This window comes from Epinephelus fuscoguttatus, linkage group LG3 (assembly GCF_011397635.1).
Source record: "Epinephelus fuscoguttatus linkage group LG3, E.fuscoguttatus.final_Chr_v1".
Classification (NCBI taxonomy): Eukaryota; Metazoa; Chordata; class Actinopteri; order Perciformes; family Serranidae; genus Epinephelus; species Epinephelus fuscoguttatus.
Window position 1 is genome coordinate 48,730,443 of NC_064754.1, and position 251,408 is coordinate 48,981,850.

At 42.3% G+C, this 251,408-nt stretch overlaps 1 protein-coding gene and 1 long non-coding RNA gene across 6 annotated transcripts; one reads left to right on the top strand and one right to left on the bottom strand.

Moving 5' to 3' along the window:
• The first annotated feature begins 65,765 nt into the window (after positions 1-65,765).
• On the top strand, positions 65,766-231,537 carry sclt1 (sodium channel and clathrin linker 1). 5 transcript variants are annotated; one of them, XR_007449044.1, is made up of 22 exons: positions 65,767-66,113; positions 66,544-66,591; positions 71,787-71,854; positions 72,072-72,124; positions 72,257-72,329; positions 72,744-72,799; positions 75,988-76,123; positions 80,098-80,220; positions 80,413-80,478; positions 81,192-81,262; positions 103,576-103,666; positions 125,153-125,244; positions 125,681-125,858; positions 126,033-126,131; positions 174,788-174,859; positions 175,001-175,075; positions 175,175-175,317; positions 176,417-176,609; positions 189,191-189,387; positions 198,984-199,062; positions 201,835-201,993; positions 230,855-231,537. XR_007449044.1 is itself a non-coding variant. In XM_049572847.1 (21 exons), exons 2-21 carry the CDS (start codon positions 66,558-66,560, stop codon positions 201,874-201,876), a joined length of 1,941 nt encoding a protein of 646 aa, XP_049428804.1. In that variant the 5' UTR covers positions 65,766-66,118; positions 66,544-66,557; the 3' UTR covers positions 201,877-202,864. The 5 variants fall into 5 exon arrangements, 3 of the variants coding, with proteins under 3 accessions (XP_049428804.1, XP_049428803.1, XP_049428805.1); XR_007449043.1 differs by lacking the exon at positions 230,855-231,537 and adding an exon at positions 202,096-202,863; XM_049572847.1 differs by lacking the exon at positions 230,855-231,537 and having other exon boundaries at positions 65,766-66,118; positions 201,835-202,864.
• Positions 144,766-151,852, bottom strand: LOC125886596 (uncharacterized). The gene is made up of 3 exons (XR_007449049.1): positions 151,642-151,852; positions 150,221-150,531; positions 144,766-147,309 (listed from the first exon to the last, which is right to left on the bottom strand). It is a non-coding gene; the product is annotated as an uncharacterized LOC125886596 (long non-coding RNA).
• Positions 231,538-251,408: the final 19,871 nt, after the last annotated feature.

Genomic DNA, 251,408 nt, shown 5'->3' on the forward strand with positions numbered 1-251,408 from the left:
ACCTAGTGATGTTCCAGGATTTTAGGCCCATCTGAAATTGCCTCTCAGAGAGCTTTTGTCCAAATCTGCTGCTTTTTTCTCTTTAAATTTTTATTCCTATTTCTCTTTAATTTTTTTCTTGTCTTCTCTATTTTCTTTATCAATCAATCAATCCAATCAGTTTTATTTATGAAGCCCAATATCACAAATCACAATTTGCCTCCCAGGGCTTTACAGCATACGACATCCCTCTGTCCTTTGCACCCTCACAGCAGATAAGGAAAAACTCCCCAAAAAAAACCCTTTAACGGGGAAAAAAACAGTAGAAACCTCAGGAAGAGCAACTGAGAAGGGATCCCTCCTCCAGGACAGACAGACGTGCAATAGAAGTCGTACAGAACAGATCAGCATAATAAATTAACAGTAATCCATATGACACAATGAGACAGAATGAGAGAGAGAGAGAGAGAGAGAGAGAGAGAGAGAGAGAGGTGCAGGACAGACGGTAATGACAGTAGCTTACAACAACATTAATGAAAGTAATAATGTTATCGTTATAGTTCTGGCTACTGTGGTACAATATGTTGAAAGTATATATTAGTATCTGGCAGTACACATGTGTGATAATACTCATATGTGTATAATAACAGTAGAAGTATGACTAATGACTAATGATGGCAGCAGCAGCAGCAGCAGGCATCTGGCAGGACCATGGCAGCAGCACAACCCCTCACGTCACGCTATCCAGGCACCGCTGCGATATGAGTTAATCTGAGAGACAGTGGAGCACAAAGGCTCTGGAGAAGAAGCCGAATTAGTGACATCCAGAATGGCCGAGTTAGCAAGATGCAGTAATAGGACATGAGAGAGAGAGAGACAGAGAGAGAGAGAGAGAGAGAGAAGGAAAGAAGGTGCCCGGTGTATTATGGGGGGTCCTCCGGCAGACTAGGCCTAAGTCAGCCTAACTAGGGGCTGGTACAGGGCAAGCCTGAGCCGGCCCTAACTATAAGCTTTATCAAAGAGGAAAGTCTTAAGTCTAGTCTTAAACGTGGAGACGGTGTCTGCCTCCCGGACCGTAACAGGAAGATGATTCCACAGGAGAGGAGCCTGATAGCTGAAGGCTCTGGCTCCTGATCTACTTTTGGAGACTTTAGGGACCACGAGTAACCCTGCGTTCTCAGAGCGCAGTGTTCTGGTGGGATAATAAGGCACTATGAGCTCTCTAAGATATGACGGAGCTTGACCATTTAGAGCTTTATAAGTTAACAGTAGGATTTTGAATTCAATTCTGGATTTTACAGCGCAGAGAAGCTAAAACAGGAGAAATATGATCTCGTTTCTTAGTTCCTGTTAGTACACGTGCTGCTGCATTCTGAATTAGCTGGAGAGTTTTTAAGGACTTACTAGAGCTACCTGATAATAGAGAGTTACAGCAATCCAGCCTTGAGGTAACAAAAGCGTGGACCAATTTTTCTGCATCTTTTCAGGTCAGGATAGGCCTAATTTTTTGCAATATTACGCAGATGAAAAAATGCAGTCCGTGAGGTTTGTTTAAATGAGAATTAAATGACAAATCTTATCTTATCTTCTCTTTTACTTTGTCTCTTCGTCCAATTCCCCCTGGGCCCAGGGTTGTTACTTTCCTCTTTTTTTCTCTTTTCTTCTTTTTAGCCAAATTCCGACTATTTCTTAAAGCCAACTTTCACGCAGTGACTACTATACACGTCTTACCGTTAAGAAGGTGGGGGCCCAATCTTCATTAATCTCGCATGGTGTTATTTAGATCACCTTATCGTTACTAATTAGGCTATTCTACATTTTATTATTACTTCAACTTTTATTCTTCTTCCTTTCTTTTTACTTCAGTTTTTTATTTTCTATCTTTTCTATTATACTCCCCCCTTTGCATTGGACACAACGCAATAAAACCAAATTTAGAAGGAGAAGCACTCCAAACACCAATACATCATGGCATGCACACACAAAAGATTCGTCGTGACCAAACAGCAAACCCAAATGAGCGAACCAGTGTCCAATCACGTGAGAAATGCTCACCGTATTTGCTGGCTTGGTGCAGGAGCAGGTGCACTGAAGCTGTTGGTGACGCCGCAGGCCACAACACGTCCGGAGTTCATGACACCAAAATTGTTGTTTATTAAATAGCGACGATGTGAAGGTGATGAAGGAGACTCTGCTGACACCATCTTGCTAGTATATAGAAAGGTTTATTACAAGAAGTACAGCATCAAATCAAGCACTAGGATTGCCTGAGAGAAGGTTTGAAGCCAATATGAACAGCTCTGAATAACAGCTCCAGCTACCCTGCTTATATAGGTTGGTTGTTTTTGTGAAATGTGAGACAAAATGAAACAGATGACAGAGAGACACCCTAGTTGGACTTCACCAATCCTTGACCTGGGCCATAAATACCTTCTTGACCCTGGCCATACATATCTTCTTGACCCTGGGCCCCTAACTGGTCATCAGACCCAGGACACATGGTCACATACCATGTAGAACTTCACATACTACAGATTCCTGTTAATTTATCATGCTGATCTGTTCTGTATGACATCTATTGCACGTCTGTCCGTCCTGAAAGAGGGATCCCTTCTCAGTTGCTCGTCCTGAGGTTTCTACCGTTTTTTTCCCCATTAAAGGGTTTTTTTGGGGGGAGTTTTTCATTAGTTTGACATTAATATCAACAATGCCTGATAACTTGTGTCATCGAGGCAAGTTTGATTTTGGGAATATAAAGGGGGCAACTCCTGCTATTGATCAGCCAAAGTCAACTGTTGTCTTCTGACCATGTAGAAGACAATATCCACTCGGCCTAGAGTCTAGTCAAGGCATTGCTCCTGTCATTCAGTCACTCATAAATCAAGGTGCGATCATGGAATGTCCTAATTCATCATGTAACGCCCTCATCCTACCTGTTAAGAATCAAATGGGGGTTGGAGACCAGTCCAAGACCGCAGGGCAATGAGCTTTAAGCCAGCAAAATCCAGGTCTTTGGTCATAAGGAAAGGAAAAGTAACCGACCAGTTCTGCTTTACTCTGGGAGACACTAGAATTCCATCTGTGTAAGAAAAGCCGGTGAAGAGCCTGGGAAAGCTCTTCATTAGCAATCTGAAGGACACCGCTGCATGCCAGGGTGCCAGCGATGACCTCGACACGTGGCTCTCAGCTGTGGACAAGTCAGGGCTTCTTGGAAAGTGTAAGGCCTGGATTTACCAGCATGGCATCCTGCCTTGTCTCCTCTGGCCGTTGCTAATCTATGAAGTCTCCATTACCATCATGGAGGGCCTAGAGAGGAAGATGAGCAAGTTCCTACGGAGGTGGCTGGGCCTGCCACGGAGCCTAAGCAGCATTGCACTGTTTGGGCATAACAACAAGCTGCAGCTTCCATTCAGCAGTCTGGTAGAGGAGTTCAAGGTCACCCGAGCCAGAGAAGTCCTACTCCACTGAGATTCCGCTGACACCAAGGTCTCCTCAGCAGGTGTAGAGGTCAGAACAGGATGGAAGTGGTGCACCCAGGATGCAGTGGAATGGGCGGAGGCAAGGTTGCGGCACAGCATCCTGGTGCCCACTGTGGCCACTGGTCGGGCTAGGCTTGGTAGCAAGCCGCAACCTTCAGCAGAATGGTGGGCATGTCTAAGCAGGGGGCCTGGACCAAGTGGGAGCATACAGCTGACCGCAAGATCACCTGGGCAGAACTCTTGGAAGGTGGAGTCACACCTTTTCAAGTTCTTTGTCCAGTCAGTCAAACAATCAAACAATCGGTAATATTCCGTATGGGCCCTAGGCATTTTTGGGGTATTTTTACTGCCTTTACTTTTAAGCTCATATCATAGTCATTATAAAGGCTACATACACATACTATATCTTGTTTTTTTCAGGACAATCTGGGCTAACCAGATTTGCCATCATTTCATGTCCTTCTATGTGCCTGTATTTTATATTAATTTTTATATCAATGAAAAAAACAAATCCGTGTGACTAAATTCTTACATTTGTACATGAATCTCATCATAGCAAGTTGGAAGAAGACATATTCTACCATATATGAAGAGGGGAGACTCTCTGGAATCTGGCAATATAAGAACCATGATGCTGGGACATTGTGTCACTTCACAGTTGTCCAAAACATGTGGTTTGTGCCAGGTGGACATGATTGCCAGTATTTTTTCATTATTGCAAGAAATTCAACTGACTCATTCACAAGTCAAAAATGTGTTTTATCTGAAAGAAACATGCAATATTTACATCTAAGATCATTGAAAAATAGTCAACCAAGTGCAGTGATGTCCTCCAAGATAATATTTGCCACTTTGTTTGCAGTAAACAAAGTTTGTTGTTGTTTTTCAGTTTCAGTTATATATTGGGGGAGCATTTTGGGCATTGGGGGGAAACACACGTCCCCCTCAATGTACAGTACAGGCCAAAAGTTTGGACACACCTTCTCATTCAATGCGTTTTCTTTATTTTCATGACTATTTACATTGTAGATTCTCACTGAAGGCATCAAAACTATGAATGAACACATGTGGAGTTATGTACTTAACAAAAAAGGTGAAATAACTGAAAACATGTTTTATATTCTAGTTTCTTCAAAATAGCCACCCTTTGCTCTGATTACTGCTTTGCACACTTTTGGCATTCTCTCGATGAGCTTCAAGAGGTAGTCACCTGAAATGGTTTCCACTTCACAGGTGTGCCTTATCAGGGTTAATTAGTGGAATTTCTTGCTTTATCAATGGGGTTGGGACCATCAGTTGTGTTGTGCAGAAGTCAGGTTAATACACAGCCGACAGCCCTATTGGACAACTGTTAAAATTCATATTATGGCAAGAACCAATCAGCTAACTAAAGAAAAACGAGTGGCCATCATTACTTTAAGAAATGAAGGTCAGTCAGTCTGGAAAATTGCAAAAACTTTAAATGTGTCCCCAAGGGGAGTCGTAAAAACCATCAAGCGCTACAACGAAACTGGCACACATGAGGACCGACCCAGGAAAGGAAGACCAAGAGTCATCTCTGCTTCTGAGGATAAGTTCATCCGAGTCACCAGCCTCAGAAATCGCAAGTTAACAGCAGCTCAGATCAGAGAACAGATGAATGCCACACAGAGTTCTAGCAGCAGACCCATCTCTAGAACAACTGTTAAGAGGAGACTGCGCGAATCAGGCCTTCATGGTCAAATAGCTGCTAGGAAACCACTGCTAAGGAGAGGCAACAAGCAGAAGAGATTTGTTTGGCCCAAGAAACACAAGGAATGGACATTAGACCAGTGGAAATCTGTGCTTTGGTCTGATGAGTCCAAATTTGAGATCTTTGGTTCCAACCGCCGTGTCTTTGTGAGACGCAGAAAAGGTGAACGGATGGATTCCACATGCCTGGTTCCCACTGTGAAGCATGGAGGAGGAGGTGTGATGGTGTGGGGGTGTTTTGCTGGTGACACTGTTGGGGATTTATTCAAAATTGAAGGCACACTGAACCAGCATGGCTACCACAGCATCCTGCAGCGACATGCCATCCCATCCGGTTTGCGTTTAGTTGGACGATCATTTATTTTTCAACAGGACAATGACCCCAAACACACCTCCAGGCTGTGTAAGGGCTATTTGACCAAGAAGGAGAGTGATGGAGTGCTGCGGCAGATGACCTGGCCTCCACAGTCACCGGACCTGAACCCAATTGAGATGGTTTGGGGTGAGCTGGACCGCAGAGTGAAGGCAAAGGGGCCAACAAGTGCTAAACACCTCTGGGAACTCCTTCAAGACTGTTGGAAAACCATTTCAGGTGACTACCTCTTGAAGCTCATTGAGAGAATGCCAAGAGTGTGCAAAGCAGTAATCAGAGCAAAGGGTGGCTATTTTGAAGAAACTAGAATATAAAACATGTTTTCAGTTATTTCACCTTTTTTTGTTAAGTACATAACTCCACGTGTTCATTCATAGTTTTGATGCCTTCAGTGAGAATCTACAATGTAAATAGTCATGAAAATAAAGAAAACGCATTGAATGAGAAGGTGTGTCCAAACTTTTGGCCTGTACTGTATGTGGTGACTACGGCCCTGTCATGCATGCATAATTAGGCTACAGTTGTCTATGTGCGCAAAGGTGAAGTACGCTGGTCTTGTTATACAAAGTTTGATGGAGTGTCAACTGGACAATATGGAGATATTTGCATCTTGAAAGCCGGACTACAAATGTGGATAGACAGGGAGAAACACACGCAAGCCTGAGACGTTGTAAGATACGATATTCCTCACTATATGAAGTGACTGATAACAAGATCTGTACCATGGATTGTAAAGAAATTCATCAGGTTTTTATTTTGTAGATGATTAATCTGGATTTATAGCATGATGGGATGACAGCACAATGATGTGTGTGGTATCCCTGGAGAGCTCTGCTCCTGCACTTTCATGTGATATGCGTGGCATTTTTGTGCGAGCCTGCATTTGCGAGTAATCCAAGAATAATGTGTGTGCAAAGCTGTATGAAAGCTCTGTTATACATCATTTTAGTGTAACTTTATCTTTTTTTTTTTTGCTGTGAAAACATTGGACTACCGACAAGTGCTTGGCCTTGTCGGAAAGCTACAATTCCGAAAATCAATAGAGAAGAACAGGTGTGAATTTGGACGCACTATGCGTCGTTCGGGCCCATAGGGTTAACGTAATCTTATATAACATATGCTTTAACAGTTGAACTACTTACATTGTTTCATCTACGCACACAACAGGATAAACGTAAATGGATTTTCAGTCCTTAATGTGACCACTGGAGTGCCTGTATGCTGAATGGCACAAAAGGACAATGTCTTAACAGGTCTGGGAGGGGCAAGTCTGGACAGGCCTGGGCGAGTCTGAATGAGCAGCCAGCCTGTTAACTATTTCCTTGCCAGAGACTTTTCTACACAGCTTCTGGTTGACCTAGAGAGACAGTTGAGATTCCTGGACATCATTGCAACTACAACACTCCGGCCAGACATTGTCTTGATGTCCATGGCGAGTAAGCAGGTGGTGCTACTTGAGCAAACTGTCCCCTGGGAAGAACATACGGAGGAAGCACAAGAGAGGAAAAGGGCCAAGTACGCAGATCTGGTAGCTGAGTGTCGGAGGAATGGATGGAAGGCCCGCTGTGAGCCTATTGAAGTGGGCTGCAGGGGCTTCACAGGCCAGTCTCTAGGGATCTGTGAGCTGCACAGGCGGAGAGCCATTAAGAACATCTTGGAGGCTGCTGAAAAGGCCTCACGTTGGCTCTGGTTGAGGAGGAGGGATGCGTTGCGTAGTGCTACCTGGACACAAGTCGGGGCCTGATCACCCCCGGCTGGGTCACCCGGGTGAGGGTGTCTGATGTAAGACCCGAAACACCCAATGACCCCAGTAACATCACTGAAGATGTGTCCAGATTGTACAACAAGGTGTATCTAAGTCCTAGCATTCCTGTTCATCCTGACTCACAGTTTTGGTTTGATTTCACTTTCAGTGGTAAATGTTACATCTGGACCGGAATGCCACAGGGTTTCACCTCTAGCCCAACTTTGTTTGCTGTGGCTTTGGCAGAAAACCTGTCGCATTGGCAGCCAATGCATGGCAGCACACTTGTGCAGTATGTTGATGATGTCTTAGTGTTTTACACCACACAAGAAAATGGTAAAGCTGACCCAGTGTCTCTGCTCTGCTTTCTGGCTGAAAATGGTCACAAAATTTCAAAAGAAAAGCTGCAGCTTGTATCCCAATCAGCGCATTATCAGCAGCCACAGTGGATCAGGCCAGACCAGGTGCTGTTGACGACAGCATCCGGATAGTGGAGAGAGACACCTGGATCCATGCATCCCTACTCTTTGTAGGTATTGACATCAAGACAAGGAAGCTTCTCACAGTGCATGGAAGGCTTCATCCTAAGTCCAACACCTTAAGACTGTACACTGTACACAAGCATACAAGAACTGGTCAGTGTCAGAGCCACTGTCCAGGACGAAACAACCAACATCCAGGAATACATCAGGAAGATGGCCCCCAAAGATGCAGCAGAAAACCAAGAATGTAGAAGAGGAGGACAAACCATCCTGGAAGGACAAGTCCCTCCACGGCATGTACCACCGACAGATTGAAGAAGTGTCTGACATCAAGAAATCCTACCAGTAGCACAGCACAGTAGCACTAATCACAGCAGCACAAGAACAGGCACTTAGTAAAAGATCAAGAGAAGCAGGGGTCTATCACACCAGACAGGATCCCAGGTGCAGGCTGTGCAAAGATGCTCCTGAGACAGATCAGTACATAATAGCAGGGTGTAAGATGCAGGGGAGGGACAGCGTACATGGAACACCATAACCAAGTGGCCGGTACAGTGTACAGGAACGTCTGCACTGAGTATGGGCTGGAAGTACTAAGGTCAGAATGGAGGACACCTCCTAAGGTGGTTGAGAGGTTGTTTTTTTTATGGTATGGTAATTACTTATTCACTGAGCGCTGATCCTTTATCTGGAGCACAAATTTCTTGTGTTTGATTTGAACTCACTCTGTGACTGCTGTTATGACCTACTAGCCAGCAAATAGAAATGCCGCATGAAATGATGCACTGGTGCCAAACCCAAACAAACAGACAGACAGACAGACAGACAGACACAGCAGCTTGCCATGGAGGCAAAACACACTAAAATAAACGTGGGATACCATCAAAGAGGAAAAAAATGTGGAGTTGTGGCAGCAGGAGCTTTGCCTGTATGATGTGTCCTCCAGCTCTTACCATGACTGGGTAAAGAAGGATGAAGCATGAAAATAAATAGTGGCAGAGTTGCAGCTGCCAGGTGAGCAACCTAGCAGCAAGCAAACACACACACGCAGACACACAGCAGTATATAATGTCCACAAAACGTTAGGTTATTTAATAATGTGACCTTCTATGTTGCGCCTCACAGTTGGAGAAGTAACAACCCGTCAAGCATCTAAATGAAGCATCAGAAATTCAACACACTTGAATAGAAATATTTTTTACAGTAATTTACATGCACATGCCTGCAATCCACTCACAACAGACCCATAACCTAGTTTAGCATCATGACCCACTAGATAAGGACAAGGGATATAAACAATAAAAGAAAAACTTGCTTCACATATTAAACAGTAGTAATCAAATCAGTAATAGCCTCATTTACATATACATTGTTGCAGAAATAGATTTATTAACATATGAAAAGTACACCTCTATACACAGAATATACTGCAATATAAAGGAATGAGTGCATCATCCTTCATTGTCCTATTACTTCCCAGTTTCCTCCTAGGCATGTGCTGACACACATAGACTTTGTTCCACAGAGCCATGGCTGAATAATTTCCGTGCATTTCCTGGTGCAACGCCCACTGGAGGCAAATTCATAAAAGCAAAGATCTAAGACATTAATTTAAATAATTTCATTCAAGATGTGTGGCTGCATTAAGCCTAGTTGTTACACAGCAGCAGTGGTGGTGTGGATACTATATTTGTGCCACCCCTGTTGTGTAATTTGATTAAGGGGATTTCCAAGCTTATTTTGTCATTTAATGAATTAGAGAAGAGTATCGCGTCTTTTTCTTTTCAGTTTCAGTTTTGTTTATATCTCAGCCACAGAGGTGTGGAGTCATGGAGGTCTTTGACATCCAGTGAAGATTAACGACTGTCTAATACTGTGGAATTTTCCATTCTGACAATGATTTCAAGATGACAAACTCCTCCTAATGAAGCCTTCTTTCTCAAACATCTCCAATATGCCTTAATATTTCTCACAATAACATCAACCTTCACAATTACCCTTGCCTTGTACTAATTGCAGACAATTAGTTGCAGAGACAGGCAGAGATATCAGATTCTTTCATCAAGCATTAGTTTCAGCTGATTATGAAGAAGCAGCACATTGCATCTCCGTACACAGCTCTCCGCGTAGGCCTAATTGGGGCTTGGATGATTCCAGCGTTGCTTATTTAGCCCTGATTACACCTGGGATAAAGACTTCAATTAAAACCAGAGCTGTAATGATCTCGTCTCAAATGCCAGTCTTGTACCACTGATGGCCTCTTATAGAAAGGTCACTAGCGCTCACAGCAGCACATTGTGCAGTATCATCATCATTTTTAAGATTTAATGCTGTGGTGTCTAAGACACAGTGGCCTTGTTGAATACTAAACATCATAAATACTTAATCACAAACTTTCTTCTCAGAGCCATCAGGGAGGAAGACAACAGTTAGTCATTTAAAGGTACTAAAATGAGATATTTATTCTATCTGTGTTTATATCACACAGTGCCTCAGGGTTACAACCATACCAAACCCTGATTAACATGCTGACAACAGCTAAGTGTGTGTGTGTGTGTGTGTGTGTGTGTATGGTGAATGGGAAGAGTACACTTGAACGTTTCTCATTTGTTTTCCTTGTTTACCTGTAGGGCATTGCACTAGAGCAGGAGCATGAATTGCTTGCTATTGACAAATCACCTACAGCTGATTGCTGCATTAGCTTTGGTTTTAAAATAACTCCACTCTTTGATTGCTTCGTCATTACTTTCTCAAAAAGGTGAGTGTGATGAATTATGAATTTTACTTATTTATGAAGAAATCCTTACATTATTTTGAGGTGTCAAGGCTGGATACTATAATTTGTTTATCTCTTTTGGGACTTTTTGGTGTGAGTGTGTCTGAAATGCTAGGGTTAGAGAGAGCTGTGTTTGTAGCACTGGTGGCCACAGACACACAGGAACCTGATCAGGCCACACAGGAAGTGTGCTTTTCATCTCCTATTTCTCCAGGTTGCATCAGTGCTTGTCACTGACATATCCTTTCTTGACAAAAACACATGGGGTTTAAACCAACATTTCCCACCTGTCAAATTATTTCCTTTGTTTCTTGACAGCATCATTGTTGACTTGTCATCATGCATATATCTACAACTGTCAATTTAGCTAATTTTGACAGTGTGCACAATTGTAAAGCAGGTTCTTTGTCTTCCTTTATGACACAGATAGCCTTAGCAAAACTGTGTTCCACTTCTAATTGTCACTGGGAGTGCATGAATCGTTTCCTGCAGCATGATTCACTCCATATCCAACCTCCCCTTGCATCATGGGCATCTCTTGCATCTATTGCTGTTCCAGAGGCAGCTGCAGACTTACTGCTCCAATAACCATTTTGCATTTCAATCTTAACAATGGAAAATAAACACAGCAATCTGTATTCCACTCTGTTTCATGCCCTTTTCACTGGATAATGAAATATGATATTCAAAATTGACAATCACACAAAACAAAAACATCTTAAACAGAAAAAAAAGAAATAACAATATAATCAATTTAATGGGTTGATAAAAATATTCACAGTGTAGGCACTGGAATTACCTATCATATTGCCATATCATACCATACTGCCGTAACAATAATATACAAGCTAAGCATAATTACTGCCTATCAAAATGATAGTAACCATTAGGGCAAGTACCACTGAACATGTCATTCATATGTCCAATATTAATGATATATAGGGCAAACAACACATTACATTCCATCCCATCGCTTCATATCTAAATAAGGGTGGCCATCCCTCACACTGGGCAAACATCCTTGTAATAGTTATCATAGTTATCCACCAATCTAGATCCCCGGCTCCTCCAGTCTGCATGTCGAAGTATCCTTGAGCAAGATACTGAACCCATCGGTGTGTGAGTGTGATAAAAAAATGAAAATGAGTAGCAGGTGGCACCTTGTAGGGTAGCCTCGGCCACCAGTGTATGAATGTGTGTGTGTGAATGGGTGAATGTGACTCGTAGTGTAAAAAGCGCTTTGAATGGTTGGATGACTAGAAAGGCGCTACACAAATGCAGGTCAGTTTACCATTTACCAAATGTGTTCGATGATTTATTGAAAAAAACAAAGAAATAGGGAAGTTTGACAGGGACTCCATCATGGTGCCTGGGCATGGCACACCCTCAAATACCCCCAGTTACTTGACAATTTATAGGGTGGATAGAAATTCTTCAAGATCCGAGCAGATGCAGTGGCAATACACTTGGTAGGACCAGCGTCCAGTGATTTATATATTCTGGGACGTTATTATGGGAAACTGAGGTTGCGGCCCTGATCTGGAAGGAGAGTCCAAAGTAATGAGCAGGAGAAATGCCAGACAAGGAGGGAACTTGGAGGAAGTGCTGATGGAACTAGAATTGAGTGGCCAGTTGTCCAGACTCAAAGATGAAAAGAGAATCAGTCAATTTTAAGATCTGGGATTTCTGGAACAGCAAATAGTTGGCAAGGGTCTCACAACAATTCAGTGGTGATTGTGTTTTGAAGCAAAACACTGGTGAAAGCTGGCCAAATTGATTTCTTTCGGTTTGTTTTAAGTAGAATACCATGGTGTCCTCTCAGAAGTCTAAAATGCAGGCGTGATGGATTGGGTCAAGTGAAGGGTTGAAAAAATTGGAGCATCTAAGGAAACCAAAAAAAGCAAGCAAGAACATGGCTTTTAAAGTTCAAGCAACATGAGGATTGCTGTTTCCAGAATGGATGGTGTGGATTCATACTGACACTAAGTCAGGGGAGAGAAAGAGGACAAGGGCATTGAGCTAACTCTTTGCAGAAAAGACCTTTGAGAAGTAAAGATAACTGAGGGTGGTTGGAGGCCAGGCCTGGGCTGCCGGTTCAGACTTTGGAGAAGAAGCTCATTCTGCTAAGGTAAACTTCAGTGGTTTTATTAGGGACCTCAGCCGAAGGACGAAGTCCCTAATAAAAACTGACAATCTTGTTTTTGGTGCATTTATTAGGGATCTCAGCTGAAGGGCCAGGGCTCTCTTGTTTTTGGTGTGTTTATTAATTATTATTATTATTATTATTATCATTATTATTATTATTTTTATTATGAAGTCGTCCATGAGGACCCTATTGTAATTGTACTGTTTATTAGGGCCCGAGCGATGACTTTGTCGTCCGTGAGGACCCTATTGTAATTGCGCTGTTCATTATTATTAGGGCCCGAGTGACGACAAAGTTGTCCATGAGGACCCTATTGTAATCGTGCTGTTTATTATTATTTATTAGGGCCTGAGCGACGACAAAGTCGTCCGTGAGGACCCTATTATAATTATGTTGTTTATTATTATAATTATTAGGGCCCGAGCGACGACAAAGTCATCTGTGAGGACCCTATTGTAATCGCGCTGTTTATTAGGGGGTGAAGCCCGAGGGGCCTTGGGGAACGCGTATGCAAGCAGACGCGTTTCCTAGGACCAGCGGTGCTAGGAACCCTATTATTTTTGTAAAGATTTTTATAGTTTTTCTCTATTTTTATTCTTCCGTTGATAAAAGTGGTGCTGCAGGCGAAACCATGCAAGGGAGGGTGGTGTAATTTGGAGGGTTGTTCCAGACCCCTGCACATACCTCAGACACAAAAAACTACATATGCCTGCCTGCAGGGGGCCAACGTGTTTTGGCCTATAACTCCCACACCGTATGTCGTACATTCAAAAACGTTATATCCCCAGATTCCCTGAATAGAGCTGAATCACTTTGCAAGGCCATATCCACTTACGCCGGTAATGTTTTTTCTGCAAAATTGCAACTGGAAAACCTACTTTTTTGAACTCCTCCTTGGGATTTTGTCCGATCTACGTGAAACTTGGCACATACACTCTTCACCTTGACCTGATCTAAAGTTTTCAAAAGAATTTTGTTCCGTCAAAAATTCTGCAAATTATTAATGAACAAATTTGTGTCGCTAGCTATAAAAATGTAAACTGTTGCATATCTCAGTCAAACTTAATGCTATCAACACCAAATCTCAGATCCTTAGTTGGCATGACACTGTGAAGGTATGAGCCAAATTTGGCGAATGTTGGCCACTAGGAGGCACTACAAATATGGGAAGGTTATATCTCTTTAACGGCTACACCCATTTCTACATAATTTGGTCAGTATGATGTAGGGCCATTCCTGAGGCCATATATTGAAGGTGGTCATGACTGGTCAATGTGGGCGTAGCTTATTATAGGATAAACAACAAACATTTACTACAGCTGAACTATTATGCTGAGGGCTATGAAATTTATAGGGTACATATAGAATATTGAGCATATGCTCCACTAGGTGGTGCTATGACTGATGCAAACGCGTTTTTGCGTTTAACTTCCACATTTTAAATGACACATTCATAAACATTATATCCATGTGTTCCCTGAATAGAGCTGGGTTTTCTGACACAGGCCCCGCCCACTTCTGCTGCACATTCTCTTTGCTAATTCCCCACATGTCCAAAACCTACTTTTTCTAACTCCTCCCACAGTTTGAGCACCACCTGCATGAAACTTTGCACATAGAATCTCCAGATGTGTCTGATCGAAAGTTATCAAAAGAATGTTGGCACTCCAAAAAATGTGCTAGTGATAATCAAACTGTTTTTTTGTTTTTTTTTTGCTAGCTAAAAAACACGTTTCATATTTTGGTCAAAATAAGTGCTTTCAACATCAAACTTAAGTCACTTGTTCCCGAGGTCATCGAGAGGCTCTATGCCAAATCTGTTGCAAATCGGCCTATAGCCTATATAAACGTCACACCCCATCAGGGTTAGCTTACTCTGAGTTTTCACATAACCGCTTCAGTGATGCGTGGTGCTAGCTCCCCGAGGTGGCGCGGGAGAGCGAGGGCCCGATCACAGCTGCTTGCAGCTTTAATTAGAGCTTGAGCGACGACAAAGTCGTCCGCGGAGGACCCTATTGAAATCATGCTGTTTATTATTATTAGGGCCCGAGCGACTACGAAGTCGACTGTGAGGACCCTATTGTAATCATGCTGTTTATTATTATTAGGGCCTGAGCGACGACAAAGTCGTCCGCAGAGGACCCTATTGAAATCGCATTGTTATCATTATTATTATTATTATTATTATTATTAGGGCCCGAGTGATGACGAAGGAAGTCAGCCATTTTGAATTACCTGTGCAATTTTGGTGCATTTTTGGCCATTTCCAGGGGTCATAAATGAACGAACTAGTCCTAGAGATTTCATCTGATCGACTTCAAACCTTGGTGTGTCCCACCCCATGGTCCAATCTTGCCCAGACTTCACAGGATTGATGACAGTCCCGCCCTGAACACATCTACATGTCAATAATTAGAGATAAACATAGCGCCCCCTACTGGCAATGGGAAATGTCATGTTTTAGGCTTTAATGTACATCTCCTACAGAATTGACCAGATCCACCTCAAACTTGGTCAAAAAAGTCATAAGACGATGATGACACTTTATTGTGGAAACTGTGAGTTTTCGTCGAAGGGCGTGGCCACGGCCTGGCAGCCAACTTTGATGTTTCGCTGTGATGATAAACTGTAACTTGACTCCACATGGGAATATCTTGCCAAAACTTCACACATATGATAACAGTCCAGCCCTGAACACATCTACAGAGGAATTTTGAATCACTGCCATAGCGCCACCTACTGGCAAGAGAAAGGTACTTTATACATTCTTTGATGTCCCTCTTCTAGCAGGTTAATCAGACCCACCTCACGATGTTGTTTTGAAGGGACAAGGGATGCTTGAAAACTCACCAAACCTGGCATACACATCACAGGTCACAAATCCTGTTGTCTGATGTGATTTTTGTGCTTTGATGCACCAAGATGGCTCAACAGCGAGCTCTAGAATATTTCAATTAAGCAGCCCCCAATGCTGGTTTGACCTGGATGTATGAAACTTGGTAGGCACCTGTAACACTCAATCACGTACAAAAAAGCCTCTTGGAGCCATGCTCCAAACCCAACAGGAAGGCCGCCATTTTGAATTTACTTGTGCCACTTTTGTGCATTTTTACCCATTTCCAGGGCTTGTAAATTAACAAACTTGTCCTACAGATTTAATCAGATTGGCTCCAAACTTGGTGTATGTAAGCGTGACTACGTTGTGACCAAAAGTTATCACAGGATTTGCCCAATGTTGAATGGCGTGCCCGCTGCTGAGCGTTGAATCTTGACGTCTCACCATGAAAAACGAAATTGCTGTAGCTTTGGCATAAATGGTCCTGTCTCCACCAAACTTCACATGATTCATATTAGTCCCACCCTGAACACATTTTCATTACCATATTTCCTGATACTCATGGACAAACCTAGTGGCGACAGGAAGTAGGTCTCATCAAGCACATATCTTTTGATTTATCTGAAAGTTACGTGCTGTGGTGTATATTTGATGTACAAAAACATGATGTATAATTAGTGCGCTCTCCAACTCCCTCTAGTGGAAAGAGGAAGTGATACAAAATGTGAAATATGTTATTCCAGCACTGTATCAAGAATATGCAGAGTCACTCCTGTATGCGATATCTAACTTTGACAGAAATGAACTGACGCATCAGAAGGCTTCCTGCCAGTCCCCCCGAGTTGCGTGAAGGTGCGAGGGCCCATTCATAGCTTGCAGCTTTAATTATTATTATTATTCCGACATTTCGTGTCCCAATTTCGCCCCTTTCCCAAATTTCAAAATGTTTCTATTTGTCGTAGGAAAAAGAAATTTGGTACACACATATATCATACCGAGACGCACAAAAAAGTCTCTTAACGTCATGATGAAATCCCAACAGGATTTGAATGAACTTGTCCTAGGGATTTTGTCCTGTTGACTTCAAAGTTGGTACAAATCATTCTGAGAACATGCTGATCAAAAGTCATTAAAAGCTTTTCTCTATGTCAAGGGGCGTGGCCACTCGGACGTGACAAATTTTGGCGACTTTCCGTTTTCTTGCCATCGAATTTCGAACAGCTCTCCCGCCCACATACTTGATTTCAGCAGCTTCAAACTTGCTGGACATGATGATGGCTCCGCCCCGAACACCCCGATATGTTAATATCCCACCTTACTCATAGCACCCCCCGGTGGTAACAGCAAGTGACCAGTTTTTCCTTTAACATGTACTGATGGCACAAACTTGACCGCATCAACTTCATTCCACTTCTAATGCATGCAGAACAAGTTGGTGAAGCTACCTTATGAACGCTGTGAAGCTACGTCTAATGGTGTCCATGTGGCGGTGTGGTGACTATCGATCCCTCACCACTAAATACGTTTGGCATTTTGATGGCTTCAGCGACCTCATCTCCTCATAAAAACTGATACACAGGTCAAGAATGGCGAGCTCTTACATCTGATAGGGGCATCACCTATGGGTGGAACAAAATGCATCTATTGCGCCCCCTTGAAATCTTCAAAAACCCCTCCCCATAGGGTTTTTTTTCAAGTTGGAACATGAAAATTGGTACACATGTGTACTTCCATGTTATCTTCCTCGACCTGGCGAATGCCTTTGGCTCAGTTCCCCATGAACTCCTCTGGGAATCCTTCAACTTCTTTCACGTACCATCATCCATCACCACACTGGTAAAGGCCTACTTCCAAGACTTGCAACTGTGCTTCACAACAGCCGATTTCACTACATCATGGCAGCGCTTGGAAGTGGGCATCATGGCAGGCTGCACAATCGCACCCCTGGCCTTCACAATAGCCATGGAAGTCATCATCAGGGCCTCAAGATGGGTGGTGGGGGAGTGAGCGAACTAACAACGGGATCCGCCTTCCACCTATACGAGCATACATGGATGACATGACCACTCTGACCACTACTGCAGCATGCACTAGGTGGCTACTTGGAGAACATCAAGTTGGCCTGGATGAAAATCAAGCCGAACAAGTCACGAAGCATCTCAATAGTCAAGGGAGAGCTTAAAAATGTGAAGTTCTGCATTGGTGACAACCCAATACCAACGGTGTCTGAGCAATCTGTGAAAAGCCTGGGTAGATGGTACAACGCAAGCCTCAGGGACAAAGACCAAGTGCAGCAACTAAGGCAGGACATCATCAACGGTCTGGAAGACATCAACAAGACCCTACTGCCAGGGAAGCTCAAGCTCTGGTGCCTGCAGTTTGGACTTCTCCCTTGGGTAACGTGGCCACTCACCATCTACGAGGTCCCAATAACAACTGTGGAGAAGATGGAGCGAACCATGACTTCATACGTGAAGAAATGGCTCGGTGTCCCACGATGTCTTACCAACATTAGCCTCTATGGCAAAGGGGTCCTTGAACTACCCATCACGAGCCTCACCGAAGAGTACAAGTGCTCTAAAGTAAGACTGCAGATGACTTTGAAGCACTCCAAAGACCAGACCATCAGCAACACTGCACCACCCCTGTTAACTGGACGGAAATGGACACCATCCGACGCAGTTCAGCATGCCAAGTCAGCCCTGAGGCACAACGACATCGTGGGGCATGTCCAGCTGGTAAGAGGAGGCTTTGGCCTTGCAGCAAGTAAACCAACTTGGCGTAAGGCCTCAACATCAGAGAGAAGGAAAATGGTGGTCGGGGAGGTGCGCCGTCAGGAGGAGGCTGAAAGAAGCAGGGGCAATGGATGAGGTGGGAAGGCCTGGAGAAGAGAAGTTCAGCTGGAGGGAGCTCTGGGAAATGGAGGCAAACAACATCAGCTTCATCATCAGAGCTACCTATGATGTGCTCCCATCTCCAAAAACCTCCACCAGTGGTATGGCGAGGACCCCACCTATGACCTCTGCCTAACTCCAGCGACTCAGACACATCATGACCGGTTGTAAGACCAGCCTCACACAAGGCCGCTACACCTGGAGGCACAACCAGGTCCTCAAGAGTCTGGCAGCAGCTCTTGAGAGCAAGAGGAATACCACCAATTCCTTGCCCCTGAGAGCCACCAACTCCATCATGGCACCAACATTCATCCGAGAGGGACAGAAAAAGCCCAACCATCCTTCTACCAAACCAGAAGCTGGACATCTAGCTATGGCCCGTGATTGGAAGATGCTAGTGGATATTGGCCAGCAACTAATCTTTGCACCTGAGATTGCATCCACCACTCTTAGACCAGACTTGGTACTCTGGTCCCCTTCACTGAAGTCTGTTTACATCACAGAGCTCACAGTCCCGTGGGAGAATTCAGTTGAAGAGGCCTATGAGCGCAAGAAACTGTGCTACACAGAACTGGCAACAGACGCTCAACATCGAGAATGGAATACGAAGGTCTATCCGGTCGAAGTGGGATGCAGAGGTTTTGTGGCTTCTTCCACCATCAGGCTGCTGAAAGACCTTGGTATCCATGGACAGGCTCTGCGGCAGACAATTAGATCAGTCTCTGAAGCGGCTGAAAGAAGCAGCCAGTGGATATGGATCAAGCGGAAGGACCCTTGCTGGGCTCAAAGAACACCAGCATGACCCGCTCACTAACGAAAATTTGTACAAATGTGTATGTTGTCCAGACGCACATAAAAGTCTCTGGCACCAGTGGTCTACTCCAAACAGGAAGTTGGCCATTTTGATTTTGACTTGTCATTTTGGCATGATTTCCACATGTTGTATTAAAACGAACTAGTCCTAGGGATTTCATCCAATCGACTTCAAATTTTTTACAGATCATCCAGAGACCATGCTGATTAAAAGTTGTGCTCTGCATGTCTGTAGGTCAAAGAGCGTGGCTGCTATGGTGCTCCCATTTTGGATGCATCGCCATGCATATTCAAGCAGGTCTCTCTCCCACGTACTTCATCCAAACTGCTTCAAAATTTCTGTACATGATAAAAGCCCCGCCCTCAACGCCTCCATATGCTCGTAGGCAATCTTGTTCATGCCGCCCCATTGTGGAAACAGGAAATGCCCTATTATACATTGACATTGTCCGATTTGCTCGAAACTTCACGTGTGATGACGGTCCACCCCTGAACGCACCTGCCGACATCTGGTTACACTCATAGTGCCACCTGGTGGATGAACCAAACATTGCGTTTTTTCGCTCCTGCCAGGTTTTTTCTCCCTTCTCACTTTGCGCCACAGCCCCCGCATGCCTCAGGCCCCTGCGGTTGCATGGGGGAGCGAGGGCCCGATCACAGCTGCTTGCAGCTTTAATTATTATTATTATTCTTTACCCGACTTCGTGCCCCAATTTCGCCCCTTTCCCAAATTTCAAAATGCTTCTAAATTTCCACATTCATTCGGCTGCATCCAAAATTCGATATTTATAGGTAGTTGCACATGGTCGACGCGAAATGCCGAAATAGTGCCCCCTACAAATTTTCAAAAACCCCTCCCCTTGGGGTTAGTTTGTCGTAGGCAAACAAAATTTGGAACGCCCATCTATCATACCGAGATGCACAAAAAAGTCTCTGATGTCATGGTAAAATCTCAACAGGAAGTCAGCCATTTTGTTTTTAATTTTTTTGTGATGGCGATTTCCACAACTTGAATTTGAACGAACTCCTCCTAGGGATTTCGTCCAATCGACTTCAGATTGGCTACAGATCATCCTGAGAACACACACCACACCACACCACCGCCAAGAAGGCAGAGTGCAGCCCCCCCCCCAACCCAGTCGAAGCAACCTACGAGGCAGCGCCAACGCAGCCAGGGCCAATCACAGCCCCCAGTGCAGAGGGCCCCCACTGAGGAAACAGTGGAGTTAAAAACTAAGAATAACATAAAACATCGATAAAAGACTAAGAGTGACATTAAAACCTCAGTACAAGTCTAAAAATGACATTAAAATATCAGTAAAAAACTAAGAATGATGTTAAAACCTAAGTAAAAGTGTCAATGACAGTAAAACATCAGAAAACTAAGAAAATATTAGTTAAAAGCCTGATTAAATAGGTAGGTCTTGAGTCTGCTTTTAAAAATAACTACATTCTCTGCCGCCCTCAGGTCCTCCGGCAGGCCATTCCACAGACATACACACATAATAGTGGAAAGATGCCTCCCCTTGAGCATGTGTTCTAACTTTGGGAATGATCAAGAGGCCAGTGCCGGAGGACCTTAGGGTCCACAAGGGATCGTAGCGTATAAGCAATTCTGTAAGATAAGAAGGCCCAAGACCATTAAGACATTTAAAAACCATTAAAAGAACCTTAAAATCAATCCTGAAACACACGGGGAGCCAATGCAGTGATTCTAAAACTGGTGTAATGTGGGTCCGCCTTCTGGTCTTTGTCAGCACACTTGCAGCAGAGTTTTGTAAAAGTTGTAGGCCTGAGATACTTTTTTTGGGAAGACCAGAAAGCATAGCATTACAGTAATCAATACAACTAGAAATAAAAGCATACATTAGCGTCTCAGTGTTAGCTCGAGAGAGAAACGGGCGGACTCTGGCTAATGTTTTTTAGATGATAAAAGCCTGTTTTTGTTATATGCTTTATGTGTAGAAGAAAAGTAAGCTCAGAGTCAAAAATAACGCCCAGGGTTTTAACTTAAATTGATGGATTTAAGGACAATGCCTGTAGTTTGGATAAAAGTTTCTGTCTCTGAGCCTCAGGACCGATGAGTAAAACTTCAGTTTTATCCTGGATGAGCTGTAAAAAGTTTTCTGCCATCCAGGATTTGATGTCCAAGATACAGTTAAAAAGGACATCAACTGGCCCTGTGTCATCAGGAGACATGGAGATGTACAGTTGTGTATCATCAGCATAACTGTGGAAGTTAATACCATGTCTCCTGATGACACAACCAAGAGGCAGCATATACAAATTAAAAAGTACAGGACCTAAAATTGAGCTTTGGGGTACACCACATTTAATTTCATGGATCTCTGAAGAGCATGATATCCATACTTACCAAGAATTTTCTATCTGTGAGATAGGAAGTGAACCACTTAAGAACAGTGCCAGAGAGGCCGACCAGCTGTTGGAGTCTGTTTAAAAGAATAGGGTGATCTACTGTGTCAAAGGCAGCGCTTAGATCCAGTAGCACCAGGACTGATAACTTGCGTGAGTACAAGTTACACCTGAGATCATTAACGATCTTCAGCAGGGCTGTCTCTGTACTGTGATTCTTCCTAAATCCAGATTGGTATTTATCGAAGATGTTGTTATTATTTAAAAAATCATTAAGCTGAATAAAAACAGTTTTCTCTAAAATTTTACTTAAAAATGGTAAGTTGGATACCAGTCTGTAGTTGTTAAGAACATTAGGATCTAAATTGTTCTTCTTCAAAAGGGGTCTCACCACTGCTGTTTTAAAGGCATCAGGGAAAGTACCCATTTTAAGAGAAGAATTCACAATGTTTAAAAGTTCATCTTCGAAGAATCAATAAAATGTTTTAAAAAGTGATGTAGGAATTGGGTCTAAAAGACAGGTTGTTGGTTTCACTTGGAAGAAAGCTCTACCAAGCGTCTCAGCATCAACCAGGGCAAAACTGTCCAGTGCTTCCTCAGGTAAAAACAAGCATTCAGATGTGTTAAGAACTGTATTTTGATGGGATAAAATAGCAGATCTGATGCCATCAACTTTACCTCTAAAGTGGACTGCAAAGTCTTTACAAAGGGAATCTGTTGAAGTGCTTTGGAACTTGTTAAAATCAGGTTTGATTAAAAGGTTGATGGTGGAGAAGAGGACTCTGGGATTATTTTTATGATTATTGATTATATTAGCAAAGTAAGTGTTTCTTGCACGTCTGAGTGCATTATTGTACATTTTAAGTTGCTCATGGAAGATTTGGTAGTTAATTGTTAATTTGTTTTTCCTCCGGGGCGGCACGGTGGTGTGGTGGTTAGCACTCTCGCCTCACAGCAAGAGGGTTGCCGGTTCAATCCCGGGCGTGGGAGCCCTTCTGTGCGGAGTTTGCATGTTCTCCCCGTGTCAGCGTGGGTTCTCTCCGGGCACTCCGGCTTCCTCCCACAGTCCAAAGACATGCAGATTGGGGACTAGGTTAATTGGTAACTCTAAATTGTCCATAGGTGTGAATGTGAGCGTGAATGGTTGTTTGTCTCTATGTGTCAGCCCTGCGATAGTCTGGCGACCTGTCCAGGGTGTACCCTGCCTCTCGCCCGATGTCAGCTGGGATAGGCTCCAGCCCCCCCGCGACCCTCAAGAGGATGAAGCGGTTAGAAGATGAATGAATGAATGTTTTTCCTCCATCTCCTTTCTGCTATCCTGCAATTTCTTTTAAGTTTTTTGATTTCTTCATTTCTCCATGGGGTTATATGTCTGTCTTGTACCAGCTTTGTTTTTAGTGGAGCGACTGAATCAAGACTTGACTTTAGTTTACTGTTAAAATCTTCAACAATAAAATTGCAGGAAGCAGGTAAAATAACTGGAGGACATTTATCTAAAACTTCAATAAAATTTGCAGCCACTTCAGAGGTAAGATATCGCTTCCTCACAGTTCGCACTGAGGTCTCCCGCTGAATAAAACCGGTGATATTAAAAAACACACAATAATGGTCAGACACAGCCAAGTCGACAACAGAGGACACACCAGCGGACACGCCGTGGGTGATGACGAGATCCAGAGTGTGTCCTCTGTTGTGAGTCGGCTGTGTGACATGTTGAATAAAATCCATACAGCTGAGCATGTTTAAAAACTCATGTGAGATGGAATTAGACTGATTGTCTATGTGCAGGTTAAAATCACCGGGTAAAATTATCATATTGTAGGCGGTATGGATTATTGATAAAAATTTAGAAAATTCATTAATAAAAGCAGCACATTGTTTGGGTGGTCTGTAGACTGTGACACATAGGATTGGAGGGCTGCTAAAAACGACTGCATGATGTTCAAAGGTGGTGTACTGATCGAATAGAATGTGTTTAGTAGTGAGTGAATTAGTGGAGATTGATGCAGTACCACCACCCTTCCTACCGCTCCTTACAGAAAAAGCAAAATTAAAAGTTGGTGGGGAGGCCTCAGTGAGAACAGCTGGTGCGTCCGCGCTCAGCCACGTCTCAGTTAAAAATAAACAATCAATTTTGTTATCTAAAATCAGGTCATTGATAATAAAAGACTTGTTTGCCAGAGAGCGAACGTTTAAAAGTGCCATATTAATAGTGATTGGTGACTTCTGGACTGTAGGGATCGGTGGCGGTTGATAATTAAGGAGAGGTTTGAGGTTATTAAAGTTTACTGCATTGATGTGTTTATCTAGATATGTGTGGTGATATTTAGTTTGCTCTCTGTTATGATGACAGGAATTGTAGTGTTTGAGTGGAAACAAGGTCCAAGTCCGGTGATGCGTGTATTGCTGTTAAAAGTGGAATTAAAAACAGGAACTAGGACCTGGGGGACATCAATCACTGACGGACTGGTCAGCAGGTGTGGGTTTGGAGCGGTGAGAGGGGAGTGTGGTGCGGGCATGCTGGATGCCATATGCCAGGTTAGTGGAGAGTAGACAGACGGGAACCAGCTTTATTGAGGTGAAGCCCATCTACCCCAAAAAGATGCCTCCTTTCCCAGAAGACATCGAAGTTGTCTATGAAGGCAACGTTGTGGGAACTGCAGGCAGAGGAGAGCCAGGTGTTTACATTGAGCAGTCTGGAAAAACGGCCTATTCCTCTGCCACAGGTGGGGGTGGGGCCGGAGATAAAAACACTCAGCTGTGACTGTTTGACCAGATTAAAGAGGTGGATAAAATCTCGCTTTAAAAGTTCAGACTGCTGCTTGGGGATATTGTTCGTAGTTGCATGAATGATCAGTCTGTCGGCTTGCGGATGAGACTTCAGGATGCCTGGGATTTTTTCCGTTATGTCGGTAATGGTGGCGCCCGGGAACGAAAGTGTGATAGCCCCCCTCATCCATATGTTCCTCACGATGGAGTCCCCGACAATGAGGGTTGTAGGAGGAGGATCCAACAGTTGTCCACAGGGGGAGGTGGAGGTGGCTGGATTGTGAGCGTGGTTCCCCGCCAGGTGAGGGGAGCCCCTGGTGTGCCTCCGCACCGTATCCTGCAGGAGCCGCTTGCGCCGGGCTGAGGAATGGAGAGGGGGTCGCTGAGGCTCCGCTGCTGGGCGAGGGATAGAGGCAGCCCCATTTGAGCTCCTCCTCCGCCCGTGGACAACAACCTCGGACCAGGAAGCCACCCAGGTGTTGAGATGGAGAACGGGATGAGCCTTCAGCACGGGAACTGCCAGGACCCCCACAGGATGACTCTCCAACTCCGCAAGGTGCAGAGCACGGCCCCGTGATTGTAGGCGCAAGGACAGCAGTGGCAGCAGCGGTAGCAGCAGTGGCGGCAGCAGCAGCAAAGGTGTTGTGCGATGGCGCACCGTCCGGGCCCCTCACTCCGCCACCACTAGCTCCAGCAGGAGGAGAGGCCACCGGTCGGTGCATGGGGTCGGGGGACGCTCCAGTGGAGGCACGGTCAGGAACCACGAAGGCCCTGCCATCCTCACCTGGGTGATCCGGTGCCTCAGTCAGCGCTGTGTAGCGGTTCGACAGGTAGAGGGGTGGTGGTGGAAAATCCGTGATCCGCGCCTTCCCCCCTCCCTTACCTATCACCTCAGACCAGTTGCTGTCTGGGTTTGGGGTCGAGCAGGAGGATGACCGAGGTTGTAGAAGATCCCATAGCAAAGTGTCAACTGTGGAGGAGTTGATGGAATTGATGGTGGAGTTCAGGATGCCGATCTTCTTGTTTTGTGCAGCAGCTGTCTCAATGTAGCTTGACAGCAAGATGTCCTTCCTCCGCAGTTCCTCCGACAGTCTCTGGACATCTTTCCTAAGTTTAGTAAGCACTCTTTCCCTGTGGGTATGAAGACAGTCCTCACAGGGCATGATGATCACCCAGGAGTTTAAAACTTGCAGGCAAGAGCCCAGAAACTGGGCCCGGTGAGAAGCCTAGGCGTCCGGTATTTGCGGCGCTGTCGTGTCGGCACAGTCATGCAAAATCGTTTAAAACTTGAAACCGGTCCGTCCAATGATTAAAATAACAGCCCGAGTGGATGAAATACGTAATAACAGACAAGTCGGCCATTTTGATTTTGACTTGTCATTTTGGTGTGATTTCCACATGTTGTATTTTAACGAACTAGTCCTAGGGATTTCATCCAATCGACTTCAAATTTTTACAGATCATCCAGAGACCATGCTGATCAAAAGTTATTAAAAGCTTTTCTCTGTGTCATGGGGTGTGGCCTCCATGGCACCACCATATATGATGCATCGCCATACATATTGAAACAGCTCTCTCTCCCACATACTTCATCCAACCTGTGCCCCAATTACGCCCCTTTCCCAAATTTCAGAATGTTCTAACTTTCCACATTCCTCCAGCCTCATCCAAAATTCAATATTTTTGGGCGGTTGCACATGATCGACACAAAATGCCGAAATAGCACCCCCTACAAATTTTCAAAATACCCTCCCCTTGGCATTAGTTTGTCATAGGCAAACGAAATTTGGTACGCACATGTATCATACCCAGACGCACAAAAAAGTCTCTTAACGTCATGGTAAAATCTGAACAGGAAGCTGGCCATTTTGATTTGAATTTTTTTGTTACGGCGATTTCCACAACTTAATTTTGAGCGAACTCCTCCTCGGGATTTCGTCCGATCAACTTCAAAGTTGGTACAGATCATCCTGAGAACATGCTGATCAAAAGTTATTAAAAGCTTTTCTCTATGTCAAGGGGCGTGGCTGCTAGGGTGTGACAAACATTGGCGACTTTTCGTTTTCTCGCCATCGAATTTTGAACAGACCTCATGCCCACATACTTGATCTCAGCAGCTTCAAATTTGCTGGACATGATGATGGCTCCACCCTGAACGGGCAGATATATTAATATTCCACCTTACTCATAGCGCCCCTCAGTTGTAACAGGAAGTGACCAGTTTTTACTTTAACATGTACTGATGGCACAAACTTGACGGCATCAACTTCATTCCATTTCTAATGCACGCAAAACAAGTTGGTGAAGCTACTTTATGAACACTGTGAAGCTACGTCTAATGGTGTCTTTGTGGCGGCGTGGCGACTATCCATCCCTCGCCACTAAATACGTTTGGCTTTTCGATGGCTTCAATGATCTCATATCCTCATGAAAATTGATACACAGGTCAAGAATGCCGAGCTGTTGCATCCAATAGGGGCGCCGCCCATGGAGGGGACAAAATGCGTCTATAGTGCCCCCTTGAAATTTTCAAAAACCCCTCCCCATAGGGTTTTTTTGGAGATGGAACATGAAAATTGGTACACATGTGTATGTTGTCAAGACGCACAAAAAAGTCTCTGGCACCAATGGTCTACTCCAAACAGGAAGTCAGCCATTTTGATTTTGACTTGTCATTTTGGTGTGATTTCCACATGTTGTATTTTTAACAAACTAGTCCTAGGGATTTCATCCAATCGACTTCAAATGTTTTACAGATCATCCAGAGACCATGCTGATCAAAGACAACTTTGATATAAGTATTGAATGGTTCACTGTGTCAAATGCTTTATGAAGGTCAAAAAACACTGCTTCTACCACTTCTCCTTTGTCTAATTTGGCCTTGATTACTTCTAGGAAATGGCAACATGCAGTCTCAGTGGAGTAGTTACTCGTAAATCCGAACTGCATGGGATGGAATAAATCTTTGTTATTAAAATGTGCCACTAACTGTTCCGCAACTACTTTTTCAGCCACTTTAGAAGCAGCAGTTAATATGCTGATTGGTCTATAGTTGCTCACTTCTTTTCTATCACCACTTTTGTATATTGGGGTTACAATTGCCATTTTAAATGCTGAAGGGAAAATGCTATCTTTCAATGACTGATTTATGATATAAGTTATTGGGGTGGCTAAGTAGTTTTTATGTTTTTTAAGAAAAACTGTATCATGTCCCCAGTGATCCTTTGCCTTTGAATTTGATAAAGCTGAGATGATTTTATTCACTTTTTGCTAATTAATACCATTGGATTTAAATGCATTTGAATCATCACTCAAACCAACAATTTGATCAGTTATACAGAAATTCTGGCTCAATTCCAAAACAGAGTCAATAAAATAACAATTGAAATGATTTGCTACAGCTAGGCTATCCTGTTGTAGGGTTCCATTTATCATGAGCTCTATGTTTCACTTTTAGACTGTTCTTTTCCCATGAGTTTATCAATACTTATCCATAACTTTTGAGGCTTCCCTTGGCCTTTCTTAGTTGAGTTGTAACTTTATTTCTGAGACTTTTATATACTAAGCGGCCTGTTTCCAAACCTGATTTTAAAGATTTTTTAAGAGCAGCATCCCTCTTTTTCATCAATTACCAAACGTCATTGTTAAACCATGGTAATGGTTGTCTACTCATCCGCCTCTGAGGCTTTGTTTTTGTATATTTGTCTCGTGTTTGCTTTAATGTTGACCTTAGATTATCACAAGCCCCTTCGCAGCTTTTACCATATGCTAGATCAATCCAGTCAGTTTGCCTTATTTCATTATCCAATATTCCCAGATCTTGCTTTGGAATATGTGAAAAGTATTTCTTCCCTTTGATTACATTGCAGTTTTTCTTGAATAATTTCCTAGCAAATAAAATGAGATTGTGATCAGAAATACCTGTAATGAGGTTATATGTTTTAGACACGCAATCCATTTTATTTGTAAAAATTAAATCAATCAGACTTTGTGAAGATTTTGCAATTCTTGTTGGGCTTTTGATCATCTGAGTCATCTGAAATATATTACTGATGTCCTTTAACTTTTTTCTACACTTTCTGTCTAACTAGTTTACATTAAAATCTCCCATTAAAATGACTTCTTTACCATTACATTGTTTAAGAACATTAGTTAGGTTGTCATAGTAAACATCTTTTGCTGTTGGCGGTCAATACAGAGCAATTATATTGAAAGACATTTCTGGGGAGAGAGTTATTGTTATACCAACACATTCAAGGCTATCACAAAAAATTTAAATTGTTTACTTTGAAGGATTTTTTTAAACATAAACCATAACACCCCTTCCTCTACCTTGAATACGATCATGTCTATAAATATTATACCCCGGGATATTGACAATATCAGATGGAGTTGCAGGGTTCAGCCAGGTTTCGGAGAGACATAAATAGTCAAAGTTTGAGTCTGTAAATAACTGTTGAAGTTGTTCCGTTTTGGATAAAATACTTCTCCAGGGGCTTGTCTGGGTGATCACTCCATTCCTCAGTTTTCTCCTGGTTCTCTTTTCCTTTTGTGCCATCCTCATCCAGTCGACTGCTAGCTGTACCTGGTACTGCTCCTGGCTCAGTCTGGTCACCAGTTGGATAAAGAGTATCTTCCTGGTCATCTTTGTCTGAAGTATCAGTCTTTTTCATTGCTGGTGAATTTGTTCCAGATTCTGAGCTGAGTGATCCTACCTCCCTGGGTCTCTTTGCTTGTTGGGCCACAGCTGGTTGGAAGTAGGATTGACTTGATGATGCATTCATATCTGTTGCACTTCCTAGTGATCTGGATCGTCTGCAGTTTATCCTGGTTTCTTTGAGTTTCTCATCTGCAGTTTTCTCCTTATCTTTTTGTTTCACTTCAGCCTCTTTTTTTGCTTGTCTCTTTTTCTTTTTCCTGCTCTTCTTAGTGCTTGGAGCTGCAGCAGGGTCTTGTACACAGGCCTTTCCAGGCTCCTCCCCTTTCCTTTCCAAGGTGAGAGGAGTGATGTCCTCCATCTCACTCTCCCCCTCTTCAGAGACAGAGAGCACTGCTACATCTTTGGGAGGAGAATTGTTTTCCCATGTGCTGGTTAAAGGTCTCCTTTATGAACTTGAGGGTCTCTTCGGTTGCAGGACTATATACAGGGCTTGGTATAATATCTTGTGCCTGCTCATCAGTGAGCTGTTTCTGTTTAACATACTGTTGTCCATTTCCTGTCCATCATAAAACACCTTCACCCAGTGTGGACCCATCTTCACTGACTGAGGTATTTGCTTGGGGGGAGTGGCTTCATGTAGACCATCCGATCACCATTGGAACACTTTGTCAGTTGGTTATTATATCTGATCATCCGTCTCATAACTTTCCCCACAATCTTGCACCCTCTCTGCTCCAGAAACTGGGTGACAACACTGTCGTCAGCAGATTCAGGTAGTTCTTACAGTTAGGTGAACTGCATTTTTATGGGCCATACGTGCTTTCAGACTGAAAGGGTTTTCTTCTTTAAGCTCCACATTAATTCCACGAACAGAAATTCCTCCAAAAAGGAGTTTTGCTCTTGCTTCCATATCATACAGGTAGATATGCCAGAGTGCTCCAACTCTTTGTACTGACCTGAGGTGATTTAGATGAACTTCCTGAATGAGGCTATGGTAAATCTCTGTTTCCCTGACAGGATTCTTCATGGCCTCCTCCCTTGTTAGAATTTCCCTCTCCATGATGAAGATAGCAAAAATGATTTCCTTTGTTTTGTTGCGTGCCACAACTTAACTCCAGGTCACATTGGCTTTTGCTGTATTGGTATCACTTGACTCAGCTATCTTGCCTTGTGCTTGACACCACAGCACATTAAAGGATCACTCCAGATATGTCAGTAGTCCAACAATATACGTACAGAGTTGTTTAGACTTCTGTATAGAATGTAATCCTTCTCATATAAACAGTGGATGGTTAATTTCAAAAGAGATATTTACTAGATTGAACTGCCTCTTACTCCTGCTTACTCCACGGCAGCCATCTTCACCCCCTTTTAGATGTTTGTCTTCTGTATCACTTACTGTACTAAACTACTTATCTATTTTTATAGAGAGTAGTTGAACTGGATTCCATGGAAAGGCCCCATGAATACATTTTCATAGATGAAGCAGAGTTCAATCTGGCGAAAAGGAGGCAGAGAGGCAGGAACATAATTGGTCAATGTGCCATTGTGGAAGTCCCTGGCTGGTGTGGTGGCAAAGTCACCCTTTGTGCAGCCATAAGTAACTGGGGGGCTCTCCACAATCATGCACACCTGGGGCCATATAACACTGAACATCTCCTTACATTTCTGGGTGGTCTACAGGATGTTATAGCTGTGTGTGAGCAGCTGGATCAGCAAGCAGTGCATCCTGTCATTGTTTGGGACAATGTGAGTTTTTACTTTGGTGTCTTGATATGTGAGTGGTTCACCAACAACCAGCGCTTCATCAAGGTTTTCCTTCCACCTTACAGCCCCTTCCCGAATCCAATAGAGAAGTTTTTCTCTGCATGGCGGTGGAAGGTCTATGACTAACAGCCCTACACCAGGGAAACTTTATGGGAGGCAATGGAACAGGCCTGTGATATATAACTGTGGAGTCTTGTCAAGGCTGGGTTCGGCACACCAAGGGAAAATATTGCCTGTGATGTGGATGAAGTCCTCTGGCTGGACCCCGTACAAAAACATGATGTTGGAGAATGAATGTCAGTCAGTTTGATTGTGCAGTAATGTGCTTTTCATTTTTTTTTGTTTTTTTTTTTGTTATTAATGTGCTGAATGAGTGTGTGTGTGTGTGTGTGTGTGAGAGAGAGAGAGAGAGAGAGAGAGAGAGAGAGAGAGAGAGAGAGGAGTCTGTTAAAATATTTGGCTTTGTAAGGACATGAAATGTTCCTAAAAAATCTCCAGTTGGTGCACTACCTAACTTTTTAACTTACTTTTCCTGTTAAAGGGGTTTTTTTGGGGGGAGTTTTTCCTTATTCACTGTGAGACTCAAAAGGACAGTGGATGTTATATGCTGTAAAGCACTCTGAGGTAAATTGGGATTTGTGATATTGGGCTTTATAAATAAAATTGAAATTGAACTGAACATCAGATTTTGATCAAAAGAGACAAGTGTGAAAGACAGAATTCCATAGGTGTTTTCCATGCCTACACCAACAATGAAAACACCATGGTGTTGTGTCTTTGTCTTTGCAGTTTCTGCCGTAATATCTGCTGCTGTTGGTTAGTCTCACCTCAGATGCATCTTGATTCTGCTATGGTAAAGGTAAAGTAAAGTTCCACTGATTGTCACACCTTTGTTAAAGGAAATAATTGCTCACCAGTATAGTAATACCTCACATGATGGGAATAAGTGTAAGAAACAAAGTTTTGGTGCTGCTGCTAATCTGTTTTTGCACATGCCAGATTATGCCACTGTCTTGTAACAACTGCTGACTTCAGCTCACTCACAAATGCTGACTTCAGTCCCCTTCACCTTGGAAGCGATTGTGACATGTTGGAGTGCAGGCGAGCGGCTGAGGAAGGGGGCGGAGTGAAGATTGTCCCTCGCTGTGGGGAGAAGAGAGAGGGCTTTTCATTGTGCCGATGGTGGCTTGGAAAACACCCCCTAACTGTGTCACACGGGCAGAAGGGAAGGCAGCCTGAGCTCAGCTGGTCCCCTTCTCCACACTTTGACTTATTTTATCCCATTTGGTTCTATTTCTCCCTCTCCGGGAGCCTGGGCTCACCGCGCATCCACCCCTCCACCCCTCCCTCCCTCCCTCATGGCCCCGCACATATACCCCAGAGGCTCGGCTCTCTCTCACAGCACGGCAGCCATCCACCCCTCCCTCCCTTGCCACCCCGCACATATACTCCCGAGCCTCTGCGCCTCTCCTTGACCAACTAACCTAAATACTATAAACACACTACTAACTGTAAACCTACACTAAAATACACTATGCTAACAATACAATTCGACAAATTTCTAGGTATTCTCTCTGCTCTACTACTCTCTCTGCTCTGATCCAACCTACTCGCTATCAGTTTGATAACTGCGGACAGAATGGTTTTATAGTAAGGGGAGGAGTAAAGGGGAGGAGGGCAGGCTTTAGCGTGGACGGTTAGTGACGTCATTCGCCCCGAAAAAGAGTCATTCGCCTCCAATGTAATGTAATGTAAATTCAAATATAGTAACCAGGTTTCAAGCTGTAGAGGGCACTCCATTCCACATTTTTAGAATAAAATGTAAATTTTCAACAGTTTGCACTAAACTGTCAAGATTTTGAGCAGGATCAGTCAGTTACACTACTTTACAACCAGAAACAATGATTATCAGCTGAAAAAAATGGTTTTAGGGTTTAGTAACTCTTTAAAGGTTGTTTTCGTTGGTTTATTCATGTTCATCTTCATCTAAATGGTCATTCTAACATTCACATTTGTTAATCATTTTTAATATTGATTACTGTATATTTTGCACACTCTGTTCATCTGAAACCTGAAAACAGGTCATACTGAAGTTACATGATTGTTTACTAAAGAGTGGAAAATGAGACAGTTGAAATCATATGCTCTGCTGACAGAACATATTTTAATCTTCATTCAACTTATTAAGCTCATTCACACTGATCCAACTGCCTCAGTTTATACCAACGGTATCTCATCTGAGTACTTTCCTCTTCACAGAGGGACAAAACAAGGGGATCCAGTGAGTCCGTTGCTTTTCGTTTTAGCTATAGAGCCACTTGCCATAGCTCTTAAATGCAATAATAGTAAACAAGGTATTTCACGTGGTGGCCTAACTCACACTGTCTCGCTTTATGCAGACGATCTGTTATTATATGTCACCAGCCCTGTCACATCTATCCCCGAAATCCTTCGAGTCTTGCAGGAATTTGGAAATATATCTGGATATAAATTAAATTTTACTAAAAGCGAATATTTCCCCATTAATAGTAATGCCAGAGAATATCCCAATCTGCCATTTAAGTTATCTGCTGAGTCCTTTACATATCTGGGTGTAAAAGTCACCAAATCCTATTACAGTCTATTTAAAAGTAACCTTACTCCTCTGTTAGAACAGTGCAAACAAGATATTAAAAGATGGTCTATTCTGCCACTATCTCTGATCGGGAGAGTAAATTCTGTAAAAATGAATATTGTACCAAAGTTTCTGTATTTGTTTCAGGCGATACCTGTTTTCATACCAAAATCTTTTTTCAAGGCATTTAATCAAATGGTTTCTTCTTTTATATGGAATAATAAATCAGCTCGTATAAGAAAAGAATTTATGCAAAGACCGAAATGTGTAGGTGGGCTTTCACTTCCAAATTTGTGCACGTATTATTGGGCTGCAAATTTTAATGCCATCTCTCTGTGGTTAAAAGACTGGAAGGATAAGATCCCTGCATGGCTCCAGATTGAAAATGTTACAAGCAGTCCACACTCACTCCCTGCCTTACTCTGTGCATCCCTACCATCGCTAGTTAATAATATTAAGGATAATATAATTGTAACTCAATCACTACGCATTGTAAAGCAGTTCAAAAGATGTCTGGGTATTCAGAGTATTTCGGTTCACTCACCAATAATACGTAATCATCTTTTTCAACCATCTTTAGTGGACAATGGCTTCAAAATTTGGTATGACAAGGGAAATCGTAGTATTGAAGATTTGTATGTTAATGATACTTTTGCTAGCTTTGAACAGTTATCCAGAAAATTCGGGCTGACCAATAATCATTTTTTTTGAAACTTGCAAATTAGAGATTTTACTCGTAAAAAGTTTGCTAATTTCCCTACCCTTCCCTCTCCTTCCTGTTTAGATTCTCTATTAAGGGTCAATATGCTGAATAAGAGGAGAACATCATTTATCTATTCCCGTATCATGGATAGCTGTAACCTCTCCATTTCCCATATTCGAGAACAGTGGGAAAGTGATTTGGGGGTCCCGCTGTCCGATGAAGAATGGGATATGGCTCTTACTAGAGTTCACTCTTCTTCCATATGCTCCAGACATGCCTTAATACAGTTTAAAGTGTTGCATCGGTTACACACTCGAAAGCTAAACTAGCAAGAATATTTCAGAATATAGACCCATCGTGCGATAGATGTAAACAGACCCCGGCTACCTCCTATCATATGTTCTGGTCTTGTCCGAAACTTGTCCCTTTCTTGTCATCCTTTTTTGAAGTCATCTCTAATGCGTATGGTTATAACATTTTACCTTCTCCCTTGGTTGCTGTTTTCGGTTGGTTTTCTGAACCGACGGGATCTCCTCCCCCGCTCATTTACAGAGGGTCATTGCCTTCTCCTCCTTGTTAGCTGGACGCTTGATTTTATTTAAATGGAAGCCTGTTGCTCCTCCATCACACCACCACTGGATTAGGGACGTTATGCAGAATGTAAAGCTGGAAAAGATCAGATGTACCCTCAACGGTTCCATCCACAGATTCCGCAAAACCTGGGACCCTCTAATAACTTATGTGAACAATTTACCTGGTCTGGAACTGGAACTCTGAGCTTTTATACCTGCCCTTGGATAAGGAATACTAGGTGCACTTGTTTTTTTGTTTTTGTTTTTTTCAGTCAGTTGTCTTTTGATTTGATTTTGATCAGGCTGATTTTCGGTTTGGTCTGTCTTTGTTTTTGTCTCTTTTTGGGATTGTTTTTGCTATGGCTATTTGTAAAACAGAGAATATGATTGTTTATAGGATATTTGGAAAATTACAAATAAAGTGTTTAAAATTTTTAAAAAAAAAAAAAAGAACATATTTTAATCATATGCTCAGCTGACAAGAAGCGTACAAAGACAGAAAAGTTGCATTTCTGTCCCTTTTGTAAGAGAAAGACTTTTTTCTTGGTTCAATCTCCAACCCATCAGTGTTTCGTGCATTATGCGTGTTTTAATGCCTTACAGGTAATTTCCACAATGGCACCATCTACCACTTATTTAACGTATTTATACTTATAGTGTAACCTCCATCCCAACCCAAAACAAAACTTTCAGCTGGTGTTATAAACGTCTTAAATATAATATTGCACTCATCACCATTCATTTAGTCAGTCATATTATGTACCCTGACCTATCGTCCAGGAAAATTAATGGTATAGTAGCCTCTGCAAACAAAAGCAGGCTAGATATACCCATAGAGCTCCAAAATATTACTTATGTTGTTATTTTGAAAATAATGAACACAGTTATATATAAATCAGTCCAAATATCTCAAGATCTACCAGTGTACTTAAAGGAGCTATATGTAAGAAATCTAAAGCAAATAGTCGTAAAATCCTCCTACTATGTCACAGAGACTAAGGAATAATGTTGATGTAACAAACTGATCTCACCGACAACAATAGTACAGCCAGAATATTCGCATTTTAAAAAAAAAATTACGGTCCGCAAATCATGTTTATGTCTTGTGTTTTGGCCTGTTGCGCCACCCACCGCCATCTACCAGTCAGGCAGTCAGTAGAGTCTCAGCATCAGTTACAGTTACGACTGAGCTACAGCAGCACGGCAAGCAGCATTATCAGTGTTCCGGTACATAGCATTAGCAGTCTCCTCAGCTGTATCCCGGCAGCAGAGAAGCCGGACTTGCTCGAACAGTCCACTGGAAACCGAAGATCAAGGACGTGGCGACGTGGCCCTGCCCTGTTCTAACTGGAGCTAAGCTAGTGCTAACGTTCATAGTACAACCATTCTGCAAACTAATTAAAGACACATATTTACAGAACTTACCAAGTAGACCAGTCTCCTCGGCGACTTTCACCAAAGCCTGCTCCTTTTTGTTGCGGTCTCTGTAGAGTAGACACATAGTATCATGTAGCTCCGGGAAGCCCCTGACGACCATGGCTGAGATATCCATCCACCATCGCTGCTTTGTACCTGCTCTGGAAGTCCCAAATGCGTTGAAGGGCCAAACGCCGTCGTTTTTGGGTTCACCCTATCCTGCAGAAACGCATCCAGCTCGGCGAGTTTCACCACCTCTTCCAGGAACTCCGTCTGGATGATAGCCACTTTCAGCGGTACTTCAGGCTGACTGGGGCCCAGTTTGAGGACCTGTTGGTGAGGGTTGGCGCCAGGATCTCCCGGCAGGACACCAACTACAGCCGCTCCATTTCAGCTGCGGAGCGCCTGTCCATCTGTATCAGGTGAGTAGCAGTTTATTGCTGTGTCAACAACTGGACGCCAGTGACGTTGGGAGAATCTCAACGCTGATTGGCTTTCGCGGCACAGCGTCACGCGAATTCGCCTCAAAAGTTCAATATTTTCAACTCGACTCAACTTTTCGCATCTATCGCGCCGCGCTAGACGCCTCTATCGCGTCCATCGCATTCATCTCATCTTTGCATTGACTTTGTATGTAATCTTGACGCGCGAATTTGCGAATTCACGTTTGGTGGGAACACAGCATTACACTGCACTGTAACTTTTATTCTTGTATTTTATACCTGTCTGAGTCTTGTTTTCATTCTGTTTTCTATTCTCTAGCTCTTCACTGACATTTTAATGGTCTTTTGTAATGTTTCTTTTGCACTTTGTGTCAATGCTTTTGATGTTTTATGTAAAGCACCTTGAATTGCCTAGTTGTAAAAATATGCTATATAAATACATTTGCCTTCCCTTGCCTTGCCCTTGCGCCCTTTACCATCTGTAAGAGACGCACCAGGCTTTCAACCAACTCCCACGTTAACCTATATGCATAACTATTAGACGTCCACAGCATTGGACATAGTATGAAGGGCAAAAAAAGGTGAGGTGGATGGGTCCAATTAGCACAGAATTTTTACCCAGGAGACTGGTGTTCGTGCCCTGTATGAATCACTGATTTATTTTGTCATGAGTTGTTTGTCACTTGTTAGTCATTAGCCATGTGAGCTTTTAGTCATGAGTTGACTGACATGATGTTTTCCTATAGCCTGGTAAAACCATCCTGATGATGTGAGATCAACGTTCTGTTTCACTCTCTGTATCAGTCTGGACTCGTTGGCACCCCAAACACTTTACAGAAATTAAAATCCAAACGGGGCTCATCAGGGATCTGCACCATTGTTTTCAATGTAAGCAGCCAGTGAGGGACTGTATTAGAGTTGACTCAAAATGCAGCCTGCAGCTTGCATAACAGTAGCAGCAAGCGTTAACTGTAATGTTAGCAGAGTAAACACAGCAATAAGTGAAGTTATTGTAGAAATAGTGTCAATAACAACAATTAAACAAGAACAAGAGTATGCACTCATGGAGTTTCTTGGAGGAAAAGACATTTTCACCGTTCTTCCAACTGGATTTGGCAACTTGATTTATTAACTGGCTCCGCTGGTGATGAAGATAGGGTTTTGGTGCTACTGCCAATGTGGCACATGCCAGATTATGCCACTGTTGGTCTTGGCAACATTGGGTAACAAGTTCAATGAGACTAGCCACGTTTTTATTTTCTAGATCATCACTTACCTCCCTTTTCCTGATTCATCAAGTGAAGCAGTATTTTGTTACACTGATTTGCTGAAGAAGTTTGTCGCTGATATTGTTTAACAACACCCGACATGAGGGGGAAACACGGTGGGACAACAACAAAAGTTAAGGCAAAGTAAGTCCAAGTACAGTGGGCAATAGTGGTGGTGGATGGGTCCAACAACCGCTGACTTTCACCTGCGTGGCCGGTGATTGCTTCCTGTATGATCGTAAAGCCAAATCCTGTTCTTTCTTTTTCTAAACCTAACCATGTGCTTTTGTTGTCTAAACTCAACCACATGCATGTGTAGGCAAATGTAACCATGTGCATTTGTTCATTCATTCATTCATCTTCTAACCGCTTCATCCTCTTGAGGGTCGCGGGGGGCTGGAGCCTATCCCAGCTACATCGGGCGAGAGGCAGGGTACACCCTGGACAGGTCGCCAGACTATCGCAGGGCTGACACATAGAGACAGACAACCATTCACGCTCACATTCACACCTACGGACAATTTAGAGTCACCAATTAACCTAGTCCCCAATCTGCATGTCTTTGGACTGTGGGAGGAAGCCGGAGTGCCCGGAGAGAACCCACGCTGACACGGGGAGAACATGCAAACTCCACACAGAAGGGCTCCCACGCCCGGGATCGAACCGGCAACCCTCTTGCTGTGAGGCGAGAGTGCTAACCACCACACCACCGTGCCGCCACATTTGTTGTTAAAGAAAAAAACCCATCAAATTGCAGTGTTGTACAGGCGCAGCACATTTATTTGAAAGAGACAGGATGCAAACTGTACATTTCCTGTGAAAATGGAGGTGTATTTTGAAAACAGACACTGCATATAACAGGCTGAAGGTGACACTGCCTCCCAGCACGTCAGCAAGTGAGAGTGAGAAAGTGTTGTCCCTTCAGAGCCACATAAGACACTATACAACTGTTTTCACAGGCTGAGTAGTACAGCATATGAGAAACTGAATGTCATGTGTATAATTGGTGCAAGATTCCATGAATATTATGAAGATATACTAAAAATTTGTAACCACATTTGAAGGGGCTTTAAATGCTACAGATAAATTATTATCTGACAAAGTGCCAATCTTTTCAACGTGCCAATCAATTGTCTTCAAATTTTAGCATTCAATTGCTATCTGGCACACATTCTTCTGTCAGAATCTTAATCAGAATCATAATATTTTTATTATCATTGCACAAGTACAATGAAATTGAGGTAGAGCTCTCAGATTCAGTGCTATTTAAAGGATACTAAAGACAAACAGCAAATGAGAACAAACAGATAAACAACAGGCACAATATAAGTTAAGTAAATACATAATTCAATCAAATCGATATGGCAAACCCCATCCATCTGTTACTCAGAGCAAGATATGCTAAGAATATTTTGCAAACACTATTTAACCCAGCTGTGATTCTTACTACCTTGACAGTGACACACAGATGATTTGTTTCATGTGTTTGGGAATAAACAGCAAGACATAGTCCATCCAGACTGAAAGATTTGTCATCATGCTCTTACTTGTGAGGCTATCTCTCTATCTTGCTCTCCCCTCTTCCTCTGTCTCTGACAACTGAGTGCCATAGTTAAACTCCACAAGCAGCATAATATGACTCACCAAGTTAAGATTCATTCCTTCCATTACCTTGAACCCTTAGTGTCTTAATATTACTACTTTTGAACCTGCACCAAAGCTATGAAGAATAAAAAGAAAGAAAAAAAAAACACCTTGAGATAAACACTGTGTTTTTGTTTTCTTTAGGTGCATTTCCCCATCTCTCTCCCTGCATCCCTTGTTGTCAGTGCATGCTGGGGAAATGCAAGTGACAGGTTTGTGTTTCTGCTAATGTATTTGCCCTTTGCATACATAAATCTAATTCTCCATGGTGCGCAGGCTGAGGCTTTTAAATGTGACAGGTATCAGTGTTGAGATCAGCTCATCTGAGGGTGCGGCACTGCTTGCTCCTATCTGTTAATTCTGTTAAAGCCACTGGGACTCCAAATAGGGAACAACAGTGCCTTGATGTTTGGCCCTCTGGCGTGTGAGCTTTATTTGTGGGCGGTGTGGGTAGTCACGCATGCATATCTATGCACACATATACACATATTTAGCAAATACACATTAACACTTGCTTTTACACTCTGACAAATGTAGACACGCAGTCACACACTGCCACAGGCATAAAAGAGGTGCAGAGATGCTGGAGCATTCATAACAGGCTCACAACAGAAATAGGCCCTATAATTTACTTGTGCTAAATGTGGGATTTTATTAAGTGCCAAAGAGACCAGCATCCTACTCTCCTATTCTACTCTCCTCTGCTCTTACTCCTCCTACTCCTCAGCCCTCCTGCCCTAGATTGTAATTGTCTCCTAAAAGAGCACACGGTAAATAAAGCTAATGCAATATTTTCTCCAGAGTTCGTCTTGTGATGTAGTGCCATGTTTGGCTCGTCAGAGATCTAAGTTTGAAATTGAACTTGGGGGCTGGTTGGATGAATAATGGCTTTTCTGAAATAGTTTTCAAGGTTAGTATTCACTGAAAAGGACACACTTTAACATCTGAAGTCCATTTCCCTGGTGTGGAAAACATACACAACCTCGAAATGGGGATTTTATTTCTTCTTTGCTTTAGTGCTACTTTTGGGTTATAAAGAAACATACACTGACAGTCTGTCCCTCTGATTTAGTCTCCCATTCTCTCTGGCTCTTTGGTTCTCTGTCTGTCTCTCTGTATCAGAACCTCTCTCACCTCCATCACCTCCTTCCTCTCACCCCAGCTGTCCCTGCACAGCCACTGTGACATCTCCTTCAGCACTTCCTCCACTCTTTTCTTTGTACTAACCATTCCCTCGCCTACCTGCCATCATCTTTCTCTCTTCCCTGAGTGCTGCTTTCCCCTCTTCACCCTCCATTTGACTTCCCATTGCTGTCTCCATGGTGTAGTGATGGTCACCATGGCAACTGATTTCTTCATCTAAATCATCAACGTGTCTCTTAGACCCCATCCCAACTAGGCTGCTTAAGGAGGTCTTTCCTTTAGTTAACACTCATATATTAGATATGATCAATCTATCCTTATTAACAGACTATGTACCACAGTCTTTTAAGGTAGCTGTAATTAAACCTCTACTAAAAAAGCCCACCCTGGATCCAGAGGTGTTAGCCAACTATAGACCAATATCTAATCTTCCCTTTATGTCAAAGATCCTTGAGAAAGTAGTCGCAGACCAGCTGTGTGATTTTCTCCATGATAATAATTTATTTGAGGAATTTCAGTCAGGATTTAGAGTGCATCATAGCACTGAGACAGCACTAGTTAAAATTACAAATGACCTTCTGATTGCTTCAGACAAAGGACTTGTCTCTATACTTGTTTTAGTAGATCTTAGTGGGGCGTTTGACACAATTGACCATCAAATTCTGCTACAGAGACTGGATCACTTAATTGGCCTAAAAGGTTCTGCACTGAGCTGGTTTAAATCTTATTTATCTGATCGTTTTCAGTTTGTTCACATTCATAATGAATCATCCTTACATACCAAAGTTTGTTTTGGAGTTCCGCAAGGTTCTGTGCTCGGACCAATCCTATTTACTCTATATATGCTTCCTTTAGGTAACATCATTAGAAATCACTCTGTAAATTTCCATTGTTATGCGGATGATACTCAGTTGTATTTATCGATGAAGCCAGAAGAAAGTAATCAATTAACTAAACTCCATAACTGCCTTAAAGACATAAAAACTTGGATGAGCACCAATTTCCTGATGTTAAATTCAGACAAAACTGAAGTTATTGTTCTTGGCCCCAAACAACTCAGAGACTCTTTATCTGATGACATAGTTTATCTAGATGGCATTGCTCTGGCCTCTAGCACTACCGTAAGAAACCTCGGAGTAACATTTGATCAAGATTTGTCTTTTAATTCTCATTTAAAACAAACCTCACAGACTGCATTTATTCATCTGCGTAATATTGCGAAAATTAGGCCTATCCTGACCCGAAAAGATGCAGAAAAATTGGTCCACGCTTTTGTTATCTCTAGGCTGGATTACTGTAACTCCCTATTATCAGGTAGCTCTAGTAAGTCCTTAAAAACTCTCCAGCTAATTCAGAATGCAGCAGCACGTGTACTAACAGGAACTAAGAAACGAGATCATATTTCTCCTGTTTTAGCTTCGCTGCACTGGCTCCCTGTAAAATCCAGAATTGAATTTAAAATCCTACTGTTAACTTATAAAGCTCTAAATGGTCAAGCTCCGTCATATCTTAGAGAGCTCATAGTGCCATATTATCCCACCAGAACACTGCGCTCGGAGAATGCAGGGTTACTCGTGGTCCCTAAAGTCTCCAAAAGTAGATCAGGAGCCAGAGCCTTCAGCTATCAGGCTCCTCTCCTGTGGAATCATCTTCCTGTTACGGTCCGGGAGGCAGACACCGTCTCCACATTTAAGACTAGACTTAAGACTTTCCTCTTTGATAAAGCTTATAGTTTGGGCCGGCTCAGGCTTGCCCTGTACCAGCCCCTAGTTAGGCTGACTTAGGCCTAGTCTGCCGGAGGACACCCCTATAATACACCGGGCACCTTCTCTTCTTCTCTCTCTTTCTCTCTCTCTCTCTCATATTCTATTAGTGCATCTTGCTAACTCAGCCATTCTGGATGTCACTAACTCGGCTTCTTCTCCGGAGCCTTTGTGCTCCACTGTCTCTCAGATTAACTCATATCGCAGCGGTGCCTGGACAGCGTGACGTGTGTGGTTGTGCTGCTGCCGACGTTGAAAATTATCAGACACCACTGAAAGCTCTCTCACACACATGCATACCACTACTACTTACAGTACGAATGTACATAAACAATCCCCCACTCACTCACTCACTCACTCACACACACACACACACACACACACACACACAAAGAAGCTCTAGGTGCAAGAGCATTAGACTTGAGAGGCTTACAACTGGAAGTGGGGCTGAAAGACAACCTGTGGATTCCCATACAAAGAAAGTGAACTAATGTAAAATTGGCTTAGATGAAGAGGAAAATGCAACATGTGATGTTATGAACTTAAACTGCATCAGAGAACTGAAAGTCAGTCACTTTTGTTGGAATAAAGTGAAAAGAGAGGAAAGTTTCTATTACCTGGAATAACTCATAGCTATTGTTTTATTTACCAATCTCTCCATCTCCCTTTTTTATTTTTCCATCTGCCGGCTTTAATCTCAGTGTGCAGCTGAGCTCCCTATGAGGAGACATTAGATCACATTGGACAGGTTGGTAAATGAAGGCAGAAGATGAGAAACACAAGCAAGAAATAAAAAAATAAACAGTCACTGGTGATGGGAAATGGTGGGAAGACCGAAATGCAGACAGGAAAACAGCCAGAAATGGCAAGACTATCAAGAGCATAACAAAAGCAACTGGGTATATGGCAGCAGTAAGGGGAGACTGACAAAAAGTGAATTGAAAAGCAACCAATCAAGTAAACAGACAAGAATGTGTCAGACATGTTAATATGTGGTTGTCCACAAGCCAAGCAGTCATAATCCATAATTTTATCCTCTTGCCATCTGAATGAATATATTTGAGACCTGTTTTCATTAACCTCATAGGCCCTTGTGTTAGCACACTGCATATATGCACCCCAACAATGGTGAAACCTCACCTTGTGTAGACCACCCACTCATGTTCTCTCTCATGGAAAATCCTCCATATCTCTGATAATTAGTATGTTTACATTATTCATTTATTTCATTCATTCATTTTCCATACCCGCTTATCCTATTGGGGGTCACGGGGTTGCTGGAGCCTATCCCAGCTGACACTGACATTGTTACACCCCGGACAGGTCGCCAGACGATAGCTGGACTAACATATAGAGACAGGCAACCATTCAAGCTCACATTCACACCTAGGGGCAATTTAGAGTCACCAATTAACCTAACCTGCAAATCTATGGATTGTGGGATGAAGCCGGAGAACCTCCAGAAGACCCACGCTGACATGTGGAGAACATACAAACTCCCCACAGAAGGGCTCTCCCACCCTGGATTTGAACTAGGAACCCTCTTGCTGTGAGGTGCTGCCTTGTTTACATTTAAGTACAGTACAGGCCAAAAGTTTGGACACACCTTCTCATTCAGTGCGTTTTCTTTATTTTCATGACTATTTACATTGTAGAGTCTCACTGAAGGCATGAAAACTATGAATGAACACATGTGCAGTTATGTACTTAACAAAAAAAGGTGAAATAACTGAAAACATGTTTTATATTCTAGTTTCTTCAAAATAGCCACCCTTTGCTCTGATTACTGCTTTGCACACTCTTGGCATTCTCTCCATGAGCTTCAAGAGGTAGTCACCTGAAATGGTTTCCACTTCACAGGTGTGCCTTATCAGGGTTAATTAGTGGAATTTCTTGCTTTATCAATGGGGTTGGGACCATCAGTTGTGTTGTGCAGAAGTCAGGTTAATACACAGCCGACAGCCCTATTGGACAACTGTTAAAATTCATATTATGGCAAGAACCAATCAGCTAACTAAAGAAAAACGAGTAGCCATCATTACTTTAAGAAATGAAGGTCAGTCAGTCCGGAAAATTGCAAAAACTTTAAATGTGTTCCCAAGTGGAGTCGCAAAAACCATCAAGCGCTACAACGAAACTGGCACACATGAGGACCGACCCAGGAAAGGAAGACCAAGAGTCACCTCTGCTTCTGAGGATAAGTTCATCCGAGTCACCAGCCTCAGAAATCGCAAGTTAACAGCAGCTCAGATCAGAGACCAGATGAATGCCACACAGAGCAGCAGACCCATCTCTAAAACAACTGTTAAGAGGAGACTGCGCGAATCAAGCCTTCATGGTCAAATAGCTGCTAGGAAACCACTGCTAAGGAGAGGCAACAAGCAGAAGAGATTTGTTTGGGCCAAGAAACACAAGGAATGGACATTAGACCAGTGGAAATCTGTGCTTCTGCTTCTGCGTCTGATGAGTCCAAATTTGAGATCTTTGGTTCCAACCGCCGTGTCTTTGTGAGACGCAGAAAAGGTGAACGGATGGATTCCACATGCCTGGTTCCCACTGTGAAGCATGGAGGAGGAGGTGTGATGGTGTGGGGGTGTTTTGCTGGTGACACTGTTGGAGATTTAATCAAAACTGAAGGCACACTGAACCAGCATGGCTACCACAGCATCCTGCAGCGACATGCCATCCCATCCGGTTTGCGTTTAGTTGGACGATCATTTATTTTTCAACAGGACAATGACCCCAAACACACCTCCAGGCTGTGTAAGGGCTATTTGACCAAGAAGGAGAGTGATGGAGTGCTGCGGCGGATGACCTGGCCTCCACAGTCACTGGACCTGAACCCAATCGAGATGGTTTGGGGTGAGCTGGACCGCAGAGTGAAGGCAAAGGGGCCAACAAGTGCTAAACACCTCTGGGAACTCCTTCAAGACTGTTGGAAAACCATTTCAGGTGACTACCTCTTGAAGCTCATTGAGAGAATGCCAAGAGTGTGCAAAGCAGTAATCAGAGCAAAGGATGGCTATTTTGAAGAATATAAATAAAGAATATAAAACATGTTTTCAGTTATTTCACCTTTTTTTGTTAAGTACATAACTCCACATGTGTTCATTCATAGTTTTCATGCCTTCAGTGAGAATCTACAATGTAAATAGTCATGAAAATAAAGAAAACGTATTGAATGAGAAGGTGTGTCCAAACTTTTGGCCTGTACTGTATTTTTAGGGACCTCAGCCAACAGCAGAAGACCCATTTGTTTCTGGTGTGTTTATTACTGGAGACCTCGGCCGAAGGACAAAGTCCCTCTTGTTTTTGGTGCGTTTATTAAGGCCCGAGCGACGACGAAGTCGTCCGCGGAGGACCCTATTGAAATCGTGCTGTTTATTATTATTGTTATTATTATTGTTACTATTACGACATTTCGTGTCCCAATTTCGCCCCTTTCCCAAATTTCAAAATGCTTCTAACTTTCCACATTCGTCCAGCCAGATCCGAAATTCGATATTTTTGGGTGGCTGCACATGGTCGACACAAAATGCCAAAATAGCACCCCCTACAAATTTTCAAAAACCCCTCCCCTTGGGTTTAGTTTGTCGTAGGCAAATGAAATTTGGTACACACATGTATCATACCCAGACGCACAAAAAAGTCTCTTGACATCATGGTAAAATCCCAACAGGAAGTTGGCCATTTTGATTTGAATTTTTTTGTTACAGTGATTTCCACAACTTAAATTTGAACGAACTCCTCCTAGGGATTTCTTCCAATCGACTTCAAATTGGCTACAGATCATCCTGAGAACATGCTGATCAAAGTTATTAAAAGCTTTTCTCTATGTCAAGGGGTGTGGCCGCTAGGGTGTGACAAATTTTGGCGACTTTTTGTTTTCTTGCCATTGAATTTCGAACGGCTCTCCCGTCCACATACTTGATCTCAGCAGCTTCAAACTTGCTGGACATGATGATGGCTTTGCATCGAACGCCCCGATATGTTAATATCCCACCTTACTCATAGCACCCCCAGGTGGTAACAGGAAGTGACCAGTTTTTACTTTAACATGTACTAATGCCACAAACTTGACCTCATCAACTTCATTCCACTTCTAATGCATGCAGAACAAGTTGGTGAAGCTACATTGTGAATGCTGTGAAGCTACATCTAATGGTGTCCATGTGGTGGTATGGCGACTATTGATCCCTCGCCACTAAATGCGTTTGGCATTTTGATGGCTTCAACGACCTCATCTCCTCATGAAAATTGATACACAGGTCAAGAATGGCGAGCTCTTACATCTGACAGGGGCATCGCCCATTAGGGGGACAAAATGCCTCTATAGCGCCCCCTTGAAATTTTCAAAAACCCCTCCTCATAGGGTTTTTTTTTTTGGAGTAGGAACATGAAAATTGGTACACGTGTATGTTGTCTCTGGCACCAATGGTCTACTCCAAACAGGAAGTCGGCCATTTTGATTTAAACTTTTGATTTTGGTGGCGATTTTGTGATTACGACACCTTGCATTTTGACGAACTCCTCCTACAGATTTTGTCCAATCAACTTCAAGTTTGGTACAGATCACCCTGAGACCATGCTGATCAAAAGTTATTAAAAGCTTTTCTCTATGTCAAGGGGCGTGGCCGCTATGGCGCTTCCCTCGCCATCAAATATGTTTGGCTTTTTGATGGCTTCATTGGCCTCATATCCTCATGAAAATTGATACACAGGTCAAGAATGGCGAGTTCTTGCATCTGATAATGGCATCGCCCATGGGGGGGGACAAAATGCCTCTATAGCGCCCCCTTGAAATTTTCAAAAACCCCTCCCCATTGGGGTTTTTTTGGAGTAGGAAGATCAAAATGTGTACATATGTGTAAGTTGGCCAGACGCACAAATAAGTCTCTGGCACCAATGCTCTACTCCAAACATGTTCATCTACTAGACTAGAGGAGACTAGATGTGTGGTAATCAGCATCTGTTGGTGGTAAAAGCTACTCAAGCTGAAATAGCGACTGAGTAAACTTTTACTTTGTTTAATATGTGGAATATGAATAAAACCAAAGTGAGGAGCAATCATGGGACTGTTTTTAAATTTCATTTTCACCCAATTATTAAAAACAGTGAACATTTCATGACTTTCTCAAAGTCTAATATGAAAAGAAAGTGATGTTACATATAGAGGGATAGTTTGACATTTTGGCAAATTCGCCTATTGCCGTAATCCCTATAGTCATATGAGTAGGTACATTACCTTTAATTGTCAGTTCCAGCTGTTTTGAGAACAGTGGGACAGAGCTGCCTACTGCTCAGCGCACAAAATGGAAGGTTATTAGCAGCCGGCCTCTTTTAGTAACCGGGTCAAAACAAAATTTGATAAATAAACGCCGGCCTCTTTTATAAACCGGAGGTGGTTATTTGACATTTTGGCATTTATAGAGCACTAGACCTGGATTGCACACACACACACACACACACACACACACCAAGGTTGTATATAGTTAGTTAGAATTTGTGTGTTTTGGTTTGTTGGTTTGCTTTGCTAGTTTGTGAATAAATATAATTCTTTGGAATCATACCTGCTGTCTGTTTAATGTTGCACAAGAGTGAATGAATAGTCAACCTCTGCTGCATCAAGAACTCCGAGATCCTTCAGGCGTTACTGTTAATTTTGGTTGTTGTCATTAATTTAATTATTAATCAAAACTCCAAATTAATAGTTTAGCGTATTTTATGAGATTGATATCTTTAACTGACTATCATTTTTCTCTTTACGGGAATGGTGCCCCACGAGGTGATTTAATTTTAACAAATGATTTATACCCTACTCAAGCTGGTAGAAATAAAATTAAGAATACTTTTGATCAACAGTCAAGTATTTAAATTGATAACGAAATTTTTTAAGTACCCAGTTTCACCTAAAACAAAAGAAATACATTACAAAAAAATCAATGATTTTTACCCATCTAGCGAATTTTTAAGACTAAGATTTGGATTTGAAAAGCAGTGACTGTGTTTTCTGTGAAGGTGATATTGAAACAACAGAGCACCTCTTTGTTACATGCTCTCACACCCAGTTGTTCTGGAAATTATTCACGGATTGGTTAAAAAGAAAAAAACTCAGCAATGCCTGCTTTTGACTACAATAGTATAACTTTTGGCGTCATATTAAAAAACAAACAATGGGACTTATTGATAAATAATCTTAGCCAAATTCTTTATTCATGAAGCCAAATAATCTAAAGACCCTACCCGTCTTCACATGCTTTTTAAAGCAGCTGTGCGGAACTTTTCGTTTTCGTTGATTATAGCGCCCCTTTGGTCGAAGTGGTATGACACCCACAGCATGGTGTCGTAAAGTCTTGACTGCAACCGGCAATTACCGTATGCATTTGTTTTGGAGAGTGAGAGGATTAACTAACGTCAGGTCAGTCTCCTGTCGTCTTTCTGTTCTGATCTAATCTGTTGTGTATTTTGAGCTACTAGGGCTACCGTAGTAGTGTGAGCCTCAAGTTATTCTGGGTAATGTAGTAAACGTTGTTGTGCTACTGGAAACAATGAGAAGTCGCCGTGTACGTTCGGAAGTCATCTGCTGAATCCGCATTATTATGTGAAAAGAATACTCCGACAATTTGGGAGTTATGCCCTTTCTCTATCATTTTCATATTGAGACAACATGATGGATATCTTTTTGTGTCTGTACATCCAGTGGCTGGGTCTCAGCGGTTAGCATGGCACTTGTAGGGGGTCAGTACATCTTGCATGGAGGGATACACCGGTGAGCAACAGCTGCAGCTGGCTCTGGGACAGGTACGCCAGGTCACTCGGTAAAAGCAAACAAAGAGACGACACGGACGATGTTACTCACCTGACTGAAAGCTGTCCATCAGCTCCTGCAGGCCTGGGTGTTTTTTCCAGTTCATCTTAGGAACATGTAAAATGTTTCAATCACACCAGGATTAGTGATTGCTGCAAAGTTTTCACTCCTTGTGATGCACTCTCTGCGGCGCTTTTCCTCCTGATGATATATCTCCCCAACGATGGTGGCACCGAATCCCATTCTGTGCAGCAAAATGGGAGCGGAGGATTCAGCCTCTCTTCTCGCCTGCTCAGCATCCAACACATGGAGTTCCTCATCTGTGTACTCCGGCTCAAACAGGTATGGCTCTGGGTCTGTGTCCGCTACAAGAAACTCTTCAAAATCGCGTTCAAAGTCGTCCATTGCAGCTACTATAGTCTGGAGATCTCGCTAGGCTAAATAAACAGCTGAGTTTTGTTTACAAGCTACGTCTGTGCCTGCTCACTGGTGTATCCCTCCGCGGAGACCCAGCCACTGGACGTACAGACACGAAAAAGATATCGATCATGTTGTCTCAATATGAAAATGATAGAGAAAGGGCATACCTCCCAAATCGTCTGAGTATTCTTTTGTGTTCGCTTGCAACGCTAACGCTACTAACGTTAGGTCAGTCCAAGTAATTAGTGGAAACATGCTAACATGCTAACGTTACACAAGTTAGTAGTAAACTAAGACCTGTTCATAAATGTTCTGGTGTAGCTCTGAATTTCTTATAAACTGAGGACAACTGCCTGCTGTAAATTTGTGTTCATGGTCACAGTCACAGCTAACTTTACATGATGCTTCTTCGTTATCCGCCATGACATCAAAAGTACAACCAAGTCCTCATAGATACTGTTAGGTGTTATGTGTTCAGCAATGCTCGTTGCGTACTGCTTAATTGAAGAACACTGTAAACACGGCTTCTTCTTCTTCTGTGGTTTAATCGCTGCGGGCTGCTGCGGGCGAGCAGAATCACTTCTGCCTCGGCTGCCGTATTCTGGTTTGCTGACTTCCGCTGTGTGTCCGACCCAAGCGAGGCTACGCTAAATAGCCAAATAGAGAAAGGCTTTTTTTTGTCACTGTTGGGTTCAAATAAATATGCGTATCTTCAAGGGGGTTGATACGAACTAGGGGCAGTTTTATTATCGACGCATCGACTGCCTGAGCGCGTCCTGCGCCGCGGCCATATTGGGTGGGTCTTCTCACATATACTGACAGTCAAGCTCCAATGCCCATGGAGGAAGGATGCCGGTATTTTGTGCAGCCTACGGTTGTAATAACATGTAAGCATGACAAATCAGAAGTTCCAGTTTGGTTTTGTTCTTTATACACTTTGTGTTAACTTTTTCTAGCGAAAATAGAATCTACAGCAACGTTGTGTATGATTTTATCCACTTTACAAGTTGCTTTTCATTTTGAAGGCTTTTTCATAAACACATGAAACCAAAAAGCAACTGTCAAATTATTATTCTTTGTTGGGTAGGCATTCCAGTCTAATGACTTAAGACACAGCCACTATTCATCAAACCAGATATCTTAGGAATTACGCTTTCATTTTCATTCTTAACATCCTTGACAAGTATCAGATGGACACATGGTAGGTAATGTTTTCTCAGCACTGTTCATCTCTAAAAATGTTGCATTTTTTCTTCTCCAGAATTTGACACTTAAAACTCACGTGCATGGCTGCACACCTTTGTGTACATATTCACTTTTCCACCAGCTGTGCTGCAAATATCCCCTGCTGATCATCCTTCTGTATCTTTTTTGAATTATCTTGACCACAGTCCCATTTTCATAGTTATAATACCAATACCAAAATTAATTTCAGTGTTTATGTAAATACTGAAAATGTTTTTTACTACTTTTGAGGGATCACAGCAGTCAGTGTAATAAGAATAAGATGAACTTTCAAATTTCAAAGAAGTCTGTAAGATCATCTATTTAACAAAGAATTATGAAGTCTGATGGCTATGGGTATAAAAGAGAGTGAGTGTGTGTGAGAAATAAACTCAATCAACAATCAAGCTTTTTCTTTATCAAAATATATCAATAAATGTATTAATATGCTATACTATGTTTTGTATTGTGTATATTGTGTTTATACAGTATATAAATATATATATATATATATATATATATATATATGTACATATATAGATAGATAGATATATACAGTACAGGCCAAAAGTTTGGACACACCTTCTCATTCAATGCGTTTTCTTTATTTTCATGACTATTTACATTGTAGATTCTCACTGAAGGCATCAAAACTATGAATGAACACATGTGGAGTTATGTACTTAACAAAAAAAGGTGAAATAACTGAAAACATGTTTTATATTCTAGTTTCTTCAAAATAGCCACCCTTTGGTCTGATTACTGCTTTGCACACTCTTGGCATTCTCTCGATGAGCTTCAAGAGGTAGTCACCTGAAATGGTTTTCCAACAGTCTTGAAGGAGTTCCCAGAGGTGTTTAGCACTTGTTGGCCCCTTTGCCTTCACTCTGCAGTCCAGCTCACCCCAAACCATCTCGATTGGGTTCAGGTCCGGTGACTGTGGAGGCCAGGTCATCTGCCGCAGCACTCCATCACTCTCCTTCTTGGTCAAATAGCCCTTACACAGCCTGGAGGTGTGTTTGGGGTCATTGTCCTGTTGAAAAATAAATGATCGTCCAACTAAACGCAAACCGGATGGGATGGCATGTCGCTGCAGGATGCTGTGGTAGCCATGCTGGTTCAGTGTGCCTTCAATTTTGAATAAATCCCCAACAGTGTCACCAGCAAAACACCCCACACCATCACACCTCCTCCTCCATGCTTCACAGTGGGAACCAGGCATGTGGAATCCATCCGTTCACCTTTTCTGCGTCTCACAAAGACACGGCGGTTGGAACCAAAGATCTCAAATTTGGACTCATCAGACGCAGAAGCAGAAGCAGAAGCACAGATTTCCACTGGTCTAATGTCCATTCCTTGTGTTTCTTGGCCCAAACAAATCTCTTCTGCTTGTTGCCTCTCCTTAGCAGTGGTTTCCTAGCAGCTATTTGACCATGAAGGCCTGATTCGCGCAGTCTCCTCTTAACAGTTGTTCTAGAGATGGGTCTGCTGCTCTGTGTGGCATTCATCTGGTCTCTGATCTGAGCTGCTGTTAACTTGCGATTTCTGAGGCTGGTGACTCGGATGAACTTATCCTCAGAAGCAGAGGTGACTCTTGGTCTTCCTTTCCTGGGTCGGTCCTCATGTGTGCCAGTTTCGTTGTAGCGCTTGATGGTTTTTGCGACTCCACTTGGGAACACATTTAAAGTTTTTGCAATTTTCCGGACTGACTGACCTTCATTTCTTAAAGTAATGATGGCCACTCGTTTTTCTTTAGTTAGCTGATTGGTTCTTGTCATAATATGAATTTTAACAGTTGTCCAATAGGGCTGTCGGCTGTGTATTAACCTGACTTCTGCACAACACAACTGATGGTCCCAACCCCATTGATAAAGCAAGAAATTCCACTAATTAACCCTGATAAGGCACACCTGTGAAGTGGAAACCATTTCAGGTGACTACCTCTTGAAGCTCATGGAGAGAATGCCAAGAGTGTGCAAAGCAGTAATCAGAGCAAAGGGTGGCTATTTTGAAGAAACTAGAATATAAAACATGTTTTCAGTTATTTCACCTTTTTTTGTTAAGTACATAACTCCACGTGTTCATTCATAGTTTTGATGCCTTCAGTGAGAATCTACAATGTAAATAGTCATGAAAATAAAGAAAACGCATTGAATGAGAAGGTGTGTCCAAACTTTTGGCCTGTACTGTATATATATATATATATATATGTAAATATATATCCCACTCTGGGGTTGAGGTGAATAAAAGAACTGTGTTGTGACCTAAATAACATACTGTTGCTATCTGCAGAAAGTATTAAAGCATGAATTCCCACATTTTAAATGTATGAAAGCATCCTGTATCATAACTACATATGTGCCGTTTGTAACAAACCAAACCATGTGAAAATCAGTTGAAAATTCAGTGAGTTATTCTATTTTACTTACATACAGCTCCTTCCTCAACAGAACTGAATGCACCGTGGAGGCGAAGCAAGACCCATCGAAGATGGCGGCCGGCTAGGACGTCGGCTTCAATAGGCAGCGGCAGTCAATGCGGCGTCTATATAAGGTTTGTTCGAGATGAGCCAGGCCTGCGCAGATTCAATCACCGACGATCGGCGCACAATGCATGCCGGTTAGTTTTGTGTCCAACTTCATCCCAACTTGCTCTGACGTACCTATTACAAAAGTGGACGGCGATAAAACCGCAAGAGCTAGGTGGCCGCAGTTTTTAGAGCCGGGCGCTGCAGTTGCTCTCCACCAACTGTACTGCCTGGCTCTCATCTGATCTAACAGCTGATTGGTTTAGATGCACAATTAGTACAGCGGATTAGCAGATAAATTGTGCACTTTTTGAAAAAAAGCATGAAATTTCTACCATAGTTAGTACATACCATAACGTTTATTTTCAGATGTGGAGGGAAGTCAGATTTGACCTCTGAGGCCCGGGAGAGGTCAAATTCAAGATGGCCGCCAATAATATTCAAATATGCTTAACTTTGGAACCAAACACAGTAGAAAAACGTTTAAGGTGTCATTTCCAACTAAATTTAGGGTGCCCATTCAGTTGATGATACTTTTGAAATCACCAGAATTCAAGAAAATGCATTTAGGTCAAAGTCATGGTCAAATTATGCAGACGGAGTAAGATAAAGGGTGCAAAAAGATGGTTTATTTCCAGCATAATAACAGTAATGATAATGATCATTAAAAATGTATTTACTTACAATATTTCAGTAGGCCTACTATGCTTCTTATACTGAAACTTGCTTTGAAATCAGTAATAACATTTACATGCCAGCTATTAGCTCTCAAGCCTGTTTGATACCAGCGGCACAGTATTGAACTAGGCTACTTTGCTATCACCATTAATTCAGCTATAGTCCTACTTCACACAAATGACCAAGCTGAAATCGCTAGAACATGCACTGTTCAATCATTCAACTGACTTCAGCTCATGTATGTTCCAGACTGTCTTCTAGTTTAGCTAGCAGAATTATTTTGATCAGTGCTCGCCTTTTTTTCCTTTGTTTTTTTTTTTTTTTTTTTTAACCACAGAAGCTAGATAGCTAACTAACTAGGCAGACTCATCAATGTATTTGCATGTTAAGGCTTTACTCAACTATACTTATATTGGCGGCGTTTCCCAGATGGCTCGTAGTGCTAAGAGCTTCTAAAGAACACTCTTAAGCCTCCTGTGAAAGAAAAACACATTTCCCAGATCACTCTTAACTTAAGAAGATCTTTCACTAAGAAGGAGTTGTAAGATCAAGCTAACCCACTCTTAACAGTCTTCTTAGTGACCAAATGCGCACAGATCCAGCTGCGTCAGGCAAATTAATTAATTACTGTCTGAGTAATTTTTTCCCTGTTTTTATGAGTAATATTTTCTGTTTTTCTGAGTGATATTTTCTGTTTTTCTGGGTAATATTTTTTGTTTTTCGGAGTAATTTATTTATTTTTCTGTTTTTTGGTGTAATTTTTCCTGTTTTTCTGAGTAATTTTTTCCCTGTTTTTCATGGTAATTTTTTTCTGTTTTTCAGGGGGGTTTCTGTTTTTGGTGGTCATTTTTTTCTGTTTTTCGTGATAATTTTTTTTCCTGAACGAGGAGACGAGATACTTCAAAATCTCGCGAGAAGCTCCCACCTGGCACCTGCAAGTGACCGGTGCCTGCGTAAAGTCGACAAACTAATGATAACACCATCTACATGACTTAAAGACAAGAGTATCTCCCAGTGTTTCAAACCCAAAACAAAGTGAAACTGGATGAAACTAAACAAGCGGGTCATGTTGGCTTCCATTATATCGAGCTCTCAAGAAAGGAATGAAAGCGTCTGTTGTTCTATTGCTCTCTTAAAGGTAGGATCTGGAGGATTTTCAAACAAAACAAAATATAGACATATACAAATGAAATCCTGCTTAATCATCACCTTCTACTCATGTGTGGTGGTGACTCTGTTTGCAGAGCTCCTGCCCTTTAACTGTATTTTGATGTTTTTGTAAGCTCTGACCGCTTCTGAGCGGAGATTTCCCTAGCCAATGAGCGCAGGTGCCGTGCCCGAGCGTGTCCGAGTGTGTCCGAGCGTGCACCAGCGCGAGCCTTGCCTGAACCTCTTCTGTGAAGCCTTCTTCTGTACCTCCGGGCTCCGTACACCCGGGAGAGTTGAGCCTGATAGGAGGGGCCAAATTTGAATGTGTCTTTACAAACAGCAACTGGAAAATCCTCCAGACCCTACCTTTAACTCAGAAAAAAATACTATGAAAAACAGAAAAAATTACTCAATAAAACAGACTTTTTTTTTTATTTGTCAAGTGAATGCAATACGCTTCCGTAGATATTGAAACCGTGCGCACTGTATATATTTTGATCTATTTTATACTTCAGATTTATATTGTTTAGCATTAATTGGTGACAGAAAAGAACGAATTTGTCGAATATGTCCTTACTGTGCATATGACAATGAACACTTTGAATCTTGAATCTATATGTTTTATGAAGACCCTGTGTGCGCTCAAATCTGTGGCACGAGTTACGCACTGAAATCTGGCAGATGAAAAATAATAATCAGAAGAAAAATAAGTATGAGGAATAACAAGTGTGTTCCTCTATGTGCTGTGCACATCAGGCACACAAATAAAATGAATCATCATCACTATCATTTATCATAATTTGTCCGCACATATCCCACATCTGCATGCACATATAAGATAGTTTACCGCATCCAAAAAAATGCATCAGGCCACAACAGAAACACATCCACCCTCCAAACCTGCGACATTCAGATACCAGGCAACTGACAGGTGTAATTGAGCTCAGCTGGAACCACATCAATGGATGCTCCACACACTACTCTATATAAAGGCGTTGCCACATCACACATGTGTGAGATACCATGTCTGCTTTACAGCATATTCTCGCTGCTAACCAACAGCGTTGCCGTGTGCGAAGCCAAACCGTATATGTAAATGCATTTGTGTGTCACTCGACGTGCTGTCAGACCGGGCTGTCCAAATGAAGTACCGAGATACAACGCCTCATCAACTAGTGTCTCCACACATCTGGAGGGCAACCTGGTGCAATTTTGCCCTCAGCCTGGAGGTGCAATGCCTGGCTGCGCTGCGTTTTTACACAGTGGGGAGCTTCCTGGACGTGGTGGGAGATGGCACTGGCCTCAGCAAGGCGTCTGTGTTTTTTTGTTTAAATATAATACATTTCCTAATGATTCTCTTACCAAGACTACTTCTTATTTAGTTGTAGTCTTGTTTTCATCATGAAAATAGGTCATTAACAAATATTTATCGTCTCAGTTTTTCATTAGAATTGTTAGAACACACATACACACGAGCAGCAGGGAATTAGTACATTAGATAGCAGCGCTGTGTGTGACTTATGCGCTGATTAAGTGGTGGGTGATGGATTTGCCTAACATCGATTGTTTCAGCACCGCGGTAGTGGACAGCTCCTGTTAAGAGCTTCTTAAAGAACGATCTTAAGAGTGATCCTTAGAAGGGCATTAAGAGCGCATCTGGGAAACACTCGTATCTTAGCAAGCCTTCTTACCAAAGACGTTCTTAACTGTGCTCTTAAGTCTTAAGATCGCTCTTAACTGGGAAACACGACCATTGTCTGTACATAGTCAGTCAGTTTACCTGGTAGGATATTTATGTCAGAAGTGCTCTCTATCTCGTCACTTGTGCATACTGTAGCCTACTCATCAAGTTGCCTGCTGCCTACATGGCTACTGGCATTAGCTACTGATGCCCTAGAGGGCCATCGGCTGATAATGATGTGCTTAGCAGGAAAAAATAACCACACATCCCAGTAAATGATAACTAATTACTGAATAATACATGAGAGTAAAAAGTAAGTGAAATATTTTTGGTGTTCATTAAAAAAAAGTAAAAAAAAAAAAAAAGAGGGGAAAATGTTTTGTTTTTTTGTAAGCAAATTTTTACCTTGACCTTGACCTAAATGCATTTTCTTGAATTCCATTGATCTCAAGAGTATCACTAACTGAATGGGCACCCTAAACTTAGTTGGAAATGACACCTTAAATGTTTTTCTATTGTGTTTGGTTCCAAAGTTAAGTATATTTGAATATTATTGGCAGCCATCTTGAATTTGACCTCTCCTGGGCCTCAGAGGTCAAGTCTGACTTCCCACCACATCTGAAAATAAACCTTCTGGTATGTACTAACTATGGTAGAAATTTCATGCTTTTTTCAAAAAGTGCACAATTCCTCATAATTTGAGAGCTTATCCGCTGTACTAATATAACGTTTTAGATAAACTACTCATTTTTGTTGAATTTTAGAGATTAAGATTGTATTTGTCTGATCTGAAGGTTTATTCTGTGAACAGAAAACATGTTGTGTGACTGATGAAGTTTAGTTGTCAGAGACTAAATAGGCCTACATTCATCATAAACTATACAGAGTCTACTGTATATTAATATTAGATGGTTTAATTATTGAAGTATTTACCAACACAGAGACTTGTGGTCAGTGGGATGTGAGGATTCTTAAAATAACATCAGATTCATACCCTGACTGTATCTGACTGAGCCTTAATGAAAGCTGTTGTCTTGTAATTTTTTTTCCTCTAAAAATATTAACCTTATAGTCAAACAGAGTTTATTCAGCCTGTGTGTTGAGGGGACAGGTGAAACTTCTTTAACTTTATTGTTTAATTAAGTTTCATTTAAGATATTATATAAGATTTACCCAGCACAATTTTTTGGCAAGGTTTAATATTGATACTGATTTGTTATGTAAATTCTGTGGGAATGAAGAGGAAATAATTCATCATCTGTTTTATCAATGTGCATTTTCAAAAGCATTCTGGACTGATGTACACAGGGCTGCCAACTCTCACGCATTGGCCATGAGACACACGCATTTGATTGGCTTCACACGCTCTCACGCCACACCCCCGATTTCTCACGCTGAAGTGTCCATCTGAACTGGCTGTCGGCGTCCGCTCAATATGGTACACAAAGGGTTAACAACATAGACGTAGACGCCTCATTGACTGCCTGAGCACGCCCTGCACCGCCGCCATCTTGGATGGGTCTGGCTTCGCCTCCACAGTGCATTCACTTCTATTGAGGAAGGAGCTGTAACCACAAGTAAAATAGAATAACTCACTGAATTTTCAACTGATTTTCACACAGTTTGGTTTGTTACAAACGGCACACGTGTAGTTATGATACAGGATGCTTTCGTACATTAAAAATGCAGGATTTCATGCTTTGATACTTTCTGCATGTAGCCACCATGTTATTTAGGTCACAACACAGTTCTTGTGTATATATATATATATATATATACACAAAGTATATATATATATATATATATATATATATATACTGTATAAACACAATATACACAATACAAAACATAGTATAGCATATTAATACATTTATTGATGTATTTTAATAAAGAAAAAGCTTGATTGTTGATTGAGTTTATTTCTCACACACACTCACTCTCTTTTATACCCACAGCCACCAGACTTCATAATTCTTTGTTAAACAGATCTTACAGACTATTTGAAATTTCCTTTGGGGATTAATAAAGTTCTTCTTATTCTTATTACACTGTTGTGATCCCTCAAAAGTAGTAAAAAACATTTTCAATATTTACATAAACACTGAAATTAATTTTGGTATTTGTATTATAACTATAAAAATGGGACTGTGGTCAAGATAATTTGAAAAAAGATACAGAAGGATGAGCAGCAGGGGCTATACTATGTTTTGTATTGTGTATATTATGTTTATACAGTATGTTTATACAGTATATATACTGTGTTTATATCCCACTCTGGGGGTTGAGGTGAATGAAAGAACTGTGTTGTGACCTAAATAACATGCTGTTGCCATCTGCAGAAAGTATTAAAGCATGAAATCCCGCATTTTTAATGTACAAAAGCATCCTGTATCATAACTACACGTGTGCCGTTTGTAACAAATCAAACTGTGTGAAAATCAGTTGAAAATTCAGTGAGTTATTCTATTTTACTTGTGCATACAGCTCCTTCCTCAATAGAAGTGAATGCACTGTGGAGGCAAAGCGAGACCCATCCAAGATGGCGGCCGGCTAGGACGTCGGCTCCAATAGGCAGCGGCAGTCAATGCGGCGTCTATGTATATATGTCTGTGGTTAACAATCGTTGGTGTCTACCATACGTCCCGCCTCTAATCTCGTATTGCTCATTGATTGGCTCTACCGTTATTTTGGTAACGTGTGATTGGTCCTCCCCAGCGCCGCTCTCTCCACTGACTTTGTGGGTGCGCGTCACCGTACAGTTCACGGCAGCTCGTGAGGGAACGACACATACACGCATGTCACAGTTAGCGCTCCACACCGGAGCGCCGAGTGTGAACGGTGAGTCGGTTGGTTCAGTAAATAAGCTAAACAATCACCTGTTGATGTTAGGCTAACTGAATGGCGTTCCTTGGCAACTCTTTGCTAGACAGTGAGATGCTAACGAGCTAATACTAGCTGAGCTAAGTTTGGCAACTATTAGATCAATATTATATGCCAGAGAACATGAAATTCCACTTCACATGCTCATTCACATGCAGTTCACATAATGTTTGTAGTAAGATGACATGATATAATCTGTCTGAATAAATAAAGTGTAAACACTATAAATAATAGCTCCTTCAGTGACAGTCTTCAGCATCCATGGTGTGTGAAGGAGAGACTTAGGAAAATACAGATCCACTGCTCCCAGTAAAAACACCCAGTAAGAACACTGAGTCATATTCATGTAATAGATATTTGGTGTAAGTGCAACATTTTACACACAGTTGTATTATAATGATTTTGGAGCATTTACATTTTTGTTGATTTACTTTATGTTTAACATGATGAAGCTGACTAACTTGTGTTGACATTATGGCTGTTCTTTAGCCTGTATACATTCAGATGTTGTTTAATGAATTACACAGTTGTAAAACATACAGTATGTTTTCCTCAGGCTACAACAATCAAAATATGACTGTTGCACCTCAGATTGTCCCACTGTTCACATGTCTTGCATCAGTATATTTTTTGTCAGATGACAAGTAGGAGAGAGACTGGAGGAGATGGATGACATGGAGGAGGAGAGGCAGAAAGAGAGACAGAAGGAAATGGAAGAGAGACAGGGGGAGATAGAGGAGAGACAGGAGCCTCACAGGTGAGATTGAATCGTGAAGGATATATGTTGATAGTGAGATTCAGCATTGTGACTAGGGGTAAGTAAAAATATTGATTCATGCATAATATATGTTTTTACCCGATATCAATATCAATTCGGATCACTATTACCAACCCAACTGCAGACCGCAGGCTGGTACTGAAGTTAAGCCCCTTCGGAGTATGCTGTTATTGTTATTATTATAGTTTACCCTGGGAAGCACATACGGACAGATGTGGTGAAGTTATCAGTGTATATTCATGTAACTGATAATATTAGAGAATATATTAACCAAGACATTCTTGTATTTAGTGTAGATATCTAAATATGCATTATAAAGCAGTGGTCAGTTTCACATGACATAAAATTGCATTAAAAAATCATCAATGTACAGGTCGCCGCCATGGAGCACTTTTATGTCCCTACCAATGTGAAAGTCAAACCTACACCCTTTGAGCCAAAGTTAAAAAAGTCCCTGTTTCAATGCGCAATACAGACTGCTACGTTGGATGTTGGTGGCGCTGTGGCCCAATTGACACCGAGATTGCACTCAGAAGAAGAAGAAGGAAAAGAAGAAGAAGAAGCTTGATTTCCCCCCTTCGTTTCAGGTATGTATGTTAAGTGTTTGTGCTCTTAAACTTTAAGTAACATTTGCATATTTGTTTTTTGTGTGTTGTGAGATCATTTAAAGGCATTTCGAGAGCTTTGTACATATTATTTTGAGGTTTCAATGCAGCTGTAAAAGTATACTATAGGTTGATGCCTAATTAATTTTGTCTGTTTTATCTATACAAACCCATCTCTCTATGCTGCTTTATAATTGTATATTAATTACTGTATAGTAGTATATATAAATTAGAATAATTTGTTATGTATGTATAAAGCATCATATACAGTAGGTGCGTACATTTTGTTTTAGACAAAATTAATTATCAACCACCCACTGTGTTCTTGGTTCATTCTTCATAGGTGACAGGGTTAAGTCTGTTCATGAGGCTTGCCACCATTGCAAAGCTGGTGTTACACCACTCCAATGCAGATGCAGAGAGAGAGACTAAAACCAGGAACAGCCTGGCTCTGGATGGAACCCTGTCATCAATAATGACGATAAAGATGGCTGGCCTGGAGTCCTGCTTCACGTGGGAGGCCTCCCCTGACATCATCAAGGCCTCAAAAAAGGCCACAAGCAAGTACAACCAAGCACACAGGACTTTGACAGTAGCCTCGCTATTTTGGGAATTGTTTGTATAAATGGTTAAACTTTAATTTAATTTTTTTTTAATTTAAATTGGTATTAGCTGCATGTAGTTCGTCACAATAACATAGCTTTTGGGGGTTTTCATTTTTATTTAAATGTTTCTTGCATGATGTTGCATATCTGTTTACTATTTGATGACTTTATTTTTATACAGAATCCCAAAGTAAACATGCACAAATTTGAGCTATGTTGTGTCTTGTGTCTTACTGTTGGGTCAGTTGGTTCAGCTGGTGCACTCTGAGTTAGGCTAATACATTGAGAACTACTGATGTATGGAAAATGGTATATTTAAAAAAAAAAAAAAAAACAACAACCAAAAAATAAAAAGTTTTTGTTGTATGGCAATGACGCTGAATGGGCCATACAAAAAATTGCAGTGTATGTGGCAAAATTTCGGTTGGCCCCACCAAATCTCACGCCAAGGTTTTTTGAAAAGTTGGCTGCCCTGTGTACAGCATTATATCAGGACAATAACAGGACAAGGAATTCTTTTACAGAAAAGGACAATTTTCATTTATTTTGAAGAAAATCTGGATGATGATACAGTCTTTTTTGTTCAGTTAAGCTTGATGCTTGGGAAATTCCACATTCACAAGAACAAATGGACAGACGCCAAACCAAACGCTGATCTCTTTGTTTTGGAACTGCAGCGATACGCCATTACAATTAAAGACTGTAAAAATAACAAAGCGGTCAGAACAAACCGTGTGCTTCAAAATCTCAGTATTCATCCCAGTTAATGAGGTATGTGTACACAATTACTGGTAAACCCTGGCAATAATGGTTGTAATATTGTGTTCTGGCATTGTTGGCTTTTTGTTTTGTTTTTTTTTTGTTTGTTTTGTTTTCTCTCTTTCTTTGGGGGGTCTTGTTTGTTTGTCTGTTTGTTTGTTTGTTTGTTTGTATGTATATCTGTACTGGATGTGATCTGTAGCTGTGTCAATACAATTTAATTAAAAAAAAAAGTTGAGGAGACAGGTCAAACTGATATGATGCTGATTTACAGGAGAATTCATGTGAAATGGAGGATAAACCATGAACATAAACTACAGATCACCTGTAAAGCACTTTAATAAATTAATCTATCATAATTAAAACAACTGGAGACTGAAAATAAACTGATACAGGGGGTCTGATCACTTTTTTAATGAACTCACATCATTCCAGACAGGATGTTAGTGTGTCTGTGACTTCCTGTACAGACTGAAGGCTGCTGGAAAGTGTCCTGGAAACTGTCTGGAAACTGTCCGACTTCACCGCAGCTTTTTGTCACCGCCCCCCGCTGCAGCCGCCTGCTCTCGTCTTTTTCCCAGGCGAGGCGCAGTTCATCTCGAACGAGCCTTTTGTATATATGTCTATGGGTTGAACACTGACTCCAGAAGATGGCAGCAGTGTTCCAAAAATAACAACAAAAGGTGAGGTAAGAGTAGTCCCCTGGTGGAATGATGAATGCAGCAGAGCAATAAAAGAAAGAAACAAGGCTCTTAGAATGTTAAGAAAGAACATGTCAATAGAGAACCTTGTAGATTACAAAAGGAAAAGGGCTGTTACCTGAAGGATAATAAAGGAAGCAAAAAAGGAAACAAGGAGAAACTATTGTTCATCCATAGGAAGAGAAATAAAACTACAAAATATTTGGGCAATGTTTAAGAAAATGAGTGGGGAAAAAAAGTTCTGGTAAAATCCCAGCATTGGTCAGTGGTCAGAGGTTAGCTATAGTAAACAAAGAAAAGGCAGATGTGTTAGGTGAGACATTTGCTGCTGTGCATATCGGTGAACACCTGGGCGATAAGCATAGGCAGCAAAAGGAGAGGATACTCAGAGAACTTGGAGAGGTAAGGAAGAAGAAAGAAAGCTTTACAACAACACTAGACATGGAATTAACAATGCAAGAACTTAACGGTACTTAAAGGTACTGGGTACACAGCCCCAGGGGAAGATCAGCTCTGTTATGCCATGTTCCGGCAGCTCCCTGAAGTGTCATTAAATAAAGTGTTGAAATTCTTTAATAAAATCTGGAGAGATGGAGATGTTCCAAGTAGTTGGAAAAGGGCAATTATATTGCCATTTAACAAGCCAGGGAAAGATCACACTAACCCTAGTAACTACAGACCAATAGCACTCACGTCCCACCTGTGTAAATGGATGGAAAAGATTCTTGTACACAGACTTTCGTATGTATTGGAACAGAGAGAATTAATAAAGGAATTGGGGCAGAACTTTCACAAGAGTTTAAAGTGGAAAACGGTACCCCACAAGGGAGTGCTATTAGCCCAGTGTTGTTCAACGTAATGATAAATGATATTTTTGCAAATGTAGAAGGAGGTATTAGATCAGCTTTGTATGCAGATGATGGGGCCGTCTGGATGAGGGGGAGAAATGTTTCTCATGTGATGGAAAAAATAAAGAGAGCAGTTGAGGAAGTAGAGAGATGGTCATACCAATGGGGCTTTAAGATGTCAGTAAATAAGGCCTGCTATATGATGATCACAAGTAAGAGAAAGATTGAGGTGGAGAATATAACAATGTATGGTCAGCCACTAGAGAGGGTGGCTGAATTTAAGTATCTGGGCCTATGGCTTGACAGTAAATATTCATGGAAAAAACAATTTGAGTTCATGGAAACTAAATGTAAAAAAGTCATTGATTTGCTGAAAGCTGTGGCTGGATGTGACTGGGGGGCAGACAAACAGGCTCTTCTTGACATGTATAGGGCACTCATGAGGTCGATACTTGACTATGGATGCATAGTGTATGGTGCAGCAGCTCAAACATCATTACGTAGATTGGACAGATTACAGTACAGAGCATTACGTGTATGCACGGGAGCCATGAAGACTACCCCCATTAATGCTCTGTTAATAGAAGCAGGAGAGATGCCTCTGGAGTTATGGAGAGAAAGGGTATCATTAGCTTATTGGATCAAGCTTAAAGGAAGTGGGGCAAAGAATCCAGCTGCACAAGTTCTACAAAGCTGCTTGGAATATTCCAGGTTTCAGAGGAAAGGGTTTGGGTGGACAGGAAATGAATGGGCCAAAAAGTATGTGATAGATAATTTAGAATTCACACAGCCCAGTCCAGTCAGTATGGTCCCACCATGGATCTACCCTGAAGCAAAGGTGGACATGAATGTTTGTAATATGAAGAAAGAATGGTGACTGAGTGAAATGGGTGAAAGAACTAGTGAATACCTAAGAACTAGGTATTACAACTACCTCAAAATATTTACAGATGGATCTAAGAACACAAAGGAGTGTGTGGGAGCAGGGGTGTACATACCATTATTTGGAGTGAACATTTCAAAACGCCTGTCAGACCACTTGTCAGTATTCACAGCAGAAATGGTGGCTGCAATTATCAGTCAACAGTGGGTGGAGGAGGTCAGACCAGATAGGGTGGTGATATGTACAGATTCAGTTGCTATTTTGGAAAGCCTACAGTCAAAAAGCATAATCAGAGAAGATTTGTTCATTGAAGTACAGCACAGTTTGTTCAGACTTCACAGGGGTGGAATTGAGGTACAGTTCTGCTGGGTGCCAGCTCATACAGGGGTGAAGGGAAATGAGGTAGCTGATAACCTAGCAAAAGGGCTCTGGAAAAGAACATAACAATCACAATACCTTAAGGAAAAGGAGAGGGTAAAAAAATGATAAGGCGATAGGCAAGGAAATTTGGCAGAAAAGATGGGAAGATGATCAGAAAGGAAGAAAATATCACAACATACAAAAATCGGTTATAACAAAAATCTTTAAAGAAAAGAACAGAAGAGAAGAAATCATCATGATGAGGCTTCGAGTCGGTCATACTGGTCTGAATGACACAATGAATTTAATTGGGAAAAAGAATACTGACAAGTGTGAGAAATGTGGTGTTAAGGAAAATGTGGAACATATTTTAATACACTGTCTAAAGTATGCTTCAGAGAGAGAGAGGCTACAGAGGAAAGTCAGAGCAGCGCAGCAGGACTGGAGTATGGCTGGAATTCTAGGAACTGAAGGGGAAAGAGAAAAGATCCAAGTTGTAAGGAAAGCATTATTCAGCTTTCTGAAAGAGACCCAGTTGATGGGTAGAATCTAGAGGTGGGGATATGACGCTACACACTCTTGTACAGTAGGTGGCGGTATGCACCTGAACGTTGCTTGCGATCCGCCATTAAACGAAAGAAGAAGAAGGAGAAGATAGCAGTGCAACATCAAGGATGCAAGTTGCCATAAAAAGGAAGAAGACACGGAGCGAAACCCTTTAGCTTTTTGTTTAACAGACGGTCCAACTTCTGCGGTGCACATCCTTATTGCCATTGGCTGTTAGTTGTGTGCTTCGACACGGGTGGCGGAACCGAAAAAGTAAAGTAAAAACCCAATTTGTGATTTTTTTATTTTTAATTACCACGTGTTAAATATGACATATACAAAACTAACTCGTGATCGTCAGCTTTCTCTCAACCTATTTTGCGAGTTAGGCAGACCAAAAGGGTTACTAAGCACACATTAGTTAACATAGAGCTGAGATTGATTAGCTGCCGCAGCTAGTGCTAGCTGCAATAGGTAACCCAGGTGACGCAAGCTTTCTTATGTTTAGAAACTATGCAACGTCACTGGCGGAAAATGTGTTTTTAGGGACAGTTTTATAATTCCTGCACCGATGTGTTGCCTTGAAAACAAGAGCTGACAACAGGTGGACAGATTGTACCGTTACCTGCTAATATTTGAATGTCACCTTAATGGTAGTAATCGTTTTGAAGACGCTAACGCAAACTGTTTTGCTTTAATCTAGACTGCACCTTCACCATGGAAGCAGAAGTTGAGTTTTTACGGGATCAAGGTAAGGACAAAGCACGGAGGACACACGAGCAGATTGTAAGGGCTATCAGCCAAGAGCTGACTCAGTGGGGACGTTTGACCTCAGTGTACAGAAAGAGACAGGCTGCAAACCAAAAATAAGCCATTGTGACTGCTCCAATAAATAGACGGGCCAATGAGTGAATTGCAATTTTGATGTTCAAAGCCCTTTTGGAAGAAAATAAGGAAAATATTTACAAAAAACACAATTGTCCAAACAAATTCATATAGCCTACTTTTTCCCACATAGCTTGATATGGTTCTTAGTACAGGCTTAAGTGTTGTTTTGTCATACCTTGACAGTTTTTCATCATCAGAGGTGTCACTGATGACATGTATATGTGTGTGTGTGTGTGTGTGTGTATATATATATATATATATATATATATATATATATATATATTCGGGCTGCCACTAACGATTATTTTCATTGTTGACTAATCTGTCAATTATTTCTTCGATTAGTCGACTAATCGATTGTGTGTGTGTGTGTGTGTGCAGTGGTGGAAAAAGTTTTCGGACACCCTTAAAATTTTACACAATCTCAAATATTATCGTGAAATATTTGTGGAAAAATCTTTTTTGTGTTTCAAAAGGTGTGGCTGCATTAGACAGATACAAACATTCATTCATTCATTCATCTTCTAACCGCTTCATCCTCTTGAGGGTCGCGGGGGGGCTGGAGCCTATCCCAGCTGACATCCGGCGAGAGGCAGGGTACACCCTGGACAGGTCGCCAGACTATCGCAGGGCTGACACATAGAGACAAACAACCATTCACGCTCACATTCACACCTACGGTCAATTTAGAGTTATCAATTAACCTAGTCCCCAATCTGCATGTCTTTGGACTGTGGGAGGAAGCCGGAGAGAACCCGGGGAGAACATGCAAACTCCGCACAGAAGGGCTCCCACGCCCGGGATCGAACCGGCAACCCTCTTGCTGTGAGGCGACAGTGCTAACCACCACACCACCGTGCTGCCCCACATACAAACAAATACAGATTATATTTTTTTGTTTATTGTTTACAAGAAAAACTAACAAAACTAAATTTTTGACAGTTTCAATATGTCAGTTCTCAACATTGTTGGTATCAAAGTCAACAAATAACAGAGAATGTGTTCAAAACTGAACAAAAAATAAATAAACCATCACATCATCAAATTAATATTTAGTAGTCCTGCCATTGGCACGTAGTAGAGCTCTAATCCTGGCTGGCATGTTCCCCACGAGCCTTTCACACTGTTGAGGGGTAATCTTGTCCCATTCTTCTTGAATTACTGCTTTTAATTCTTCTAAATTCTTTGGTTTATGCTTTGAAACAGACCTTTTGATAATCCACCACAGATTTTCAATGGGGCTCATGTCCGGGGATTGAGCTGGCCACTCTAAGACCTGGATACTGTGCTCCTGCAGCCAAGTTCCACTGGCCTTGGATGTGTGGCAAGGGGCATTATCTTGTTGAAACATCCAGTTTTTACCTCGAAGGAACAGTGCACGCGCAGAAGGGAGCATGTGGGTTTCAAGAATGGTACAATACTTGGTAGAGTTCAGTGTGCCATCACAGACAGTGAGATGACCAACACCAGCAGCACTCATGCATCCCCAAACCATGATACTGCCTCCACCATGCTTGACAGTAGGTACTGTACATGCTGGAGATAATGCTTCGCCTGGCCTTCTGCATACCCTCACATTAGTAGGAGGAAGATAAAGCTGGAAACTGGACTCATCTGACCACAAAATCTTCTTCCAATTCCTGGCTGTCCAGTTCTTGTGTGCCTGGGCCCAACGGCGCTGGGCTAACCTCTGTCTCTCACTGATCAGGGGCTTCTTGATAGCCTTGATCCAGCCATGATCTAAAAGTCGGCCACGTACAGTGCGGGTGGAACACTGGACCCCAGTTTGGTTTGACCACTGCTGCTGAAGCTCCTGTGATGTCATTCAGCGGTTTTGCCTGCACATGCGGATCAGGATGCGGTCATTTCTTGCTGAAGAAACCCTTGGACACCCAGATCTTGGTTTGTCTTCCAAGCTGTTGGTTCGTCTGAATTTCTGCAGAGTGTATCCAACTGCTGAAGGACTGCATCTGCACTTCCTGGTTATCTGGCGGCAGCTGTACCCTTCCTGGCTGAGAACCTTTATCTTCAGGCGTGTTTCCTGTATTAGGTTCCTTGTTTACAAATGTGTTGGCTTTATGTGGACACGAAGCTTGGCAACAAAAATTGTGTTTTTTAATAAAAAGAACGACCTTCATCACTGGTACCAAAATGACCCAATACTCAAAATTTCTTATGTATTTTTATGGAACCAATCAATTTTAAGTTTTTAATAGCTTTTTTAGGATTTATTTAGTATTTTGGCTGTGACTGTACTAAAAGAAATTGCACTTGAAGACCTAAGAGTGATTCTTAATGCAATATTTCACAAATGCATGGAGTGTCCGAAAACTTTTTTCCACTACTGTGTATATATATATATATATATATACATATACATATATATATATATATATATATACTAGATATATGCTAGATGTATGTGTTTATACATTTATACCTTCCTGACATATCAGCAGGGTATAAAGTGTATGAGGTAATTAGATATGCACTCAAGCCTTTCAAGTCTTGCTGGGTTTATAATAATGACCCATAGAATAACACATACATAGGAAATGTGCGCCCTTCTGGCTGGAGGACCTGATCACACTTGTTGCTGTGTGGATATGACACATTCGTGGGCTGAACAAAAGTGATGTGTTGAATACAAGTATGTGGCTAATAAACTGCTTTTGTTGTTGGAAGAAGTTGTCTCAAGATAAAGATATGGCAATACTCCCAAATAGCATTTTTGTTTTTTACTTCTCCTGTAACATTATCCCCACCACTTGCATTCCCCATCTTTCTCAGCTCAGCTTCCTGTTCACGAGTAAAGACTGATCTCTGGTGGTGCATGATTCGCACTACATCATCTCAATACATCAACTCTTAATCATTTTAGTTGGAAGATGAGGGTCTGTAGTTTTGACGGTATTACAAATCGTATGTTTGAGATTTCGGAATACCCTGATATGCCTAGATATCACCCCTGCCTAGTTGGGAATAGCTTCCACTAGAACCTGTGTGTAAAATAAATAGGAGGGGTTGGAATTAGATAGTTGTTTAGAGGCCCTTTCATTCATCTAAATTGTTTGTACCTTGTTGCAGTTGTTGGCCTTTGAAGATGGTCTTGTGAGTGTTGAGAATAGCAAGCCTAGATTTTACACTGTTCAACCAGGTTTAATTTTCCAATTTTGTATTGTTATGTGTTGTAAGGATATTTCATGTATATAAATTGTTTGTCCTTGTTTGACCTTGAAGATTGGCTATTAGCCTGCAACATACTACCATTTTGGGCTACATAATGTATTTAGGATTCAAGCTCAGAGGGCTGAAATCCTATTATTTTTGTCCTGTTTTATTATTGTTATTATTATTATTGTAATTATTATTATTATTATTATTATTATTATTATTTGGGATTCAAGCCCAAAGGTCATAAAACCTGTTGATAATCTTTAATGCAGGTGTCCTGAACTGTCAGAGGTCTTTATCTTACCCAGCTTTCAAGTTTTAAATTGCTGCTTGCGGCTATATTTATGAATAATAATTTCTGATATGAAATAGCCATTCTTCTGACAATCATTTCCAGTCTCAATCCACTCAGTTAAACTGTTCTTGATGCATTCTTGGTTTTCATAACACCTCAGACTTACTAATGTAGACTAGTGCAGGTTGTGTAGAAATGGACGTTTGTTAAAAATTACTTTTATTTTTAAATGTGTTTTTTTTTTTCTCTCTCTCTGATGAAGGACCACAGACCCTCTGCCAGTTATGTATCTTTCTAAGTTTTCTCCTCCATTTTAAAACATAATCAGTCAACCATGCCTCTGAGGATTCCCCTTTCATACCAATTATGATGCCACCACCTGTTACCAGTGAACTTGTTTACTTGTGGAATGTTCCAAACAGGTTTTTTGAGCATTCCACAACTTTCCCAGTCTTTTCTTGCCCCGGTCTCAACTTTTTTGGAACATGCTGCAAGCATCAAATTCAGAATTAAGTGTAATATTAGTTTGAACATTAAATATCTTCTCTTTGTAGTGTTTCCAATTGAATACAGATCATAAAGGATCTGTAAATCATCATATTATTTTTTTATTTGCATTTACAATGTCCCAACATTTTTTTTTGGAGCCAGGGTTGTAGTGTGGAGTACTACAGCTTGGGGCCTGTCCCAATACCTACCCTTAGACCTTCCCCTTGGCCCTACCCCTACATTTGCACGTTCCTGCCAGGGGTGTCCCAATTCCTTTTTGCACACGCAAAGGGGGGCATAACGAGGGGTAGTGGGTATGAAACTAGCTCTTAGGAGCGAGGGATTTCAGATGCTGACTTGCCAGCGAGGGGTAGACGTCACCATGGCTACCACTGAGCAAGAGACGGGGAAAATGTTCATACATAGCTAACGTTACCGTCATCAGGTTGCTTGTTAGCTAGCTAGCTCGCACTATCTGTCATCTGTCATCTGTCCTCTAATGCAAAATTGTCGGATTTTTCGCATTACGATAACACGCCAGCTAGCACAACTATGCTGCCTTGTAATATTAGCTGGTTAGTTAGCTGTCTAGCTAGCAGAAATCCCCTGTCATCTGTCGTTCATCGAACAAAGCATGATGAATAATGCCAACATGATCAGTAGGATGAACTCAACTGGAGACTCTATTGTAGATGCCGGTTGGAAATGTAGATGGTTCGCAGCTTCCTGTTTAAAATAGTGACGTATGCGTGAATGTAACCGACGCAGTGACTTAGTGAGTGGTGTCACAATTCCTAGGGAAAGATTTCAACCCCTACTCCTTGTTGCTTCATTTCGAGGGCCAAGGGGTAGTGGGCAAGGGCTAGGGGTAGGGCCAAGGGCTAAAGGGTAGTGGACAAGGGGGGGTATTGGGATTGGGCCTTGGTCTCATTCCCTCTCCCATTTTAAGGTTTGAATAATTTAACTTACTTAACTGTGTGTGCTACTGATCAATGTTAGCACTCCATTTGCAAAAAAATTGCATTTTCAAAGTAGCCCAGTTTGGTGGGGAAACAACTTTGATAGTTGAGCAACATGAGTGTGTGTTTATTTGTTTTCAGTCCACCGATTAAATTCTGCTCTCAGCCAGTATCAGTATGGGCACCGCACTCAAGCCACAGCATCCCAGGTACAAAGACATCTTTAAATGCTTCTATAAACTAACTAATATGTGGTTTATTACTTGGTATCTTCAGTAAACAACTTGTATTTATGTAATTGACTTATTTGACTAAGTATACCAGACACATATGGGAATTTTGATTGATGAAGAGTATTTAGTAAAAATAACTACAACTGGGCACCTGATGATGCCTACCCTCAATTCCTGCATCTCTGCTCATCAGGTTGAGGAGGCGAGATGGGTAGAGTCTCCTACACCCTGGATCACAGACAGAAGGTCAGGTGCAATAAAAGACTTTCTTATATGACAGTTAACACATTCTTGTTTCAAGTCCGGGGTATGATATGAGTGCACGGAGAGCAAAAACTTTTTTAACACAAATTACATGATTCTTCATCTGTGTTACAGTATAATGGGTCCTCTGTTAGAGGAGTATGATCGGCACATGGATGAAATGACTCAACAGCTGCAGAGATACCAGGTAAAACACTGAAACAACGGCATACACGAATTGAATTCGTGTATGCCGTTGTTTCAGTGTTACAGTTTTGCAGTAGCTACAGTTTATAATATTTCTGTAGATTAAATCAAGGAATATAATATGTTCGTGTTATATTATAAACTGTAGACATTAAGTAATGAAAGGTTACATGTAAGATCTTGGAATATGCTAAACTGAGAAGTAGAAAGCTTCAAACTTCAAAAGATGAGCTGAGTGAATGTCATTATCAGTTTGTTTTAACATATTTTTGTTGGCTTTTAAAAAGAACGCTGATCTTTTATCATTTCTTCTCATGTATGGCCTTTCTGCAAATCCAAACTTAAAATTGTTAACCACAGAATGTCTGAACTAATTAATAACAGTTGGTGTTGGTCTACTTGTTTCAATCAACAGGCACTGATGACAGATGTCAAAGTAAAGTTGGAGAGTGTTGTCAAGGAGAATGAAAGGTAGGAATATTCTACAGGTGTCAACATATGGAGAGTAGTTACACAAGAGGAGATAGAGGCAATCATTTATCAGATCAGTCAACATGAACCAAGTTTTTCTGTCATGCTTTATGTTCTTATACCCTGGGAACCAGTCCAATCTGTGAAGTCAAGTTTTATTTGCTCTGGCAGATGCGTCTAGCCCCCTCCTGTTCAGACGGACCTCTAGCCAGCCTTGCCTGCTAAGGGCCAATCACAACAGTTTATCTAATACAGGGCGTGTTTCAGAGGATGACTTGACTACTTGCGCTTCACGCAAAATATGTGATGATGTCATATTTGGCCCATGTCCCGTAGCGTTGGGGTAACCACTGTAAGCATAAAATTAGCTTAGTAAAGATGAGTGCCATTGAGGCAGTTCTTTGTAAACAACCAAGATGGCTGCAGCTGATGTTGAACTTTCTGCTGGAGCTGCTATTGCAACGAACAGCAACACTTTTTTGTAGACATATTGATGCTATATCTTCATAGCTCATCTCTGCATGCTGTATTCTGTTTACATTTGTCCGTTCCTCAGCGCTAGGTCGCATTTCATCACTCTAATTAGTTGTAGCTCATTCCAGTTGTGTCCAGAGACATTTTTGTCTACAGTCATTGACAACGGCCTTTGGATATTGAAAATGAACTGAGAGGTTCCAGACTAATTCACATTTGTGTTTTGGTTTGGCAATATTGGGCTAGTTCTTAGGAAATATCAAATACTTAATTGGTTTTCAAATTTCAATTATTATACTTTGAGTTACTTTAATTATTTCTATTGGTTTCACTGAAAATAAGGCAATAGCAGGACTGTACATGGACTTTTTGCACATAGGACTGTTGCTGGAGAGGTTGGAAAATTTGTATCACAGGCCACAAAACTGTAGCACAAGTATATAAGTATTAAGTAAGTCGTAGTTTGAGACAATTCTAATTCTATGTTGGGGGCAGTTTGAAAGTCACTTTCTAAGACCTTACATATTAATGTAGTACTGAAAAATGCAGATATTGTTTTAAATATTTTTATGTATTTATTATTATTTATGCAGCAAGAGAGAGAGAGGCTTAGTTTTGATCATGAAGTTCAGTGTTACTGTACACTTCTCCGGTTTATCAGTTAAGGGTATGACCTACACTGGATTTTATGAATAACAACAAACAGAGTGAAGGTGTACTCTATATGAAGGTGTCCAACATGGGTAGAATGCCTGCTGGCAGGTCCACATTGTATACAGTAATTCTGTCGTATGAAGTGGCTGTATTGTCACAGTGCTGCATTTTATAAACACATCTGTCGCCCACAACAATGCGCTATGGAATTGCGTCACACACAAACAAGAGCACAAACCCTTACATCAAACAAACAAGGACTTTTGTCTCACACACAAGCAGTGCGAGCTGTACAGCAAGGCCCTATTTCAGAAAGCAATATTAGTGGAAACTCTGAGTATGTTAAGCCTGAGATGAGGGAAACTCTGACTTTTCCGTTTCACAAAGCTGTTGAGCGTGTGCCATGAAGGAGGAACATGGCGTGTCCTTTTGTGAATAAAGTGGTGGGGGTTGAGGCACACTTTATTCAGACACTGTTGAGTAAGGTGATGTTGATTAGATCCCGTTTGGATGTCTTCCCGTAGGAGTGTCTATATGAAAGATTCAGTTTCACCTCACACTATCATTCATCTAACAATCTGTTCCACCCAGATATATCAAATGTTACACATCATGGATATGTATTGTCTTCCCAGCAAATTTTATGCATTACCCTTTGATTATTTTCTTTGTAACATCAGAGACACTGAACACATCAGCAGGACAGCGGTTTGTTGGGCTGTGTCTCTGGCTCTGACAAGACTTTTGCCCGTTTTAGCGGTTTTCTCTGGACATAAATCAGAAAGAATTATCAAAGACATGTTTGACAGGTTTGCCAGAGTCCTTGTTGCAGCAGCTGCGGGTTCAAATCCAACCTGCGGTCTTTTGCTACATGTCTTTCCCCCTCTCTCTCCCCCCTTAATACTATGCTGCCCTGCCATTAAAGGCAACAAAAGCCCAAAAAATAATCTTTAAATAAATAGAAAAGAGGAATTCCACAGAACTACAGGTTTGTCAGTGTTAATAAGAAATTATTATACGTAGATACATTTTGCAATGATTTATGAATACTTTTAATATATTGGCTCATCTATGGGATTCACATCCCCATCATAGCTCCATCTGAGCATAAAGGAGATTACATGAATAGGAAGTCATTTCACAGCAGTTCAATTAACCTAAGCCTAATATTGACAGAATGAAGTAAGTATATGCAAAATTTTTACCCGTCTGTACAATATCTTTGTGTTTGATTTTGATTTGCTGCCCAGTGCGTTTGGGCTCCAACAGAATACAGCTGAATAAGAGGATGTAGCAAATTATATTAATATATATGGACACTGTTAAGATAAATAAATGTCTATATTTTCTGTATATTAGACACATTAATGCATCATGTTACATAACATCACTTCAAACTATCTATTAACACACTCCGCAGTTTTTTCCATCCCAACTCACGCTGTTTATCTGCAGCTGCTGTATTAGTTTTTTTTTTTTTTCACGTCTTCATTCATGGTCATTAAAATCTCTGATTCAGTTGGTTTGAAATGAGTGGCTCTGCTTTTAACTCCTCTTTCTGCCATTGAAAATCATGTTATCTGCACTCCATTGATGATGGCTGTATAAGCTCACCATGAGCGCGCTTCTCTCAGGCTGAACATGCTTAGAGTTGATTTAGTTCATCATGATCACCTGTTCTGGAACCGAAAACTCAGAGTTTCCAAGCTCAGGCTCAGTCAACTCAGAGATCGTGATTCTAGAGCCTGCTCTCTGAAATAGGGCCCAAGTGTACAGCAGGGTTAATTTCATTCACCGCACGGGCCAGCTTTTGTGTAGCATGTGCAACATACATGTCCCACTGTACAGGTACATGCGCTGTTGAGGTAGTAGAGTAGTAATGTTAGTTCGGTTGTTATTTCTTTATTGATAATCAAGGCATCTTGATAAATAAAATTACAGCGAAATAAAGTGTGCTGATTGAGTGTGATTGAGGTTGTGATATTTCATTTAAAATCATCAACTATTAGCATTTTTTATTTATATCTTTATATAATGCTCTTAACCCCCAACTTTGCCAGGTTGCATGCAGAACTCAGGGAGTCTGTTGAGAAGCAGCTTCATGCCCTACTGGTGGCTTCAGTTGTGGAGGACAGCACATTGGAGGAGGAAGCAGCTACTAGAAACCTCCAAGAACAACTCCAGCTATGTGAACAGGTTTGCAAATGTCCATATGTGTTTAATGTTTATGTTTAAACCAGGCATGCACTAGATGATTGAACATTGACACTTTTGGTATTTGGTACCAGAATTACCAGTTGTTTAAACTTATTAAGGTACCATGAGGAAAAACAGGAGGAGTTTGGATCAGCATGTAAAATTAACTAGCGGTTAAGATCGTCAACCACACTACGGATCTCAGTTTTTCTTTTACACACACACACACACACACACACACACACACACACACACACACACACACAAACTGACACACAGACATGTGCACTCTCAAACTCAGTGGATGGAATTGCATGCACACGACAGGTACAAGTCCTTACCAGGCTGAACAAGAGAGGTGCTTTGGGTGCATTGGAGATGCTGCCGTGTGTGTGTGTGTGTGTGTGTGTGTGTGTGTGTGTGTGTGTGAGAGAGAGAGAGAGAGAGAGAGAGAGAGAATTTGAGCATTTAGCCATGCATTAGAGTGTTCATTGTGTGACCATATTTGTTCTTTGAAAATGTGATAAAAGCAAGACTATACAACTAAGCATCATGTGAAATGATAAACAAATGTTACATTAGCAGAAGTAAAGAACAGTCAGCAAAGTAACTCAATAATCGACATTATGTATCAAAGTTTGCTAACATTAACTACCATTAGCTACTGGTCATAACAGACAAAGTAAGGCTTCAACAGTAAAACCACAGAGTGCATTGAAATGAACTAGGGTTTGTTTGATGATGAATATAATTTTTCATTTGTATAGGAAGAAAGTGTTATTTTTCTTTCTAAAGTTACATTGTCGCGCTTGAAATTGGTTAAGCACAAAGATGGAAAGCAAAGGGAAACACTCAAGTGCTTTCTGACAACTGTCATATTCCTAAATTTCCCTAATGATTAATAAAGTTTCTGTCTGTCTCTCATATATTTTACAGAACAACAGAAAACAAGGCAATTGTTCACTGAGTAGTTGACCCATGTGCTATTAACTGACAACAACAAGATCAGCAGTTGATTGTTCCAGTGACTCCTCACAGCATAGCTCTTGATTTAGTGGTGACTCACTCCTTCTGATAAGAAAACATAAACAAACAACAAAAACATCAAAATAACAACATTTCGTATTTGTTCTCTCTCACACAGTTTAGCTACACTGAACAAAAACATAAACGCAACACTTTTGTTTTTGCTCCAAGATCTAAAACATTTTCTATATACACAAAAGACCATTTCTCACAAATATTGTTCACAAATCTGTCTAAATCTGTGTTAGTGAGCACTTCTCCTTTGCCAAGATAATCCATCCCACCTCACAGGTGTGGCATATCAAGATGCTGATTAGACAGCATGAATATTGCACAGGTGTGCCTTAGGCTGGCCACAATAAAAGGCCACTCTGAAATATGCAGTTGTGTTTTACTGGGGGGATCTCGGGGGGTCAGAAAACCAGTCAGTATCTGGTGTGACCACCATTTGCCTCACGCAGTGCAACACATCTCCTTCGTATAGAGTTGATCAGGTTGTTGATTGTGGCCTGTGGAATGTTGGTCCACTCCTCTTCAATGGCTGTGCGAAGTTGCTGGATATTGGCAGGAACTGGAGCACGCTGTCGTATACACCGATTCAGAGCATCCCAAACATGCTCAATGGGTGACGTGTCCGGTGAGTATGCTGGCCATGCAAGAACTGGGATGTTTTCACCTTCCAGGAATTGTGTACAGATCCTTGCAACATGGGGCCGTGCATTATCATGCTGCAACATGAGGTGATGGTCGTGGATGAATGGCACAACAATGGGCCTCAGGATCTCGTCACGGTATCTCTGTGCATTCAAAATGCCATCAATAAAATGCACCTGTGTTCGTTGTCCATAACATATGCCTGCCCATGCCATAATTCCACCGCCACCATGGGCCGCTTGATCCACAGCGTTGACATCAACAAACTGCTCACCCACATGACGCCACACACGCTGTCTGCCATCTGCCCTGAACAGTGAAAACCGGGATTCATCTGTGAAGAGAACACCTCTCCAATGTGCCAGACGCCATCGAATATGAGCATTTGCCCACTCAATTTGGTTACGACAACGAACTGCAGTCAGGTCGAGACCCCGATGAGGACGACAAGCATGCAGATGAGCTTCCCTGAGACGGTTTCTGACAGTTTGTGCAGAAATTCTTTGGTTATGCAAACTGATTGATGCAGCAGCTGTCTGGGTGGCTGGTCTCAGACAATCTTGGAGGTGAACATGCTGGATGTGGAGGTCCTGGGCTGGTGTGGTTACATGTGGTCTGTGGTTGTGAGGCCGGTTGGATGTACTGACAAATTGTCTGAAACGCCTTTGCAAACGGCTTATGGTAGAGAAATGAACATTCAATTCACAGGCAACAGCTCTGGTGGACATTCCTGCAGTCAGGATGCCAATTGCACGCTCCCTCAAAACTTGCGACATCTGTGGTATTGTGCTGTGTGATAAAACTGAACATTTTAGAGAGGCCTTTTATTGTGGCCAGCTTAAGGCACACCTGTGCAATAATCATGCTGTCTAATCAGCATCTTGATATGCCACGCCTGTGAGGTGGGATGGATTATCTCGGCAAAGGAGAAGTGCTCACCAACACAGATTTAAGCACTATTCGGACGGGATTAGTTTTACATGGGCACGTGGGGTAATGTCACTTTACCACAGGACGTCAGTAATATTAATGGCCGATTCGCACGGGATAAGAAATATCAGTAAAACTACTACAAGTGGGAGGGGTAAATCCATTCACGCACCCTCCTCCGTCCCCTCCTGCCGTCATGTACATATGTTAGGACTGTCAAAAGCACCATGAAATTGAGTTAGAATATTTTCGAATTAATTTAGTAGAGTTTGAATAATATTAGAATTTATTATCATTATTATTATTATTTGTTTGTTTTTTTACAAAAAAACCCACAAAAAATAAGATGCTTATTGCTGACGTAATATGAACGGGACACTCGGATGAAAACACCCATTCTAAGCCAGGTACGATCAACTTCTGCCTTGCTATCTGAGCAACGTTTGGATACTTAAGTGCGTAGTTTTCCACCACAAGAGTGGATCCTGGTCGGTTCATAGTGGTGTCTCATTCTGGTAACGTTTCATCTCTTCTTCAAAAAGGGTAGGCAGGGAGGCAGCAGGTGCAACACTCCCTGTATGTCTCCCTGAACAGGTCACACATCGCGGACAGCGCAGTGGGTGGTGTTGGCGCAGCGGGCTCCTCCGTCGCTGCGTCCCTCTCTGGCCCAGGTTGTGCGCGAGCCATCTCCACCCAAACGGGATTTGCCGTGATATACAACGTTATTGATAGTATTAATTAATTATTGATGATATTCGAATTATCAAATTTAGGTCCAAACTTATAAAAAAAATATATATATTCGAATATATTTCTAACTTCGATTTTTTTTTTTTTTTTTGACAGCCCTAACACACATATTTACAGCTGGTCTATTCGCATGGGATTAGTATTACCTGAGGTAATTGTGCGGGACCCTTTTACAGAAGGTAAAAGTCGCGGTAATCTTTACTGACATCGTGCGGTAATGATTACTGACATGGCACATTTGGACGGGACTAAAATCTCTGGTAATTATTACTTTACCCCACGTACCTATGTAAAACTAATCCCGTCCAAATAGGGCTTTAGACAGATTTGTGAACAATATTTGAGGGAAATGGTCTTTTGTGTATATAGAAAATGTTTTAGATCTTTGAGTTCAGCTCATGAAAAATGGGAGCAAAAACAAAAGTGTTGCGTTTATATTTTTGTTCAGTGTATTTTCCAAACTATTGGTGCCTGTTCTATACTTGGCTATATCCCGATTCAGTCTCTGAATTCACAGAGATAGATTGAAAACTGACTCAGTGAGCATTGTTTGAACATGCCTAAATGCCTCTGTCTATGAATGCATGCGTTTATTTTTATGTGTATTTGTTAAGGAGCGGGTGCACGCCATGGAGCTGTGGCAGACATCAGCCCAGGAGCTGGACCATCTTCAGCAGAGCTACCACAAAAACATCTCTGATGTGCAGGTCCACAATGCTCAGAGACAGCAACTTCAGGTTTAGTATTTTGACCGTAACATGCAGAGCAACACATTATTAGCACATCAGCCTTTTACCACTAGATGGTGCCATTATCATAGAAATTAGGTTAGTTAGAGCAGTTTAGCCTTGAATAAAGCTTGATACAAGCATGACGTAATTACAAGCAGGTCACTCTTATATTGTACCGTTTTTTTTCCCCCATCACAGAATCAGCTCATTCAGTTCCAGCAGCACATACACAAACTTCAAGTGGCCAATCAGAAACTGGAATTGGTAAGCGATGGTTAATTTAAAGCGTGTTATATTATTGCCTCCTAATTAGCTATGGGATAAAAATGCTGTGCACTTATGTGAAATTAACCCTGTTCTAATAATTAATCCTGTAAGTAAGTGAATCAGTTTCTAAATCACTTTGGTAGTTAGCCAGAACAGACATAGTTGTGTAGTTGACTGTCAGCTTGCTTGGATTTTCTCTAACAATCGGCACATACTGCAATGCACTTGTCTCACTTTCTTTTGCTGTCTCTCCCTCATTCACACCTACAGTCACACATTACACTCACAGTACAGTCAGTGTCAAATTGTTCAGGCTCCATTAAGACACTTGTCTGACAGGCTCAGCGTTCTGTGGAGATAAAGGTGTACAGCATATTGCGCATACTTTTTTACACACACACACACACACACACACACACACACACACACACACACTCACTCACTCACTCACTCACTCACTCACTCACACAATACTCTGATGTATTTTTTATGAGAGGACAAACCTGGGCTTTTCCTCGGCTGACCTCTCACACAAGCCGACTTTTTCAGCCACTGTGGGTGAGGGCAATTGACTTTGTAGCCCTGAATGACCAACAGAGTCTCCTTAGGTTTTATTCTAACAGTGCATAGAAAGTCAGGGCTAAAGTTTGAGCCGTGTGTTTGGAGTCATGCCACACAAATGGCAGTCTTATCTCTCTTGCCACATCCAGACTAACCTGCAGTTCCTGAAGACGGTGACGGAGCAGAGTACAGAGATGGAGGAGCTACAAAACCAGCACAGGTAACTAGATATATCAGTGAATGTGCTGTTTATAGGTCATTTTTATAACCTCAGTTGCCCAAAATCAAAGCCATAAGCAGCAGCAAGTGGGTTTCCTAAAAAAGCCCACCCTGGGGAGTCACTTTTTAAACATGACAGGCTTTGTCATAGTGTGCAGTGTTGTGCAGACTGTAATGTGGCACTGAATATGTTTGTAGACTTGTGGAAGAAGAACAAGAAACATTGATAAATATGTTTGGGTATTTTCAAGGCAAGCCAAGGGTAACCAGTTGTCTCAGGTCAGCCCAAATCAAAATGTTACCTGGATGCTGACGTAATTTACTAATACCTGAGGAAAGCCGCGCGCTCTGTGAGTCTCAGTGGCTCACACAGGTAGACATGCGGTTTGTGTTATATTGTCTTTTGTTGACGTGAAATCAAGTCCAGGGGCCTGTATCTTGAATCTGATCCTATAAAAAGCACCACCCACTGGCCAATCAGCTGTTCGGAAAAAAATGACTCCGCTGACAGAAATGCAGCCCAGTCATGACGGGAAGTTTAATTAATTTGATTGATTTTGATTTGAAAATTTATTTTGAACATTAAAAAAGAAAAGAAAGCAACAACAACAGACAATAAAAAGATTGTTCAAAAAGGAGTGGAAAGAAGTCGAAATTTCATCCCACCCCTTCATAAGAAAGAAACTGATCATTTGCGGACACTTAATAGCACCATTAATTAGTGCCAACATTTTGTTTTGTTGGAGGAAATGATCCCTGTTAAAGATAATGGGCCTAATTGACAGCTTTGCTGCTGGAAATGTGGAAAGTAGCCTATCATGTCTACACTTCATGGTGTTTGAGGGATTTTCCTTTTTGTTTTTTAAAGAGGGAGACTAGGTATATTTTTGCGCAGCTGTTAATTTCTAACACGGCTCAATATCAGGATGATTTTATTCAGACAATCAATTTGGTGTTGATATGATTTAATTGTCAGCTTTAAGCTGTATTGTAGCATATATAACGTTATGACAAAGAAGACCAATTTATCAGACGCAATGACGTTATACGATAATTGTAATACACACAATTCATCTGCGCAGCATTGATTTCATGGGATTCAAACGTGTGATCAGTGTCAGATGTACAGGTACTGTCGCTACTTGAACCATACTTTGGATTCAGGTATGGCGACGTTGAACAGAAAGACGTGCTGTGTAAGTGTAAACGTCCACGGCCACGTCCCGCGGCAACACGACCCATCTATATCAACACTTGAGACGGGATGTGGCGACTTTAACTTTTAAACTTTTACACAGCATGTCTTTCTGTCCAACGTCACCGTACCTGAAAGACGTGCTGTGTAAAAGTTTAAAAGTTAAAGTCGCCACGTCCGGCGGCAACACGACCAATCTATAACAACACTTGAGACAGCACAGCACAGCACAGCACAGGGAAAAGTAGGAAGAGTGCATGCGAGAGAAAGACGAGCCCTGTAACGTTAAAGACAAAGAGACAACTGAAAGCCGCCAGAGCCTCATAAAACAACATCCAAGCACAGTTAGGCAAACATTTGTAAGTGTCACAGGGAAATCATGGACTCCATAACAAATAAAAAATTGAGCAATTTTGCTCGGGTTCGGCCCACTTTAAATGCTGCTGTGTTATGCTATGGTGTGCTGGAATTTGTCATTTACGTGACAACGCCTGAACGCAACACAGGCTCGCTCCGCTGTGTGTAGAGTTCCGTGCTGCGCTGCTGTGTGAGCAGCGTGTTTGACTGTGCTCAGTTTGTTGATGGTCATTGACACACTGTCTGTCCATAACAATAACTATGTCAGGTCAGTGCCCCCCTAATATAATGTAGGGGAAACACTGAATCAAGCAAAAAGACTCATGATAGCATTTATTTATTATATTTTATTGTAATTATATTGTGATCGCAAACGCAAATCACGATATTGTCCACCATAATCGCAACCGCACATTTTTATCAAATTGTGCAGCACTACACAGGAGCCAGGAGCGGCTAATGAGTCTGCTAAAACCGTCTGCTCCACGACCAAGACTGGGGATAAGGCCTGATATGAAAACAGTCATAAAATTTTTATCACATCAAAAAGGAGGTTAGAAATTTTTGGTGCACCTTGTCTCCTGGAGCATATTGTCATTTGTGTAGTATAGACAAAGAACCATTTAAGTCCATATTTTCAGAATTTGATTAATACATTTCTTTTAGTTTTGTTGGACTGAATACCACAATCTTGTAGTTGTTAATCCGTAAAATGCATAATGCACTTCCCCTCCTTCTAATTAATTTTTATTTTTTTGCTAAATTCGTAAACGCTAAGAAACAGGAGGAGATCCTATTTATGGAATGTGAAATAACAGTATATCTCCAATGACCATTGCAGTTTGTGGAACAACAGTATAACTCCAGTGCAGTAAATAAGCAAACAAATGAAGCAGATAGCATTAAATATTTAAATTATTTATTGCACAACAGCACATCTTAGTATCTCCTGCCCCCCACCCTCCACACACAAGTGCACGTGTACACACACACACACACACACACACACACACACACACAAAAAGCAGTTTTAAGTTTTCAAGACCAACTAAACCCATGGTGCTGCTAGTGGTTGATATGTTTGCGCTGCTGCACTTAGGAAGTATTATCAAAGCCTGTTTATAAAAAAAGAGGCTCTCTGACATCATAGATTGGGGTGGGGCAGAATGGGCAGCAGGGTGTGCTGCAGGGGTATTCAGTCCAACAAAACTAAAAAAATGTATTCAAATTTTGAAAATATGGACTTAAATGGTTTTTGACTAACACTGATGAAAGACTCAACATGACTTTGACTTGGTATTCATGACTTGAGACTTGACTTTGACTTGAGACAGGTGACTGGAAAGGACTCATCTTTTTTATTTAATATTTGCATTTTTCTAGATATTGAGAAGTTACATTTTGTTTGTCACAAGTTCACTATCTGTATGTATGTGCGCTTGCTTTGTATCCGCGCGCCATGAGATAAAGCTCGTTCGAGATAAGCCAGGACTGCGCAGATTCGATCACCAGCATCACCACACAATGCATGCCAGTTGGTATTGTGTCCAACTTCATCCCGACTTGCTCTGATGTCATACAAAAGTGGACACCGATAATCAAGCGAGAGAGAGAGGGAGGCGGACAGAGTTTTTAGAGTCAGGCTATGCTCTCCACTGGATCTTCCACCGAAGACCCAGAGACCTCTTACCTGATCTAACAGCCCATTGGTTTAGTTGTTGACTCAACAATATGACGTTTTAGATAAACTTTTTCATTTTTGTTGAATTTCAGAGATTTAGAATTTTTGTCTAATTTGAAGGTTTATTCTGTTAACAGGATACATGTTGTGTTGCTCATGGTGACATTTATTTGTCAGAGCCTAAATACATTCATTACAAACTATACGTAGTCAACTGTATATTAACATTGGACTTTTAATTATTGAAGTATTTAGCATCACAGAGACTTGTGGTCTGTGGGATGTGAGGATTATTTCCTCTGAAAATATTAACATTATAGTCAGACACAAACTTATTTAGCCTATGTAGTTGAGGGGACAGATCTGCCCAATTGCTCTGCAGCAGCAAACTTACACAAAGCTGATTTACATGAGAATTCATGTAAAAGGAAAGTTGAACCATGAACATAAATTACACATTGTCTGTAAAGCATTTCAATAAACCAGTCTATCATAATTGAAACAATTGGAGACTGAGAACAAAGTGATATGAGTCTGATAATATTTTAATAAATCGACATCATATCAGACAGGATGTGAGTGTTTCTGTGACTTCCTGTATGGACAGAATCAGAATCAGAAGATCAGAATCAGCTTTATTCAGCAAGTACGTGTGCACAAACAAGGAATCTGACTCCGGTTGACTAGCTCTCAATGTACCAGAATTGACATAAATACTCAAAAGTTAGAAGAAGTGGAATATACAGAAATATACAATATACAAAAAATCTACAAATATGCATCAAATCTAAAAAAAAAATACAGTATACAAGGATGCAAGTGTTGTTTGTCCTGCCACTCTGTGACTGTTAGGAGTTCATCAGAGCGACAGCTTGGTGAGAGAGGGCCCGAGAGATTGTGGTACCCAGAAATCTGAAGGTGTCCACAGCAGAATTCAAATAAACACAAGAAGTTTGTGCTCTAGAGAAAGGATCAGCACTCAGTGAAAAACCTCCTAAGCCCTATGATAAGCTATTATGGCAAGGCTTAACTATACAGACCAGTGAGCAGTGATAACTAACATGTCTTTGGGGTCATCGGATGGGAACCTCCTTTCACCAGTCTTTCGTCTAGTTTGTCCCATGATACCTCCAGGAGGCCAGACAGTGATCTCTGGCATCCCAGAGACACTCCCCTAATGCCAGGTCTCACTGCTCCCCGCACCAACCCAGTAACCTCCTTTACCTTACTTACGCATTGCTTTCTCAGCCCAAACAACACTGCTACCTTCAACCAAAACCCAGGCTCTGTACATGCGAGCTCCAGGTAGAAGCAGTGCTGATACTACCTTTCCTAGCACATTCACCATACTTTATCTCACATGCTACATAGCATAACTCCAATATAAGCTAAAGTTAAAGGAGATAGATAACTCACATGATCAGCAAGCACACTCACCTTGCAGCATGGTCTCAAACAAAAGGGATTCAAATAGGCCACTCCGACACTTAAATAACCTTCCTCTTCCTGGATTTCCTCCTGAGAGGAAGTGGATCTCTCCACTTGATCTCAGTTATGTACTCTGCTTAGTAGTTCCCCCTGCTGGCCCCCAGCTGACATTGTTTCTTTTCACCCAAATCCATTGGCTTGCTCTACCTGCTTCATCTGACATTTCCTTCACTGTCTTCCTTAAACTCTGTCTCCGCACTCCGACTTCCCCCAGGAGCGACACAGCTGATCTTGCTATGAATCCCCTACACCCCACTTCCACTGGACAAATCCTAGTTTTCAGTTTTCACTGCTCAGCTTCTGCTCCTAAGTCTGCATATATAAGCTTTTTTTCTTTCATAGGCTTCTTCCACTGAGTCTTCCCAAGGAACTGTCAGCTCAATGAAATAAACTATCCGTTTACTCACTCAGGGTTCCTGCGGATCCTGAAAAAGCCTTAAAAGCATTCAATTCATTAATGTTAAAATAAGGCCTAAATTGGCATTAAAATGTCTTAACTCAAACTTTCAAAAGTCTTAAAAATGTTAACACGTGGTAAGTACGATTTTATGATTGTAATTAGTCTAAACTATTATACTAAAAATAATAGGTAACATTTATTTTTTAAAAATAATTTGCCAAATAGCAATAACGTCACGCAATCACGAGAGCGGAACCAACAAAACAGTGATGTGTTTGCGGCCGTGACTCTTGGAGCAAGTGCACTTCCTTCATGTAGCAGTCGGATCACGTGGGAAAATGTAAATTTAATGAAAATTGCCTGTCCAACAAAGATTTTTGTGGATGGCTGAATCCGGTACCAGGCAATTTATACGAGGCACGGTTTATTTTGTGCAAGAAATATTTCAAACTCGGCACGATGGTAATAAAGGCAGTGGAGTCCCACATGCACAGCGCGAAACACAAAGCCTCAAAATCAAGCTGTCAACAAACGCCAGGTATTTCCCAGTTCTGTTCTATTCTCGTCTCTACCGTGCCTCCACCCCCATCTCCGATATCAACAACCGGGACAGCAGCACCAAATCTCTCTCTTGTTCGAGATGAACTGCGCCTCGCCTGGAAAGTAGACGAGAGCAGGCGGCCGCAGCGGGTGGTGGTGACAAAAAGCTGCGGTGAAGTCGGACAGTTTCCCGACAGTTTCCAGCAGCCTTCAGTCCGTAGGCTACAGGGAGTCACAGACACACTTACATCCTGTCTGGAATGATGTCAGTTCATTAAAAAAGTGATCAGACCTATATATCAGTTTGTTTTCAGTCTCCAGTTGTTTTAATTATGATAGATTAATTTATTAAAATGCTTTACAGGTGATCTGTAGTTTATGTTCATGGTTTATCCTCCATTTGACATGAACTCTCCTGTAAATCAGCATCATATGAGTTTGACCTGTCCCCTCAACTACACATGCTAAATAAACAGTGCTTGACAATAAGGTTAATATTTTCAGAGGAAAAAAAATACAAGACAAAAGCTTTCATTAAGGCTCAGTCAGATACAGTCAGGGCTTCACATCTGTACACATGTTATTTTAAGAATCCTCACATCCCACTGATCACAAGTCTCTGTGTTGCTAAATACTTCAATAATTCCAAAAAGTCCAGTGTTAATATACAGTAGACTCTGTATAGTTTATGATGAATGTATTTAGTCTCTGATGACTAAACTTCACCATCAGTCACACAACATGTTTTCTGTTCACAGAATAAACCTTCAAATCAGATAAATACAATCTTAATCTCTAAAATTCAACAAAAATTAAAAGTTTATCTAAAACGTCATATTGTTGAGTCAACATCTGAACCAATCAGCTGTTAGATCAGGTGAGAGCCAGGCGGTGCAGTCGGTGGAAAGCAACTGCAGCGCCTGGCTCTAAAAACTGCAGCCACCTCGCTCTCGCGGTTTTATCGCCATCCACTGTTGTAATATGTCAGAGCAAGTCGGGATGAAGTCGGACACAAAACTAACCGGCATGCATTGTGCGCCGATTGCCGGTGATGGAATCTGTGCAGGCCTGGCTCATCTCGAACGAACCTAGTGTTCGGGTGCACACCTACACTAAAAGCAAAGGTACTGTGGTGTCTGAACACCGTGACAAAACACCAAAATTTCCTGGGGAACAACAAGCTTTCCCCCTAAATCTACTTGCATTTCCCAATCACAAGCACCTTCTAGGTGGCCACACCTTTGCCTCCTTACTAATTTATCCCTTCAGTATTTCACCCCCTCATGGACAAACTGAATTGCTAAACTCCTATCCTTAAGACCGTCTGAATTCACCTGTCTTCGTTTCCCTTCGATGCCTGCAGCTAAATATTTCAACACCTGGTTATGTCGCCATGTATATTGGCCTTGTGACAAGCTATCTTTACAGCCTGACAAAATATGCCTTAAGGTTGCAGTACCTGAACACAATGGGCATGATGGGTCCCTATTTAAACACAGTTTTAGGTTCTGGAGGATTGGTAACACATCGTATGTAGCCCCTACCAGGAATCTAATACGATTCTCCTCCATACTCCACAGGTCCCTCCAACTAAGCTTCCTCTTCTCTACACTTTCCCAATTCAACCGCTGTCCCTGTTTAGCCTGGGCCACTACCTTTGCACCCCTTAATATATCCTCCTGTCCACGTATCTGTTCCACGACCAGCTTTCTTTTATCTTTGAGACCTGCTTTATTCCATATAGGCCAAACTGAACATTACCTACAATCTCTGCCTCTGCCTCCTGAACTGCTGACCTTGGGCAGACACTGTGCTGTTGAGGATGGTGAGGCAGTGTCGGGGGCTTCTCCTGAAGTCCACTGTCATCTCCACAGTCTTGAGCGGGTTCAGCTTCAGGTGGTTCTGACTGCACCAGAGGACCATCTGCTCCACCTCCTGTCCACATCACAGTCTTGGATTAGACCGATGACTGTGGTGTCGTTTGCAAATTTCAGAGAAGTTTCACAGAAGGGTCCCCTGAGGTGCAGTCATTGGTATACAGGCAGAAGAGTAGTGGGGAGACAACACACCCCTGGGGGGCGCCGGTGCTAATTGACCGGGAGCTGGATGTGATGCTCCCCAGCCTCACACACTGCCTCCTGTCAGTCAAGAAGCTGGTAATCCACTGACAGGTGGAGGCAGGCACCGTGAGCTGGATGAGCTTCTTGTGGAGAATTTCAGGGATGATGGTGTTGATCACCAAGCTGGGGGTGTAGGTAATCCCTTTGTGTGGTTGAGAGATGTGGAAAGGGCCTTTTCAAACCTGCAGTAGAAGCTGATACTGTCGTCTGCTCATTGGAGGCTTTCCACAGGGTAGGGGGACGGCTGCTGGAAACCGTTGGGAAACTGTCCAACTTCATTGCAGCTTTTTCTCACCGCCTCCTGCTGCAGCCGCCTGCTCTCGTCCACTTTCCAGGAGAAGGCAAGGCGCAGTTCATCTCGAACGAGCCTATAATTTTCAGAGAGCCTTTTTTTAATATATATATATATTTTTTTGGTCTCCTGTTCCTGCTCAGCTCATGTTTGGTTGATTTTAACAGTATGTCATCTCACCTGCTCTCTCACAGCAGCAGGTATGAGGTGTCTTACGTGAGTGAAGTCTGTCACCCTGACCAGAGGGCCGATCTGTTGATTATTTTCTCCTTTAATCAATTGATTGTTTGGTTTGTAAAAAGAAAAAAAAAAAAAAAGTCAGATAAATGTAGTGTAGATAGATAGATAGATAGAACTTTATTCATCTCTGAAGGGAAATTCAACTGTCTAGCAGCTTATAAAAACAGCAACCACACTTCGCCTCATCAACAACAAGCAGTGGTATTAAAATAGACATAAAATAGAAGAAGTTAAAATAAGTGCATAAATAGAAATTGAAATTATAGCTGCTGCGAAGTGATGGGTCGGGTCCGGCCATTTTTAGGCAATTCTGAGCAACAAGCAGAAGAATTGGAAGACATTTAGGAATTTAGCAACACAATCTGCTTTTTGCATCAGCTGAGACTTGAACTCACAACCTCTGAGACTAAGAGTCAATTTCTATCTCACTGAGCTAATTAGACAGTGACAATTCACTTGTAGCTTCACAATTGACTAAGCCAGACGTGCACTCTGAAATTTGCTCCACATCATCTACCGTGACTCTAGAATTTTGTCTTTTTTTTCATGAACATTGAAGATTTATTTACCAAGAATTTGCATGTGTGTTTATAGTACCATTTACAGTCAAACATTTTGATGCACTGTAGGCTCAATTTTTGATAAATCAAAAATCTGAAAAACATAGTTTTTGTAGGACAGTCTGAAGATGCTTTGTAGCAAGTTTGGTGTCAATTGAGCAAAAATTGTGGGAGGAGATAGGTTTAAAAAGTTTTACAGTTTTTGAAAAATGATGAACTTCATAATTTTTAATAGGTTTAAATGTACAAAAGTTTCTTCAGTATTGGGGCTACAGTTTGATGAAAGTTGTGAAGCATGCATGGTTGATTTGTTATGAATTTTCAAAGTTTTGAACTTTAGAGGCTTGCTGTAGCGCCACCATCAGGACTGTTGGCTTGAGTTTACAGCTGAGGATATCTGGCATGAGACTGGACCTTTGTGCAAAGTTTGGTGAGTTTTCACCCATGGGAAGTATGATTTCCTCGAAAGAAGAAAGAAGAATACCTAGGATTACGAGTGTCCTGACAGCTTAGCTGCCCGGACCCTAATTAAATAGAATTGCTCATTCCACAGTCCAGTTGTGGCTAAGGTGATGTGTGTGAGCGACTGGATTCAGGAGGTGTTAAACAGTCTTATTGCTGTGGAGACGAAGGATCTCCTGAAACGCTCTGCAATGCAGTGAGATGAGCCAACTGTTGCAGCTGCTCCTCTGTCGGACTAGTCCCATTTATCATGCAAGAGGACCCCCAGATATTTGTAAGTGTGGACCACCTCAGTGTCCTCCCCTTGTATGGAGACTGGTTGGTTGGGTGACCTCTTTCTTCTGAAACCCACCTTCATCTCCTTGGTTTTGGCTGTGTTCAGGTGAAGACAGCACTTACTGTGCGTTCACACCGGACGCGAGTGAAGCGAATTGCACGCGTGTGACGCGAGTAACGCGCCGCCCGTAACGCCCGAGTTTCGACGCCTGACCATTTTGTTCATTCGCGTAATCGCGTCATTCGCACGAGTAGCGGGAATGATGGAGCTAAGCTAACCGGAGCTAAGCTAGTGCTAACGTTCATAGTACAACCATTCTGCAAACTAATTAAACACACATATTTACAGAACTTACCAAGTCGACCAGTCTCCTCGGCAACTTTCACCCAAGCCTGCTCCTTTTTGTTGCGGTCTCTGTAGAGTAGACACGTAGTATCATATAGCTCCGGGTAGCCGCACACCGCAATGATAAGTTTCTCCTTCATCTCGACATCAACAACGGGACGTTGGGGTGTCAAGACGTCACTGACGACCATGGCAAGATAACCACCATCGCTGCTTTGTTGTTTACCTCCTCTGGAAGTCCCAGAAGCGTCGGAGGGCCAAACGCCGTCGTTTTTGGGTTCACCCTATCCTGCAGAAGCGCATCCAGCTCGGCGAGTTTCACCACCTCCTCCAGGAACTCCGTCTGGATGATAGCCACTTTCAGCGGTAATGTTACTTCAGGCTGACTGGGGCCCAGTTTGAGGACCTGTTGGCGAGGGTTGGCGCCAGGATCTCCGGGCAGGACACCAATTACAGGCTGCTCCATTTCAGCTGCGGAGCGCCTGTCCATCTGTCTCCGGTGAGTAGCAGTTTATTGTTGTTGACACACGCCAGTGACGTCGGGAGAATCTCAATGCTGATTGGCTTTCGCGGTACAGAGTCACGCGAATTCGCCTCAAAAGTTCAATATTTTCAACTCGAGCGATGAGGCGTTGGACGCGAATTTCGCGTCTATCGCGCCGCGTCCATCGCGTCACGCTAAACGCGTCCATCGCGCCGCCCGGCGCGAATTCGCGTCTAATCGCGTCTTTGCATTGACTTTGTATGTAATCTTGACGCGCGAATTTGCGAATTCGCGTTTGGTGTGAACGCACAGTTACTGCGCCAGTTCCTGAAGGCATCAACAAGGCCCATCTTCTCCTGCTCCTGATTGCTCTTGATACACGCCACAATAGCTGTATTGTCAGAGTATTTTGTATGTGGCAGGACTCTGAGTTGTACTTAAAGTCCTCCTTCTGGAGTGTGGACAGGAATGGTGTTAAAACAGTTCCCTGTGGAGCACCAGTGCTGATGAAAATGAAAGTCACAAGAAGTGAATGACTGGAACATAGAAGTAGTGACGCTGTGAGCAGAGCGACGTCTGAACACTTAAGCTGGGCAGATTTGTGTAAAACGTTTGCAAACAAGTGAGGATGGTTCTGATTCTGCCAGTCTGTGAACAAAGTTATGGAGCAACATTGTCATTCATTTGGAGTCGTGTTTCTGGCTACCTGGCTCATGAGTGCCAACGGGGAGGTGACAGTGTGACAGGTGAAGTCGGGCTTGAGCAGTAGGTGTGTTTTCTCCAAAGGACTCGGACAGAGCAGACACCACTGCTTCATTTTCTTATCACTTTGAACACACACAGACAGAGTATTAGTATTAAGGAGGGACATGGGTCCCAAGAAGAATCCGGCGATGGAGGACATCAGTGACATTAAAAAGTCGCTTGAGCTCTTACACAGAGACGGTTAGATGTGATCTCTGTGAAGCAACAAGTGGCTGCGTTCCTCCAGTCCAAGGGAATAAAGTTGGACTGTGACAACATCGAAGCATGCCACCCTCTTCCACGGAGAAACGCCAGTGACAAACCATCCGTCATACTGAGGTTTGTCAATAGAAAACACAAAGCAGCACCACTGAAACAAGGACAGAGGTTACAAGGAACAGATGTATTCATAAATGAGCAAGTGAGGATGGTTCTGATTCTGCCAGTCTGTGAACAAAGTTATGGAGCAACGTTGTCATTCATTTGGAGTCATGTTTCTGGCTACCTGGCTCATGAGTGCCAACAGGGAAGTGATGGTGTGACAGGTGAAGTCGGGCTCAAGCAGCAGGTGTGTTTTCTCCAAAGGACTCGGACAGAGCAGACACCACTGCTTCATTTTCTTACCACTTTGAACACACACAGACAGAGTATTAGTATTAAGGAGGGACATGGGTCCCAAGAAGAATCCGGCGATGGAGGACATCAGTGACATTAAAAAGTCGCTTGAGCTCTTACACAGAGACGGTTAGATGTGATCTCTGTGAAGCAACAAGTGGCTGCGTTCCTCCAGTCCAAGGGAATAAAGTTGGACTGTGACAGCATCGAAGCATGCAACCCTCTTCCACGGAGAAACGCCAGTGACAAACCATCCGTCATACTGAGGTTTGTCAGTAGAAAACACAAAGCAGCACCACTGAAACGAGGACAGAAGTTACAAGGAACCGATGTATTCATAAATGAGCACCAAACGAAACAGAATGCCGGCATAGCCAGAAAAGCACGCCAACTCAGGAAACAAAAAATACAAAACACCTGAACATCCAACTGTAAAATATTCATTAACTAAACGGAACCCCAGAAGAAGCCAAAGTGTTTTGCATCAGAAACATCACAGAGCTGGATGAATATCAATGACTGTTATGAACCGGATGGTACTGTACAGTGATTACCAAGATCTGGACAGATTACAGTGGAATGGACTGTGCTGGACTGGACTCTGAGGTAACAAACACAAGAACACCATGATGACGCACACTGACAGAACTCACACTACATCAAGAGACAAAAATCACATTACACGGAGGATAAGTGAATATGAACAACAGCAACTGAGAACATTTGAATACACGGATCACTACATACTGGACAAGACATAGACCCGGACAGTAACTTCTTTAACACCATAAACAATAACTGTTGTTACTACACTGATGAACAATACAATGAGATCATTAAATCAAAGGGCAAATTATCAATTATCCACTTACATAGTAGAAGCTTATATGCACATTTCAACAATGTCAGTGAGTATCTGCATACATTTGTACAACCATTCCAAATAATAGCAATATCTGAAACATGGGTCAATGACGAAAAGGAAGCAGACTTTTGACTGGATGGTTACGAACTCAGTTACAGTAATAGACAAAACAAGGGGGGTGGGGTAGTGGCTATTTTTGTTTATAAATCCTTAAACATTAAGGTTATCAATGCTATGACAACAGTGGCTGATAATGTACTTGAATGCTTAACAATCGAAGTCTGCAGAGAAAAAAATAAAAATATAATTGTTAGCTGTATATACAGAGCACCAGATTCAAAAATTGAAACGTTCAAAGAATGGATGGAAGGTATGTTTTCTAACAAAAGTAACAAGACTATTTTTATTTTTCAATATTGACTTGTTAAATCATAATAAGCATAAACCTACAGATGAATTTATTGACACAATGTACAGCATGAGCTTATTCCCCAAAATCATGAGACCCAGCAGAATCACCTCTCACAGTACAACTCTTATTGACAATATATTCACCAATGACATTGATAACAATACAGTAAGCGGTTTATTAATAAATTATATTAGTGACCACCTGCCAGTTTTTACAGTCTGTGATCGCACTTTTAGAAATGATTTAGATAATCAAATGGAATACAGACGAGTAAGAACAGAAGAAGCTATGAACACACTAAAATAGGAATTTTTGGAACAGAACTGAGAAAAAGATGTTAACAGTGCATATGAAGAATTCTTAAGAATATTTTGCTCTCTATAAGATGAAAATTGTCCAATTCGAAGATTTAACAAAAAAATAGCATATCATAAGTGTCTATGGATTTCTGAAGGGCTGCAAAATGCCTATAAAAAGAAAAATACACTTTATAGAGATTTCATAAGACAGAGAACTAAAGATGCAGAAAATAAATATAAAAAAATATAAAAACAAATTAACTTGTATTGTAAGGGATAGTAAGAAGGGGTATTTTAAGGGGATATTAAATTATAACAAAAATAATATTAAAGGGCCACTGTGTAAAATGGGTTGAAAACAGTGACATCAGTGGCCAAATTCTAGATTGCAGGGCTCACTCGCTCACCCCTCCTGTCGGGTAAATGACGGTGGGCTCGTAGGGACAAAAAGCCTTGCGCACGGGTTTTTCAGGAGTAGGTCTATCTAGCGATGAGGTGTATGTTTATTTAGAAATCTAAGCCATGTTACGATATTGTAATGAATCCCTAATGAGCAGGAGGCCAGAGGAGCGTTCGGGAAAAAGGCACATTTATTTGAGCACTCCAGAAACTCTGGTAATACTCCACTCCGTCCCAAACTCTGACTCTTCTAGCGTAACACAGACAGTCCATAACTTTACACACAAACTCGTTTACAATACCGAGTGGGGACCCCCCTCCCCTCTCTGCTCCACCAGTCTCCAGCCCGCACACTGACTGACAGCGTAGCCGGTAAACAGAGCTCAGCTGTTTATTTAGCAATATCTCTGGACTATAGTAGCTGCAATGGACAACTTTGAACGTGATTTTGAAGAGTTTCTTGTAGCGGACACAGACCCAGAGCCATACCTGTTTGAGCCGGAGCATACAGATGAGGAACTCCATGTGTTGGATGCTGAGCGGGCCAGAAGAGAGGCTGAATGCACAGAATGGGATTCAGCGCTACTGCTACCATCGTTGGGCAGATATATCACCAGGAGGAAAAGTGCCGCAGAGAGTGCATCACAAGGAGTGAAGTTGCATCTTCTTTTCCTCGCAGATGACGGTTCAGGTTCATTCTCTCCTGTTGCGTGGTAAGTGTGGTCCATTTGCAAACTTTATAACTAAAAAAACTTTTCACTACTCTCTATCAACGAACTACTAACACTCTCTGCTGTTTCCTCCTCCTCCTTCTTCCTTCCTTCCGCTGTCTTCGTTGGTTTATTTATACCCGCGAAACACGTTCTCTGGCTGGCTGGATTGTCCGCTCGGTCTGCCGTACATACATGGCGGCGCAAGATGGCGACCTCTCTAAAGCAAGGCCCTTGCTATGTATATGTATATATATATATATATATATATATATATATATATATATATATGTATATATATATGTGTATAGATGTGTGTATATATATATGTGTGTATATATGTGTATATATATATATATGTATATGTGTGTATATATATATGTGTATATATGTGTATATATATATATGTATATATGTGAATATATATATACAGTACAGGCCAAAAGTTTGGACACACCTTCTCATTCAATGCGTTTTCTTTATTTTCATGACTATTTACATTGTAGATTCTCACTGAAGGCATCAAAACTTTGAATGAACACATGTGGAGTTATGTACTTAACAAAAAAAGCTGAAATAACTGAAAACATGTTTTATATTCTACTTTCTTCAAAATAGCCACCCTTTGCTCTGATTACTGCTTTGCACACTCTTGGCATTCTCTCCATGAGCTTCAAGAGGTAGTCACCTGAAATGGTTTCCACTTCACAGGTGTGCCTTATCAGGGTTAATTAGTGGAATTTCTTGCTTTATCAATGGGGTTGGGACCATCAGTTGTGTTGTGCAGAAGTCAGGTTAATACACAGCCGACAGCCCTATTGGACAACTGTTAAAATTCATATTATGGCAAGAACCAATCAGCTAACTAAAGAACAACGAGTGGCCATCATTACTTTCAGAAATGAAGGTCAGTCAGTCCGGAAAATTGCACAAACGTGAAATGGGTCCCCAAGTGGAGTCGCAAAAACCATCAAGCGCTACAACGAAACTGGCACACATGAGGACCGACCCAGGAAAGGAAGACCAAGAGTCACCTCTGCTTCTGAGGATAAGTTCATCCGAGTCACCAGCCTCAGAAATCGCAAGTTAACAGCAGCTCAGATCAGAGACCAGATGAATGCCACACAGAGTTCTAGCAGCAGACCCATCTCTAGAACAACTGTTAAGAGGAGACTGCGCGAATCAGGCCTTCATGGTCAAATAGCTGCTAGGAAACCACTGCTAAGGAGAGGCAACAAGCAGAAGAGATTTGTTTGGGCCAAGAAACACAAGGAATGGACATTAGACCAGTGGAAATCTGTGCTTCTGCTTCTGCGTCTGATGAGTCCAAATTTGAGATCTTTGGTTCCAACCGCCGTGTCTTTGTGAGACGCAGAAAAGGTGAACGGATGGATTCCACATGCCTGGTTCCCACTGTGAAGCATGGAGGAGGAGGTGTGATGGTGTGGGGGTGTTTTGCTGGAGACACTGTTGGGGATTTATTCAAAATTGAAGGCACACTGAACCAGCATGGCTACCACAGCATCCTGCAGCGACATGCCATCCCATCCGGTTTGCGTTTAGTTGGACGATCATTTATTTTTCAACAGGACAATGACCCCAAACACACCTCCAGGCTGTGTAAGGGCTATTTGACCAAGAAGGAGAGTGATGGAGTGCTGTGGCAGATGACCTGGCCTCCACAGTCACCGGACCTGAACCCAATCGAGATGGTTTGGGGTGAGCTGGACCGCAGAGTGAAGGCAAAGGGGCCAACAAGTGCTAAACACCTCTGGGAACTCCTTCAAGACTGTTGGAAAACCATTTCAGGTGACTACCTCTTGAAGCTCATTGAGAGAATGCCAAGAGTGTGCAAAGCAGTAATCAGAGCAAAGGGTGGCTATTTTGAAGAAAGTAGAATATAAAACATGTTTTCAGTTATTTCACCTTTTTTTGTTAAGTACATAACTCCACATGTGTTCATTCATAGTTTTGATGCCTTCAGTGAGAATCTACAATGTAAATAGTCATGAAAATAAAGAAAACGCATTGAATGAGAAGGTGTGTCCAAACTTTTGGCCTGTACTGTGTGTGTATATATATATATATATATATATATATATATATATATATATATATATATATATATATATATATACACTGAACAAAAATATAAACGCACCACTTGTGTTTTTGCTCCCATTTTTCATGAGCTGAACTCAAAGATCTAAAACATTTTCTATCCACACTAAAGACCATTTCCTCACAAATATTGTTCACAAATCTGTCTAAATCTGTGTTAGTGAGCACTTCTCCTTTGCCGAGATAATCCATCCCACCTCACAGGTGTGGCATATCAAGATGCTGATTAGACAGCATGAATATTGCACAGGTGTGCCTTAGGCTGGCTACAATAAAAGGCCACTCTGAAATGTACAGTTTTATCACACTGGGAGGGGGGGGGGGGGGGTCAGAAAACCAGTCAGTATCTGGTGTGACCACCATTTGCCTCACGCAGTGCAATGCATCTCCTTCGCATAGAGTTGATCAGGTTGTTGATTGTGGCCTGTGGAATGTTGGTCCACTCCTCTTCAATGGCTGCGCCGGGTTGCTGGATATTGGCAGGAACTGGAACATGCTGTCGATATCGCCGATCCAGAGCATCCCAAACATGCTCAATGGGTGACATGTCCGTGAGTATGCTGGCCATTCAAGAACTGTGATTTTTTCAGCTTACAGGAATTGTGTTCAGATCCTTGCAACATGGGGCCGTGCATTATCATGCTGCAACATGAGGTGATGGTCGTGGATGAATGGCACAACAATGGGCCTCAGGATCTCGTCACGATATCTCTGTGCATTCAAAATGCCATCAATAAAATGCACCTGTGTTTGTTGTCCATAACATACGCCTGCCCATACCATAACCCCACCGCCACCATGGGCCACTCGATCCACAGCGTTGACATCAGCATACCGCCCCCCTACACGACGCCTCACATGCTGTCCGCCATCTGCCCTGAACAGTGAAAACTGGGATTCATCCATGAAGAGAACACCTCTCCAACGTGCTAGACGCCATCGAATGTGAGCATTTGCCCACTCAAGTTGGTTACGACAACGAACTGCAGTCAGGTCGAGACCCCGATGAGGACGACGAGCATACAGATGAGCTTCCCTGAGACGGTTTCTGACAGTTTGTGCAGAAATTCTTTGGTTATGCAAACCGATTGTTGCAGCAGCTGTCCGGGTGGCTGGTCTCAGACGATCTTGGAGGTGAACATGCTGGATGTGGAGGTCCTGGGCTGGTGTGGTTACACGTGGTCTGTGGTTGTGAGGCCGGTTGGATGTACTGCCAAACTGTCTGAAACGCCTTTGGAGATGGCTTATGGTAGAGAAATGAACATTCAATTCACAGGCAACAGCTCTGGTGGACATTCCTGCAATCAGCATGCCAATTGCACGCTCCCTCAAAACTTGCGACATCTGTGGCATTGTGCAGTGTGATAAAACTGCACATTTCAGAGTGGCCTTTTATTGTAGCCAGCCTAAGGCACACCTGTGCAATATTCATGCTGTCTAATCAGCATCTTGATATGCCACACCTGTGAGGTGGGATGGATTATCTCGGCAAAGGAGAAGTGCTCACTAACACAGATTTAGACAGATTTGTGAACAATATTTGTGAGGAAATGGTCTTTAGTGTGGATAGAAAATGTTTAAGATCTTTGAGTTCAGCTCATGAAAAATGGGAGCAAAAACAAAAGTGGTGCGTTTATATTTTTGTTCAGTGTATATATATATATATATATAAGCATATCTATAAGGCTACGACAACCAAACGAATTTTATTTTATAGCGATTATACACTTGTATAAACATATTAATGGGTAGAATATTCAGATTCAGATTGAAAATAAACCATGCCAAATATTACACACTGGCCCTTTAAAGGACTATGGAATATACTAAACAACATCATAAAAGATGGCTCTAGACAAAATAATTTACCTAAATTTTTTATTGATAAGGATATTGAAAAGTATAACATGGATGATGTAGCAAATAGTTTTAATGAATTCTTTGTACATGTAGGACTGGAGCTAGCAGGAAAAATTACAGATCCAGGGGCATTAAAGGTAAATTTAAGTTGTTGTTTTTTTTTAAAGATATTTTTGGGGGCATTTTTTAGCCTTTATTTGACAGGACAGACAAGTGTTAAAGGGGGAGAGAGAGAGGGAGTGACATGCAGCAAAGGGTCACAGGCTGGAGTCGAACCCGGGCCACTGCGGCAACAGCCTTGTACATGGGGCACCTGCTCTACCACTAAGCCACCGACGCCCCGGTAAATTTAAGTTTAATAGAGAGAAATACTTGCTTGATGTTTTTGAACGCAGTAAACGAAAATGAAATTTTGGACGTTGTGAAAAACGAGAACAAAAAGTAAGAACAAAAAGTCTACTGATGTCAAAGATAGCGCCACGACTAAAGACAGTCATCAAAGGTATCTCAAAACCATTTGCACACATCTGTAACTTATCATTTCAAACTGGTTCATTTCCACACAAAATGAAAACAGCCAAAGTCATACCTCTGTACAAAATCGGGAACAAACACCACTTCACAAATTACAGACCTGTCTCCTTACTTCCACAATTTTCAAAGATATTAGAAAAACTCTTTAATATCAAACTGGATACATTCTTAGAAAAACATAACTGGTAGAAAATCAAAATGGGTTCAGAACAAAAAAGATCAACATCAATTGCATAGATAGAAGCAATAGAAGAAATTACAAGTGCCATTGATCGGAAGCAATTTACAGTTGGGGTAGTCGTTGATTTAAAAAAAAGCATCTGACACAATCAAGCATGAAATACTAACAAATAAACTAGAAAGTTATGGAATTAGAGGAATAGTACTGGACTGGGTTAAAAGTTATCTGAGTAGGAGACAGCAGTTTGTAAAGCTGGGAAACTGTTCCTCAAAGTGTTTGGACATTACTTGTGGTGTCCCCCAGGGGTCAGTGTTGGGCCCCGAATTCTTCATTTTATATATTATTAAGGATATCTGTAAGGTTTCACGGTTATTGAAATTAATTTTGTTTATATATAACAAAAATCTCAAGAAGCATTGCAATGATAGTAAAGAAGGTTTTGGACCAGAAATCACTCCACACTACTCTATACTGTTCACTAGTCCCAACTTACTTACAGTACTGTGCGGAGATACGGGGCAATAACTACAAAACTTCATTATTATCACTAACAATTCTACAAAAGCGAGCAATACGAATAATTCATGTTAATAATTAATGTTGGGTACCAGGAGTACACAAAGCACACACACTCATTATTTTTACAGTCCAAAATACTAAAATTTACTAACATGATTGATTATCAAACAGCACAAATAATGTTCAGGGCAAAAAAAAAAAAAAAATTTACTGCCAGGAAATATTCAGGAATTATTCAGTGAGTGAGAAGGGGGTTATAATTTAAGGGGTAAATCTAATTTCAAAACACACTGCATACGCAAAACTAGGAAAAGTTTATCAATTTGTGGGGTGAGATCATGAACGGGGTTACTGTGGAGTTGAAGGAATGCACAAATACGAAACAATTCAAAATAATGTACAAAAACATGGTGTTCACTTGGTAGAGGGAGGAAGGAGGTATTGAAAATCACGAGGGGTCATGGGGTTACTGGTTGTTTGGCTGTTTTCTGTGAATTGGCTGTGTTCTATTGTTTATTTTGTTATGTGTATGTGTGTTTTATTTATATATATATATATATATATATATACATATATTATGTATATATGTATATATATATATACATATATTATGTATATATATATACATATATTATGTATATATGTATATATATATATGTATGTATATATATATATATATATATATATATATATATATATATATATGTATATATATATATATATATATATATATGTATATATATATATATATATATATATATATATGTATATATATATATATATATATATATATATATAAATATAAATGTCAATATTCGTGGAGGTATATAGTAATGTATTTGTCACAAATATATTGCGAGAATTATGAAGCTATTTAATAATACATTTTTAAAAAAGTGATTTTGTATTGATATATAACTTAATCTATGATCGACATGGAATATTATATTTTATGTAATTCATGGATAAGGGGTGAGAGTATATAAGTTTTACTTCTTCTCACTCCTTTTCGAATATGTGCATTTTCACCCAGTCTCTTTCATTTATTTTTTTCCTGTTCATTTGTTGCTATGCTTCTGTTATACTTGCTTTCCTTGAATAAACTTATCAAATCAAAACCTGAGGACATACTGAGGTCGCTCTGTCAAGTTGTCTGTTATCCAGGAGGTCAGGAAAAGATCTACTCCCATCCCCTCCACTGGCACATGTGTGACTTCCTCCATCCTCTGGCTCTTTGTGATGAACACTATAATATGTTTTGCTGCCTGATGAAGAGTTGCAGCAGTTACAACCGCTATACCAAATGAACCAGTATACCATCCAGCACTAGTTCAATGATCAGACAAGGTCATTATTGATGTGTCAATGTGATCAATGTGTTTGAGCATGTACAGTAAACACCATATTCTGTTAATGGGAAACCCAGATGTGCTAGCTAGAGTACTCTGACAGAAACAGCAATGTTTACGGAGAATATGAATTACCCACTTTCTCTGTGTTCATGTTAACACCATTTCCCAAATATGATCATAACCGGAATAAGCCTCGTAATCAATGGGTTATTCATGTTCATGTAATGACGCTCATTGTTAACAACAATCGTAGAAAACAGTGACGTTATGTGACTTGTTGTGAAAGTTTTTCCCATGTCACAGAAAGCGGTAAGAGTGAATCTCGTGTTTTGGATGCATTCTCATACTGTCAGTTATGTGTTGGTGTTTTTGTTCTGGTGCTATGCACAGATGTGACACCTACCTGCCCACCAACATTCCTGTGAATCTCTAGGACCCATTAGTTTCCTTGGGACCCAATCAAAGGACCACCTGGGGGTCCCAGTGACTCACTACATGGCAATCCTATCAACATCACTACAAGTTCAATCCTATAATCAGGAATACAGGTTGAACATATACACTAAGCACAAAAAGTAAGGAAATTTGTATTGGTGCAAGACGCATTGTTCTTTGTTGTAACAATGTGTCTTGCACCAAACAGAGTCCTGTTTGGTGCTGTTTCCGTACCAGGAAGTGATATTTCCCATCAGGATGCTCTTAATGGTGCGAGGCCCTGCAAAGACTAGTTTCTTTAGCTGAACGCACTATAGACGCTGCTTTACCCTGCATAAAGGATCTTTACACCACTCACAGCAAAAATAAGAACCATGAAAGATCCCAGATAACAGCCTTTTCCTACTGTTGAGGTTGGTAAGGTATATATTTATTATCATTACACAGTTTTGAATGCACAGGTTGATGCGACTGCCTGATTACATTTCACTGAAATGATATTGTATTCATATTCACTCTAACATTTGATAGATATTAAGCCACAGCCAGCAACCGGTTAGTTTATCTTAGAATAAAGACTGTAAAAAAACCCAAGGAGAAACAGCCAGCTTGGCTCTGTTTAAAGGTAATTAAATTCACCTAAACACCTCCAAAGCTCCTAAGTTAACAAGTTGCATCCCATTTGTTTAGGCAAAGAAGAAAGTGTGTTTCCCAAAATGTGGAAGTATTTTGTAATAACCAAGTAAGAGTACAAATTCAAGATTGAAGCCAGATTTCTATGTTATATGCTTGAACTGTTATTCTCTCTCTCTGTCCTCCTGGTGTAGGCAGGCCAAGGCTGACTTGAGGACAGCCACAGCCAAAGTGGGTGAGATGACCATCTTCTTGCAGAGTGTCCAAGACCAGATGCAAAGACAGGTGAGAGATGATTAAAAATGCGTAGCACAAAAAATATACTGCAGAGGAAAATTTGTTGTCCACCTAAAAGGATTGGGGAGTGTAATTGACAGCTTAATCAGACACTTAATGCTACATTTAGAGCATATCTGTGATTTAGAGTCTGGGGCAGGATTATCTGCACACGGTTCTCAACATGAAGGCGGTTGAACTGGCAGCTAGCAGCTAATGGTGCTAACTAGGGATGCATATTTTTCCTGAAAATTAGACATTATCTATCACAGGAATAGAACCACACAATCCCATGAAAACTTTGTTTTTAAGGCAAATTCAGTTCAGTAAAAAAACATTGCTCATATTTCAAGCAACCATAAATGCAACAAGGGGAAATACCATAAAACTTAAATCAACAGGTTTCATTTTCTTCAATGACTGAGCTCAGGTGGCGTATATTTTGAATGGGTCGCTATATGAGCCTTTAACTCCTTTAACACAAAATTTTACCAGAAGTCCAGCCCTCTGAAAAATGCTCTGAGTGACTGAGTATTACAATGCTCATTTTATGGCACCCAGTATACCAACAGAACTCCTGTCTTTATCCTCTTTTCCACAACTTGGATTTATTTTTATGAACGAAAAATTATTTTGATTGTTGGGCTGTAGGGCACGATAAGAAATTGAGGAATGGACACACAATGGTTTGTGTGTCAAGTTCGTGTGGTTGATTACCCTAGCCTTCAGTTGATGAATTCGGTATGCCAAAAGGAACTTACTGTTTTACTGCTGAGTTTTGAATCCCTGCTGACTCTGAGAATTGCATCCAGGTGGAAGGATTTCAAGGACTTATGTAAGGAGCTTACATATTTCTGAAGTGATGTGTATATGTTATACACATCATCCTATTTGGTTTATGCCTAGAATATAGCTAGTCTAATGAGTTAGTTAAACGCATGATAGTATGTCGGACTGCAGGATGTTTCCACAGCTCCGCTCCCTCGGCCCCTCTCCTTCCCTACATACACACAGGTGACGGTCAGTCAATGAGACTTTTCACATTTAAATCGCGCGATTAATGGAGGTTCTGTAGTGTAGTGTAGTGTAGATAAGTGTACACTGTTTAATAATAATGATTTATTCTATTAAGTGTCAATTTTATTGATTTAACATATTCATTGTTGAGTTTCATTACATACAGTTCCATTAATTAATTAATCAATCAATCAATTTTATTTATAAAGCCCAATATCACAAATCACAATTTGCCTCAGAGGGCTTTACAGCATACAACATCCCTCTGTCCTTTGGACCCTCGCAGCGGATAAGGATAAACTACAAAATAAAATAAATAAATAAATAAAAAAAACTTTAACGGGGCAAAAAAATGGTAGGAACCTCAGGAAGAGCAACTGAGGAGGGATCCCTCTTCCAGGATGGAACATGATAAATTAACAGAAATCCATATGACACAATTAACAGAAAGACAGAGACAGAGGGAGATGCCGGACCGACGGTAATGACAGTAGCTTACAACAACATTAATGAAAGTAATAATATTATAATTATAATTACGGCTATTGTGGTACAATATGTTGAAAGTATTAATATATGATAGTATACATATGTGCCAATAATCATATGTGTATAATAACAGTAGAAGTATGACTAATGATAACAGCAGCAGCAGGAGGCATCTGGCAGGTCCACGGCAGCAGCACAACCACACACGTCACACTATCCAGGCACCGCTGCGATATAAGTTAACCTGTGAGACAGTGGAACACAAAGGCTCTGGAGAAGAAGCCGATTTAATGACATGCAGTACGGCCGAATTAGCGAGATGCAGTAACAGGACATGAGTGTTAGCAAAGGAGAGAGAGAAGGTGCTCGGTGTATTATATTAGGTCCCCCGGCAGATTAGGCCTAAGTCAGCCTAACTAGGGGCTGGTACAAGGCAAGCCTGAGCTGGCCCTAACTATAAGTTTTATCAAAGAGGAAAGTCTTAAGTCTAGTCTTAAATGTGGAGAAGGTGTCTGCCTCCTGGACTGCAACAGGAGGATGATTCCACAGGAGAGGAGCCTGATAGCTGAAGGCTCAAAAGGACTTTTGGAGACTTTACTGTGCATTCACACCAAAAGCGTCATGAGCGCCAGCGGTCGCTCAGGTCGCTGGCATCGCGCTGCCTGGAAGCAGCTCCAGCAGGCGCTTACAGCGGCCGAAGGGGCGGGGCCGGCTGCTGCAGATGTGTCCAACAAGGCTGACACGGCTGTTCACTTTACAAGGATGAACAAATATATCATTTATGTCTTCACTTTGTATTGTCCATGACTTTCATTGCACAATTAAAATAACGCTAATGAACACAGTCAATATAGCCTTTATGAGTCCTTTATAATTATGATTTTACTCTCCTGTTGGCACGTAGGACCACTGAGAAATGTAATTGGTGGTAAATAAGCGGGAACTCATTAATCGCACTTTTGGAAGCCTCCTTTGTACTGCATTGGTGTATTTGCTGAGGAAATACAGGGCCCGGAGCAGTCGGGCCGTCTGGGTCCACAGAGTCCTGCAACCGGGCAACTCCGCGGTGAATTTCACTGGCTCGCACAGCTCCAGGAGAGGCTAGACCTCCGTACCTGAATTCCGGTCTGCAATTGGCTGCTGCTTCGGCAGTGGCGCTGCTCATTTGCATAAAGTTCAGCTTCTCTCAACTTTACAAGTACCCTGCATTCTCAGAGCGCAATGTTCTGGTGGGATAATATGGCAACATGAGGTCTATTAAAGAGTTCATTTAGTAGAGCTACCTATAGGATTTTAAATTCAATTCTGGAGAATCTGAGCCTAGAGTTCTAACACATGGTAACAAAATTAGTGGACAAAAGACTTCTGCCTTTTCGGGTCAGATAGGCCTAAAGTGTGGACAAATTCTTCTGCATCTTTTCGGGTCAGGATAGGCCTAATTTTCACAATATTACACAGATGAAAAAATGCAGTCTGTGAGGTTTATTTTAAATGGAAATTAAAAGACAAATCTTGATCAAATATTACTCTGAGGTTTCTTAGTGTAGTGCTGTCAGTACACATGCCACTGCATTCTGAATTAGTCTTTGGATTGGTCTGAGCACAGAACCTTGTGGAACTCCAAAACAAACTTTAGTATGTAAGGATTCATCATGAACATGAACAAACTGAAAACAATAAGATAAATACGATTTAAACCAGCTTAGTGCAGAACCTTTTTGGGCCAATTAAATGTTCCAGTCTCTGTAGCAGAATTTGATGGTCAATTGTGTCAAATGCTGCACTAAGTTCTAATAAAACAAGTACAAAGACGAGTCCTTTGTCTGAAGCAATCAGAAGATCATTTGTAATTTTAACTAGTGCTGTCTCAGTGCTGTGATGCACTCTAAATCCTGGCTCTGAAATTCCTCAAATAAATTATTATCATGGAGAAAGTCACACAGCTGGCGTGTGACTACTTTCTCAAGGATCTCTGAATGAAAGGGAAGATTAGATATTGGTCTATAGTTGGCTAACACATTTGGATCCAGGGTGGGCTTTTTTAGAAGAGGTTTAATTACAGCTACCCTAAAGGACTGTGGTACATAGCTTGTTAATAAAGATATATTGATCATGTCTAATAAGTGAATGTTAACTGAAGGTAAGACTTCCTTAAGTAGCCTAGTTGGGATGGGGTCTAAAAGACATGTTGATGATTAGATAAAGAAATCATTGCGGTCAGTTGTTGAAGAGAAATCGGGGAGAAGCAATCTAAATATATATTAGGTCATACAGCTGTGTCTGAGGGCAAATAAGTACTATCTGAGGACAAGAGGTCATGAATTTTGCCTCTAATAGTTAGAATTTTGTCATTAAAAAAACTCATAAAATCATTACTGCTAAGGGCTAAAGGAATTCAAGGCTCAATAGAGCTGTGACTCTCAGTCAGCCTGGCTACAGTGCTGAAAAGAAATCTGGGGTTGTTCTTATTTTCTTCTATTAATGCTAAGTGATAGTTTGCTCTGGCATTGCGGAGGCACCTCTTATACGTTTTGAGACTGTCTGCCCAGACAGACAGTTCCAGTTTGGTTAATCGCCAGTTCCTTTCAAATTTTCGTGATATTTGTTTTCACTTACAAGTTTGAGAGTTGTACCAAGGAGCGAACTTTCTTTGCTTTGTTAACTTATTTTTAAGAGGTGCTACAGGGTCGAGTGTTGTTCGAAGCAAACCTACGGCGCTATCGATAAGATGATCAATTCGAGAGAGTTTAAACTTACTAAAGGACATGGTATATATATTTAACGACGATGGAATCATGTCCTTAAATTTTGTGACAGCAGCAACATCTAGTATTGTAACTGTTGCTGAGTGGCATGTAATCGAGTAAGAAGGAATCAAAAGTAATTAAATAATGATCTGATAGCGAGGGATTCTGTGGAAAGACTGTTAGGCAGGGGTGTAAAAAGTACTGAAATATTCTACTCAAGTAAAAGTACCTTTACTTTGATGAAATTCTACTTAAGTACAAGTAAAGCTACCCATCGAAAAAATCTACTCAAGTAAAAGTAAAAAGTTGTTGGTTTAAAATGTACTTAAAGTAGAAGTTACTTAGTTACTTCCAACAACTTGATGGGGGTCACTCCTATGCAGTGCAAGAATGGTCCAGGGGTCATAAATCCAATCCAAAAACTGGTTATGATGAACCATAGAATTCAATTCAATTTAGGGCTGCACAATATCATTAGAGCATCACCATTGCAATGTGTTCTTGTGCAATAGTCACACTGGGCCTCATTCACTGTGCGTGGAAATGTTCTTACTTTGCGCACAAAATAAGTGCATACGCAAAATCACCGTGGGATTCATGACACCGGCCAATTTTGTTCTCACCACCTTGCATATGTGTGTGAATCAGAATTATTCTAAATTGACAGGCCCGTGCTCGCAATTTGTGATTAGCATACTACCGCGCCCCTATTTCTCCATATAGGGAAACCACTTGCCTAGCGGTTACACAAGGAGAGAAGTAAATTTCACAGTTTGTTATAAGAGATGGCGCCAAAAGGCAAAAAACAAAAGAACTTTACAACCACAAAAATAGAAACAATTGTGTCCGAGGTGGAAGCCAGAAAAGGAATATATTTCCAGAGTGTCTCCTCGGGGGTGACCATGTTAAAAAAAAAAAAAAAGATGCCTGGACTGCAGTAACCAAGGCTGTCAACGTAGTATCCCCGGAGAAGCGCACTGTGGCCCAGGTGAAAAAAAAAGTGGTTCGACATAAAAGTTGATGCCAAAAACGCATTATGAACCAGAAGAAAAAGAAGGAGACTGGTGGAGGACAAGGTCCACCTGATCTAATGCCACATGATGAGAGACTAGCAGCAATAATTGGACAAACAACCATTCATGGAATATGTCCACAAAATGAAGGTGAAAGTGATGACATCCAAGGAGAACCCCAAGGTAACGTTGCTGTTATATTTGCAATTATGTGTGTTCCTAACAGGCACAAGTCAATCCGAAAAACATTTTATTCAAATGAAAATGGCAAATCCGTTTCCAACAATTTAACAACTTAATATGAATCGTAACCCCAGACGATGCAGTGGATGAACCAGTGCCGTCGACCTCTCACTCCCAGCAACCAGCCCCACGGTCAACGCCTCAGAGCACGCCTCAGGACTCTCGTCGGCATGCCCACGTCCTGACTGGCGAGGTTGTCCAAAATCAGCTGGCTCTCCTGGATGCAGTGAAGGAAACGACAGGCATAAATAACATAAACAAAACACTGAAACAATCATTGAATATCCTCACCAATAAATAAGTGCATGTGTATTGAAGTGCTGTGTGTTTAATTTACTTAATACAATGTAGACAAAGCCGAAGGAAGAATCATAACTTATTCAGTTTGCATTTTGAAATTACACATTGTAACTTACCATCATTAAAGGGATAGTGCACCCAAAAATGAAAATTCAGCCATTATCTACTCACCCATATGCCAAGGGAGGCCCTGGGGAAGTTTTAGAGTGCTCACATCCCTTGCGGAGATCGGTGGGCGGAGTGGATGGCACACCTAATGGCAGACGGCGCCCCAGACTAATGTCCAAGAGCACAAAATTGAATCCACACAATCTCCTTACTGTTCATCCATAGTGATCCAAGTGTGCTGCAGCCACGACATAGAAAGTTGTTTCGAAAAACGTCATACGAACTGTTTTTAGCCTCACTGTAGCCTGTAGCTCTGACTGTTTCTCTGCTCCGTGTCCATGTGTGCACGCCTGCGCGAGACCAGCGAAAGCATGAGCTTTGCTCACCCGTGTTTACATCACATGAGATGTGCACTGCAGGGGGAGACAACGGTAGCCACATTTGTTAAAAGATAATTTGCACCACGGTCTTTTAGCAAAGACAGCCCAACATGTCTGAAGACTTTGAAAATGATGAGGAACTGCATTTCTTTGTTGAGCCGTATTTCTTTGAGCCCGAGTATACGGACGGAACTCAGGCTACTGGACGAAGCAGCCGCTGCAGCTCATGAGCCTAACCCTCAGCCAGCCGCAGAATACCGGATTTGAGCACTGGAAATCTGGTGGTGTAGTTGTTTCAAATGCAAAGCAGTGCCAACGGGTGAGGAAAGTCTTTGCTGCTCAGACTGGGAATTGGCGATGCCTGCACTAGAGAATCTGGACATCAGTACTGACGAGACTGCTGCTCTTCAGAGACCGTGCATCACCGATTACCCTGAGCGTGCACACATGAACGCGGAGCACAGAGAAGCAGTCAGAGCTACAGGCTACAGTGAGGCTAAAAACAGAGACGTTTTCGAAACAACTTTTTATGTCGCGGCTGCAGCACACTTGGATCACTACAGATGAACAGTATGGAGATTGTGTGGATTCAATTTTGTGTTCTTGGACGTTAGTCTGGGGCGCCGGTGCCATTAGGTGTGCTGCCCGTTCCCCCCGTTGATCTCCGCAAGGGATGTGAGCACTCTAAAACTTCACCAGGGCCTCCATCGGCATATAGGTGAGTAGATAATGGCTGAATTTTCATTTTTGGGTGCACTATCCCTTTTAAGACGCTGCATCAATTCATGACGGGCCTGAATTGCATCCCTGGCAGGAGGTCCCACATGTGACTGTGGGTCCTCTTGCGCGTAGATTTGTGGCTCCATGCTGGGTCTTATAGGAATGCCATGGGTCATTGCAAGTTTGTGGAGGACACAGCATGCCAGGATGATCTTGCACACCTTCTCAGGGGTTTACAGTAGTTTGCCACTGGCTGTATCCAAACACATCCAACGGCCCTTAAGCACGCCAAAAGTGTGCTCTATTACGGCGCGTGTGTGGGCATGTATGTTATTATAGCGCACCTTTTGAGGGGTTTCAGGGTTTGCGTATGGTGTCATCAGCCATGTTTTAAGGCCATATCCCCGGTCACCTAAACAATATAACATTTTAGCATTAACAGATTAGAGACTCACTGAAAATACTAACTAAAAACAATTGAAATAGAACAAAAGATGCTCACCAACAAGCCATCCACTTCTCACAGCCCCTGCCTCCAAACGCATTCCCACTGTACTGTTTTGCAAAATAAATGAGTCGTGGGTGCCTCCTGGTCAGCAGGCCACAGCGTTAAGGATATTTAATTTTCAATTCAATTTTATTTATAAAGCCCAATATCACAAATCACAATTTGCCTCACAGGGCTTTACAGCATACGACATCCCTCTGTCCTTATGACCCTCGCAGTGGATAAGGAAAAACTCCCCAAAAAAAACCCTTTAACGGGGGAAAAAAAGGGTAGAAAACTCAGGAAGAGCAACTGAGGAGGGATCCCTCTTCCAGGACGGACAGACGTGCAATAGATGTCGTACAGAACAGATCAGCATAATAAATTAACAGTAATCCGTATGACACAATGAGACAGAGAGAGCGAGAGAGAGAGAGAGAGAGAGAGAGAGAGAGAGAGAGAGAGATGCAGGTAATGACAGTAGCTTACAACAACATTATTGAAAGTAATAATATTATAGTTATAGTTCTGGCTACTATGGTACAATATCTTGAAAGTATGTATTAATATCTGGCAGTATACATGTGTGACAATAGTCATATGTGTATAATAACAGTACAAGTATGACTAATGATGGCAGCAGCAGGAGGCATCTGGCAGGACCACGGCTGCAGCACAACCCCACATGTCACGCTGTCCAGGCACCGCTGCGATATGAGTTAATCTGAGAGACAGTGGAGCACAAAGGCTCCAGAGAAGAAGCCGAGTTCGTGACATCCAGAATGGCCGAGTTAGCAAGATGCACTAATAGAATACGAAAGAGAGAGAGAGAAAGAAGGAGAGAAGGTGCCCGGTGTATTATAGGGGGGCCTCCGGCAGACTAGGCCTAAGTCAGCCTAACTAGGGGCTGGTACAGGACAAGCCTGAGCCAGCCATAACTATAAGCTTTATCAAAGAGGAAAGTCTTAAGTCTAGTCTTAAATGTGGAGACGGTGTCTGCCTCCCGGACCGTAACAGGAAGATGATTCCACAGGAGAGGAGCCTGATAGCTGAAGGCTCTGGCTCTTGATCTACTTTTGGAGACTTTAGGGACCACGAGTAACCCTGCGTTCTCCGAGCGCAGTGTTCTGGTGGGATAATATGGCACTATGAGCTCTCTAAGATATGACGGAGCTTGACCATTTAGAGCTTTATAAGTTAACAGTAGGATTTTAAATTCAATTCTGGATTTTACAGGGAGCCAGTGCAGCGAAGCTAAAACAGGAGAAATATGATCTTGTTTCTTAGTTCCTGTTAGTACACGTGCGGCTGCATTCTGAATTAGCTGGAGGACTTACTAGAGCTACCTGATAATAGAGAGTTACAGTAATCCAGCCTAGAGGTAACAAAAGCGTGGACCAATTTTTCTGCATCCTTTCAGGTCAGGATAGGCCTGATTTTCGCAATATTACGCAGATGAAAAAATGCAGTCCGTGAGGTTTGTTTTAAATGAGAATTAAAAGACAAATCTTGATCAAATATTACTCCGAGGTTTCTTACGGTAGTGCTAGAGGCCAGAGCAATGCCATCTAGAGAAACTATGTCATCAGATTCTCTGAGTTGTTTGGGGCCAAGAACAATAACTTCAGTTTTGTCTGAATTTAACATCAGGAAACTGGTGCTCATCCAAGTTTTTATGTCTTTAAGGCAGTTATGGAGTTTAGTTAATTGATTACTTTCTTCTGGCTTCATCGATAAATACAACTGAGTATCATCCGCATAACAATGGAAATTTATAGAGTGATTTCTAATGATGTTACCTAAAGGAAGCATATATAGAGTAAATAGGATTGGTCCGAGCACGGAACCTTGCGGAACTCCAAAACAAACTTTGGTACGTGAGTATGATTCATTATGAACGTCAACAAACTGAAAACGATCAGATAAATAAGATTTAAACCAGCTCAGTGCAGAACCTTTTAGGCCAATTAAGTGATCCAGTCTCTGCAGTAGAATTTGATGGTCAATTGTGTCAAACGCCGCACTAAGATCTAATAAAACAAGTACAGAGACAAATCCTTTGTTTGAAGCCATCAGAAGGTCATTTGTAATTTTAACTAGTGCTGTCTCAGTGCTATGATGCACTCTAAATCCTGACTGAAATTCCTCAAATAAATTATTATCATGGAGAAAATCACACAGCTGGTCTGCAACTACTTTCTCAAGGATCTCTGACATAAAGGGAGGATTAGATATTGGTCTATAGTTGGGTAACACCTCTGGATCCAGGGTGGGCTTTTTTAGTAGAGATATGGCAGTCAGCATTACAGATCATCTGCACGTTGATGGAGTGATAGTTTTTTCTGTTCATGTATTGCATTGAGTCAATCGATGGAGCTTTGATGCGCACATGGGTACAGTCTATAGCACCAATTGTATTTGGCATTCCAGCTATGCCATGGAACTCTCTCTTCACATAGGTTTGATTATGTCCATCATATGGGAATTTGATATATTCAGGCAATAGCCTTAGGATGCCATTTAATACCCGTGGGATGACACGGTTCAGAGAGGGTTGTGAAATCCCAGCCCAGTCTGCTATTTCTCTCTGAAATGTACCTGCAGCCAGGAAACCGAGGGTGGACAGGACTTGCACCTGATGAGGTATCGGATGAGAACGGCGTGTTGGGTGATTTAGATGCTCCAGAGAATCGCAGAGTTGCAGTAGCACATGCCTTGGCAATTGGAAACGGCTGATAAGCCATTCATCATTTTCCTCGAACATGTTGTGTCGGTCCCTGAATACGTGCTCTCTCCTCGGGGCACGGGCTGCAATATCCTCTGGCAAGGCTAGATATGCCATCTTAACACCTGCTCAGGTGAATCAGAATCGTTTATAAACCCTGCATGACCTTTAGCATGCTACCAATTAACCAATTGCCTTTGGCCACAGATGCGTAATTTCACGACACAAGAAATTGTTGGGAGTGGGTGATCATTATGGCCAAAACAATTACAGCCAAAACTGTAAGGCCTACATTTCGAAATGTGCATTCTCATATATTCCTTTGTAAACTAGGACTGTTCTTATCGTTGAATATTTTAATTGTCATGATGAGGGTGAAAGTGTGTCAATTTTATGGTTATTTAATAATTAATTTGGCTAATATATTAGTAAATTAATGATTTAAAAAAATGTTAATTAAATCTCTTTTTAATGAATGTGGTTTTAAAGGCTCTGCATGTACTTACAAGGCATGTGTTTGCATTTTCTAAGTCAGTTCGGCCTTCCTCATTTGTGCGTATGCATAGTCTGAGGCAGTTCTAAATTTGTTCACAGAGTAAGGACAAATTCGGGTAAGAAAATATTGATGAATACCGGATTTGTGCGTCAAACGATCGTACGCACAGTTTAAGCACAGATTTGTGCGTACGCACTGTTTGTGAATGAGGCCCATTGTGAGACTCGCAGTATAGGTTCATCATATCAATATAATATTAGTCAAAGGCAATATGCCATACTTATTTTGCATTTGCATTGTCAGTTTTGTCTAATATTGCATTCATTTTGACTCAACAACACAACTGTTAGACTGATGATACACAAAGCAACTTTTTGAGCAATGTTGTTGGGTATTATTCTCAAGGATGGAAACAGGTGTATGGTCAAAAAAGAGAGCTTGTCGAAGCGAAATTCTGAATATTAAAATTGGCTACAGTAACACTAATTTGGAAGAATACTGTGTATTCCAAAACAGAACAAATCCATTGAGCAACAGTGTTTCCCCTATATGCAACTAGCCGCGGTGGTGCTCTGCTGCTGAAATATGACCGCCGCTGCTGATTTATTTGTAGTTTTTTTGTCTTAGCTCTTTAGAAACTACCGTTATATTATTTGGTGCTATGGACGTTTCATATCCAGGTCAATTCACACACTTGTGAGTAAAGCATATGAGAAGAGAGGGCTCCATCTTATCTCTTCATAAACTAAAGTATATTATTTTGCGCGACGGACGCTTCATATAATAACATAACAATATACTATTTATCATGTTATACGGTGAAACTTTTCACTTTATAACGTGATGACTAATATTGTTTACACGACGGCATGTCATTTCTGTCTCTACATGGTCGCACCTTTACAGTCCTTCTCTGCTCTCTGTATCGCACACGGCGGAGTTCGGCCCCAATGCGCGCACGCACACACACACACACAGGTGAGCACACAAGAGCGACAATTTTAAACGGCACTGTGCACGCGGGGTTTTCTTTCGTTTCGTTCGTTTCTTTGTTCATTCCAACTGCTGCATCTGCTTGTGCTTCTGCCAAAGTACTCCCACCCACCTCCATCTCTCTCTCCAGTAACTCGCCAGCACCGGCCGCTTGTTCTGGGTCAATTCCACACAAAATTTTCGAGATTCACCCTTTTGATTTCCATTTAGCTGAAAACTTTTTTTTTTTTTTTTTTTTTTTAAATTTACTACTTAGTTAAGGATATGATTTCGAATGTAGCAAATAACAATACTTAAGTCAAAATTTACTTAAGTAAAAGTAAAAATGACAGATTTCAAAAACTACTGAAAAATTACAAATTACACAAAAAAAACTACTCAATTACAGTAACGTGAGTAAATGTAATTAGTTACTTTCCACCTCTGCTGTTAGGTTATTATTTCAATTCCATACCTCAGAACTAGATCGAGAGTATGGTTAAAACAGTGAGTGGGTTTATGCACACCCTGACTGAAGCCAATGGAGTCTAATAATGAGATAAATGCAGTAGCGAGGGAGTCATTATCAACGTCAACATGAATATTAAAATCACCTACAATGATAATTTTGTCTGATTTAAGAACTAAACTGAATAATAATAATGATAATAATTATAGCTGCTGCGCAGCGATGGGTCGGGTCCGGGCATTTTTAGGCAATTCTGAGCAACAAGCAGAAGAATTGGAAAACATTTATTTAGCAACACAATCTGCCTTTTTCATCAGCTGAGGCTTGAACTCACAACCTCTGAGACTAAGAATCAACTTCTATCTCACTGAGCTAATTAGTCAGTGACAATTCATGTGTAGCTTCACAAATTGACTAAGCCAGACATGCAGGTTTAGCAGCCGTCCATGCATGGAAAAGCAGATTTCAAACCACTGTAAAAAATTCAGTCATCGAAACAAAAATCTGAAAATACACATATTGCATCTAGACAGCATGGAGATGTTGGTAATTTATTTTAACAATGATTGATTTGCTCCATAAGTGAAAAACTGATGTTTAATTAGTTGAGCTATGTGCAAAGTGAGAAGCCTCAGATGGTTTCACACTGAAGTATTGACACTGGATCTTTGTGCAAAGTTTGGTTTATTTTCAAGCATGAGAAGGCAGATTTTCTAGCAGAAAAAAAGACTTGAAGATGCTGCACAGTGATCAGTCACGTTCAGGCAATTTTAAGCAATAAGTTGGAGGACAAGAAGATGATTACATTACAATGTGAATTCTGCACCAGTTGAGGCTTGAATCCACAACCTCTGGAACCTAAGACGGTCATCTACCGCTCTGAGCTAATTGGCAAGTAGCACCTCAACAGTGGCTTCACAATTGAGTAAGCCATTCACTGTTGTGTAGGAAAGCAGCCATCCATGCATGGAAAGGCAGATTTGAAACCACTGTAAAACATTCAGTTATTAAGAGAAAAATCTGAAAATACACATATTGCATCTAGACAGCATGGAGATGTTGGTGATTTGTTTGTAACAATGATTGATTTGCTCCATAAGTGAAAAACTGATGTTTAAAATTGCCATTTTTATATTGACTTCAATTGTTCACATTAGAGCAAAATTCAAAATGCTGTCAAAAATTCACTTTTTGAGATAAAATTCTGAAATTTGCCACACATCATCTACCATGACTCTAGAATTTTGTCATTTTTTTCATGAACATTGAAGATTTATTTAGCAAGAATTTGCATGTATATGTTTACAGTACCGTTTACAGTCAAACATTTTGATGCACTGTAGGCTCAGTAGTTTGGTGTCAATTGAGCAAAAAATTGTGGTAGGAGATAGGTTTAAGAAGTTTTACAGTTTTTGAAAAAAAAAACAGAGTGATGAACTTCATAATTTTTAATAGGTTTAAATGTACAAAGGTTTCTTTAGTACTGGGGCTACATTTTGATGAAAGTTGTTAAGTAGCACGTATGGTTGATTTGTTATGAATTTTCAAAGTTTTGAACTTTAGAGGCTTGCTGTAGTGCCACCATCAGGACTATTGGCTTGAATTTACAGCTGAGGATATCTGGCATGGGACTGGACCTTTGTGCAAAGTTTGGTGAGTTTTCACCCATGGGAAGTATGATTTCCTCGGAAGAAGAAAGAAGAAAAAGAAGAAGAGTACCTAGGATTACAATAGTGTTCTGGCAGCTTAGCTGCCTGGACCCTAATAATAATTCAGATACAAATTCAGAATACGGGCCAGGAGCACGGTTTACTATAAGAAATAAAAGTGGCTGCAAGGTTTTCCAGGTCGGATGTAAAAGACTGAGAACAAGGCTTTCAAATGAATTATAATCTAACTTAGGTTTAGGGCCGATTAACAGACTAGAGTTAAAAATGGCTGCAACTCCCCCTTCTTGGCCGCTGCCTCGAGCAATATGAGTATTATTATGACTGGGAGGAGTGGATTCATTTAGACTGACATATTCATCTTGACACAGCCAGGTTTCAGTGAGGCTGAGTAAATCAATATGATTATCTGATATTAATTTGTTTACTAACACTGCTTTAGAAGTTAGAGACCTGATATTTAACCGTCTGTATTTAATTCTCCTGTTTTGTGTTTCTGTCACAGAAGAGGTTTTAATTTTTATGAGGTTGTTATGCACAACTCCTCTTTGTTTGATTTTAGGTTTAGATAGTTTAGGTGGTCGTGGGACAGACACCGTCTGTATAAAACTATGGGTGGTTAACTGCACTAGAAGCTCAGAAAAGTGTGTAGGACTGCGACTCTGATTCCTGGTCTCAACTCTGGGTTGTCAGGGTTTTGAATTGCTATTAAACCTGGCCAGGTTCCTAGAGATGAGAGCAGCTCCATCCAAAGTGGGATGAATGCTGTCTCTCCGGCTAAACATCTCATCCGTGTTCGAATTTGGGAGGGGTCCAGAGAAAACTACGGAGTCCGACATAGTTTTAGCATATTCACACACCAAAGCAACACTAATTTTTACCAGCCTTAACCAGCAGTTTTAAATTTGACTCAGTGTTGCCCGCTCTGGCTTCCAGGATACATCTGACTATGGCCGCTGGTGTTGCTAACTTCACGTTTCTCATAATAGTAATAATAATAATAATAATAATAATAATGATAATAAATTTTATTTGTTGGCGCCTTTCTGAGCACCCAAGGTCACCTTACAATAAAAACATACAAAAATACCAATAATACAACATTAAAAATAGATAAAATACATGACAGAAAATTAAACTGGTTAGGCAAGTCTGAACAGATGGGTTTTAAGCTGTGATTTAATTTGTCCAGTGGAGTCAATCTGACGGATATGGGGGGGCAGAGAGTTCCAGAGTCTGGGTGCAGAGCAGCTGAAGGCTCTGCCACCCATAGTGGTCAGTTTGAAATTAGGGACAGACAGAAGAGCAGCTGAGGAGGAAAACAGAACTGCCAATAATCAGAGTTTTGTCCTCAGCGGTTGTGTCGCTGAGTGGGGAAAAATGGTTGGAAACATGAACTGTGGGCTTCGGCTTGGTACTACGTTTCTCCCGGACAGTTACCCAGCCTCCCGGCTGCACGGGGGTTACTGGGGGACTGCTAGCAGAGGCCATGCTAAGTGGCTCCACGCCAGCTACAGGGGGCTGGCTAACTACCGCAGCTACTGAGTAATTTTCCATGGTGCGGAGCCGCGCTTCCAATTCACTAAGCCTCGCCTCCAATGCAGCAAATAAACTACACTTGTTACAAATACCACTGTCGCTAAAAGAGACAGAGGCATAACTGAATACCTGGCACACCGAGCAAGAAAGAGCAGAAGGAGAAGCCATTGCTAACTGTTAAACTAATGTAGCTATCAAGGCTAATAACGTGTAAACAACAGCTAGGATTAGCAAGAAAGTCGTTAAAAAGGGTGCGTCCCAAGTCTCTTATTTTTATAGTGCTACTGCTAGCTCCTCGCTTGAACCGGAAGTCGTTCGAGGTCAGCCATCTTCTAGGCCGTCCCAAGTCTCTTATTTGTGCGGCGAGGAGCTAGCGCTAGGAGCTAGCAGCAAGCTTTAAGCAGCTACGAGCTAGGATGGTCGAGAGGTTCCTAACAGGAAGTCTTTTTCAGCTTGAGGCCATGACGTATAAATACCTGCCTCCTACACCTGGCTCATTTGAACGAGATGGCGGAGAAACAGCGTAAGTGTACCCGTTACATACATTCTTTTCAGTGAAACGCTGTAATTCACATTCCTACGTGACTACAAAGAGTAACGTTGATGATATTTCGTGCAAGACTGTCATGTTGTAATTAAGTTTATTTCATTCACAATCCGTTGCGTTGTTCAGCGGACTGTCGGTAATGTGTGGCTGTTAAATGTGCAGCTGCTCATGTCCAGAACCACACGTGTTGATATAACACCACGCATACACACACACGAACACATTTGCCCATCATTAATTGTCCTGCATGTCATGTGAGTGGAATAATGTTTAATAGCTTGTAGGTAATATTAATTAGCCTATTAATATTAATATTAATTAATATTATTACTTTCATGTTGTTGTAAGCTACTGTCATTACCGTCTGTCCTGCACCTCTCTCTGTTTGTCTGTCTGTCTGTCTGTCTGTCTGTCTCTCTCTCTCTCTCTCTCTCTCTCTCTCTCTCTCTCTCTCTCTCTCTCTGTCTCATTGTGTCATACGGATTACTGTTAATTTATCATGCTGATCTGTTCTGTACGACATCTATTGCACGTCTGTCCGTCCTGGAAGAGGGATCCTTCCTCAGTTGCTCTTCCTGAGGTTTCTACCGTTTTTTCCCTGTTAAAGGGTTTTTTGCGGAGTTTTTCCTTATCCGCTGTGAGGGTCCTAAGGACAGAGGGATGTCGTACGCTGTAAAGCCCTGTGAGGCAAATTGTGATATTGGGCTTTATAAATAAAATTGAATTGATTGAGGTAGACTGACAGGTCTGATGTCTTATTCACTCAGCAGCTGACTTGTTGAATGATGGCGAGTGGATTTAATAATAGTGATAATAATGATGATGATAATAATAATGATAATGATGCTCATCACAGTGACAGTGGCAGGGCTACAGACCGTTCTGTAATTACCACAAACTTCGGCAAATGTCTTAATAACAATGGTAACACATGCAAAACTGTGTGACCAAAGTCATGACGGCGGGGGGCAGGGGGTTACGGCTTTGATCAGCGAATATAATGGGACTTGGGATGTACGCTATGAATGCTGGCTCCGTTATGCAGCAGATCCATAGACTGTATAAGAGCAGAGCCAGTTGTGCCGCCATCATCAGGAATGGACGTTGCTTCACGTGACGCTTCAGAGTAAGGCTGACAATGCTCGCTCATTGCTCCTAGCGCTAGCTCCTCGCATTTTTTCCTAGGTGGGAGGGGCTAAACAGCTAGCAAAGTCAGCTAGCAGTAGCACTAGCAGTAATTTAAGAGACTTGGGACGCACCCAAAAAGGAGAGCTCGTGACTGAGGACAAGACACCTCCACCTGGAGTAGTATCCAGCTGGGCTTTATCTAGAGCTCGCCATATTTTGGCCGCGCTTTGGAAAGCAGAGCTAAATGTAAACAAACTTGGCACCGCACCGGTAAGGTAAGACAACACGTTTACATGTCATTTTCTGTATGTTTTCTGACATTTATCCTAACGATATGAGGCGGTCTTCTTTGTGGAAAAAAAGCTTGTTTAGTGGACTAACTTTGCACTTGAAGTATGCCCGTTCACTTACGTTTTAACAGGTCTGACGCTACTATGCGCCCCAGCTGCATCTAGGCTAACATGCTAACTATTACTTTTATGTCACTAGTCACTTGAAACAAATTTAGGACGATAGGAGAGAGGTTGAAATAAACCGAAAATTCCCTTTAAACAGAACTAGTGTGGGTTAAGATGTGAAGCAGATGTTAAGCAACTGAAGTGAGGAAAAACAGAAAGCAAGCTGGTAGGAGTTTGCTAGAGCAGCACAGAGACGCTATCGCAGAAACACCTGAAATGACACAACATGCTTATTGCAGTATGTCAGCATGTCTCTCTCAACCGGGGGGTGTCCAAATAATTTGATATATTTGAGCATTTTATAAAAAAGTAAGTCTAATTACTTTTCCAGGTAATTAGTTACTTTTATAGTTCAGTAATTCAGTTACTAACCCAGTTACTTTTTGGATAAAGTAATGCGTAACTATAACTGAAAGTAGCCGAGAAAGTCGTACACAAGAAATATGTGTTCAATCCAGATGTCTCACCAATCATAGTGGGATTACCACACGCGGAAAATGAAGATCTGATGGCACTCGTGAAAGATCTACTGCGTGAGGGCCTTCAGTGTGACCCAGTTCCCGACCCAGTCGCAGTGGAGCGCATACACACAAGAGGCCGCCTGCCGGGGCTGGTAAAAGCTGAACTCAGATTGGTGCAAGAGAAAGTGGCGGTGCTCAGGAGAAAAGCACAGCTGAAGAGCCACGACCGCTACCAGAGAGTTTATGTTTCATCCGCCAAATTGCATACAGAACGGCTGTTGGATTATAATTTTAGGACTCTTCTCAGAGAGACACTTGCCAGGAAAGATTTTTATGTGGCGAGGAATGGCCAGTTGGTGAAGCGGGCACCTACGGAAAACGCAGCCAGAGGAGTGAGGCTGGTTTGAGGTGAATATGCCCAGCAAGTAAATGAACAGTTTCGCTTACTTCAATGGAATGTTAATGGATAGACTTTGAATAACTGTGAACTCAGAAAGTACTGCTTTGCTTGAACCCGACTTCATTTGCTTAAATGAGACTCATTTATCCTGCCATGCTCCAGAAATGGATGGATTTGTGTGGTTTGGTCATAATCGCACTGCTCACAGGAGAGCCGTGAAAGCCTCTGGTGGTGTTGGTATTTTTGTTAAGAACACGGTTTTTGACCAGTTTGATGTTAACATAACAGATAAATCATATGATGGAATCCTCTGTTTATGTTTTGAGCATCGATTGTCACGTTATTCTTTTATTATAGTTTCCTGCTACTTATCACCAGAAATGCCAACATGGGGTCGAAACGCTGATCTTTTCTTTAATCATTTAATAGCTTTGAGTTATTCTGCTGATGCAGACTCTGTCTATATCTGCGGGGACTTTAACAGTTGCATCGCAGACTTGGGAGACTATATTGAAGAAGTGATATTGGATACAGGTGTGAATAGTCATGGGGGTGTCTTCACTGAATTCCTGAAGGACTCAAAATGCTGTGTGCTTAATGGGAGGTTGAATCCGGAGAATGATAACTTTACTTCTTTTTCTGTCAGGGGAAAGGCTATAGTGAATTATATTGTGACACCCTGTGTTGAACTTAATACATGTATTAAATTTAATGTTTATACTCCCTCTGATCTTGTGGAGAGGGTTGGACATGAAGCTCTCAGTCTGATTGATGAGCGCAGTAGACTGCCAGACCACTCAATATTGTGTTTAAGATTTCAAATGGGGAATCTCCTTAATAATCCTCAAAGTGTATGTACTGAGTTTAAGGTTAAGAGACAAAATAGAAATTTCCCTGTTAATTTTCTATCCTCTGAAATGTGCTGTAAGGCTCTCTTAGAGATTTTACATCAGCTTGAAGGTGGTCAGAATAAACAGGGTTATATCGACCAGTGTTATTATCTTCTCTGTGAGCTGTTGTATAAGGAGATGGACAAGCATGGAACACTCAAAAAACATGTTTTGAGGAAGTGTCATCGAATGAAGCGTCCATATTGGAATACTGAGCTAAATGAATTATGGACTAAATTGCGCTCAGCAGAAAAAAATTTTCTTAAATGTAAGGAGCAACATAAGAAAAGGGATCTGAAAGATGAATTTAAACAGTGTCAATTCAATTTTGATAGAAGGCTTAGGTATTTCAAAAGACGCTTCAGAAGAGGACAAGCACTTCAGTTAGAACAACTAGAAAGTAGAAACCCACAGCAATTCTGGATGGAAATAAATAAACTTGGCCCTCAAAAGAGTTCACATATTCCTCTTGAAATTTTAAAGGACGACGGTGAATCTCCTTTTGAAATTGATTTGATGAACAGTAGGAAAGGGATTATCGTAATCTGTATGATGGCAGTAATCCTCTATTATTTAATGATCACTTCTTAAATGAAGTTTGTAGACTGAAGGGTGAGTTGGAGAATGATATGAACAATGCAGTGCATTGCTCTGACCATATACTGAATGATAACATGACGTTAGAGGAGGTGCAGAAGGCTGTCGATAAAGCTAAATTAAATAAAGCTGTAGGAGTTGATGAGATTCCTAACAAAGCCCTAAAAGCTCCCAGCATGCTTAGGACTTTACATGGTTTGTTTCATTTCCAGTGTAGTGTTTCCAGTTGGGGCATGTGTTGACAATATTTATGTTTTATCTTCTATTGTGAGAGCAAGATTACAGGAGCAGAAAGAGACTTTTGTGTGTTTTGTCAACTTTAAAAAAAGCCTTTCATTGGATAAACCTTTTGGAATATAAATTGATATCTTCTGGTATTGGTGGTAAATTATATAGAGCAATTAAATCTCTATATAAGGACCCAGTCGCTTGTATTCAGGTAAATAATCTTAGAATTGACTGGTTTCCTACTCCATTTGGAGTTAAGCAAGGAGATGTTCTCTCCTCGACTTTATTTGCCCTTTATGTAAACAATTTGGCTCAAGAAATCAATATACACATCACTGTGTCATATGTATTACTGTTAATTTATTATGTTGATCTGTTCTGTACGACATCTATTGCACGTCTGTCTGTCCTGGAAGAGGGATCCCTCCTCAGTTGCTTTTCCTGAGGTTTCTACTGTTTTTTCCCCGTTAAAGGGTTTTCTGGGGGGAGTTTTTCCTTATCTGCTGCGAGGGTCCTAAGGACAGAGGGATGTCATATGCTGTAAAGCCCTGTGAGGCAAATTGTGATTTGTGATATTGGGCTTTATAAATAAAATTGTTTGACTGATTGACTGATTGATTGATTGATTGAAATGAAAAGTAACCCCCGGCTTTTGCCAACTTATGGGACCGTGGGTGAATGCCGTAACGCTCCGGCGTTGTTTCGGGCGTGGAGGCTCTGTACGATCCCTTGATATCTGTGGCGGGGAATCTGAGGTGAGGCCGGTGGCCGGATGGATGATATTCCTCAGGGAAGCGCACCTATTCCGTGGACTTTGAGCGGTGTAAAATGCCGTGGTAGGCTGAATACGTGGAGGATTTCTCGCTCATTTCTCACTCGCCGGCGTCTCTCGCCATACTGCCAGGAGCGGCATAATGTAGGGGCCGGTCTACCTGGGCTCAGCTGGCCGATAGCACTGGAGGGTGTGTCTGGAGGTGAGCAAGCCATCAGCTGATAACCACTGTCCTATAAAAAAATATATTTATAAAATATACAGGGTCGCTACACTTTATACATTGGAAAGTGGAGGCAACAATGGGAAAAACCTGGCCATTTTTTTTGTTTTGATTCCTCCGATCTTTTATTACTGATTCTCATTTTGTAAAAAATAACGTGATCGGCGACGATACCATTTATCAGGGTAACTACTTATTACATTTAAAAACCTTCCCAACATTGTCAGTTGCACTGTACACACTGATTTGGCGTTGCAACTAATGTGATCTCATCTCAAGGCAATCTCTAGTTTTATACTTTTTTTACCTTTGGGCTGTAGTGGCTACTGTTTTCTCAACAATTAATGTCGTTTATCAGGAAAAGTGTGTGTGTGTGTGTGTGTGTGTGTGTGTGTGTGTGTGTGTGTGTGTGTGTTTAGGAGGAAGATGTGGCAGAGGCTCAGGGCCGAGAGGATGCAGCAGACAGGCGACTTCAACAGCTTCTGGCAGACTTGAGCCAGCTGGGGCCCAGGTGAGCACAAGTAAAACCACTCCTTTAATTGCAATTACATTTATTTTCCATATTTCCTACCCTTTACGCAGAAGAGTTTCAATCATTTATGAAATGTATGCAGTGTTGTGCAACACAAAATGTTATAAAAATTTTAAGAGTTTTCGCATGTTTTACAAATAGGTCACCAGACATGATTACACCACATTCCATTTTTCAAACGGTCTTAAAATATATGGCAGTTGCCCAGCAACAATAACCAGTTTCAGACAGAACATTGAACTTTTGGAAGCAGTGCAATGTCTCAGTCTTTTGGGAAGTCATGGAATTTTACATCAAAAATAATAGTGTCGCAGAGCCAAGCAGCTATTCCCTGTCTTTTCCCCTGCAGCTGTTACTTAATCCTTTTTCTCCACTTACTCTTAAAAATATCTCCTACTCTTACTCCTTTTGTCAGACTAAAAGCTGCATCTCAGGAAGCTAAGGCAGTTCGCAGAGATCAAACTGTGTGGGAGATAAAGGTGGGGGAACTCCAGACACATTCTACCAACCTAGAAGAGGAGAAGTATGAGGCCCTGGCTAAAGTCCGACAGAGTGTTCAGGTGGTTGAGGAGGCTGCTTTGCTGAAGGACCAGGTGACTGCTGTCACTGCGTTTCTGTCTTCCTTTCTGTCTTTATTCCTTTCTATTTTTTTTACTTTTTCACACACATTGCCTTCCCCTCAATCTATTGAGTTGTATGTTCCACATCCTCTCAGCACTTCAGAACATGACAACTGTAGCTGTGTCTGTCTTTACCCTCTCATTCAGGCCCTGTTAAGAGAGAAACAGAAGACACAAGAGTTAGAGAAGACAAAGGAGGCAGTCAAACAGTTGATCCAGGATGCTGCAGTCCGCACCAGAAATGAGGTATGGAGTTACAGCATGGCCCCCTGAGCAAGATATGATGGGCTTTATCTGTAGAGGCAGAAATCGTACGGAGACCGCAAGGAATAATGCTGTCTGTATAGGGTTTGAAATTTGAAAGATATCCTAGAATCACAACTGATTCTACTAAATGGCATCCATGTAATTTTCTGTGTGATTAAAGTGTGCTTTTAAGCTCCCGAATGTATTACATCATTGCTTAAAAAGCTTTCTGAGTTAAACTGCACGCCCTGTTCTCTGTTGTTGTGGATGTGCCAAGCAGCTAATGCCACAATAGGGTCCTCGCACCGCTAGGTGCTCGGGCCCTAATAATAATAATAATAATGATAATGATAATGATAATGATAATAATAATAATAAACAGCGCGATTACAATAGGGTCCTCACGGATGACTTCGTCGTCGCTCGGGCCCTAATAATAATCATTCGAAAAACAATAGGGACCTCGCAGGTCGAGACCTGCTCTGGCCCTAATAAACAGCGCGATTTCAATAGGGTCCTGAAGTTCCTTGTGAACGTGTCAGAAACAATCTAGGTGATACAGAGACAGAGTAATGGGCCTCTGAAGTCAGTAAAAAGTTGAAGATTTTGCCTAACATAAAATAAAACATGATTTTCAGCATGAATAACTGCCTGTGGCTTCATCTGAGCAGGTAAATGACACTGGGGCTGTAGCCATACTTTCAATGAACATTTGTTTCAAGTTTGAAGAAAATTGCTCAAAGTATGACCATTCTACAGGGTTTTTTCCATGAAAAGATCCAGGTGGAGCTCCAAAAGACAGAGCGCTCACTCCGCTTCAAAACAGTACTGTCAGTGATCAAACAACGCTCAGCCAGCTTCAAACATCATACCTTAAACCTGAAATCAGGTGTGGTTATGATAGCTGATGTTGTTTATGACACAGAGAGATCATAAAATATCACCAAATAAAGCCATATGAAACGTGAAAGTTGTGATCCCACTTTCTAGGAGGTATATCTCAGCCAAAAGTGGTAGGAGTGAGACTCTTACCTTTTATAAACCAGCTACGTGTCCACTTACTGCTCCACATGAGATTGCAAGTAATCCTTTAACTTTTCCCCTCGAAAAATGGCATGACGTAGCTTGTCACCACTCATCGTGATTTTGGACTTCATGTGTTTAGGCTGCTCTGGTGCGAAATCCATAAGGAATAAAAGAAAAACGTTGCTGGATTCAGAAAGCCGAGAGCTTCCTGAATCCGGTGATACCAAACATCACATGGTTTGGTGACGTAGCCCACCTGTGAGATACCATTTAACAGAGGAGGGAGGGAGCGCGGACGCCAGCGTCCAAGGGGAGTTAGAGGGGTTATAAATGTAAACTGAACATTTGACTTTTCCACAAAATGCTGTGTGATAAATGTTATTAAAATTAAATTAAAATGTGAACAATTCATAATATTCATCGTTATTGTTATGATAAAGTCTAAATGGACACCATGCATTTGACAGGTGTATTCACCTAACATAGCCTACATATCTTTTTTTTTTTTTTTTTTCAAATAGATTTTATTGGGGGTTTTTTCAAACAAAACACAACATAACATAACATACAAGTGCTCCCTGTGTTCACGCAGACATTGACACATAAAGAAAAACACGACACCATCCATACCCAATCACCGCAGCCCACGGTCACCCCTCCCCCACAAATCAGAAAACACCGTAGACACTAAGCACATCGTGCCCTCTCCTATCCACATGCAGTGAAAACAAAAAAAAACAAAACAAAAAAAATAAAATAAAATAAAAAATAAATAAATAATAATAATAATAATAATAATAATAAAATAAAAAAAAACATAATAAAATAAAAGAAATATATATATGTACACAGTATACCTGAGTATATGGTAGTCAAATAAAATTAAAACTAGAACAGAAGCAGTGAATTAGAGACTGGCAATAACCAATATGATAGCATAAATCATCCAGTGGAAGTATTCCAGTCTAAAGCATATTTCCCCTTGTTTACAGTATCACGGAGGAGTGGGGGTAAATACTTCAAAAAGGCCGACCATGTTCCTTCAAACCAATTATCATCCCCTTTCATTCGTGCAGTAAGTCTTTCCAGGGGTAAGACTTTATATGCCTCTTGGTACCATTGTGTGACAGTTGGAGGTTTGTCACTTATCCACTGCTCTAAAATACATCTCCTGGCCAGAAACAGAAGTTTGTCACAAAGTTTGAAATCTGTTCGACTCAAAGATAATGTTTTTGAAGGCAAACTTAATATGAAGAGGCCAGAATCCTTTCTAACTTTAAGTGATAAATCTTACTCAGCTCCTGGGCCACATTACTCCAAAACCTTGCAATCAAATGACATTCCCAGAAATAGTGAATGTATGTACCAACAGACATTTTACATTTGATGCAAAGAGGAGAGATCTGGTTGTCCATCTTGTTAAGAATGAATGGTGTTATGTGGGATCTATGGAGTATTTTGAACTGCGTTTCTCTCATTCGGTTGCAAATAAATGTGGTTTTGGCAGAGACAATTGCTTCATGCCAGTCATCTTCAATAAATTCCCCCCCCCCAGATCTCGTTCCCACTTCTGTATCACTTTCCTTATATCTGATGTATCTAAGGAGTAGAGCAGCGAGTAAGAATGAGAGAGAAAATGTCTTGCTTCTTTTCGGTTCAGTACAAATAAATCTATATCACTGGCAGAGGGAGTGCCTGTGTGGAAGTTTTTCACATTTGACATAATAAAACTACGGAGTTGGAGATACCCAAAAAAGTGTTCAGATGCAATGTTGTATTTGTGTTGAAGCTGTTGAAAGGACATTAGTGTATTGCCCTGGTATACATCCCATATGAGCTTGATGCCTTTCTTATGCCAGCTATCAAATAAACTATTATTAATTCCTGGGACAAACTCCTCATTTCTGGTTACAGGTGTTAATGCAAGAGATGAAACATCTTCCTCAAAATACTTTGTAAGGTCTCGCCAGACTCTGAAAGTGTTGTAGACAACAGGATTGCACTTAATGTGCGGCGACCTCTTTTTTCCGTAACTAGTGAGTTTACTCAACATAGAGTAGGGGGAGGAGAACCATTCATCGATATTCACTTCAGATTTTAAATGAGATTGGAGCCAGTCCCAAACTATCCGGGTGTGGCAGGCCCAGTTATAATATCTCAAATTGGGTAGGGCTAACCCCCCTCGTTCCACTGGTAGATTTAGAGTTTTAATTTTAATTCTGGGTTTTTTATTGTGCCAGATAAATCGTGAAAAGGCTTTTTCTAGATCTGAAATAACCCTCCTAGGAATCCATAATGGCAACATCTGCAAAGGGTAAAGCAACCTGGGTAGTATGTTCATCTTAATGAGACTAATTCTGCCCATCCAGGAGAGGAAGGTCATGCCATCTCTCAAGGTCATTCTTAACTGTTCTGATTGTAGGCACAAAATTAAGTCTCCTCAGGTCCTCCACATTAGGTGACACTTTAACACCAAGATAAACAAAGCCTGAAGTGGCCCATCTGAATGGAAAATTTGTGTCCAAGCCTGTGCTACCATAATTTCCCAGGGGCATGGCTTCAGATTTTGTGTAATTTACTTTATAGCCAGATATGGAGCCAAATAAATTGATAATTGACAGAATGGCCAGGACTGATACCTCAGGCCTTGTAAGAAAAAGTAAAACATCATCAGCATATAGTGCTATCTTATGCGTGGTCTTGCCTAAAGTAACACCGTGTATTTCCTTACTATTCCTGATGCGTTCTGCTAATGGTTCTAAAGTAAGGCAAAAAGGAGGGGGGAGAGCGGGCAGCCCTGTCTTGTCCCTCTGCCTAGCGGGAAGGGAGAAGAACGCATCCCATTAGTTAAGACACAGGCCTCTGGTGAATGATAAATAAGTTTTATCCAATTTATAAACTCCTCTCCTAATCCAAACCTGCTCAAGACATCCCACATAAACCCCCACTCCACCCTGTCGAACGCTTTTTCCGCGTCCAATGATATAGCTAATGCCCGTGGCCTGTGGAGTACTGTACTACATTAAGAAGTCTTCTCACATTAGAGCACGATAACCTCCTTCTGATAAAGCCCGTCTGATCATCATTTATAAGTAAAGGTAAACAATTCTCCAATCTTCTGGCTAATACTTTAGAAAGTATCTTGCTGTCTACATTTATAAGACTGACAGGCCTATAAGAACCACATTCTTCCGGAGGTTTATTTTTCTTCAGTATTAAAGAGATATTGGCTAAATTTAGAGAGGGAGGGAGACATCCATTTCTAAAGGAGTCCAGAAACATATCGGTCAGAGGGCCCACCACAGCTCGACTCATTTTTTTATAATATTCAGGCCCATAGCCATCTGGCCCTGGCGCTTTCCCACTCTGAAGTGAGCGAATAGCATCCAGGACCTCTTCCCTGGTAACCTCTCTATTCAGGAGCTCCCGTTGTTCTTCTGTAAGAGAGGGGAAACTAATTTGATCCAAGAAGGATTTTCTTAGTTCATCTGATGTGTTGCATTCGGAGGAGTATAACTTGTGGTAGAACTGTCTCATGATATTATTTTTTTTTGATTCATGAAATTTGTCACCATTACTATCTTTAAGTGATGATATTAAATTAATGGCATTTCTGCCCTTTGCCAGGCGGGCAAGAAAGCGGCCAGGCTTATTGCCGTGTTCATAAAGCCTCTGTCTGGCATCTCTGCTTTGCTTGTTAAGAGTTGATTAAGCGCCGATCTTGCTGCTTCTAAATTTTTAAGATTATATTTAGATGGAGACTCTTTAAACTTTTTCTCTAAATCTTGGATTGACTGTTCCAACTCCAATTGCTTGCTGATTGTTTCCCTCTTATGAGCTGCTGTGTAAGATATAATCGACCCTCTGATAAATGCCTTAGCAGTTTCCCATAGCAGGGAGGGATTTATACCTGGTGTGTTATTTGTTGCCATAAAAAGTTCCCATTGTTTCTCCAGAAAGATCACAAATGGGGGGCTACTCAATAGTAAGCTATTAAGTCTCCAATGGCGTGACAAGGGATTGGGATGGGGGGGGATATTGTCATAAACACCGGGTTATGATCTGATAATGTACATATTCCAATTGAGCATGCTTTGACTCTGTCTACTACCTCTCTAGACACTAGAAAATAATCAATTCTTGATAGAGATTGGTGGGGGTGGGAGTAAAAAGTGAAGTCTTTCGCTGTCGGGTTTATAATTCTCCAAACGTCAAAGAGACCTAGATCTGCACCTAGCTCCTTCAGCCTTGCTGTCTTTTTTGATGTAAAAGCCGGTTTAGATGGAGATTGGTCAACACTAGCAGTTAAAGTCTCCTCCGAATACTGTGAAGGGGGTTAAATGTGAGGATGCTGCTGCCAGCAGCCTAGAAAAGAAAGAAGGCTCGAATGCGTTAGGGCCATAAATAGAGCCAATAAGGATTCGCTCCCCAAACAGGAAGCCTGAGATGATAACAAAACGTCCCTCATCATCCTTAATAATCTCTTCCAAAGTGAACTGTAACTTCTTGTGGATGAGAATGGCTACTCCTCTACTATGTGAGTTGTAAGATGAGTAGAACACCTGACCTACCCAATCCCTCCTTAGTTTAATGTGTTCTGAGTCTGTCAAATGTGTTTCTTGTAGGAGGGCAATTTGAGCATTCTCTTTCTTTAATAAAGAGATAATCTTCTGTCTTTTAACTACATGGCCGACCCCCTTGACATTTAAAGAAGTAATCTTAATATCACTCATGGTTGTTAGATGAAAATAAAATAAACCAATAATGCAAAAGCCATATTACGCTTGAGGTTGTGAGCAGTGACAGAATATATATAAGTATATAAGACAGGGTATTTTGGTGGCAAGTAGGTAGTCTCACGTTCGAGCACTGTGAGCAACAAATTTGCCTCTGAACAACGGGCATTGAACACTGAAATACACCTCAACAGGTCTAAGAAAGAACAATAAAAAAAACACAACCATAATAACCAGATTTGCGTAACAGTTACAAGTGGTTGTATGACGCTGAGAGCGCAGGTAACCCCGAAGAAGAGCAACAACCTCAGTCTCTTCTGGCTATTTTGAAGAAACTAGAATATAAGACATGTTTTCAGTTATTTCACCTTTTTGTTAAGTACATAACTTACACATGTTTTTTTTTTTGTTTTTTTGTTTTTTTCCCTAGTGTGAATCTATATATATATATATATATATATATATATATATATATATATATATATATATATATATATATATATATATATATATATATATATATACATATTTATTTATTTTAACAGACCAAGCTTAATTCAATGTCTAACCTTTCAAGTTAACATCACCGCCTGTCGCAGCCCTAACCTATCCTGTATGTACAGTATGGCTGTTTTAGTTAAACATTTTCCCAGTTTAATATGCCCAGCTTAATTTACACTTTAATACAGTAATTCAAACTGGAATCACCAAGTGACATCTCATCACAAAAATACTGTATTTACCCAGTGGTAATCCTTGCACAGTTCACATCAGTCCGTCCACAAATTCCTGCGCAGCTCGGGGGGACTGGAAAGCATGTTTCTCTCCGTTGTATGTGAGGCTTAGGACAGCGGGGAACTGCATGACGAAGCGGATGTTCAGTCCAATCAGACGTTCACACACCTTGTTGAAGCTGCGCCGCTTCTCCTTCACTGCAGCTGAGAAATCCTGCTGAATGTACAGTTTCTGCCCCTCATGTGTCAGCTGCCGTCTCTCTCTGAGTGTTGCCGTGATCCGCTGCTTCTCCCCGGAGTTGTGTAGCTTGATGATGACGGGTCTGGGGCAGTCACCGCGAGCGGGACCGAGCCCCCTGTGCGCCCGGTCGATTTTAATTATGCCCCGTTTAGTCTCCAAGTTCAATATCTTTGGCAGCCAGCGTTGAAAGAAAGCAACAGGTTGCTCACCTTCGGCTCCCTCCTTCAAGCCAATAATCCTGATGTTGTCTCGTCTCGACCTGTTCTCCATGTCGTCTGCTTTTTCAGTGAGAATGTGTAATTTCTGCTCAACTTCCCGGAGCTTGTTTTCGGTGGTAGCTAGCATGTCCTCCAGTGTGGACACTCTGCCCTCTGCTTCGTCCAGTCTTTTATTGTTGCCTTCCACCCGGGCTGTCAAAACTTCCAGTGTGTTCGTAAATGTGGCCAGCTTCTCCTCTAATAACTTGCCGATGCTCTCAGTAACTTCCTGAGTTAGCTGTGAGTAGCCACCTGTACCCGGGCCGCCATCTTGCGCCTCCATGTTCAGTCGGCTCCTCGTTGTTCGTTGAGATTTACCTTGATTTTCGGGCGGAACCGAGCTGTTTTCTTTGCTTGACATTGTTGGAAGTCTTACGGCGATCAGCGAGGTGTAAAAAAATGTCGGGCTGTGGTGGGTAAAATTTAAATTACGGTCGATGGGAGCGGGAGCTCAGTGCCAGTCCGACCTCTCAGCTCGGTGACGTCATACCAACCCCAGCCTACATATCTTTAATTGTATAATTATGTATATGTCTCTGTGTATATTTTTACATAAATCCCCAATATTTTATTTGCCTTTAACCTCTTGCACTCCACCCTAGGGCTGCATGATTAATCGTAATAAAATCATGATCTCGATTCATGCATATGCGATGTAATTTTTCAATGACGCTGATTCTGCTGGCCCCACCCGTGCCGGGAGTCGGGACATCATCTGCATGAAAACAAGCGCTCCCAACAACGCAGCGTTATACCACGTGATACAGAGCGACAGCCGGCCGGCAGTTTGGAAAGCAGCGAGCGCGGGAGAGAGCTGACAACGTGAGGACCCCTTACAAGTTAACATACTGACACTCCTCAGACAGACACACACAGACACACACACACATACCGGACAGCCTGTCAGTCCTTAGCCACTAACGTGAGCCGCTAGCTCATGTACAACACAGGTACCACACAGAAACTTTTACAAAGGGTCATTATGTGCTTCTAGTGACTGTCATATTGCCAGCGAAAGTTGTTTACGCTGCGGACATGGAGAGCAGTGCCTGCTCTCATGGGACAAAGATCCTTTGAGAAGAAAGACGGTTCACTCTGCTCTGCCGCCAGGAACAAACTGGGAGGCAAAGATCCTCTCTGAGGAAGAGGGTTCACTTTGCTGCAGGGTTCACCAAAACTTTTTTTTGTTTTTTTTTTAATAAATTGAACACACATTAAAGATCATACAAGATTCTGTAGAGAATTTATACATATAATACAATACAAATGTATATATAGAGACATATAAATAATTATATAATTAAAGATATGTAGGCTGTTGTTAGGTGAATACTCCTGTCAAATGCATAGTGTTAAAACGTTTAATTTTGATCTTCCTTAGTCCATTTAGACTTTATTTTATCATTATTATAATTAAATAATTTAATTTTAATAACATTTATCACACAGCATTTTGTGGAAAATTCAAATGTTCAGTTTACAGTTTTAATAAACTCAGTACTGTTTTTCAACACATATATTGTTTTGTCTTCATTCAGTGTAATTAGCACATATTGTTATTGCGCCATTGGTTTTGGCCTTGGTGCCCCTAAAAATGACTTAATTCCAGGTCTGGAATACCTACCTCTGAAAAAAGTTGTTCAACATTGATATTATTGTTAAAATTGTTCAAAAGCTGTAAGAGAAGACAAGAGACTAGAGTTTATTGTTTTTACGGTCAGTGTCAGGCTGTCAGCTGTTGCATTTAAGCTAAAAACAGGAGTGTTCCCTCTCTGCTGACCAGAGTTTATGTGCCTTGTGTCTCTTGTATCAGGCACAATCATAGGTTTTGTTATTTAATGATATTATTTATTATTTATTCATAATTTTTGTTTCTTTTCCTTTTGTATAAGGAAATAAGCACAATTAATCTTTATCTTGAAAAAATAGTGAGAGAATCGTGATCTCAATTATAAGCCAAAAAATAGTGATTCTCCAGAATTGTGCAGCCCTAACCCGACCCTGATTTCTGTCCCTGCGGGTGGTGGGTCGCTTCAGTGACCACCACAGCTGCAGCCCTTCTGGCCAACCGTCACCTGTCTGCTGCTTCAGGAGACCCCTTGGGCAGCCAGACCCAAAAGGCTTCCTTCTTCAGCCTGACTGCCCCCCCTCACCGCTAGTGTCCACCAGCAGGTTCTTCGGCAACCTTCTGACCACAGCTCCTAGCAGCCGCCTCCACAATGGAGGCTTTGAACATGGCCCACTCATACTCCATGTCCCCACCCTCCCCCGGGATGCATTCTCCCGGGGGAGGGTGGGACGGAGGTAGACCCCACGGACAGGGTCCTCAGCCAGACATTCCCAGTTCACCCTCACTACATGTTTGGGTTTACCAGGTATGTCCGGCAGCCTCCCCCGCCATCTGATCCAACTCATCACCAGGTGGTGATCAGTTGACAGTTCTGCTCCTCTCTTCACCTGAGTGTCCAAGAAACACGGCCGCAGATCTGCTGTTATGACCACAAGATCGATCATTGATCTTTGGCTTAGGGTGTTCTGGTACCAGGTACACTTATGAACCTCCCTGTACTTGAACATGGTGTTCGTTATGGCCAGTCCATGACTCGCACATAAGTCCAACAACAAAGCACCATTTGGGTTCAGATCAGGCAGGCCGTCCCTCCCAATCACCCCTCTCCAGGTTTCTCCGTCATTGCCCACGTGAGTGTTGAAGTCCCCCAGGAGAACTATGGAGTCCCCAGCCGGCACCCCTTGCAGGATGCCGCCAAGAGACTCCAATAAGGCCGGGTACTCCACACTGCCGTTCGGTGCATAAGCACAAACAACAGTCAGAGACTTTCTCTTTGCGACCCGCAGTCGCATCGTGGCGACCCTCTCGTTCTCCGGGGACAACCCTAACACGGCTGCGCTCAGCCAGGGGCTTGTGAGTATCCCCACAAACGCCTGGCGCCTCTCACCCTGAGCAACTCCGGAAAAAGCGAGAGTCCAGCCCCTCTCCAGGAGTTTGTGCGTGGAGGTGAGCCCAACTATATCTAGTCGGTACCGCTCCACCTCCTGCACAAGCTCCGGCTCCTTCCACACCAGAGAGGTGACATACCACGTTCCAAAAGCCAGTCCGTGACGCCAGAGGTTGGCATGCCAGGGACCCCGCCCCTGCCTGCCGCTCCATGTTGTCTTTTCGGGCTGAGCCCAACCGGGCCCCAGGGCCTTAGGCCATCCAGAGAAATTATATCATCAGATAAAGAGTTTCTGAGGTGTTGGGGGCCAAGAACAATAACTTCAGTTTTGTCTGAATTTAACATCAGGAAATTGGAGCTCATCCAGGTTTTTATGTCTTTAAGGCATTTTTGAAGTTTAGTTAATTGATCCGTTTCTCCTGGCTTCATCGATAAATGCAACTATGTATCATCCGCATAGCAATGGAAATTTACAGAGTGATTTCTAATTATGTTATCTAAGGGGAGCATATATAAAGTGAACAGAATTGGTCCAAGAACAGAACCTTGTGGAACTCCAAAATAAACTTTAGTACGTAGAGATGATTCATCATGAACATAACTGAACTGAAAACGATCAGATAAATAAGATTTGAACCAGCTTAGTGCAGAACCTTTTAGGCCAATGTTCCAGTCTCTGAAGCAGAATTTGATGGTCAGTTGTGTCAAATGCCGCACTGAGATCTAATTCATTCAAATAAACACAAGAAGTTTGTGCTCTAGAGAAAGGATCAGCACTCAGTGATTAACCCCTAAGCCCTATGATAAGCTATTATGGCAAGGCTTAACTATACAGACCAGTGAGCAGTGATAACTAACATGTCTTTGGGGTCATCAGGTGGGAACCTCCTTTCACCAGTGTTTCGTCTATTAGTCCCACGACACCTCCAGGAGGCCAGACAATGATCTCTGGCATCCCAGAGACACTCCCCTAATGCCAGATCTCACTGCTCCCTGCACCAACCCAACAGCCTCCTTTACCATACTTACACATGGCTTTCTCAGCCCAAATAACACTGCCATCTTCAACAAACCCAGGCTCCGTACATGCGAGCTCCAGGTAGCGACAGTGCTGATACTACCTTTCCCGGCACATTCACCATACTCTGTTTCACACGCTACATAGCATAACCCCAATATAAACAAAAGTTAAAGGAGATAAATACACTTACAGGGTCAGCAAACACACTCATCTTGCAGCATGGTCTCAAACAAAATGGATTCAAATAGGCCACTCCCACACATAAATAACCTTCCTCTTCCTGGATTTTCTCCTGAGAGGACCAATTGGTGGATCTCTCCACCTGATCTCAAGGAGTTATGTACCCTGCTTAGTAGTTCCCCCTGCTGGCCCCCAACTGACATTATTTCTTCTCTTATAGATCCACTGGCTAGATCTGGCTGCTTCATCTGACATTTCCTTCACTGTCTTCCTCAAACTCTGTCCTTGCACTCCAAGTTCCCTCAGGAGCGAAACAGCTGATCCTATGAATCCCCTACACCCCACTTCCACTGGACAATTCCTAGTTTTCCATCCTTGCTGCTCAGCTTCTGCTCCTAAGTCTGCATATCTAAGCTTTTTTCTTTCATAGGCTTCTTCCACTGAGTCTTCCCAAGGAACTGTCAGCTCGATGAAATAAACTATCCGTTTACTCACTGACCACAACGCTATGTCAGGCCTCTGCTTGGTACAAACTATTTCCTGGGGAACAACAAGCTTTCCCCCTAAATCTACTTGCATTTCCCAATCACAAGCACCTTCTAGGCGGCCACACCCTTGCCTCCTTACTAACTTATCCCTTCTGTATTTCTCCCCCTCACGGACAAACTGAATTGCTAAACTCCTATTCTTAACACCTTCTGAATTCACCCATCTTTGTTTCCTTTCGATGCCTGCAGCTAAACATTTTAACACCTGGTTATGTTGCCATTTATATTGGCGCTATGACAAGCTAACTTTACAGCCTGACAAAATATGCTTTAAGGTTGCGGTACCTGAACACAATGGGCATGATGGGTCCCCATTTACCCACAGTTTTAGGTTCTGGGGGGGTTGGTAATACATCGTATGTAGCTCCTACTAGGAATCATACTCCACAGTTCCCTCCAACAAAGTTTCCTCTTCCCTACACCTTCCCAATTCAACCACTGTCCCTGTTTAGCCTGGGCCACTACCTTTGCACCCCTTAATATTTCCTCCTGTCTACGTATCTGTTCCACGACCAGCTTTCTTTTGTCTTTAAGACCTGCTTTATTCCATACCGGTTTGCCTGAGGCAAGCCCCAGGCCTCCCTGACCAAACTGAACATTACCTACAATCTCTGCATGCCTAAGAGCTGCCTCTGCCTCCTGAACTGCCAATCTTGGGTTCCACTTCCTCTCCTTGGTTGGATTTGGAACCACACTCCTAACTACCATGTCCTTACTCCCAGATAAGACCTCTGTCCTGACCTTGGTACATTTAAATTCTTCTGTTAAACTAGATACTGGCAGCTGAAGTATCCCTTTTCCATACAATGCAACACAACTTGGGCACCTAGAAGTGCCCAACCACTTCCTAATATAGGAGCAAACCAGCCTTTCAATTCTCTCCACAACGGATATTAGAATTTCATAAATTGACAATGGCCACATTAACAGCCCAAATTGCAAACACCACAGCTTCAACTTTCCTGGAAGTTCTGATTTATCTATTCTATCCAATCCTTCTGCCACATCTTTTCTAAATTTCAACACCTGTTCCTCATCATTCAACTCCACATTGTACCACCTACCAAAGCCCTTTACTGACTTTTCCCTAATTATTGGGATTTCCTCATCATCTATGAAAAACTTCCCATCACTTAACTTCCCTCTGCATATTGAGATGCTTCTAGACTTACTAGACTTAATCTTCATGTTGGCTCACTTGCGGTTCTTATTTACCTTCTCTAGTAGGCCTTTTGCATATGGCATTGTTGTGGTCACCAGTGTCATGTCATCCATGTAAGCCCTAACTGGTGGAAGATGTAACCCGTTCTGCCATCTCACCCCACCTACCACCCACTTAGAAGCCCTGATGATTACTTCCATCGCCATAGTAAATGCTAATGGAGAAATTGTACACCCTGCCATGATGCCTATTTCTAGCTTTGCCAACCTGTTGTGAAACCTGCCGTACTTAGACACAACCTAATATCCTGAAAGTATGCTTTCACCAAGTTAACAACTACCTGTGGCACTTTGAAGTAGTCAAACGCACTCTAAACGAGGCTATGAGGTACTGAACCAAATGCATTTGCAAGATCTAAAAATATTACATGCAGGTCCCTTTTGTTAATCTTCGCTGCCTGAATCTGGTGCCAGATCATGCTAGTTTGCTCTAAACACCCTGCAAAACCTGGTATTCCTGCCTTCTGCACCATAGTATATATTCTTTTCTGTGTAGCTAGCTAATCTCTGCACTACTACACTAAATCAATCAATCAATCAATCAATTTTATATATAAAGCCCAATATCACAAACCACAATTTGCCTCACAGGGCTTTACAGCATACGACATCCCTCTGTCCTTATGACCCTCGCAGCGGATAAGGAAAAACTCCCCCAAAAAAACCCTTTAACGGGGAAAAAAAACAGTAGAAACTTTAGGAAGAGCAACAGAGGAGGGATCCCTCTTCCAGGACGGACAGACGTGCAATAGATGTCGTACAGAACAGATCAGCATAACAAATTAACAGTAATCCACATGACACAATGAGACACAGAGAGAGAGAGAGAGAGAGAGAGAGAGAGAGAGAGAGAGAGAGAGAGAGAGAGAGATGCAGGTAATGACAGTAGCTTACAACAACATTGTTGAAAGTAATAATATTATAGTTATAGTTCTGGCTACTGTGGTACAATATGTTGAAAGTATGTATTAATATCTGGCAGTATACATGTGTGACAATAGTCATATGTGTATAATAACAGTAGAAGTGTGACTAATGACTAATGATGGCAGCAGCAGCAGCAGGAGGCATCTGGCAGGACCACGGGAGCAGCACAACCACACACGTCACACTGTCCAGGCACCATTGCATTATGAGTTAATCTGAGAGACAGTGGAGCACAAAGGCTCCGGAGAAGAAGCCGAGTTAGTGACATCCAGAATGGCCGAGTTAGCAAGATGCAGTAATAGAATACGAGAGAGAGAGAAGGAGAGAAGGTGCCCGGTGTATTATAGGGGGGTCCTCCGGCAGACTAGGCCTAAGTCAGCCTAACTAGGGGCTGGTACAGAGCAAGCCTGAGCCACCCTAACTATAAGCTTTATCAAAGAGGAAAGTCTTAAGTCTAGTCTTAAATGTGGAGACGGTGTCTGCCTCCCGGACCGTAACAGGAAGATGATTCCACAGGAGAGGAGCCTGATAGCTGAAGGCTCTGGCTCCTGATCTACTTTGGAGACTTTAGGGACCACGAGTAACCCTGCGTTCTCAGAGCGCAGTGTTCTGGTGGGATAATATGGCACTATGAGCTCTCTAAGATATGACGGAGCTTGACCATTTAGAGCTTTATAAGTTAACAGTAGGATTTTAAATTCAATTCTGGATTTTACAGGGAGCCAGTGCAGAGAAGCTAAAACAGGAGAAATATCATCACGTTTCTTAGTTCCTGTTAGTACACGTGCTGCTGCATTCTGAATTACCTGGAGAGTTTTTAAGGACTTACTAGAGCTACCTGATAATAGAGAGTTACAGTAATCCAGCCTAGAGATAACAAAAGCATGGACCAATTTTTCTGCATCGTTTCGGGTCAGAATAGGCCTAATTTTTGCAATATTGCGCAGCTGAAAAAATGCAGTCTGTGAGGTTTGTTTTAAATGAGAATTAAAAGACAAATCTTGATCAAATATCACTCCGAGGTTTCTTACGGTAGTGCTAGAGGCCAGAGCAATGCCATCTAGAAAAACTATGTCATCAGATAAAGAGTCTCTGAGTTGTTTGGGGCCAAGAACAATAACTTCAGTTTTGTCTGAATTTAACATCAGGAAATTGGTGCTCATCCAAGTTTTTATGTCTTTAAGGCAGTTATGGAGTTTAGTTAATTGATTAGTTTCTTCTGGCTTCATCGATAAATACAAGTGAATATCATCCGCATAACAATGGAAATTTATAGAGTGATTTCTAATGATGTTACCTAAAGGAAGCATATATAGAGTAAATAGGATTGGTCCAAGCACAGAACCTTGCGGAACTCCAAAACAAACTTTGGTATGTGAGGATGATTCATTATGAATGTCAACAAACAGAAAACGATCAGATAAATAAGATTTAAACCAGCTCAGTACAGAACCTTTTAGACAAATTAAGTGTTCCAGTCTCAGCAGTAGAATTTGATGGTCAATTGTGTCAAACGCTGCACTAAGTTCTAATAAAGTACAGAGACAAGTCCTTTGTCTGAAGCAATGAGAAGGTCATTTGTAATTTTGACTAGTGCTGTCTCAGTGCTATGATGCACTCTAAATCCTGACTGAAATTCCTCAAATAAAATATAGCCGCGAGCGGCAATTTGCGGGTTCTAACCTGTTCCGCCCCAAACCCGCCACCATGACAGATTATGAATCATAGTAAAATACCTTTGTCCTCCAGTATGGAGGGGGTAAGTGGCAGTGTAATTATTATGGAATTATGGAGAAGACATTACATGGAGCTTTTTAACTGTGTTAAAAGTGATGTTTTTACTGTTGGCGATGTATCTCACGATAATGTGGTCATAAGGCCTGATGATATAAGTTACGCAATTGGGAAGTTGGACTTGTTGTCCTTTTAGACCACCTGCAGCCAAAACCCTAAATCCATTTTCTTCAGCGGTCACACCTCTGCGACCAGAACGGCTCTTCCTACAATTTGGTGTACAATTTGTGTATGTAGAGTGAACGATGTGGCTGCACCAGCGAGTTTAAGAGAAAATTTCTTGATGATTTCAGAGGTGCTGTGCACCCTAGCGATGACGTCACCCACTCTAACTCTCAACATTCCACGCAATACACACCCATTATAAATTCTGAGAAGGGCTGAAAATTTCATGATTTTTAAACAGCTGGTGTAGAAAAACTAAAAGAGATATGGAAAATATGAATCAGTCACTGAAAGTCGATGGCAATGTCAACATTTCAGAGTTGGAATGGAGTTTCTACGTGAATGTATGAGTTAGTGAAGTGTGGGGGAAGATGAGTGAGTTTGAAGGATTTTCTCATTGACTTCCATTATAACCAAGTTTCAGAAAACGCTGAATATTTTGGAAAGTTTGAATGGGATTGAAAAGTTGAATCATATGTGAAAAGTCAAGGAATTGCTGAATATTTACTGAGTTTCTAGCTGAAAGTATGAATCAGTAGTTACCGTTTGAAATTTTGTGATTTTTGAAGATTCCGTAATTTATTTTCAATGGGAAAACAGTTTGGGAAAATAACGGGAATATCTGGGAATGGCAGTGGCGCCCCCTATGTGCCAATCTCAAAATCTTTTTTTGGGTGTGTTCTTGGTCCCCTTCTGATGATATTTACCCAGTTTTGTGACGATGGGAAAAACGGTTAACATTTTACAGCCGATATTCGCGACGCCCCGCCCTTTCCAAGGACACTTTGCTTGACGGCAGCTGTGTTTTTCGTCTGATCTTGCTCATTTATAATAGAAATGAGTGTCTCGGTCCCCTGATGCCTCATAGCAAGTTTGGTATTGATAGCACAAATATTTCAAAAGCTTATTCATTTTACTGTTTTTAACATTATTAAAATTAGCAAAAATTCTGTAAGGGCGGCATTCATGGTGCAAGAGGCTTTTTTGTAGAGGACTATCGGGAGGATGTGTGTGTAAAATTTCAAGTCAATAGCACTTGTGGTGCGTCCCTAGGTCCTTCCAGCTGCTCATAAATTAATAAAACGCAAATTATGACGGTTAATGACGAATAGGCCACGCCCACTTTTACCTATCAACATGGCACTCAAGATATTAGTTAATAGCCATCCCTAGAGCATGCATACTAAATTTGGTGAAATTCCATCCAATGGTCTTTCAGATACAGATGTGTGGCATTTATAGCGCCCCCTATAGGCTGAGCTCAAAATGCTTTGGTAGGCAGCTTCCAAGTCTCATTGTGGACCTACCCACCAAGTTTGGTGATGATAGGTCAAAGGGTGTGGGAGTTATGGCCAATCAATTCTAAGCTCCGCCCACAGCAAAGATTCATTGGTCCGTGGCGGCCATGTTTTTTGACCAATCTGCCTCATTTGTAATAGAAATGTGTCTTGTCATCCCCCAAAGTCGTGTACCAAATTTGGTGTTGATGGGGTCAAAATTGTAAAAGTTTATGTCACTTTACTGTTTTTCAAATTATGCAAATTAGCAAAAAATCTAGTGAGGCAGAGCTTAATGGTCCCAGAGGCTTTTTTGTAGAGCACATTGAGCTGGACCTGTGTGTCAAATTTCAAGTCAATCAGACTTATGGTGTGAGGGGCGTGGCCTCCCAAAAAAGTCATTTTTGAGCCTTAATTACAGCGCCACCATGTGGCCGACTGGGCTCATATTTTAATAAAAGTTGATGCACATCATTTCCAATCACTGGGCCAAGTTTCAGGTTTCTGGCTCATTCCAGCTCACGGGAATTTGAGCTCAAGCGGCAGACAACCAAAAAAAAAATAAATAAATAATAATAATAATAATAAATATAGCCGCGAGCGGCAATTTGCGGGTTCTAACCTGTTTCGTCCCAAACCAGCCACTGTGACCCTGACCACCCACCGTGACCCTCATCTGCCGTAGTGCAAGACGTTCCCCACTCTGTCCCTGAAAGCTCCAAGCAATACATACTCTTTCCAAGTCACACATTTCTTGAAATCGGGTTTTCAGCTCGCCTACATGCTAATAACATTTGTGGTATACTTTCACATAGAGACTCCATTTGAACATCAAAACATAAATTGAAATTTTACCTATTGATGCGTATTTCAAAGTTTCAGTAGGTATTTTAGTGTTTAAGCAATCACAGTTCCATGATCATGATAATTTTGGGAGAAATCTGGAGATAATTATAGCGCCCCCATAAGGCCGATTGGGACCAAATTTTTTGAGCAGTATTTGGATGTCATTTATAGTCCATGTACCTTGTTTCATGTCCCGAGGTCCTTCCAGCTGGTCATACATTAATAAAACGCAAATTATGACGGTTAATGACGAATAGGCCACGCCTACTTTCACCTGTCAACATGGCAATCAAGATATTCGTTAATAGCCACCCCTAGAGCATGCATACCAAATTTGGTGAAATTCCATCCAATGGTCTTTGAGATACAGATGTGTGGCATTTATAGCGCCCCCTATGGGCTGAGCTCAAAATGCTTTGGTAGGCAGCTTCCAAGTCTCATTGTGGACCTACCCACCAAGTTTGGTGATGATAGGTCAAAGGGTGTGGGAGTTATGGCCAATCAATTCTAAGCTCCGCCCACAGCGAAGATTCATTGGTCCCTGGCGGCCATGTTTTTTGACCAATCTGGCTCATTTGTAATAGAAATGTGTCTTGTCATCCCCCAAAGCCGTGTACCAACTTTGGTGTTGATGGAGTCAAAATTGTAAAAGTTTATGTCATTTTAATGTTTTTCAAATTATGCAAATTAGCATTAATTACAGCGCCACTATGTGGCCGACTGGGCTCATATTTTAGTAAAAGTTGATGCACATCATTTCCAATCATTGGGCCAAGTTTCAGGTTTCTGGCTCATTCCAGCTCACGGGAATTTGAGCTCAAGCGGCAGACAACAAAAAATAATAATAATAATAATAATAATAATAATAATAATAATAATAATAATAAACCTGTACAATTTTAGAAGGGTTCTACCCCTTCGGGGTTAGAACCCTAATAATAAATATAGCCGCGAGCGGCAATTTGCAGGTTCTAACCTGTTTCGCCCCAAAGCAGCCACCGTGACACTCACCACCCACCGTGACCCTCATCTGCCTTAGTGCAAGACGTTCCCCACTTTGTCCCTGAAAGCTCCAAGCAATACATACTCTTTCCAAGTCACACATTTCTTGAAATCGGGTTTTCAGCTTGCCTACATGCTAATAACATTTGTGGTATACTTTCACATAGAGACTCCATTTGAACATCAAAACATAAATTGAAGTTTTACCTATTGATGCGTATTTCAAAGTTTCAATAGGTATTTTAGTGTTTAAGCAATCACAGTTCCATGATCATGATAATTTTGGGAGACATCTGGAGATAATTATAGTGCTCCTATAAGGCCGATTGGGACCAAATTTTTTGAGCAGTATTTGGATGTCATTTATAGTCCATGTACCACGTTTCATGTCCCTAGGTCCTTCCAGCTGGTCATAAATTAATAAAACGCAAATTATGACGGTTAATGACGAATAGGCCACGCCCACTTTCACCTATCAACATGGCACTCAAGATATTAGTTAATAGCCACCCCTAGAGCATGCATACCAAATTTGGTGAAATTCCATCCAATGGTCTTTGAGATACAGATGTGTGGCATTTATAGCGCCCCCTATAGGCTGAGCTCAAAATGCTTTGGTAGGCAGCTTCCAAGTCTCATTGTGGACCTACCCACCAAGTTTGGTGATGATAGGTCAAAGGGTGTGGGAGTTATGGCCAATCAATTCTAAGCTCTGCCCACAGCCAAGATTCATTGGTCCGTGGCGGCCATGTTTTTTGACCAATCTGGCTCATTTGTAATAGAAATGTGTCTTGTCATCCCCCAAAGCCGTGTACCAAATTTGGTGTTGATGGAGTCAAAATTGTAAACGTTTATGTCATTTTACTGTTTTTCAAATTATGCAAATTAGCGAAAAATCTATTCAGGCGGAGCTTAATGGTCCTTGAGGCTTTTTTGTAGAGCACATTGAGCTGGACCTGTGTGTCAAATTTCAAGTCAATCAGACTTATGGTGTGAGGGGCGTGGCCTCCCAAAAAAGTCATTTCTAAGCCTTAATTACAGCGCCACCATGTGGCCGACTGGGCTCATATTTTAATATAAGTTGATGCACATCATTTCCAATCATTGGGCCAAGTTTCAGGTTTCTGGCTCATTCCAGCTCACGGGAATTTCAGCTCAAGCGGCAGACAACAAAAAAAACCAATAATAATAATAATAAACCGGTACAATTTTAGAAGGGTTCTACCCCTTCGGGGTTAGAACCCTAAATATAGCCGCAAGCAGCAATCTGTGGGATCTAACCTGTTCCGCCCCAAACCAGCCACCGTGACCCTCACCACCCACCGTGACCCTCATCTGCCGTAGTTCAAGACGTTCTCCCCTCTGTCCCTGAAAGCTCCCATTAATACATACTCTTTCCAAGTCACATCTAAGTTTTTTACCCATCTAATGGTCTTTGAGATACAGATGTGTGGCATTTATAGCGCCCCCTATAGGCTGATCTCAAAATCTTTTTTTGGGTGTGTTCTTGGTCCCCTTCTGATGATATTTACCCAGTTTTGTGACGATGGGAAAAACGGTTAACATTTTACAGCCGATATTCGCTAAGCCCCGCCCTTTCCAAGGACACTTTGCTTGACGGCAGCCGTGTTTTTCATCCGATCTTGCTCATTTATAATAGAAATGAGTGTCTTGGTCCCCCGATGCCTCATACCAAGTTTGATGTTGATAGCACAAATATTTCAAAAGTTTATTCATTTTACTGTTTTTAACATTATTAAAATTAGCAAAAATTCTGTAAGGGCGGCATTCATGGTGCAAGAGGCTTTTTTGTAGAGGACTATCAGGAGTATGTGTGTGTCAAATTTCAAGTCAATAGCACTTGTGGTGCGGCGGACAGAGCCTTTCAAGCTTTACACTCTATGTTATAGCGCCCCCATAAGGCCGATTGGGACCAAATTTTTGAGCAGTATTTGGATGTCATTTATAGTCCATGTACCTTGTTTCATGTCCCTAGGTCCTTCCAGCTGGTCATACATTAATAAAACGCAAATTATGACGGTTAATGACGAATAGGCCACGCCCACTTTCACCTGTCAACATGGCAATCAAGATATTCGTTAATAGCCACCCCTAGAGCATACATACCAAATTTGGTGAAATTCCATCCAATGGTCTTTGAGATACAGATGTGTGGCATTTATAGCGCCCCCTATAGGCTGAGCTCAAAATGCTTTGGTAGGCAGCTTCCAAGTCTCATTGTGGACCTACCCACCAAGTTTGGTGATGATAGGTCAAAGGGTGTGGGAGTTATGGCTAATCAATTCTAAGCTCCCCACAGCAAAGATTCATTGGTCCGTGGCGGCCATGTCTTTTGACCAATCTGGCTCATTTGTAATAGAAATGTGTCTTGTCATCCCCCAAAGCCGTGTACCAGATTTGGTGTTGATGGAGTCAAAATTGTAAAAAGTTTATGTCACTTTACTGTTTTTCAAATTATGCAAATTAGCAAAAAATCTAGTCAGGCAGAGCTTAATGGTCCTTGAGGCTTTTTTGTAGAGCACATTGAGCTGGACCTGTGTGTCAAATTTCAAGTCAATCAGACTTATGGTGTGAGGCGTGGCCTCCCAAAAAAGTCATTTTTAAGCCTTAATTACAGCGCCACCATGTGGCCGACTGGGCTCATATTTTAATAAAAGTTGATGCACATCATTTCCAATCATTGGGCCAAGTTTCAGGTTTCTGGCTCATTCCAGCTCACGGGAATTTGAGCTCAAGCGGCAGACAACAAAAAATAATAATAATAATAATAATAATAATAATAATAATAATAATAATAATAATAAACCGGTACAATCTTAGAAGGGTTCTACTCCTTCGGGGTTAGAACCCTAAATATAGCCGCGAGCGGCAATCTGCGGGTTCTAACCTGTTCCGCCCCAAACCAGCCACCGTGACCCTCATCTGCCATAGTGCAAGACCTTCCCCTCTCTGTCCCTGAAAGCTCCAAGCAATACATACTCTTTCCAAGTCACACATTTCTTGAAATCGGGTTTTCAGCTAGCCTACATGCTAATAACATTTGTGGTATACTTTCACATAGAGACTCCATTTGAACATCAAAACATAAATTGAAATTTTACCTATTGATGCGTATTTCAAAGTTTCACTAGGTATTTTATTGTTTAAGAAATCACAGTTCCATGAACATGATAATTTTGGGAGAAATCTGGAGATAATTATAGCGCCCCCATAAGGCCGATTGGGACCAAATTTTTTGAGCAGTATTTGGATGTCATTTATAGTCCATGTACCACGTTTCATGTCCCTAGGTCCTTCCAGCTGGTCATAAATTAATAAAACGCAAATTATGGCGGTTAATGACGAATAGGCCACGACCACTTTCATCTATCAACATGGCACTCAAGATATTAGTTAATAGCCACTCCTAGAGCATGCATACCAAATTTGGTGAAATTCCATCCAATGGTCTTTGAGATACAGATGTGTGGCATTTATAGCGCCCCCTATAGGCTGAGCTCAAAATGCTTTGGTAGGCAGCTTCCAAGTCTCATTGTGGACCTACCCACCAAGTTTGGTGATGATAGGTCAAAGGGTGTGGGAGTTATGGCTAAATTCTAAGCTCTGCCCACAGCCAAGATTCATTGGTCCGTGGCGGCCATGTTTTTTGACCAATCTGGCTCATTTGTAATAGAAATGTGTCTTGTCATCCCCCAAAGCCGTGTACCAAATTTGGTGTTGATGGAGTCAAAATTGTAAACGTTTATGTCATTTTACTGTTTTTCAAATTATTAAAATTAGCAAAAATCTATTCAGGCGGAGCTTAATGGTCCTTGAGGCTTTTTGTAGAGGACTATCAGGATTGAGCTGGACCTGTGTGTCAAATTTCAAGTCAATCAGACTTATGGTGTGAGGGGCGTGGCCTCCCAAAAAAGTCATTTCTAAGCCTTAATTACAGCGCCACCATGTGGCCGACTGGGCTCATATTTTAATATAAGTTGATGCACATCATTTCCAATCATTGGGCCAAGTTTCAGGTTTCTGGCTCATTCCAGCTCACGGGAATTTCAGCTCAAGCGGCAGAAAACAAAAAAAACCAATAATAATAATAATAAACCGGCATACAATTTTAGAAGGGTTCTACTCTTCGGGTTAGAACCCTAAATATAGCCGCAAGCAGCAATCTGTGGATCTAACCTGTTCCTTCAAACCAGCCACCGTGACCCTCACCACCCACCGTGACCCTCATCTGCCGTAGTTCAAGACGTTCTCCCCTCTGTCCCTGAAAGCTCCCATTAATGCATACTCTTTCCAAGTCACATCTAATTTTTTACCCATCTAATGGTCTTTGAGATACAGATGTGTGGCATTTATAGCGCCCCCTATAGGCTGATCTCAAAATCTTTTTTTGGGTGTGTTCTTGGTCCCCTTCTGATGATATTACCCACCAGTTTTGGTGATGATGGGAAAAAGCGGTTAACATTTTACACAATCAATTCGCTAAGCCCGCCCACCAAGGACACTTTGCTTGACGGCAGTGTTTTCATCCGATCTTGCTCATTTATAATAGAAATGAGTGTCTTGGTCATCCCCATGCCTCATACCAAGTTTGATGTTGATAGCACAAATATTTCAAAAGTTTATTCATTTTACTGTTTTTAACATTATTAAAATTAGCAAAAATTCTGTAAGGCGGCATTCATGGTGCAAGAGGCTTGTTTGTAGAGGACTATGAGGAGGCTGTGTGTGTCAAATTTCAAGTCAATAGCACTTGTGGTGCGGCGGACAGAGCCTTTCAAGCTTTACACTCTATGTTATAGCGCCCCCATAAGGCCGATTGGGACCAAATTTTTTGAGCAGTATTTGGATGTCATTTATAGTCCATGTACCTTGTTTCATGTCCCTAGGTCCTTCCAGCTGGTCATACATTAATAAAACGCAAATTATGACGGTTAATGATGAATAGGCCACGCCCACTTTCACCTGTCAACATGGCAATCAAGATATTCGTTAATAGCCACCCCTAGAGCATACATACCAAATTTGGTGAAATTCCATCCAATGGTCTTTGAGATACAGATGTGTGGCATTTATAGCGCCCCCTATGGGCTGAGCTCAAAATGCTTTGGTAGGCAGCTTCCAAGTCTCATTGTGGACCTACCCACCAAGTTTGGTGATGATAGGTCAAAGGGTGTGGGAGTTATGGCCAATCAATTCTAAGCTCCGCCCACAGCAAAGATTCATTGGTCCGTGGCGGCCATGTCTTTTGACCAATCTGGCTCATTTGTAATAGAAATGTGTCTTGTCATCCCCCAAAGCCGTGTACCAGATTTGGTGTTGATGGAGTCAAAATTGTAAAAAGTTTATGTCACTTTACTGTTTTTCAAATTATGCAAATTAGCAAAAAATCTAGTCAGGCGGAGCTTAATGGTCCTTGAGGCTTTTTTGTAGAGCACATTGAGCTGGACCTGTGTGTCAAATTTCAAGTCAATCAGACTTACGTGTGAGGCGTGGCCTCCCAAAAAAGTCATTTTTAAGCCTTAATTACAGCGCCACCATGTGGCCGACTGGGCTCATATTTTAATAAAAGTTGATGCACATCATTTCCAATCATTGGGCCAAGTTTCAGGTTTCTGGCTCATTCCAGCTCACGGGAATTTGAGCTCTGCTGCAGACAACAAAAATAATAATAATAATAATAATAATAATAATAATAATAATAATAAACCGTACAATCTTAGAAGGGTTCTACTCCTTCGGGTTAGAACTAAATATAGCGCGCAATCTTCTAACCTGTTCCGCCAAACCAGCCACCGTGACCCTCATCTGCCATAGTGCAAGACCTTCCCTCTCTGTCCCTGCTCTTTCCAAGTCACACATTTCTTGAAATCGGGTTTTCAGCTAGCCTACATGCTAATAACATTTGTGGTATACTTTCACATAGAGACTCCATTTGAACATCAAAACATAAATTGAAATTTTACCTATTGATGCGTATTTCAAAGTTTCACTAGGTATTTTATTGTTTAAGAAATCACAGTTCCATGAACATGATAATTTTGGGAGAAATCTGGAGATAATTATAGCGCCCCCATAAGGCCGATTGGGACCAAATTTTTTGAGCAGTATTTGGATGTCATTTATAGTCCATGTACCACGTTTCATGTCCCTAGGTCCTTCCAGCTGGTCATAAATTAATAAAACGCAAATTATGACGGTTATTGAGAATTACGCCACGCCCACTTTCACCTATCAACATGGCACTCAAGATATTAGTTAATAGCCACCCCTAGAGCATGCATACCAAATTTGGTGAAATTCCATCCAATGGTCTTTGAGATACAGATGTGTGGCATTTATAGCGCCCCCTATAGGCTGAGCTCAAAATGCTTTGGTAGGCAGCTTCCAAGTCTCATTGTGGACCTACCCACCAAGTTTGGTGATGATAGGTCAAAGGGTGTGGGAGTTATGGCCAATCAATTCTAAGCTCTGCCCACAGCGAAGATTCATTGGTTCGTGGCGGCCATGTTTTGGTCCTTGGTCCTTGAGGCTTTTTTGTAGAGCACATTGAGCTGGACCTGTGTGTCAAATTTCAAGTCAATCAGACTTATGGTGTGAGGGGCGTGGCCTCCCAAAAAAGTCATTTTTAAGCCTTAATTACAGCGCCACCATGTGGCCGACTGGGCTCATATTTTAATAAAAGTTGATGCCCATCATTTCCAATCATTGGGCCAAGTTTCAGGTTTCTGGCTCATTCCAGCTCACGGGAATTTGAGCTCAAGCGGCAGACAACAAAAAATAATAATAATAATGATAATAATAAACCGGTACAATCTTAGAAGGGTTCTACCCTTTCGGGGTTAGAACCCTAATAATAATAATAATAATAATAAACCGGTACAATTTTAGAAGGGTTCTACCCCTTCGGGGTTAGAACCCTAATAATAATAATAATAATAATAATCCGGTACAATCTTATTATTATAATTATTATCATGGAGAAAATCACACAGCTGGTCTGCGACTACTTTCTCAAGGATCTTTGACATAAAGGGAAGAGTAGATATTGGTCTATAGTTGGCTAACACCTCTGGATCCAGGGTGGGTTTTTTTAGTCGAGGTTTAATTACAGCTACCTTAAAAGACTGTGGTACATAGCCTGTTTATAAGGATATATTGATCATATCTAATATATGAGTGTTAACTAAAGGAAAGACCTCCTCTCAGTCAGCCTGGCTGCAGTGCTGAAAAGAAACCTGGGGTTGTTCTTATTGTCTTCTATTAATGCTGAGTAATAGTTTGCTCTGGCATTGCGGAGGCCCCTCTTATAAGTTTTGAGACTGTCTGTCCAGATTAAGCGAGATTCGTCCAGTTTGGTTAATCGCCAATTCCTTTCAAATTTTCGCGATATTTGTTTTAACTTACGGGTTTGAGAGTTATACCAAGGAGCGAACTTTCTTTGCTTTTTTAACTTCTTTTTAAGAGGAGCTACAGAGTCAAGTGTTGTTCGCAGCGAGCCTACGGCGCTATCGACAAAATGATCAAAGTCAGTACAGGAAACCTCTGTTACTGAGGCACGTGGTATTGAATTTAACAACGGAGTAATCTTTTCCTTAAATTTTGCGACAGCACTATCTGATAAACATCTAGTATAGTAACTGTTGCTGAGTGGCGTGTAATCGAGTAAAAAGAAATCAAAAGTAATCAGATAATGATCCGATAGCGAGGGATTCTGTGAAAAGACTTTTAGGTTATCAATTTCAATTCCATACGTGAGAACTAGATCGAGGGTATGGTTAAAACAATGAGTGGGTTCATGTACACTGTGTGTACACTGGGTGCATCAAATTTGAATGGGAAATTTTAATTTCAAAGTATCAATTTGGCTGGCATTGCATTTTGTTCCAATTAACATAAAAATGACTTTTGCAAAGTTTTGAGGAAATCCATTGAGATTTAGGGGTGCCACCTAACACACAAACTTTTGTAAAATTTCGAAAAATGTGCAATTTTTAGTCTAATTGCCAAAAGGTTGACCCGGAAATGTTGAGTACAGTGAACTTTTATACAGTAACATGTTCTATAGGGTTATCAAAGTAAAATTAGTTTGTTTGACCTTTGGGCAACTTGGGCATTTCTCAGAATTCAACTTTCAAGATTCTCCATTCATTTGTCCTATAGACAAAATGAATGGAGGTCAATGGGACATGTTCACGTGGCCTTTCCCTGAGTTTTGTGCAGCAGTGATAGATGTCGGACACACATGTAAAGTTTAATTGAATTTATTGTTAAACACAAGGGCAATACTAACACACTTAAACAAACAAACCATCTCCAGTGGCTAACTCACTGGCAACTCACAGGGCCTAATGATAAGAGCTGACATTAACTAAACTTCAAACTTAATTGCTCAGCCTGTACCAGAATCCGCTCCACTGAGCAACATCCACAGGGAGAGAGAGAGAGAGGAAATGGAACCTGAACTCTGAACCTAGCCAGTGCGTCTCCCCCCCAGATATGTCTCCCCACCTGCCACCCAAGAGTAACCCTCTTATTCAGGGATTAGCTTGCGTTTGCAGCAGCGAAGGTTTGGCTGTTGGCTGCGGTCATGTTCAACTGCCTGCAGCACATTCTGCAGGTGCTGCTCCTTCCTGGCCACTGCGACAAAGTCGGATGTGAGCTTGACGCCACGCTCGGCACAGTCATTGACCACGTTCATTGCATGTACATTGACCTCACTTTTTTTGAACGCAGCATTGGTAGCCCATTCCTTCACATCGAGAGACAGAAATGCTGGATCAATGTGCAGCTGGTGCATCCCAAACCAGCAATCTGTATTAGCGAGGTCGGCCAAGCTGGTGGTTGGCAAGAGGGTGGGGAACTTTGGCTTGCCAAAGCCAGTGCCAAAGCGCTGCTGGGGGACGTGCATGGGGAGATCAGCTGGCTTGTGCTCCAAGATCGCACTGGCAAGTGCACGCTTGTCATCAATGGGCACCTTGCTGCTGAAGAGAGCCAGGGGTAGCATCTCACCTGTCAGGTACCAGCGATGCCTCTCTAGTGCCTTGATCGCTGATGCTGCAATGCCCTCATCTACAGCCTTGTATGCCTGCAGGTGGTGGCAGAGTGTGAGGTCATTCCAGGCAGCATCTACAGCTTTCTCGCAGGTCAGCCACCACTTTGCATAGATGTGTGATGAAGTTGGAAAATGCTCGAATCTTCGGCACCTGCTGCCGTGTGGTGATTGTGCCCTGGGGAAGCAATGCGATGTGCTGCTCCATCAAGGCCAGCTTGAGAGTGTAGAGCAGCTTGGCCATCCATCGTGCCTTGTGGAGCGCTCCCGGTCGTTGGAAGGTCACTGCAGTCTGCTCTTCACCATCTGCATCCAGAAACACAAGACACAGCTGCACAAACTCACGGTAGTCACCTCGCTTGTAGTCAATCACTTCTTTTGCGTACGTGACAAGTTCAGCACGTAACTTGCCCAGGAATGGTTGCTCGGTGTTGCCAGGAATGTAGCGGGACCATTGGCTGCTGGATTCTTGTGGTAACAGGTTCCATTTCTCTCTCAGATGTGTGAACAAGGTAACCTCTGGCGAACGTGATGACTCCACCTTCAGGTCTGTGAAAACCTGGTTCAGGAGGACCTCACCAATGTGGTGCCGGCACCCAGACCAAAGCAGTGGTCAGCCCAGTGAGAGCTGTATGGCAATGCAGGCTGCCGTGAGATGGCCAGTGTTTGACGCCATGGTGTCAAATGCCATGTTGACAACCTGGTCAGCGCAGCACCAGTCCTGCAGCAACTTGCATGTCAACCGGGCAATGATCGCTCCACATGCCTCATTGCTCTGCTTCTCATATGCCGGGACATCAAGCAGTTTTAGCCGCTCTGCATCTCCGACCACCACTGTAAGACGCTCCTCCAACTGGCGCACATTGCTGAGCATCGGTGTTAACTTGCTGTCCCAGTGTAGGGTGCACAGTGGAGGTGGTGTCACTGTCCACTGCTTGTACTGTTCCTCACTGATTGTCTCCAGCACTTGGCGTCTTGCTCGGTCAGCTGTTACGTAGGATGCAGAGAGATGTGTACAATCACCGCCTGACTCTGCAACCAGGCCACGCGTGAAGGCAGCCTGTTGCATTGGTGACATCTTCAACCTTGTAGCCAGTGACACGACACTTTGTCGGCTAAGGATGTCATGTGGAATGAAGATGTTTGTTCCAGTCTTCTTACGCTTGACGCTTGTTCCAGTCTTCTTACACTTGAGGGATGGTTCGTCCTCAGATGGTGGACAGACTGTGTTAGTATCCTCCTCTGGCTCCTCATCACTTTCCAACACCAAAGTGGACATTGCCGTCATCTCCTCCAGCTCCTTTTCACACCGGGACTGCCTGGCTGCTGCGGCCGCTTGACGCTCCTCTCGCCGTTTCACCTTGAGCTGCAACTTTTTGTCCAATACACCAAATGTGGCCACCCTGTCAGTCTTCATGCTGGCCAAGAAAGCTAGGTCTTCTGGGTTATTTATCAGCTTTTCAACATTTGGAGGCCACAGCGGAAATGTGGCATCAAGTCTGCACTCCATTTTCTCCAGTTGTTTTGCCGTAGCCTCACTGGAGCGCTTGGCCTTGGAGATTTTCCGCAGCTTGTTGTTGGCATTAACCAAGTCTACCATCTTGTGGCAAGCACGCTTGTTGCTCACCATAGGAATGTTGGCCTTCTTGTAAAATGGCCGCACCTGCTCCAGGACGACCTTGGCTGCCTCGAACTGCGTCAACGCTCCATCTGCACCAGGTTGCTTGGAAAGCATGCAGCGTAAGAGCTGACGACCAGTTGGCAGCTTGGCGCCAGTGATGATGCCATCCTCACTGGTAATGCTGGGGCCCAGACCAAAGACCAGGCTGCGACTGCTAGTCCGGCAGGGACCAGTTGGTGAGGGCAGCATCTTAGGAGAGATGGATCCTGGGGTGGGTTGTGTTGTACAGTGTCTGAGAATGAAAAGGATACAAGAACAAGGATAGTGTTTAAAATCATATCTTAGCATACTTAATATCACTCAATTATGATAAAGCATGCTTGAAAAAGCCTCAAATTTTAACTGTACATAGTCTAACATAGTCTAACTTAATCATTACAATGATAACTTACCGTTACATCACTACCAGAGTAGCTAGCTGTGCTCGCAAATATACCTATATTTTTTTTTTAGTTGTTAGATACTGAACAACTACAATGCTACTCTCAATAAACATGAGACATCAATACTCTGAATATGATATTGTCTAATGTCTACTCTAGAATACTGTTGATGTTAAGCTTAATAGCTTATTTAACATAGCTAGCTAACTGTGGTTAGCAAACTGTTGCTAGCTAACATTAGCTAGATGTAATGAGCACCAAATATGAATATGACTGCATTTCATTCAAAGTATGTAAATATAACACACAACTACATATGTAGTAGTAATATGTAATAAGAGTATACATACCCAACACAAAAATATAAAGATCACCTCAGTTTTCTTGAGCTGCAGTCTTTATTACCTCAGAGTTCTACGGCGACCATTGAGCACTGTTTATCACTTTATCCAACAAAAACAGATGTGCGGTGGCACCCCTAAATCATCATGTATTGGAAAAATATTTTGCATGTGTTTTTTCTACATATATTGGAACACTTTTAGCACCCAGCCATATCAAAATTCAAGAATTGTGTTTTTTTGATGCACCCTCTGAAGCCAATGGAGTCTAATAATGAGATAAACGCGGTAGCCAAGGAGTCATTATCAACGTCAACATGAATGTTAAAATCGCCTACAATAATAACTCTATCTGATTTAAGAACTAAACTGGATAAAAACTCTGAGAATTCAGATACAAATTCAGAATACGGGCCAGGAGCACGGTACACTATAACAAATAAAAGTGGCTGCGAGGTTTTCCAGGTCGGATGTAAAAGACTAAGAACGAGGCTTTCAAATGAATTAAAATCTAGTTTAGGTTTAGGGCTGATTAACAGACTAGAGTTAAAAATGGCTGCAACTTCCCCTCCTCGGCCGCTGCCTCGAGGAATGTGGGTATTACTATGACTGGGAGGAGTGGAATCATTTCGACTAACACATTCATCTGGACACAGCCAGGTTTCAGTGAGACTGAGTAAATCAATATGATTATCTGATATTAATTCATTTACTAACACTGCTTTAGACGATAGAGACCTGATATTTAACAGTATGAGGTTGTTATGCACAACTCCTCTTTGTTTAATTTTAGATTTAAATAATTTAGGTGGTCAGGGGACAGACACCGTTTGCATAAAACTATGAAAACTATGGCTGGGTAACTGAACTAGAAGCTCAGAGAGGCGTATAGGACTGCGACTCTGAGTCCTGGTCTCAACTCTGGGTTGTCAGGGATTTAAATTACTAATAAAGTTTGCCAGGTTCCTAGAAATGAGAGCAGCTCCATCCAAAGTGGGATGGCGTAACTAGGTGTCATTGACGCCGACATGAATAACAATCTTACTGAATCTACGTTTAGCTTTAGCCAGCAGTTTTAAATTAGGTTCAATGTCGACCGCTCTGGCCCCAGGGATACATTTGACTATGGCCACTGGTGTTGCTAACTTCACGTTCCTCAGAATAGAGCTGCCAATAACCAGAGTTTTATCCTCAGCGGGTGTGTCGCTGAGTGGGGAAAAGCGGTTGGAAATGTGAACAGGCTGGTGGTGAGCCGCGGGCTTCGGCTTGGAGCTGTGCTTCTGGTAAACTGTAACCCAACCTCCTGGCTGAACGGGAGTTACCGGAGGACAGTTAGCAGAGGCTAAGGCTATGCTATGTGGCTCCGCACCGGCTACAGGGGGCTGGCTAACTACCGCAGCTACTGAATAGTTTTCCATGGTGTGGAGCCTTGCTTCTAATTCACTAAGCCTCGCCTCCAATGCAGCAAATAAGCTACACTTATTACAATTACCACTGTCGCTAAAGGAGGCAGAGGCATAACTGAACATTTGGCACACCGAGCAAGAAAGAGCAGAGGGAGAAGCCATCGCTAGCTGTAAAGCTAAAGTAGCTACCAAGGCTAGTAATGTGCAAACAACAGCTAAGAGCTTAGCGAGAAAGTCGTAGAAAGGAGGAGAGCTGTAAGTGTTTAAACAGAACCAGTGTGGGTTAAGACTAGAAGTAGATGTTAAAGGAACTGAAGTGAGAAAACAGGCTACTAGAATTCACCAGAGCAGTACAGAGACGCTGTCACAGAAACACCGGAAATGACACAATTCGCTTACCGCAATATGTCAGCACGTCCACCAAAAAAGAAGAAGAAAGAAAATCTTCCCCTCTACATTCAAGAGAGAAATCATCTGGAATTGGCTAAGGTCCACAGACTCCTTCTCCTTAGGAATAAGGACACCCCCTACCCTACGCCATGCTCTTGGGATAATTTGTTTCTCCCAAACTATTCTTAGCTCTTTCCACAAAAATTTAAGGATATCAGGTGTACTTTTATAAACCCGGTAGGGGACTCCATTAGGCCCTGGGGCCAAAGAAGCCTTTGCACATCTGACCACCTCCTGAACTTCCTTCCACCTAGGTGGCCTGACATCCATCTCATGCTCTATCCCTCCTAATGGAGGGATATCGGGTGGGAAACCTACTACCCTATTCTTCTCTAAATCCGAATATGCATTTCTCAAATATTCTTCAACCTCTAGCCTTTCTGCTTTGAGCTGCCCTCCCTTTTCCTGGCTGACAAACTTAAAAGGGTCCCTGAAACAAACCTATTCTTACATGTTCCTTCTTCCTTCTCTTTTTCCTAAGATGCTCTGCCCTTCTAAGAACTGCTAGCCTGCTTGTCAACTCCTCCTAAACTAGATACTGGCAGCTGAAGTATCACTTTTCAACAAGTACAGAGACGAGTCCTTTGTGTGAAGCAAAGCTCATTTGTAATTTTAACTAGTCTCAGTGCTATGATGCACTCTAAATCCTGACTGAAATTCCTCAAATTATTATCGCAGAGAAAGTCACACAGCTGGTCTGCGACTACTTTCTCAAGGATTTTTGAAAGAAAGGGAAGATTAGATATTGGTCTATAATTGGCTAACACCTCTCAATTCAGGGTGGGCAAGCTAGGGCCAGTCCTTTTGATACAGGGCCACATACAAGTAGGGTCAAATATCCAAGTCTGAACAATAAGGGGATATCAATACAAAATTTTCACCTACAGGGGAACACAATAGACACACAAACACACACAGACACACACACACACACACACACACACACACACACACAAACACTTATTCGTACTTTTACTTCCACTGATCACAACAAGAGTTAGAAAAAAATAAAAGACTCATAGCAAGGACCTGTTCCTAGACCTTACAGGCCTTCGGGCACACATCCTCCACACCATGTCAGAAACTGTCATAAAGACATAAAAATACTTCACACAGACATTTAAATCTATACAAAGGGGAATCAGTATTACATTCACTTTACTCATTTAAAACTTTTAGCAAATTTCTAGATAACACTAGCTTCAGTTTAACTTTATGATTTACAAACATCCGTACTGTAAAACAATCCGATGCAATGCACCTTACAGTCACTTTTATTTCACTCAAGTATAGGAACAACAGCCTTCTAAACTACTCCAGAACCTGGATTATAAGTGAACAGACAAAATGAGAGGCCACTCGGAGGGTCAGATGTTTACATCCTGCCCCCGGTCTCTCCCCGGTCCTCATGAGGGCTCCCTCCAGACATCCGGGTGCCAAGAGGGGTAAAAAGGTCACTTGAGATTTTTTCACATTCTGACATTGTAAATGTGCATAATCCTTGTTTGTTAGCTGAATGATATTTTTTTTTATTATTTTGTAAACCAAAATATTAGTGAATCACGAGTTTAGGTTTTTAATCTCTCATTTAACATGGAGCTATACTGCCATCTTGTGACGGTCGTTAAGGAGGGTTCCCTTAAGGAATCGCATATTATATTTAGAGTTAAAATATAGTTGGGTTGACTAATCAACCTGTTTTCATTAATATGTGTCTTCTCATTTTGTTTTATTGCAAATATCGGTTAGAGTGTGTGTATATGAAACAGTTTATACGTGTATTCCACTGGTATACGCGGTATAAATATTGTTACAAATTTCATTGGATGTTAAAAAACTATTTTGACCATAATGGGAAGAGTGTGTCTATCACGCGTAGCATGTTAAAGTACACTGAACAAAAATATAAACGCAACACTTGTGTTTTTGCTCCCATTTTTCATGAGCTCAACTCAAAGATCTAAAACATTTTCTATACACACAAAAGACCATTTCCCTCAAATATTGTTCACAAATCTGTCTAAATCTGTGTTAGTAAGCACTTCTCCTTTGCCAAGATAATCCATCCCACCGGGTGGCTGATTAGACAGCATGATTATTGCACAGGTGTGCCTTAGGCTGGCCACAATAAAAGGCCACTCTGAACAGTGCAACAGACTGGCAGGCACTCTGTGAGCCCCAAGGGGAGGACATCGACAGGCTCACAGAATACATCACGGACTACATCAGCTTCTGTGTGGACTCCACTGTCCCAGCCAGGACTGTCCATTGTTATCCAGTAACAAACCGTGGGTAACAAAGGACATCAAAGTCATCCTCAACTCAAAGAAGAGGGCCTTCAGAGCTGGTAACAGGGACGAGGTGAGAACAATACAGGGGGAGCTGAAGGTGAAGATAAGGGAGGCTAAGGAGAGGTACAGGAGGAAGCTGGAGAGGAAACTCCAGCAGAACAACATGAGAGAGGTCTGGAGTGGAATGAGGACCATCACTGGCTTCAGGACCAACAACCACAGAGGAGTTAAAGGCAGCGTGGACAGGGCCAATGAACTGAATCTGTTTTTTAACAGATTTGACACTGCTGGACCTGCCCATCACCCCCTGACTCTTCTGCTGTCTGTCTTGGTCAAGCATCTCCCACTCCGCCCTCCTCCCCCACTCTTCCCTCTCACACCTCAACACCCTCCTGCTTGACCCTCCCTCCTCCTCCTCACACCTCCTCCCCCCATGGCCAGACTGACTGCACTCTCCATCATGAGGACTACACCCCTCCCCCACATGTTGTCACCTCCACAATGTGCTTCACTGCTGACCATGTGAGAAGACAGCTGATGAGACTCCACTCAAATAAGGCTGCAGGCCCTGATGGTGTCAGCCCCAGGGTGCTCAAAGCCTGTGCCCCCCAGCTATGTGGAGTACTTGAATATGTCTTCAACATGAACCTGACTCTCCAGAGGGTCCCCTTGCTGTGGAAGACATCCTGCCTCGTTCCTGTGCCAAAGATGTCGCGTCCCAGTGGCTCCAAGGACTACAGACCCGTGGCATTGACCTCCCACATCATGAAGACCCTGGAAAGACTCGTCTTGGAGCAGCTCCGGCCCATGGTCAAACCACTTTTGGACCCCCTCCAGTTCGCCTATCAGCCCCGACTTGGAGTTGAGGACGCCATCATCTACCTGCTCAACTGTGTCTACGCCCATTTGGATAAGCCAGCGAGCATTGTGAGGGTCATGTTTTTTGACTTCTCTAGTGCGTTCAACACCATACGTCCAGCTCTACTGGGTGACAAGCTGACAGCAATGCAGGTGGATGCCCCCCTGGTGTCCTGGATTGTAGACTACTTGACTGGCAGACCACATTATGTGCGCTTGCAACACTCTGTGTCAGACAGAGTGGTCAGCAATACCGGGGCCCCGCCTGTTCTCCCTTCCTCTTCACCCTCTACACCACGGACTTCAGCTATTGCACTGAGACCTGCCATCTTCAGAAGTTTTCTGATGACTCTGCTATAGTTGGATGTATCACCAAGGGTGATGAGGATGAGTACAGGGCTGTTTTGGATAACTTTGTCACATGGTGTGAGCAGAACCATCTGCAGCTCAGTGTGGCAAAAACAAAGGAACTGGCTGTGGATCTGAGGAGGACTAAGACACCGGTGACCCCTGTTTCCATCCAGGGGGTCAGTGTGGACATTGTGGAGAGCTATAAGTACCTTGGTGTACACATTGACAATAAACTGGACTGGGCTAAGAACACTAACACTTGCTACAGGAAGGGCCAGAGCCGTCTCTAGTTTCTGAGGCGACTGAGGTCCTTCAACATCTGCCGGACTATGCTCAGGATTTTCTATGAGTCTGTGGTGGCCAGTGCAATCCTCTATGCTGGGGCAGCAGGCTGAGGGTGGTGGACACCAACAGACTGATCCGCAAGGCCATTGGGAGACTCATACCACCTAAATGTACCACTGAGCGCCACAGGAAATCATTCCTGCCTGTGGCCATCAAACTGTACAACTCCTCCCTTTGAGTGGCCCTGAGACTTTTTCACATACTGTCAACATGTGCAATAATTTAATTTAACTTGTGCAATAACCCCATTTCACCCTGACTGTATATTTTCTGTTTGTGTAAATAATCTTGTTCAGGTTACTATTTATTACTAGGTTACCATGTATATATATAAAAGGTGGAGCAGAGCCTTATCTCTCGCTCCAATTTCACTCAGGTCGCTCATGCCCCATCCAGAATGCATCTTTGCACCTGCACACACCCACACTATTTTCTTTCAAAACTATGGAGTTTACTATGTACTTCAGAAAAGAAACTGAGAAGAGAAGCAGCGGTACCTTGGAGAACGGTCCCTAACTGCGGGGAGAGGTGAGAGGGCTTCGGAGGTCGGCCGCTTAACCTGGTCCATCTCCTCCATACTTTGACTATTTCCACCCTGCCAGCGGTACCGTGTAGAACGGTCCCTAACTGCGGGGAGAGGCGAGAGGGCTTCCCCAGAGAATCTACCAAGCTTTTATTTTTTTGGTGTCGTAGCATTGTTCCGACCTCTCATTGTTCCGACCTCTCATTAGTCAGACGTCCCGTTGTTCCGATATGTTATTGTTACTGTAGCCTATTTGTGTACCATAGAGGATCAGCAACACAACAAAAGTAGGCTACTGGTCGAGATACAAGTGTCATAGAGAGGAGAGAATGAAACGCCATAACCTGGTGTTATTAACTCTGGAGTCCGGGTTGTGTGAGGAGCTCTAGAGCCTAAACCTAACCAGACCTTAACCACAGGGCATCATGAACAATGGGTTTAATATGGTCGGAACAATGGGATGTCGGACCAATGGGCTGTCGGAAAAATGGGCAGACCCCGTTTTATTTGTGAATAGAAGATTACAGGTTAGGGTAGTATGACGCAGTTGTTTTGAGTGGAGTGGTGAGCGAGTGGAGTGGGATAAAATTTATGATGGAGCGGAGCGGAGTGAAGAATGCGCAGAACCAAGCGGAGCGGACGAGCGGCGCAAAGTGACAGGTCTGCGAGCGAGGAGCGGAAATTTTCACCCGTTCCGCTCCGCTCACATGCTATATAGATATAGATGTATATATATTTACTTTTTATTTTTGTTAATAATTCCTGTTTATTTGAACCATATATTTGTAGTACTCTTGTTAAATTTATTATATTTTCACATATCTTTCCTCTCTTTCAAGGAGCACCTGTAACACAAATAATTTCCCCTTGGGGATCAATAAAGTATTTCTGATTCTGATTCTGATAATTTCAGGATTTTTTTATACTGTTGTAGTATATAGGCTAGTAAAAAACTATCAGAAAGACTTAAGGAAATGTCTACTGATATACTTTGGTTTATTGTGTTACATTTTTTTTATTTTTTTTTAAAGATTATTTTTGTGGGGTTTTGCCATTAATGACAGGACAGAGAGTGAAATGGGGAGACAGAGAGAGAGTGGGGACTGACATGCAGCAAAGGGCCACGAGTTGGATTTGAGCCTGGGGCCACTGCAGCGAGGCAATGCCTCTGTACATGGGGCGCCAGCACTATCCACCACACTACCGACGCCCCTATTGTATTACATTTAATGTTACTAATGATCTAATGTGCATAGACTAATTACAATACAGTTAACATTTTGAGTTCCACAATAATGTTGTTTTATTGTGTTATGTATATGTGTTAGGCGATTTATTGTTTTTAAATTTTGTTTTGTTTTTTTAATTAACAGGCTACTTATCCTTTTCCTTAAAAAGACACATATGCAGCTTAATTTAAAGGTGTACATTTATCATAATCAAAACAATTACAGGCCAACAGTAGAATTTACCACATGACAAATTCAGACGAGAACTACCGTAGTTTAAGTGCTGTCCTTGGTGCTGAAGATGTCCCTGAGCCTGTTACAGGCAGCGGTTATAACAAAAACACTTTAAGCACTGTCCTTGGTGCTGAAGATGCAAAAACAAATTATAGCTGCTGCGCAGCGATGGGTCGGGTCCGGGCATTTTTAGGCAATTCTGAGCAACAAGCAGAAGAAGTGGAAGACATTTAGGAATTTAGCAACACAATCTGCCTTTTGCATCAGCTGAGGCTTGAACTCACAACCTCTGAGACTAAGAATCAATTTCTATCTCACTGAGCTAAGTAGTCAGTGACAATTCATATACAGCTTCACAAATTGACTAAGCCAGATGTGTAGGTTTAGCAGCCGTCCATGCATGGAAAAGCAGATTTCAAACCACTGTAAAAAATTCAGTTATCGAAACAAAAATCTGAAAATACACATATTGCATCTAGACAGCATGGAGATGTTGGTAATTTATTTTAACAATGATTAATTTGCTCCATAAGTGAAAAACTGATGTTTAACTAGTTGAGCTATGTGCAAAGTGAGAAGCCTCAGATGGTTTCACACTGAAGTATTGACACTGGATCTTTGTGCAAAGTTTGGTTTATTTTCAAGCATGAGAAGGCAGATTTTCTAGCAGAAAAAAGACTTGAAGATGCTGCACAGTGATCAGTCACGCTCAGGCAATTTTAAGCAATAAGCTGGAGCACAAGAAGATGATTACATTACAATGTGGATTCTGCACCAGTTGAGGCTCGAATCCGCAACCTCTGGAACCTAAGACGGTCATCTACCGCTCTGAGCTAATTGGCAAGTAGCACCTCAACAGTGACTTCACAAATTGAGTAAGCCATTCACTGTTGTGTAGGAAAGCAGCCATCCGTGGATGGAAAGGCAGATTTGAAACCACTGTAAAAAATTCAGTTATTAAGACAAAAATCTGAAAATACACATATTGCACCTAGACAGCATGAAGATGTTGGTAATTTGTTTGTAACGATTGATTTGCTCCATAAGTGAAAAACTGATGTTCAAAACTACCATTTTTACATTGACTCCAATTGTTCACATTAGAGCAAAATTCAAAATGCTGTCAAAAATTCACTTTTTGAGATAAAATTCTGAAATTTGCCACACATCATCTACCATGACTCTAGAATTTTGTCATTTTTTTCATGAACATTGAAGATCTATTTAGCAAGAATTTGCATGTATATGTTTACAGTACCGTTTACAGTCAAACATTTTGATGCACTGTAGGCTCAATTTTTGATAAATCAAAAATCTGAGAAAACATAGTTTTTGTAGGACAGTCTGAAGATGCTCTGTAGCAAGTTTGGGGTCAACTGAGCAAAAATTGTGGGAAGAGAAGTTTAAGAAGTTTTACAGTTTTTGAAAAAACAGAGTGATGAACTTCATAATTTTTAATAGGTTTAAGTGTACAAAAGTTTGTATTGGGGCTACAGTTTGATTAAAGTTGTGAAGTTGTAGCACATATGGTTTATTTGTTATGAATTTTCAAGGTTTTGAACTTTAGACGCTTGCTGTAGCACCACCATCAGGACTATTGGCTTGAGTTTACAGCTGAGGATATCTGGCATGAGACTGGACCTTTGTGCAAAGTCTGATGAGTTTTCACCCGTGGAAAGTATGATTTCCTCGGAAGAAGAAGAAAGAAGAAGAAGAAGAACTAGGATTATAATAGTGTCCTGGCCGGACCCTAACAAATGTCTATAGTCCAAAACTCACTACCTCTGACATGACGAACCAAGAAAGTGTACATAGATTAAAAAAAACAACAACAAAAAAACAACAACATCAGCAGAAAAACAGAAGTCCTGCAAACCAACAGCAAGCGGCGATCACCATGGCCAAATAACATCGCATATCTGTAACTAGAAAAGCAGTCAGAGAGCACAGACCTCCGTCAAGCAGCTCGGATTTCCCGCCATTTCATTATTTTATCCACTTCGCTTCAACCGATGACCAAAATTTTATTGTTTGTTCCTTGTCCCATTATCAACCTTCCCTGTAAATTTCATCAAAATCCGTTCAGAACTTTTTGAGTTATTTTGCAGACAAACAAACAAACAGACCAACGCCGGCGAAAACATAACCTCCTTGGCGGAGGTAATAAAGAAATAAAAACAAGACCGCTGTTGGCAACTAACGCTGTTGCTGCTGCAGCTACTACTGGGCTACTACTGTTATCCAAACTAAATTAAAGGAAGCAAAGATTGTTTAACCTATAATTCCGCATTACGCTGCCTTCTTTCCACAGCAAATAAATTACTTCCTTTTAACGAATGGCTCAGAGAAATGCCGTCTAGCAAAGTTAAATATTTTCACCACCATTTTAGTTATGAAATAGCCTCACGTATGATATTCAAGGTGCACGCACACACAAGCAGGATCTCACACAATAAAACGTGACTGGAATTAATAAACAAGCAGTAAATGCACAGTGGGGGTTATTTGTTTTCTGTATCGGCGTGACAGCGCTGTGTTAATTGAATGAATTGTCCGAGCCGGATGCATGTTAATTTGAGTTTGATTTAATTTAATTATACTAAAGTTGTTGAGTTAAACTAACCATACGAGTCCTTTTTTTTTTATACAATTTATTGCTGCATTTTGAAAGCAAAAAGAGTTAAGTTTTTTGGGGGTTTCATGTTATTTCAGGGGTTTTAGCTTGGCACCTGAACCTGTGCCTCCCGTGACCAGTAAAGGTAGCGTTGTGACATAACCCTCAGTTTCTGTTGTTGGCGAATTGTTACAAGCTGATGAATTTGCTGGTCAAGGCTAGGCAAAACGTTAGTACAGGTGAGATGACAGACAGATGGATGGTTTCTCTCTAACAAAATACTTTCTGTAGACGTGCTGCAAGAACGGATTAATGCTTAATATACTGTACATCTGCAGCCAGAATGTGGATCAGTTGTAGACTTCCAGCATGGAGTGGTGTTTTGCTCTCACACCCACAGACCCACGTCTGTGTGGTTGGGATTTACCAGTGAGATGTGTGGATCAGAGTTTTGCGACAAAATCAACTCATGCAATCGATCAGGAAGTTTCACAGAGACAGCACAATCAACGTCATTCCAATACAACCAATCTAGCTGTAACCTATCCTTTTCCTGTCCTGTATTACACCAGATGTCCTCATAACCACAGTCAGTGTGTGAAATAGGAGCCATGTGTACTATGCAGTGCAAGCATGTGATGTCAGCGTGTGTGTCTGGAAGCTGCAGCAGAACAGAAAGGGGAAGATCTGTCTTCCACTGGCACACAAACTGTCCCTCAGCATGTTGGAAGAAAGCAAAACTTTCCTTCATTTCATTCACTCTCCTCACCTGAATGCCTTCAGGTGTACAAATCAAAACAATTGCCAACCTACACATGAGATCTCGCCCCATCAGATTGATAGGGCATTTGTCAGAATGCAAAAATGAGTGTTTGAAAGATTTCCCCGTGTCAGAATCAAAACAATTTAGCGGAGCAGGGGATTTTTCAATAACCGCCACCCCTGCCACCCCAATTGTTTTCTGATATCTCCCACTTAGCTTTGGTTTAACTGTCGGAGGAAAATCACAATGTCTCACGACTGATTCTGTGGCCCCGGAATCCACCAAGAAAGAGAGTTCAGCACCTCTGACAGTGTATATCTAGGCATCATTTTGTATGCCTCCGCCGAGAAATAGGCCAGCATGCTGCTATGCTCACTCTCTCTGTTTAGATTCAAGGTACAGAATTGCGTCAGAAACAAGCTCATACTCTGCATCAGTCACGATATGTGTGTTGTGTGTTTCTGTATGTGTGTTATTGTCAGTGCTCTCACGTGTCTGAGGTGTTGGTTGGTTTTCCAGGTCAGTGTCGTCACCAGATTCGGCCGTCCTCGTGCTCTCACTACATAGTCAGTCTGACTCACTTGCCCCATCTTTTTTCTTGTTGTTTTCCCCTTTACGGCAGTTTCTTACCCAATGTCCACTTTTGTCGCAATTGAAACAACAGTCTTTGTCTTTGCATCCTCCTTTTGACTTTGCTTTCCATCCTCCCTTCAAGTCCTCCAGCTGAGCCATCTGCAGTTTAACAGTGAGGCGGTCCTTTTTCTCCAGTTTCTTTGCCGCTTCCTCCTCTTTCTGCGATGGTGTTCAGCTCTCTGACGCTGTTCAACCTCAGTGCCTACAGCGTGTCGAACTACATCTGCAATCTCTGGTTTTACTCCGTTTAGGAAAAGCAGGCACATTTGGGTTGTGTGTCTGCCGTCCTCTTTCCCCTCAGCTTCGGGTTCAGTCAGTCCACCATACTTCATTGCTGCCTGTCTAATGCGGTACAGATAGGCAGAGACATTCTCATCTGCACCCTGCTTAACCGCCACCACTTTTCCCCAGTCCAAACGAACAGGGAATTTCGCTTTCAGTCTTGTCATCAGTCGTTCAACAATGCCTCTGTAAGCAGCGTTGTCAGCGTTCTCATAGTCATGGTGAACCAGTCTGGCAGTGTCATTGTCTAAAAACAAATCAGCCACCTTGTGCCAATCATTTGTCAGGTGCCATGTTAGCATACGTCTCAATTCATTAATGGTTGGTCTGTGCTGCTGAATGAACAACAATAGTTGTCCAAATTTCCAAATTTCTGTCCTCCTTCCATAATGTGTGGCAGTGTGTCCATGGCCTTATACGTGTCACTCATTAGCCACGGTCTGTACACAAGCTGTGTCTCTCCATTCCCATCTGCCACCTCCAGCATAGGAGTAGTCACCACTGACTTTTACTCCTCCTGCGCCTCCTGCCCATCTCCTTTGTTGCTAACTTTTCCGCTGCCTAGGGTTGAGTCGCAGAAAGGATCTGAGTGCGGTGACACATCGCGGCGTCCTTTCAGTAGGTCTGTGTGGGCTTTCTCTCTGACCCTTGCGCTGATCCAGAGGAGCCAGCTGCTTCCTCCTGCTTGCCGCCTTCAGCATACGGCGGGGGCCGAGTCGAGGTCCGCATCCAGCTTCGGACGCTGCGCTGGGAAACCTTTGGGGCCCTGCCTATGCTTGGCTTCCCTCATCAACTATTAAAAGCTGACCAATCTGCCTGAAACTTGATCTTACCCCCAAATTTCTTTTCTAATCCCCTTCTTTCTAAGTCTGTCAACCTCACCTCTAAAGCCTCGAGCTGTTTAACACTCAGGCTGCCTGTTTTCGGAAAACTCAATGACCCACAGATATAACTGAGCCATGCTCTCCTTCCCATAATTAATCTCCATATACCTCACGTTGGGAGTGCCATAATCAGGCTCAGTTCTCCCCTTTGAGGCATTACTCTGTCAAGATCCCATTTTAATCAACCTCTCAGTTTTTCCTTAGCAGTATTAGAAGTAAGCCAAATTTGTGGAAGCAGAAATCAATCACAAACCTTTACGTTTAAAAGAGAAAAGGAAAAAAAATATATTTTACCTTTAAATATAAAAAATGTACGACTTACAAAAGGAAATAAGGAAACAATGTGCTTTACTCACTCTGTCTGTTCCACTTTGGTAGCAAGTGTTTTCTACTTCTCCTCTAACCCAGACAGCTTCTCACCACCTTTTCTTCTGCCTTTAACAGCTGAAAATCAGGTGTCATGTTGGGTTCCCAACCTTCCTTTGTGGGGGAGTTCGAGGTGTAAGAGTCTCTTGTGAGAGGCTCTTGCTGTGCACAGTCTTCACACATTCAGTCCAGAATTCCAGAATCCACTTACAGATGGGGTCCCTTCGTGGTTGCCACTTTTGTGGTGGCAAAATCACTATTCAATAAACAGTTCAAAGAAAAGTCTTCACATGTCGGCTGTCTTTCTTGATTTTTATTAAACATTCGCGAATGGAATCACACACATAGTTCAAACCGCATAAACAGTCAAAAAGTGAGTGAGCAGCGATGACCTCCAGCCATGCTGTCTTTAGAGTTTCCCCTAACACATGCAATCATTAGTCAAAACATGTGACGCCTTCAGTAGCCCTGGAAGATATATGGTGCCTGCAGTAGCACAGGTTGGTTTGACATCCCTAAGACACAACATCTCCTGGTAACAAGGACACCTTGTTGTTGGAGCGTCTCTGGCTCCTAACCTTTAACCTGCTTTGATTCGGCCCCAGTTGTATGTTACCCTACTGTCACAGTGGGGGTCAAATGAGCAACACATATCATTAGGTGAGAAGTTCAGTCTCATCAAAACAAGTAACCCTAGAACATGCGTGCACAACATATGCAGAGCACATTATAGGTTAAACATGTTTAAACACAAAATTTTCCATCACAGTGCATTACGATGTCAATAGGCTTTATGTGTGGGGAATATCAGGATGTGTTATCCAAATAAAGGCATGTACATCACATATAGCAGATGGATGTGATTTGGCCAGTGGGGGGCCAAAATGAAATCTGAAGGTCAGAATAATGGCATTAAAATGGTCGGATTAATGGGCAGTCGACATTATGGGAATAAAACGTTAAAACTCGTCGTAGACCTGCATGGTTGGATTAGCGGGTAGTCGGAGTTATGGGTAGTTGGACCTATGGGTGGTCGCGCTAACACCTGGTCCCCACTGGCGAGTGGGGTGACCAGGGGTGGCCATGGCCCCCCCTATAAATTTGCTGGCCACCCCACTCGCAACCCCCTGGTGGTGCCATTGGTGGGCCAGGGATCCGTTGTTTGATAGCGGAGCGGAGAGTCAGCAGGTGGATTTTGCACCCACGGTCAGTAGTATTAGTAGGTGTATAGGCAAACAAGCAAACAAACAACAACCACAACGACCATTATTCATTGTATTATTACATTTGTGGGAAGTTAGTACAATAAAGATTTTCACTGGGGGGTTCCGTAGTCTCCATGTGAATGATTACCATACTCGGCTTGCAGTGAACCTGATTGCAAAACAGAATGACATTACAGACATCATGAAGAACAACCAAATAACATTATAAAACCCAATTAAGCCAAATTAGACTCCAATTCAAGCATTAAAGATAAGATAAGATAAGATACACCTTTACTGATCCCACATTTGAGAAATTCCAGTGTTACAGCAGTCAATGGTAAAGAGTCAAATTAAAGATTTCAATTTTTAAAAACTTTAAACTTTAAAAAACTAGGCATACAAAAAAATACAAAAAACAGCAATAAATAATAATAATAATAATAATAATAATCTGTCTCTTTCTCTCTCTCTCTCTCTCTCTCTCTCACACTCTCTGTCTCATTGTGTCATACGACAACAATTTGGCTCAAGAAATCAATATACACATCACTGTGTCATACATATTACTGTTAATTTATTATGTTGATCTGTTCTGTACGACATCTATTGCTCGTCTGTCCATCTTGGAAGAGGGATCCCTCCTCAGTTGCTCTTCCTGAGATTTCTACCGTTTTTTTTCCCCGTTAAAGGGGTTTTTTGGGGAGTTTTTCCTTATCTGCTGTGAGGGTCCAAAGGACAGAGAGATGTCGTATGCTGTAAAGCCCTGTGAGGCAAATTGTTATTTGTGATATTGGGCTTTATAAATAAAATTGATTGATTGATTGATAATAATAATAATAATAGTAATAATAATAATAATGATGATGAGCAGTGGATAAAAAGTGAGCAATGGATTAAAGTGAACATATTTAGTGCAAAGTGAATATTGAATGTGCAAATAAACAACAATATGGGGGACAGCAATGCTTATAGTGGTGTCCATAAAGTGTCCATAGTGTCCCTAAAGTGTCCATGGTGCAGTTTGCGATAACGTTCCTCCACACACTTTGGGTGAATCAGTCTATCGCTGAAGGAGCTCTCCAGAGCTTTTATCACAGTTTGGCTGTCATGCTCCTTTCTCCCACCACCTGCACAGAGTCCCTTCTTGATCAGCTTGTCCAGTCTGTTCCTATCTGCAGCCGAGACACTGCTTCCCCAGCAGACCACTCTGTTAAAAATGGCTGATGCCACCACAGTGTCAAAGAAGGTCTTCAGGAGCGCCCCTGCACTCCAAAAGACCTGAGCCACCTCAGCAGGTAGAGTCTGCTTTGGCCTTTCCTGTACAGTGCTGTTATGTGATTAGTCCAGTCCAGTTTATTGTTAAGATTAACACCCAGGTACTTATAAGATGTCACCATCTTAATGTCCTTTCCCTGGATGTTCACCGGTGTTGGGGGGAGGGGTTTGCGCCTGGGGAAATCCCTAAAGTCTCCAAAAGTAGATCAGGAGCCAGAGCCGTCAGCTATCAGGCTCCTCTCCTGTGGAATCATCTTCCTGTTACGGTCTGGGAGGCAGACACTGTCTCCACATTTAAGACTAGACTTAAGACTTTCCTCTTTGATAAAGCTTATAGTTAGGGCCGGCTCAGGCTTGCCTTGGACCAGCCCCTAGTTAGGCTGACTTAGGCCTAGTCTGCCAGAGGACCCCCCTATAATACACCGGGCACCCTCTCCCTCTCTCTCTCTCTCTCTCTCTCTCTCTCTCTCTCTCTCTCTCGTGTCCTATTACTGCATCTTGCTAACTCGGCCATTCTGGATGTCGCTAACTTGGCTTCTTCTCCGGAGCCTTTGTGCTCCACTGTCTCTCAGGTTAACTTGTATTGCAGCGGTGCCTGGATAGTGTGACGTGTGTGGTTGTGTGGTTGTGCTGCTGCCGTGGTCCTGCCAGATGCCTCCTGCTGCTGCTGTTATCATTAGTCATACTTCTACTGTTATTATACACATATGATTATTGTCACTTAAGTATACTATCAGATATTAATATATACTTTCAACATATTGTACCACAGTAGCCAGAACTATAATTATAATATTATTACTTTCATTAATGTTGTTGTAAGCTACTGTCATTACCGTCTGTCCTGCATTTCTCTGTCTCTGTCTCTCTCTCTCTGTGTCTCTCTCTCTCTCTCTCTCTCTCTCTCTCTCTCTCTTTCTTTCTGTCTCATTGTGTCATACGGATTACTGTTAATTTATTATGCTGATCTGTTCTGTATGACATCTATTGCACGTCTGTCCGTCCTGGAAGAGGGATCCCTCCTCAGTTGGTCTTCCTGAGGTTTCTACCGTGTTTTTTTCCCCCCGTTAAAGGTTTTTTTTTGGGGGGGGGGGGGGGTCCTAAGGACAGAAGGATGTCGTATGCATATCAAGAGAATGCCAAGAGTGTGCAAAGCAGTAATCAGGGCAAAGGGTGGCTATTTTGAAGAAACTAGAATATAAAACATGTTTTCAGTTATTTCACCTTTTTTTGTTAAGTACATAACTCCACATGTGTTCATTCATAGTTTTGATGCCTTCAGTGAGAATCTACAATGTAAATAGTCATGAAAATAAAGAAAACGCATTGAATGAGAAGGTGTGTCCAAACTTTTGGCCTGTACTGTGTATGTATATATATATATATATGTATATATATCAATCAATCAATCAGTCAATCAATTTTATTTATAAAGCCCAATATCACAAATCACAATTTGCCTCACAGGGCTTTACAGCATACGACATCCCTCTGTCCTTAAGACCCTCACAGCGGATAAGGAAAAACTCCCCCAAAAAAACCCTTTAACGGGGGAAAAAAAACGGTAGAAACCTCAGGAAGAGCAACTGAGGAGGGATCCCTCTTCCAGGACGGACAGACGTGCAATAGATGTCATGTATATACACAATGAACAAAAATATAAATGTAACACTTTTGTTTTTGCTCCCATTTTTCATGAGCTGAACTCAAAGATCTAAAACATTTTCTATATACACAAAAGACCATTTCTCACAAATATTGTTCACAAATCTGTCTAAATCTGTGTTAGTGAGCACTTCTCCTTTGCTGAGATAATCCATCCCACCTCACAGGTGCGGCATATCAAGATGCTGATTAGACAGCATGATTATTGCACAGGTGTGCCTTAGGCTGGCCACAATAAAAGGCCACTCTGAAATGTGCAGTTTTGCTTTATTGGGGGGGTCTGGGGGGGTCAGAAAACCAGTCAGTATCTGGTGTGACCACCATTTGCCTCACGCAGTGTAACACATCTCCTTCGCATAGAGTTGATCAGGTTGTTGATTGTGGCCTGTGGAATGTTGGTCCACTCCTCTTCAATGGCTGTGCGAAGTTGCTGGATATTGGCAGGAACTGGAGCACACTGTCGTATGCGCCGATCCAAAGCATCCCAAACATGCTCAGTGGGTGACATGTCCGGTGAGTATGCTGGCCATGCAAGAACTGGGACTTGCGACATCTGTGGCATTGTGCTGTGTGATTAAACTTAACATTTTAGAGTGGCCTTTAATTGTGGCCATCCTAAGGCACACCTGTGCAATATTCATGCTGTCTAATCAGCATCTTGATATGCCACGCCTGTGAGGTGGGATGGATTATCTCGGCAAAGGAGAAGTGCTCACTAACACAGATTTAGACAGATTTGTGAACAATATTTGAGGGAAATGGTCTTTTGTGTGTATAGAAAATGTTTTAGATCTTTGAGTTCAGCTCATGAAAAATGGGAGCAAAACAAAAGCATTGCATTTATATTTTCTTTTTTGAACTGTTACTTTAAGGTGGATACTGTGCGCAAGCAGTGCAACATTCAGATCCACCACATGGCAGAGGAACTGTCTGCATTGCAGCTGGTAAGAACCAACTTTTTTTTTTTTTTTTTTTTTTAAAGATAAATGCCTTTCAGCACTAAATCTTTTTCAGTCTCCACCTGTCTGCTCATGTTTTTTTTTCTAGTCTGACTCTGCTTGTTATCTCTTTCCACCTCTGTCTAGGAGTGTGCAGATAAAGAATCTCAGATTGAAAAGTCCTTGCGAGAGAGAAAATCTTTAGAGGAGGAGCTGGAGAAGGTATCTATAAAAATGTTCGTGAAACAACCAAGCTGCTGAACCATCTCAAGAATTTTGATAATGTTTGATTGCATAGTTACATAATTGTTTATGTTTTAGGTGTATAAGGAGGGCAGGGCAGAGCCAGAGTTCAGGAAGATTGATGCCCTTCACAAGAGGTGTCTAGATGCAGAGAGGATGAAGGAGGACATAAGCCTCACCCTGCAAAGTGCACAGAACAAACTGAAAAAGATGGAGATGGAGTAAGTATAATTTTGCATTGTAGGTTTACTCTTTACTAGTTTGAACTTAACACATTCTTGGCAGTATATAAAGCTCTCCTGTTTTTGTGCGTTGCCTTTAATTGATAGGATAGTCAAGTATGAAGGGGGAAGGGAGAGTGGGAGTGACATGCAGCAAGGGGTCACAGGCTGGAGTCGAACCTGGGCCGCTGCGGCAACAGCCTTGTACACGGGGCGCCTGCTATATCCACTAAGCCACTGACGCCCCCTTTTTGTGTGTTCTCACAGCAGCAGGGAGAGGTACCTATAACTGTGCATTCACATCAAAAGCATCATGAGCGCCAGCGGTCGCTCAGGTCACTGGCATCGCGCTGCCTGGCAGCAGGTCCAGCAGGCGCTAGCAGCGGCCAAAGGGGCGGGGCCGGCTGCTGCAGATGTGTCCATCAAGGCTGACACGGCTGTTCACTTTACAAGGATGAACAAATATATCATTTATGTCTTCACTTTGTATTATCCATGACTTTCATTGCACAATTAAAATAACGCTAATAAACACAGTCATTATAGCCTTTCTGAGTCTTTTATAATTAGGATTTTACTCTCCTGTTGGCACGTAGGACCACTGAGAAATGTAATTGGTGGTAAATAAGCGGGAGCTCATTAATCACACTTTTGGAAGCCTCCTTTGTATTGCATTGGCATATTTGCTGGGTCCACAGAGTCCTGCAAACCCAGCAACTCCACGGTGAATTTCACCGGCTCGTACAGCTCCGGGAGAGCCCAGACCTCCGTACCTGAATCCCGGTCTGCAATTGGCTGCTGCTTCGGCAGTGGCACTGCTCATTTGCATAAAGTTCAGCTTCTCTCAACTTCTACTTGACGCTCTGGTCGCTGGCATCGCGCTGCTCGCTGCAGCCGACACCCCTGACGCCCTTCGTAGCAAGCGTACTTTGAAAATGAATGGCTGCCGGCCGCTTAGGATTCTCATGACGCTTTTGGTGTGAATGCACAGTAAGGCTCCATCTGCTGCCAGTGAAGACAGTTGTGTAAAAATAACATTTGTTCTCCTTTTCCCCTCTTTCTCCCCCCTTCCTTTCTCAATCTATTTGTCCATCTGTAGCTACAGTGAAGAGCTGTCACGTTGCCAGGAGGAAGTGCAGCAGTTGCAGAGCTCTCTGGCTGCAGCTCGGGACAACTGTGTCAGCATCAGTGAGGAGCGGTTCCAGCTGCAGCAGGAGAACTTACAGCTACGCAGAGAGATGGATGTGCTACGCAAGACCTCCCTGCTAGATCAGAAGAAGGCCAAACAACAGGTAACCTAATGATGGATAGACAAAGAAGAAAATAAAATGATCAGGTCTTGTGTAAAAACTGCCTGAAAAGACAAGTCGAAACAATATTTAAGTTTTATTTTGGTAGTAAATTAAGAAAAGAAAGGAAGTGACTGTAAGGCAAAGTGTGCAAGGCCAGCTCTCAATGTTGGCTCATTAGAATAATGACCTGGAAAGATGGTACAAGAAGGGAGACAGTGGAGGTGGAGTAGAGGACAGCCTGCTAAAGGTTTTTATCCCGAAGCTGGTGGACTTGCGAGAACCAGATTAAAACAAGATAAAGAATAATCAACATGTGCAATATAGCAAACTTCAGGCACTCAGATACAATGGAGCAGAAGTAGTGTAAACCAACTAATCAATCCATTCAGCAAGGTGCTGAAATGTTAAGTCAAGGGTTTGTCCTTTTCCTCCCACTCAAACCTGGTCCTGTGAGGAAAAACACCTCTGTAGAAGTCTCCATTTAAAAGTATGATATTCACGAGGATAAAACAGTTAACAGTTAATATATTGTAGGTCTCTGGGGGATGGGGGTGCCTTAGGCAGTGTCATCATTTTGGATCCTTGTATCCTGGGGTAGAAGCTCTTCTTGAGCCTTTCAGTTCTGCCCTAATGTATCTGATACCTTCTTCACAACTTCAGTATGAAGAAAAAGGCAGTTATCCGGGTGCCTGGGATCTTTATGATTGTCCTAGCCTTGTTTTTTAGTTATTTATTTGCAGCACCTGGTGTAAATTCCCTTTATGCAGGGTAGAGCGATTCAGTTCTGTCTGCAGTGGCAGTGATGTTCCCTGACAGGACCCTCTTAATGTTGCAGGAGTAGAAATCCCTCAGTCTCTTTTTGAAGCTATCCACTCTGTCCACCAAGGACTTTTTGATATTAAGGCAGGCATTATTATTTTGCTGTTTCTTCTTATGGAAGATGATGTTCAGGGTTGGTTGTTGTCCTGGCACCAGCAAGTCAGGTAGGCTTTTTCATTGTTATCTGTGATCAGGCCCACCACAGCTGCGCCCTCAGCAAATTTGATGATAGTGCAAGTCGGAAGTGGCTACACCAGGGCTATTCAATTACAAATTCAGTTTGGCCTGATTTTCTTTTTGCTTTTGATAATGTCAAGTTTTAAGTAAATGCAAATTAATGCAGAACATGTAACAATGTTTATCATCACAGATTTGAAATAAAAAAATAGATTTCACATGTCACATGTCTGACTGAGGTGCATCACATAATGTATAAACAGAATAAAAAAGAGCTGTCAATGCACAGAAGCAAGCAATAGGCATTAACAGTAACTAGTAGCACACTATATATTTTCAGCGGCATCTCTCCTCCTCCGTTTGCCACACACACCTCACCTCCTGACGTTTTTCTTTTAAGTCAAATAGACAGGACATACATTTATACAGCCTATGGCAGTAACAGTCATGTTTACTACAAAATCACAATATAAACTCAATAATATCTCACTGGAAACAAATCTAACATGTCAATAAAATAAATATTACTCCTACTCCAATACTGATTGAAAAAAGTAACACAAACATCAGTAGCTGTCATTCATCCTGCTCTCTGTCCCCCTTCTTCTGAGGAGACTCACTATGTGCAGGTTAACTACTGTAGGTACATTTTAAGATGCACACTGCAGCGTAGAAGAGTGCACTGACCCACCACCATGTGATAGAACATGCTCAACATCTCCACACACACATCAAATGACCTCAGTGCCCCCTCCTGTAGAGGGTATCAGTGTTAGAGGACTAGTCCAGCTTATCATCTAAGAGGACCCCCAGATAAGAGACATTGGAGCAGGAGCAGCAGCAGCAGGTGATACTGTGGAAGGGGGGATGTATGCAGGGGTAGGGTGAACACTGCCCCTTCCATCAAACCTGTTAAAGAACAGGTTGAAGTTGTTGGCTTTGTACATATCACCATCCATAACCTGGCTTCTTTGAATAGCCTGTAATGTTTCTCATTCCCTTCCACACCTCTCTGATGTTGTTCTGCTGCATTTTACTCGCCACCTTTCTTTTGTAGTCCACCTTTGCCTCCCTCAGTCTCCTCCTCAGTTCATGCTGAACCTCCGTGAGCCTCTTCTTGTCCTCCTTGAATGCCAGCTTTCTCTGGTTGAGGAGCTGCTTGATGTTATTGTTAACCCAGGGTTTATTGCAATGAATGCACTAGGTTGTTGGGTCTGAATTCTAGCAACAGTTTCATGGATGATGTCACATGCCACTGCCGTTGCTGCCCGCGGTGGAATGTAAACAAAAATGGTGACTAGGGCTGTCACAATAACACATTTTTTTGGGTGATTAATTGCGTCAGAAATTATTGAGATAAGCGGTAATATTGTGCCTTTTAGGGCACGACCGACGACTGCAAGTCGTCCAGAGGACACTATTGAAATCGCACTGTTTATTATTATTTATTATTATTATTATTAGGGCCCGAGCGACGACTGCAAGTCGTCCGTGTAGGACCCTATTGAAATCGCGCTGTTTATTGTTATTAGGGCCCGATCACTTAGTGGTGCTAGGACCCTATTGAAATGCAAGGATTTATTAAGACCCGAGCACTATCCGAAGGCCGGGCAAAGGCCCTCTTAAAACTAAATGAATTATTATTGGGGCCCGAGCACCAACCGAAGACTGGACGAAGGCCCTCTTGAAACTGAAGGAATTATTAGGGCCCGAGCGACGACGAAGTCGTCCGCAGAGGACCCTGTTGAAATCGCGCTGTTTATTGTTATGGCCCGAGCGATGACAAAGTCGTCCATGGGGACCCTATTGTAATCGCGCTGTTTATTAGGGCCCGAGCGACGACGAAGTGGTCTGCGGAGGACCCCATTGGAATCGTGCTGTTTATTATTATTATTATTAGGGACCTCGGCCAAAGGACGAAATCCCTCTTGTTCCTGGTACGTTTAGTATTAGGGACCTCGGCCGAAGGATGAAGTCCCTCTTGTTCCGGTAACGTTTATTAGGGACCTTGGCCGAAGGATGAAGTCCCTCTTGTTTCTGGTGTGTTTATTATTATAAGGGACCTCGGCTGAAGGTCGAGGACCCTCTTGTTTTTGGTGCATTCATTATTAGGGACCTTGGCTGAAGGGCGAGGACTCTCTTGTTTTTGGTGCGTTTATTAGGGACCTCGGCTGTTTTTTCCCCGCAAATTCGCAAAATGTCACAAACCTACTTTTTCGAACTCCTCCTAGGCAATTTCACCGATTTGCACAAAACTTTGCACACAGCATCTGTGGACTCTCCTGACAAAAAGTTATTAAAAGAATTTCGATATTCCAAAGAATACTGAAGTTATTAAATAGCAACTTCCTGCAGATTTAGTACAAAACAGGAAGTGTTGCATATCTCCACATTGGTGTGTCCGAATGACATGAAACTCAGTTTACTACTTCCCCATGAGCCCCTTTGGCACTGTGCCAACACCATAACACTCATGGAAATAAAATTGATAGGGGTGGAATAGACTGGCCCCTGTAACTCACACACCAAAAATGACCAGCAGGTGGTGCTATTTTCAATGCAAAAGCGTTTTTGGCTAATAACTCCCACATAATATGTTGCACATTGTTAAACCTTCTATTTACGTGTTCTCTAAATTCAGCTGAATTGTGTGGTGTAAACCACGCCCACTTTGCGGTAACTTTCCATTTGCTAAATCGCGACAAATGAAAAATGTACTTTTTCGAACTCCTCCTAGGCGATTTGACCAATTTGCACCAAACTTTGCATGTAGCATCTGTGGACCCTCGTGACAAAAAGTTATTAAAAGAATTTTGATAGTCCAAAAAAACAGCCAAAATATAAAACAACAAATTCCTGCACATTGTTTTCAAAACAGACAGTCTTTCATATCTTGACCAAATACAATCCGATTACCACAACACTTGCTAATTATATTCCATGGCCCGATGAGGGCTTGTGCAAAATTTGGTGCAAATCGGCCAATACGTGGCGCTCTGGTGGCAGTCTAATTAGTGTGAACGGAAGTAAATTGGAAAATCTTCAGATCCTCTTCAAAACTCATCGACATTCAACCTCTTCTTGTCTCTCATACTTTGAGGTGGAGACACCATATCAACTTTTAAAGAGTCAGAAGACCTTGAACTATTGGGCATGTATTCAGCTTCTACTTTTTGGAAAAATACATACGTGGGTTGGGTGCCTACCTGTATACTGGAAATGTAAGGAAGAGATTACATTTATTTTTTTATTTATTACAGCTGACAAGACTTCTAGGTGCACGCCCCCTGACGGCAGCATGCCCCGACGCGCATTGACTGCGAGGGCCCGTTCATCGCTGCTTGCAGCTTTAATTATTATTATTATTCTTTACCCGACTTCGTGCCCCAATTTCGCCCCTTTCCCAAATTACAAAATGCTTCTAACTTTCCACATTCGTCTGGCCGCATCCGAAATTCGATATTTTTGGGCGGTTGCACATGGTTGATGCGAAATGCCGAAATAGCGGCCCCTACAAATTTTCAAAAACCCCTCCCCATTGGGGTTAGTTTGTCGTAGGCAAACGAAATTTGGTACGCACGTATATCATACCAAGACACACAAAAAAGTCTCTTGACGTCATGGTAAAATCCCAACAGGAAGTCGGCCATTTTGTTTTGAATTTTTTTCCTTAGGGCGATTTACACAACTTAAATTTTAACGAACTCCTCCTAGGGATTTCGTTTGATCGACTTCTAATTGGCTACAGATCATCCTGAGAACATGCTGATCAAAAGTTATTAAAAGCTTTTCTCTATGTCAAGGGGCGTGGCCGCTAGGGCGTGACGAATTTTGGCGACTTTTCGTTTTCTTGCCATCGAATTTCGAACAGCTCTCCCACCCACATACTTGATCTCAGCAGCTTCAAACTTGCTGAACATGATGATGGCTCCGCCCCAAATGCATCGATATGTTAATATCCCACCTTACTCATAGCACCCTCCGGTGGTAACAGGAAGTGACCAGTTTTTACTTTAACATGTACTGATGCCACAAACTTGACCCCATCAACTTCATTCCACTTCTAATGTATGCAGAACAAGTTGGTGAAGCTACCTTATGAACGCTGTGAAGCTACATCTAATGGTGTCCGTGTGGCGGCATGGCAACTATCGATCCCTCGCCACCAAATACGTTTTTTTTTTTGATGGCTTCAATGACCTCATATCCTCATGAAAATTGATACACAGGTGAAGAATGGCGAGCTCCTACATCTGATAGGGGCATCGCCCATGGGTGAGGGACAAAATGCCTCTATAACGCCCCCTTGAAATTTTCAAAAACCCTGGAGTTGGAACATGAAACTTGGTACACATGTGTAAGTTGCCCAGACTCACATAAAAGTCTTTGGCACCAATGGTCTACTCCAAACAGGAAGTCAGCCATTTTGATTTTGACTTGTCATTTTGCCATGATTTCCACATGTTAAATTATAACTAACTAGTCCTAGGGATTTCATCCAATTGACTTCAATTTTTTTTACAGATCATCCAGAGACCATGCTGATCAAAACTTATTAAAAGCTTTTCTCTATGTCAAGGGGCATGGCAGCTATGGCGCCTCCCTCGCCACCAAATACGTTTGGCTTTTTGATTGCTTCAGCGACCTCATATCCTCATGAAAATTGACACACAGGTCAAGAATGGTGAGCTCTTGCATCTGATAGGGGCATCTCCCATTAGGGGGACAAAATGCCTCTATAACGCCCCCTTGAAATTTTCAAAAAACCCTCCCCAGAGGGTTTTTTTCAGTTGGAAGATGAAAATTGGTACACATGTGTGTGTTGTCCAGACACACATAAAAGTCTCTGGCACCAATGGTCTACTCCAAACAAGAAGTCGACCATTTTGATTTTGACTTGTCATTTTGGTGTGATTTCCACATGTTGTATTTTAACAAACTAGTCCTAGGGATTTCATCCAATCGACTTCAGATTTTTTTTACAGATCATCCAGAGACCATGCTGATCAAAAGTTGTGCTCTGCATGTCTGTAGGTCAAAGGGCGTGGCTGCTATGGTGCTGCCATTTTTTGATCCATCCCCATGCATATTCAAGCAGCTCTCTCTCCCACATACTTCATCCAAACTGCTTCAAAATATCTGTACATGATAAGATCCACGCCCTCAATGCCTCCATATGCTCGTAGGCAATCTCGCTCGTGGCGCCCCCTTGTGGAAACAGGAAATGCTATCTTTTACACTGACAAACACCATCCTGACCTGATCAACTACATTTTGTGGCCACATGACGATCAAGTTGATGAATCTCCACAGTGACACATGTGTCCTGTCATGTTACAGGCTGCCGCAGCGGCGGAGGCGACTTTTCATCCTTCGCCACGGAACATCAACTTGGTATAAATCCTTCATGCATTGTCCGATTTGCTCGAAATTTCACGTGTGATGAGGGTCCACCCCTGAATGCACCTGGCCACATCTGGTTACACTCGTAGCGCCACCTGGTGGATGAACGAAACATTACTTTTTTTTGCTCCTGCCAGGTTTTTTCTCCCTTCTCTCTTCGCGCCACAGCCCCCACGTGCCTCAGGCCCCCACAGTTGCATGGGGGAGCGAGGGCCTGATCAGAGCTGCTTGCAGCTTTAATTAGGGACCTCAGCCGAAGGACGGAGTCCCTCTTGTTTTTGCTGCCTTTATTATTAGGGACCGAGCCCGTAGGCAGAGGACCGCTGACAGAGCAGTCCTCGCCTTTGGCGAGGACCCTATTGTTTTTGCTGCGTTTATTAGGGACCGAGCCTAGAGGCAGAGGACTGCTCAAGGAGCAGTCCTCGCCAAAGGCGAGGACCCTCTTGTTTTTGCTGCGTGCGTTTATAAGTGACTGGGCCCAACAGTAGTGGACTACTCACAAAGAAGTCCTCGCCAAAGGCGAGGACCCTCCCTATAGTTTTTGCCGCATTTTTTCTCACTGACCAGTCTTGTTTTTGCTGTGTTTATTAGGGACCGAGCCTAGAGGCAGAGGACTGCTCAAGGACACTATTGTTTTTGCTGCGTTTATAATTATTATTATCATTATTATTATTATTATTATTATTATTCTTTCTTCCGCCGCCTCTTTGAACTGGAATTTGACCCCCTAAACATGCTCAAAAACTCACCAAAATTGGCACGCACATCAGAACCGGTGAAAAATTTTATAAAATGATGACATTAACCCCTAAAGTGCCAAAATGAGCTCTCTAGCGCCACCTAGGCACACAAAAATGGCCGCCACGGCCTGTAGGAACGTCGTAGAAACATGAAACCAAAAGTGGCGTGTTCGTCTCATCAAGACCTAAAAATCACGCGCTGACACCCCTGACCTAAATCCAACAGGAAGTGAGATATTTGCCCTTTCAAAGTAAGAGTTTGCCTTAAAACTGCCTTTCCTAAAAAATCTTCTTCTCATACACCGCTTATCCAATCGGCTTCAAACTTGCACAGATGACAGATCAACTCCTTCTAATCAAAAGTTATTCGTAACTTTTTCATTATTCGCTTCGTTTGGATTTTATGGCCTCCATAAGGTGAGATGTCAGAAAAACGTCCTGACGATCTTCCAAAGCTGTCCCATAGGAAATGAATGGCAGCAGGGGGGAGAAAGGCACCAATCTTTGGGCTTTTTCTAGCATTTACAGCGTCTCCATACTTTGTGCTACAGACTCCATTCCAACTCTCAAATGTTGCCACAGGTCTCTTCTATTCACTCATGTTTTCATCTTCTTCATATCTTTTACCGTTTTTGATCGGTGCCTCTCAAAGTACCATGAGCAAAAGTGGAGAAATTCTCAGTTTACAATGGGTGTGTATTGCATGGAATGCTGTGAGCTAGAGTGGAGAGGGCTCTAGAATTCGTCTAAAACTTTTGTCTTTAACTCGCTGCCATGGCCACAATTTTCACTGTACAGACACAATTTATACCACAAAACATAGGAAAATTTGTCCTGCTCGCAGATACGTTGACATGGAATCTCTCACACGTACACATTTTTGCTGAGTGGCTCCAAAGTGAAGGGAGCGCTGATTTTTTTCTCATTCACTCCCATGTAAACTCAGAGGAGAAATTTCTGGAAACAGCTTAGGTGCAACACATTTTAAACTTGCTCCTCTGACCACATTTTTGACTCGAGAAATATACAACACGACATGTGCGTTCATGAGAAGTGGCTGTCTCTCACAATCACTTTATTTTCTTGATTGGACCGGTTTGGGTATGGCAAGAATTTGTTCAAAGAGTTTATAAACAGCCTTTGCTGATCTGCTTTCAATAGCCATGACAACGGCTGCACACACAGACACACACACACAGCTCTCTCTGTCTGTGTGTCTCACAATCTTTAAAGGACTGATTACAGCAGCAGCAAGATTTCGCCTCAAACATGCTCTTAAATAAACATCTTCTCCTGCACCATTTGTTGTATCGGCTTTAAAGACGCACACATGCCACCTCAACTGCTGCTAAACAGATCTTCTGTCTAACTTTATCTCTCTCATCATCACATTATTTTCATGATTGGACCAACGGTTTGGGAATGGGAAGCACTTCTTCGTGGAGTTAAATCTCCACTGAAACAGGTCTCTCTGTGTTCTGTCTGTCTCTCTCTGCACTTCTGCCAGGTGCACCTACTTCATCACCATGGCAACCGCTGTCACACCCAAACTCACAGAAACATGGTGTGTGTGTGTGTGTGTGTCTAAATCTTACATGCAGACATGACAGGGGCACAATCTCCATTTTAACCCTTTAGGTGCCAGAGTTTATTGAGGAAAATATTCCATTATCATTTCAGCATTTCAAAAGACTGTGGCTTGAAAGTGGTGAGCGATAAAGGCATACTGTAAATGAGAAAACTATTCATCATGACCCAAAGTTTGTCATGGGAGTAAATTAACTCACACACATGCTTGTGTGTGTCTTTTCTGCCTTGGTGCTGTTTATTTTTAGACGCTAAATCATTAGGCTGTTTGCAAAATTGTGTCGCTCTTGATGTGAATTAAACAGGCAGTTACATCGAAATTTCGCCTCTGGGCAAGCATGTCATCATTGAAATGGATCATATAACGTTGTGGTGGTGTGCATTCTGTCGACCTGCAAACATGGAGCAAACAAAGAAAGAGAGAGAGAAAGACCAACTTGTCAAACGCTGAGATTAAAGTTATTTTAGGTGAAGTGGGGTTGAGAAAAACATTGTATTGTCTTATGTTAGTAGTGGTGTGTCAGAGACAGGTAAGTCAAAGGCTTGGAAGGAGGTAATGGGTGTAGTTGACTCTCTGTCCTCTGTTGTAAGAACCATCCAAAAAGTTAAAAATAGTTAGACATGAAACTAGATGCAAGTACACACAAAAAAAACACAACACCTACAGGAGGCTCTTCCGGGTCACAGCTCTGCATGCACTACTATAATTGCATTATTGTTTATTGTGTATTTTGTATACCTCTGTGAAATTATTTTTTGATTTTTGGCAAGTAAGTGATGATGTGAGAGTGGGTGTTTCCCCATTGGCCATTGCTCTTTCAAAATGAACCGGCTGTGACAGGCTGAGTCTAGTCTTGTGTTACTGTATTCCTCATTTACTCTTAACCAGTATGGCACAATAGCGTGGTGGAATTAACAGACTAGATAGCTAACTAGCCATCTGCAATATGAGTCATATGAAACTACTTAATGATTCATTAACACACTCTTTGTCACAGCATAGGAAAGCACATTGCTATCATCAGATGAGTACAGGCGATAACTTGTTTGGCTTATTTTCTGTAACCACTCTAATGTTAGCATAAAAGCATGGTGAAATTAGCAAGTTAGCTAGCTAACTAACCAACCAACTGCTGGCACAATGACAATTTTGGACAGAGGAAAGAGATCTGTTGTGTAGGACTAGATGTTAATATCCCTTATTGCACACTTCAAGTGAGAGATGGCATCCTCTGGGTAATCAAGTGGGTGACCTCCTTCCTTGGTGTTTTGCTAATTGGCCCACAACACCTCCATAGGGTTCAGCAGTGAATCCCAGCGTCGCAGGTTCACCCCCTAGATGCCATCTACTCATTTGAGGACCCAGGTGGAGTCCTTCCTCTTTATCCAAAGCCACTGACTCCCCTTTTTAGTGGCTCTGGAGAGGTCCTTCACTGCCTGTCGGTGGGTCTTCCCTCGCATTCCCATCTCCCAGAGTAGCCTGGATCTTGAGGTGGCTACAAACCCTCTGCAGTCGACTTCCACTGGTCGTACCTTCGCTGTCCAGTCTTGTTGTACATTGCCTGCAAGCTCAGCGTACCTCAGCTTCTTGCGCTCGTAGGCCTCCTCCACTGCACTCTCCCAGGGCACTGTCAGCTCAATAATGCACACATGCCTGAGCGAGGCTGACCATAGCACAAGGTCTGGTCGTAGGTTGGTGGACGTGATCTCAGCTGGAAAACAGAGCTTCTCGCCCAAGTCTGCCAGCAGCTTCCAATCCCATGCCATGCCTAGCTGCCCAGTGTCTGGTCTTGAGGTGGTGAGACTGGCTTGACCCTCGACCTCCCCGGACAAATGTTGTTGCCTACCAGCAGGATGACGGGGGAGGCGTTGACACATGTCTGTCGAGTTTCTAACACTGCTGCAAGACATTTTAACACCTGGTTGTGCCGCTGGTGTAACAGCCTTGGGTGAGGCTGGTCTTGCAGCCCACCAAGATGTGCTTAAGTGTTGCTGGACTCGAACAGAATGGGCATGTGGGGTCTTCACCATACCACTGGCTGAGGTTTTTGGGAAATGGAAGGACATCGTACACAGCCCTGATGGTAGAGCTTGCCCTGAATGCCCCCATTTCCCACAGCTCTTGCCAGGAGCTCTTCCTCTTCTCCACTCTTTCCCATGTCATCCACTGCCCTTGCTTTGCCTGCTCCACGGCCTTTGCGCACTTGTGCCTTGTGTCCTTGTGCTTTAGTGCTGCCTTTGCCTGTTCAGTTGCAGCCAGTGGAGTCCATTTCCTCCCATTTGCCATGATGGGGGCAGCTTGGGCTACAAATGGATCACTCGAATCCAGTAGCATCATCTCCAGTCTTACTTTGGTGCACGTGTACTCCTCTGATAGACTGGAAATGGGCAGGTCTAACATTCCCTTGCCATATAGCCCAATACTGCCGAGGCACCTGGGAAGGCCAAGCCACTTCCTTGCATATGAGCTGACCAGCTTCTCCAGCTTTTCCACCTTTGACATCTTTGAGGGAGGCATCGCACCGTCAACCTAGGCTCTTCACAGGCTTCTCGGAGACAGTTGGAATAGCATCGCCAATGTGAAAGCATTGGTCTGACAGTTCCCCCTTGATGATAGAGATGCTTGTGGATTTGCTTGACTTGATTACCTCTTCTGTTTGTTGAAGGAACAGCCCTGTCTATAGGACACAAACCTTACAATTGTATAAAAGTTATTGACTGTTACCTGTTTCAGTGTCACAGTGGGTGCCGTCCCTGTCATGAGGAAAAAGTGGAAGTAAGACACTGAATCAAAACTGGAGTGAATATTAACATGTTAAAATGTTGGAACAGTTGCCGCCACAATAACAAAATTCTCCTTTTTGGTAATCAGTGCAGATAAAATGTTTTCCAAACTATCTTTATCAGTGGAGCTTGGCTCTGATAGTGGCTGAAGGCTGTGCAGTCTCCACCAGTCACATGGGGATGTAGCCTTAACACATCCCTGACCGAAGCAGAAGAGGGGAGAAGAGGGTTGTGTTAAGGGATTACTTAGGCATTTTTCAACCTGGACCCTATTACCCATGTATATTGATCAAAGACACCAATGTGAACAACAGTTTTTGAAATTGTTCCAGTATTAGGGGGTCAGGCAGTGGCTGGCAGTGCAACAGGCTGTAATGGAAGCGCACAGGGTAACTGAACATCGTCACTGTCCATAGTTTTATGTCCATTAAAAGTGGTTATTTTTGACACAGAGCTGCTCAAATTGTTGTTATAAGTCCCTTAAGTGTCTCTTTACCTTTCATATGATCCAGTCTGTTTGTTATTGCCTCCTTAAGCAGAAGTCTCTGTCTGAAATATCAGAGGATGTGTGTGTGTGATTTGGAGAGTATAATAACTGGGAGCAGTTTACAGAAAGTTTGGGTGTCTGAAAGTTTTTCAATTTCATGGATGATTTTTACCTGGTTTCAAATGTTTCTCAGGCTTCTGAATTCTATCGCATCCGTATTAATTTGCGATGGAGTATATGCATGAAAAGTGGATGAGGAGGGAGAGAACAGCAAGGCAGTGGAGGTTTTTATTTGAATGTTTTGCATATTCATTACATCTTGCTGATGCTTCTTGTTATTACACTATCCCCTTTGTTGCTGTTAAGCCACAAATTTACCAGTTGTAGGAATAAGCGATGATTATCTTATTAGAAAAGACTGTGCACAGGAGCTCGCACAATAACTAACATTACCGTCGTCATTCATAGCCAGTAGGTATCTCCTTGATGTATAGGAGGGACAAATGTAGACATAAAATATAATAAAACCCTAACCAGCAAAGTAACCTTTTTTGCCCCACCTTACTCTTCTGCCCTCCACCCAGCTGTCACAGATGGAGCAGGAGTACTGCCTGAAGGAGCAGGGACTCTACACACGCATGCACGAGCTGGACAAAAGCAGCCGGAGCTCCAATGATGATCTGACGCGCCTCCTTACAGCACAACAGAAAAGTACTCAACGCTGGAAAGAAGAGGCCAAGAACCTTGTTCAAGTCTTCAACACTAAAATCACATGCCTCAAGTAAGAATTTGGCAAGGTACCTTTAACATTAGTAAAGAATGAAAAAAAACATCCAAAACACGTTCTGTGCTTCAGCACTAAAGGTTTGCCATTTGAAATCATTAAGAAAAAAGAAAGGGAACAGAAATTTTAAGAAATTGCCAATTGGCTGGTTGAGCAAAAGTTTTCTGCTCAAATAAACCCAGAGAAATGAAGCATACAATAATAAGTATTCTAATGGAAACTAAATTACTGATCGACTGCTATGACAAAACTGTTAGGATCCAAAATATGATACAGTTTAAAATAACATGAAAAGTGAATACAATACTCTTTGAGTGCAATACAGTACTTTCCTCTGATACTGCTTAAGGACAAGGTGACAGTATTTATTATCTTAAGGGATGGTGATACTTGATGGGAGTGGAGGGAGGGATAGGGGCGAGTTTGGGGGATGTGTTGGAGGGAGATAACGGGGTGCTGCTGGTGTATTTTTAGTGTGATTTGTTTGAATAGTTAATGTGATTATGTTTATCCTCCTTAAACTGTTTTGTTTCATATTAACGAATTTAGATTTAGTGATATGGGTGTGTACACCATTAGTTTTGCGAATTTCCTTTGCAATGTAGTTCTTTGTCTTTTTAATCCAGAGTGTCATTTTTTACGTAACGGTTTGATTTAGGGTTGCTGGGGTGCAATTCAGGTCAGAACCTCATGTAAAATATACCTTATGAATCCTTTAAACATTGCAGTGTGACTCAAATGCCCCAGTTGACTTACATCCTCTCAAACAAATCCCAAAACCACATATTTTTAAATGCAACAACAAATATATTCACAATTAAAGTCAGTTAATCTGTAGGTGTGTCCGTCCAACAGTTCATCCAAAAGCACAGTTGAAATGTAACAATTCACAGAAACTCTGTTTCAGGTTTTCCCAGTACCTACAGGATTTCAATCATAGTCACTTAATCAGTCTTTCATTTTAGTTCAGTTCAATTCAATTCAAAAGAAAACTTCCCACCCAACAATATATTTCCTACAAACCAATATGGTTGGGTTATAGTTCAATTAACTGACTAGTCACAGATCTTCACACCTTAGTCAACAGGTCTGAAAAGGTCTGGTCTGATGTCGTGTGTTCCTATCTCCACTCAGGGTTTTTCAGCCAAAACATCCTATGTGGCCCAAAAAGCATTTTTACCATAGACCATCATTAAAAGAGAAGCGGCTGTAAAACTGTTTGTAAAACTTTCCTTAAGCTAAAAAAAACCCATCAAATTAAAAATCTGTGACATCATCACATTGCTTCAAAATCTGTGAGGCGAGTGGGAACTCGCAGGCAGGGTCAGCCGGAGAAACACTGGTGCTCAGAATTAGTGAACTGTATACTGCGAAAGTAAACCCAGAAGCTGAAAAACTTTTCAGTGTATGCGCCAGCTGAGCAACTCAATTGAAATGAGGCCTTCAGATAATGAATGTGTATTTAGTGAATGGATTGTGGAGGAGTGAGGGTGAATGTGCAGCATGGCAAGCTTAAGGCCCGAACATACTCGGGCGTACTATAAGCAGAGCGGACTCCGCAAGGAATGTCCGCAGTCATTCGGGCTTTCATAGTTGAGCGCACTTCCGCGTTGTAGTTTCCTGTAAAAATGTCCGTGAAAAATCCCAGACACAACTCGCGGCAGTATTTTGAATTTGAGTGCAGTAACCGTTTTGGCCACATTCTTACATACAGCGCCTTTAATACAACAACATTGAAGATGATAGCAAAAAGGACTTACAGAGCAGAAGGCAATCCAAAGAAGAGACAAAATAAATACATAAAGGCAGGAATAGGTTCTCTGATACAGTCTATAGAAGAGCTTAGCTGTTAATGATAATGATAAAGATAAAGAAGAAGAAAAAGAACAAAAAAAGATGAAAGAGAAAAAACAATGTGAGGAACAAACAAAGGAAAAACATAAAAGATCAAAAGAGAAGAAAAAAGAGGCACATAAGTAGACTTCATGGTACTTGCTGAAGGGGTTGGAGACATAAAGATAATGAATATACAGTGCCCTCCAAAAGTATTGGAACAGTGAGGCCAATTCCTTTATTTTTGTTGTAGACTGAAAATATTTGGGTTTGACATCAAAAGATGAATATGGGACAAGAGATCAACATTTCAGCTTTTATTTCCAGGTATTTACATCTGGATCTGATACAAAACTTAGAAGATAGCACCTTTTGTTTGAACCAACCCATTTTTCATGAGAGCAAAAGTATTGGAACATGTCACTGACAGGTGTGTTTTGTTGCCCGGGTGTCTCCCAATTACATTGATTATTCAAACAGTAAATAGCACTGAATGTCTGAGCTCAGTTTCAGATTGGGTACGATACATTTTGCCTGTGCATACTGCATTTAGAGGTGGAACCAACATGAAAACCAGAGAGCTGTCTATGGGTGAAAAAGATGCAATTGTGAATCTGAGAGAAGATGGACAATCAATCAGAGCCATTGCACAAACATTGGCCATAGCCAGTACAACCATTTGGAATGTCCTGAAGAAGAAAGAAACCACTGGTGTACTAAGCAACAGACGTTGAACAGGTAGACCAAGGAAAACATCAGCAGTTGATGACAGAAACATTGTGAGAGCTGTAAAGAAAGACCCTAAAACAACTGTTAGTGACATCAGCAACAGCCTCCAGAGGGCAGGAGTGAAGGTATCACAATCTCCTGTTCGCAGAAGACTTCATGAACAAAAGTACAGAGGCTACACCAGAAGATGCAAACCACTCATTAGCAAGAAGAATAGGAAGGCCAGGCTGGAATTTGCCAAAAGGTACAGAGATGAGCCTCAAAAATTCTGGGAAAAAGTTTTATGGACTGATGAGACAAAGATTAACTTTTTCCAAAGTGACGGAAAGGCGAAAGTTTGGAGAAAGAAAGGATCTGCTCATGATCCCAAACATACAAGCTCATCTGTGAAACATGGTGGAGGTAATGTCATGGCTTGGGCTTCCATGGCTTCTTCTAGGACGGGCTCTTTCATCTTCATTGATGATGTAACACATGATGGCAGCAGCAAAATGAACTCAGAAGTCTACAGAAACATTTTGTCTGCTAATTTAAAGAAAGATGCAACCAAACTGATTGGGAGATCCTTCATCATGCAGCAAGATAACGACCCAAAACACACTGCCAAAACAACAAAGGAGTTCATCAGGGGCAAGAAGTGGAAGGTTTTAGACTGGCCAAGTCAGTCTCCAGACTTAAACCCAATAGAGCATGCATTTTACCTGCTGAAGAGGAGACTGAAGGGAGTAACCCCCCAAAACAAACAACAACTGAAAGAGGCTGCGGTGAAAGCCTGGAAAAGCATCACAAAAGAAGAATGCAAAAGTTTGGTGATGTCAATGGGTCACAGGCTTGATGCAGTTATTGAAAGCAAAGGATTTGCAACTAAATATTAAGTCTCATTCACTTTAATCTATTTTAAGTTTATATGTTCCAATACTTTTGCTCACCTAAAAATTTTGTGTTCCATTACAAATAATGCTATCTTCTAAGTTGTGTATCAGATCCAGATGTAAATACCTGGAAATAAAAGCTGAAATATTGATCTCTTGTCTCATATTCATCTTTTGATGTCAAACCCAAATGTTTTCAGTCTACAACAAAAGTAAACGAATTGGACTCACTGTTCCAATACTTTTGGAGGGCACTGTATAAACAAGTAATGTAATGTTCAGTAAAGTTGGCACTGTGATAGTAATAAGAAATAGAAGAAAACAAGAACATATGGATAAGCATGATAGACGCGATTCAGTGCGCATGCACCCACGCGTGCAGCCTGTTGCAGTCGCTCCTGCTTGTTTTCTCAGTTTTCTTACTTTTTTGCTCTATTAAGTTTGGTATTTGTGCTTGCTTTTTTGTGACTGTCATTTTGAAACTGCGCCCTCTCCAAACATGCTGACTGAGAGAGTTGTGCTCGTTTTCCTCACTCTGGAATTACTTATTTCATTCGGACCCAGCACCATTGCGCAACAACTTCATGGCCGCATTGTTTACTCCAGAGATCAGCTGAACTGTGGAGGAAAACACACAGAGGATGCAGGGGTGGAAGTAAACGGCAGCGGAAAAAAGCAGGTTTGAGACAACAGAGGCTTATGGAGACGAGAAGATATAAGCCATGTCTCCCCTCTCTCGTCATGGGCAACGTGAAGTCGCTGGCAAATAAGATGGACGAGCTGACAGCGGTCACCAAGAGTCAGAAGGAGTATCGGGAATGTAGTCTTGTGTGCTTCACTGAAACATGGCTTCACCAGGACATTCCCGACGACGTCTCCATCAGCGGCTTTCAGACTGTTCGGGCCGACCGGGACTGCACCGAGAGCGGTAAGCATAAAGGAGGGGAGCTTGCCGTTCTAGTAAATAACCGCTGGTGTAGTCCTGCCCGGACATTGAACTGTTTGCTGTTGGACTCAGGCCGTATTATTTGCCCAGGGAGTTTTCACATGCCATTATTGCAACTTTTTACATCCCCCCCCTCTGCCAACCCGACGTCAGCATGTGACGTCATTCACTCCGCCATATCCCGCCTGCAGACTAAGCATTTACACAGTATGTGAGCTATCTTACCAGAGAGGAGAGGACACTGGACTTGCTGTATGCAAACGCCAAAGATGTATACAGCTGCTCCCCCCTCCCCCCTCTGGGTAGGTCAGACCACAACCTGGTGCACCTCAACCCCTGCTATGTACCACTAGTCAAGAGCCAGCCTGCGACCATGAGGACAGTGAGGAGATGGTCGGAGGAGGCTTATGAGACACTGCAGAGCTGTTTTGGGGTGACAGACTGGCAGGCACTCTGTGAGCCACATGGGGAGGACATCGACAGGCTCACAGAATACATCACGGACTACATCAGCTTCTGTGTGGACTCCACTGTCCCAGCCAGGACTGTCCATTGTTATCCAATAACAAACCGTGGGTAACAAAGGACATCAAAGTCATCCTCAACTCAAAGAAGAGGGCCTTCAGAGCTGGTAACAGGGACGAGGTGAGAACAATACAGGGGGAGCTGAAGGTGAAGATAAGGGAGGCTAAGGAGAGGTACAGGAGGAAGCTGGAGAGGAAACTCCAGCAGAACAACATGAGAGAGGTCTGGAGTGGAATGAGGACCATCACTGGCTTCAGGACCAACAACCACAGAGGACCTTTAGCGGGGGGAAAAAAACGGTAGAAACCTCAGGAAGAGCAACTGAGGAGGGATCCCTCTTCCAGGATGGACAGATGTGCAATTGATGTCGTACAGAACAGATCAGCATAATAAATTAACAGTAATCCGTATGACACAATGAGACAGAAAGAGAGAGAGAGAGAAAGAGAGACAGAGACAGAGAGAGCACCTCTGCAATACGAGTTAACCTGAGAGACAGTGGAGCACAAAGGCTCCGGAGAACAAGCCGAGTTAGTGACACCCAGAATGGCCGAGTTAGCAAGATGCAGTAATAGGACACGAGAGACAGAGAAAGAAGGAGAGAAGGTGCCCGGTGTATTATAGGGGGTCCTCCGGCAGACTAGGCCTAAGTCAGCCTAACTAGATGCTGGTACAAGGCAAGCTAAGCCAGCCCTAACTATAAGCTTTATCAAAGAGGAAAGTCTTAAGTCTAGTCTTAAATGTGGAGACGGTGTCTGCCTCCCGGACCGTAACAGGAAGATGATTCCACAGGAGAGGAGCATGATAGCTGAAGGCTCTGGCTCCTGATCTACTTTTGGAGACTGTAGGGACCACGAGAAACCCTGCATTCTCCGAGCGCAGTCTCCTGGTGGGATAATATGACACTATGAGCTCTCTAAGCTACGACGGAGCTTGACCATTTAGAGCTTTATAAGTTAACAGTAGGATTTTAAATTCAATTTTGGATTTTACAGGGAGCCAGTGTAGAGAAGCTAAAACAGGAGAAATATGATCTCGTTTCTTAGTTCCTGTTAGTACACATGCTGCTGCATTCTGAATTAGCTGGAGAGTTTTTAAGGACTTACTAGAGCTACCTGATAATAAAGAGTTACAGTAATCCAGCCTTGAGGTAACAAAAGCGTGGACCAATTTTTCTGCATCTTTTCAGGTTGGCCTAATTTTCGGAATATTACACAGATGAAAAAATGCAGTCCATGAGGTTTGTTTTAAATGAGAATTAAAAGACAAATCTTGATCAAATGTTACTCCGAGGTTTCTTATGGTAGTGCTAGAGGCCAGAACAATGCCATCTAGAGAAACTGTGTCATCAGATAAAGAGTCTCTGAGATGTTTGCGGCCAAGAACAATAACTTCAGTTTTGTCTGAATTTAACATCAGGAAATTGGTGCTCATCCAGGTTTTTATGTCTTTAAGGCAGTTATGGAGTTTAGTTAATTGATTATTTTCTTCTGGCTTCATAGGTAAATGCAACTATGTATCATCCGCATAACAATGGAAATTTACGGAGTGATTTCTAATGATGTTACCTAAAGGAAGCATATATAGAGTAAACAGGATTGGTCCGAGCACAGAACCTTGCGGAACTCCAAAACAAACTTTAATACGTAAGGATGATTCATTATGAACGTGAACAAACTGAAAACGATCATATAAATAAGATTTAAACCAGCTTAGTGCAGAACCTTTTCGGCCAATTAAGTGTTCCATTCTCTGTAGCAGAATTTGATGGTTAATAGTGTCAAACAGCATACCATACTATGACTTAGTCATACCAAAAATTCGGTCACATTTTAGCCATTTTTAAGCATTTTTCTGTTGTTAAAGCACCACCCAGTTGCCAATTAGAGTTAAATTTCTCCAGTCACCTTGAGGCGTCCTTTTCTACATATCTACCAAGTTTAGTAAAAATCGAAATGGCGGTTAGGCCTAGATAAGAAATTAGCTCTCTAGCGCCCCCATTTTGTTTGATCGGATCAATAATGGAGGGTCCCCTCAGATTATGTGTGGTCATATGCCTACAAAGTTGTGTGGTGATCGGTGAAACCCTTGAGATGTTATACACCTTTATGCAATGAGCCTCCGCAATATTCATTGCCTTATAGAAGCTGAGTTTTAGTAAGTTTTACAACTTTTGCCAAGAGGGAACTTTAGATATTTAGTTTCATGCAGATCGGTCAAACTTCCTAGGAAGAGATTGATTTTAAGTGTTTTTTTTTTAAATTCAAAATGGCGGAAAATCTATATAACCTGAAGTTATGGGTTATTGAGGCAAAATTGTTCCTCATGAGGCGAGGCATCTCTATATATAGGGTGATATATCTCGCAAAGTTTCATGTCTCTACGACACACGGGGCATGAGATATGCCCATTCAAAGTTTGCAATTTCAATCGGTTGCTTTGGCGCCCCCCTTTGGCCAATTGATGTTATATTGCTTCATTTGCATTCTCCCATGACCCTCTACCACTGTGCCAAATTTCACATGGATTGACCAAGTCGGTGAGGAGAAAAACGTGGAACAGACACATCCACAGAAGTTTAAGTTTATTCACTTTATTAATCAAAAAAAGTAGAGCTTAGATTCTCTGCCCAAGCCCGAGGGCCCAAGCCGGGTTGGGCCGGCACCCCCCACCCCTCTGACCCAGAGGGCCCTCTCTCAGATAAGAGAGAGAGAGAGAGAGAGAGAGAATCAGATATGAGAGAGAGAGAAATGGCTACAGGTTGGGGGTTGCAATTCACACATACAGAAAGGGGGGGGGGGGGGGGGTGGTAGAGATAAGTGGGAGGGACAGCAGCTTTCCGTGCCTCCAAAAAATATGCCCTATCCATTCAGTGTTTACCCAACACACTCAATACATGGACATGCAATGACAAATTGTCATTAACTTATTACGTTATAAAAAACAATGAAAATATGGATTTACCCATGTTTAAAATGACCTGTTGAAGTGAAAAAACGAGTACTGACAGGAACAGACGAGTGGAGTCGATGTTTAACCGGCGCGGAGAGTGCAGGAGAAATGCGCTGCCTGTGTGGACAGTCAAGCACCTGCAAGTACACTCGCAGGACTTCCGCGGCACTAACGCGCTCTGTGTGTTCTTAGCGTTAATTATAACAGCCAACTTATTGAAAAATGTCAGGTTTAAATCGGGCTCGGGCCCATAATTACAGTTAATTGGACGGGCCGGGCTGGTCCCGGACATAACGTGCACGGGCTCGTGCCGGGTCAGACCCAGTCTGTTTCCACCTACTCCGGAGATCAGCTTTTCTTTGAGGTCGTTGTTTCCTCACCGTTCATTTCCAGCCAGTTCTTGTAACACTTTGTCACTAGGTTTAATTCATTGTTGTCTTTTCATTTAATCCAGTGCTGGGCTCACCCTTTTACTTATTTCCTTTTTTTTTTTTTTTCCCTTTCTCACTTCTCCTTTCCATTCTCCTTCAAGTCTCACAGGTGTCCCTTAATTAATCACCTTCCCCTCCTCCTTCCTCTCCTGCTCAGGTGGACAAGGCTGTGATATCATTTCCTTTTTCCTTCCTGCTACACAATCATGACAGTTTTGGGGGTTTTATTTTGTTTCTCTTGGGTTATAATGAAGAGCTTTAATAAATTGGCAGTCACTGGCCTGTGGCTGGTTGGAAAATCACTTTAGACCATTTCCAGGCCATGTATATAAACTGGAACAACAAAAAACAACCAAGGCCAGCAGGCTAAGAGGGCAGATGATCGATGAGTGAGTATTTTTGTCACCTGACACTATGCTTTGGCCAACAAAGTAATATCTTTTGGCTGTGGTGATGATACACAGCCTTAGACACGATACAATAAGGCTTTTTGTTGTATAACGCTATGGTGTTACTGAATTTGTCATTTTTTTCTGGTGTGGTTGATATCAGTAGTGTAATTGAATTTATGTCATTTTTCCACTGTCCTAGTCAAAAAGTGCAGTACGTAATTTCAGACCACTTAACTTTTTGTAAGCATAGCCGTGTTTTAGATGCCCACTTCCACGTGCTGAGCAGGTTTGTTTATACTGCAAGAAGGAAAACTAAGAAAAACTCAACTTTCCTGTCAATGCAGCACACACTTAGGAATTATTTGCTTCCCATTCCCATTTAATTGACATTCATCATCAACCCTGATTGGATATTTACTCAAAATTATTATTGAGAATTCTTATGTTGTCAGGTTATGTAGTCACCAACTGTCACTAAGTCTGAACTCCTCCATGTACTGTTTAATTGTCTCTCCGTTGAGTGAGAATTTGCTGTGGTCAAATTTATGTTGCTGATTGATGTATTTAAAATTATAAATATGCCATCTGGGTTGATAGTGATTGAGTGTGAGTTAATTGGATATTTTATTTTATTTTTTTGAGAATCAATATGGATACACCTCTGTCTGTAGCCTGTTGTTAAGTTGCTCATAGTGTGAACACAGCATAAAGGGAGAACTGAAGTGGACAACAAAGATTCTGATCATAGTTAAAACAATCACTATTACTTGAAGTTGTTTTGCCCTCAGCAACAGTTGTACTAGGCTGAGATGCATTGGAAAATTAACATATTAAAACACTCACAAATAAAGCTGTACAAATGTTTTGTCTTTGAGAGGTGGCTTAGTTCTTTCTTTTTTCCTGTGTATTTCAGAGCAGAGCTGAATCAGCAGAAGCAGCGTTCATACGAGCTGGAGATGCAGCTTGAAACTGACCATAATACTGTTTATGAGGTTTGTGTAACACACACCGGCACACACACATAACCCTACAGCTTGATTTCCCATACAAGAGAGTTTAATGTAAAGGGGAGATGAAACAGTGAGCAATTCTTGAACAACCTCTTATGAGAGGTAATATAAGCTGTTTGTTCTGCACTGTCTTCAACCAGCAGAGAAAAGCTGTCCTTTGCTGTTCAGGCCTGTTCAGCTTCTGTTAGCTTCTTCTAATGTAAAGCCTTTGTTGCAATGTGTTAAGAAAAGCCATTACAGAAAGACAATGCGCAGGAGGTGAGACTACTAGAAATCTGCAACAGTAGCATCAGAAGCGCCAAGCAGCATTACAAAGAAAATTAAGGAAAGTTTATATTTACAGTACATAGTCCATCCTATGAACTTCAACACCGTAATGAGCAGTTGTACATTTACTGCATAAATGCAAAATAACTAACAGCAATAACAATAACTAATAACTATTTAGGGATGAAATAATAGTGATGAGAATAATAGGAGCAAACACAGAAAGACGGAGGGATCACATAATCAAATATTGGATGGACTACTGTAATACTGTAATAATCATGTTGAGAATATCACACGGTTTAACCTCCTTTTTCTGACTCAATCCCAGCAGACTGAAGAGATCCCACAACAACTTCTTTCGCATTTATTTACCAGCACATCTGAATGTGGTTTGAACAGCTTCTGCCCCACAGAATAGATCATCAGCAAGCAAAAGGGCTAGCTTATAACTCCTTTAAAACATGATCATGTAGTCTCATTGAAAAAATACAAATAAATTTGTATTACAAAAAAAAAAAATCTAGCTGTAAAAATGTGCACTCTGCTTCTCCATGTAACATCATATTAACTACCATGAACCCATTTTTTTTAGGTTCATATGAAAAATATATAAAAATAAATGCTGAATTTTCCATACAGAAAATACTCACCTGTTAGACAAACAAATGTGGTTGGTGGTGATGGTGAAACATACAGTACAGCTCCTGCCCCTACTTATCAGAATAATAATACAAATATAGCCGCAAGCAGCCATTCCGAGGTTAAAGGCAGCATGGTAGTTGAAAGCTGGGTAAGATCAAGACCTTTGACAGTTTACCACACTTGTGTTAAAGATAAATGACAGGTTTTATAACAATCAGACAGATGCTCAGTCATTTATGTCCAAATCTCTACTGGGCCACTCTCCTCTTTGGAAACTCTGTCACTTCCTAGTGGTCAACTGCAGAAACATTTTGGGGACATGCTTTAATGGCTTAGTCAAAAAAAAATCCACCAAAGAAAGACCATTGCAGTTGTTTAGAACTTGTGGCGCCCCCTAGTGACCCATTTCAAAATAACTGAACACTTGTGGTTCATCATTATTGTTAAACATACTCTGCAAGTTGTGTAGTCTGATTTGTGTGATCCCAAGACCATTTTTTGCATTTGTGGTGCCCCCTAGTGGTCAATTCGAATTAAACTTTCAGGATATGTTCCTGGTACCTCTTAAGACATTGCTTGCAAGGTTTGTGATGATTGGTCCAAATGTTGTGGAGTCATTTGCTGAGCCACGCCCCCTTTAAAGTTCATTAGTCAATATCTTTCTTTGTGCTGGGTTGATGCCCTTCTATGGCTCTGTCCAGCTCTCTTTGTGTAACAGCTGGTCTCCTGGTATCTCCTCCATGCTCTTGAGACTTTGCTCTGAGACACAGCAAACCTTCTTGCAACTGTGTATATGGATGTGCCATCCTGGAGGAGCTGGACTACCTGTGCAACCTGATTGGGCTGCAGGTACCACCTCATGCTACCAGTAGTGACAAGGACACTAGCAATCCACAACACCAGAGAAGAGTCGGGAAAGATAAGGGGAGAGAAACTGTGGCCACCACATGCAAAATCCTTCCCTTTGTGGATGTTCTCTTCCTTTTGCCTCTTCATTGCAACCTGTTGTCACTTTCATTTGCACCAAAGCAGGTGAAACTGATTCACAATCACTTGTGTTTCCTAAATGGACAGATTGATGTCCTTGGAGTTCAACTGGCTTGGTGTTATGCTGCACTCACTAAGTGTTCCCATAATGTTTTTTTTTTTTTGCCAGTGTAAATGGTGCCAGATGCTGGAGAGCTGACACCACTTTGGCAAATGAGAATGCCTTCACATCTTCAGGTGTCCACCTGGACCTTTATGCTCTGCCATTTCACATGGTTATATATAGGCAACAAAACACAGGTTTAGGCTCCAAAAGCATGTGGTTAGGTTTAGGAAAAAACATCATGGTTTGGCTCTACATCAATACAGGAAGTGAACACCCACCTTCTGGGTGAAAGTCTGGGGTTTGTGGGACCCATCCATTTACCAAAAAAAAAAAAATGACAGGGAATATCATAGGCTGGTACAGAAACAGGACTACAAGACCCCTGCAACGGTGCAAATATATGTGACAAATGATTGGTTAGTTGGTTGGTTGGTTGGTTGGTTTGTGATTGAGTGACTGAATTAGCATGGTATTAAGCAATGCTTAATTGCAAATGAAGATAGGTGTGGTGCTGTTACTTGTGCCAGGCAAATAGTGCCACGTTCGAAACATCCAAAATAATTTAATTCACTGTGCCAGTTAAAGGCTACACGTAGCTACCGGCAAGTTTTAGGATGTAATATTCATTTGCTTGTTTCTCAATGCATGAGTTGATTGAATCAATCAATACACTGTAAATGTCAAAATGAGAATTCATTCTTTTTTTTTTTTTGGCTCTCTTGAGTGACATATGTTGTCTTTGCTCCTAGGCAAGACCGAGGCTATTCTTTTTGGCTCCAAACACAGGTTGAGTAAGTCCTCGGTTGTCAAGATCACACTAATTGGTGAGACGGTATCTGCTACGAGTGAGTCACCTCCAGAGACCACTGACACAAGCTGAACAAAAGACACCTACTGCTACACAACAGGTATAGGTTGTCTTGACTCATATGGAGAAATTTTTCCAGTTTCTGTTATCTGATTGAAAACTGACATTATTTTTCTGTTACGCTGTTTTTTTTTTTATTCAGCTAAATATGTTGGCGTCACAGCAAAGGAAAACTGCCTCGATTGATCAAAAGACTTTATAACAGGGACTGTCACTGTGCTATAAACAAAATAATATAGTCATGTTTGTTTAAATCATGTTGCCCTTTTCTTTAATATGATATAAACAATTTGGCCCAAGGCATAAGATAACAATGGTGTTGCTAGTCTTTTTGTGATTAAATCACAACAGTAAAGGTTTTTGGTGAATTGTATTTATAAGGATGAAATGATGTCTGATGTGTGATATGTAAAATAAACTGTTATATCTACAAAATAAACACCTTCAACATACAACCTGGTCTTTGTTGTGCAGAAAGGAATATGGTTTGATGGAAATTAAATGTTTTAGGTTGTAAATATTCAGGAAACGGCATCATTGCAACCCTAACAGCAATAGCATTATTGGGCATTTTATAGTTATTTTTGCTAATGTTGAGCCATATCAAAAAAATGGACAATGTTCGCTCAATAAGATGTCCACAGATATTAAGCAAGTTGACTGCTAATTTGATGTTACCATTTGAATTAATATAAGTGTCTTAGTTAGCATTAATTAGCTACCTTTAACAATAGCTAACGCTTACAGAGGCATACAAAAGTTTGAGCACCCCTGGTCAAAATTCCTTTGCTGTGAGTAGTTAAGCAAGTAAAAGATGACCTGATTTCCAAAAGGCAAAACTCTTGAAGGAGTCCATTATGAATTTGAAGGTGTGTTTAGGATCATTGCCCTGTTATTGATGCCATCCTCTCTTCATCTTCAGCTTTTTTACAGATGGTGCGATGTTTGCTTCCAGAATTTGCTGGAATTTAATGGAATATTACTGTACATTTTATGAGAAATTTAAAGGGAAAATCTGTTAAAATTGTAACATAATATAATCAGAATTTGCTCATATTAAATATTAACAAAAATAAATCCCTCATAGGTTAGATAAATCTTTCAATGGATTCTTGTTCTTGGTGACCCCCACTATGAACATATCAACTTTCGTGTAATTTTACTGTGTGGTTTATGAGAAATTTAAAGAGAAATTCTGCTGAAACATATACAAATAAAACAAAACAGAACAAATTTCCCTTTGAGTTTGCTGTACACTCTTTATATACCTAATTCTCTGTTCAATTAATTGAGAGTCAGTTTTTGAGAGCGTATAAAACTGACAGTTTATAATCTAAACATTTTAATGAAATCCAGTGTAATGCTAGCATGTCTTCCCTGTCCTCAAGCAAGTCATGTTGTGTTTCCTAGCAATCTTTCTGTAGAATACTTTGAATATCACTAATATATCATACGTACTATTTTAGTTATGCTAGGTTTATGCAAAGACACAGATGTACAGACACAATGAGAGAGCAAATACAAAGACAATAACATCAAAGTCTTTCAGCCTATGTGAACTTAACATATTTTACAGCATATGTGTCAAACTCAAGGCCCGCAGGCCAAATGTGGCCCGCCACGTCATTTTATGTGGCCCGCGAGAGCTTAAAAGGTCTGATTGTCTAAAAATAAATAGGTCAAAAGCGTGATTTGACCAAAAACTACATTTCCCACAATGCATGTCGATTATATTATCCGCGAAGTGCCGGCTTCCCGCCACTAGACGGCAGTGTTTCCACATCAATGCGATTTATCCAACAAGTGGAATTGAGAAATACAAATAATGATCCCAAAATGTCCAGGAAGAGAGAAGTTGATGCAGATGGAAGGCTGTTTCAAGAAAGATGGGAAGGCAAATACATGTTTGTGCTTCAAGGAGAAAGGCCGGTATGTCTTTTGTGTTCAATCAAGGATCAAACTATCCAAGTGAATAAAGTTTATTCACTTGGATAGTTTGATCCTTGATTGATGCGGTTATGTGGGTTTCATAAGCTGACAAATTAAAAGGATTTAGTTATAACAGAGCAACAAGCAAACATATTTTTTTTCTATGCAACTGTAATATTTGTAACTTGAATATGTAATAAATTCAGAGTTATTTAACATTAAGGAGTAGTTACATTTATTTTACATTACATTTGGTTACATTTAGTTACATTTATAAGTTACATCTGGCCCTTTGAGGGCAGCCATTATGCTGATGTGGCCCTTGGTGAAAATGAGTTTGACACCCCTGTTTTACAGTGTTCTGCTTAAGGTTTTTAAGTTGCCCGTCGCATTTGTTCTCTTACACCTCATTTTACATTATAGTTTTGTAGATTTCTTTCTTTTTTTTAGACACAACCTACATTTTTCTTCACGAGGACAGCACTTCAGTCATCGTATTGTACCCACTAACATCAGGTTGTTCACCCTTGAAGGCTCCAGCACCTGGACATTTTTGCATTCAGTATGCCTTGCACCTTGATGCACCCTTTTAAAAGAATATCAAACATGCATTTATAAGTATACTTATGTTATTAAGTCTAAAATATCAACTTTTTAATATATGTACCATTTTTGTATAATCTTTTAGCACACTAGATTTATGCATGCATATTACTTTCAGTAAAAATAACATTCCCATGTACAACATAATGTTTAAGTCATCTCATGTAATTTTACATTATTCTATATTAGCATGAATCTGTGAGCCTAAAGATGGATAGATGGATAGATAGATGGATGTTATTTTTATTGAAGAGAACAAAGGTGTATGAGAACAAATGCAACGGACAACTTAAAAACCTTAAGCAGGACACTGTAAAATCTGAAGTTCACATAGGCTGTGTTGGGATTCACTGGACCACAGATGATTTGTCATTTGTTAAAATCTGAACTGGACATGTGAAGGTGTCTCCTCTTGCCATCTGAAATGGTGAGGGACCTCATGCTCTTTGTTTGAAGAACAAAGAGCAGCCATTTGGCCCAAATTTGACTGGACAGTACTTTTACAGTGTCATGTGACTCTCTCACCAGGCAACTGTAGAAGTTCTGCTCCCATCACTCTCAAGGCCAATTTCCACCAGATCCGTGTCGGTTGCATCTCCGCTCCAGAGAGAGCGGAGACGCAACATGTCTCTTCCATGTGCAAGGATAACCGTGTCATCCGCGTACATTTGAGTTTCAACTTCAGGACATACAAGTGGCAAGTCATTAACATATAAACTAAATAATAAAGGGCCTAAAATTGAGCCTTGCGGGACACCAACAGAGCAGTCAATGAATGACGACAGCTTATTCCCAACTCTAGTGCATTGTCTTCTCATAGTGAGGTAGGACGCCATCCATTTGATTACATCATCAGAGAAATTAAAATTTGACAACTTTGAAAGAAGAACATTATGGTTCACTGTGTCAAATGCTTTTTTCAGATCCAAGAAGACAACTCCTACAGCACTCCCACTGTCTAATTTTGATTTGATTTTTTCAATAAAATAACACGTAGCCATTTCAGTCGAATGGTTTTTTTCTGAAGCCAAATTGCATGGGATGAAGTAAGGCTTGTCCAGAGATTAGAAAGTCAGTTAGTTGTTCAGTTGCCACTTTTTCTGCAATCCTTGATGCCACAGGCAAAATACTGATGGGTCTATAGTTGGCTACATCAGTTGGTTCATCTTCCTTAAAAATGGGAACCACAACTGCAGCCTTCCGTGCAGCTGGAAAAATTGACTGTTTTATTGACATTTATTGGGGGTGCTGAGGGAGTGAATATTGTTTTTTTTAGAAATGTTGAATCCTGCTTAAATGTATCTTTTGCCTTTGAGGACTTAAAAGTGCTTAGGATTTTGCAAATTTTGCTTTGTGGGACTTCAGTTATCTTACAAATCGGTTTGGTAAAATCCGGTGCTGCTATTTCTTTAATTCTTGCACCAAATGTGTATGATGGATTCTGCACTGACTCAGTAAAATAAGTATTAATTGCAGAGGCAATTTCATTAAGATCATTGGTTAAAATTCCCTGAATTTTCAGTTCATGTCCCTTTCCCTGATTTTGCTTGCTGTCTTTCTTTGTTAGTTTATTAATATTCCTCCGAATCAATTTACTATTTTCTTTTCCTTTTTTGATAATATCCATAAAAAGCTTGCCTTTGCTTTCTTTAGTTCATTCAGTACTTTATTACAAAGGCTTATAAAAATGTGTCTGTCATTAAGTGATTTAGACTTCAGTGCTACTTTCAAAGCAAAATCACGTTTTTTCATCAAGTCCCACAGATGGTCATTAAACCAGGGTAGATTACTCTTACGGCGTCCATTTTTAAACGTTTTGGTGTATTTTTCTTTAATTCTGTTTATTGCACCTATAAAGGATTCACAAGAGGCCTCTGTATCATCTGTGAGTAAAACATCACTCCAATCAGTTTGACTTACTTCTTCCTTAAATGCATTTGTGTCTTGTTTCCTTATTCCATATGAGTATTTATTTATCTCTTGTTCGTAAATAACCTGTTTTTTGTTAATTTCCTTGCAATAACAGTCATATTGTGATCTGACAAACCAGTGAGGAGATTATAAGATTTAATGATTCTCTCAGGCTTATTATTGAAAATGAGATCAATTTGTGTTTTTGAGACATTCGTTATTCTTGTGGGTCCATCTATTAATTGAGTCAGTTCAAATTGGTTTGTAAGTGCTTTTAGCTTCTTTCTAGTTGCCTTTTCAGTCCAGTTTACATTAAAATCGCCAAGAGTTGTTCAGTTTTTGCCTTTACGCTACGAATGTTCAGATGACCTCCAAGAAGACCTTTTGGTTTTGGGCATGGGTCCCAAATGATTTTGGAGTGCTGAACAGTTTGAAAGAGACCGATGTTGAAGTGTTTTGTGATCGCCGGGTTTCGACATGAGTGTCCCTGATGCTGACCCGTGTTACCTGGATTAGCAAGCGTCCCGGCTGGAGGCTGCAGATCTTGCGCAGAAATAGGCCCCGGGTTCAACTGCATGTCGCCAGCAAGGAGGAGGGTAGTCACAAGGTAGGCGAGCAGCTTTCTGTATAAACGTGAAGCTTTATCTCTCGCAGTGTTGGTTTGTTCACATGGTGCAGTTGCTCGACCATCTCGTAGTATTGCAGTGTAGAGAATTAATTGGCTCCATTTATTGTGTATGACAGGTTGCACTGGTGGTAGTGCAGTGTCTTGCGAGTTCATCAGCTGATTGATCCCGCAACTGTGGACCGAGAGGATCAGCAGCATTACACTGTAGATTAAAAGTGCTGATCGCTGTATAAAGTCCTCAATCCTTGATCTATGTTTGGCTTTTGTAGTATGGATGAGATCATGGCATTTCTCAGCCGGTTTTAACAGTGCAGATGAGAACAAGGATGAAAGTTTGGTGAGCGCATCTGTGGCTCCTGCCAGACCGTCAGCCGGCTCTGCCATCTTCCAATGAACACTCTTACCCCCTGCTGATGCCCTAGGTGATGTTCGGCCCCCAACTCCTATGCTTCCTCCTTAACCACAGCCAGAAACTGCCTTTTTCTGCCTCCTCAGCCAGTTCTTTAATGGCTTTCCAATGTCCCGCTCCTGGGCATCCCATGTTGCGGAGTAGGTGAGCAGTTGAGAAACCAATGCAGCCCCTACACCCCACTTCGACGGGGCACATGCCAGCTTTCCAGCCCGCCTTCCTGCAGTCCGCCGCCAGGTCTGCTTACTTGGATCGCTTCCGCTTGTGGGCAGCCTCCAGACCCTCCTCCCACGGGACAGTGAGCTCGACCAGCAGGACCGTCTTGCGAGTTTCTGACCACAGGACCAGGTCTGGCTGAAACTACAATCTCCCTTAGGAACTGGAGCTGTTTCCCAAGGTCGACCCTCATGGACCACTCACTGCCGGGTGAGAGGAGTCTTGTTGTATCTCCCTTGGGGGTGGGGGGGTTGATGTTCTCTCCAGCCCTCACGAATTGGATGGGATGTCTCACTGGAGCGGAAGGTATGCTGTTAGCCTCCTGTTGTTATGACTCACCTCTGCCAGTTTCCTCAGCACAAGGTCATATCGCCACCTGTAGCGGCCTTGGGACAACACTGTCTTGCAACCAGACAGGATATGCTGGAGGCTTGCATTGATGGTGTTGCAAAGGGGGCAGGTCTCTTTAGCACCGAACCATTGGTAGAGGTTTTGGGGATAAGGTAGGGTGTTATATGTGGATCTGATCAGGAAACTGAGCCTAGCCTGGGGGATCTTCCACAGATCAGACCATGGACATGGGCCTGTCTATGACTCCTTTCCATGATGTCCAACCTCCTTGCCGGCTCTGAGACACTGCCTTGATGTTAAATCGTTCCTGTTCAGTCCTTGCCACTGCTCGACCCTCCTGGACTCTGCCAACTACCTCAAGGTGGTTCAGCCTACTGATTGCCGTGTGGACCACTTCCTTCCCATTCTTATTTGGGTGCCCACTGCTCTCACCAGCTGGTCAGTGGATTCCCTCAGCTCCAGCACCAACCGAGCCTTCTCCTGTTTGTATCCCAAGCTGATGGATTGCAGTGGCAGCTGTAGCGTGTTTCTACTGAAGAGGCCTACTTCTGAGAGGCATCTCGCCAGCCCCAGCCACTTCCTGATGTACGACTTTGCCAGCCCGTCCATCTTGCTTACCACTGAGGAGGAGATTTCGCTCATTTTCAGAGGCCACATCAACCGATGGCACAGTATGAACTGGTAATACCATACCTTGTACTTGCCGGGGAGCTGGCTCTGGTTGATCATGGCCAGGCCATCTGCGAGCTGCTTCTTCACTGTGTCTCCCATCTGCCTGTCAGAGAGCTCTGCTGTGTAGGTTTAACCCAGGCTACAGTTGGGTTGACTCGCCAGCAATGGGATCTCCTCACCGCACGCAACAAAGATAGTATGGTTGCTTTTGACACCTTTCCTGAGGGACAGACTGCGTGATTTGGAGGGATTGATCTTCATTCTCGCCCATCCCACAAGCTCGTCAGTCCTCTTCAGCAGTCTCGCTGTACATGCTGCTGTCTGGAGAATGGTGGTGATGTCGTCCATATAGCCTCTCACTGGTGGTAGCCTTTGATCTGATGGCAATTTCACTTCAACCATCTTCCTTGCCCCTTTGAGGATGATCTTGAAGACTGCGACAAACAGGATGGGAGAGATCGAGCATCCCATTGCAATGCCTACGTCCAGCTGTTGCCAGCCTGTGGTAAAGTCCTGATGGGATACTAGGACTCTAATACAGACAGGGAAGTAGAAGAAGTCCAAGGCAAACTCGATGAGTTGGTGGGGGACGGGCCCTTATGCATTGGCAAGGTCCAGCCACACAACATGCAGGTCTCCTCTCTCTCTTTTCGCCCTCTGGATCTGCTCCCATATTACTGCTGAGTGTTGCATACACCCTGGGAAGCCTGGCACGCCTGCCTTCTGGCAGCTGGTGTCTGTGTACCCGTTGCTTGAGAGGTAGGTGGTAAGCCTCTTGGCCAGAATGGAGAAGATCTTCCTTTCAACATTCAGGAGAGCGATACTCCTAAACTGGCTGATGGCACTAGAATTCGGTTCCAGTGTTGAACAGGAAGGCTGGAGGAGCTGGGCGAGGAACATAACCTGATGATCCCATTGGAGTTGACTTCTCTGGGTCACTGTACTGCTCCCTGATGTGGTTCTCTAGCTCAGGTTTTGTAATCTCCAGTTTCCCACTTCTCTTGTCCTCCAGCAGTTGTCTTGCATGCTTGAAGGGATTTTAGTGGGGTGGCATAGCTATAAAGTCGTTAATTTTTGTGATAAAAGCATCAAATTTGGCAGATGTGAACAAATCTGGATATTTGGGCATTAGAATACTCGCCCCCTGGTGGCCAGAGCAGGCAATTGAATCCTACCTGCCCATGGACCCGTCCCGTTAATTGGATCCACTCCAAAATGTAATGGCTTCTAAGTTGGACCATGCTACATGCCTCCACCAAGTTTTGTAAAAATCAGTTGGACAGTTTTCACGTAATCCTGATCCAAAAAATGAATGGAAGTGAATGGGCGACCACGTGTGGACTTGTTTGTCAGTCACACAGAATAGAATCGGGTCCTATTAGTCCAGAGGCTAAAGGGATAGTTTTCGTAACTTGGTAGGCCCCTATCACCCACGGGGACCAAACAATTTTGGCATTTTTATCTCTCTAAAAGGTCTCTAGTTTATGTTTTGGTATGATAGCCCTGCCTATCTAGTAGCTTAATGATAGTTATCACTCTGTAAACAAACTTACACCTATGTAGGCAAAACACTACAAATAGGGTGAAAAATTAACTAATAGATAACCCCATGTAACTTGCCCAGTTGATCACTCATATTAAGACAAGTATTTTTTGTATTACAAATTTTCTGAAATATTTTATTTAAATATGCACCAATTTTGTTAATGAAGACAATCATCATTTTATACTAAAGGTGAAAAATAAGGTCAGTTACACGAGGTTTAGGAAGCAGCTAGTCAAATATCAGATTTGGCAGCAAAAAGGACCCATAAGAGGTGTTTTGATCATTGGAGTAGTTTGTGCGTAAGTCAAGCCTTGGGAGGTTAAATGAGGGAGAACGTTCTGGGTTAGGGTGACCTGACCGTTCGAACAGATGTGCCAAGTTTCGCAATAGGAACGGTTGTTTATGCCAGAGAGACAAAGGAGACAGGAAATATTGACGCACGAAGTCCAGCTCTAGGAATAAGTAGGAAATCAGGAGAACTTTAGATTTCCAGGAAATACGACCCAAGCGTGTTCACACACACATACACACACATGCACATGAACGAGCAGACGCCCATTATAAAAGCATTTGAAGGGTGATTGCTGTTTCACTGTTTCCATCTGTTTTGCTGTGTAGACCAGTATACTGTTGTATGCTAAAGTTCTGTGATTACAGTAACCCCGTTGGCTGTAACTTTTCTCCGTGGTTTTCCGAGTCTCTTCATTTCAGTGTTTGCTGAAATTGAGCATTTTCATTACATCACAAGGAGGGCAAATTGATTACGCAGTTACTGTGCTAACACTCAGTGTTACTGTAGCCTGCAGTAGGCCTACCAGCACTCAGAGCTGCCCAGTTGCTATTTGACTAGGCTGACCAAACGTCCGCTTTTGCCCGGACATGTCCACTTCTCACGTCCCGTCCGGGGCGTCCGGGGGGTTTTTATAAACTGATGATAATGTCCCGTTTTCCGTGTGTTTGTGTGTGTGTGTTAGAGTGCGGCACGGGCCGCATGTTTCTTGCCGAACCCGAACCGAGCCCGACATTATTTAATGACCAAAGCACTGAGTTTGTGTCACACTGTTGTTACGGTTACAGGCTATTTAACAGGCCAGGCATGCTCAGTGGACAGGGAGACCTCCGTGTTTGAGACGAGAGCGGGAAGCGGGAGGTCCGACGCTTCCAGCGAGGGGAGAGGGAGAAATAAAACAAAATAAGATAAAATAGGAAAAACCTGTCTCCCTCTTTTCTTTTATTTTCAGCGTTTAATCAAGGCGAAGGCAGGCGGCTGGAGGTCCGAGACTTCCAGCGAGGAGAGAGGTAGAAACAAACAGCCAATGTGTATCTGCGTGTGTTATGTTCAGGTGTTGTCACATAAATAGTAGTGCCCAAGCAATAAACAGGACAGACAATAGGATTTTATTTATTTAGGAACCGAGCCCTGAGGCAGAGGACTGCTCACAGAGCAGTCCTCACCGAAGGCAAAGGCGAGGACCCTATTGTTTTTGGTACGTTTATTTTTTTTTTTTTAGGGACCTCGGCTAAAGGGCGAGGACCCTCTTGTTCTTGTAATGTTTCTTATTAGGGATGTCGGCTGAAGGGCAAGGACCCTCTTGTTCTTGTAATATTTCTTATTAGGGACCAAGCCTACAGGCAGAGGACTGCTCACAGAGCAGTCAAGGCGAGGACCCTATTGTTTTTGGTGCATTTATTATTTCTTTCTTTCTTTCTCCCGCCGCCTCTTTGAACTGGAATTTGACCCCCTAAACATGCTCAAAAACTCACCAAAATTGGCACGCACATCAGAACCGGTGAAAAATTTTATAAAATGGTGACATTAACTCCTAAAGTGACAAAATGGGCTCTCTAGCGCCACCTAGGCACACAAAGATGGCCGCCACGGCCTGTAGGAACGTCGTAGAAACATGAAACCAAAAGTGGCGTGTTCGTCTCATCAAGACCTAAAAATCACGCGCTGACACCCCTGACCTAAATCCAACAGGAAGTGACGTATTTGCCCTTTCAAAGTAAGATTTTGCCTTAAAACTGCCTTTCCTAAAAAAATCATCTTCTCATACAGCGTTTATCCTATCGACTTCAAACTTGCACAGATTACAGATCAACTCCTTCTAATCAAAAGTTGTGCGTAACTTTTTCATTACTCGCTTTTGGATTTTGTGGCCTCCATAAGGTGAGATGTCAGAAAAACGTCCTGACGATCTTCGAAAGCTGTCCCATAGGAAATGAATGGCAGCAGGGGGGAGAAAGAGACCAATCTTAGGGCTTTTTCTAGCATTTACAGCGTCTCCATACTTTGTGCTACAGACTCCATTCCAACTCTCAAATGTTGCCACAGGTCTCATCTATTCACTCATGTTTTCATCTTTTTCATATCTTTTATCGTTTTTGATCGGTGCCTCTCAAAGTACCATGAGCAAAAGTGGAGAAATTCTCACCTTACAATGGGTGTGTATTGCATGGAATGCTGTGAGCTAGAGTGGAGAGGGCTCTAAAAATCGTCTAAAACTTTTGTCTTTAACTCGCTGCCATGGCCACAATTTTCACTGTACAGACACAATTTATACCACAAAACGTAGGAAAATTTGTCCTGCTCAGATATGTTGACATGGAATCTCTCACACGTACACATTTTTGCTGAGTGGCTCCAGCGAAGGAGCGCCGATTTTTTTCTCATTCACTCCCATGTAAACTCAGAGGAGAAATTTCTGGAAACAGCTTAGGTGCAACACATTTTAAACTCGCTCTCCTGACCACATTTTTGACTGTAGAAATATAAAACGCGGCACGTGCGTTCAGGAGAAGTGGCTGTCTCTCAAAATCACTTTATTTTCTTGCTTGGACCAACGGTTTGGGTATGGGAAGGACTTGTTTGAGGAGTTCAAACCCATATTAAACAGCCTTTGGTGAGCTGCTCTCCTTAGCTGTCTGTGTGTGCCACAGGTGCCGACAAGTCATTAATCGCCATGACAACGGCTGCACACACACACACACACACACACACACACACACACACAGCCACATGGCTCTCTCTGTCTGTCTCACAATCTTTAAAGGACAGATTACAGCAGCAGAAACTTCATTTGAAACAGCAAATACACATTATTAACCCCTACAGTGCCAAAATGGGCTCTCTAGCGCCACCTAGACACACTAAAATGGCCACTGCAGCCCATAGGAATGTCGTATCAAGATCAAACCAAAACTGGTGTGTTTGACTTACAAATCACGCATTGACACCCATGACCTGATTCCAACAGGAAGTGAGCTATTTGTCCTTTCAAAGTAAGATTTCGCCTCAAACGTGGTCTCAAGAAAACACATCTCCTCCTACACCGTTTATTTTATCAGTTTTAAAGATGCACACATGCCACCTCAACTGCTACTAAACAGATCTTCTGTATAACTTTATCTCTCTCATCATCACATTATTTTCATGATTGGACCAACAGTTTGGACCAACATTTACACAGTAGATTTATTTTGTTTTGTGTTGTTTTTGTCGTCTCTTCCTCAAAATAAAGGAAGAGGAATCTGATGGGAAGAAATTCGCTCATCTAATTTGCATAATGTGACATCACTTGTACATACCTACAGCTACAGAAAGCATTCAAACATCAAAACGTTCAGCTCTGTAAGGATTTTCTGATGTTTGTGGCAATATGTCGACATAAGCTGGGGGCGGAAATGGGCGCGAGTGCGAGGTCCCGCCAAACGCTGCTTGCAGCTTTAATTATTATTATTATTCTTTATTCTTTATTCTTTCTTCCGCCGCCTCTTTGAACTGGAATTTGACCCCCTAAACATGCTCAAAAACTCACCAAAATTGGCACATCAGAACTGGTGAAAAATTTTATAAAATGGTGACATTAACCCCTAAAGTGCCAAAATGGGCTCTCTAGCGCCACCTAGGCACACAAAAATGGCCGCCACGGCCTGTAGGAACGTCGTAGAAACATGAAACCAAAAGTGGCGTGTTCGTCTCATCAAGACCTAAAAATCACGCGCTGACACCCCGACCTAAATCCAACAGGAAGTGAGATATTTGCCCTTTCAAAGTAAGATTTTGCCTTAAAACTGCCTTTCTTAAAAAATCATCTTCTCATACAGCGTTTATCCTATCGACTTCAAACTTGCACAGATTACAGATCAACTCCTTCTAATCAAAAGTTGTGCGTAACTTTTTCATTACTCGCTGCGTTTGGATTTTGTGGCCTCCATAAGGTGAGATGTCAGAAAAACGTCCTGACGATCTTCGAAAGCTGTCCCATAGGAAATGAATGGCAGCAGGGGGGAGAAAGAGACCAATCTTCGGGCTTTTTCTAGCATTTACAGCGTCTCCATACTTTGTGCTACAGACTCCATTCCAACTCTCAAATGTTGCCACAGGTCTCATCTATTCACTCATGTTTTCATCTTTTTCATATCTTTTATCGTTTTTGATCGGTGCCTCTCAAAGTACCATGAGCAAAAGTGGAGAAATTCTCAGTTTACAATGGGTGTGTATTGCACGGAATGCTGTGAGCTAGAGTGGAGAGGGCTCTAAAATCGTCTAAAACTTTTGTCTTTAACTCGCTGCCATGGCCACAATTTTCACTGTACAGACACAATTTATACCACAAAACGTAGGAAAATTTGTCCAGCTCACAGATATGTTGACATGGAATCTCTCCCACGTACACATTTTTGCTGAGCGGCTCCAAAGCGAAGGGAGCGCCCATTATTTTCTCATTCCCTCCCATGTAAAGTCTGACGAGAAATTTCTGGAAACAGCTTAGGTGCAACACATATTAAACTCGCTCCCCTGACCACATTTTTGACTGTAGAAATATAAAACGCGACACGTGCGTTCACGAGAAGTGGCTGTCTCTCAAAATCACTTTATTTTCTTGCTTGGACCAATGGTTTGGGCATGCGAAGCATTTGTTCGAGGAGTTAAAACCCATTATAAACAGCCTTTGGTGAGCTGCTCTCCTTAGCTGTCTGTGTGTGCCACAGGTGCTGACAAGTCATTAATCGCCATGACAACGGCTGCACACACACACATAACCATACGGCTCTCTCTGTCTGTGTGTCTCACAATCTATAAAGGACAGATTACAGCAGCAGAAACTTCATTTGAAACAGCAAATACACATTATTAACCCCTACAGTGCCAAAATGGGCTCTCTAGCACCACCTAGACACACTAAAATGGCCACTGCAGCCCGTAGGAATGTCGTATCAAGATCAAACCAAAACTGGTGTGTTTGACTTACAAATCACGCATTGACACCCAGGACCTGATTCCAACAGGAAGTGAGCTATTTGACCTTTCAAAGTAAGATTTCGCCTCAAACGTGGTCTCAAGAAAACACATCTCCTCCTACACTGTTTATTTTATCAGTTTTAAAGATGCACACATGCCACCTCAACTGCTACTAAACAGATCTTCTGTATAACTTTATCTCTCTCATCATCACATTATTTTCATGATTGGACCAACAGTTTGGGAATGGGAAGAACTTGTTCACGGAGTTAAATCTCCACTAAAAGAGGTGTCTGTCTCTCTCTGCTCTTCTGCCAGGTGCGCCTACTTAATTACCATGGCAACCGCTGTCACACACAAACTCACAGAAACATGATGTCTGTGCGTTTCTAGATCTTATTTTCAGACATGACAGAGGGAGCATCTCCATTTTAACCCTTTAGGTGCCAGAGTTAATTGAGGAAAATATTCCATTTTCATTTCAACATTTCAAAAGGCTGTGGCTTTACAGTGGTGACAGATAAAGGCATACTGTAAATGAGAAAACTATTCATCATGACCCAAAGTGACCATCAGAATAAGCATTCTTAACTTATAGGCTATGCCACCCATTCCTCATTCGGAATGACCTAATTTGGCTGTTTTTAGAGAAGGGGTTTACCTATAGAAACCTCATTTACAACAAAACTGTACTAGGTATCTCCAAACAACCATGGGTTATTTTTCAAAAACACCTTAGACAATACAGTAACATTGTATTTGACAGGACTTTATGATTTTCTGTTAAATAAGAGAAAAGTAAAGAAGCCCTCTTTTCTTATTATCACAAAAATGCAATTTCCGCCTAAATTAAAGCCATGTTTTCAGGGTTATATTTCAGGATTTTTTAAAGTGAATTACTTTCTGACTCTTTGGTGATGTAGGGCAGACACTTGTTTTATACTTCAGCAAATATTATGAGGAAAGGAGTGAGCATTCTCAAGAAATTGGCTTTTTTGTCATATTTCCCTTATCCGAACTGGCCTGATTTGTCCCTTTTTCAGAGATTGGGGTAGTTGTAAAGAATGCCCCCCAAAAATAATTTTGCCCCAAAATAAAAGTTGAAGACAATCCATTTCATGAATGGGAGACCCTGAAGATTTAAAAAAACATTGTTGTGTTTTGTTCTACCTCGGGTAGGGGTACCTCAAAATCTGAGGGCCCCTGCTGCTAGACTATTATGGAGGCCACAAAATCCAAACGCAGCAAGTAATGAAAAAGTTACGCACAACTTTTGATTAGAAGGAGTTGATCTGTAATCTGGGCAAGTTTGAAGTCGATAGGATAAACGCTGTATGAGAAGATGATTTTTTTTAGGAAAGGCAGTTTTAAGGCAAAATCTTACTTTGAAAGGGCAAATCCGTCACTTCCTGTTGGATTTAGGTCAGGGATGTCAGCGTGTGATTTTTAGGTCTTGATGAGACGAACACGCCACTTTTGGTTTCATGTTTCTACGACGTTCCTACAGGCCGTGGCGGCCATTTTTGTGTGCCTAGGTGGCGCTAGAGAGCCCATTTTGGCACTTTAGGGGTTAATGTCACCATTTTATAAAATTTTTCACCGGTTCTGATGTGCGTGCCAATTTTGGTGAGTTTTTGAGCATGTTTAGGGGGTCAAATTCCAGTTCAAAGAGGCGGCGGAAAAAAGAATAAAGAATAATAATAATAATAATAAACACAGCAAAATACAGTGTCCTCCCGCGAGGACTGGTCAGTGAGAAAAATGCGGCAAAAACTATAGGGAGGGTCCTCGCCTTTGGCGAGGACTTCTTTGTGAGTAGTCCACTACTGTTGGGCCCGGTCACTTATAAACGCACGCAGCAAAAACAATAGGGTCCTCGCCTTCGGCGAGGACTGCTCTGTGAGCAGTCCTCTGCCTTAGGGCTCGGTCCCTAATTAAAGCTGCAAGCAGCGTTACGGACCTCGCGCCCATTTCTGCCCCCAGCTTATGTCGACATATTGCCACAAACATCAGAAAATCCTTACAGAGCTGAACGTTTTGATGTTTGAATGCTTTCTGTAGCTGTAGGTATGTACAAGTGATGTCACATTATGCAAATTAGATGAGCGAATTTCTTCCCATCAGATTCCTCTTCCTTTATTTTGAGGAAGAGACGACAAAAACAACACAAAACAAAATAAATCTACTGTGTAAATGTTGGTCCAAACTGTTGGTCCAATCATGAAAATAAAGTTATACAGAAGATCTGTTTAGTAGCAGTTGAGGTGGCATGTGTGCATCTTTAAAACTGATAAAATAAACGGTGTAGGAGGAGATGTGTTTTCTTGAGACCACGTTTGAGGCGAAATCTTTCTTGGAAAGGACAAATAGCTCACTTCCTGTTGGAATCAGGTCATGGGTGTCAATGCGTGATTTGTAAGTCAAACACACCAGTTTTGGTTTGATCTTGATACGACATTCCTACGGGCTGTAGTGGCCATTTTAGTGTGTCTAGGTGGCGCTAGAGAGCCCATTTTGGCACTGTAGGGGTTAATAATGTGTATTTGCTGTTTCAAATGAAGTTTCTGCTGCTGTAATCTGTCCTTTAAAGAATATGAGAAACACAGACAGAGAGCCCTGTGTCTATGTGTGCAGCCGTTGTCATGGCGATTAATGACTTGTCAGCACCTGTGGCACACACAGACAGCTAAGGAGAGCAGCTCACCAAAGGCTGTTTATAATGGGTTTTAACTCCTCGAACAAATGCTTCGCATGCCCAAACCGTTGGTCCAATCAAGAAAATAAAGTGATTTTGAGAGACAGCCACTTCTCGTGAACGCACGTGCCGCGTTTTATATTTCTACAGTCAAAAATGTGGTCAGGGAAGCGAGTTTAAAATGTGTTGCACCTAAGCTGTTTCCAGAAATTTCTCCTCTGAGTTTACATGGGAGTGAATGAGAAAAAAATCAGCGCTCCCTTCGCTTTGGAGCCACTCAGCAAAAATGTGTACGTGTGAGAGATTCCATGTCAACATATCTGTGAGCTGGAGAAATTTTCCTACGTTTTGTGGTATAAATTGTGTCTGTACAGTGAAAATTGTGGCCATGGCAGCGAGTTAAAGACAAAAGTTTTAGACGATTTTTAGAGCCCTCTCCACTCTAGCTCACAGCATTCCATGCAATACACACCCATTGTAAACTGAGAATTTCTCCACTTTTGCTCATGGTACTTTGAGAGGCACAGATCAAAAACGGTAAAAGATATGAAGAAGATGAAAACATGAGTGAATAGATGAGACCTGTGGCAACATTTGAGAGTTGGAATTGAGTCTGTAGCACAAAGTATGGAGACGCTGTAAATGCTAGAAAAAGCCCGAAGATTGGTCTCTTTCTCCCCCCTGCTGCCATTCATTTCCTATGGGACAGCTTTGGAAGATCGTCAGGACGTTTTCTGACATCTCACCTTATGGAGGCCATAAAATCCAAACGAGTAATGAAAAGTTACGCACAACTTTTGATTAGAAGGAGTTGATCTGTAATCTGTGCAAGTTTGAAGTCGATAGGATAAACGCTGTATGAGAAGATGATTTTTTTAGGAAAGGCAGTTTTAAGGCAAAATCTTACTTTGAAAGGGCAAATATGTCACTTCCTGTTGGATTTAGGTCAGGGGTGTCAGCGCGTGATTTTTAGGTCTTGATGAAACGAACACGCCACTTTTGGTTTCATGTTTCCACGACGTTCCTACAGGCCGTGGCGGCCATTTTTGTGTGCCTAGGTGGCGCTAGAGAGCCCATTTTGGCACTTTAGGAGTTAATGTCACCATTTTATAAAATTTTTCACCGGTTCTGATGTGCGTGCCAATTTTGGTGAGTTTTTGAGCATGTTTAGGGGGTCAAATTCCAGTTCAAAGAGGCGGCGGAAGAAAGAATAAAGAATAAAGAATAATAATAATAAACACAGCAAAAACAATAGGGTCCTCGCCTTCGGCGAGGACTGCTCTGTGAGCAGTCCTCTGCCTTAGGGCTCGGTCCCTAATTAAAGCTGCAAGCAGCGTTTGGCGGGACCTCGCACTCGCGCCCATTTCCGCCCCCAGCTTATGTCGACATATTGCCACAAACATCAGAAAATCCTTACAGAGCTGAACGTTTTGATGTTTGAATGCTTTCTGTAGCTGTAGGTATGTACAAGTGATGTCACATTATGCAAATTAGATGAGCGAATTTCTTCCCATCAGATTCCTCTTCCTTTATTTTGAGGAAGAGACGACAAAAACAACACAAAACAAAATAAATCTACTGTGTAAATGTTGGTCCAAACTGTTGGTCCAATCATGAAAATAATGTGATGATGAGAGAGATAAAGTTATACAGAAGATCTGTTTAGTAGCAGTTGAGGTGGCATGTGTGCATCTTTAAAACTGATAAAATAAACGGTGTAGGAGGAGATGTGTTTTCTTGAGACCATGTTTGAGGCGAAATCTTACTTTGAAAGGACAAATAGCTCACTTCCTGTTGGAATCAGGTCATGGGTGTCAATGCGTGATTTGTAAGTCAAACACTCCAGTTTTGGTTTGATCTTGATACGACATTCCTACGGGCTGTAGTGGCCATTTTAGTGCGTCTAGGTGGCGCTAGAGAGCCCATTTTGGCACTGTAGGGGTTAATAATGTGTATTTGCTGTTTCAAATGAAGTTTCTGCTGCTGTAATCTGTCCTTTAAAGATTGTGAGACACACAGACAGAGAGCCCTGTGTCTGTGTGTGCAGCCGTTGTCATGGCGATTAATGACTTGTCAGCACCTGTGGCACACACAGACAGCTAAGGAGAGCAGCTCACCAAAGGCTGTTTATAATGGGTTTTAACTCCTCGAACAAATGCTTCGCATGCCCAAACCGTTGGTCCAAGCAAGAAAATAAAGTGATTTTGAGAGCCAGCCACTTCTCGTGAATGCACGTGTCGCTTTTTATATTTCTCGAGTTTACATGGGAGTGAATGAGAGAAAAATCGGCGCTCCCTTCGCTTTGGAGCCACTCAGCAAAAATGTGTACGTGTGAGAGATTCCATGTCAACATATCTGCGAGCAGGACAAATTTTCCTATGTTTTGTGGCATAAATTGTGTCTGTACAGTGAAAATTGTGGCCATGGCAGCGAGTTAAAGACAAAAGTTTTAGACGATTTTTAGAGCCCTCTCCACTCTAGCTCACAGCATTCCATGCAATACACACCCATTGTAAAGTGAGAATTTCTCCACTTTTGCTCATGGTACTTTGAGAGGCACAGATCAAAAACGGTAAAAGATATGAAAAAGATGAAAACATGAGTGAATAGATGAGACCTGTGGCAACATTTGAGAGTTGGAATGGAGTCTGTAGCACAAAGTATGGAGACGCTGTAAATGCTAGAAAAAGCCCGAAGATTGGTCTCTTTCTCCCCCCCGCTGCCATTCATTTCCTATGGGACAGCTTTGGAAGATCGTCAGGGCGTTTTCTGACATCTCACCTTATGGAGGCCACAAAATCCAAACGCAGCAAGTAATGAAAAAGTTACGCACAACTTTTGATTAGAAGGAGTTGATCTGTAATCTGTGCAAGTTTGAAGTCGATAGGATAAACGCTGTATGAGAAGATGATTTTTTTAGGAAAGGCAGTTTTAAGGCAAAATCTTACTTTGAAAGGGCAAATATGTCACTTCCTGTTGGATTTAGGTCAGGGGTGTCAGCGCGTGATTTTTAGGTCTTGATGAAACGAACATGCCACTTTTGGTTTCATGTTTCTCGCGTTCCTACAGGCCGTGGCGGCCATTTTGTGTGCCTAGGTGGCGCTAGAGAGCCCATTTTGGCACTTTAGGAGTTAATGTCACCATTTTATAAAATTTTTCACCGGTTCTGATGTGCGTGCCAATTTTGGTGAGTTTTTGAGCATGTTTAGGGGGTCAAATTCCAGTTCAAAGAGGCGGCGGAAGAAAGAAAGAAAGAAAGAAATAATTAAAGCTGCAAGCAGCGTTTGGCGGGACCTCGCACTCGCGCCCGTTTCCGCCCCCAGCTTATGTCGTCACTGTGAATTATTTAGAAATATCAAACATATTGCCACAAACATCAGAAAATCCTTACAGAGCTGAACGTTTTGATGTTTGAATGCTTTCTGTAGCTGTAGGTATGTACAAGTGATGTCACATTATGCAAATTAGATGGAATTTCTTCCCATCAGATTCCTCTTCCTTCATTTTGAGGAAGACATGACAAAAAACAACACAAAACAAAATAAATCTACTGTGTAAATGTGTTCAAAATGTTTTTTGACTGAGATTTATGAAATCCAATATGGCTGCCTGCTGGTGATGCCACAATATCCAAATTAGATGAGTTAATTTACTCCTATCACAAACTTTGGGTCATGATGAATAGTTTTCTCATTTACAGTATGCCTTTATCTGTCACCACTTTCAAGCCACAGCCTTTTGAAATGTTGAAATGAAAATGGAATATTTTCCTCAATTAACTCTGGCACCTAAAGGGTTAAAATGGAGATGCTGCCCCTGTCATGTCTGAATGTAAGATGTAGACACACGCACAGACATCATGTTTCTGTGAGTTTGTGTGTGACAGCGGTTGCCATGGTAATTAAGTAGCGCACCTGGCAGAAGAGCAGAGACAGACAGAACACAGAGACACCTCTTTTAGTGGAGATTTAACTCCTCGAACAAGTTCTTCCCATTCCCAAACTGTTGGTCCAATCATGAAAATAATGTGATGATGAGAGAGATAAAGTTATACAGAAGATCTGTTTAGTAGCAGTTGAGCTGGCATGTGTGCATCTTTAAAACTGATAAAATAAGCGGTGTAGGAGGAGATGTGTTTTCTTGAGACCACGTTTGGCGAAATCTTACTTTGAAAGGTCAAATAGCTCACTTCCTGTTGGAATCAGGTCATGGGTGTCAATGCGTGATTTGTAAGTCAAACACACCAGTTTTGGTTTGATCTTGATCGACATTCCCTACGGGCTGCAGTGGCCATTTTAGTGCGTCTAGGTGGCACTAGAGGCCCATGTGGCACTGTAGGGGTTAATAATGTGTATTTGCTGTTTCAAATGAAGTTTCTGCTGCTGTAATCTGTCCTTTAAAGATTGTGAGACACACAGACAGAGAGAGCCGTGTGGCTGTGTCTGTGTGTGCAGCCGTTGTCATGGCGATTAATGACTTGTCTGCACCTGTGGCACACACAGACACGTCAGGAGAGCAGCTCACCAAAGGCTGTTTATAATGGGTTTTAACTCCTCAAACAAATGCTTCGCATGCCCAAACCGTTGGTCCAAGCAAGAAAATAAAGTGATTTTGAGAGCCAGCCACGTCTCGTGAACGCACGTGTCGCGTTTTATATTTCTCGAGTCAAAAATGTGACCAGGGGAGCGAGTTTAAAATGTGTTGCACCTAAGCTGTTTCCAGAAATTTCTCATCAGACTTTACATGGGAGTGAATGAGAAAATAATCGGCGCTCCCTTCGCTTTGGAGCCACTCAGCAAAAATGTGTACGTGTGAGAGATTTCATGTCAACATATCTGTGAGCAGGACAAATTTTCCTACGTTTTGTGGTATAAATTGTGTCTGTACAGTGAAAATTGTGGCCATGGCAGCGAGTTAAAGACAAAAGTTTTAGACGATTTTTAGAGCCCTCTCCACTCTTGCTCACAGCATTCCGTGCAATACACACCCATTGTAAACTGAGAATTTCTCCACTTTTGCTCATGGTACTTTGAGAGGCACTGATCAAAAACGGTAAAAGATATGAAAAAGATGAAAACATGAGTGAATAGATGAGACCTGTGGCAACATTTGAGAGTTGGAATGGAGTCTGTAGCACAAAGTATGGAGACGCTGTAAATGCTAGAAAAAGCCTGAAGATTAGTCTCTTTCTCCCCCCTGCTGCCATTCATTTCCTATGGGACAGCTTTCGAAGATCGTCAGGACGTTTTTCTGACATCTCACCTTATGGAGCCCATAAAATCCAAACTAATTGAGTAATGAAAAAGTTATACAGAAGATCTAGTTAGCACAAGTTGATCTGTTATCCGTGCGAGTTTGAAGCTGATAGGATTAACTTTGTAAGAGGAGATGTTTTTTTAGGAAGAACAGTTTTGAGGCGAAATCTTACTTTGAAAGGGCAAATAGCTCACTTCCTGTTGGATTTAGGTGAGGGGTGTCATTGCTTGATTTGTAGGTCTTGATGAGACGAACATGGCAGTTTTGGTTTCATGTTTCTATGACGTTCCTACGGGCCACAGCGGCCATTTTTGTGTGCCTTTGGCGAAGACTCTGCCTCCAGGCTCAGTCCCTAATAATAATAAACGCAGCAAAAACAATAGGGTCCTCGCCTTTGGCGAGGACTGCTCTGTGAGCTGTCCTCTGCCCTCGTGCTCGGTCCTTAATAAACGCACCAAAAACAATAGGGTCCTCGCCCTTCAGCCGAGGTCCCTAATTAAAGCTGCGAGCAGTGTTGTCGGGACCTCGGCTTCATGCTTTTTCAGCTTCCAGCTCACGTAAAGATTTTGAATTATTTGTGAGAGGCAAAATGTTGATAAAACAAGCTATGTCAATATAACGCAAGGTCATTTTTGGCAATGAACCCATGACTTTTTTTAAAAAAATTTTTTTATTTAACCTTTATTTAAGGGGAGAGAGGGTTGTGAAAGAAAAAGGATTGATTAAAAAGACGGTAGCACAGCACAGAGCACATCTATACAGACATGTAGCAGGACATCAACAGAGACAGCACACAAGCATTGGGAAACCAAACTCAGCTGTCCAGACCTTTAAATATTTTAGACTTTTATCCCCATATTTCCTTTTCATAACATCCACAACAGACCCCTCCGGAGGTCCAACCTCGACAGAAATCCCCCCCCATACCAAATGTGGAGGTCATGCACGACTATTACAATACAGACATCTCTGTAAGGATCACTTAGTTTCGGCCACAAGCGATAAAAAGCTGGTCACTTTATTTAGGCTACAAGCGATAAAAAGCTGGTCACTTCGTTTAGGCTACAAGCGACAAAAAGCAGATCACTTCATTTAGGCTACAATCCTAACTAAATGCCCGAGAGCAAAAACATGTAACTACAAGATCTCTAGGTCAAACTCTTTTGCGTCATTTAGAAACTTATATCCTCACAGCAGCCAGTACACATCAAGCACACTTCCACGAGGTCACAGTATTTCAAATGATTGTGTATGTGTTGTTTGATTGTCACACATGTCAAAGTTTCATTAGGTCACATGGCTTATGTCTACAACTTTCAAAATATAAGCTCACACCACCTTCATAAGAACCCTGTACTTTTTAACCCTGCCAGCCCCCGTATAAAAAAATCACACCTGTCCCCTTTGGGACCAGATCTTGACGGCAACCCACCGTTTTGTCCTTCATTCAACACCTACAGTGGCCTTCAACTACCTGATGAGTCAAGCAATTCTCCAGATGTGTGGGAAATTCATCTCTGCAATTGTTTCTTAAACGGACTAAAACCAGACATTGCCTCAGCTGTTAAAAGTTCCTGCATCGGTTGGAATGATGCACGCCTGTCTGAACTTCGCAGACACGCCATACATGCCCATGACCAAATACAGATAGATAAAGAAAAAAGAAGAGACAACACAGAAGGAGCTTCACATGGCAGCAATAACCAGTCGGAGAATATGGACAACCAGGTCATGAACACAGAAGGAAAGAACGCGGCCAACACAAGAACTGGGGAAGAAAACCTCCAAGTGATGTCTGTTTTCTCTGTGGCCAACATGGACATTGGAGACGTGATTGCCACAGAAATGCCTCATCAACCTCAGCAGACAAGTTGGACTGAAAATGGTTGGGGGTTCTCAGAGAGAGATGGACTCCTGCTGACAAGCCAAACCAACTTGTGGGGCCAGAAGAAAGTACCGCACCACACTCACACACACATACTGAGCAGATTAATACACAAGCTATTGAGAGTTCAGATAATAGATATGCAATTGCTCTAACATAATGTTCAGTACACATCTGATCATTTCAATAAGTTTCCGCAACATACATTGACCATCGCAGAACAAAATGTTGTATTCTTAGTTGACTCAATTAGAAAAAACATTACTGTCCCACTCAAATGTGCGGATGAGTCAAATGCAAGCTCCAAACATGCATTCTTGCTCTCTGAAGTCTTCCCCATTAACCTGATGGGCAGGGACTTGATGTGCAAATTAGGCCTTTTCTGATCTCAACCCCAGAAGGTGTCAAAGTTCACAGACTATCTGATCTGGAACCAAATTTTTCACACTCCTTTGTCTACCACACCCCAAACCTGAGATATGCATATCAGTGGAAACTGCAATCATCAACAACCTCTGTACTTGTTACAGAAGCTGGGAAAACACTTTCAACAACTTCAACAGATTTTATGACACCAGAAGACCTGCATTGCAACTCTCATGTGTCACCAGGACCTGATGAGTCATATGAGGAAGGTTGGTTGAGGGAGAAATTTGACAAACCCACATTGACACACATTTATTGGACACAACACAAATGTGCTATATCAGTCTCTCTCACACCAGCTCAGTGTGACATGTACACCATGGACCATTCAGTCCCACACATCACACTTGCAAAACACACATCAGATAACTGGGAAGGTCTGGGCCCATTTATAAAATCATGTCAGCGCGGAGCCGATTGGCAAGAAACATCTGATCGATGTATTTTATTTTCGCCAACACTGCAGTGCTACTCTAAAACTTTAACATCTGTTGTGCACACTCAAAGAAAAAAAGCACTTCTAAATCTTTTTCTTTTTTGTCCGAAGAACAACCTACAGCTATTACAGCCCTACAGGAGGTCCCTAAGACACTGTGAGCAGCGATAATGGCTCACACTTTGTCAGTTCTGCAATAACCCAAGTCAGTGATTTTCTTGCCATTGACCTCAAACAACATTGTGCATACCACCCTGCCGGTGGAGGTGCTGTCGAACGAGAAAATGGCACTCTGAAATCTAAACTGGCTAAGTGTTGTGAGGAAACAGGACTGCCATGGACAAAAGCTCTGCCTGTTGTTCTAATGCATATAAGAATGAGAAAAAGGTCCAGAGTGAACATGAGTCCCTTTGATGCAGGTGACACTGAGGCCAGTATGCTAGCCAGAGAGAGAACCATGGAGCAAAAGGTTAGAGTTAGATGGCCTAGAGCAAATGACAGTAAAGAATGGGAGATAGTTAATAGAGATTTGTCAGTAATCTTGAGTAGGCTTAGAGGAAATGCAATAGAAAGGTTAGAAAAGATGGGAGATATAATGTATTCATATGGTGTAGAGAGGTTTGGGGTGCATGAGAGAAAGAGGAGTGAGAGGGTACAGTCAGGTAAGTCTAGGCGGCAGAGAGAAATAGAGAAGTTAGTCAAGGAAAGGAGACAGTTAAGAAAGCAGCGGAAAAAGGCTACAGAAGAAGAAAGGGAGGGAATTAAGGTGTTGCAAGAGGAGTTGAGAAGCAGGCTAGCAGTTCTTAGAAGGGCAGAGCATCTCAGGAAAAAGAGGAGGAAGAAGGAATATGCTAGGACAGGTTTTTTCAGGGACCCTTTTAAGTTTGTTAAAGGATTTTTCAGCCAGGAAAAGGGAGGGCATCTTAAAGCAGAAAGGTTAGAGGTTGAAGAATATTTGAGAAACACATATTCAGATTGGAGAAGAATAGGATAGTAGGTTTCCCACCTGATATCCCTCCATTAGGAGGGATAGAGCATGAGATGGATGTCAGGCCACCTAGGTGGAAGGAAGTTCAGGAGGTGGTCAGGCGTGCAAAGGCTTCTTCGGCCCCAGGGCCTAATGGAGTCCCCTACCGGGTTTATAAAAGTGCGCCTGATACCCGTAAATTTTTGTGGAAACAGCTAAGAATAGTTTGGGAAAAACAAATTATACCAAGAGCATGGCGTAGGGCAGGGGGTGTCCTCATTCCTAAGGAGAAGGATTCTGTGGAACTTATCCAGTTCCGGATGATTTCTATCTTGAATGTGGAGGTGAAGATTTTCTTTAGTGTAGTAGCGCAGAGACTAGCTAGTTACTTAGAAAGGAATAGCTTAATAGATACCATGGTGCAGAAGGCAGGAATACCAGGTTTTTCAGGGTGTTTAGAGCATACTAGCATGATCTGGCACCAGATTCAGGCAGCGAAGATTAACAAAAGGGACCTACATGTAGTATTTTTAGATCTTGCAAATGCGTTTGGTTCAGTTCCGCACAGCCTCATTTGGAGTGCGTTTGACTACTTCAGAGTGCCACAGGTAGTTGTTAACTTAGTGAAAGCATATTTTCAGGATATTAGGTTGTGTCTAAGTACAGCAGATTTCACAGCAGGTTGGCAGAGGCTAGAAATAGGCATCATGGCAGGGTGTACAATTTCTCCGTTAGCATTTACTATGGCAATGGAAGTAATCATCAGGGCTTCTAAGTGGGTGGTAGGTGGGGAGACGGCAGAATGGGTTGCATCTTCCACCAGTTAGGGCTTACATGGATGACATGACACTGGTGACCACAACAATGCCATGTACAAAAAGGCTACTAGAGAAGGTAAATAAGAACCTCAAGTGGGCCAGCATGAAAATCAAGCCCAGTAAATCTAGAAGCATCTTGATATGTAGAGGGAAATTAAGTGATAGGAAGTTTGTCATAGATGATGAGGACATCCCAACAATTAGGGAAAAGTCAGTAAAGAGCTTAGGTAGGTTGTACAATGTAGAGTTGAATGATAAGGAACAGGTGGTGAAATTTAGAAAAGATGTGGCTGAAGGATTGGATAGAATAGATAAATCAGAACTTCCAGGAAAGTTGAAGTTGTGGTGTTTGCAATTTGGGTTATATCCTAGGTTAATGTGGCCACTGTCAATTTATGAAATTCCAATATCTGTTGTGGAGAGAAATGAAAGGTCGGTTAGCTCCTACATTAGGAAGTGGTTGGGCGCTCCTAGGTGCCTAAGTAGTGTTGCATTGTATGGAAAAGGGATACTTCAGCTGCCAGTATCTAGTTTAACAGAGGAATTTAAATGTACCAAGGTCAGGACAGAGCTCTTGTTATCTGGGAGTAAGGATGTGGTAGTTAGGAGTGTGGTTCCAAATCCAACCAAGGGGAGGAAGTGGAACCCAAGATCGGCAGTTCAGGAGGCAGAGGCAGCTATTAGACATGCAGAGATTGTAGGTAATATTCAGTTTGGCCGGGGAGGCCTGGGTCTTGGCTCAGGTAAACCGGTATGGAATACAGCAGGCCTCAAAGATAAAAGAAAGCTGGTTGTAGAACAGATACGCAGACAGGAAGAGATAGTAAGGGGTGCAAAGGTAGTGGCCCAGGCTAAACAGGGACAGTGGTTGAATTGGGAAAGTGTAGAGAAGAGGAAGCTTAGTTGGAGGGACCTGTGGAGTATGGAGGAGAATTGTATTAGATTCCTGATAGGGGCTACATACGATGTCTTACCAACCCCCCAGAACCTAAAACTGTGGGCAGATGAGGACCCGTCATGCCCATTGTGCTCATGTACCGCAACTTTAAAGCATATTTTGTCAGGCTGCAAAGTTAGTTTGTCACAAGGTCGATATACATGGCGACATAATCAGGTGTTGAAATGTTTAGCTGCAGGCATCGAAGGGAAACGAAGACAGGTGAATTCAGAAGGTGTTAAGCTTAGTAATTCAGTTTGTCCGTGAGGGAGAGAAATACAGAAGGGATAAGTTAGTGAGGAGGCAAGGGTGTGGCCGCCTAGAAGGTGCTTGTGATTGGGAAATGCAAGTAGATTTAGGGGGAAAGCTTGTTGTTCCTCAGGAAATAGTCTGTACCAGGCAGAGGCCTGACTTAGTGTTGTGGTCAGTGAGTCAACAGATAGTTTATTTCATTGAGCTGACAGTTCCTTGGGAAGACTCAGTGGAAGAAGCATATGAAAGAAAAAAGCTTAGATATGCAGACTTAGGAGCAGAAGCTGAGCAGCGAGGATGGAAGACTAGGATTTGTCCAGTGGAAGTGGGGTGTAGGGATTCATAGCAAGATCAACTGTCTCACTCCTGGGAACTCGGAGTGGGGACAGAGTTTGAGGAAGACAGTGAGGGAAATGTCAGATGAAGCAATTAAATGCAGCCAGTTTATCTATTACAGAAGAAATAATGTCAGCTGGGGCCAGCAGGGGAACTACTAAGCAGGGCACATAACTCCTTGAGATCAGGTGGAGAGATCCACTTCCTGTCAGGAGAAATCCAGGAAGAGGAAGTATTTAAGTGTGGGAGTGGCCTATTGGAATCCATTTTGTTTGAGGCGATGCGGCAAGGTGAGTGTGCTTGCTGATCCTGTAAGTCCAGTTAGCTCCTTTAACTTTAGCTTATATTGTAGTTATGGTATGTAGTGTGTGAAATAGAGTGTGGTGAATGTGACAGGAAAGCTAGTATCAGCATTGCTTCTGCCTGGAGCTCGTATGTATGGAGCCTGGGTTTGGTTGAAGATGGCAGTGCTGTTTGGGCTGAGAAAGCCATGCGTAAATAAGGAGGAAATCCAGGAAGAGGAAGGTTATTTAAGTGTGGGAGTGGCCTATCTGAATCCATTTTGTTTGAGACCATGCTGCAAAGTGAGTGTGTTTGCTGATCCTGTGAGTTCATTTATCTCCTTTAACTTTAGCTTACATTGTAGTTATGCTATGTAGCGTGTGAAATGGAGTATGGTGAATGTGCTAGTAAAGGTAGTATCAGCATTGCTTCTGCCTGGAGCTCGCATAAACGGAGCCTGGGTTTGGTTGAAGGTGGCAGTGCTGTTTGGGCTGAGATCACTGTCTAGCCTCCTGGAGGTGTCATTGTTGTGAGGGCTCGTCTTGGGGAGGTAGACTGTACAGCCTAACCCGGCGGGGGAGTGTGATAGCCTAACAAGGCTTCCTTCCCTGGGTCTACCTCCTCTGTGGTAGTATAGGTAAGGTAAAGGAGGTTGTTCGGTTAGTGTGGGGAGCAGTGAGACCTGGCATTAGGGGAGTGTCTCTGGGACGCCAGAGATCACTGTCTAGCCTCCTGGAGGTGTCGTGGGACCAACTAGACGAAACACCGGTGAAAGGAGGTTCCCACCCGATGACCCCAAAGACATGTTAGTTATCACTGCTCACTGGTCTGTATAGTTAAGCCTTGCCATAATAGCTTGTCGTAGGGCTTAGGAGGTTATTCACTGAGTGCTGATCCCTTTTTATTTATTTATTTATTTATTTATTTATTTATTTTAGAGCACAAACTTCTTGTGTTTATTTGAATGAAATTCTTTTTGGCATACCTTCATCCCTAGGAGTGGAACCTGTAACCAGACCACTCCCCTCCACTGGCCTATGTGATGATGACATATTACAATATTGCAAAAACTTATCTTCCACTCTCTCTCAAATCTCTCAGCAGGTGAAATCAGCCCTTTCACCACCAGCTTCCACATCACTCCATGATTTCCAACCTGGCGACTGGGTGGTAAGGACCTAAGAAGGAAACACTGGCACTCCAAACGCTGGCGAGGTCCATTCCAGGTGTTCCTGACAACGCATACTGCTGTGAAGATCGCTGAGAGAGCAACGTGGACTCACGCCAGCCCCTGCAGGAAGGTCCCTGAGCCAACGGAGGAACTCAGCTGTTGATGCGAGGACTGACAACGTGGGGACGGACGACGCGAGGATGGACAATGCGAGGACGAACAACGCGAGGACGAATGAGCTCATCAGAGGACGGCATGAAAAATAACTCTGTGAATTCAACAGACACCAACTAGACGTGCAGGACTAACAACACAAACCTTTTCCCACCAGACTACACCATGCACCACCTGATCCTGACCCTATCATGCGATACTGATAGAGACCTACACCTACAAACCTGCCAAGACTGTCACTCTGACAGAAGGACAAAGTGCAACATTCACCCATACTGTATAACATAACCGTTAACAATGCCGATCAGAATTCAGCCTCATTTCACATTCCTGATCCCCATCATTACCCCAGCTCAGACTCTGACTCTGGTGATGACATTTTGTAAATAATGTTTTCTTTTTTTTTCTCTTTTTTCTCTCTCCCCCTTTCCTTCATTTTTCTTATGTACATATTTTTTGTTTATCATCATTATTACATTATCATTATTATTATTTTATTTTTTTCTCTTTCTTTTCCTTCCTGTTTTTTTCTTTTCTTCTAAACAACTGCCATGATGATACATTTTAAAATCCATGTGAATTAATGTGTCAGATAATTAAGTTGTAACTATTCATTTATTTAATTTTTTTATTTTATTTTTTATTTTATTTTTTTTTTGTTGTTGTAGTGATTAATCAATAATCAGAAGGGGGAATTGTAATTGTAATTTCATTTTCTTTGCGTATTCTTTGTGTTTTCAAATACTTCAAATGTCTCGATCTCTTAACCTCACACTTAGATACAAAATCCTGCAGAATACGCCAAGTGTGAAACACACCCAAGGGGTCGGAGCCAATACTTGCGGCAGACGAAAGAGTGTGAAAACAATGGGTAGGGGCGCCGCTCCCTGCCGCAGACAGAGGGGTGTGAAACACACCATAAGAGGCGGTCCTCAGGTATAAATGTTTAAGCTTCCCCATGTTAGGGGTCTTTCTTCATTCTGACCACTCGTGTGCTGATTGACCTTTTCTTTGCAAAGAAAATAAAAACCTTGTCGGCTGGCAGAACTCTCTATTTCATTATTCACCAGCAGCAGAGAATTTCCACAACACTCTCCAGGTATTGTTACTTTACTGAAATAGTGTAGTTTATACAGGGGTTAGATATTGTGTGAAGTTCAAAGGAGTGACCTATATAAAGTTCCAGACATAATACCAAAGTACTGAATAGTGATTACTAATGTCACTACTTGAACATAATTTTTAACAGGTTACTCTGCAAAGTATGGGAGTTATACAATAATCTCCATACTAACACTGTTGTGGACATTCAGTTGGTTCAGGTGAATTGTCAAAATTGACTTTGTAAAGGGGTTATTGGTTGTAATTTTAAAATCAAAGTCTATAATGCATTTTATATTCATATGTTTTTTTTTTCTGTGGTGACAGAGCAAAGAGGTTGGTGGTATCTACCACATGGAGAAAGAGGGCCTGATGAGGAGTCTAGCATTGCTGGAATTGCGTGGCGTCACCCTTGATTACATTGTCACTGACCGTCATCCACAAGTACAGAAGTTTCTCAGGGAGACAAACATCACTCATTACTACAATATCTGGCACATGGCAAAAGGTATATTTTCAGATTTTCGTAAGTATCACATAGTGCCAATATGGAACTGATTGACGTCCATTGTACATTATACCATACAAAATCTATCAGTTTTGCTCCAGTCTTCTCCTTATCTATGAGTACCCTATCTATCTATACCCTTTTGGTGAGAAGGACCTGTTGTTAGGTTTTCGTTGGAGGTTGCACAAAGCTCCCATTTGATGAAATGACTTGTCCTTCTTTGAAATAGAGATGTAATGGTATGAAAATTTCATATCACGGTTATTGTGACCAAAATGATCACGGTTATCATTATTATCACGGTATTGTTGAAATGTGCTCAAAATGTTAAAAAAGTACTTACACACACTGAAATCATTTAACCAAGTTTTATTTCGAAAAACAAATTGTCTTTATAAAGTTAATACATCACGCTGTCATGTCAAACTCACTTCCTGGATTTGTTTCAAATTAAAAGCCCCTTATAATCTGGGCTGAGAGAATCCCTCCATTTTCCAAATAGGCTTCTATTGTGAAACATTTGTAGGAACTTGTTGTGGAGGATTCAGTGGCTTTCATGTTTGCAAAAGGTACTTCAAAAGACCCTTCATGATGGTTATGATCAAGGATACGTGTACCCGGCCCGGAGGGTTACCGGGGCCCCGCCCTGGAGCCAGGCCTGGGGTTGGGGTCCGTGGGCGAGCGCCTGGTGGTCGGGCCTTCGCCCATGGGGTCCGGCCGGGCTCAGCCCGAACCGGCTACATGGGTTCGTCCCCCTGCAGGCCCACCACCCATAAAGGGATCCAGAAGGGTTCGGTGCAATGTGGATTGGGCAGCAGACCAAGGCGGGGGCCTTGGCAGTCTGATCCTCGGTTACAGAAGTTGGCTCTTGGGACATGGAATGTCACCTCTCTGGCGGGGAAGGAGCCGGAGCTTGTGGAAGAGGCTGAGCGTTACCGGCTAGATATAGTTGGCCTCACCTCGACACATAGTTCCGGCTCTGGAACCCTAGTCCTTGAGAGGGGTTGGACTCTCTCCTTCGCTGGAGTTGCTCCGGGTGAGAGGCGGAGGGCCGGGGTGGGCTTTCTGATAGCCCCCAGACTCTCTGCCTGTACGTTGGGGTTTACCCCAGTAGACGAAAGGGTTGATTCCCTGCGCCTTCGGGTCGGGGAACGGGTCCTGACTGTTGTCTGTGCTTATGCACCGAACAACAGTTCAGAGTACCCACCCTTTTTGGAGTCCCTGGGATGGGTGCTGGACAGTGCCCCAACCAGGGACTCCATTGTTCTGCTGGGGGACTTCAACGCTCACGTGGGCAATGACAGCGGGACCTGGAGGGGCGAGATTGGGAGGAACGGCCTGCCCGATCTGAACCCGAGTGGTGTTCAGTTATTGGACTTCTGTGCGGGTCGCAGTTTGGCCATAACTAACACCATGTTCAAACATAAGGATGTCCATCGGTGCACGTGGCACCAGGACAGCCTAGGTCGCAGGTCACTAATCGACTTTGTAGTTGTATCATTTGACTTGCGGCCATATGTTCTGGACACTCGGATGAAGAGAGGAACAGAGCTGTCAACTGATCACCACCTGAGTTGGATCAGATGGTGGGGGAAGACGCCGCGCAGACCTGGCAGGCCCAAACGAACAGTGAGGGTCTGCTGGGAACGCCTGGCGGAAGAACCTGTCCAGATGATCTTCAACTCCCACCTCCGGGAGAGCTTCGACTGCGTCCCGAGGGCGGAGGGGGACATTGAGTCCGAATGGGCCTTGTTCCACTCTGCCATTGTTGAGGCGGCGGTTGCGAGCTGTGGCCGCAAAGCCGCTGGTGCCAGTCGCGGCGGTAATCCCCGAACCCGCTGGTGGTCACCAGAGGTGAGGGGAGCCGTCAGGCTGAAGAAGGAGGCCTACAGGGCATGGTTGGTCTGTGGGTCTCCGGAAGCAGCTGACGGGTACCGGCGGGCCAAGCGGAGCGCGGCGGCAGTCGTGGAGGCAAAAACTCGGGTGTGGGAGGAGTTCGGTGAGGCCATGGAGGAAGACTATCGATCGGCTCCAAAGAGGTTCTGGCAAACCGTCCGGCGCCTCAGGGGGGGAAGGTGGCAACTTGCTCACACTGTTTACAGTGGGGGCGTGGAGCTGCTGACGTCAACTGGGCACATTGTCGGGCGGTGGAATACTTTGAGGAGCTCCTCAATCCCACCAACACGTATTCCAGTGAGGAAACAGAGACAGGGGTCTCGGGGGCGGGTCGTCCAATTTCTGGGGCAGAAGTCGCTGAGGTGGTGAAACAACTCCGAGGCGGCGGAGCCCCGGGGGTGGATGAGATTCGTCCCGGATATCTCAAGGCTCTGGATGTTGTAGGGCTGTCTTGGCTGACACGCCTCTGCAGCATTGCGTGGACATCGGGGGCAGTGCCTCTGGAGTGGCAGACCGGTGGTGGTCCCCATTTTCAAGAAAGGGGACCAGAGGGTGTGTTCCAACTACAGGGGATCACACTCCTCAGCCTACCTGGTAAGGTCTACTCCAGGGTGCTGGAGAAGAGGGTCCGTCGATAGTTGAACCTCGGATCGAGGAGGAGCAATGTGGTTTTCGCCCCGGACGCGGAACCGTGGACCAGCTCTTTACCCTCGCCAGGGTGCTGGAGGGGCATGGGAGTTCCAACCAGTCCACATGTGTTTTGTGGATTTGGAGAAGGCTTACGACCGTGTCCCCAGGGGCATCCTGTGGGAGTGCTCCGGGAGTATGGGGTGGGTGGCCTTGCTAAGGGCCATCCAGTCCCTGTACCGAAGGAGCATGAGTCTGGTTCGTGGCTGGCAGTAAGTCGGACCTGTTCCCGGTGAGGGTTGGACTCTGCCAGGGCTGCCCTTTGTCACCGGTTCTGTTCATAACTTTTATGGACAGAATTTTTAGGCGCAGCCGAGTGGTGGAGGGTGTCAGGTTCGGTGATGGGAGAATCTCGTCCCTGCTTTTTGTGGATGACGTGGTCCTCCTAGCTCCATCGAACAGTGACCTCCAGCTCTCACCGGGGCGGTTCGCAGCCAAGTGTGAAGCGGCTGGGATGAGAATCAGCACCTCCAAGTCCGAGGCCATGGTCCTCAGCCGGAAAAGGGTGGATTGCCCACTCCAGGTCAGGGGGGAGGTCCTTCCTCAGGTGGAGAAGTTTAAGTATCTCGGGATCTTGTTCACGAGTGAGGGTAGGATGGAGATTGACAGGCGGATTGGGGCAGCATCAGCAGTGATGCGGGCGCTTAACCGGTCCGTTGTGGTGAAAAGGGAGCTTAGCCAGAAAGCGAAGCTCTCGATTTACCGGCCGATCTTCGTTCCAACCCTCACCTATGGTCACGAGCTCTGGGTAGTGACCGAAAGAATGAGATCGCGAATACAAGCGGCCGAAATGAGTTTCCTCCGCAGGGTGGCTGGGCTCAGCCTTAGGGATAGGGTGAGGAGCTCAGACATTTGGGAGGGACTCAGAGTAGAGCCGCTGCTCCTCCACATCGAGAGGAGCCAGTTGAGGTGGTTCGGGCATCTGGTAAGGATGCCTTCCGGACGCCTCCCTTGGGAGGTGTTTCGGGCATGTCCAACTGGGAGGAGACCTCGGGGCCGCCCCAGGACACGCTGGAGGGACTACATCACCCGGCTGGCCTGGGAACGCCTCGGGGTTCCCGCGGAAGAGCTGATGGAAGTGGCTGGGGAGAGGACTGTCTGGGCTTCCTTGCTGAGGCTGCTGCCCCCGCGACCCGGACCCGGATAAGTGGAGGACGACGAGTACGAGTACGAGTACGAGTACGAGTACTTCAAATATAGCTCCTAAGAATAGAAGAATAGAAGAATAACCTGATGACATCACACACATTGTGAAAGACGACCAGGGATAATTGGTGTGTAGCATCGTGTAGTCTGTCATGTCTGTCAGCCAAGTCACGGCACAGTTTTATGACTCCACAATCGTGTAATGTGATATAGTCACTTTCAGAACAGGCAGAAAAGTTGGGTAGTGTGAAACAGGCACAAGTACACAGGTGTATGGTTGTGGGTGGTGGTCACGGACTTTGTCCTTTTAGAGGGGTGAAAAAATCTCCGGAGCTCGGTCCATGTGGGTGCCTTTGGTGCCTTCTGCCATGTTATCAGAGGCCAAACATTGCAAACTGCACATGTGCGCCTGTGTCTGAGGGACTGCTGCTGCTTTTCCAGGCAATGAGCAGTATCACCGTGAGTTTTTCAAAGTGCGGTAATCAAACACGGTTTGAAACGGTAATACTAACCGTCGGGAATTTTACAGAGGTTTACCATTTTACCGGTAATCGTTACATCCCTACTTTGAAACTGTGACATTATGAGTCAAGAATAACAAATGCTTTGAAATTGATTATGAAATGCTACAATAGAGTTATCACTCAGTTTATGAGTATCTTTACTAAGTGGAATGTATTTTGCTTTCATTGTAGGAATTTTAAAGAAACTGGAACCAATCAGTAAGCAGAAAGACTGAAAAACTCAAGAAGTGGATGAAAAGCGTCAACAACATATACTGGACTGCAGCTGGCTCAACCTCCGGGCCAGAGAGAATTGCAAAATGGACTGCGACCCTGAACCATGTGCGAGATGTCCATACGCATGAGGATTCTCTTTGCCCCAAGTTTGAAGCAACTAGGCATCAAACAAAAGCTTGGCTGTGTCTACCACCCTCAATCACAGGGGGCAGTAGAAAGAGCAAATGGGATTCTGAAAACAAAAAAAACAGCTAAAATAGTAGTAGTAGATAGTGGAGACAAGCTTAACTGAGTGGATGCTTTACCGCTTGCTCTAATGTCAATGCGCTCACAAGCCAGCTGAATCACGCATCTAACACCGCATGAAATGCTTACCGGTCGACCCATGCCAATACCATATTTGAGGGGTCCCTACGAAGGGCCCCCATTAGAGCAACTGCAAAATGAAATGTTTGACTATTTATGAAGTCTAACCCGTATCCATAGGGCCATCTTCCAGCAGGTGAAAGGGGCCACAGAGGACAGACGAGTCGAGATCCCAGAGGACCTTCAGACGATGCCTCCCCACAGGAGCTGGGGACAAGGCGATCCTCATGCTTGGCGGCCAGGCGGAATCGGAGCAGGGCCCAGAGTGACAGCAATGGGTCGCTGCCAGGGAGAGTATCACCAGAGAGCACCATGGAGGGGAGCACCTCCTCCACAGTGACTAGTGATGAGTCTCATGAGTCGACACCTGACAGCAGCAGGGATGATGATGAGGGCGCAGGGACAGCAAGAGCAGATGAAATTGAGGAAGCTGCAGAAGAAGAAGAAGGCTGCAGCATGGAAACAGGTGCAACAGAGAGCCAAGAGAGTGCAGATACAGACACAGGAGACACAGACACAGGAGATGCAGGCTCAGAACAGGGAATAGCAGACCAGCAGGCCATATAGCCAGAGAAATTCAGATGTAGGAGGCCAGACTAGTATAGGAGGAGGAATTCAGGCAGGGATAATTGCGGCAGTGCTACTAACATTACTGCTTGTCATAATAGGGGTGAAGCCAAGTGAGGGAGCCGAACAGAGCGATCAGGATCAGGGGCAGATTGACCACTGTTTACTCGCACTAAGACAACACTCCAATTGGAACACTAAAACCTCATCAATTCTTGACTGGTTAGAAAAGTTCTCTGTTGGAAAAATCTTAACGATTTATATGAGACCATAATTGACAATATGAACGTAAGTGAGAATATGGCTGATAATATAAACTTATATGAGCCAATGAAGGGGAACCTGGAAGGGGAATACGAGGTTGTATAGAGGGAGAGCTGATTCAGGGTAAGAAAAAACCAAATAATTGGCAATAGATTTAGGTAAAACCTTGCTGTTACCAAATCCATACTAACAATCGACTGATTAACATATATAGGTTATTCATACCATGGGGCAGTTAGGGGGAAAAGGAGGAGAAGAGGGAAGTGAATTGAACTAAACAATGTCCTTTACAACACATAGATAGGTACAGAGCATGGCCAGCAGTTGGCGATCCCCATAACCAAAGCAGCAGAATCCAGGGTTGGCCTACCAAGAGCACCCAGCCATGCCGGAGTGGCCAGACCACTCCAACCCATCTCCCAGGCTGACCAACCGACCCCCATTCCCGTATGTGCCCCAAGGAGGAGCCCCCATCGAAGCCTGTTGGTACCAGTACGCGCCGATGACCTCGCCAGGAACCTACGTTCCACCGTTTATGCTGCCGCCATTGACAAACATCCTGAACTGGATTCCCATCAACCCCTTCAACCCCGCTGACAACACACACCTGTGCCACAAAGACCATTATCCCGAGCCACTAGAGTCCTGCTGCAATGCCAATATAACATGTGGCCTGAGGCGGTGGAAGGACATCTCCGTGAGCTGCAAAACGAGACGCCCACCACTAAAAGATACAAGTAGCTCGTGGATGACCTGCACACCCAACTCTATGATGTTCCCGCAACATGCTACCGTCGCCTGGTGTGCAGCTTCCCTCTAGAGCTGCGACACAGCCTGCGCAAGCTGCGCCATTACACCTACAAGCGCAGGATGGTGGAAAATCTCTGGGGCCTGAAGGAGCAGCGTGAACGGGATCAACAGGAGAAGATCAACCTGTGTGCTCAAGTTCGCATCCTGACAGGAGACAACCAAAACCTGCGGCAGCAGCTGGCAACCTATCAAGAGTTGGAGCTTGAGATTGTGTTACTGAAGGATCAAGTTGCAGCTTACTGCCGTCTGCGTATGGCCGGGACATCGGCCTGTGCTTCCACGGACTCTACTGACCAGTGCTGTGCTATATCAACAGTTGCTGGATCACTAGGGTGTTCCACTCACTGCAATCGTTCTATAATTATGTATACACTGGAGCGATGATGTATCCCACTGAGACTTATCTTGTGTGTTGCACTGTTTAACAATCACCTTTCTAGGTTTTAGATTAACCACTGTAACAGAGTGATATTGACCTTTCTAGGTTTTAGATGAACTACTGTAAAAGAGTGATATTACACATTGAGTGCCTGACCCTTGCTGTGCCTATACCAAGCTGTAATCAGTAGAATGTAGTGTGTTTGATGTTTGGCTAATCGCTTGGGTACAGTGGGACTTTGCAGTCCCAGAGGAGGGAATATATATTTTTCCCCTCTGTTAAGCTTGCTGATTCATGTAGATTGTAGTATGGGACCTTCTGGTCCCAAAGGGGGAAATATATATTTTCCTCCCTCATTATTTAGTGGGACTTGTTGGCCCCAAAGGAGGGAATGTGGTGTAATGTTTACTGAAGTGTTTATACTGTACCTTTAAGTTGACCTTCAAAGATAGGTGTTGAAGCAATGTACTCTGTGCAACTGACAAATCACACACTGGTTTATTATTTTATGTATTCTTATGACACACACACACACACTCACTGAGCACTTAAGCATTGTGGTGGAGAAGTACCTAGGCATCATTTCCAAAAATAGCATGAGGATGGGCTCAGAAACACTGGTGGAAAGTTAGGGGAATTACAGCTTGTCCTGATATGACCCTGGTAAGAGGAGGCAGTCTTAGATTGTCCAGGAAAACATTACGAGTACAAGTAAAGAGGCGGGGTTTAGACTGCCCAGAAAAGCATTATACGGTGGAATTGGCTCCAAGGGAGAAAAGGAGAGTGGGAATACTATCATGAATGAGTGCAAGGATTAAAGCAGCCATCAGGGGGAGACAAGAGAAATGTGACACCATTATGTTTCAGCTCCAAGGGGGAAGGAATAAAGAAAAAGTGGAAACTCAGCAGAAATGTGACATTGTTAGGATCAGAACCAAATGGGAAGGATTAAGAAAGAGATGACTCAGCAGAAAATCTTCACAATAAAAACGAGTGCACAAACAAAGAAATTTCAGTTATGTTCCGGAGCTTGACTCATTGAGTTGTGTTGTGCTGATGCCTGCGTGAACAATAAAACTAAGTTGCATCTGATTCCACGTGTATCCAGTGATTTGTTGACTTCTGAGCATTTGAGCAGTTTTGATATTTAATAGAAACATAGGAAGTTTGTTCGGGAAGAAAGGAACAAGGTCGCAAGCTTTCTGGCCAATCTCCAGACCTTCAAATTTATGCTACCACATTGGTCAGAAAACAGCACAATGTCACATTTTGCGTTTTCAGGCCCAGAAAGGCATTTTGAGAGCATGTTGTAACTGAGGGTGTTACTTTCGATCAGAAGCACTTAGAAACAAGTTTCCAAGCCAGAAACATGTGTTTTAGAGAAATCTATAGTAGCAAGCCAGTTTCCTATAGTTTCCCTCAGTAGTTGATCAGAAAAAAGCAAAATGTCACTTTTAGTGTTTTCAGGCCCCGAAAAGCATTTTGAGAGCATGTTGTCACTTAGGCTGTTACTTTTGACCAGAAGCACACAGAAACAAGTTTCCAAGCCAGAAACATGTGGTTTGGTGAAGTCTATAGTAGCAAGGCAGTTTTCTCTGCTTTCCATCAGAAGTTGGTCAGAAAACAGCATCATGTCAGTTTTAGTGTTTTCAGGGCCCAAAAAGCATTTTGAGAGCATGTTGTCACTTAGGCTGTTACTTTTGAACAGAAGCACACAGAAAACAAGTTTCCAAGCCAGAAACATGTGGTTTGGTGAAGTCTATAGTAGCAAGGCAGTTTTCTCTGGTTTCCATCACTAGTTGGTCAGAAAACAGCATGATGTCACTTTTATTGATTTCAAGGCCTGAAAATCATTTAGAAAGTATGTTGTCACTTAGGCTGTTACTGTTGACCAGAAGCACACAGAAACAAGTTTCCAAGCCAGAAACATGTGGTTTGGTGAAGTCGATAGAAGCCAGGCAGTTTTCTCTGGTTTCCATCACTAGTTGGTCAGAAAACAGCATGATGTCACTTTTACTGTTTTCAGGGCCTGAAAATCATTTTGAAAGTATGTTGTCACTTAGGCTGTTACTTTTGACCAGAAGCACACAGAAACAAGTTTCCAAGCCAGAAACATCTGGTTTGGTGAAGTCTATAGTAGCAAGGCAGTTTTGTCTGGTTTCCATCAGTAGTTGGTCAGAAAACTGCAGGATGTAACTTTTAGTGTTTTCAGGGCCCGAAAAGCATTTTGAGAGCATGTTGTCACTTAGGCTGTTACTTTTGACCAGAAGCACACAGAAACAAGTTTCAATGCCAGAAACATGTGGTTTGGTGAAGTCTATAGTAGCAAGGCAGTTTTCTCTGGTTTCCATTACTAGTTGGTCAGAAAACAGCATGATGTCACTTTTAGTGTTTTCAGGGCCCGAAAAGCATTTTGAGAGCGTGTTGTCACTTAGGCTGTTACTTTTGACCAGAAGCACACAGAAACAAGTTTCCATGCCAGAAACATGTGGTTTGGTGAAATCTATAGTAGCACGGCAGTTCTTTCTGTTTTCCATCACTAGTTGGTCAGAAAAAAGCATCATGTCAGTGTTCGTGTTTTCAGGGCCCGAAAAGCATTTTGAGAGCATGTTGTCACTTAGGCTGTTACTTTTGACCAGAAGCACACAGAAACAAGTTTCCAAGCCAGAAACATGTTGTTTGGTGAAGTCTATAGCAGCCAGTCATGTTTCTCTGGTTTCCATCACTAGTTGGTCAGAAAACAGCATCATGTCACTTTTAGTGTTTTCAGGGCCCGAAAAGCATTTTGAGAGCATGTTGTCACTTAGGCTGTTACTTTTGACCAGAAGCACACAGAAACAAGTTTCCAAGCCAGAAACATGTGGTTTGGTGAAGTCTATAGAAGCCAGGCAGTTTTCTCTGGTTTCCATCACTAGTTGGTCAGAAAACAGCATGATGTCACTTTTACTGTTTTCAGGGCCTGAAAATCATTTTGACAGTATGTTGTCACTTAGGCTGTTACTTTTGACAAGAAGTACTCAGAAACAAGTTTCCAAGCCAGAAACTGGGTTTGGTGAAGTCTATAGTAGCAAGGCATATTTCTCTGGTTTCCATCAGTAGTTGGCCAGAAAACTGCAGGATGTCACTTTTAGTGTTTTCAGGGGCCGAAAAGCATTTTGAGAGCATGTTGTCACTTAGGCTGTTACTTTTGACCAGAAGCACACAAAAACAAGTTTCCAAGCCAGAAACATGAGATTAGGTGAAATCTATAGTATCAAGGGAGTTTCCTGTGGTTTCCATCACTAGTTGGTCAGAAAACAGCATGATGTCACTTTTAGTGTTTTCAGTGCCTGAACACCATTTTGAGAGCATGTTGTCACTTAGGCAGTTACTTTTGACCAGAAGCACACAGAAACAAGTTTCCAAGCCAGAAACATGTTGTTTGGTGAAGTCTATAGCACCCAGTCATGTTTCTCTGGTTTCCATCACTAGTTGGTCAGAAAACAGCATCATGTCACTTTTAGTGTTTTCAGGGCCCGAAAAGCATTTTGACAGCATGTTGTCACTTAGGCTGTTACTTTTGACCAGAAGCACACAGAAACAAGTTTCCAAGCCAGAAACCTGAAATTTGGTGAAATCAAGGGAGTTTCCTGTGGTTTCCATCACTAGTTGGTCAGAAAACAGCAGGATGTCACTTTTAGTGTTTTCAGGGCCCGAAAAGCATTTTGAGAGCATGTTGTCACTTAGGCTGTTACTTTTGACCAGAAGCACACAGAAACAAGTTTCCAAGCCAGAAACATGTGGTTTGGTGAATTCTGTTGTAGCAAGGCAGTTTTCTCTGGTTTCCATCACTAGTTGGTCAGAAAACAACATCATGTCACTTTTAGTGTTTTCATGGCCCGAAAAGCATTTTGAGAGCATGTTGTCACTTAGGCTGTTACTTTTGACCAGAAGCACACAGAAACAAGTTTCCAAGCCAGAAACATGTGGTTTGGTGAATTCTGCAGTAGCAAGGCAGTATCTCTGGTTTCCATCAGTAGTTGGCCAGAAAACAGCAGGATGTCACTTTTAGTGTTTTCAGGGCCCGAAAAGCATTTTGAGAGCATGTTGTCACTTAGGCTGTTACTTTTGACCAGAAGCACACAGAAACAAGTTTCCAAGCCAGAAACATGTGGTTTGGTGAATTCTGCAGTAGCAAGGCAGTTTTCTCTGGTTTCCATCAGTAGTTGGCCAGAAAACAGCAGGATGTCACTTTTAGTGTTTTCATGGCCCGAAAAGCATTTTGAGAGCATGTTGTCACTTAGGCTGTTACTTTTGACCAGAAGCACACAGAAACAAGTTTCCAAGCCAGAAACATGTGGTTTGGTGAATTTTGCAGTAGCAAGGCAGTTTTCTCTGGTTTCCATCAGTAGTTGGCCAGAAAACAGCAGGATGTCACTTTTAGTGTTTTCAGGGCCCGAAAAGCATTTTGAGAGCATGTTGTCACTTAGGCTGTTACTTTTGACCAGAAGCACACAGAAGCAAGTTTCCAAGCCAGAAACATGTGGTTTGGTGAATTCTGTAGTAGCAAGGCAGTTTTCTCTGGTTTCCATCAGTAGTTGGACCGAAAACAGCAGGATGTCACTTTTAGTGTTTTCAGGGCCAGAAAAGCATTTTGAGAGCATGTTGTCACTTAGGCTGTTACTTTTGACCAGAAGCACACAGAAACAAGTTTCCAAGCCAGAAACATGTGGTTTGGTGAATTTTGCAGTAGCAAGGCAATTTTCTCTGGTTTCCATCAGTAGTTGGTCAGAAAACAGCAGGATGTCACTTTTAGTGTTTTCAGGGCCCGAAAAGCATTTTGAGAGCATGTTGTCACTTAGGCTGTTACTTTTGACCAGAAGCACACAGAAACAAGTTTCCAAGCCAGAAACATGTGGTTTGGTGAATTCTGTAGTAGCAAGGCAGTTTTGTCTGGTTTCCATCAGTAGTTGGACCGAAAACAGCAGGATGTCACTTTTAGTGTTTTCAGGGCCAGAAAAGCATTTTGAGAGCATGTTGTCACTTAGGCTGTTACTTTTGACCAGAAGCACACAGAAACAAGTTTCCAAGCCAGAAACATGTGGTTTGGTGAATTCTGTAGTAGCAAGGCACTTTTCTCTGGTTTCCATCAGTAGTTGGTCAGAAAACAGCAGGATGTCACTTTTAGTGTTTTCAGGGCCCGAAAAGCATTTTGAGAGCATGTTGTCACTTAGGCTGTTACTTTTGACCAGAAGCACACAGAAACAAGTTTCCAAGCCAGAAACATGTGGTTTGGTGAATTTTGCAGTAGCAAGGCAGTTTTCTCTGGTTTCCATCAGTAGTTGGTCAGAAAACAGCAGGATGTCACTTTTAGTGTTTTCAGGGCCAGAAAAGCATTTTGAGAGCATGTTGTCACTTAGGCTGTTACTTTTGACCAGAAGCACACAGAAACAAGTTTCCAAGCCAGAAACATGTGGTTTGGTGAATTCTGTAGTAGCAAGGCACTTTTCTCTGGTTTCCATCAGTAGTTGGTCAGAAAACAGCAGGATGTCACTTTTAGTGTTTTCAGGGCCCGAAAAGCATTTTGAGAGCATGTTGTCACTTAGGCTGTTACTTTTGACCAGAAGCACACAGAAACAAGTTTCAAGCCAGAAACATGTGGTTTGGTGAATTCTGTAGTAGCAAGGCAGTTTTCTCTGGTTTCCATCAGTAGTTGGTCAGAAAACAGCAGGATGTCACTTTTAGTGTTTTCAGGGCCCGAAAAGCATTTTGAGAGCATGTTGTCACTTAGGCTGTTACTTTTGACCAGAAGCACACAGAAACAAGTTTCAAAGCCAGAAACATGTGGTTTGGTGAATTTTGCAGTAGCAAGGCAGTTTTCTCTGGTTTCCATCAGTAGTTGGTCAGAAAACAGCAGGATGTCACTTTTAGTGTTTTCATGGCCAGAAAAGCATTTTGAGAGCATGTTGTCACTTAGGCTGTTACTTTTGACCAGAAGCACACAGAAACAAGTTTCCAAGCCAGAAACATGTGGTTTGGTGAATTCTGCAGTAGCAAGGCAGTTTTCTCTGGTTTCCATCAGTAGTTGGCCAGAAAACAGCAGGATGTCACTTTTAGTGTTTTCATGGCCCGAAAAGCATTTTGAGAGCATGTTGTCACTTAGGCTGTTACTTTTGACCAGAAGCACACAGAAACAAGTTTCCAAGCCAGAAACATGTGGTTTGGTGAATTCTGCAGTAGCAAGGCAGTTTTCTGTGGTTTCCATCAGTAGTTGGCCAGAAAACAGCAGGATGTCACTTTTAGTGTTTTCAGGGCCCGAAAGCATTTTGAGAGCATGTTGTCACTTAGGCTGTTACTTTTGACCAGAAGCACACAGAAACAAGTTTCCAAGCCAGAAACATGTGGTTTGGTGAATTCTGCAGTAGCAAGGCAGTTTTCTCTGGTTTCCATCAGTAGTTGGCCAGAAAACAGCAGGATGTCACTTTTAGTGTTTTCATGGCCCGAAAAGCATTTTGAGAGCATGTTGTCACTTAGGCTGTTACTTTTGACCAGAAGCACACAGAAACAAGTTTCCAAGCCAGAAACATGTGGTTTGGTGAATTTTGCAGTAGCAAGGCAGTTTTCTCTGGTTTCCATCAGTAGTTGGCCAGAAAACAGCAGGATGTCACTTTTAGTGTTTTCAGGGCCCGAAAAGCATTTTGAGAGCATGTTGTCACTTAGGCTGTTACTTTTGACCAGAAGCACACAGAAACAAGTTTGCAAGCCAGAAACATGTGGTTTGGTGAATTCTGTAGTAGCAAGGCAGTTTTCTCTGGTTTCCATCAGTAGTTGGACCGAAAACAGCAGGATGTCACTTTTAGTGTTTTCAGGGCCAGAAAAGCATTTTGAGAGCATGTTGTCACTTAGGCTGTTACTTTTGACCAGAAGCACACAGAAACAAGTTTCCAAGCCAGAAACATGTGGTTTGGTGAATTTTGCAGTAGCAAGGCACTTTTCTCTGGTTTCCATCAGTAGTTGGTCAGAAAACAGCAGGATCTCACTTTTTGCGATTCCAGCCGCCGTTAAGCATTTTGAGAGCATGTTGTCACTTAGGCTGTTACTTTTGACCAGAAGCACACAGAAACAAGTTTCCAAGCCAGAAACATGTGGTTTGGTGAATTCTGTAGTAGCAAGGCAGTTTTCTCTGGTTTCCATCAGTAGTTGGACCGAAAACAGCAGGATGTCACTTTTAGTGTTTTCAGGGCCAGAAAAGCATTTTGAGAGCATGTTGTCACTTAGGCTGTTACTTTTGACCAGAAGCACACAGAAACAAGTTTCCAAGCCAGAAACATGTGGTTTGGTGAATTCTGTAGTAGCAAGGCACTTTTCTCTGGTTTCCATCAGTAGTTGGTCAGAAAACAGCAGGATGTCACTTTTAGTGTTTTCAGGGCCCGAAAAGCATTTTGAGAGCATGTTGTCACTTAGGCTGTTACTTTTGACCAGAAGCACACAGAAACAAGTTTCCAAGCCAGAAACATGTGGTTTGGTGAATTTTGCAGTAGCAAGGCAGTTTTCTCTGGTTTCCATCAGTAGTTGGTCAGAAAACAGCAGGATGTCACTTTTAGTGTTTTCAGGGCCAGAAAAGCATTTTGAGAGCATGTTGTCACTTAGGCTGTTACTTTTGACCAGAAGCACACAGAAACAAGTTTCCAAGCCAGAAACATGTGGTTTGGTGAATTCTGTAGTAGCAAGGCACTTTTCTCTGGTTTCCATCAGTAGTTGGTCAGAAAACAGCAGGATGTCACTTTTAGTGTTTTCAGGGCCAAAAAGCATTTTGAGAGCATGTTGTCACTTAGGCTGTTACTTTTGACCAGAAGCACACAGAAACAAGTTTCCAAGCCAGAAACATGTGGTTTGGTGAATTCTGTAGTAGCAAGGCAGTTTTCTCTGGTTTCCATCAGTAGTTGGTCAGAAAACAGCAGGATGTCACTTTTAGTGTTTTCAGGGCCCGAAAAGCATTTTGAGAGCATGTTGTCACTTAGGCTGTTACTTTTGACCAGAAGCACACAGAAACAAGTTTCCAAGCCAGAAACATGTGGTTTGGTGAATTTTGCAGTAGCAAGGCAGTTTTCTCTGGTTTCCATCAGTAGTTGGTCAGAAAACAGCAGGATGTCACTTTTAGTGTTTTCATGGCCCGAAAAGCATTTTGAGAGCATGTTGTCACTTAGGCTGTTACTTTTGACCAGAAGCACACAGAAACAAGTTTCCAAGCCAGAAACATGTGGTTTGGTGAATTCTGCAGTAGCAAGGCAGTTTTCTCTGGTTTCCATCAGTAGTTGGCCAGAAAACAGCAGGATGTCACTTTTAGTGTTTTCATGGCCCGAAAAGCATTTTGAGAGCATGTTGTCACTTAGGCTGTTACTTTTGACCAGAAGCACACAGAAACAAGTTTCCAAGCCAGAAACATGTGGTTTGGTGAATTTTGCAGTAGCAAGGCAGTTTTCTCTGGTTTCCATCAGTAGTTGGCCAGAAAACAGCAGGATGTCACTTTTAGTGTTTTCAGGGCCCGAAAAGCATTTTGAGAGCATGTTGTCACTTAGGCTGTTACTTTTGACCAGAAGCACACAGAAGCAAGTTTCCAAGCCAGAAACATGTGGTTTGGTGAATTCTGTAGTAGCAAGGCAGTTTTCTCTGGTTTCCATCAGTAGTTGGACCGAAAACAGCAGGATGTCACTTTTAGTGTTTTCAGGGCCAGAAAAGCATTTTGAGAGCATGTTGTCACTTAGGCTGTTACTTTTGACCAGAAGCACACAGAAACAAGTTTGCAAGCCAGAAACATGTGGTTTGGTGAATTTTGCAGTAGCAAGGCAGTTTTCTCTGGTTTCCATCAGTAGTTGGTCAGAAAACAGCAGGATGTCACTTTTAGTGTTTTCAGGGCCCGAAAAGCATTTTGAGAGCATGTTGTCACTTAGGCTGTTACTTTTGACCAGAAGCACACAGAAACAAGTTTCAAAGCCAGAAACATGTGGTTTGGTGAATTCTGTAGTAGCAAGGCAGTTTTGTCTGGTTTCCATCAGTAGTTGGACCGAAAACAGCAGGATGTCACTTTTAGTGTTTTCAGGGCCAGAAAAGCATTTTGAGAGCATGTTGTCACTTAGGCTGTTACTTTTGACCAGAAGCACACAGAAACAAGTTTCCAAGCCAGAAACATGTGGTTTGGTGAATTCTGTAGTAGCAAGGCACTTTTCTCTGGTTTCCATCAGTAGTTGGTCAGAAAACAGCAGGATGTCACTTTTAGTGTTTTCAGGGCCCGAAAAGCATTTTGAGAGCATGTTGTCACTTAGGCTGTTACTTTTGACCAGAAGCACACAGAAACAAGTTTCCAAGCCAGAAACATGTGGTTTGGTGAATTTTGCAGTAGCAAGGCAGTTTTCTCTGGTTTCCATCAGTAGTTGGTCAGAAAACAGCAGGATGTCACTTTTAGTGTTTTCAGGGCCAGAAAAGCATTTTGAGAGCATGTTGTCACTTAGGCTGTTACTTTTGACCAGAAGCACACAGAAACAAGTTTCAAAGCCAGAAACATGTGGTTTGGTGAATTCTGTAGTAACAAGGCACTTTTCTCTGGTTTCCATCAGTAGTTGGTCAGAAAACAGCAGGATGTCACTTTTAGTGTTTTCAGGGCCCGAAAAGCATTTTGAGAGCATGTTGTCACTTAGGCTGTTACTTTTGACCAGAAGCACACAGAAACAAGTTTCCAAGCCAGAAACATGTGGTTTGGTGAATTCTGTAGTAGCAAGGCAGTTTTCTCTGGTTTCCATCAGTAGTTGGTCAGAAAACAGCAGGATGTCACTTTTAGTGTTTTCAGGCGACAATGAGCATTTTGAGAGCATGTTGTCACTTAGGCTGTTACTTTTGACCAGAAGCACACAGAAACAAGTTTCCAAGCCAGAAACATGTGGTTTGGTGAATTTTGCAGTAGCAAGGCAGTTTCTCTGGTTTCCATCAGTAGTTGGTCAGAAAACAGCAGGATGTCACTTTTAGTGTTTTCATGGCCAGAAAAGCATTTTGAGAGCATGTTGTCACTTAGGCTGTTACTTTTGACCAGAAGCACACAGAAACAAGTTTCCAAGCCAGAAACATGTGGTTTGGTGAATTCTGCAGTAGCAAGGCAGTTTTCTCTGGTTTCCATCAGTAGTTGGCCAGAAAACAGCAGGATGTCACTTTTAGTGTTTTCATGGCCCGAAAAGCATTTGAGAGCATGTTGTCACTTAGGCTGTTACTTTTGACCAGAAGCACACAGAAACAAGTTTCCAAGCCAGAAACATGTGGTTTGGTGAATTTTGCAGTAGCAAGGCAGTTTTCTCTGGTTTCCATCAGTAGTTGGCCAGAAAACAGCAGGATGTCACTTTAGTGTTTTCAGGGCCCGAAAAGCATTTTGAGAGCATGTTGTCACTTAGGCTGTTACTTTTGACCAGAAGCACACAGAAACAAGTTTCCAAGCCAGAAACATGTGGTTTGGTGAATTTTGCAGTAGCAAGGCAGTTTTCTCTGGTTTCCATCAGTAGTTGTTCAGAAAACAGCAGGATGTCACTTTTAGTGTTTTCAGGGCCCGAAAAGCATTTTGAGAGCATGTTGTCACTTAGGCTGTTACTTTTGACCAGAAGCACACAGAAACAAGTTTCCAAGCCAGAAACATGTGGTTTGGTGAATTCTGTAGTAGCAAGGCAGTTTTCTCTGGTTTCCATCAGTAGTTGGTCAGAAAACAGCATGATGTCAGTTTTAGTGTTTTCAGGGCCCGAAAAGCATTTTGAGAGCATGTTGTCACTTAGGCTTTACTTTTGACCAGAAGCACACAGAAACAAGTTTCCAAGCCAGAAACATGTGGTTTGGTGAATTCTGCAGTAGCAACGCAGTTTTCTCTAGTTTCCATGAGTAGTTGGTCAGAAAATAGCAGGATGTCACTTTTAGTGTTTTCAGGGCCCGAAAAGCATTTTGAGAGCATGTTGTCACTTAGGCTGTTACTTTTGACTAGAAGCACACAGAAACAAGTTTCCAAGCCAGAAACATGTGGTTTGGTGAATTCTGTAGTAGCAAGGCAGTTTTCTGGTTTCCATCAGTAGTTGGTCAGAAAACAGCATGATGTCAGTTTTAGTGTTTTCAGGGCCCGAAAAGCATTTTGAGAGCATGTTGTCACTTAGGCTGTTACTTTTGACCAGAAGCACACAGAAACAAGTTTCCAAGCCAGAAACATGTGGTCTGGTGAATTCTGTTGTAGCAAGGCAGTTTTCTCTGGTTTCCATCAGTAGTTGGTCAGAAAACAGTAGGATGTCACTTTTAGTGTTTTCAGGGCCCGAAAAGCATTTTGAGAGCATGTTGTCGCTTAGGCTGTTACTTTTGACCAGAAGCACACAGAAACAAGTTTCCAAGCCAGAAACATGTGGTTTGGTGAATTCTGTTGTAGCAAGGCAGTTTTCTCTGGTTTCCATCAGTAGTTGGTCCGAAAACAGCATGATGTCACTTTTAGTGTTTTCAGGGCCAGAAAAGCATTTTGAGAGCATGTTGTCACTTAGGCTGTTACTTTTGACCAGAAGCACACAGAAACAAGTTTCCAAGCCAGAAACATGTGGTTTGGTGAATTCAGGCAAGGCAGTTTTCTCTGGTTTCCATCAGTAGTTGGTCCATCAGTAGTTGGTCAGAAAACATCAGGATGTCACTTTTAGTGTTTTCAGGGCCCGAAAAGCATTTTGAGAGCATGTTGTCACTTAGACTGTTACTTTTGACCAGAAGCACACAGAAACAAGTTTCCAAGCCAGAAACATGTGGTTTGGTGAATTCTGTTGTAGCAAGGCAGTTTTCTCTGGTTTCCATCACTTGTTGGTCAGAAAACA

What these genes read in the sequence shown, in the direction of transcription:
- sclt1 (XM_049572847.1), top strand. Translation starts at nt 66,558, where the DNA reads ATGGAAGCAGAAGTTGAGTTTTTACGGGATCAAG. An exon ending in CAGTCCGCACCAGAAATGAG is followed by an intron (nt 126,132 to 174,787) that starts GTATGGAGTTAC and finishes TGTTACTTTAAG; the next exon opens with GTGGATACTGTGCGCAAGCA. An exon ending in CTGAAAAAGATGGAGATGGA is followed by an intron (nt 175,318 to 176,416) that starts GTAAGTATAATT and finishes GTCCATCTGTAG; the next exon opens with CTACAGTGAAGAGCTGTCAC.